This window comes from Schistocerca cancellata, chromosome 1, assembly GCF_023864275.1.
Source record: "Schistocerca cancellata isolate TAMUIC-IGC-003103 chromosome 1, iqSchCanc2.1, whole genome shotgun sequence".
In the NCBI taxonomy this organism is placed as follows: domain Eukaryota; kingdom Metazoa; phylum Arthropoda; class Insecta; order Orthoptera; family Acrididae; genus Schistocerca; species Schistocerca cancellata.
Window position 1 is genome coordinate 867,926,041 of NC_064626.1, and position 212,862 is coordinate 868,138,902.

The 212,862-nt window shown below is 40.7% G+C and overlaps 3 protein-coding genes across 5 annotated transcripts; 1 reads left to right on the forward strand and 2 right to left on the reverse strand.

The window, feature by feature from the left end:
* Nucleotides 1-1,304: 1,304 nt before the first annotated feature.
* LOC126189801 (C-factor) lies at nucleotides 1,305-95,308 on the reverse strand. Its single transcript, XM_049930971.1, has 5 exons — nucleotides 95,177-95,308; nucleotides 51,896-51,947; nucleotides 37,622-37,812; nucleotides 5,150-5,299; nucleotides 1,305-2,438 (listed from the first exon to the last, which is right to left on the reverse strand). The coding sequence occupies exons 1-5, from the start codon at nucleotides 95,297-95,299 to the stop codon at nucleotides 2,214-2,216; spliced, it is 741 nt and encodes a 246-aa protein (XP_049786928.1). The 5' UTR covers nucleotides 95,300-95,308; the 3' UTR covers nucleotides 1,305-2,213.
* Nucleotides 94,975-154,233, forward strand: LOC126189765 (thioredoxin reductase 2, mitochondrial). 3 transcript variants are annotated; one of them, XM_049930969.1, is made up of 9 exons: nucleotides 94,975-95,125; nucleotides 95,603-95,835; nucleotides 104,251-104,381; nucleotides 104,590-104,664; nucleotides 118,601-118,830; nucleotides 119,263-119,498; nucleotides 143,547-143,711; nucleotides 151,286-151,644; nucleotides 153,390-154,233. In XM_049930969.1, the coding sequence occupies exons 1-9, from the start codon at nucleotides 95,116-95,118 to the stop codon at nucleotides 153,517-153,519; spliced, it is 1,569 nt and encodes a 522-aa protein (XP_049786926.1). In that variant the 5' UTR covers nucleotides 94,975-95,115; the 3' UTR covers nucleotides 153,520-154,233. The 3 variants fall into 3 exon arrangements, with proteins under 3 accessions (XP_049786926.1, XP_049786924.1, XP_049786925.1); XM_049930967.1 differs by lacking the exon at nucleotides 94,975-95,125 and adding an exon at nucleotides 95,390-95,529; XM_049930968.1 differs by lacking the exons at nucleotides 94,975-95,125; nucleotides 104,590-104,664 and adding an exon at nucleotides 95,390-95,529.
* A 16,033-nt stretch (nucleotides 154,234-170,266) lies between these two features.
* Nucleotides 170,267-171,079, reverse strand: LOC126109146 (craniofacial development protein 2-like). Its single transcript, XM_049914395.1, has one exon. It carries the CDS (start codon nucleotides 171,077-171,079, stop codon nucleotides 170,267-170,269), a length of 813 nt encoding a protein of 270 aa, XP_049770352.1.
* Nucleotides 171,080-212,862: the final 41,783 nt, after the last annotated feature.

Sequence of the window (212,862 nt, forward strand, 5' to 3'; positions counted from 1 at the left end):
GCAGATGTACAACATATGTGACAGCCATCACCTGACCTCATTCGAAGTCCATGAGTTCCGCAGAGCACCCCGTTATGCTCTCTCATTATGTCTAGTGACTACTGAAGTCACTGATACGGAGTACCTGGCAATAGGTGGTAGCACAATACACCTAATATGAAAAACATATGTTTTTGGGGGTGTCCAGATACGTTTGATCACATGGTGTACATATATACTCTCACATCATGCTTCACATGGATCGTGTCCACTTGTCATTACAACCTCTCTACTCCACACCCTTACCAGTTCTATGGTGTGAGAACACATGATGGATATTGTCCAAAGCAGCAACTGCACAAAAGTTGCCATTTAGTGGGTTAGGTCCACATGGATTTTACTGCCACCTTCAGATGGTGCCATGTCAACACCAGGAGAGCCACTAGCTCTGACTCCTTCCAGCCTGTCTCCTGCCGATGGCACACCTTCCAACCTCCACTCCCCAGAGTCAGCTGTGTCACTACTGCAGTTATATGTTCATCATGCCCAGCAGTTCACGTATGAGCTGCCCACATGGTCCAGTTCAAATTCCGATTCATCCCTGATGCTCAGCACTTTAGGAATTGGGGGGGGGGGGGGGGGTAATAGGGAATGACATAACTGACTTTGCCACTAGGGAGCTCTGAACTGTAGCATGTCATGTGGGAGGTTCTAACATAGCTATGGTCAGTATGCCACCAGCAAAGTAAAGCATTCTACATGAGGTGTCAACTACAAGTTTGTTGGCAGAGTGATTAAGTTGATAAATAAATATGTCAACATGAGGAATAAAGATGCAGAATGTTAATAAGATTTGTTTTACTTAAGAAGCTTTAAGAGTTTCCACCTAAAAAATGTGGAGGCATAAATTTTTTAGCCTGCCCTTGTAAACTGCAGATGGCAACAATGTTGTTGTTGTTGTTGTGGTCTTCAGTCCAGAGACTGGCATGATGCAGCTCTCCATGCTATTCTATCCTGTGCAAGCTTCTTCAAAAACACACTACAAACTGTTCATCAGATGTTCAGCCCAAATTGATAGAAACAAATGCAATCCTGTTTTTGTCTCCTGTAGTGTAACCATCTAACTGCAACTTTATAAGAAAAAGTTAACATGCAATTGTAGGTTTAGGTCCCAGAGTATATAGCATCTATAACAATAAAAGATAAGAATGGAACTTATCATCCAGCCACTAGTAAAGCAACCCCTTTAAGCTACAGTTCGAAAACAGTATATTTGTGAATACAACATGTGGGATACTAGCAAAGGAAAGCACTGAACACTTCAATATTGCAAAACAATGGTAATGTATTCTTCTGTGATTCGACAGCAGTTAAAAATTCATATTTAAGAATGAAAACCATTATACTTAATCTTCCAGTAATCTCTCAACTTGCAAAACCATCATTAGGTGAATCACTTGATGATGAAGTTGCAAAGCTAATGCCAGACGAATATTCATACCAGTAAATTAATGTTTATCATTCTTATACTCACAAAAATATGTTGAATATTCTCAATATTCTCATTCATTTAAAAAGAAAATTCAGTTGACAGAAAAGTACACTGAAGATCATGAAGTTGTCTTTGATACTTTAACAGATACATTTATGAAATATAGCAAGATGTACAAATTTCAAGAAATATATATAACAATTTTTCTTCAACATTAGAAGATAACATGGATAAATCTTATTGACATAAAAGAACAGATCAATCATATAGTTAAGCAACACAGTTTTACCAAGAGGATATTATTAGATAGATATTTTACTCTTCATGGAATATCATTCTTCTGGCAAATTTTAGTTTAAATAAACCTATGTCTATCAAAGCTAATTTTCATTTTTCTGTAGCAAAGTGTTACACTGTATATTATACAAAACTGAGATGTGGATGGATTATATACAACATCAGGAATGCAATTTTCCAAGAATATATGAAATATTGAAGTGCTGGATCTGTCAGTGTTTTATAATTATGAGATATCAGAATTCGTATATAACCAGTGTAGGTTTTAAGGCACACAACCCCATTTTACATTCTCATAAACAATTTTTAAAGAGACTGTGACTCCAGAATTTCACTGCAGTTTAGGAAGAGAGTAGCACTGTTTGTCCTCAAGCTTGAGAATACCTGAACAGTTTATCAGCTAAATGCAGCACTAGTGACATTGTCAGAGATTAAGTAGATGGAGTTACCATGGCAGTTGTTTTCCATCATACTGTATGAAACAGCCATTATGTGACTTATCAAGTTTGAGAAGAGTTTCCACAATATTTCCTACACTCTGTTCCACAGTTAAGGGAGCATTTGTACCTCCCATATCTGTTTTGACCCAACCAGGATGCATACTCACTACGAGAATGTTATCTGCAGCTAGATCAAAACACAGTGAACGTGTGATTGCATTTAGAGCAGCCTGTAAAAGAAGAGATTATGATAATTTGTGAGCTATTTTTTGTAACTATCGTTAAACATTAATTATTCTAAATTCATGTAAATTAATGTAGTATAGTATTGACGTAAATAATGCTCTTTCTGCTCCAATGACAATTTGTGAATATCATGAATAAATTTTTAGAGATATGATGATTGATTCATTAAGGAATAACTGCAAATACATTAATCTACCAGTGAATAGTATGTGATGAGTGCTTTGTACTGACAAATGTCCAAGTGAATATTTACCAGGTTAATATAATCATTTTCTTAATTTCAAGGACTGAAGGTGATAAAAATAACTCTTAACAAACACTCAAGAGCAACAAGCAAGTAGTGCACAGAGCATATGTGTTTCCTGTTGGAGCTACTCCAAGGAATTAGTATACAGATCAAGGTATGGGGTGAGAATTATTGAACTATATGAAAAAAATATGTAAATTAATTGAAAACTATGGTGTGACACATTTTATTCAACATGTAAATGTCACTACAGATATTCGTATTTAGATTATGATACGTTCGATATGCCTGCCTTCATTGGCGATGATGTGGCGCAGACGAATAGCAAATTTCTGCATGACCCTTTGAAGCGTTGGAAAATCAGTGCTGTCTAAGACCTCCTGAATAGCTGTTTTCAGCTCAGCAATGGTTTTGGGGTTATTGCTGTACACCTTGTCTTTAATATAGCCCCACAAAAAGAGCTGCATGTGTTCAGATCTGGAGAACATGGTGACGAATTGAGGCCCATGCCAGTGGCCTCTGGTTACCCCAGGCCAGAATGCGATCACCAAAGTGCTGCTCCAAGATATCAAACACTCTCCTGCTTCAATGAGGTTCAGCTCCATCTTGCATGAACCACATCTTGTCAAAATCAGCGTCACTTTGGATAAAGGGGATGAAATCATATTCCAAAATCTTCATGTACCATTCGGTAGTCACTGTGCCATCAAGAAATATCGTGCTGATTATTCCGTGACTGGACATTGCACACCACACAGTCACCCATTTAGAGTGAAGAGACTTCTCTATCATGAAATGTGGTTCTCAGTCCCCTAAATGTGTCAATTTTGCATATTGATGAACCCATTCAAATGAAAAGGCATTTTGAACATCCTGATTCAAACCGCTCAGAAGTTATGATGATTTTATTTCATGTAGTTCAATAATTGTCACCTTGTATATATGACACAGATTAACACATAATTTCCTAGATTCCAAATTTCTTCTGAATACCTTGCAGGACTAGCACTCCTGGAATAAATTATATCATGAAGACATGGTTTATCTGCAGCCTATGGGAATGTTTCCAGAATGAATTTTCTCTCTGCAGTGCACATTCCACAGCAGAGCAAAAATTCATTCTGAGGGCAAGCCCTGCCATCACAATGTCATTTCTTCCACGAGCACTGGTACTGTAGCTATACTCAAGAACTTCTGTGAAGTTTTGGAGGGAGGAGATGAGGCACTGGCAGAAGTAAAATTGTGAGGGCAGATTATGAATTGTACTTGGGCAGCTCAGTCAGCAAAGCACTTGCCTGTTACAGGTGAAGGTCCCACACTCAAGTCAGTCCAGCATATAGTTTAAATCTGCTAGAAAGTTTCAAACTAGTGGACACTCTGCTGTAGATTGAAAATTCATTATGGGTGATGCTGATCACAAAGTCCAGATCTTTACCATGCATTTTCCATCTTTTCAGCATGGAAGCAAAGAAGGAAGGAAGATTGGGTTTAACGTCCTGTTGACATTGAGGTCATTAGAGATGGTGCACAAGCTCAGATGGTGTCAAGGATGAAGGATGGGGAAGGAAATGGGCATGCCCTTTCCAAAGGAACCATCCCAACATTTGCCTGGAGCAGCAGAGAAATCATGAAAAACCTAAATCTATGGCTGAACACAATAGATTTGATCCGTCTTCCTCCCGGATGTGAATCCAGTGTGCTAACCACTGCACCATCCCACTCAGTTCTTCTCAGCAAGCTGAAGCAGCATCTGGGGGAGGGCGAGGTGAGATTTTGTAATAATGAGGACATTCATACAGCAGTTCTCAAATGGCTCTCTGACCAAGGACTGTATCTCTACTGTCAAGGAACTGAACAACTGGTAGAGCACTGTTTGCAGAGACTTGGTGGCTGTCATGAGAAATAGTGTCATGTATCTGGGTCACTGTGAAGTGTAGTACACCATTCAACAAAAGTTATTTGACCTTCATTATAATGAGCATCTAACTTTTGAAGTGCCCTTTTATTTATTGAATATATGTTTCATTCATCCTCATCTTATTTTATGTAAAATGTATTAACATATAATTGCCAAATATTTGCTTACTAGGTAAATTTATTCCCTTTTACAGTACATTAACAACTGTCCAGATTCTAAAATTTGATCTTGTTTTACTGACGTAGATTATGCTTCATGTAAACAATTGTTTTTAATATTTTATTTTTACTTTAGCAAGATATGCTCTATTTTTATTTCTTCTTCCCTCTTTCCCCATCTTTATCCATTAACTAATAAAGCCTTAAAAGTATAGCAATCTTCATTACTTTAACTGAGAATGCAAAATAGGCTATAATGATATGTGTAAAGAAATCTGAGGGGCATTATCCAACTGACCTGATAAATAAATATCTATAAATGACATATGTATCAGGTACACATGATTGAACTGAATTAATGTGGTGTCATACCTTACTAGATCTGTAGGGATAAAATCCTCCTTGTTTATTATCTGCAATGGATCCAAGGACGGAACTCATGTTAATAACTGCTGCCTTCTTTACACCAAATGTTTCAGCTGAGTTTTTTTGTGCAGCTTGTTTGAGCAGAGGTAACAAGGCCTGAAAAAATGAAACATATCTCGCAATATGTGCCTACTATTGTTCGTGACACACAGTGATAAAGAAACAAAGCACATTTACATTGTTACTGGATATTGGTGAAGCATATAACATTTTAGACTGTGTATTGTGTACTACAATACTGAAGCAGGTCATGTACCAGATACTAATATGCTATCTACCAAGTATAGGGTACTTCAGTAGAAATTTACATGGTCAAATGTTAACATATAAAACCCATAAACTAAGAAATAAGCATTGAGATATTATCTTTGGCATCTACTATTATATAATTTCCTGTTTACATTCTCATGAGCTAATAAAGAAAAGAAATGTATCTGATGAGATGTAATTACAACCATGTTTGTGACAGGCATATATCTAAAGATAACATTTTGAGAAATAAATTAGTAGTGACTGGTCCGTGATTTAATTTGATAATAACAACATCCCGTACAAGAAACTGAACAGCCAACTGCTATGGGATCAGTTCACAACCTAACGAAACATTCAGCTTTACAAGTTACATATTTGTATAATGTCACTACAGTTTGATAATTTATAGCTCATTTGAGAGCTTATAAGGTAGAGTAAATCCAGCACTCTTTAATTCTTATTGCAACTATTGTGTTGGTTTGAATCCAAATATTAAATTTATAAATTGCATCTTAAATAGAAATCCTAAAACACGCTTAATTCTCACAAATACTAACACTTTCTCTTTTTAAAATTTTGTAACACTGAAACAACATACAAAACTGGAAAAATCATTCTCAGTATTTATAAAAACCAAAACAAGTGCCAAAATCAGCTTCCTTGCACTGTTAAAAACAGAAATGATAAACAATATTTAATATTATAGTACTAGTAGTAGTAGCTTTATTCATCTGTAGATCTCTTTTTACAAGGATATAGGACATGTCAAAGTATTTACAAGTTCAGACCAATTTAAAATAAGCTAATTCATATACACATACATTTATAGACTTCTAGTTAGAGACAATCTTTGGATTTACTCCTCGTATACAATACTTTTCACACACACACACACACACACACACACACACAGGTGATCTCTGGGCCATTTTCTGTACCACAACTTCCCATTAGCTATCATGCAAAACTGAGTCAGGATCCCTCTATAATGAGTGAGATGTTAAGGTCAGAAAGTGGAAGAGGTTATGGCGCCGATGAAGTCGACATCAGCATCGATCTGAGTATCATCTTTGAACTAAGCTAAACATTATCTTTGTGCAGTTCCACCATGTCAGTTCTTTGTAAGCCTTTGATGTGTTTAGGTGAATAAACGAACTACTGCAAAATGGGAGTGGTGTTTGGTGTAACCGACCCGAACTTCCTCCTCACTGGAGACCCCGAGTTGTAACATCTTCCGTTTTTGCCGTTTTACTGTGTCCATGACCTCTGCATTGGTTATTTTCACATGTGTTACATTGTCACAGCATTTGAACAATGACTTCAGCCCAACGCCTAACGCCGGATTTTGTGAACGACATGCATAGTGTTGCGGGCGATGTACACCCGCCAGGACTGCAACATGATGCCTCTCACTCGCCGATTGCGCCGATTTCGCCGGACGTTTTCGAGCCTACAACAATAAGTGAGGTTAGGAGTGTGCATGACTCCGGCTATCAAATGCCTTTGTTCCCACCACATGTGCTCTCCCTCATCGACTGTGCAGTTACCTCTTACGGATCTCAGTGCAGTGCGGGACCAATGCCGATTTCTGCAAATGCTTCACTGGACAACCTACCACCACCAGGACAATGACTTGCCATGCCACAAACTGTGCAGTACCACGCGGATACCTGCCACGTGGCCGGAACTGATTCGTTCACAGGTCAACCTCCTTAGCATCCGACCACGTCCGCGCCTGCCTCAGTTCAGCATCAGCACATGCCTTCCTACTTCGATACGTCAGCCTGCAATACAAACAATAACTTGTTATATGTGCCTGATCTCCACCTCCGTCCCACTGCTACGCCTCAGTGTTTTGTGCCACAACATTCACCTTATCCGAACACCATTTTGAGTGGAGTGACTATGAACAGTGAACATTCACACATTCCGTCCCACGTTTGACATCATTTCCCACACTGTTCTTCTGGACAGCCCACACCTCCACAGCCTCCTTGCAACACAGGTGGCCCTGACTTTGATCATATGTTGAGCTTTCCGCGGACTAACACGCGTTCTCAAATTTTGAACTTTTTCTGTCTCCCCCGTGCCGGCTCCAGTCGAGCTTCTGCTACCATTCTCAGCACATCTTGGTGCCTCATCTACGTCGGTCTTCTGTGACGCGTCATTCTGAACACACCCGCAACATGTGGAGCAACTGCAATCGACACATTACGGTGTCTCACCCATGTTGGCCTTCCGCGTCGCGACAGATTGTGCTCAACCACAATGTGTCACCTTCACGCTGCCACCCGAACAGCCGTCGTTGCCACATCCCCTGGACGCACACTCTCCTGAAATACTACAGCAACAACAGCTTGTTTCAGGCAAAGCCCCGATGAATTCAACTCAATCTGTTCTTCCGAACATTCTACAATGCTTACCACCGCCGTTTAATCCCGACAGAGCTACAACCAGGTTCAAAATTGCAGACGAAGTGTTCGACCATTACAAACTCAACGAGTCAGCCAGGTTTCTGTGCCTCATCACCCACCTGCATGACCAGGAGGACTTGATTGCTGACCTGGTCGATGCCCCGGACTCATCTACTCGGTACACTCTAGCCAAAAATACAGTTCTACGTCAGCTTGCACACTCAACTGAGGCAGCAGTGCAAGTGCTCCATGTCGAGCAACTAGGCAACCACAAAACTTCCCAGCTCTGGAGACGGCTACGTGCCCTGGTCAGCGCCAATCTACTCTCTGACACAGCTCTCCTCGCCATCTGGTCAGATAAACTATCTCCTCACATCCGCTTTGCTTTGGCTCAGAGGTCTCCCGAACCTCTCGAGCAAACAATGACAATTGCTGACAAGCCACACGATGCATCACTGCCCTATTTCACCAGCCACTGCCTACCTGACAAGTCTCAGGTTCAGGCTCATCGCCCCGTGGCCGGACATGGCCGGGGCTCCACTGTGCCGACCGTTCCACTCGCTCTGGGAAGCAGTAAACAAGCTACTGGGACGTCACCAGCTCTGCCCATGGTCATGCCCCCTCCTGCAAATGAGCCTGCTGCAGCCTCCAAAACCTCGGCCACTGCCACTGGCAACGAACGTTCTACAGGAAATGCAACCGCACCACTCGTACTGTTACTTCCACACACAGTTTGGTGAGGCGGCACGGAACTGCAGACCACCCTGCTACTTCCCAAACACCTCCTGCACACAACATGACAAGCACCCCCCCCCCCCTCCCCCCGTGCTACATTCTGTCCAGAAACGACCAGGTAATTGTGGATGACTTTACATTAAAGACATTTCGTCGGGATACCTTTTCCTGGTGGACACAGGCGCCGATGTTTCACTGCTGCCCATTTCCTTAGCATCGTTGAATATCCGCCCTCATCATACTTCACTGCAAGCCATGAATTCAACTAAACTACAATGCTCGGGTTCAACTTCACATGTCGTCTCACTCTCCGCAAACTGCAAACTCGAGTGGACTTTTTAAGTGTGTGAAATTGACGAACCTATACTAGGCACTGACTTCTTGCAACACCACAAACTTTCACCGGACCTAGGGCAAAACACCGTGTTTCATCACCCGTCCAAGACTCACTTCCCCTGTGCTCCGTCAAGCAAACTCCCCCTTGACAAATCAATCCGCGCTCATCTCAACCGTACATCCTCGTCTCTGTCGACGATGTTACAAGAAACCACGCATAAGTGCCTTGTTGAGCCTGAACACATCACTCACCTATGCAAGGAAAACTTCGAGCTTTCTGATGCAGCAAAGGAATTACAGACACTACAGCAAGGACAAAGCAAGGTCAGTAAGTGTGCCAAATCTGCTTACAATCCCAGCAATCGAGCCTCCATGTGTTTACCTCCGACTACCCCTCGCAACTGTGCTATCAAGACTGCCATAACATGTACTGCCAGCTCCACAGGGCCACACCCTTCTAACACGGCAGCGTTTGACACTCAGCCGGACACAAGTGCGCATCCGCGACGAGCATCACGTGTTCCTGAACTGACGGCTCCTACCACGCACATCGCGGACAGCACCTCAAACTATGATGCAACTTCGGCTCCTGCGCACCGCCGTGTGACTACCACTGACAACACAAACAGTTCACTTGCACGAAGCGTCTTGCCCGTGACCATGCTGCCACAAACCACACCCTCGGACAATGGACTCAGTAACGGTTCCCGAGCTCTACCGAGCTCACCCGACCGCGATGCGACTGCTTCGGGACGGCGGCCGTCTTGGCGTGTTGACTCCTGGGACACTTTGCCGCCTCGGCTCCCGTCGGATCCGCCGAGTGGCTCCGAACACCACGACCACGCCTTGCCTGCCTCGCCCTGTCGAAGTTTCTCAATCTCCCCCATCTTGAAGGTGCCTTCGCTCGAGGTATTTGTGCCTGTCCCCGTGGACATAATCCACGACATCTCAATAATACTGCACGATGATACACTGTTCGTCGTGCGTTTCCCTTCATCCAGTGCTAATGACACAACCTCCATCATTCCCTGCCACCTGGTGAAATGTGTTCCCCTCTTGCCTAATGTCGACCTGGACATGCTTCGTGTGTTCACCATGCCCACCGGAGACATCGTCATTGTCGCTCCATTCCTCCTGCAAACCGCCGGCCTACCTGTTGCCACATGACCAGCATGCCCAGTACGATGTCTGGCTCGCTTCAACGACTTCCAGGTTCGGTGGCCGAACCATCCTTCACGACATCTACCCACACAGCTCCCTGATGACACTGTCGAGCTGACCATGGTCTGGCTCCCGCGGACCACCCTTGCCGACATCATAGTCAAGGCCCCTCCCCCCCCCCCCCATGGCCACTCAAGAGTACTCTGCACTGAGGGGGGGGGGAGTGGCGGGGGGTGGGGGGGGGGGCTATGTTGTGGCGCCGATGAGGTCGACACCAGCATCGATCTCAGTATTGTCTTTGAACTAAGCTAAACATTATCTTTGTGCAGTTCCGCCATGTCAGTTCTTTGTAAGCCTTTAATGTATTTACGTGAATAAACGAACTACTGCAAAATGGGAGTGTTTGGTGTAACCGACCTGAACTTCCTCCTCCAGGTGTTAGTATTGTGCAATGCACAGCTTAGGGGTAAGTTTTTCTAGAAAAAGAAGGAAGAAAACATAGTGTGAAGGTGTTATGTGGAATGTTGAATGTTTTATAATCATTATTATTATTATTGAAACTTCCTGGCAGATTAAAACTGCGTGCCTGACCGAGACTCGAACTCGGGACCTTTGCCTTTTGCGGGCAAGTGCTCTACCATCTGAGCTACCGAAGCACGACTCACACCCGGTACCCACAGCTTTACTTCTGCCAGTACCTCGTCTCCTACCTTCCAAACTTTACAGAAGCTCTCCTTCATTATTAGTTGCTATTTCATTAGCCATGGAGACTTGGTTAGTTGAACAATGCATCTTTGTTTACAACACCTTTGTTGCAACTGACCACTCAGAAGTGCAGATGCAGCAAAGATTTCAGTCAGTTCAATGCTTATTAACATGGTACTGTCCCATCTCACCCAACAATAATAAAGTGGTTCAACAATTTCAGATTGAGAGGAATGGTGAGAGCTAGAACAGCTCAGGGAGGTGTTCAGACAGTTAGAACAGCAAAAAACATTAAGAAAGTTCAATAAGTGTGAAGGCCAGTCCCCAGTATTCAGCGGTATGACAACCTTGCACTTCATGCATCTCAAACAGGTCAGTATGCAGAATTTTGCACTTTGATTTCTGCTTTCATCGTTTTAAAATCATGATGGTTCAACAACTGAAGCACAATGACTATGTATGGAGGCATATGCTTGCAGAAAGAATGCTGGAAACATTGTAAAATGGAAGTATTCTGATAATGAGTGATGAGGCTCATTTTCACTTATCAGGCACTGTGAATAAACAAAACTGCCAGTAATTGTTGGAAAATATCCCTGAGACATAGTAATAAAGTATGTGAGTGGTGTGAACTAGCCTGATCTGGCATGACTGGACCCTACTTTTTCTGAGAAAATGGATGCAATGTGGCTGTCAACTCACAGCATCACCTCACAGTGTTGCAAGTATTTTTTATGCCAGAACTGAGAAGACAACAGATTGATCTTGATAATGTTTGGTTTCAATAGTATGGGACTACTTTCCATATTCAAGACCATCCATGGCTTTTATAAAGGAACATTTTCCACGTCACCTAATTTCTTTGCACAGGTATGTGGAGTGGCCTCCTCGATCACCAGATCTTTCTCTGTTATTTCTCATTAGGCTACCTGACAACTCAGGTTTACATTGTAAAACTCTTTCAGAAGTCATTACCTTAGAAATTCCCCTTGCTGTGCTTGAAAGGTGTATGGGCAGTTTTTCATTTCACCTGCAACAATACCTGGACAAGAATAGCTGCCACTTGGACGATGCCATTTTTCACACCTGAATTGCAACGCATTCTTCTTTGTGCTTTATGTTTACTAATTGACATTGTATTTGTAATCTTTGATAAAGATAAAAGTTGAAATCTATTTAAAAAATAAATGTATTAGAATGTTTTGAAAAGTGTAACATCTCCCAGCTGGACCCTGTACTATCAGTTACGTCAGCAATCATTCAAAACACAACATACGTCTGCATGGGCATTTTTTACTTCACATGACCAGTGTTGTCATGTTCTGGAACACATCATGGGACACAATTAAAAAAAAATCTTAGCATACATTATTTTATTTCTGCGCAATATTTCAACAGCTGGAAAGGATACATAATGTACTTCCCAAAATACTCATTCCCAAAATTCAGTTACCCTTACTCAATAAGTAATGCAATGTTTTTATCATATCTTAGCTAATTTCTTATATGTCTGTACAGCAGTCAATATCTTATTACCTAGCAGGAAAGGTAAAAATACTTAAAATACCCCTTCATTCTTTTATTTATCATGTTCTACAAGTCCCATCAGGGATGTGAGTATTCAAGAATAAGGGTAATGGGCGATAGTCTACATGTCAGTGACTCAGCATGGTAAATAAATTCTCAAACTTCATCAAAGCATCTAATGGGAACTTATTCAAAACAAACCAAGCAAGGTCATACATTGATTAGCACAATGGACTTGCATTTGGGAGGGTGATGTTCAAATTCATGCCCGGCCATCAAGATTTAGGTCTAGCATGATTTCCCTAACTTCCTCCAGGAAAATGCTGGGATGATTTCTTCAAAAGAGCAAGGCTAGTTTCGTTCCCCATCCTTGAAACAATCTGAGTTTGTGTTCCACCCTTAATGACCTCAATGTCAATCAGGTGTTAAACCCTAAACTTTCTTCCTTCCCAGTCAAAATGAAATTAAAATCAGTTCTCTGAATAAGTAAGCACACCGAAAGATTTCTAAGCTACTAAAGGTTCTATCGACACACAGTGGCTCTGATGGCAACTTACCCTGCAAAGATGTTACTTTTTCCTCCGGTGCCAGCATTTTTTCTAGCAATTGGCTTACTACAACAGTTCCCTAGAGTTTGTAATGGAACTGGTCAGTGGTTCACTTTCACCATTTAATGAAGAGCTCTATAAGTGCCATAAATTCATGATATGATCCAATAAAGCTGAATTGAGAATTTCACATTTCTTAGAGTTTGAATGGCATAAATAAAATAGTTATGTGTACTTCAATACAGAATGTACATTTGAACAGGGACATAATAAATATAATATAATTTTGAGTTCATTTATTTTTTAAAAAACCTGAGTGATTTTTCATATATTGGATTTATAATAAAAATTAAAATAAAAAATAAGAAAAAAATTGTTCTTCGATATAATTACACTAGAAATTATTGACTCAAACTAAAACTCTCAAACTAAATTCAGAAAACATTATTGATAAGTAACTCACTTGTTATATAAGAAACTTTATTTGGTGAACACTTTACCTTTGTCCCTCTTGACTAGTCAGAAGTTGGTGGGAGGTATGTTACGGAAGCCACTGCTTTTGTGTTGTACTAAGAATTACATGTGTTGCAGTTTCACTGAGGCTTTTTTCTCAAACTGTATCATTTGGAACAAGGAAATTAAACTGATGAAGAACTTATATAAATGTCTGCTACTTCTCATTCAAAATAACACATTGGATAGAATGATTCCAACAACCTTTTGCATCATCCAGAAATAATTTACTTCTAGATACTATGATGAGACTAAGGAGCTATAATGATGTATTCAAGCAAGATACGTTAACTGTTTACATTGTTAATTAAAATTCACGTTCTGTCACCTCTTTTCCTCAACTTTTTAAGCAGCTAAAGAACGTTGAGTCAAACCAATTCGCTAATGGGAAGGTGAAGTTTGAAATAAACTTTATAATTATCAATATTAATTTTCAGATATAGAGAGGTTTGACGGTGGTAGAAGCTGCACCAGAACTTGAATGTTATGAGCAGCTGTATTGCATAAATATTGTGCTTTTATTATGGCAATATCTGGAATTAAGTGTGAGAACCATTTAGACAATTAATAAGTCAAGAAAACCTCAAACACTGCTCATCTAAAGCTGTTTGGTTTGTTATAAGACATGAAAATGCCCCTCTTAACTAGTGACAAATGGTAGATTTTTTGCGTATACTAGTGCCACCTGTGTATCCTTTAATGACTTCACAGCAAATTCTAATAAAATGTGATTTCTCATCATTAAATAAAAATTGATGCTGATGGAGAGAAAATGAACAGGTTTCAGCCTAATGACTGGGAACATGAAAACTGTGAAAATGCTCAGAAAGAGAACATTGCTAGTGGAGACCTCCATCTCATGTCAGGCAACATCACTACTAAACACCAAGACCTTAGGGACTATCCAGTTGTGACCAAGCTGCACAACACACTATATTTTAACAAAGGGGTCGTGTTATGCAAGGATATCATGGATATACAAATATATCATCTATAGGAGGAATGGGAGAAAGGCCAACTGAATGCCTTACAGCCAACTGGTTATTTTCAAAGAGTTTGTGTCCACCTCTCAGGTATGACCCACCATTCTGTTAATGCACTCATTCCAAAGTCATTAGAAAACACTTGAGTATCCTTCTGCTCTCAGAAACAGGCAGGTAGATGAGCGAATGTTGGAGAAGTACCCATGGACAAAAAGCTCACATCCTTTATCATTTTTGATGATGATGACTAAGATGAGCAGAGAAAGAAGTTGTCTTGGCAACGGTTCTTTTACTCTATCAGTACATTCACGTCTATGAAAAGCATTTAGTAGGACATCAAGGTGGCATTCATTATTGTCAATAGCAGCTTATAAGATCAATTTGTAACATCATTTTGTAATAACACCATAGACCACTACCCAGACAATGTCTGAATTTTGTAAGAATATTAAGGCCATCTACAACCAGGATATACACTCCTGGAAATGGAAAAAAGAACACATTGACACCGGTGTGTCAGACCCACCATACTTGCTCCGGACACTGCGAGAGGGCTGTACAAGCAATGTCCACACGCACGGCACAGCGGACACACCAGGAACCGCGGTGTTGGCCGTCGAATGGCGCTAGCTGCGCAGCATTTGTGCACCGCCGCCGTCAGTGTCAGCCAGTTTGCCGTGGCATACGGAGCTCCATCGCAGTCTTTAACACTGGTAGCATGCCGCGACAGTGTGGACGTGAACCATATGTGCAGTTGACGGACTTTGAGCGAGGGCGTATAGTGGGCATGCGGGAGGCCGGGTGGACGTACTGCCGAATTGCTCAACACGTGGGGCGTGAGGTCTCCACAGTACATCGATGTTGTTGCCAGTGGTCGGCGGAAGGTGCACGTGCCCGTCGACCTGGGACCGGACCGCAGCGACGCACGGATGCACGCCAAGACCGTAGGATCCTACGCAGTGCCGTAGGGGACCGCACCGCCACTTCCCAGCAAATTAGGGACACTGTTGCTCCTGGGGTATCGGCGAGGACCATTCGCAACCGTCTCCATGAAGCTGGGCTACGGTCCCGCACACCGTTAGGCCGTCTTCCGCTCACGCCCCAACATCGTGCAGCCCGCCTCCAGTGGTGTCGCGACAGGCGTGAATGGAGGGACGAATGGAGACGTGTCGTCTTCAGCGATGAGAGTCACTTCTGCCTTGGTGCCAATGATGGTCGTATGCGTGTTTGGCGCCGTGCAGGTGAGCGCCACAATCAGGACTGCATACGACCGAGGCACACAGGGCCAACACCCGGCATCATGGTGTGGGGAGCGATCTCCTACACTGGCCGTACACCACTGGTGATTATCGAGGGGACACTGAATAGTGCACGGTACATCCAAACCGTCATCGAACCCATCGTTCTACCATTCCTAGACCGGCAAGGGAACTTGCTGTTCCAACAGGACAATGCACGTCCGCATGTATCCCGTGCCACCCAACGTGCTCTAGAAGGTGTAAGTCAACTACCCTGGCCAGCAAGATCTCCGGATCTGTCCCCCATTGAGCATTGAGCATGTTTGGGACTGGATGAAGCGTCGTCTCACGCGGTCTGCACGTCCAGCACGAACGCTGGTCCAGCTGAGGCACCAGGTGGAAATGGCATGGCAAGCCGTTCCACAGGACTACATCCAGCATCTCTACGATCGTCTCCATGGGAGAATAGCAGCCTGCATTGCTGCGAAAGGTGGATATACACTGTACTAGTGCCGACATTGTGCATGCTCTGTTGCCTGTGTCTATGTGCCTGTGGTTCTGTCAGTGTGATCATGTGATGTATCTGACCCCAGGAATGTGTCAATAAAGTTTCCCCTTCCTGGGACAATGAATTCACAGTGTTCTTATTTCAATTTCCAGGAGTGTAGGTAGCTAATGGATTGCTTAGTCATCTTCCCCAAATATGTCTTCAGGATAGGACTTCCTGAACAGTTTTCTATCTACTATACAGAACTGTCTGCTCTCCTGAAGGCACTGAAACAGATGAGACAACACTGGGCAAGAAATTCCCCATCTGTTCTAATTCTCTATAGAGGCCCAATGGCTGGAAGTGAGGGGTAATAAGCTAGGATCAGTGCAATCTACTGTGCAACAATGGTTTACTTCCTTCTGGCAGTGATAAACAGAAGAAGTGTCCATTACAGGGCAATAAGAGTGTCATAGTCCAGTGAGACGTAGTTTTCTCCTGTACAGAACCCACCACTGTGTGAAACTTACTGAACAGGGATGCTGACGCACCATAATTGAAACTGACGTGTTCATTTTTCTGACCTGCATGCTGGTCTGTGTCTGCAAGTTTTTTCTGTGTTTTATGTTATAATTCTATGTAATCAGTATAGTTTAAGGAAAGGCTGCAACATCCTCCAATGGTTGCCAAAATGTAGGTAAGGAGTTATTGTGGTAGGTCATTCCATTTCTCCACCTGCACAGTTGACAATTGGTGGATGGTCATTAATGTACATTGATGTGCTGCAACATATCTATATCTCCCCAATGCATCCCACATGTGCTTGATTACATTTAAGTTGGGGGAATGGGCAGGCCAATCAGTTTGTTGAATGTTCTTTCACTCCAAGAGCTCTTCCACCTGTGCAGTTGGGTGCAGTCATGCAATGTCATCCATAAAAATGGAGTCAGGGCCAAATGCACCCCTGAAAAAAAGCCCATGGGACAGCAGTACAGTGTCAGCTGGTGAGTATATCATGTTCAAAGATTTGGAGGTCAGTATGCTGAGTCAATATTATCCACCCTCAAGTTACAACATTTGGACCACAAAAATTGCCATGTTTGACATTGATCCTGAGTGAATTATGTGTTCCTACCTTTCACCATATAAGGGTACATAACACACAAAAGATCTGTGTCAGACATGGTTGTTTTTTGGTGCTTGTGTTATGCTTGTAATATCCATGCTATATTTTATTCAGAATCATATTTGCGACAGCATTGAGTGTAGAGTGTGAATTAATATTCTCATGATATTAACAGAAAGGACTTCACCAATAGAAAAATAATAAATAATTATTGTTAATGACATAATTTAATATTCTGTAAGAAATTATATCTCAGACAATACCCATGGAAAAAGATAATGAAAATCTCAATCTTTTATTATCTATGATTCTTCTAGAATAATCCTTCTTCCTGTTTGAACTGTTGTACTGATCGTATGTGATTGATGTCCCGTAACACAGAGGTCTGTAAAAAACTGTATTATGTTGTTAAATTAATATTTGAAAAATTGAGTTTATGTGTCACTGAAATGAATCTTCTTTGTCTGAAGTTTTATTTCATTATGATAGCGCAGCCATTAGCACTATTGATCTACAGCACAGTTTACTGATAAATGATGACTAATAAGCTTTTAACATTGAGAAATATTTTTAAATGTTAATGCACATAGTAAAGGTGCAAAAAATAGTAAAAGTGTGTAAAAAATCAAACTTGAAAACTCTATCTCTTTCACATGTTTAACTAGTGACTGTGAACGACAATCACCATTACTTTAATTATTCAGAATGTCTAACTGCTGAAAAGTATTGTAGTTTTACATTTAATGGAATCTTATTTCTGTCATTGTCAGTTTACTTTTGTAGGTTGTGAAATTTCTTGTTTTGGGGAAACATTGCATCACAACAGAAGTGGAGCAAAGTAGCCCCAGGTGCACTTCTTACATACCTACAAACATTTCAGATTGAGTTTACCACTGTAGTGTGCTCTTGGTAATGAACAATATTGGTAATCTCTTTCAGATAGATGAAATGCAATAGAAGTACAAGAGAATTGTTGGAAGTAGGCAATACTGTGATTACAGCCCATAAACTAGAGAAATGCCTACAGGCCATTAGGAGAAAGGCGATATCACACAGGAAGGCTGAAAAACTTTTTAATATCCCAAGAAGAACCATAATTAATAAACTGAAATCAAAGGAAGGAATTAATTCATGTTCAGGTTTCCCTCAGATGTTTACCAATGAAGAAAAAGCACAGTTTGTAGAACATGCTTTGAAGTTGAGTGACTTTGGGTTTCCTGTCACTCCAATGGAACTCCAAATGAAGTCATACCTCTCCAGACAGGAATGTATAGTTTCTGGATTCAAAGACAATTTTCCAGGCTCTTGGGTTCCATCAAACAGCACCCAGAACTTTCTGAACACTTTGCAACCAACATTAAAAGGAGTATAGCTGCTGTTGATGAGCGTGTTTCACAGAAAGATTAATGAGCAAGCAATATATGGAACCTTAATGAAACCAGTCTCATCAACAGTCCTGGGAAAAAGAAAGTTCTCACAAAAAGAGGTTCAAAATATTCAGAAAACATTTGTAACTCCTCCAAGAGCAGCATTTCTAAAATGTTTTCTGGCAATGCTAAGCGTGAAATTTTGTCTCCATTCTTTGTTTACAAATCAGTACATCTATGGTCTACATGGACAGAAAATGGTCCCAGGAGATGACTTTACTCACATAGCTCTAGTGGATGGTTTGACTGTAACACATTTTGTGAGTGGTTCACCAAGTTGATCCTACCGAGACTGCAAAAGCTGGAAGGAAAGAAGGCAGTAAGTAATCTATGATAATTTGTCCTCACATTTCACAAGCTATGTTCTAGAGCTCTCTGGTGAGAATAACATTTCATTCATCTATCTACCAGCAAACAATACCCACACTACACAGACTTTGGATGTTGCTTTCTTTGAATCAGTGAAAGCAGCCTGGAAACAGATCCTTACAGTCAGCAGATGATATTTGAAGTGGTTGCTGTATCAAGCAGAAATCTACAGATACCAGTCTTTGACTGCTGGCCCCTATTTTGACCAGAACAAGCATTGGAATCTTTCTGCACATCAGTCAGGTGGCCTGAAGATGGCATAATAAATCACTGAAAATGGTAGCCCAATAAATTAATGAAATTCTTTGTCATCTTCCTTCATGGACTTGTGACAAAGATGCAGTAAAAGACTCTTTCTTTGAAACCCTTCAAAAGAAGGGAGTTGAATGGACTACTGGTGTTGCCAGTAACAGAGGAAGAAGGAAGATTGCAGTGACACCTGGTAAAAGTGTAGCAGTGATACAGAAAAAAAATTATGAAGAAACACAGAAGTCACAAATATCAACAAAGTAGTTCAGAGGAAGATTCTGAAACTGTCTCTCTTAGAGATTCTTCTGAAGATCAGAGTTATCTGTAGCATTTGAAGTGGATGTCACCCTGTTAGCAGCCAGCCCAAAGATGAGAGGTCCAGAATTTGGTGAAGTTGTTCACACTGTGGACCATATGTGATCTTCAAATATGAAAGGGAGCGTTTTCCTAGATTAATTACTGATGTTAGTGATGATGGAGCGACAACAAATTCAATGAAATAGTCTGAGAAATCATGGAAGTGGCCAACACCAACAGATGAAATCAAGTATAAGTTTGATGAAATAATCTGCACCATTCAGCCTCGAAACCAGATAAGCTAATAAGGTTTTTTCTCTGTGCCAGAGCTTGATAGATACTGGAGCTAATAACTCACAATGTAGACTACCTATGGGACAAATATTGCAAACAAATCTGTAGATTGTAACTAACATAATAAAGACAGATTTGATGAACTAAATGTTAACTTAAAGAAAATGTTTGAAAGATCATATTGTAGAGTTAAGACTAGAGAAGGCACAGTAAAAATTAGATTTTTATGTAATTAATGATTGATCAAAAGATTTTAATTTAGCATTAGAAGTAAACCTTATCACAAATAGAAAGAGGAGTTTAACAAGAATGTAGAATATTGCATCCTGAAGTGATAGAAATTGTGCAGGAAGAGTCATTTGAAATTAACACCCACAAAAAGTTAAGGGAAAAGGATTTCTTGCTTGTAATAACTGAAGGAAAAACTGCCTGGAATTCAAGATTCTAAAGAAACATGTGGACTGTAACAATGGCAGGAATCCAAAGTGTTGCACCTTTACACATATTTAAAAAAAGTGGGTAAAATGACTAAAACTGTTGTCACACAGTGAGGAGGAAACCTATAAAATGGCACTCCCACCTCATTCACATTAACCTACTCAGTCACTGTATCTCACAGGCCTTAATACAACAGGGAAGGATGAAAGGTGTTATGTATGGGAGTAACACATTACTCCCCCCTCTACCAAAAATTTGCAGATACAAGTTGGACAGTTCACAAAACCTTAAAACTTGGACCACATTCATTTCAATGTCACTTATAATAGAGGTCAGGTCTGCTGTCAGATGTGCCACTGCCCTCTGGTCTGAAAATAAAACACAGTCTAGTAAAATGTGGTGCATGGTGATCTGTACACCACAAGCGCCACACATTGGGGGGTCATCGGACTGGAGCAAGAAGCCATGCATCATAGGGCTGTGGTCTATATGAAGACAATACGGAAGATCTCATCCTGTCAACATGCCTGGAAAGAGGTATGCCATGGCCATGTTGTGGGCTATAATAGATGGAGCTTACTGTACGTCACTTCCTGCCACTCATCCTCCCACTGGTGCAAGACTCTGTACCTCAACAAGGACAGTATAGCACGGAGAGGGATGGTGCACTGACATAACTAAGGATCGTGACATGCTCCTTGGCTGGTAGAGCCACCCTTCACTTCCCTGCAATAACTTTGTGCCCTGGTACACAGCAGAAATGCTCCTCCTCCCCAAGCCATTGTAGCTGGAGTAGGATGTCCTGGGTATTTTGGACTACTTATCTGCTGAGTACAAACATTGCTGAGAGTGAAGGGCACTCAGGGAATCCAAACAGACAAGGAATTTAGCACTTGAAGAACACCTCACCTGCTCCAGTGCCTGCAAGATTGCATATAATTTCACATTGGAGACAGTAAAGTCTCGAGGCAGTTGGACCTTGAGGACACAAGCTGAGAAAACAACAGAGCAACAGATAGAGTCACCCTGTTTAGACCCATCCATAAAGACAGCTACGTAGTTGTGGTGCTCATTTAAAATGTCAGAAAATGTTGCATTAAAAACAGATGCAAGAGTGCAATCTCTCCTGTACTGCACCAAATCTAAAATTACATATAGTATCAATAATCTCCAGGTAAGAATGTCTCGCTGATCCATACACAGTGCATCCATAGTCTAGCTGTGAATGCACAAAAGCACTTGGTCTGCTCCCCAATACTTGATGCTAAGGCACTTTATGATATTCAGCATGTATTGGGCTCTGGCTTTCAGGTCTATTAGGAGTAGTAAGCACAATAGTTTGGAGTCAAAAATGAGAGTCAGAAACCTCACTGAGTCTTTAAAATTTAGAATAGTGACCATCATATGCAAGTCAGGTAAATTAAAAATATGACAAGAAAAATTGAAATGAACACACACACACACACACACACACACACACACACACACACACACACACACACACACACACTTATCTGCAGAAAACTGAACACCTGTCTTTACAGATCAGTCCTCTAACCTCAGCATTGTAAGTTGCAACTGATGGCTCACTGCTGCAACACTGGAGGAGGGATAGAAAAAGGCAAAACATTCACAAATAAGGAGCACTGTACAGGACTCCTTACTGTAGACGTAATACAGTGTAGCGACCCCAGCTCGCTGGACGCTCCACACTAACGAGTCGGCAACGTCGTGAATGGCCAATGCCAGAAGACCGCGCTCTCCAGGAGCCAGTCGGCCTCTACCTACCACGGCATGAGCATCGGAGTGTGTGCAGTTGTTAGAAGCATGTTACCTGTAGTAACCGTGTTAATACTATTGTCAATCAGCTTGTATTGTAGACGAATGAGGAAATAAAGTATCAGTGCTGTAAAGTGAAGTGTACAGTTAACAAATACCTACAAAGTGGTGACCCTGATGAAAGTATCATGGAACAGTTACAACAACAGTTAGGACAGCAACAAGAAGATATGAAGCACTTGCAGCAATAATTACGCCACTAGGAACAACTTATACAACAACAGCAGCAGCTACTGTGCGATCAGCAGTGCTAACACATGGAAGAGATGGCTGCGCTACAACAGCGACATGAGAAGCAGCTTCGAACATGGCTGGAAGAAAGGGGACCGCCTACCATGGAACAACAAGAGCGGGCAGAGGTGAACAACAAGAGTGGGTGGACGCGCGCTGCCAGAAAAGCGCGTGTCCGGCCTCCCTGGCACCCCCGACGCCCCCCTGCTTATGACGAATGGCAGTTGTATCTGCATCTCGGGCGGGACTGCCTTATTACCTCCTGCAGCCCCAAGGTCACCGAGTCCTTCTACCCATCACCACCCCCCAGGACAGCCCCAGCTGCTCAAGTGAACTGCATGGTTTTCAAAGGACCAGCCCTCTGGTTCACGCACATCAAAAGCCATTTCGTCACTGACGGGATAACGCAAGATGCCACAAAATATGCGCATGTGGTGGCACTACTGGGTAGCCACTTCACCAGTGAGGTCAATGATGTGATCACCATCCCAGCAGTTTCTGGGAAGTACAAAATTCTGAAAGGCGAGCTCATTCAGCGTCTCTCCCTCTCTAACATGCAGCGCTTAAGACAGTTGTTGCATAGGGGGGAAAGCGGGGATAGGAAACAGTCACAGTTCCTGCGACATCTCTACACCTTGGTTGGACCAGACATCCTGGACCTTCTGCTACGATCCATATGGATGTTATGCTTGCTGGAAATGCATCGCGCCCTGCTCACAGTGACGCAAGAGGAGAACTTGAGCAAGCTGGCAGAGATTGTGGACACAGTAACCAAGGCCGCAGCTCTGCAGGTTTTCACTACAACACCCACCAAAGACAGGCTGGATGACATCGCTTTGTGCCTCGATGAGTTGGTGTGGCAGGTCGCAGCTCTCGGCATATACAAACAGCGAGATCACACGCCATCACGCGGACGACGCAGCACGTGCTCCTCACCCTCACTGGACCGGAATGAGTGCTTTCACCACCGTCGTTTCAGCGACAGAGCACGCAGGTGCAGGTCGCCATGTTCCTGGGTGGGAAATGCAAACGGCAGTGCCCCACGCCCGGCGGTCAGGTCTGCCAGCAGCACCAGCCCAGGCAGCCATTGCACATTTAGTGGTAACAGACAGGACAACTAAGTTGCAGTTTTTAGTGGATACCGGCTCGGACGTATGTGTATTTCCTAAGTGCCTGCTGTGGCAACCGCGACCGTGTGAAAATTTCGACTTAGCAGCTGCAAATGGTTTGGTCATATGTACATATGGCCTTGTGACTTTAAATCTGAACATTGGGTTACAGAGGTCATTCAAGTGGTGATTTATAGTTGCAGATGTGACCCACGCTATAATCGGGCTGGATTTCCTGTCATAATATGACCTCATACTGGATGTAAGGAATGCTTCCCTTTTGGACTGTGTTACGTTGTTGAAGTTGGCATGCCAGCCCACGCAGTGCAGTGAGTCGTCGGTACACTTCCTTGCGGCGCCAGCACCATTAGCGCAGGAAGATTTGACACCTCAGAGCCTCGGTTCTCACACATCCACCTCGACTTGGTAGGACTACTCCCAGACACCCATAATTACCAGTACTACCTCACAGCAATCAACAGGTATAGCAGGTGGCCAGAAGTATTCCCACTGGAAACACTGACAGCCGAGAAAGTGGCGTGCGCTTTCACCGGTGGTTGGATTTCACGTTTTGGCTGTCCCTGACAAGTAAGATCCGACCAAGGTCGGCAGTGAGAAGTGGACATCTTCCGTGCAATGGTCCTGACAAGGACTTCACCATACCACGCAGCCTCAAATGGTATTGTGGAGCATCTGCACCATTCCTTGAAGGCCGCTATAATGTGCCACATGGCAGATTTGTGGATTGACATAGTACTATTTGGACTGTGCAGTGCACTAAAAGAAGATCTATAGGCATCTCCAAGGGAACTAGTGCATGGTGAACCCCGGCATCTACCAGGAGAGTTTTTCACACAACAAACTGGACCCCTGCACTCTACTCAAAGACTTCCTCACAGAACTCTGCAGGCAAATTGAGGCTGTGCGACCAAGTGAAACTTCACGGCATGGAAATTAGGCTACCTTCGTGTTCAAAGATTTGGCAATGACGAAGCACGTTTTCCTCTGACGTGGCCCACTGCGCAGGGTACTGGAATTGCCCTACCAAGGCCCATACACAGTCATGGGATGGAATGAAGAACCCTCACTCTCTGCATTAAAGGGGTAGACACAGTATTGTCCATCGACAGGTGCAAGCCAGCCTACCTAAGTTTAGAAGATGCTGCCGAAATGCAGGCCACCACCAGTCACAGGGCACCTGTAGGACCACAGCCAATGGCACAGCAACGTCTCACTGAGCAGCCCTGCCCACCTGGAAACCAACCAGCTACCGGCCATCCAGATGCAGCAGTTACTCCGAAATGACAGCCAACCCACCAATGTCCAGCCACAACTTAAACCTGATACAGACGAAAAGTGTGGTTCCATTTGGACCTAGTCGACATTCACAGTTCAAGTCAGTAACAACATTTTTTCTTTCCTCTTTGTCTTTTTTTTTCTCCCTTGTGGGGGTGTGGTGTAGGACCCCAGCTCGCTGGTCACTCCACACAAACCAGTCAGCAATGTCATGAATGGCCAATGCCAGAAGACCGTGCTCTCCAGTAATCAGTCGGCCTCTACCTACCTCGGTGCAAGCATTGGAGTGTGTGCAGTTGTCGGAAGCATGCTACCTGTAGTAACCGTGTTAATACTGTTGTCAATCAGCTTGTATTGTAGACAATCGAGGAAATAAAGTATCAGTGCCCTAAAGTGAAGTGTACAGTTAATAAATACATATAACTGTTTAGGATATGGCAAAGAGGGTAACACTTAAAACACTTCCCTGAGGAACACCATTCTCCTGCTCAATACAATCTCACAGCATATCACTGACTCAAGACCTAAAAATGCACTTAGACAGGAAGGACCATATGAAAATGTGGAGGTGGCCACAAAAGCCTCATTGATGGAGTTACACAAGAATACTGTGTCTCCAAGTAGTGTTGTATGCCTTTCTGATATTAAAGAATACATCAAAACAGTGATGTCTACATAGAAGAACCTCCTGAATATCCTCTTCTAGCAGGGTCAGGTTGTCAATAGTGGACCGAAATCTCCAGAATCCACACTGAAAGTGGCTAAGGAGTTGCCTGGTCTCTGACAACCAGACCAGGTGATGGCTAACAATGCATTCTAGGATCTTTCCTACATGGCTCATTAAGGCAATGCTCACGTAACTATTGGGACATGTGTGGTCCTTTCCTGGTTTGAGGAGAGTCATCAGAACTGCCTCTCCCCATAAGCTGGGAAAGTTGCCTGTCTGCCATATAAGATTAAAAACCTTTGAGGAGGATTTCCTTTGATGCTGCTGGCAAATATCAAAGCCTATGATACCAGATTTGGTCATGATCGCGTGCAGTATTGCAAGTCCCAGACAGTGATGATTCCAGCTCCCACATGGAGGAAGGGTAGTTGTAAGACTCAGAATTTTCTCCGAAGTCCAACTTGGCCCTTGCTGCAGTCGCATGGTAGTAGTGAAATGCCAGATCCTGGTTGGCATTGGCTGTAGTTGCTGCCAAATGCTCCACAATCATTTGAGTAATGTCTCTGGGCATTATTTGGAGACACCCCTGTTCAGCACTGCTGCTATTGGTAAATGACTGTGTTTATCCGAAATCCACAGGATGGCTTACCATACGTTTATAGAACAATGGTATCAGAAATCCGCAGGATGGCTTACCATACTTTTATAGAACAATGGAACAGTTGATTAAGTCTGGAAACGCTTCTGTGACCTTTTTCTTGCTCTTCTCAATTATGCATCAAGCCTTGATTCTCACAACTCAGAAGGCTGTGAGGTTGTCTGCTATTGAGCGGCATTTAAAACATCAAAGAGCCGCACGCCTGTCCCAGATTGCTGAACACCACACATCTGTCCACCAAGGTACAGGTCTACTCCTAAGATGACCTGAGGGCTCTGGGATCAATAGGTCAGCAACATGATATATCACATGTGTGATGTAGTCCACTCATTCCTGGACACGGTGCTCAAACATAGCCAGCTGGCTGAACAGTGTCCAGTCAGCCCTAGTGATCATCCATTTCAGAGGCTTCTGTTCAAGCAATCTTCCATCCAGTAGGTGGATCCACAGTGGGAAATGGTCATTGGAATGATGGTCATCAGTTGCTTCACAATTTGCTGAGTCTGCAAGGGCTGGAGAACAGAAAAAGAGGTCAATGGCTGAAGACGACTCAGTAGATCTGAGAAATGATTGGGACTGTCCGTGTTGAGGATGCACATCTCCTGAGAAATCAAGGTGTTCTCGAAGACTTGACCCCTGGGGCAAGTATAGTTTCAGCCGCATAATACATTAAGAACACTGAAATCATGCAGTAGGAGAAAGATTGGGGGAGTTGTTCAATAAGGCCTGTGAGAGTCTCAGAGTCTATCGCATCCTTTTGAGGTAAGTACAGGGAGCAGTGGATTTCAGTGTATCTGCAATGCCTTCCACACCTTTATGAATATAAAAATGTGAAACCTTCTGAAAATTGCCCTCCTTCCATTTTACAATCAAAAACACATTCTGACCACCACTGTGTATTCCGTTAGAAGTGACCCACATGAACTCCAATGGCTACTGCTTGTAGGTCAGTACCCAAGGAGAGAGCAAAAGAATGGTGTGTGTTATTGATAAACTCAGCAGCACCTACCTTGGTTCTTTCCCCAGTCAGGTCATCCATTTGATGGAGGGTATAGCCAGGTAGCACAGTGGCTTTTAAATGTGTTTCCTGTAAACACAAGCACAGGGGTTGTACCTGTGCCAAGAGTTTAAGGTCACCTACATGAGTCCTAAACCCCTTCTTGTTCCACTGTAGTATTGAAGCCATTTATCAGAGCAGTTGCACTTTTATCCCATATTTCTGCCAGGTTGGGGAGCCCACAATGGGTGGAAGTTCAACCTTGGGGCAAGATGGTTGCCTGGGCTGACATTGAATTCCATCGTCTTTGTAGTAGCACAGCAGAACCATCATGTCAAATGACATTGACATGGTCTGATGGTCTACTGCCTGTCTTCACCTGTGGTGGAAGCTTCCCATCTGTTTTCTTGGACTGAGAGGGCTTTGTGGGAACTTCTGCAGCAGCAGAAGTGGCAGTGCTAGGATTTTTTACAAGACTCTGCCTCTGGAGGTAATGGGAGCTCCACAGTGGTGGCAATTGTGGCTTTCTCGAGGGGGGGGGGGGGGGGGAGTGATTCTGATGACAATCTCCATTCTCCATTTGTGTAGATGCATTCACTGTTGAAATAGGCTTCTTAAGAGCCAAAGCTAAAGATGTATTGAATGTAGGAGGTTGCATGGTCTTATACATCTTGTTGGCCTCACCATACAGGATGCCTTTCGGTGTTTTAATTTCCTTTCTTCAAGGAAGATACTGCAGTCCCTACTCCAGACAGCATGATCCCCAGTGCAACTTACACACTTTGGAGGCAAGGAGCAATCAACTCTTTCACAGGCGACCTTGCCTCGTCATGGAACAAATGGATATCCCTAACAATGCTTGTGAAGAATATAAATTCACCCAATTCTTCCAATTTACTTAGTAGGTCCACTTGGTGAGAACTAACAGGGTGCTAGATGAGGACCATTTTTCATAGCTTAGGGTAACAGCAAAGTCGTCCAAATCCTAATGAACATAAAAGGAATAAGCATTTCCAAATATCACCTATATCGTTTTAACAAGAAAGACATACTGACTCTTGAGTTGAACCTCTTTACTCTAATTTTATTCAGGCCATCAGAATGGTTAGCCTCCTTGAGCCTTTATTCTGGAAGGTTGCTAATAGTCACTGGGAGAGTTTATGGTTGTTATAGGAAACACTGATGCCCCGTAATAAGATAGGGAAATAAGGGTCCACCCTGACATGTCTGAGTAAGCCTTATACAACTGGGATACAGCACGTGCCCCAAAGGTTGCCCACTGCCTCAACAGCCATCCCCCCCTTTGGCAACACGACAACTTATGCTTGGGGGCCTTTTTATAGTGGTTTGTAGCTTCCTCATGACCCAGACAGTTAAGCTAAGACCCTCACTGCTTGTGATATACAGCATTGCACTGCCAAGGCACACAGTGGTTGCTGAACCGTACACAGAGATTACAGTTATGGAGAATTTTCTGTGTTTTTATGATGTTAGGAATTCAAGACTCATGAAGAATGCATGAGGAGCAGTAGATGGGAGTTTGTACGAGGGTAATCCCAAAAGTAAGATCTCCTATCTTTTTATAAGTACAGATCTCTGTTTGTGTGGCAGTTGGTCACACTGTTATGAAGAGTGCTTCATGCACTGTGTGTAAACATGCGCATGCCACGCTGAGGTGCTCAGTCTTGGCTTGGCAGCCATTGAGAACGGAGCTCCTGTTAGATGTTACCACCAAGTGTGAATTGCGTTCAGTTATTCGGTTTTTGAACACAAAGGGTACTGTGCTGATTGAAATCCATTGCCAATTGACGGAAGTGTATGGCAAGTCGTGCATGGATGTCAAAAATGTTCATAAGTGCTGTAGAGAGTTTGCAGCTGGTCACAACAACAGTTTTTTGGGATCGGAAAGGGGTATTGTTGGTCAACTTTATGCCCACTAGGACCACAATTAACGCTGACAGGTACTGTGAGACTCTGAAAACACTCAAATGGGCAATTCAGAACTGGAGAAGAGAAATGTTGAGCAAGGGCGTACACTTTCTCCATGACAACGCTCACCCACACATCGCTCGTCAAACCGTTGCTCTCCTGCAACAGTTTCAGTGGAACATAATTTTTTTATTTTGTTGTCCTATGTTCAAGATGGCGCCGATAGAAGAGTGTTGTGACACATCTCAGTCCTCAAAAAACGTTAAATTAAATAGTTCATCGTGTAGGGACTGTTCGAAACGTGTCATGAAAGGCATCTTTTGTGTGAAGTGTAACTACTGGTTTCATGAAAAATGTGCGAAAGTGAATTTAAAACTCATAAAAGACGAGTTTCCATGGTTGTGTCCACATTGTTTGCATATTGAGATGGCTGAACTCGTAAGTACCGTGAACTCAAAAGAAGAAATTATTAAATTGCTTCAAAGTGACATTGAAGCGCTGAAGGCGGAAATTTTAGCATTGAAACAAGAAAATTCTGAACTGGTTATTGAAAGAAAATCCTGCGTGTGTAGAAATCAACCCATTACTGAACAAAGTGGCAAACATCCGCATTTGTGTAATATGGCGAATAATACCACAGAGAACTCTGTCAGTGAAACAAGTGATAAGTATAAATGGAAAACAGTTTCCTATAATAAGAAGGACAAACGTAAAAGTGCAATGAACAAAGAAGATGACAAAAATGATTTTCTGTTAATAGGTGATTCTATATTAAAAAATGTTATTGTGCCGGACTGCAAGGTCGATGTTCGACCTGGAATCTGATCGCATCAACTCAACAAACATTTTAAGAATGTATTGTCCACAAAAAGAAACACGGGCGAAACTGGTAACAAAACTTTAAGTACCGACGATTACAGAGGTGTCTTAATCCACGTGGGCACAAACTCCATCTGCAGTAACAGTGAGGAAGAAATCGTGAATGAAACACGGAATCTGATTAGATCGGCGAAAACGGTATACCCAACATCCAGGCTGGTAATTAGTGGAATTATTCATCGAAGATCGGTAAGTGATACTTACATCAACAGGATAAATACCGGCATTAGGGAACAGTGCAACAGACTCGGTGCAGTATTCATTGACCCAAACAAATTCTTAAACTGCAAGTGTCTGGGAAAAGACGGCCTGAACTTGAATAGATTAGGCTCTGTGAACCTTAGTAAAATGTTCATAGACGTGTGTAAAGTCCTAAGAAGCAAGGGAAACTAATTCATTGTGATAGGGGTGACAAAGAAAAAATTCAAACTGAAAATAAAAAGTTTAGATACCAAACAAAGGATGCACGTGAAATAACTAAAAGCAAAAATGATCTATTGATGCACTGGAATATAAATGGCTTAGGGGCAGAACTACCAAATCGTAAATTCTCAAAAATCGACGAACTAAAAATTCTGCTTTCAGAATCCGTAAATATTAAAATAATCTGCCTAAATGAACACTGGTTAACAGAAGATAGTATAAAAGTACTAAATAGTATTAATAATTTTAAGGTAGCTGCTAGCTTTTGTAGAATAATCAAATCTCGTGGAGGCTCCTGCATTCTTGTCAATTCTTCCATAAGTTATACAGTAAGAGATAGTTTTAATTATTTAAATGAAGAGAGCGTGTTTGAAAGTTGCTCTGTAGAACTGAGTGATCTGAATACACAGGTTATAGCAATCTACAGAATTCCTGGATGTGCGGTAACACAAGTGTTTTTAACCAAATTCGAATGCCTCCTGGAAAAACTCCAGAAAGAAAGTAAAAAAAAAGTTGTTATAGCAGCAGACTTCAACTTAAATGTCTTAGTTGAAAGCAATGATTCCACAAAATTTCGTGACTTAATTCAGAAATCTGGTTTCAAGCTAAATTTTTCTGAAGGCACAAGGGAAAACAGCAGATCAGTGACCTGCATTGATAGTATTATTACTAACTACTAGAGATGGGCAAACTGAAACACGTAACTGTTTCGAAACAAATGAAACAGTACAATGTAATGTTTCGATACGCTGTTTCGAAACAGTGAAACAGTTTGTGTTTTGTTATCTAATAAACCTACACATTTTATCATCTTGAATGTGTATAAGTTTGTCCATATAAACACAAATGAGGTGCGAGAGCGCTAATCATATCGCAGAAAGTATGAAACTATCACTTAGGCGTCTTGGCAGTTTCGTATTTTCTGCAGCAAATGCGCTGCTTTCGTGTCGTGTGACTTTCATACTTTTCAATTGGCTGAGGACAGCCATAGCCTAAGACAGAAGAACCACCACGAACGGAACTGGAGGTGGGAGCAAACTGCAGACACAACGGATATGCTACTGGGATTCCCACTTTCCGTTAGTATGGGTAATATACCCATCCTGCTAATTTCCATGCACACTAAGGGAATCATTGTGGATAATAGGCACAGTGACTATAGTCTCACAAATAATGCCAAATAATTCGAATAAATAACAAAATATAACAGAAAAAATTTTGTCTTTCAAGGTGTTTCGAACCGTTACTATAAATTCACCATGCTTGCCAGCCCTTCCCGTTCACCATTACACTATCAGTGATATGTCAAACAGATTGCTTACAATTATACCTACATCAAATTATGTATATGTCTAATAACTGTCACTCTACGCCTTTTTTTATTCAAAATGTTGTAGGCTTACTTGCGTTTCTTAATATGATTACTGTACATGAACAGAGAAGCGTATCATCATCATCATCATTTAAGACTGATTATGCCTTTCAGCGTTCAGTCTGGAGCATAGCCCCCCTTATACAGTTCCTCCATGATCTCCTATTCAGGGCTAACATTGGTGCCTCTTCTGATGTTAAACCTATTACTTCAAAATCATTCTTAACCAAATCCAGAGAAGCGTATGTTATAAAAAAAGTGTAATTTAACTGAATGATTTTCACGTATTTATTCTTTTGAATGTGAATAGTATGCATTGATTTATTGTTTGGTTAGTGTTTATAAAGCAGATGTTACACTATTTCGGCATAGGACAGTCAGCTAGAAACGAAGCTTTATTTTCGGATATCTTAAGGTTCATGTTATTGCTTGTCAAAAAGATTTCGACACTCTTGAAAGTGTTTCACGAAATGGTATGTTGTGTTTCAGTACCTGTGCCGAGCCCGAACCTCGCCTGACACAGAGCGGAATGAAACATCACTGTTTCGATACAATTAGTCCGTTCCAAGCACAGGTGGACTGAAACAGCCTTATTTTGAAACAACGATACAGTTTCTGTGTCTGGCTCAAGATCGAATCTGGTCCGGTTATCCGAGACAGGGGCAGAATGAAACACCACTGTTTCGAAACAGTGAACCACAGCTGTTCCGAAACACTGAAACAGTTCCACGTATCGATACACTGTATCGAAACATAGAAACAGTGGCCAAATCTACTAACTACAAATTTGAGAGTGGAAATAAGCACAAATACTGCTTATACTTGGGTATTTCAGATCACTCAGCTCTGTTTATTGAGCTCCCAAAAGCAAATAACCTAAAGCCTCCAGAAGTGTGTATAAAAAGGGATCTCAGTAAAAGTAAAATGGATTCATTCCGCAGTAAATTAAGTGTAATAAGCTGGCCTGTAGTCTACAATAGTTCAAGCTCGATAAACTATGACAAATTCTGAAATTGTTTCTTAGAGGTATTTAATGAATCATTTCCTTGTAGATATAAGCAAAAGAAAGTTAATGGTAAACTCAAATGGATTACAACAGGAATAAAGATCTCTAGTGCCAGAAAGAGAGAGCTCCACAATGAGTTAAAATCAAACAGAAATCCAGATTTTGTTATTTATGTCAAACAATATAAAGCTGTATTAGGAAAGTTGTAGTGGCAGCTAAAAAAATGGCAAATAATAAATTCATACGAGAACACAGAAATAAGACAACAGCAGTGTGGTCAGTTGTTCAGTCTGAACTAGGAGCCAAAGTAAAAATTCATGAGATTTTGAAAATTAGACATGAAAATGAAATTATAGTAAACCCTGTTCAGATGTCAAGTTGTTTCAATGAATTCTTCCTAAACGTAGTAAGATCAGATGTGGATATGACATTCTATCAGTGCATCACAAATTTGGAAAACAGCCAGAACACATCTTTTAAACAATTTGAAAAAATAACCCAAAGGGATGTGGAAAAGGAAATATTGTCTCTAAAAAACAAAACCTCACATGGGTGGGATGAAATAACAACATCTGTAATCAAGTATGTGTACGATATTATTTCCCAACCACTGTCAACTATTATAAATCAATCTCATGAACAGGGATGCTTTCCAGAGGTATTGAAATATGGTGAGATCAAACCTCTATTCAAGAAAGGATCGACAGAAGATATGGGGAATTACCGCCCTATCTCTCTCTTGCCGGTCTTCTCTAAAGTGTTTGAAAAGATTGCAGCAAAACAAATTAATAAATTTCTTACTGTAAATGATATAATTTTTAAAAACCAGTTCGGATTCCAACAGGGTAAAAGCACTGTGAATGCTATAAATGAGTTTATCCAAAAAATATGCTCCACGTTAGATAAAGGTAGAAAGGTCACAGGTATATTCTGTGATCTGACTAAAGCTTTTGATTCAGTGAACCATGCATTACTCCTCCACAAATTACAGATGTATGGAATCAGAGACAATGCTTTAAAATGGTTTAGCTCTTACCTGTCAGGTAGGAAACAAAGAGTAATTTTAACTTCAAATGGAATCAATTATTCATCAGACTGGAAAACAGTTCCCCAAGGAGTCCCACAAGGTTCGATATTGGGTCCCTATCTGTTTCTTTTTTACGTAAATGACCTACCACTTGCTATTGATGTTCATTCAGTCTTATTTGCTGATGATACATCAGTTCTAATTGAAAATGAGGCATCTGAAAATATTCCAGAAAAAGCCAAAAATACTTTAGAAAAACTTGAATCTTGGTTCTATCAAAATGGACTAAAACTAGATGTAACTAAAACCAAAATGATGCAATTTGAAGCTAAATCAGTAGAAAGGAGTGAAATAAAGATAACTTGCAATGATCAGGATATAACAGAAGCAAACCACGTGAAGTTCTTAGGCCTAAATCTTGACAAAAATTTAAATTGGAAGGTACACATAGATTACTTAGCAAATAAACTGAACAACTTAGCATTTGCAATGTGTATTTTGTCAGGTGCCACAAACATGGATACCAGAAAGATAGTTTATCACTGTTACTTTGAGTCAGTTATTCGTTATGGCATAATCTTCTGGGGAAATTCAGCAAATGTCACTAGGCTCCTAGTATTACAAAAGAAAGTAATTAGAAACATGTGTGTTGCAAAAAAACGGGAATCCTGTCGACCACTGTTAAAAAATTTAAAAGTACTAGCTATCCCCTCACTGTTATCTGTTCTATATATATAGAAATCAACATACACTAGACAATTTCCGTTTTGACCACAACTACAGCACTCGCCGCAGAGATAACTTCAAACTTCCAACACATTGTTTAAAACTTTATGCCCAAACACCAGAGCATATGGGGTTAAAAATTTTCAATAAAATAAAAGGCAGTAATTTATTTAAAATGGAGATTGGTTCACTGAAAACATTGCTCTTTACTCTACTGGTGGAAAAGTGTTATTATTCTGTTGATGAATTCATTGAGGACAGCTTCACAATCTGAACACAGGGATTGTAATACATTTATTATTTTATGTACATGTGTAGCTGAAACTTAGAAATGTAAAATATAATGTAAACTTTTGTATTTCTCAAATCAAATGATTTGAAAATTGTATGTAATGAGATGAATAAACCACATAACACATAACGTAACATAATCACTCACCCACCCTACAGTCCTGACTTGGCACCCAGTGACTATCACCTGTTCCCTAGGTTAAAACAACATTTGGCCAGAAAGTGATCCAGCTCTGACGACGAGGTGAAAGAAGAGGTTCATAACTTTCTGAACAGCATGGCAGTGAGCTGTTATGACATGGGCATACAAAAACTGTCACAGCATCTACAAAAATGTAACAGAAATGGTGATTATGTCGAAAAATAGCTAAATGTTCAAGCTGTAAACTGATGTAAACTATTGTTGACATAAACAGGTCTATGTAATTATAAAAAAATAGGAGACCTTACTTTTGGGATTACCCTCGTAAGAAAGCCTCTTTGTAGGTAAATTACATATCAGTCTCACATAGGCCACTGAAAAGCTTGCTCCTATATAATGATACATTTTCACTAGCACCTTAGGTGTTCAGCTAACTGCTGAGTTTGATGGATGCTACTGTGATTTGTGTGGAAAGCTAACTGTTACATAATGACAACTGCATTTAATTTTGTATGTGCCAATACAGACCTCCATATTAAACATCATTTCTCTGCCATTTTTACCACATGATAGGACAGCAAGGATCTTGAACTGCCTCTGGGTGATGGCAGAAAATGAGTTGCAGCAGAAGTGATTTATTAATGGCAATCTTAATATCATATTTCCAAGGCAGTTGTGACAAATCCAGTTGATGTAGTGTAGTCAGTATCAATCGAGATAGTCAGCATATTATTTATTTTAAACTGTGATGTATAAAGGTACTTTACGGGTAAATATCATTAATATTGTTTGCCAAAAGAATGGTTATTGTTGCCACCAATGAAAATAAATACTTCTATTGACCATCCCAGCTCATGTTATCTAGTTTCAAACTATTTTAATTGTAATAAATGAAAAGCACCAGTTTGCTTTTGTTCTACAATATTACTTTTATTACTAACCGGCTTTCAGATTACAAGGCCATCTTCAGACATTGTAGAACAAAAGCAAACTGGTGCTTTTCATTTATTATAATGTTGTTCTACCAAGAACCGATGGAAGATTCTGTTAATATTTCAATTGTGTCCCTTATTTTAATTTTTAGAAATGTATTTACCTACTATACTTATCTCAATGTTCTGCCAGTGCCAACTTCTAATTCTGCTTCAGCTGAATGACACCTATGATCCACTGCACATGTGTTAATAAATCGTTATACTTAATTGGTGTTCACCAATCTACTCTCAAAGCTTACCTCATATTTCCTGACATGTTCATGTATTGAATTTGAATTATTCCATGGAGTAAAAAAAGTGTAATTCTGTGGCTCACTGATGTGATGCCTACTCAGTGGACAATGTCCCCCTTCCATCTGCTGACCCCTTGCACATATATTAGGAAGTGGAGGGGGGGAGGGGGGGGGAGGAGGGCAATGTGGCACTGTTGTGCCTCCTAATGGTTATCAATCTTGTTCCATGTTCTCATAATATTATCCCACTACAGCCGTTGGGTCTGAAGACTTTACATAGCACTTGCAATTCTTATGTCAAGCTGTGAGAACTATAACAGAGAGAGCTTTCTTGGACAACACATAAAATAAAGAATTATTCCAGTTACTTCATTCTATGTTTTGCCCTATTATTATTATCATTATTATATATTATGGTGTGGTAGAAACCCATCCTCAACTTGATGCAGAGGCAGCAATAAGTGAAATGTGCCGTTAAGGGCAACACCTGTTTTTACTTAAACTATCTGAACCATCACTCCTTTTTAACCTCCACCCAAACACATCATCTTTTTGAAATTGGAGAGCTGAAACTTATTTCTCCAAAGTGCCCATTCCCTGACTCTCATGTTTTTGCTGATTATTTATATGCTTTATCATTAATTTGATCATATTCTTTCTTTTTGTTTTAGTTCTTTATATCAATTTATATCTTGTGATTCCCTCCTTGCTCTCTCTCTGCTCAGCAGCCTTTTACATTACTATTTTGCCTAACCTTTCTTCTGTTCATATCTTCCACTATTTCTTCTTAATTCTTCCCTCTCCCTTCCTCTATTTTCTTTATTTCTGCTATGATTGGCATCCCTCAATTATTCCCCATAGTGTAATCCCCGTAATGTAGCTGTGTTTCACCTGTAGTCAGTTCCCTTTGCGCAGTGTCTTCCTGGTACATTGAAATGATCATCTAACATTGTTTCCTTCTGTCACCAACTATAAGGCTTCTTGGCTTCTTTTAACCATTTACCACCATTTTTCTCACTTCATCTCATGTCACCTGCTTCCTCCCTTTGTAATGCCACCTGCTTCCTTCCTTGGTACTTCTCACATCATCCTCAACTTTTCCTCAGACCTCTGAGGTTTTTTAAACATTTGACCACAACTCGTTTTTCCTTTATTTGTTACTGTTTAATATGCCATTAACAGCAAAATTAATAGCCAAGGAGAATTAGATAAGTTAGGCAGTGGAGAGTTAAAGAAACACCCATTGTCTCTTAAAAGTGACAATTCCAGAAAAGATATGAATAGGCCATCTAATGGCAATAACAGCTGGAGGGAATGGCAATATGCTGATCACATGCCCAATGATCATAGGTCACTCCTTGCACAGTCTTATAGGCAGCATCTGGCTAGTAAAAACAAGCCCAATAACTAATCATGAATGTATTTATATTTACATTACATTTAAATGCATAGTTTCACTACATTCATACACGAAGTCTTATTCAAGATTTTATCAATACCTTTGTTAGCATTAGAGGAGCCACAGTGTTAACTGTAAAGTTTTCCATCATCTGTTCATATTTCACTAGGTTTACCCTAGTGAATTTTGATGATACACCAGCATTATTAATTAGGACATTCAGTCCTTCCTCGCCAACAATATCTGCTACAGATTTGCTGAATTCACCATAGCTGTTAAAATCCTTCACATCTGGAAAAAAGGATAAAGTACAATTAGTTATACATATCCAAAAATGAAAGCTAATTGAACCAGTTGTACTCACCAAAATGACATGGGGATCAGTTGATAACATTATAAAATATTTAACAGGATCTCTAGCTTTCAGAATCAAGACAGTCTTCATCTAGATGTAAGTAGGAAATAGGACAATACGGAAATATCTAGTTAGTTGGGTGATGCAGTAAAAAAGTGATAAATCATTTGAACATTGATATCAGTCAGAACGACTTACATACTCCAGCAGAAAGTAGAACAAAGCAGCTCTTGATAAATTATTGGAGGCTGCTTGGAGTCACATTGATTAAGAAGTGGGAAACAATAAATGAAAAAGAAGAAGAAGCAGACAGTAGCTACTAGGAGAAATAAAAATGTTTAAAACAATTAAAAGAATTTAAGATTAAAAAGATCATCAGTGGACCTGGAGAACACAATGACGAAATAAAAATAAGAAGAAAGAATGCCACACATTGTAAGGTGGCTTGTGAAATATTGGGTAAATGTAGAAAAGAGATATTTAAATAACATAATATTCTTAAAGAAATTTTAGAAAATGCAATTTCAAAATATGTAGCTAGAGGATGAGGTGAACATAGGAGTGGTCAAGTAAGTCTGTGACTAGTGACAGGAATGAACAAATCTGCAGTAACAACCTAAACGCATAATTTATAATATGCAATTTTGATGAAATTATGATGCTAATCAATCAGTACTGATTATCACATAATAATTGAATGCACATTTATGTATCACCACAAGACTGACTCTTCCTCCAAAGAGGTGTATACTGGAATGATGGACTTACTTTAAATGACTGAGGATGTTGTAAAGGGCAATAGAGTATTGATTACAAACAGAAAAACAGGTCTTGAGAATTTTTGGAATCCTGAAAGACCATTGCAGATGCTTTGAATATGACATAATAAAGTAAATTTTATGTAAATTAACATTTTAGAACACAACTTGAGTAAGAAATGATTTTAAATAAACTTTATAAAGTGGCTTAGTAGAACAATGAATAATTACAAATAGTTCTGAGCCTTATTCCTGATATATCTTAGGATTTTCTTCCAGAACGTAAGGTGAATTACATCTGACAACAATTCTTTGTGTATGGAAACAATGTAGCTCCCAGAGACTTGTGGGGTTGGAGAACTAAACCATTTCTTTAGTCAGGAAATGGTGACAGGGAGGGAGGGAGAGAGGCAGGCAGGCAGGCAGGCTGGCTCACTTTCACATGGACAAGACAGTGAATCTACTGGGGCTTAAACTGTGGTATAGTCTGTTACTGCACAATTTTGATTGGCTTTTTCTTCTTCTCCTTCTTCCTTCTTCTTTTTACTCTTCAAGGGTATCATGACTGGTCAGGTCTGTTGTAATATGATTCAGACAAGAATTTTCCCTGCAATACAAACCCTCTATAGAGACGAAGCTATTTATACGAAGCAAGATGAAACCCTACCTCACTATGATCAAGATGTCAGGCTGTACCTGGCCGACGCACTACCTGGACAGGGTGTAGGTCAAATAGATAGTATAAAGTACTCACACCTCATGCTCTTGATTTGACAATTACGGACCTCTGGCTATGTGGGATCATCAAGAGAAACATGTATCAACATAAACAATTTACAATCAATGATCTATGTGAAAAAAATCGAAACATCATATGATGTCATTACACCACATACACAGAGATATGTAGTTTGCTGTGCAGTTTAGTGCCATTAGCACCAAAAATTGTAATTGTCCAGCCTCAGCAACCAGTGGAAGTGGCTGTGTGTGTGAGTTGTGAGTAGCAATCTATCACTTTCATAACATTGTCTTTATTCCATCATAGATTTTCCATTGTTTAATTGTAAGTAAAATTTTTTAAGAATATATGGACTATGAAATAGTAAGAACATTTTTTGGACTGCTCCCCTGGGTATTTTCTACCCTCACCATTGATTCCCTTTTTTTCTTTTAACTGATTTATGTTGGATACAGACCAAAATTTAGATTCATTGATTCACCCATTTACTCATTCAAATACCATGTTCCATAAATTCCATTATGAAGGAGATGTGCGATGAGTCAAATTACATATTAACCAGCAAATGCAGACACTGTAAGCTACTTCTCTAAAGTATTCTAAACACAAATTATGAGTGGTGCTAATCTCTTTTTCTGAATAACTGCTCTCCAATTCCAATGGATTCTCAAAATATTAAACATACTTTGGTATTAAATTTGGCTTCCCAAATTTTCAGCAGGAAAGATATTAATCAGACAGTTGCATCCACCAAAACAGTTGTATCTTGCTTTTCAGTGACCTACACATCCACTGCATACACAGCATTTGAAGGTTTTTCTTGAGGTAAGATACCATAGAACATGATAATAATCATAAATGCATAAATAACTATCATGACACCATGGAAACATCCTACATTCTGCAGTAAAATTTCCTCTCACATTTGTATTTCCCAAACATTCAAATTATTTTCCACAGATCCATTTACAGGCTTTTCATTTGTCCAAATGCTGCACCTATTTCATATGTTTACCCAACAGTTTTATTTTTTCATCTAGTGTATACCACCCAGTTTTATCACCAATACTCCCCTGTACTGTACACACACTTATCACTCTCTGATGCCATTCACATTTCTCTGCCTTCCCCTGTAGCTACACCCCATCCCAAGTGGATCACAGCTCCACCTACCTTTGTCAGTTTGGAAAAGTATCCCCATCCCTAGCTATAATACATTCTCATCTTCTACTCCTTAAATTCCACCTAATCACTCAAATTCACCCCATTCCCATGACATAACTAAAATTCCCTTTTCTGGATACCACCCCTCCTTTTTCAATGACATTCAAATCTTCATATTTTGTCAATTCCTATCTTATATAACATTTGAGAAACAAATCTCCTCAGTACAGGCATTCCTGAACCTATTCTGTTCACTCTATAATATACTGTCAATGTGCAATCCCAACTACATACATCCTATCTTGCAAACTGAAATCCTTGCCCTCCTACACCTGGAAAAGTACTCCATACACCATTTCTCTGGCATGCAGATCTTTTTCATCTGTAACATCCCCCAAAATCCCTCCCCTCCTTGCAGCATCCCACACCACCCAGGACTCAAACTCAACCAAGATGCTGTTGCCAACCTGAGTACCAAAAACCTCAGTGCTACAGAAGTTTCAGTCCTGTCCAAGGGTCCCTTCTTCAGCCACAATACTCAAAATTTTCACTGACCTAATCAAAGATCTACACTCATTTCTCGTTCCCTACAGTGGAAACACTTTTTTTTCCACCAACCCCTCCAACCAAAGCCAGGCAAAATTCAACATTGCAACATTGAGCCTCGCCTCTCTCACTTCATACTTACATCGCACCGTGACCCTCTCTCACTCCTACTTAATGTAACCCTAGTTACCTTTAAGGAATTCCTTACTTCTATCTTGGCCTGACTCTCCTTTTCTACATCCCCTCCAAGAAACAAACCTCTCAGGCGAGGAAAAAACAGCCATCCACAAGTTTGAGATACGTAATCACCATCCCTCCATCCCTGTAGACAATGGCTCCACCACTGTTGTGACGAACGGCAGTGGTTACCAGAGAGAAGGCATCCACCAATTGTCTGACTCCTCCATCTACAAGCCATAGTGATGCAGTTTGAGAAGTCTAGCATAACCTCCAATCTCTACTCAAATCCTTAGACCCGTCTCAAAATATCTTGCCCAAATCCATCTCCCTCCTCACCACAACTACCCCCTCATTCCTACCTTCTACATGCCTCCTTAAGTCTCTAAAAAAAATAAAAAAAAAATTAAAAAAAAACTGGCCTCCCCATTCTCATTGATTACTGTGCTCTCAACAAATTAATATCAGCTCTTGTTAACCAACACCTTCAAACAATCGAATATCAAAGACACAAACCATTTCCTTCACCACCTCACAACCATCCCTCAACCATTACTACCTGGATAACTACTTGACACTGTTGATTCCATCTTCCTATCACCCTGCCTATGATCTTGTCACTATTGAATATGACTTCTTCCAACATCTTATTGACTCCAAATCCATCATTTCATTCTTTAAACACCTAACACGCTAATTATCCTCCCAACCTTGTACAAAAACAAAAACTTTCCAGTCTCCCACCACCTCCCAAAGTCCCACAGTTTGGCCACAGAGGAGCATTCCCTTCATAGCTTCTTAGAACCACACAGGAGTGGAGCAACTGAATTAAATTTCTCCACCAGGGTTTTGATTACCTCTCATTGTGTCCTGAAATGAGAACTGTCCTGCCCACTATCCTTCCCACCCCTCCCACAGTGGTATTCCATCACCTGCCGAACCTACACAATACACTCATCCATCCTTATACAACCCGTGCTACCAATCCCTTGTCTCATGGCTCATGCCCCTGTAAGAGACCTAGATGCAAGATCTGTCCTATACATCCTCCCACCACCACCTACTCCAGTCTGGCCACTAACATCACCTATCCCATCAAAGGCAGGGCTACCTGTGAAACCAGTCATGTGATCTACAAGCTAAGCTGAACCACTGTGATGCATTCTATGTAAGCATGACAACCAACAAGCTGTCTGTCCACATGAATGGCCACCGAAAACTGTGGCCAGGAAACAAGTGGACCATCCTGTTGCTGAACACGCTGCCAAACATGATAGCCTTCATTTCAATGAATGCTTCACAGCCTATGCCATATAGATCCTTCCCACCAAAACCAGCTTTTCTGAATTCCACAGCTGGGAACTTTCTCTGCAAAACATCTTACTTTCCCATAACCCCCCTGGCCTCAACCTTCATTAGTCACTGTCCTCATCCATCCAGCCCCTTCCCTGTTCCCATTCCAGCACTCACAGCTGTCATTCCTCCACCACACCCAGTCTTTTTTTATTTCTCTCCTTTTCCACTACTCCCCCCCCCCCTCTCCCACCTCTCCCCTACCCTCCATTTATCCTACAGCACTTCACTGTCTGCCACCCCCACCATAATATCCCTCCTCCTCCCTGCCCCCAGCCTGCTCCTTATCCCAAGCAGACGCCACTCCCATCATGCACTGGTACTGCTGTTCGCAGTGTGGTTTCAGTTGCCTGACACTGCAGTCATGTGTGTGTGTGTGTGTGTGTGTGTGTGTGTGTGTGTGTGTGTGTGTGTGTGTATTGTTGACGAAGACCTTAATGGCCAAAAGCTTTAATTGTGAGAGTCTTTTCATTGTGCTTAGCTGTGAGGATGGGTCGTGAGTCATGCTTGGGTAGCCCAGTTAGTAGAGCACTTGCCCGTGAGATGCAAAGGTCCCGAGTTCGAGTCTTGGTCCGGCACACAGTTTTAATCTTCCAGGAAGTTTCATATCAACACACACTCCATTGCAGAGTGAAAAGTTCATTCTGGGAACTTTCCTTCTCATAATATTGTAACACACTACAGCCTTACACGTAACTACTCCTCCTCCGAGAGGAGGAGTCATCAGTCTGTAACTGAAATGTTCACCAATGGACAAACAGAAAGTGTACTGACTTCTCCAAAATGAGTTGTGGAAATATATGAACAGTATTCTGAAACGTTTAAAAAATGCTGCAAAGCCTTCATAACAGTTTAGACAGTACTACTAATGACAACAGTTGTGAACATGTTAGGTCAATAAACACAAATATTGAGAGTGAAAACACATGTCTTTCAGCAGTAAACAATAATTTAATGATGCAAAGCCTCAATAGCAATTTAGAAAGTATTAATAATGACAACAGTTGTGAATATGTTAGGTCAATGACGTTAGTGCAACATAAATAGAGTGAAAACGTATGTCATTCAGCACTAAACAGTCGTGCAATTAAGGCAGAAATGAGTGCAGGAAAATCTGAAATACCTACTGAACACAGTAGTCCTACATACAATCATGTGCTTAAAAATACAATGTTCAATACATGGAGTGCATAGAAGACAACTATCTTCAGGTACAGTAAACTTTACAAACAAACATTTGTAGATAAGCTCAAATTTCAATTTGCAAATTTCCAGATTTAATGGAAGGATGTACTCAGATAGCTATGGACATGGCCTTGCTGGAATCATACATGATGATCTTCATGTAAATTCTTCTTCCATTCTGAAACATGGGGTATCTTTGGTAGAAATCACAAGAAACATTAATGCTGAAAATCTCTCCAGTTTGTTAAAATATACAGCAATTTGTGGGCACTAATGATGTTTACAACAATGAATTATTCAAAGACACTAACAATTTGAAAGAAATTCTGAACTATAGTAGGAGAACACGAGTAAGTGTTGTTGGGATTCCTCAGAGACACGATCTCATAAATACTTCTATTGTGAATGAGTAAATCATTACAGTCTGAAAAGTTTTGCAAAGCATTCCAAAAGTCATATTTCTTATCTGTAGATTCCCTTGAGAGAGGAAATTTTACACAACATGATCTACATATAAATATTGAGGGAAAGACACTATAATACCACAAAATCTGAGACATCATAATTCATTAGACAGATGCAAGGAGAGATGCACCACAGGACAGTCTTCAGAAGCAACAGGACAGCTTTCATCACTGACACCACGAACAGTATCAACTAACCTGAAGTAATAAGAACCACCTGCATGTCAAGCAAAAGAAGAGTGTCACCACCAAAATTGAAATTAGCAGCGTGACAGTTATCAAGGACAATAAATCACTAGTAATTTTTTACCAGAATGTTCAGGATATAATTAGTAAGACTGCTAAATTAGAAATACTTTTACTCGAACAACTGAAAGATGTTTCAGTTTTATGTGTGAGTGAACAATGATTGAAGGAAAACCATGCTTGTATTGTTAGTATAACAGGATTTTAAATGGTTAGTAGCTTCTGTAGAGAGACTTTTATAGGTGGAGGAACATGCACATATGTTAAGCAAGGAACTGAACATAAAGGAATTAATATCAGTAACATAAATAACATTGAAAAAGTGTTTGAATACTGTGTTTGCAAACTTAAAGAATCCAAGATAATCGTTTTACGCACATACTGTTCCCCATTAGGCAACTTTATGAAGTTCTCGGACAGAATAGTAGGACTCATTAGTGAATTAAGGAATTTTAAGGAAAACATTCTGTAGTTGGAGATTTCAATGTAAACTTTAAAACAACCTGCCAAAACATGTCTAAACTAAATAATTTGTTATACTCACCCAATTTATCACCAACTGTCTATGAATACACCAGTCTTTGTAAGATCTCTAAAACTACAATTGATCAAATTTTTTTGACTTGCAAACACTTAATAATAATGTAGATGTGATTGACACTGGATTCTAATATCATGAAGCAATAAAAGTTAGTGTAAATAATGTACTCAGCATAAATTCTAGGACATCTACAGAAGATGTATAAATGAGGACAACATTAGGATTTTTAATACACTCCTGGAAATTGAAATAAGAACACCGTGAATTCATTGTCCCAGGAAGGGGAAACTTTATTGACACATTCCTGGGGTCAGATACATCACATGATCACACTGACAGAACCACAGGCACATAGACACAGGCAACAGAGCATGCACAATGTCGGCACTAGTACAGTGTATATCCACCTTTCGCAGCAATGCAGGCTGCTATTCTCCCATGGAGACGATCGTAGAGATGCTGGATGTAGTCCTGTGGAACGGCTTGCCATGCCATTTCCACCTGGCGCCTCAGTTGGACCAGCGTTCGTGCTGGACGTGCAGACCGCGTGAGACGACGCTTCATCCAGTCCCAAACATGCTCAATGGGGGACAGATCCGAAGATCTTGCTGGCCAGGGTAGTTGACTTACACCTTCTAGAGCACGTTGGGTGGCACGGGATACATGCGGACGTGCATTGTCCTGTTGGAACAGCAAGTTCCCTTGCCGGTCTAGGAATGGTAGAACGATGGGTTCGATGACGGTTTGGATGTACCGTGCACTATTCAGTGTCCCCTCGACGATCACCAGTGGTGTACGGCCAGTGTAGGAGATCGCTCCCCACACCATGATGCCGGGTGTTGGCCCTGTGTGTCTCGGTCGTATGCAGTCCTGATTGTGGCGCTCACCTGCACGGCGCCAAACATGCATACGACCATCATTGGCACCAAGGCAGAAGCGACTCTCATCGCTGAAGACGACACATCTCCATTCGTCCCTCCATTCACGCCCGTCGCGACACCACTGGAAGCGGGCTGCACGATGTTGGGGCGTGAGCGGAAGACGGCCTAACGGTGTGCGGGACCGTAGCCCAGCTTCATGGAGACGGTTGCGAATGGTCCTCGCCGATACCCCAGGAGCAACAGTGTCCCTAATTTGCTGGGAAGTGGCGGTGTGGTCCCCTACGGCACTGCGTAGGATCCTACGGTCTTGGCGTGCATCCGTGCGTCGCTGCGGTCCGGTCCCAGGTCGACGGGCATGTGCACCTTCCGCCGACCACTGGCGACAACATCGATGTACTGTGGAGACCTCACGCCCCACGTGTTGAGCAATTCGGCGGTCCGTCCACCCGGCCTCCCGCATGCCCACTATATGCCCTCGCTCAAAGTCCGTCAACTGCACATACGGTTCACGTCCACGCTGTCACGGCATGCTACCAGTGTTAAAGACTGCGATGGAGCTCCGTATGCCACGGCAAACTGGCTGACACTGACGGCGGCGGTGCACAAATGCTGCGCAGCTAGCGCCATTCGACGGCCAACACCGCGGTTCCTGGTGTGTCCGCTGTGCTGTGCGTGTGATCATTGCTTGTACAGCCCTCTCGCAGTGTCCGGAGCAAGTATGGTGGGTCTAACACACCGGTGTCAATGTGTTCTTTTTTCCATTTCCAGGAGTGTACTTTGTAAAAAAGTTCAGACTGGAGTTTGGATATATGTAACAATGCATATTTGAAGTTTGAGTCATTTTTAGCTAGTTACACACATAACTAAGACATGACATATCCTCTTAAGAAAATTAAAGTAAAAACCAGAACTAATCCTTGATAACACAGGGGATAAGAAAATCTTCAGAGCAACTTAGAAAGTTAAATACATCAGCTAGATAAAATCTTTAGAAATTTAATTTAATCAGCTAGGCAAAATCCAGTTCTCAAACAGTATGTAAACTGTTACAGGAAAATATAAGAAAGTCATTAGAACAGAAAAAAATAAGCAATGATTCATACATCAACAAAAACAAGGGTAACTAAAAAATGAAACAGTTTAGAAGGTGATAAACACAAACTTAGGCACAAGCGAAGCCAAAAGCATCAGCATTGTTATTAAAAGTGAGGGAAAAACTATAAATGATCCTTTACATATTGCCAGTGTATTCATTAGTCAATATACAAGTATAGTACAATATCTTACAAAAAATGAAAGTCATATAAAGGCTAATCATAACATTTCTGTAAATCCCAAAACTATGTTTTTGTATCCCACAATGAGAATGCAATCAGAAAACTAAAAAAAAAAATTTCTATAGTATAGATGGCATTCCAGATAGCATAATTAAACACAGCAAATATATTGCTCCTCTGCTTGTTGATAGAATTAATGCTTCGTTCAACACTTGTACTTTCCCTAGAGAACTTACGCTATCAACATTAAACCATTATATAAATATAGTGATCCTTTTGATGTAAAAAACTACAGAAATTTATCAATGTCGTCTTGTTGCTAAAAAACATTTGATAGAATAATGTACAAAAGACTCTCTCTCTCCTTTTTTTTTTTTTTAAAAAAAAAGTGAAATATTTGCCAATGAACAAAATGGTTTTAGAAAAAAATAGATCTACTGAAATTGCCATATATAATTTCCTAAAATTTCCTAAAGCTTATTCAAAATTCCATTGATCAAACTGAAGTAAACTGTGGATTGTTTTTAGATTTATCTAAGGCATTTGACGTTACTGATCATAAAATATAGATTGACAAACTATACACTATACTGCTATTGAGTCCACAGCACTGCTCATTAAGGGGTTTAAATCATACTTATCTGATAGATACCAGAAAGTAGAAATGGTTCATGAAGCTAAATCGTACTTTTCTGGATACAAGAAAGTTACTCAAGTTACTCATGGAGTACACCAAAGATCAATGTCTGGACCCCTCTTGCTCTTGATATTCATAAATGACTTGCCAAGTTATTTAACACAAGTTGATGCTGTACTGTTTGCTCATGATAGTAGTCTTTTTGTTAAAGCTCAGAATGTGACTGACTTACACAAAAAAAGAAAAAAATAGAAATAACAACTGAAGAAGCAGCTAAATGGTTTAGAGATAACAGAGAAGAAAACGTTATGGATCAATTTCAGGCATACATCAAATAAATCCTAATATAATAGTGAAGTAAGGTGAACAGAAAAATACTCCAGTAAAAATTTTTTAGGAATTTGATTAGATGAGCTATCCGAAATGGGATAAGCATATAGATTGGCTCAGTAAAAAATTAAGTAAATGCCTTTACATATTTGGATGGCTCAAAAATTCCTGCAGTGAAGAAACAGTAATGCATGCGTATTATGCATTTACGCACAATCATTCATGTTCAACATCCATTCCTGTATCCGCTCTGTTCAGTGCTGAAATAAATGTTAATTCTTACACTAAAAGTGTGTTATTATGGTTCTATGCCACGTAATACCCACAGATGTGACCCCAACTTCAACATTGTGCATTTGGAAATTATTTTGTGCTTATTTTCATCATTAACAAACTTTGTGTGCTGGTCCACATTGTCTTCAGAACAACGGATCAACCAGTGTTGTTTTGTGCTAGTGCCATGCACTCTTTTAACTGTGCTTGCATTTACACAAGTGTTCCTAATGTACAATTAGCTAAAAGTGAACATTTACCTGGCCCCTGCCATGGCAGTGGCCACTTAACTGTTACCAGCCCAGCATGGCCACTGTCAAATGCAGCAATGCCTGCTGCCCGGACAGGGCACGCTGCTTAGCGACATTGTGAACAATAATCATGTGAAGGACATTGTGTTTCACCCTCCAGTTAAGCAGTCACCTTCCGGTTGGTTTGATGTGCAGATGCAGTTTGAGAACTATACTTCAAACACTCATGCATATGGGGTTGCCTGATGTCAGTGCACTCCCCCCTCTCCCACCCCCCAACCCCGCGCACACTGTCTCGGTGACACCGGTCGTCTCAGCCGTGCAGGTTTCCGCGATCGTCGCTCCACAATTGCCTTCCACCCGCATCTGTAATGGCACCAGCCATTTCCACCATGCCCGCTTCCGCATCAGTCCCCTCTTGGCTGCTTCACAATCGCCTTCCACCCTCTGTTGCAACGGTACCGGCCATTACACCCACACCGTGTCAGCCTCCGGGCCTGCAGTTGGAACTCATTGTGCTGTCAGTTACACCATCTCACTTCATATCATGTGCTGCTTGCGGCAGCCCCTCCACGCATACCTCGAGCGATCCAGCATTCACCGCTACTGCATTCCCAGCTTCGGGGGCCCCCCTCCATCACCAACACAGATCTTCGCCTACCAGTGCTACGTCAAAATGTGTAACTCAGCAGATTTCCTAAGCTGCTTGTGTTGCAAAAGGACAACTCCATGACTTGGTTCACACTGGTAGACCATCTACTGGATATCCATGGAATTTTGGATGACAATGCACGTTTCGTCTGCCTGGTGAGCCACCTTCATGCCCATCCAGACCTCATCAGTGATCTGCTACTATCGCTGCCTGCCTCGTCCAAGTATTTAACGGCAAAAATATTACTTATTGAACGCCCTTCTTTCTCTCCAGCAGAGGCTATCCACCACATCATACATGATGAGCACCTCAATGACCGCACACCTTTGCAGCTTTGATGGCACATTTATGCATTAATTGATGATCAAACACTACCAGATGCAGTGCTTTGGACTTTGTGGTTGGTCAAACTGCTGTCGGACCTGCAACTTTACCTGCATCTCATGTCACCAACCCTCTTGAGATTCACCTACACATGGCCGATTGGGCATATGCAATCATTTGTCACAGACACCGACTGTCTAAGACAACACTCACATCACCACCAGTTGATAAGCTTGCACCTTTGGTTCTGCGCTCTACTGACAGAGAGACCAGCACACTTGCCTCATCACCTTAGCTACCTGTCAGGAGCTGTCACCTAGTGGCCTAAAGGAGGTACTGCCTGTGGCTCCCCGACAGCCACCGACCTTGCCCAAGCAGCAGCCTGATTGGCTTCCTGCCTCGACGCAGTCAGCTGCACTGTGCTGGTTCCATGCTACTTATGGGGAAGCCACCTGCAAATGTCGCACACCTGTACCTTTCCCAACCGAGACCAACGGGCATGCTTAGGCACCACATCCCACCACAATTCTTCATGGTGCCTACTGTCCAATGCAGCACCACTTGCTCCAGTGGCGCAATGCCTCTATGTCACTGACTTGTCAGTGGGCACTCACTTTCTCATCAACACCAGTGCTGACACCAGCGTTATCCCGGCCAAGGACGCAGGCAGCATGCTTTCTCCTGCTAACCTCGATTTGCTCGCTGCAAATCACTCTCCTATCTTAGTCCTCGGCTCCATCAAGATGTCATTTCATCTATCACTGAGCGCGACATTTCCTAGGACCTACCATGTTGCTGACGTGGATGAGCCTGCGATTGGGTTAGACTTTCTACACCATTACGAGCTTTTGCCACACCTGCAGGCCACTACGCTCCGCCACACATCTGGTTCTACCGTTCTGCACTCGAATGAACTCGGCACGTCTCCGCTCTCCATCTCCTTGGCTACACTTTCCACATGTGCATCTCTGCCCGAAGATATTATGGCATATCCACAAACCGATCAATGGGCTCCGCAACCACCTCCGCTGAATTGGCTCACGCACAGAGTACCTTACGCAGCCTCTCTGCAGAGCTGCTTCTTTTGACACTACCTCCCTCTTCTACTGTGTCTTCAGTCTGCTTCACTCCTGAGTCAAGCTGCACTTTCCCTGCTGCCTGTTCCATGCCAATGCAGTTGGACTAGTAGGCCACTCCTGTTCTCGCTTCACGGGACCCTTCACATGACGTGGCTGCTGCGCCAAGCCCTTCATCGGCGTCTGCCCACTTCACTCCGGCCTGGCACAGATGCTCTTCTCACTTCACGGGATCCCTCACATTTCGTGGCTACCATGCTGCGTCCTCAGTCATTGCCTGCTACCAATGCTCTGTACATGCCATCCTGGCACACCAAGGTCAGTCAACCACCACCACTCGTGGCCCACCACCCTTGCCCCGCCACGTGTGCCACCCTTCGTAGATCTCAGCAATCAGCAATGGCACTGGTCACCGAATCTGCACCATGGATGGCCCACCTGTGCATCATAAAGCTTGATGTCTTAATGCTTCGAAATTGCTACAAGTGAGTACTGTTTCTGTTCTACGAGGAAAGCCTGTGTGGTCCCTCCCGGAGCCACTCCTTGCCGCACACTGCCGACTTGCCTCTGCCGATGCCTCAACCGCCGCCACCGTGGTCCCCCTTCGCCTTGCCACTGCCTACACAGCTGTCCGCCACATGAGACCATGACGACGACGCACCTGAGCCGCACACTTTGCGTGCCGGACGCCACCTCCGCCCGCTGCACTAGCGCGAATATTTTTTTGTGGGCATATGTTTGTTAGCTCCACCTCACCATGCTTCACACTGCCGGAGGAGGGGGAGGGAGTGGGAGAGGGAGCTCTGTGGCATCTCTGACGTGAAGTGATGACACTTCTTTGTTTATGCTCTTTGGTTTTGTCTTGAGTCTTTGTTCGCTCGCGCCATGTCCAACATCCATTTCTTTATTCGCACTGTTCAGTGACAAAATAAATGTTAATTCTTACTCTAAAAGTGTGTTATTATGGTTCTTCACCTTTTTTTGGCCCTCTATTGTTCTGAGCTGTTTTTTAAGCAGCTCATAGTAATTTATTTCTTGCTGATACTATTTTAAGGTAGATAGAAATAGCAACGGAAACAGATCTTCCAGCTAACAACTAAAGTAAATGGAACTGAAAATTAAAAGAATTAAAAAATTTCACTCACCAAATTTTAGTATGTGAACATTTTTATGGCAGCTTGCAATTTCATTAAGATCCTGAAACAGAAAATTTTTAGGGAAACACAGTAATTAATATTTTGAAATTTATTATTTCACTGTCTACTAATATTGATCAAGATAGAAAACATGTTCCTGGACACTATCTCAATTAAGCACATGGTAAGCATGCAATTAGTTAACACTAGGCAGCATTCAGAACAATAGAATATCTTTGGAAGTTCAGGCCATGGCTCCAAGAACCTATGTCTTTTCATGTGTAACTAAGAGAATATTCTAATGAGAAATGTGCCAACAGTTGAAGTATCTCCAAACCACTGCATCACAACAAAGTACATAAGTGTGCAGTAACATTCATACCATTGCATCATAATAAATTGTATAAATGTTGAGTAACTACATAATTCTACCTCCAGAATTATAACTTAAACTGTTGTGAATGATGATTAATTTGGCATTTTGGCTTACTATTAACAGTTAATCAATTACTTTTCAATACAAATGATAGATACTCCTTCAAATAAAATGTCTGCTCAGCCAAATTTTATATAGCCATATATATATTTAAACCCAGACATCATTTACATAGTATGAATTACAAGACCTTTAAAACCTTCTAATATTTATCAGGTCTTTTCACAACAGAAGACAACTGATGCCTCACTGCTGCAACTATACATGAAAGTAAATCATAATTCATTTATTCATTCACAAATCATGCTATTTAAATCTCAACATGAAAGAGAACTTTCAGAGCTGTGGACTAAGTCAAGTTATACATTAAAAATCAGAAGCAGCCAATTCAGGTAACTTCCACAGCGTACACTAACAACAAACAGTGACTACCATTAATCTACTCACATTAGTAATTATAATTAGCTATTTATAGATTACTTTATGTGTTATTGGATCAAAAGTATCTGGAAATCTATTAGTGGACATTAACATGGTGAACATTCACTCTGCACCTGTATGACTACTTGAACTCTGGAACACTTTTAGTGAGGTATCTAGATGTCTGTCACGGAATGGCAGCCCATTCTTCCTCAAGAGCTGAAACCATAGATGGTAGTGATGTTGTACAATGGAGCCTGGAGTGAAGTTGACATTCTAACTCATTCAAAAGGTGTTCCACTGGGTTCATGTTAGGACTCTAGACAGGCAAGCCCACTTCAGGAATATTACTACCCACAAACCACTGTCTCACATGCATTGCTTTACGACATAGAGCACTCTCATGCTGATACAAATAATCACCACCACTGAACAGTTCCTCTATTGTACACAGTATACAATGCTGTAAAATGTGTTCATATCCTTTCATATTTAGCATTTTCTCATGTATAACAAGAAGACCACATCATAACCATGATAAGCATACTGCATTACTGGCACTATGCATGATGGCAGGTAACATTCTTCATGCATTTGCCAAACACAAACACTTCCATCAGATTTCCACAGAGTACAACATGATTCGTCACTCCAAATAGCTTGTTTCCAATCCTCCACTGTCCAGTGACATTGCTCTTTACACCACCTCAAGTGTCACGTCACTGAAAACAGAAATGTCTAGCCTAAGAGCAGCTGCTCAACCACTGTGTCCCTTTTTTTCCCCTCCCTATGCACAGTCATTGTACTTCCTGGACTGCTGGTGCCACTTTGGAACTCCTTCCATGGATTTCATATGGTTTTTTTACACCTGCTATCCACAATATTTGACAGTACCTGTGTGCTGTGCATCAGTACATGAAATCTGTCTGGTCTCAGCTTTAGAAGGTTTGAAATGCCTCTCATGGACTTGTTCCTATTCAGATGATATCCCATGATTAGACCACGTTCAAAGTCACTGAGCTCTCTTTCCCAACCTATTGTGCTATTACACATTACTCCCTGTCCCCTTCTATACTGGCAGGTCTGGCTCTTGTGGCATCTAGTCATCAATTCCACATTACATACGGGTGTTCAGATACTTCTGATTAGCTAGTGTACAGGCACTACATATATGCAATATTAAGAAAATAGCAGTTAATTTGAAAAAAGAAGGGAACTGCTTTTGTTCTTACCCTATTTAGCTGCTGTTTCTGCCTGCTACTTCGTACAAAACATCTACACACTGATTTCAGAGACCACTATCAGCTGTCTATTTACTGTTCTGTGTGAAAATTGACATTAACCAGCAATTTACATCCCTAACTCCAAAGAAACTGATAAATTATAGGAGTGGCAAATGACATACTTCTTTACATTGTTCTTGACTATTTGGGGTTTTCCAGTTTCCGGTCTGATACCTTCTACTAATGTGTACAGACTTTTGCATCAGATTAGAAAACTCAATTCTGAACTCTGAAGAGGGATGAGTAAACTATAAACACATTATTTTTACTACTAGTATTGCAATTGTGAAGTTCAAAGTTCATCTTAAATTCACTCTTACTAATAACCAAAAACTTCATAGTTAATGTACTGACACAAGTGTAAAACTGAGCAAAGTGGCACAGTTGTTGCCACACTGAACTTGCATTCAGGAGGACAACAGTTCAAACCCACATCTGGCCATCTTGATTTAGGTTTTCCATGATTTCCCTAAACCTCTTCATGCAAATTCTGAGATGGTTCCTTTGAAAGGGTACAGGTGACTTCCTTTCCTAATCCAATGGGACCGATGACTTTGCTGTTTGGTCCTCTCTCCCAAATCAACTGACCAACCAACAAGAGTAAAACTCCCAAGATCTCTGACATAGCTTCTGCAAGATATTTGGTTATCACCTTCACATTTTATTCTTAATTTACATATTTTTTAGAATAAATACTTCCTTGACATTAGCAAATTGTCCCAGGAGATCATGCCACAAGACAGTGTTGAGTGAAAGAGTGCTAGCAATCCTACCCACAGGCCATAGAAGTGAGAGAGATTTATAAATGTAAGACAGGCAGAAATGAGCTTTTTTGTTAACTTATCCATGTTCTAGTTCCACCTAAGTTTCTTTTTCTTACTCAACTGGATGACAAGGTACTCACACATGGAGTTATATTTACACTCATGCTCATAAATTAAGAATAATGTCGATGCATGGTGAAACAATGCTCTGGTGGTGGTTTGTGGGTTTAAATCACCTCGGGGAATGACCATGTGGTGCATTTTACCTGTGGTCTTTGCACGGTGGCACTGGCAGCAGTCCACATACGCAGAGGTGTGTTCGTACATGTCAGAGTATGGTGCAGCGAGGATGTGTGCAGATGTTTTCAGACATGCTAATGGTGACTGTGTGTTGACAATGGCTCAAAGAACCATGTGAACAGCAGGCTGAAGAAGAGAGACTTCAGCCTTGGCCGCTGTATCAGCCGCCTAGTTTCCACAGATACCAACGTGTCCTGGGATCCAGAGGAATGCCACAGAGATGCCCCCCAAGTGGAGCAAGTGGAGGCAGTCCTGAATCCAGTGGACCAGAGGGTGGACAGGGTAAAGAGCTTGGAGACTGAGGAGAGAGCTGAGCGAATCTGAGCATATAATATACTGTATCCACTGATGGCAACGGATGTATTGGGCAGCCTGGAGAACAGCGTAAAGCTCCGCAGTAAAAACTGAACATTGGTCGGGAAGCCGAAATTGATTAGGGGTGTCGCCAACAATATAGGCACTCCCAATACCAAATGATGTTTTTGAGCCGTCAGTGTAAATAAATGTGGCATCCTTAATTTGTGTGCATAGAGCAGCAAATGCCCGACGATAAATGAGAGAAGGGGTACCATCCTTGGGAAGCTGAAAAAGGTCATGGAGCAGGCAGGTCCAGGGGCAGAGCCAAGGCGGTGCTGTACCCCCAGTTGTCAAGAAAGTTTTAGGAAAGTGGAAGGAAAGACAATATAGCAGTTGACAAAAGCAGACTCCCGGTGGCCTGCATACCCTAAATCCAAAGAGGCATAAAAAAAAGGTCATAGGCCTGATTAGCAGGCATGGAAGACAGATGGCTAGCATAATGACTCAGAAGGACAGCTCGCCAATTGGAAAGCGGAGGTTCAGCAGTCTCAGCATAAAGGCTTTCCACAGGGCTGGTGTAAAAAGTTCCAGACGCTAAACGTAATTCAAGCTGGTGGACAGAGTCGAGACGCCGAAGAATAGATGGCCAAGCAGAGGAGTAAACTATGCTTCCATAGTCCAATTTCAAGCACACTAAAGCACGATAGAGGTGGAGAAGGACCACTCGGTCCGCTCCCCAGGAGGTACCATTCAGAACACGGAGGGTGTTGACAGATCGCAGACAGCCGAAAGATAGGAAATGTGAGAGGACCAGCACAGTTTTCTGTCAAACGTAAGTCCCAAGAATTTAAGGACATCTGCAAACGGAAGGTTGACAGGGCCTAGATGTAGGGAAGGTGAAAGAAACTCCATATGACACCAAAAATTTACACAAATGGTCTTATTGGGAGAAAAGCGGAAGCTGGTTTCGATGCTCCAAGAGTGGAGGCGATCGAGACATCCTTGAAGACATCATTCAAGGAGGGTGGTCCATTGAGAGTTGTAGTAGATTGCAAAATCATCCACAAAGAGGGAGCCTGAGACATCGGGAAGGAGACAATCCATAAATGGATTTATGGCGATGGTAAACAGTACAACACTTAGCACAGAGCCCTGGGGTACCCCATTTTCTTGGAAGAAAGTACGGGAGAGAGTAGTGTTCACCTGCACTGTAAATGTGTGCTCTGACATAAATTCACGAATAAAAAAGGGCAGCTGACCTCGAAAGCTTGGGGCGGAGAATGCCTGTCCTGTTTGGCGTTTCCTAAGAAAATTGTTCATGATGTAAGTGGAGAGAGCAACAAGATGGTCAACTGCAGAACGCTGCTTTCGGAAACCGCAATGGGCAGGTGTTAAAAGGCTTCGTGACTCCAGCCACCAGGCTAAATGGCAATTCACCATACCCTCCAAAACCTTACATACAATACTCATGAGAGAAATGGGGCAATAGCTAGAGGGAAGATGTTTGTCCTTTCCCTGTTTCGAAACAGGAATGATGCTAGCTTCCCGCCATCCTCTGGGAAAAGTACTGTCAGTGCAAATTCGATTATAAAGGCAAAGGAGGTAATGCAGACTATGGTATGATAAATGCAGCAACATTTGGATGTGGATACCATCCAGTCCTGGGGCAGAAGAGTGAGAAGAAGAGAGTGCATGTTGGAGTTCCCCCATGGAGAAAACAGTGTTATAGCTTTTGCTATCTTGAGAGGAGAAAGCAAGAGGTCATGGAACGGAAGTTCCACATTTCTTCGGGAGAAAGGCTGGCGGGTAATTTGAAGAGTTCGCAATCTCAGCAAAGTGTTGACCCAATGAGTTAGAAATTGCGACGGGGTCTACTAAGGTATCATGCATAACAGTGAGCCCAGAGATCGGGGAGAAACTAGGTGCGCCAGATAACTGTAGAATTCGACTCCACACTTTTGAGGAGGGAGTGAAGGTGTTAAAAGAGGTAGTAAAGAAGTTCCAGCTTGCCTTCTTGCTATCGCAGATGACATGAAGGCATCGCACACAAACTGCTTATAGCGGATACAGTTGGCCAAAGTAGGATGGTGGCGGAAAACACGAAGAGCATGTCGCTGCTCACGTATTGCGTCATGGCTTGTTTCATTCCACCAAGGAACTGGGGGGTGCCGGGGCAAACCAGAGGTGCGAGGTATTGAACATTCCGCAGCTGTAAGAAGAATAACTTCTGTAACATGAGTGACCTAATCGCCGATGCTAGGAAAGTGACAGTCATCGAATGTCGTTAGAGATGAAAAAAGTGTCCAATCAGCTTGGGCAAACTTCCAGCGCCTCGGGCGCAGAGATGGCAGTTGTGGCTGCAATCGGAGGACACATGGAAAATGGTCACTTAAGTGTGTATCAGCAAGAGCAAACCATTCAAAGCACTGAGCTAGCTGAACAGTACCGACCGAAAGGTCCAAATGAGAGAAATTCATCGTGGAGGCAGACAAAAATGTAGGTTCTACAGTGTTGAGGCAAATAAGATCCGCTTGGTGGAAGACGTCAATCAATAGGGAGCCTCGCAGACAAGGACGCGGAGATCCCCAAAGTGGGTGGTGGGCACTGAAGTCCCCATCCAGCAAATAGGAGGGCGGGAACTGACCAAGGAGATGAAGGAGTTCAGCTCTTGCCATCGGTGTGGGCGATGGAATGTATACGGTACAAAGAGAGAAGGTGTATCCAGAAAGGGAAGGACTGACAGCAACAGCTTGGAAGGAACTGTTTAAGGGGATTAGGTGATAATAGACAGTATCATGGAAAAGAATCATAAGTCCCCCGTGTGCTGGAGTGCCATCAACAGAGGGAAGATCAAACCGGACTGACTGAAAATGAAGGAAAACAAAGTGATCGTGGGGACGCAGTTTTGTTTCCTGAAGACAGAAGATGACTGGCAAGTAGGATCATACGAAGATCGACAATTCATCCCGATTGTCTCTAATATTCCAATGGATAATTGACATAGGGTGGACAGAAAAGGGAAGAATCTTACCATGGTTACTCTCAACTCAACGACTGCAGAGAGCCAGTCGCCGACAGAGTGGAACGACTTTCAGCCAAAGGCAGAAGATCTTGATTCAAAGGTTGTTCGGGGGCAGCTCCTGTCACCAGTGATCAGCTGATTGATCGGCCGCCAGCAGTGCGCCTTGGCAACACGGAAGACGGCCGAGGGCAGTTAGCGCCAGGTGGCGTTGTAGATGAGACACGGCATGGCTGAGGAGGAGAGAAACTTGGTTTCTTATGAGCCTTCTTGGAAACAGGACGTTGAGATGAGGAAGGAATCAATGATTATGAAGTTGGGGTACGTAAAAAATCTTCGCAAGTAGGCTCTTTTTTTGAAGTCCGGGTCTCTGATTCTGGGGCTTGTGATTTAGCACAAACCGATGAAGGGTGAGCCGTAGAGTGAGCATGTGATAGTGGGGAAGTTGAACGGGTCATCTTTGTGCTGGCCGATCTGACGACTGTGACACTAAAGGTGAGATCACAAGTTTGCATGGCTGCCTTCTTAGTAGGCCTAAGTGATGCAAGGACAGCGCTATATTTACCTGCTGGAGGCACAGTGGACTTTTGACTGGTGAATAAGTAATGAGGAGCAAATGTAGACACCTTTTCCTTCACTCTGATTTCCTGAATAAGCCATTCATCTTTGAAAATGAGGCAATCTCTAGAGGAAGCAGCCTGGTCACCCACACAGTTGATGCAACTAGGGGATGGAGGTGGACAAGCAACCTCATGGGCATCCTTGCCACAAGCAACTCATTTGGCCGGATTGGAATACGACTGGCTGGTATGATTAAACCACTGACACCAATAGTAACGCATAGGGTTGGATATGTAAGGGCAAACTGAAATGATCTCATAGCCTGATTTAATGTTTGATGGAATTTGAACTCTGTAAAATGTCAAAAAGATAGTACGGGTTGGTACCAAGCCCCTGTCAACTCTTTTCACGACTCAATGTTCAGCCATTACGCCCTGGTCAGACAGGTAGTTTTGAATTACCTTGTTGGACAATCAGTCGAATGAGCATGTATAAACCACCCTGCATGATGAATTTAAAGTACGGTGCACTTCCACCCAGACAGGGAAGGTGTGTAGCAGTGAAGTTCACAGCAATTTTTGTGCCTGGAGGGCACTGATCGTTTCTAACAACGAGGTGCCATTTCGTAAATGGGAACAAGACTTTACTAGACCCCATCAACACCTTTCTGAATAATGAAAGGGTTGACTGTGGAGATGTCTTAACCTTCATCCGAATGATAAACAACAAGGAACAGTGACACTGATGAAAGAAATGTCCATGGCTGAGACTCATTTAACTTTCGCTTGTGAGCAGAAATTGTAGACGTAGAGGAAACCATTGCAGGCTCTCTCTGAGGGCACTCCCACCTTAGGTGATTGTTCACATCTCAGGTCACACCTCCCGAGAAACGGACGAAGAGACCAATCAGCACATTCGGAAGGTACCAGTTCAGGTAATCACCCCTCCCTGGGCCTGGCCGTTACCAGGGGGTATGTACGTGTCCTACCTGTCTACGCGGGGTGGGGAATTATGCGTTACCCTGTCACCGGCTACGCGTGGGAACATGTGGGTCGGTCTCCAGACACACACAGGGAGGAAAGAAAGAGAAAGGGAGGAACAAAGAAAAGGAAATAAGAGAGGTCTCAAACACCGCAGCAGAGAAAAGGGTAAAGAGGAGAGGCAAGGAAAAGAGAAGGACAAAGGGAAGCAGAACCTTTCCAGCAAAGAAAGCAAAGAAGAGAGACTGTCTTACAGTTACAAGCGTCTGTCTCCGAACGTAGGCACGAAACATACTCCCATAGGGGGAGAAGGGGAAGGGAAGAGGCGGTGGTGAGGGGAGGGGAGGATGGGGGATGGGGAAGGATGTGGAAAAGAAAGGTATGCAGCCCGGAAAGGAAAGAGAGCTGCACTAGCTCGGGGTCCCGAGCTCACCACGCACATATCCACAAAAGAGTTGTGGACCCCCTGGGGGGTGTGTCATGTGTGTTCCCTATGTGCCCATGCTATCAGTGCCAGTTTTGTGTAGTGCCACGTTGCGTGGCACCACATTCTGCAATTATCCTTAATTTATGAGCATGAGTGTAGTATGTGGCAACTGACATATTCTTTTGGTTCTTATGAGTTATATTTATTTATTTCAGATTGCATAATATTTGTTTTTATAAGATTATGAGTTAAACTGTTTGCTGTGAACCACATGGAAGGCTTCTTTTTCATGGTGTTGGCTACTTACCCAACATCCATAGGACCATTAGATGTTATTTATTTATTCCAATGAACGTCAGTTTTCTTGTAGCAGTATTTTTTATTTTATCTTGATGTTTATCTCTTTTATGTCATATCAATTTCAAGACAATATTGTTTGTTATTCTGGTATCCATTTGGCTTGCTTCATGAACTGAACACTGTAAGTACTGAAATCAAGGGAGGAATCTATAATCCATCGGCTTCACAGTTGAATAACTTGTGTCAAACACCTTCTATTCTCTGTGTCAAATCGAAAATGCCTTTTTTAATTCATTTCTACCAGAACTATATTTGTGAGGGCTTATATTGCTTTTTTGTAGAGATGCTTTTTCAAAAGCCAAATTAAGCTACTGTCAAAAGGTTATTGTCAGAAAGATGGTTTAGTATTCTATTATAAGCTACCTTCCCAAACATTTTTGAGCTCACAGAAAAGAGGGAGACAAGTCTATGATTACAAGTTCCTGGATTGTCTTTGCTTTTATATAAAGGAGTTGTTATTGCATACATCAGTGTTTCAGGAAGTATTGCTTAACCCACTGATTGTTTACAAAAGTAACTCTAGGAGAGTTCTAACAAGCCATCACAATTTTGTTTGAAATACCATCATAACTAGAAGAGTCCCTTTTTTTATGAGACACAATTATTTTTGTGTTCTCTTTAGCAATTTATTTCGATAACTTATGTCTACTGGTGAACTAGGTTATACACTCCTGGAAATGGAAAAAAGAACACATTGACACCGGTGTGTTAGACCCACCATACTTGCTCCGGACACTGCGAGAGGGCTGTACAAGCAATGATCACACGCACGGCACAGCGGACACACCAGGAACCGCGGTGTTGGCCGTCGAATGGCGCTAGCTGCGCAGCATTTGTGCACCGCCGCCGTCAGTGTCAGCCAGTTTGCCGTGGCATACGGAGCTCCATCGCAGTCTTTAACACTGGTAGCATGCCGCGACAGTGTGGACGTGAACCGTATGTGCAGTTGACGGACTTTGAGCGAGGGCGTATAGTGGGCATGCGGGAGGCCGGGTGGACGTACCGCCGAATTGCTCAACACGTGGGGCGTGAGGTCTCCACAGTACATCGATGTTGTCGCCAGTGGTCGGCGGAAGGTGCACATGCCCGTCGACCTGGGACCGGACCGCAGCGACGCACGGATGCACGCCAAGACCGTAGGATCCTACGCAGTGCCGTAGGGGACCGCACCACCACTTCCCAGCAAATTAGGGACACTGTTGCTCCTGGGGTATCGGCGAGGACCATTCGCAACCGTCTCGATGAAGCTGGGCTACGGTCCCGCACACCATTAGGCCGTCTTCCGCTCACGCCCCAACATCGTGCAGCCCGCCTCCAGTGGTGTCGCGACAGGCGTGAATGGAGGGACGAATGGAGACGTGTCGTCTTCAGCGATGAGAGTCGCTTCTGCCTTGGTGCCAATGATGGTCGTATGCGTGTTTGGCGCCGTGCAGGTGAGCGCCACAATCAGGACTGCATACGACCGAGGCACACAGGGCCAACACCCGGCATCATGGTGTGGGGAGCGATCTCCTACACTGGCCGTACACCACTGGTGATCGTCGAGGGGACACTGAATAGTGCACGGTACATCCAAACCGTCATCGAACCCATCGTTCTACCATTCCTAGACCGGCAAGGGAACTTGCTGTTCCAACAGGACAATGCACGTCCGCATGTATCCCGTGCCACCCAACGTGCTCTAGAAGGTGTAAGTCAACTATCCTGGCCAGCAAGATCTCCAGATCTGTCCCCCATTGAGCATGTTTGGGACTGGATGAAGCGTCGTCTCACGTGGTCTGCACGTCCAGCACGAACGCTGGTCCAACTGAGGCGCCAGGTGGAAATGGCATGGCAAGCCGTTCCACAGGACTACATCCAGCATCTCTACGATCGTCTCCATGGGAGAATAGCAGCCTGCATTGCTGCGAAAGGTGGATATACACTGTACTAGTGCCGACATTGTGCATGCTCTGTTGCCTGTGTCTATGTGGCTGTGGTTCTGTCATTGTGATCATGTGATGTATCGGACCCCAGGAATGTGTCAATAAAGTTTCCCCTTCCTGGGACAATGAATTCACGGTGTTCTATTTCAATTTCCAGGAGTGTATGTGTCTAGGTAAATCTAAATAAACTGGTTACATTGATGTATTTTTTTCTCCTTGTGTTATCACCTATTGACAGAATGAATTAAATGAGCTTAGTGCCTAGTGACTTAAATTTTACGTCATCTATACCCATCATTTTCCATACCAGTTTTATTTATTTCACGTCTAATAATTCTTCAGATTGTCTTTGCTTTGTACTTGTAATTTTAATTTTTTAATTTTTTATTTTATTTATTTATTTTTCATAGTGGATGGTCATTACTTCTTTGATGAAAGGGTGAAGAATTTTGCAATATGACTTGGAGTTCACCATCAAGTTTTGATCAGAATTAGCTAATCACATTAAATGAACACCATGCACCTTAGAGAGGTATTAAAATGTTTGGAACAGTATGGTGTGGTGTTGAACATGGCAAAGTTTGTTTTTGGGTAACCTGAAGTTACCCTAAGCCACTGGATACCAGATGCAGGTTCCCTGCCATTGACAGAGAAGGTTGATGCCATTCCGCAAGTGCCAAAGCTAAGTTAAAACTCATGGATGTTCCCAGTGATGATGTTCAGTTACAAGGGGCATTCAATAAGCAATGCAACACTTTTTGTACTGACAGCAGGTTGGTTTCATTCAGGATTCCAATACACCATATTATTCCCCATTCTTCTGGCTACAAACCCTATTTTTCAACATAATCCCTGTTCAGTGTGATGACCTTACACCATCTAACTGGGAGGGCCTGTATGCTTGCATGGTACCACGCTACTGGTCAACATCTGAGCCAATGTCTCGCTGGATCACCCCCCCCCCCCCCCCCCCCCGACACTCACGGTTCTTTTGTGAGTTCACATGTGGTGCACACAGGGCTCCCAGCTATTTAGATCCTTTGTTCCTTCCCGGGCTGCATTTTCTACCTGATGCCTCTCCCTATCTATCCTCATTCCTTCCCTTCTACTCCTCCTTCTCCTCTCTCAGTGTTCTTAATTCTGTCAACCTCACTAGTCACCTGGTTTCTAGTATTCTTTCCAGTTTTAGTTCTCCTTGCCTTTTCCTTTTAATCCATCCTTTTTGGCATTTTTGGTACCTCTTTGGAATTTGACCTCAGCTCCTAATTTTGCTCTCCATAGTGTGAGGCATTTGGGGATGAACTCTCTCACTAGCATCTATGGTATGGATACCTCTTTCTCCTCTCTTCCTTTTTCCACTGTAGGTCCCCCTTGCCCCACTAGCTCACCACCACATGCAGCCAGTTTGTGTGGTGGGGCTGTTATGTACCCATCTACCATATCCCCCTAACAACACAGGGATCACACTTTTGATAACTGAGTTGTTGCCTCCCCACCTATGCTAAGTAGTGACTGCTTGTTGCTCTGGGGACGTACAAGTCTTGGCACTGGCTGCCATGCCGGACAGCCCTTGCTGTGGCTGGGTGGTGCTCATGAGAGAGCTCAAGTTCAGAGTGGGTGGTATCTGGGTGGATGCTTTGCCTATCAAACATATCAAGCCCCAAAAAATGGACCATTTTTTGACAGCCATCCCTTCAGTTGATAATGGATCATTTAATGCTGCTTCTTATGACCCTGTGATCTTACCTCCCCTGGCTACACCCTGGGAGGAGGGCCAAGCTCACAGGCTTGCACTAGGACTGACAGACATGTTCACCACCACCAAGCCATAATTTTTTTGGAAAATATTAAAGACAAGTTTAGTGAAGTGGTGTCTCTCAGTAAGATGCGGTCAGATTCGCTGTTGATCAAAACTTCTTCTGCTGCCCAAACTTCAGCCCTTCATGCTTGTGACCATCTTGGTGGTGCCCCAGTGTCCATTACTTCTCACCAGTCCTTCAGTATGGTTCAGGGAATCATTTTTCATAGGGACCTCATCCTTCAATCTGATGAGGAACTCTGGGCCAATTTCGAACAACGGGGTATTCATTTTGTTCTGAGTTTCCAAAAAGGTCGTAAGAGCAATCACACTGATAGCAGCACCTTTATTCCAGCATTTGAGATGGTGCCCACCAGGATAAGGTAAAGGTTATGTGTTATTGGAGTGATGTGAAGCCATATGTCCTGCCACCGATGAGGTGTTTTTGGTACTTGCGTTCCCACTGTTTGGTGGACCATCTATGCGGTGAATGTGGACATCCACTCCACAAGGGGAGCCCCTGTGTCCCACTGCCCATTTGTATTAATTGTCATAACCGTCATTGTACGTGCTCACCAGACTGCCTGGTTTTTAATAGGAAAAGAACATACAGGACTATAAGTCCCTTGATCGTTTGTCCTACACTGAGACTCCTTTGAAATGTGACCGACTTAACCCTGTGTCTATGATCCCTAACTTTGCTTCTGTTACATCCTTTCACCCTCTCCCCCTCCTTAACACAGTTCCCCCCTTCTCTCCTCCCCCCTTCCCCTGTGGTTCCCACACCCTCCCCTCCAGGTGCCGTTGCCCCTATCGGGCCGGAGGGGTGTCCCCCTTGCCCCCTTGTTTGGCAGCCACTGGTGATGGTGTTCCCTTTTGGGACCTCTCCCCACAGCATCTCTTAGGCCAGAAGCCTACTACCACAACTCAGCCGTGTGACACACATTTCATATACCCTACAGTCACTTATTCTCTTTCATTTATAAACCTTGCAGAAGCCTGCTCTCCCTCCATGCCTTGCCATCCCTGACCAATGACAGAGGAGATGAAGAAACATAACTCCTAGACCAAGTCCCCTCTGATGCTGCCAGAGGTGCCAACTCCTCCCTTGCAATGTGAATCTGACCTTTTTATGCATGCCACCCCACACTTGTTGCTGGCAGATGGTGACCCAGCAGCGTGATTGGTTCCAACCTGTTTGCTTCCCATTTGGATCCCCATTCCATGTTTAATCAATGGAACTGTAGTGGATATTACTGTCAGATCCCAGAGTAGCAATCTCTTTTTTTTTCTTTTTACTTGGCAGCTTGTGTCATTCTCCATGAATCTCACTGACCATTTGTGGGTTCCATGCTTTCTGTCAGAACCAGGTTGGCCCTTTCAGGTCTTCTGGTGGCATTTGGATCTTGGTCCATATGGACACTGTTAGTAATAGACTCTCATTCATACCACATTGGAAGCAGTTGCCATCCAGTTTCACTTGGATTGTGTGATCACAGTTTGCAGTCCCCATCTCCATTCTGACTGGTCATCTGCACCTGCTGTCCTAACTGCCCTCTTTCAGCAAGTGCCCCCTCCCTTCCTCCTCCTTGGGGATTTTAATGCCCATCAGCCTTTTTTGGGGCAGTGCTTAAGTACTTTTTCATAGAGTCAGGGCTCCTCATTGGCCAATTTCTTGCGGACCACAACCTGTGCCTTCTTAATGATGGTTTCCCTAGACATTTTAGTGCCAAAAAAGGCACTTTCTCTGCCATTTATCTTTTCCTCACTTCCCCTCCCCTTCTTCCTTCCTTATACTGGTTGCCTCACAATGACCTCTGCAATAGTGACGACTTCCCGTTGATCCTGTCATTCCCTTCCCACCTCCCAATAGTAAGTTTACCCCGCTGGGTTTTCCATCATGTTAATTGGGCTCTATATTCCTCCCACATCATATTTACACCTGCATTGTCAGTTTGTAATGATGAAGTCATACTTGATCTCTCCGATACGGTAATGTGCACTGCCAGCATTACCATTCCCCACTCAATGGGCCCCGTTTGCCATCAGCCAGTTCCATGGTGGAGCACAGCCACTGCAACTACCATCTGTAATCATCATCACGCTTTGCATCATCCAAGGCAGCACTAGTCCTCCACCGGTCTTATTAATTTTAAAAGTCTTCATGCCAGTGACCAACAAAAACAGAGCAAGTGGGTGTGTTAGGAATGCTTTATCTCCTCCCTAGGTTTGTCTGTCTTTGTCACAAGAGTGGGCTACACTCCACACACTCCAAGGTTGTCAGCGGCAGTCCTCCATCCGAAGCCTTGACATTCCCATTAGCCTTTGTACAGATCCATCATTTCTTATGGAACAGCTTGTGACAGATTTCGCGATGGCATTGGCATCAGCCGCCTATCCAGCCACCCTCCTCCTTCAGAAACAGTGGACTAATACTTCACACTTAAGTTTTCACCCTTGTCAGGTGGCTCTTACAATGAGCCTTTTTACCAAGTGGGAACTACTTCTCCCCTCTCTTCTTCCCACGATTCAGTCCCTGGCCCTGATTCCATCCATAACAAACTGTTTCAAAACCTCAATCCTCCACAACAATATCTCCGCCAGGTGTATAACAATATTTGGTTACAAGGTATTTTCCCCTCTTAATGGTCTATCCTTAAGCCTGGTGAGTAACCATTGTCCCTTAATAGTTACTGGCCAATCAGCTTGATCAATGTCCCATGCAAGTACTCCAATGGATAGTGGCTTGTCAACTAATTGGGTCCTCAAATCTTGGGATCTTTTATCTCCTTACCACTGCAGCTTTCAGGAGGAATGTTCTCTGATTGATCATCTGCTTTGATTAGAAACCATGGTTCAGCAGGTCTTTTCACAGTGCCACCATCTTGTCACAGTTTGCTTTGATCTTTGTAAGGCCTATGAGACAGCTTTGTGCCACACATCCTACTTACACTTGACGAGTAGGATCTTTGGGACCCCCTTCAATTTTTATTCACCAGTTCCTGTCCCACCGGTCATTCAGGTTAGGATTGGCAACATTCTCAGCTCTCCACAGACCCAGGAGAATGACTTTCCACAGGGCTCCATATTAAAGTTCCTTCTTTTTCTCATCACTACTAATGGACTTGTGGCCTCTGCCAGACTCTTTGTCAGCCCTTCTCTGTACGTGGATGATTACTGCATTTGAGCTAGCTCCCACTCAGTGGCCTCTGTGGAACAACAGCTCCCGGGTGCCATCTAGAATGATTCCACATGGACAGCCTCACACGGTTTTCAATCCTCTCTCCTTAAGTCAATGGTGGTGCATTTCTGAAGCCATATTATGGCCCATCCTGATCTGAAGTTCTGTCTCTATGCCCAACACCTGACCGCGGTCCCCCAGTTCCATTTCTTGAGTCTTCTTTTTGACAACAAGCTTACTTAATTGCCCCATATCTGCCTTCTGAAGGTTGGCTGTTTTTGTAAACTCAGTGTCCTTCACATCCCTGCCCACACCTTGTCGGGTGCAGACTGTTCAACCCTTCTCCATCTTTATTGGTCACTATTTCTGTCTCATCTGTGCTATAATTGTCAAGTTTATGGATCTGAAGCCTCTTCCATGCTGCTCCTCTTGGAACTGGTTCACCATCATGGTATCTGTTTGGCCAGTGGTGCCTTTTGCTCTAGCCTTGTCTTCTGGTCTGGTTGATACTGGGATACCTCCCCTTTTGGTTTGGCAGTCCCAGCTCCTGGTTTCCTATGCCATCACTAACTGTCCTGCCCCTCTTCATCTCTGCTGTTCTATTATTATTATTATTATTATTATTATTATTATTATTATTTTGTGGCTTCAGGATGTCACACATCCGCTACCTGCCCTCAGGTAGGTTCACTGGTTGGGCTACATCTCACTTCCCTCTGGTGCATTTTCCACTCTCTTCCTTGTTCTCATTCCAACTTTCTTTCCTGACCACCTGCCCTTGATTAGTTCCCCTACCCTGGGATCGGATGGACCTCTTCCAGGGTCTGAAAGTCTCCATCACTCCAATGGTGTTTAATTGTTTGTTCTGAATGCTCTTATGAGAGATTCAGCATGCCATAGTTTTTAATACCAATGGCTTTAAATCTGCGAATCACATTGGATATGTCTTCAATTCTTCTATTGGCATGGAACCCCATATCCTGCTTGCCATGTGTGGGGTGTTTTCTGTGGAACTCATTGCGATCTATTGAGCCCTCTGCTTTACTAAATGGACGTCCCTAACCCGAGTATTTTTATGTATGGGCTCAATGAATGGCCTTCAGACTATCCTCGGTGCTTTTCCCACCACCACTCAGTCTCTGCCATCCATGACTTTCTGGCCGATCTTGGTGATACTGCTTGTTCAGATGATTTACTTTGGGTTATCAGCCATGTCAGTGTCCTGGGTAATGAACTTGCTGATCATCTGCCCCCCCCCCCCCTCCACCCCCTCACCATTTTCTGTGACCCCTCTGGGGGCACATTTGTGGCTTTATGTCAAATACCTCTTTGCTCAGTCATGGGCTGATTCTCAAGAGGCCACCCCATCTAATAAACTTCGTGCAGTCAAGGTGAGTCTCACCATATCGCGTTCTTCCCTCTGCCTCTTCCTGCAGGAATCTACCATCCTTTGTCATCCTTGCACCAGCCATCAGCCATACTAGGCTGAGCCATGACTTTTTACTCCACAATGTGCCACCCCCCTTCCCTTTGTAGCTGTGGGACTCATGGGGATCCATATGTTTCTGGACTGCCCGTCTTTTGGCCCTTTGCATTAAATATGCCCTCCCACTCTCCTTGACCCAGGAGTTAACAGACAACCCTTGCATGATTACATTTGTCCTCAATTTTGTTTGCATAAGTGGTTCGTCCTCTCAGGTTTATGTTCTTGAATTTTGCTTTGGAAATGGAGTCCCTCAATTAGCATTGGCATTGGTTATGGTGGCCTTGGCCTTGCCTCCACAGCAGCCAGTTTCTTCCTGCTTTTTTCCCCTATGTTTTGTCTGATCTTTTGTGCAGTTTTGTTTCCCCTTTTCTTGTGCCTCCTTCCCTTGGTCTTGTCCTCATTGTGTCATGATCAAGTGCGGGGATCAGGATGGGTCAGTGGTGATACAGGTGCCCCAATGGGCGTAGTGTTTCTGGGGCACCCCTGCTCTCCCCATCCCCCCCCCCCCCTCCTGTTCTTTCCTCTGCCTGCTGCCCCAACATTCCCTTTACCTCTTTGCTCATTTCCCCTTCCCCTTGACTGGGCTGTGCTGTTTGTGTTGTTCTTCCCATGGTTTCTGCCACCTTAGATCATGGGACTGATGACCTCGCTGACTGGTCCGCGCTCCCATTCAAACAACCAACCATCTTGCTACATCAATAACCTCCCCATCATCCACATATGGCTTCCCAAGAAGTGCATCCTTCATTGGGCCAAACAGATGGAAGTCAGAAGGTGTAAGACCTAGGCTGGTGGTTGGTTGGTTGATTTGGAGGAGGGGACCAAACAGCAAGGTCATTGGTCCCGTCAGATTAGGGAAGGATTGGGGAGGAAGTTGGCCATGCCTTCTCAAAGGAACTCTCTTGGCATTTGCCTGAAGCGATTTAGGGAAATCACACAAAACCTAAATCAGGATGGCCAGAGGAAGATTTGAACTAACGTCCTCCCAGGCTGAGGGAGAATAATCCAATTAAGTTTTGTGAGGTCCTCTTGTGTGCACAGACTTGGGTGAGGCCTTGCGTTTTTTATGGAAAAGGAAAAGTTAACTTGCATTTTTTGTTTTGTTTTTGGCAACAAACAAGTTGAAGTCATATCTTCAGTTTCCTGAGGGAAGCACAATACACTTCAGAGTTAATTGCTGCACAATGAGGGAGGACATGAAACAGAATAACTGACCCCTCCAGAGTCTCAGGAGACTGTTGCCATGACTTTACTGGCTGAAGATGCAGCTTTTAACATCATCTTCTTCAGAGGAGAGGTAGTTGGGTGCCACACCACAGATTGCTGTTTTGTTTCTGGTTCAAAGTGACAAACCCATGTTTCAATGCCTTTGATGGTATTCAAGAAAAAACCATAAAGCAATACTCATGGCTTTTTCTTTGAAAATGAACATTTGAAAATTGAGTTCAATATTTCTGCCTTTGCTTTGCTTCCCTCAGTGTTGGTTCCTTTCTCATCGGTGATTGACTGCACACTAACTTTTGTGTCACTAACGGCCTTTACAGGCAACTAGAATTTTTTTTGAGTTTTGTGAAAAATCTTTTGTGAATAATCTGCTATGGTAGTCACTGAAGACTTCACACATCTTTTTCTTTACAGCAAAACGTTTCATTCAACATCCCTCTATCTGTAGCTTTATGCTTTGTTTTTCACCTATTGTGCAGTAGTCTTTATAGTGACTCAATACCGTGTAGGGAGCCTCTCATTGTGAACAGTTCTACTGGGTACGTATGTGTCTAGTGTATGGTCAACTACTGTTTTAATGTTGAGCCATAGTTCCTCATCATCCTCGTATCCTGAGCTCAAAGTGTGAAGATCCTCATTGAGGTTTGACAGTACTGCTTTTTCTCCATTTCAGTGAACAAGTAATCATTCTACTTGTTTTAGTTGCCCTTTGTACTTTGGCAATAATTGTTGTTGCAACTTCCTCTCAGCGACCCTATTTTGGACATCCTCAAAGAGGTCAGTGTTGTTTGTTACCATGAGATCCAATATACTCATTTCTCCATCATGTGTGAGGTTCCTAACCTCTTGTCATACTTAAGTTTTCAGAGGAGGCATTTACTAATGTTTCACAGGAAGTCTTTCGCTAGGCCCATCACAAACAAAACTGTAATTATCCCAATTAATTATTTCATGGTTAATGTGTCTTCTGATTATTGCAGTGTGATTGGGTTCTCGGGGTACTAGCAAAATGAAGTTTCTATCAAAGTTTTTGATTATGCCAGGAGGTGTGTGTGGAGATCAATAGAAGGATCCACTTGTAATGTTATCCTCATCCCTGATATTGAGTATTGGCCAAACAATCTCACATGCAGCTTCATGCTAAATTGGAGCTAGATTTGAGTTTCTTGTCTACTGCGATAAATACAGCACCTCCAATTTCCATTAGCCTAGCCTTTTGATATAAGGTTAAGTTTCTCCCAAAAATCTTTTGCTGTCAACTTCAAGTTTTAACCATCTTTCTGTGTCTGATACTATTTAGGAAGCTCTGGTGCTTGTTATCTGGACTGAATGGAGAGTCATCTAAAAAAAAAAAAAAAAAAAAAATAAAAATAAAAAAAAAAAAAAATTTATATATATATATATATATATATATATATATATATATATATATATATATAATAGAGGGAAACATTCCACATGGGAAAAATATATTTAAAAAGAAAGATGATGAGACTTACCAAACAAAAGCGCTGGCAGGTCGATAGACACACAAACAAACACAAACATACACACAAAAATCTAGCTTTCACAACCAATGGTTGCCTCGTCAGGAAAGAGGGAAGGAGAAGGAAAGACAAAAGGATATGGGTTTTAAGGGAGAGGGTAAGGAGTCATTCCAATCCCGGGAGCGGAAAGACTTACCTTAGGGGGAAAAAAGGACAGGTATACACTCGCACACACACACATATCCATCCACACATACACAGACACAAGCAGACATTTGTAAAGGCAAAGAGTTGACAGTCGGGACGGAAGTACAGAGGCAAAGATGATGTTGAAAGACAGGTGAGGTATGAGCGGCGGCAGATTGAAATTAGAAATTAGCGGAGATTGAGGCCTGGCGGATAGCGAGAAGAGAGGATATGCTGAAGGGCAAGTTCCCATCTCCGGAGTTCAGACAGGTTGGTGTTAGTGGGAAGTATCCAGATAACCCGGACGGTGTAACACTGTGCCAAGATGTGCTGGCCATGCACCAAGGCATGTTTAGCCACAGGGTGATCCTCATTACCAACAAACACTGTCTGCCTGTGTCCATTCATGCGAATGGACAGTTTGTTGCTGGTCATTCCCACATAGAACGCTTCACAGTGTAGGCAGGTCAGTTGGTAAATCACGTGGGTGCTTTCACACGTGGCTCTGCCTTTGATCGTGTACACCTTCCGGGTTACAGGACTGGAATAGGTGGTGGTGGGAGGGTGCATGGGACAGGTTTTACACCGGGGGCGGTTACAGGGGTAGGAGCCAGAGGGTAGGGAAGGTGGTTTGGGAATTTCATAGGGATGAACTAAGAGGTTACGAAGGTTAGGTGGACGGCGGAAAGACACTCTAGGTGGAGTGGGGAGGATTTCATGAAGGATGGATCTCATTTCAGGGCAGGATTTGAGGAAGTCGTATCCCTGCTGGAGAGCCACATTCATAATCTGATCCAGTCCCGGAAAGTATCCTGTCACAAGTGGGGCACTTTTGGGGTTCTTCTGTGGAAGGTTCCGGGTTTGAGGAGATGAGGAAGTGGCTCTGGTTACTTGCTTCTGTACCAGGTCGGGAGGGTAGTTACGGGATGCAAAAGCTGTTTTCAGGTTGTTGGTGTAATGGTTCAAGGATTCCGGACTGGAGCAGATTCGTTTGCCACGAAGACCTAGGCTGTAGGGAAGGGACCGTTTGATGTGGAATGGGTGGCAGCTGTCATAATGGAGGTACTGTTGCTTGTTGGTGGGTTTGATGTGGACGGACGTGTGAAGCTGGCCATTGGACAGGTGGAGGTCAACGTCAAGGAAAGTGGCATGGGATTTAGAGTAGGACCAGGTGAATCTGATGGAACCAAAGGAGTTGAGGTTGGAGAGGAAATTCTGGAGTTCTTCTTCACTGTGAGTCCAGATCATGAAAATGTCATCAATAAATCTGCACCAAACTTTGGGTTGGCAGGCCTGGGTAACCAAGAAGGCTTCCTCTAAGCGACCCATGAATAGGTTGGCGTACGAGGGGGCCATCCTGGTACCCATGGCTGTTCCCTTTAATTGTTGGTATGTCTGGCCTTCAAAAGTGAAGAAGTTGTGGGTCAGGATGAAGCTGGCTAAGGTAATGAGGAAAGAGGTTTTAGGTAGGGCGGCAGGTGATCGGCGTGAAAGGAAGTGCTCCATCGCAGCAAGGCCCTGGACATGCGGAATATTTGTGTATAAGGAAGTGGCATCAATGGTTACAAGGATGGTTTCCGGGGGTAAGAGACTGGGTAGGGATTCCAGGCGTTCGAGAAAGTGGTTGGTGTCTTTGATGAAGGATGGGAGACTGCATGTAATGGGTTGAAGGTGTTGATCTACGTAGGCAGAGGTGCGTTCTGTGGGGGCTTGGTAACCAGCTACAATGGGCCGGCCGGGATGATTGGGTTTGTGAATTTTGGGAAGAAGGTAGAAGGTAGGGGTGCGGGGTGTTGGTGGGGTCAGGAGGTTGATGGAGTCAGGTGAAAGGTTTTGTAGGGGGCCTAAGGTTCTGAGGATTCCTTGAAGCTCCGCCTGGACATCAGGAATGGGATTACCATGGCAAACTTTGTAAGTGGTGTTGTCTGAAAGCTGACACAGTCCCTCAGCCACGTACTCCCGACGATCAAGTACCACAGTCGTGGAACCCTTGTCCGCCGGAAGAATGACGATGGATTGGTCAGCCTTCAGATCACGGATAGCCTGGGCTTCAGCAGTGGTGATGTTGGGAGTAGGATTAAGGTTTTTTAGGAAGGATTGAGAGGCAAGGCTGGAAGTCAGAAATTCCTGGAAGGTTAGGAGAGGGTGATTTTGAGGAAGAGGAGGTGGGTCCCGCTGTGACGGAGGACGGAACTGTTCCAGGCATGGTTCAATTTGGATAGTATCTTGGGGAGTTGGATCATTAGGAGTAGGATTAGGATCATTTTTCTTCGTGGCAAAGTGATATTTCCAGCAGAGAGTACGGGTGTAGGACAGTAAATCTTTGACAAGGGCTGTTTGGTTAAATCTGGGAGTGGGGCTGAAGGTGAGGCCTTTGGATAGGACAGAGGTTTCGGATTGGGAGAGAGGTTTGGAGGAGAGGTTAACTACTGAATTGGGGTGTTGTGGTTCCAGATTGTGTTGATTGGAATTTTGAGGTTTTGGAGGGAGTGGAGCTGGAAGTGGGAGATTGAGTAGATGGGAGAGACTAGGTTTGTGTGCAATGAGAGGAGGTTGAGGTTTGCTGGAATGGTTGTGAAGGGTGAGTGAGTTGCCTTTCCGGAGGTGGGAAACCAGGAGATTGGATAGTTTTTTAAGGTGGAGGGTGGCATGCTGTTCTAATTTGCGGTTGGCCTGTAGGAGGATGCTCTGAACAACCGGTGTGGATGTGGGAGAGGAAAGATTGAGGACTTTTATTAGGGACAGGAGTTGATGGGTGTGTTGCTTGGCTGAGTGGATGTGTAGGTGAAGGATTAGGTGGGTGAGGGCAATGGATTGTTCGGTTTGGAACTGGTATAGGGACTGATGGAAAGAAGGGTTGCAGCCAGAGATGGGAACTTTAAGTGTGAGGCCTTTGGGGGTGATGCCAAATGTCAGACAAGCCTGAGAAAATAAAATATGGGAGTGTAATCTGGCTAGGGCGAAGGCATGTTTGCGGAGGGAATGTAAATAAAACTTAATGGGGTCGTTGTGGAGGTGTTGTGAGGGTGACATGGTACTAGAAGGTGGAAAGTGGAACACGAGGCTGAAATGAAAATGAAAATAAATATAAAAATATATGGGGGGAGATAAAGGTAAAACTAGAAATCAAATGGAGACCTGGTGTGAAAAAAGGCGAAAAAGGGTTGGTTAGAGCTGGGCTATGTTGATCCTATGGTGAACTTGTGTAGGTAGATAATGATGTGCATAAAGGTTAGGTGGCTGTGTTGCCGCAAAAACACGTTAAAGGGTGGAGAAATACGGGAAAATTTCGAAAAAACTACGTGAGGATGTATTAAAAGGGTGGTTTGGTGGTGGCAGATTATGGAAATGAAGCTAAAAATTGTCTGATGAAGAAATAATGACGTTAAAACCTGTGGGAAGCGGCTAAAAATGATCGATGATTTGAGAAAAACGGAAATGGAAATAAAGCAAAAGATATTAAAACTGGCCGAAAAGGTTGTTTAATAGCTGAAAGGAACTGTTTGTGAACTGGAAACGGCGGATTTTATAGCAGCGGTAGTGGTTATGGTTTGGAAGTGGGTTACGTATTATTACGTATTATTGAGTATATATCGGCGGGATAAAATTGTATACTGGATTACGGTAAAAAAGGAGAAGGTGAATAGAAAGTAAAACTGATGGCAAAAACAGAAGGAGGAAATAAGAAGACAGAAAAGACTACGAAATGTAACAGTGACAATAACAATAACAATAACAAACGTGATTGTTGGGTTCAAATTAATGATATGAATATAATAGAGGGAAACATTCCACATGGGAAAAATATATTTAAAAAGAAAGATGATGAGACTTACCAAACAAAAGCGCTGGCAGGTCGATAGACACACAAACAAACACAAACATACACACAAAAATCTAGCTTTCACAACCAATGGTTGCCTCGTCAGGAAAGAGGGAAGGAGAAGGAAAGACAAAAGGATATGGGTTTTAAGGGAGAGGGTAAGGAGTCATTCCAATCCCGGGAGCGGAAAGACTTACCTTAGGGGGAAAAAAGGACAGGTATACACTCGCACACACACACATATCCATCCACACATACACAGACACAAGCAGACATTTGTAAAGGCAAAGAGTTGACAGTCGGGACGGAAGTACAGAGGCAAAGATGATGTTGAAAGACAGGTGAGGTATGAGCGGCGGCAGATTGAAATTAGAAATTAGCGGAGATTGAGGCCTGGCGGATAGCGAGAAGAGAGGATATGCTGAAGGGCAAGTTCCCATCTCCGGAGTTCAGACAGGTTGGTGTTAGTGGGAAGTATCCAGATAACCCGGACGGTGTAACACTGTGCCAAGATGTGCTGGCCATGCACCAAGGCATGTTTAGCCACAGGGTGATCCTCATTACCAACAAACACTGTCTGCCTGTGTCCATTCATGCGAATGGACAGTTTGTTGCTGGTCATTCCCACATAGAACGCTTCACAGTGTAGGCAGGTCAGTTGGTAAATCACGTGGGTGCTTTCACACGTGGCTCTGCCTTTGATCGTGTACACCTTCCGGGTTACAGGACTGGAATAGGTGGTGGTGGGAGGGTGCATGGGACAGGTTTTACACCGGGGGCGGTTACAGGGGTAGGAGCCAGAGGGTAGGGAAGGTGGTTTGGGAATTTCATAGGGATGAACTAAGAGGTTACGAAGGTTAGGTGGACGGCGGAAAGACACTCTAGGTGGAGTGGGGAGGATTTCATGAAGGATGGATCTCATTTCAGGGCAGGATTTGAGGAAGTCGTATCCCTGCTGGAGAGCCACATTCATAATCTGATCCAGTCCCGGAAAGTATCCTGTCACAAGTGGGGCACTTTTGGGGTTCTTCTGTGGAAGGTTCCGGGTTTGAGGAGATGAGGAAGTGGCTCTGGTTACTTGCTTCTGTACCAGGTCGGGAGGGTAGTTACGGGATGCAAAAGCTGTTTTCAGGTTGTTGGTGTAATGGTTCAAGGATTCCGGACTGGAGCAGATTCGTTTGCCACGAAGACCTAGGCTGTAGGGAAGGGACCGTTTGATGTGGAATGGGTGGCAGCTGTCATAATGGAGGTACTGTTGCTTGTTGGTGGGTTTGATGTGGACGGACGTGTGAAGCTGGCCATTGGACAGGTGGAGGTCAACGTCAAGGAAAGTGGCATGGGATTTAGAGTAGGACCAGGTGAATCTGATGGAACCAAAGGAGTTGAGGTTGGAGAGGAAATTCTGGAGTTCTTCTTCACTGTGAGTCCAGATCATGAAAATGTCATCAATAAATCTGCACCATACTTTGGGTTGGCAGGCCTGGGTAACCAAGAAGGCTTCCTCTAAGCGACCCATGAATAGGTTGGCGTACGAGGGGGCCATCCTGGTACCCATGGCTGTTCCCTTTAATTGTTGGTATGTCTGGCCTTCAAAAGTGAAGAAGTTGTGGGTCAGGATGAAGCTGGCTAAGGTAATGAGGAAAGAGGTTTTAGGTAGGGCGGCAGGTGATCGGCGTGAAAGGAAGTGCTCCATCGCAGCAAGGCCCTGGACATGCGGAATATTTGTGTATAAGGAAGTGGCATCAATGGTTACAAGGATGGTTTCCGGGGGTAAGAGACTGGGTAGGGATTCCAGGCGTTCGAGAAAGTGGTTGGTGTCTTTGATGAAGGATGGGAGACTGCATGTAATGGGTTGAAGGTGTTGATCTACGTAGGCAGAGATGCGTTCTGTGGGGGCTTGGTAACCAGCTACAATGGGCCGGCCGGGATGATTGGGTTTGTGAATTTTGGGAAGAAGGTAGAAGGTAGGGGTGCGGGGTGTTGGTGGGGTCAGGAGGTTGATGGAGTCAGGTGAAAGGTTTTGTAGGGGGCCTAAGGTTCTGAGGATTCCTTGAAGCTCCGCCTGGACATCAGGAATGGGATTACCATGGCAAACTTTGTAAGTGGTGTTGTCTGAAAGCTGACACAGTCCCTCAGCCACGTACTCCCGACGATCAAGTACCACAGTCGTGGAACCCTTGTCCGCCGGAAGAATGACGATGGATTGGTCAGCCTTCAGATCACGGATAGCCTGGGCTTCAGCAGTGGTGATGTTGGGAGTAGGATTAAGGTTTTTTAGGAAGGATTGAGAGGCAAGGCTGGAAGTCAGAAATTCCTGGAAGGTTAGGAGAGGGTGATTTTGAGGAAGAGGAGGTGGGTCCCGCTGTGACGGAGGACGGAACTGTTCCAGGCATGGTTCAATTTGGATAGTATCCACCTTAAAAAACTATCCAATCTCCTGGTTTCCCACCTCCGGAAAGGCAACTCACTCACCCTTCACAACCATTCCAGCAAACCTCAACCTCCTCTCATTGCACACAAACCTAGTCTCTCCCATCTACTCAATCTCCCACTTCCAGCTCCACTCCCTCCAAAACCTCAAAATTCCAATCAACACAATCTGGAACCACAACACCCCAATTCAGTAGTTAACCTCTCCTCCAAACCTCTCTCCCAATCCGAAACCTCTGTCCTATCCAAAGGCCTCACCTTCAGCCCCACTCCCAGATTTAACCAAACAGCCCTTGTCAAAGATTTACTGTCCTACACCCGTACTCTCTGCTGGAAATATCACTTTGCCACGAAGAAAAATGATCCTAATCCTACTCCTAATGATCCAACTCCCCAAGATACTATCCAAATTGAACCATGCCTGGAACAGTTCCGTCCTCTGTCACAGCGGGACCCACCTCCTCTTCCTCAAAATCACCCTCTCCTAACCTTCCAGGAATTTCTGACTTCCAGCCTTGCCTCTCAATCCTTCCTAAAAAACCTTAATCCTACTCCCAACATCACCACTGCTGAAGCCCAGGCTATCCGTGATCTGAAGGCTGACCAATCCATCGTCATTCTTCCGGCGGACAAGGGTTCCACGACTGTGGTACTTGATCGTCGGGAGTACGTGGCTGAGGGACTGTGTCAGCTTTCAGACAACACCACTTACAAAGTTTGCCATGGTAATCCCATTCCTGATGTCCAGGCGGAGCTTCAAGGAATCCTCAGAACCTTAGGCCCCCTACAAAACCTTTCACCTGACTCCATCAACCTCCTGACCCCACCAACACCCCGCACCCCTACCTTCTACCTTCTTCCCAAAATTCACAAACCCAATCATCCCGGCCGGCCCATTGTAGCTGGTTACCAAGCCCCCACAGAACGCATCTCTGCCTACGTAGATCAACACCTTCAACCCATTACATGCAGTCTCCCATCCTTCATCAAAGACACCAACCACTTTCTCGAACGCCTGGAATCCCTACCCAGTCTCTTACCCCCGGAAACCATCCTTGTAACCATTGATGCCACTTCCTTATACACAAATATTCCGCATGTCCAGGGCCTTGCTGCGATGGAGCACTTCCTTTCACGCCGATCACCTGCCGCCCTACCTAAAACCTCTTTCCTCATTACCTTAGCCAGCTTCATCCTGACCCACAACTTCTTCACTTTTGAAGGCCAGACATACCAACAATTAAAGGGAACAGCCATGGGTACCAGGATGGCCCCCTCGTACGCCAACCTATTCATGGGTCGCTTAGAGGAAGCCTTCTTGGTTACCCAGGCCTGCCAACCCAAAGTTTGGTACAGATTTATTGATGACATTTTCATGATCTGGACTCACAGTGAAGAAGAACTCCAGAATTTCCTCTCCAACCTCAACTCCTTTGGTTCCATCAGATTCACCTGGTCCTACTCTAAATCCCATGCCACTTTCCTTGACGTTGACCTCCACCTGTCCAATGGCCAGCTTCACACGTCCGTCCACATCAAACCCACCAACAAGCAACAGTACCTCCATTATGACAGCTGCCACCCATTCCACATCAAACGGTCCCTTCCCTACAGCCTAGGTCTTCGTGGCAAACGAATCTGCTCCAGTCCGGAATCCTTGAACCATTACACCAACAACCTGAAAACAGCTTTTGCATCCCGTAACTACCCTCCCGACCTGGTACAGAAGCAAGTAACCAGAGCCACTTCCTCATCTCCTCAAACCCGGAACCTTCCACAGAAGAACCCCAAAAGTGCCCCACTTGTGACAGGATACTTTCCGGGACTGGATCAGATTATGAATGTGGCTCTCCAGCAGGGATACGACTTCCTCAAATCCTGCCCTGAAATGAGATCCATCCTTCATGAAATCCTCCCCACTCCACCTAGAGTGTCTTTCCGCCGTCCACCTAACCTTCGTAACCTCTTAGTTCATCCCTATGAAATTCCCAAACCACCTTCCCTACCCTCTGGCTCCTACCCCTGTAACCGCCCCCGGTGTAAAACCTGTCCCATGCACCCTCCCACCACCACCTATTCCAGTCCTGTAACCCGGAAGGTGTACACGATCAAAGGCAGAGCCACGTGTGAAAGCACCCACGTGATTTACCAACTGACCTGCCTACACTGTGAAGCGTTCTATGTGGGAATGACCAGCAACAAACTGTCCATTCGCATGAATGGACACAGGCAGACAGTGTTTGTTGGTAATGAGGATCACCCTGTGGCTAAACATGCCTTGGTGCATGGCCAGCACATCTTGGCACAGTGTTACACCGTCCGGGTTATCTGGATACTTCCCACTAACACCAACCTGTCTGAACTCCGGAGATGGGAACTTGCCCTTCAGCATATCCTCTCTTCTCGCTATCCGCCAGGCCTCAATCTCCGCTAATTTCTAATTTCAATCTGCCGCCGCTCATACCTCACCTGTCTTTCAACATCATCTTTGCCTCTGTACTTCCGTCCCGACTGTCAACTCTTTGCCTTTACAAATGTCTGCTTGTGTCTGTGTATGTGTGGATGGATATGTGTGTGTGTGCGAGTGTATACCTGTCCTTTTTTCCCCCTAAGGTAAGTCTTTCCGCTCCCGGGATTGGAATGACTCCTTACCCTCTCCCTTAAAACCCATATCCTTTTGTCTTTCCTTCTCCTTCCCTCTTTCCTGACGAGGCAACCATTGGTTGTGAAAGCTAGATTTTTGTGTGTATGTTTGTGTTTGTTTGTGTGTCTATCGACCTGCCAGCGCTTTTGTTTGGTAAGTCTCATCATCTTTCTTTTTAAATATATTTTTCCCATGTGGAATGTTTCCCTCTATTATATTCATATCATTAATTTGAACCCAACAATCACGTTTGTTATTGTTATTGTTATTGTCACTGTTACATTTCGTAGTCTTTTCTGTCTTCTTATTTCCTCCTTCTGTTTTTGCCATCAGTTTTACTTTCTATTCACCTTCTCCTTTTTTACCGTAATCCAGTATACAATTTTATCCCGCCGATATATACTCAATAATACGTAATAATACGTAACCCACTTCCAAACCATAACCACTACCGCTGCTATAAAATCCGCCGTTTCCAGTTCACAAACAGTTCCTTTCAGCTATTAAACAACCTTTTCGGCCAGTTTTAATATCTTTTGCTTTATTTCCATTTCCGTTTTTCTCAAATCATCGATCATTTTTAGCCGCTTCCCACAGGTTTTAACGTCATTATTTCTTCATCAGACAATTTTTAGCTTCATTTCCATAATCTGCCACCACCAAACCACCCTTTTAATACATCCTCACGTAGTTTTTTCGAAATTTTCCCGTATTTCTCCACCCTTTAACGTGTTTTTGCGGCAACACAGCCACCTAACCTTTATGCACATCATTATCTACCTACACAAGTTCACCATAGGATCAACATAGCCCAGCTCTAACCAACCCTTTTTCGCCTTTTTTCACACCAGGTCTCCATTTGATTTCTAGTTTTACCTTTATCTCCCCCCATATATTTTTATATTTATTTTCATTTTCATTTCAGCCTCGTGTTCCACTTTCCACCTTCTAGTACCATGTCACCCTCACAACACCTCCACAACGACCCCATTAAGTTTTATTTACATTCCCTCCGCAAACATGCCTTCGCCCTAGCCAGATTACACTCCCATATTTTATTTTCTCAGGCTTGTCTGACATTTGGCATCACCCCCAAAGGCCTCACACTTAAAGTTCCCATCTCTGGCTGCAACCCTTCTTTCCATCAGTCCCTATACCAGTTCCAAACCGAACAATCCATTGCCCTCACCCACCTAATCCTTCACCTACACATCCACTCAGCCAAGCAACACACCCATCAACTCCTGTCCCTAATAAAAGTCCTCAATCTTTCCTCTCCCACATCCACACCGGTTGTTCAGAGCATCCTCCTACAGGCCAACCGCAAATTAGAACAGCATGCCACCCTCCACCTTAAAAAACTATCCAATCTCCTGGTTTCCCACCTCCGGAAAGGCAACTCACTCACCCTTCACAACCATTCCAGCAAACCTCAACCTCCTCTCATTGCACACAAACCTAGTCTCTCCCATCTACTCAATCTCCCACTTCCAGCTCCACTCCCTCCAAAACCTCAAAATTCCAATCAACACAATCTGGAACCACAACACCCCAATTCAGTAGTTAACCTCTCCTCCAAACCTCTCTCCCAATCCGAAACCTCTGTCCTATCCAAAGGCCTCACCTTCAGCCCCACTCCCAGATTTAACCAAACAGCCCTTGTCAAAGATTTACTGTCCTACACCCGTACTCTCTGCTGGAAATATCACTTTGCCACGAAGAAAAATGATCCTAATCCTACTCCTAATGATCCAACTCCCCAAGATACTATCCAAATTGAACCATGCCTGGAACAGTTCCGTCCTCCGTCACAGCGGGACCCACCTCCTCTTCCTCAAAATCACCCTCTCCTAACCTTCCAGGAATTTCTGACTTCCAGCCTTGCCTCTCAATCCTTCCTAAAAAACCTTAATCCTACTCCCAACATCACCACTGCTGAAGCCCAGGCTATCCGTGATCTGAAGGCTGACCAATCCATCGTCATTCTTCCGGCGGACAAGGGTTCCACGACTGTGGTACTTGATCGTCGGGAGTACGTGGCTGAGGGACTGTGTCAGCTTTCAGACAACACCACTTACAAAGTTTGCCATGGTAATCCCATTCCTGATGTCCAGGCGGAGCTTCAAGGAATCCTCAGAACCTTAGGCCCCCTACAAAACCTTTCACCTGACTCCATCAACCTCCTGACCCCACCAACACCCCGCACCCCTACCTTCTACCTTCTTCCCAAAATTCACAAACCCAATCATCCCGGCCGGCCCATTGTAGCTGGTTACCAAGCCCCCACAGAACGCATCTCTGCCTACGTAGATCAACACCTTCAACCCATTACATGCAGTCTCCCATCCTTCATCAAAGACACCAACCACTTTCTCGAACGCCTGGAATCCCTACCCAGTCTCTTACCCCCGGAAACCATCCTTGTAACCATTGATGCCACTTCCTTATACACAAATATTCCGCATGTCCAGGGCCTTGCTGCGATGGAGCACTTCCTTTCACGCCGATCACCTGCCGCCCTACCTAAAACCTCTTTCCTCATTACCTTAGCCAGCTTCATCCTGACCCACAACTTCTTCACTTTTGAAGGCCAGACATACCAACAATTAAAGGGAACAGCCATGGGTACCAGGATGGCCCCCTCGTACGCCAACCTATTCATGGGTCGCTTAGAGGAAGCCTTCTTGGTTACCCAGGCCTGCCAACCCAAAGTTTGGTGCAGATTTATTGATGACATTTTCATGATCTGGACTCACAGTGAAGAAGAACTCCAGAATTTCCTCTCCAACCTCAACTCCTTTGGTTCCATCAGATTCACCTGGTCCTACTCTAAATCCCATGCCACTTTCCTTGACGTTGACCTCCACCTGTCCAATGGCCAGCTTCACACGTCCGTCCACATCAAACCCACCAACAAGCAACAGTACCTCCATTATGACAGCTGCCACCCATTCCACATCAAACGGTCCCTTCCCTACAGCCTAGGTCTTCGTGGCAAACGAATCTGCTCCAGTCCGGAATCCTTGAACCATTACACCAACAACCTGAAAACAGCTTTTGCATCCCGTAACTACCCTCCCGACCTGGTACAGAAGCAAGTAACCAGAGCCACTTCCTCATCTCCTCAAACCCGGAACCTTCCACAGAAGAACCCCAAAAGTGCCCCACTTGTGACAGGATACTTTCCGGGACTGGATCAGATTATGAATGTGGCTCTCCAGCAGGGATACGACTTCCTCAAATCCTGCCCTGAAATGAGATCCATCCTTCATGAAATCCTCCCCACTCCACCTAGAGTGTCTTTCCGCCGTCCACCTAACCTTCGTAACCTCTTAGTTCATCCCTATGAAATTCCCAAACCACCTTCCCTACCCTCTGGCTCCTACCCCTGTAACCGCCCCCGGTGTAAAACCTGTCCCATGCACCCTCCCACCACCACCTATTCCAGTCCTGTAACCCGGAAGGTGTACACGATCAAAGGCAGAGCCACGTGTGAAAGCACCCACGTGATTTACCAACTGACCTGCCTACACTGTGAAGCGTTCTATGTGGGAATGACCAGCAACAAACTGTCCATTCGCATGAATGGACACAGGCAGACAGTGTTTGTTGGTAATGAGGATCACCCTGTGGCTAAACATGCCTTGGTGCATGGCCAGCACATCTTGGCACAGTGTTACACCGTCCGGGTTATCTGGATACTTCCCACTAACACCAACCTGTCTGAACTCCGGAGATGGGAACTTGCCCTTCAGCATATCCTCTCTTCTCGCTATCCGCCAGGCCTCAATCTCCGCTAATTTCTAATTTCAATCTGCCGCCGCTCATACCTCACCTGTCTTTCAACATCATCTTTGCCTCTGTACTTCCGTCCCGACTGTCAACTCTTTGCCTTTACAAATGTCTGCTTGTGTCTGTGTATGTGTGGATGGATATGTGTGTGTGTGCGAGTGTATACCTGTCCTTTTTTCCCCCTAAGGTAAGTCTTTCCGCTCCCGGGATTGGAATGACTCCTTACCCTCTCCCTTAAAACCCATATCCTTTTGTCTTTCCTTCTCCTTCCCTCTTTCCTGACGAGGCAACCATTGGTTGTGAAAGCTAGATTTTTGTGTGTATGTTTGTGTTTGTTTGTGTGTCTATCGACCTGCCAGCGCTTTTGTTTGGTAAGTCTCATCATCTTTCTTTTTAAATATATTTTTCCCATGTGGAATGTTTCCCTCTATTATATTCATATCATTAATTTGAACCCAACAATCACGTTTGTTATTGTTATTGTTATTGTCACTGTTACATTTCGTAGTCTTTTCTGTCTTCTTATTTCCTCCTTCTGTTTTTGCCATCAGTTTTACTTTCTATTCACCTTCTCCTTTTTTACCGTAATCCAGTATACAATTTTATCCCGCCGATATATACTCAATAATACGTAATAATACGTAACCCACTTCCAAACCATAACCACTACCGCTGCTATAAAATCCGCCGTTTCCAGTTCACAAACAGTTCCTTTCAGCTATTAAACAACCTTTTCGGCCAGTTTTAATATCTTTTGCTTTATTTCCATTTCCGTTTTTCTCAAATCATCGATCATTTTTAGCCGCTTCCCACAGGTTTTAACGTCATTATTTCTTCATCAGACAATTTTTAGCTTCATTTCCATAATCTGCCACCACCAAACCACCCTTTTAATACATCCTCACGTAGTTTTTTCGAAATTTTCCCGTATTTCTCCACCCTTTAACGTGTTTTTGCGGCAACACAGCCACCTAACCTTTATGCACATCATTATCTACCTACACAAGTTCACCATAGGATCAACATAGCCCAGCTCTAACCAACCCTTTTTCGCCTTTTTTCACACCAGGTCTCCATTTGATTTCTAGTTTTACCTTTATCTCCCCCCATATATTTTTATATTTATTTTCATTTTCATTTCAGCCTCGTGTTCCACTTTCCACCTTCTAGTACCATGTCACCCTCACAACACCTCCACAACGACCCCATTAAGTTTTATTTACATTCCCTCCGCAAACATGCCTTCGCCCTAGCCAGATTACACTCCCATATTTTATTTTCTCAGGCTTGTCTGACATTTGGCATCACCCCCAAAGGCCTCACACTTAAAGTTCCCATCTCTGGCTGCAACCCTTCTTTCCATCAGTCCCTATACCAGTTCCAAACCGAACAATCCATTGCCCTCACCCACCTAATCCTTCACCTACACATCCACTCAGCCAAGCAACACACCCATCAACTCCTGTCCCTAATAAAAGTCCTCAATCTTTCCTCTCCCACATCCACACCGGTTGTTCAGAGCATCCTCCTACAGGCCAACCGCAAATTAGAACAGCATGCCACCCTCCACCTTAAAAAACTATCCAATCTCCTGGTTTCCCACCTCCGGAAAGGCAACTCACTCACCCTTCACAACCATTCCAGCAAACCTCAACCTCCTCTCATTGCACACAAACCTAGTCTCTCCCATCTACTCAATCTCCCACTTCCAGCTCCACTCCCTCCAAAACCTCAAAATTCCAATCAACACAATCTGGAACCACAACACCCCAATTCAGTAGTTAACCTCTCCTCCAAACCTCTCTCCCAATCCGAAACCTCTGTCCTATCCAAAGGCCTCACCTTCAGCCCCACTCCCAGATTTAACCAAACAGCCCTTGTCAAAGATTTACTGTCCTACACCCGTACTCTCTGCTGGAAATATCACTTTGCCACGAAGAAAAATGATCCTAATCCTACTCCTAATGATCCAACTCCCCAAGATACTATCCAAATTGAACCATGCCTGGAACAGTTCCGTCCTCCGTCACAGCGGGACCCACCTCCTCTTCCTCAAAATCACCCTCTCCTAACCTTCCAGGAATTTCTGACTTCCAGCCTTGCCTCTCAATCCTTCCTAAAAAACCTTAATCCTACTCCCAACATCACCACTGCTGAAGCCCAGGCTATCCGTGATCTGAAGGCTGACCAATCCATCGTCATTCTTCCGGCGGACAAGGGTTCCACGACTGTGGTACTTGATCGTCGGGAGTACGTGGCTGAGGGACTGTGTCAGCTTTCAGACAACACCACTTACAAAGTTTGCCATGGTAATCCCATTCCTGATGTCCAGGCGGAGCTTCAAGGAATCCTCAGAACCTTAGGCCCCCTACAAAACCTTTCACCTGACTCCATCAACCTCCTGACCCCACCAACACCCCGCACCCCTACCTTCTACCTTCTTCCCAAAATTCACAAACCCAATCATCCCGGCCGGCCCATTGTAGCTGGTTACCAAGCCCCCACAGAACGCACCTCTGCCTACGTAGATCAACACCTTCAACCCATTACATGCAGTCTCCCATCCTTCATCAAAGACACCAACCACTTTCTCGAACGCCTGGAATCCCTACCCAGTCTCTTACCCCCGGAAACCATCCTTGTAACCATTGATGCCACTTCCTTATACACAAATATTCCGCATGTCCAGGGCCTTGCTGCGATGGAGCACTTCCTTTCACGCCGATCACCTGCCGCCCTACCTAAAACCTCTTTCCTCATTACCTTAGCCAGCTTCATCCTGACCCACAACTTCTTCACTTTTGAAGGCCAGACATACCAACAATTAAAGGGAACAGCCATGGGTACCAGGATGGCCCCCTCGTACGCCAACCTATTCATGGGTCGCTTAGAGGAAGCCTTCTTGGTTACCCAGGCCTGCCAACCCAAAGTTTGGTGCAGATTTATTGATGACATTTTCATGATCTGGACTCACAGTGAAGAAGAACTCCAGAATTTCCTCTCCAACCTCAACTCCTTTGGTTCCATCAGATTCACCTGGTCCTACTCTAAATCCCATGCCACTTTCCTTGACGTTGACCTCCACCTGTCCAATGGCCAGCTTCACACGTCCGTCCACATCAAACCCACCAACAAGCAACAGTACCTCCATTATGACAGCTGCCACCCATTCCACATCAAACGGTCCCTTCCCTACAGCCTAGGTTTTCGTGGCAAACGAATCTGCTCCAGTCCGGAATCCTTGAACCATTACACCAACAACCTGAAAACAGCTTTTGCATCCCGTAACTACCCTCCCGACCTGGTACAGAAGCAAGTAACCAGAGCCACTTCCTCATCTCCTCAAACCCGGAACCTTCCACAGAAGAACCCCAAAAGTGCCCCACTTGTGACAGGATACTTTCCGGGACTGGATCAGATTATGAATGTGGCTCTCCAGCAGGGATACGACTTCCTCAAATCCTGCCCTGAAATGAGATCCATCCTTCATGAAATCCTCCCCACTCCACCTAGAGTGTCTTTCCGCCGTCCACCTAACCTTCGTAACCTCTTAGTTCATCCCTATGAAATTCCCAAACCACCTTCCCTACCCTCTGGCTCCTACCCCTGTAACCGCCCCCGGTGTAAAACCTGTCCCATGCACCCTCCCACCACCACCTATTCCAGTCCTGTAACCCGGAAGGTGTACACGATCAAAGGCAGAGCCACGTGTGAAAGCACCCACGTGATTTACCAACTGACCTGCCTACACTGTGAAGCGTTCTATGTGGGAATGACCAGCAACAAACTGTCCATTCGCATGAATGGACACAGGCAGACAGTGTTTGTTGGTAATGAGGATCACCCTGTGGCTAAACATGCCTTGGTGCATGGCCAGCACATCTTGGCACAGTGTTACACCGTCCGGGTTATCTGGATACTTCCCACTAACACCAACCTGTCTGAACTCCGGAGATGGGAACTTGCCCTTCAGCATATCCTCTCTTCTCGCTATCCGCCAGGCCTCAATCTCCGCTAATTTCTAATTTCAATCTGCCGCCGCTCATACCTCACCTGTCTTTCAACATCATCTTTGCCTCTGTACTTCCGTCCCGACTGTCAACTCTTTGCCTTTACAAATGTCTGCTTGTGTCTGTGTATGTGTGGATGGATATGTGTGTGTGTGCGAGTGTATACCTGTCCTTTTTTCCCCCTAAGGTAAGTCTTTCCGCTCCCGGGATTGGAATGACTCCTTACCCTCTCCCTTAAAACCCATATCCTTTTGTCTTTCCTTCTCCTTCCCTCTTTCCTGACGAGGCAACCATTGGTTGTGAAAGCTAGATTTTTGTGTGTATGTTTGTGTTTGTTTGTGTGTCTATCGACCTGCCAGCGCTTTTGTTTGGTAAGTCTCATCATCTTTCTTTTTAAATATATATATATATATATATATATATATATATATATAGTGTTGTGCACCTACACAAATGTAGCACACACCTGACCCATTTAGGGGGACCCTACAGATCTAAACCCTGTGGCACAAGTCTAGGAAGTAAAAGCCTAGCTTGTCACAGAACATTTCCAGTCTCTGGTTTGAGCCTTTCACTCAACTCAGAACCAGAAGACCACAATCTGCTCTGGAGACAATGCTGTAGATTGTGAGCTTCGTTAAATTCTGTGAGCAAGACTGTAATTCTCGACTTTCTCTGCCAGTCACTAGAATGATCCAAATATGACTCTGGAGCCCAGATGACAGACATTGTCTGAATGTGTGCCACAATCTGCAGTTGGTTAACCCTATTTTCTCAATGGATGCTGAAATAGCCTCTTCATCAATTAAATTCAATATCTGTTGTGTTATCAAAGGATTTTTACTAGCTCTCATCTTTTTACCTACTTTGTCCTCTGCTGCCTTCACTATTTCATCTGTCAAAGCTACCCATTCTTCTTCTACTGTATTCCTTTTCCCTGTTCTTGTCAAGCATTTCCCAATGATCCCTCTGAAACACACTACAACCTCTGGTATTTCAGTTTATCCAGGTTCCTTCTCCTTAAATTCTTATCTTTTTGCAGTTTCTTCCGTTGTAATCTACAGTTCATAAGCAATAAATTGTGGTCAGAGTTCACATTTGCCCCTGGAAATATGTTACAATTTAAAACCTGGTTCCTAAATCTCTGTCCTACCATCATATAATCAATCTGAAATCTTCCAGGTCACTTCCACTTTTACAACCTTCCTTCACATTTCTTATCTCCAGTCCATATTTACCTACTTTTTCTTCTTCTCTTCCTTTTCTTACTATCAAATTCCAGTCCCCCAAGACTACTAAATTTTTGTCTCCCTTAAATATCTGAATAATTTCTTTTATCTCATCATATTTTTCTTCAGTCTCTTCATCATCTGTGGAGCTGGTTGGCATGTGAACTTCTACTACTGTGGTAGGTGTGGGTTTCATGTCTATCTTGGCTACAATAATGCATTCGCTATGCTGCTTGTGGTAGCTTACCTGTATTCCTATTTTTTTTATTCATTAGTAAACCTACTCATGCATTACCCTTATTTGATTTTTTATTTATAACCCTGTATTCACCTGACCAGAAGTCCAGTTTCTCCTGCCAGCGAACTTCACTAATTCCCATTATATCTAACTTTCACCTATCCATTTCCCTTTTTAAATTTTCTGACCTATTTGCCCAATTAAAGGATCTGACATTTCACACTCTGATCCATAGGGTGCCCATTTTGTTTTTCCCAACAACAACGTCATCCTGAGTAGTCCCCACCCAGAAACCCAAATGGGGGTCTATTTTACCTCTGGAATATTTTGCCCAAGAAGATGCCATCATCATTTAACTATACAGTAAAGCTGCATGCCCTCAGGAAAAATTGTGGCTGCAGCTTCCCCTTGCTTTCAACCGTTCGCAGTTCCAACACGGCAATGCTGTTTTGATTGATGTTACAAGGCCAGTTCAACCAATCATCAGACTGTTGCCCCTACAATTCTCATATTGCTAAAAAGATGACTCAAACAGATTTTGGCGTCAGTGGCATTGAGAAGCAGCTGAAATCACTAAAATTGAAAAGAGCTCCATGACCCAATAGAATCCCTCTCAGGTTCTACACTGAATTTGCAGCTGACTTAGCCCCTCATTTAACTGTTCTCTATCACTGAGCCCTTGAACATAAAACCATGCCCGGGAGTGGGAAGAAAGCACAGATCACATCCATCTACAAGGATAGCAAAAGTGATTCACAAAACTATCATCCAATATTCTTGTCATCAATTTTTTGCAGAATCTTAGAACATACCCATATTCTAAGCTCAAATATACTGAGGTATCTTGAACAGAATGACATCCTCAATACCAACTAACTTGGATTCTGAAAACATTGATCAAGTGAAATTCAACTCACACTTTTCTCACGATATTTTGAAATCCTTGGATCAAGATGGACAGTTAGATGTAGCATTTCTTGATTGCAAAAAAGCATTTGACTCAATACGACAGCCACACTTATTATCAAAAAGTATGGTCGTACGGGGCATCAAACAAAATTTGTGACTGGGCTGAGGAACTTTTGTCAGGAGTGATAGAGCAAGTTATGTTGAATTATTGAACAGAGTGTCACTGACAGACCTAGAAGTAACTTCAGGTGTGCCCCAGGTAAGTGTTGGAGTTTTTGCTGTTCATATTGTACACAAATAGTCAGTCAGATCTCGATAAGATTTCAAAATGGTGAAAAGATTGGCAACTTGCTTTAAATGTTCAGAAATGTAAAATTGTGCACTTCATAAAATGGAAAAACATAGTATCTTATAACTATAGCATCAATGAGTCACAGTAAATATCAGTCAATTCATACAAACACCTGGGTGCAACACTTTGTAGGGATGCGTAATGGAATGACCACATAGGCTGGATCATACATAAAGAAAGTGGAAGACTGCAGCTCATTGGTAGAATACTAGGGAAGCGCACTCAGTCTACACAGGAGACTGTATACAAAATGCTTGTGTATCCATTTCAGAATACTATTCAAGTATGTGAGACCCATACCAAATATGACTGACAGAATTTATTTATTTATGCATTTACTTTTCCTTGCACAATTAGGGCCTTCAGGCCCTCTCTTACACCTAACCAGGCATACTCAGAATGAACGAATTTCAGTTTGTACAGAACATTAAGGACATATAATGTGTTATACAGTATTAACGTTAAAGAAAAAATAGAGATTATAACAGTAGTACAATGACACTGAATGGACACAAAGAAGAGCACCATCTACATCTATCTACATCTACATCCATACTCCGCAAGCCACCTGACGGTGTGTGGCGGAGGGTACCTTGAGTACCTCTATCGGTTCTCCCTTCTATTCCAGTCTCGTATTGTTCGTGGAAAGAAGGATTGTCGGTATGCCTCTGTGTGGGCTCTAATCTCTCTGATTTTATCCTCATGGTCTCTTCGCAAGATATACGTAGGAGGGAGCAATATACTGCTTGACTCTTCGGTGAAGGTATGTTCTAGAAACTTTAACAAAAGCCCGTACCGAGCTACTGAGCGTCTCTCCTGCAGAGTCTTCCACTGGAGTTTATCCATCATCTCCGTAACGCTTTCGCGATTACTAAATGATCCTGTAATGAAGCGCGCTGCTCTCCGTTGAATCTTCTCTATATCTTCTATCAACCCTATCTGGTACGGTTCCCACACTGCTGAGCAGTATTCAAGCAGTGGGCGAACAAGTGTACTGTAACCTACTTCCTTTGTTTTCGGATTACATTTCCTTAGGATTCTTCCAATGAATCTCAGTCTGACACCTGCTTTACCGACGATCAACATCATATGATCATTCCATTTTAAATCACTCCTAATGCGTACTCCCAGATAATTTATGGTATTAACTGCTTCCAGTTGCTGACCTGCTATTTTGTAGCTAAATGATAAAGGATCTATCTTTCTATGTATTCACAGCACATTACACTTGTCTACATTGAGATTTAATTGCCATTCCCTGCACCATGCGTCAATTCGCTGCAGATCCTCCTGCATTTCAGTACAATTTTCCATTGTTACAACCTCTCGATACACCACAGCATCATCTGCAAAAAGCCTCAGTGAACTTCCGATGTCATTCACCAAGTCATTTATGTATATTGTGAATAGCAACGGTCCTATGACACTCCCCTGCAGCACACCTGAAATCACTCTTACTTCGGAAGACTTCTCTCCATTGAGAATGACATGCTGCGTCCTGTTATCTAGGAACTCCTCAATCCAATCACACAATTGGTCTGATAGTCCATATGCTCTTACTTTGTTCATTAAACGACTGTGGGGAACTGTATCGAACGCCTTGCGCAAGTCAAGAAACACGGCATCTACCTGTGAACCCGTGTCTATGGTCCTCTGAGTCTCGTGGACGAATAGCGCGAGCTGGGTTTCACATGACCGTCTTTTTCGAAACCCATGCTGATTCCTACAGAGTAGATTTCTAGTCTCCAGAAAAGTCATTATACTCGAACGCAATACGTGTTCCAAAATTCTACAACTGATTGACGTTAGAGATATAGGTCTATAGTTCTGCACATCTGTTCGACGTCCCTTCTTGAAAACGAGGATGACCTGTGCCCTTTTCCAATCCTTTGGAACGCTACGCTCTTCTAGAGACCTACGGTACACCGCTGCAAGAAGGTGGGCAAGTTCCTTCGTGTACATCAATGGTAATAGGTTTGTTTGACCCCTGGGAGAGGGTCACAAAGATGCTGAATGAAATGAAATTGCAGAAGCTTGAAGATAGATGAAAACTATCTTGTAAAAACCCATTTAGAAAATTTTTTGAACCCATTTAAATAATAAAAATATGAATATACTACAACCCCTTATGTATCACTCCCACCGATATAACAAAGACAAGGTTAGACTAATTACAGCAACCACAGAGGCATTTAAGCAATCATCCTTCCTGTACTTCATATGTAGGTGGAACAGGAAAAGCCCTAATAATTGGTTCAATGGGATGTACCCTCTGCCACACAGTCCACTATGGCATGCAGAGTATAGATGCAGATGTAAATTTTATATGTGACACAAAAGGTCCCAGATAATTGGTAATTATATACATATTCTCTGTGACTAACGTCACTGTTATCAAAACATATTACATGAACATTAGAATGCTATCATTACAATTAGTTAACATTAACTGACTTGACCAAAGAGGTAGACATTAGTAACTGTTTCATTAGTGTTTTTCAACAGGGACCCAACTGTCATCACAGCATCCCATCTTGTTCAGGGTTGTTTATAGTATACCAACTTTCACAACCATAATGCAAATTCACTCACTCAGTAAACGTGCTTTAAATTACTGCTGTTCACCACAGTTAATATTCCTTATTTTGTACAATGGTCTCCTTGTTCTATATTCAATTTTTACTGTATACAGTTGTATTTAAATGTAGTTTCACTTGCTGTCCTACTTGATATGAATAGAATCACCGAATTTACTGCTTTCGTATTTGATGAGACGTTAACAAATTGTAAATGTATCTGCACAACATTAGTAAGGTGCAAACTGCTCAGTTGGATATATCAACCCAAATAAACTATTACATATCGTACTGCGCAACGGAAACATTCTATGAATGAAGACGGCACACGAAATCAATTAAAGTACTACCAAATGAAACTTAACCCAAAGTGATTTCACGATTCTTTTTAAGTCATATGCGTTTTAAACTGTTTGCATATTAAAGAAAGTCGCCGGTAAGTTACACCTATTTCAGGGTTAATTACTCCGTCGTATTAAAAACTTTCTCGAAAGTCCAGCATGTTGCGTTATAATTAAGTACTGCATGAAAAGTCATGTATCCACTTTCTTTAATTTTGTCTTGTCTCTCAGGTTTTTCAGTGAAACACTCGTGACAGAGGTATTTTTCTCATTGATTAATCGCTCATTCTGTACTTTCAGTTCGACGAAATAAAGAACTTTCTATACGAAGGATGACTGAGAAATCTCTTCTGGTACTGTATTCCAGTCTGAAGGCTAATAAAATAAAATTGAGTAATTTCTGAAAGTTAATCAGGTACTAAACTAGATATATCAGTTATTAAGAATAAGCAATCCCACTGTAATTTATATGTATCAGTTGTGCAATATACACATTTCATAGAACTAATGACATGAGGTAACCAGTTTCCTGTTTCCTAAAAAACTGATGATCACGCTGAAAGTTCTTTTTCCCCGTCACGGTGAACCTATCGGATTAGGTAACGCAGGAGTATCTTTGAATGAATCCGCAAGGCGCAAAGCGTTTCGTAGCCTTTTGTCATTCGTGATCTGAAGTGTTTGGGATTTGTATATATACACACATATTGAGTTTTCTGGAGGGCATAGATTGCTGTGGTATCGAATTAACGTCATGGGACCAAGTAAGTATACAAGAATTAAATAACGATATATTTATCGTATTTTTCACTCACCTTAGCAGTTTGTGGGTTCCGGCAAGTCGCTATCAGGTTTTTTAAAGAATTTCTTTGCACTAATTTATTGACGAGACCCAAACCTAAACCTCTATTGCAGCCAGTTATCAGAATAGATTTCATGACGAATGTAATGTGTGTGTTGTCTACGTTAGTAACTGAAAATATTTATCTGTTTCGCGGACGAGAAACGTGACTAGTTCGTAGCTGACGCAGAATGGCGGTTACGGGGATTAGCACGCGGCTGCTGTCTTTGCGTGCATCTCAGCTGAAATGTGTTACAGTAACGAAAAATAAAGTCAGTTTTCAGGGTCTTGTATGGTATTCGTTGAGATCAATTACCAGCACTGCCAGTAAGTTTTTGATGTGTTGAAATCTGTGATTATATGACCTCTAAACGCAATGCGTTACTATACTTTTTTACAGCGGCGGTAACACCTAGTAATTTCGAATATGATCTGGTGGTCATCGGAGGCGGATCAGGTGGCTTAGCATGTGCGAAGGAAGCTGTCCAGTACGGAACAAAAGTGGCCGTTTTGGACTACGTCACACCATCTCCCAGAGGATCAAAGTGGGGTCTCGGAGGGACCTGTGTAAATGTTGGATGTATACCAAAGAAATTGATGCATCAAGCGGCCTTACTTGGTGAAGCAGTACATGTAAGCAATAGCAGCATTTTTACAATATCAGTCTAGGGACATAACATTACCAGCTAGTTAAGCAAAGAGTAATTAAGTTTAAAATATATTCTATTATGAAATATGTTCGTTTAAAATGAGGTGCCACCTGTTTGCTAAAACTATACCAGTTTTGAACATAAGACCACTTCCTTACTTTCTTTACACACTGTTGTATGATGATTGCATTCTTTCGCGTAAAAATGTGAACAGATGATGGTACAGGCACGTTACATACATTTGTAACTAACTTACGGTATTTTGTCAGTAGCAGAAGTTGGCCCACAAAGTGTGCCTGTCTGATTAGTTGTAAAGGGAACAGAGTTGAAAGTTTTATTGGCAAAAATGACATATTGCTGAACATGTGAGTGAGTGAGCGAGCGAGCAATAGTGAAGCAATACTTGTTTACACATAGCTTCATATGTTTAATAATTTCTGAATTTCCTACTTGTGAAATAATAAATTACTAAGTGAAACAATTTGAGGATCATATATCTTCAGTTGCAAATCACATGTGGTGATAGTACATCCAGAAATAAAGGTTTTTGTCCTAATGATATGGCTTTCCTCGGATAAAATGTATCAAGAGACTTATATCTGAGTAAGTTATGTTGTGTAGTGGTAATTATCGCAGCAGGTATCACTTGTGTTTATGCCATTGCAGACAAGAAAGGTGTTTGGAGGAACAATGAGTGGGTCACATAAAAGTGCTGCATCCACATGTGTGTAATGTAACATTAGTCTGCCTTTCTGCACATATGAAATAGTTGGAGTTATTATAGGTCATTTGAAGTACTGTGTGTGTAAAAAAAAAAAAAAAAAACCTCTTCCAGATAGGTGATGAAGTTTCAGAATTATAATAAATGACAATAACAACAGGATGTTGTTATCCAAATATGCTGATATTGAAGTCAGGGGTTTATTGCTGAGCAGATAGATCAACTTCTAATCACATGCTCTTGGAAACAATGAAATAGTGACACAGCTATGATTATTGACAAATGTATGAACAACAATCTTATAGTAAATTAGACTCCATTGGTAAGAGGGGAGTGCTGTAGGTGTATGGCAAAAGAAAAGTCTTTGAGCTAAAATTGACTTGCCATGGCTGCTTCGTGCATCCTCAGCAACAATTCATGTAACAAAATTTCGAACAACTCTGTGACAGCCTCTGTTTTGCTGCAGCTGTATAGAAGGCTCCTGTTTGTCATCACTTAAACTAAGATATTACTACCAGTGTTTTGTGCTCCACAATTAATAGGTGGCAACAGCACTTACAGTGTTGAAGGCTCTTCTTTTGTTTTACTAGTATATTATTTTATACTGAAAAACTTTTCTTTCTAAGTAACAGAACACTGCAATGTATACTAAGAATGAAGGATTGTTTCCTCAGTGCAGATGTTGCTATATTTTAATCTATTTATTTTATTTATTTATTCATCTGTGGAACAATAAATATTGTATGGATGTCGTCAGTTTACAACACATGAGCACACATTTACATTTACAATGAAACAGGTTTCTCATATTTTGTGTAGTTTTTATAAGTAGTCATACACACATTTATAATTACATAATATTTTGGTGATAATGTCATATGTTGCTAATAATCTACATCTATGTTAAATATTCTCTTACAGTACAACAACTTTTACTTACTAAAAAGGTTTTAAGCTTTTGTCTGAGAGTGTGGGGCTCATTTATTTCTTTAATTTCTTGTGGTAATTTGTTATACAGTTTTATCCCATTATAAAATATACTTTTTTGCATCTTTGCCTTGTTCTTTCTATCTAGATGGAGGTGGTGACAAGCTCTTGTTTCATGGTCATGTATTAGGCTGTTTGTGTTGTACATGTTGAGATTTTTCTTAATGAACATTATGTTCTGAAAGATATACTCACAAGAAACAGTTAGAATTCCTAGCTTTCTAAATAATTCTAGACAGTGGGCCCTGTTGTTGCTGTTTGTTATTATCCTTATGGCTCTTTTTTGTACTTTGAACACAGTTTGTATGTTCATGGCACTTGTTCCCCAAAACATGATCCCATAGCTGAGGCCTGAATGTAGATATCCGTAATGTGTTATTTTAAGACAGGTATTATTGCATACCGGTGCAAGGATTCTAAGAGCATAGCATGCTGTGGATAATTTCTTTGCCAAAATGTTGACATGCTTTGTCCATTTCAGTTGGCTGTCTACATTCATCCCTAAGAATTTGGTACTTGTTACAGATTCTAATTCATTATTATTAATTTTTATTTTAGCGGCATTGTGTTTTTTGTTCAATTGGAAGTCAATATAGTTAGTTTTCTTTACATTTAGGGTTACTTTATTTTTTAATGGCCAGTTGTGGACATCATTGAGAGCCTCGTTTGCTCTTTCTGACAGTTGTGTTGGATTTTCACCTGTTATTACCATGTTGCTGTCATCAGCAAAAAGTATTTTTTCTCCATGTCTGATACTTTGTGGGAAGTCGTTAATGTATATAAGAAACAATATTGGGGCCTAATACACTTCCCTGTGGGACGCCTATATTTACATTTTCTGGGTCAGACAGGTGTTTTATAAGGGAATTGTTTGAAACTTGTGATATCTCAACTCGTTGAACTCTGTTTTCCAAGTATGATTTGAACCACTTCTTTGTCACACCTCTTATTCCTATTTGCCCTAATTTGTGAAGTAAGATTTTGTGGTCAACTGTATCAAAGGCCTTGGACAAGTCTAAAAAGATACCACTTACATTTTCACCTTTGTCCAGTGCTTCTAAAATTACTTTAGTGAACTGTGCTATAGCAGATTGTGTGCCTTTTCTTGGCCTAAAACCAAATTGGTCATTGGAAAGAAGATTATATTTATTCAGGTAATTCAACAGTCTCTTTTTGACTAGTATATCCATTATTTTAGAAATGATAGACAGTATAGAGATCGGCCTGTAGTTCTCTACATTTTCCACATCTCCGTTTTTAAGGATAGGTATAAATTTTGCTTGTTTTAGGTACTCCGAAAAGTATCCAGATTCGAAAGATTCATTAATTATGTCTGTTAATGGGCCCTTTATGGAGTCTCTACAATCTTTAATTATGCAGACTGGGATTTCATCAACTCCTACTGAAGTTTTATTTTTTAGCTGGTGTACTACTAGTGCCACTTCCCTTTCTGTAGTTGGCAAGAGCACCATTGAGTTTGTTGGCTGGTTCTGAGTAGGTAAATCATACGTATCTGGAAATTTCTGCTGTAATTTTTTTGCAATACTACTGAAATATGAGTTTACAAAATCAGCTAATTTTTTAGGGTTACCTACTGGTACATCTTTGTTTTTAATATGTGAATTGAGGTCCTTTTTAGCAGAGTTAGATGTTTCCTGTTTGACGATGTTCCAGGCTGCTTTGCTCTTGTTTTCAGCTTCAAGTAATATTTTGTTGTTTGAAAGGTTTTTTGCGGCTAGCAACACCTTTCTGTATATTTTCCTGTACTTTTTGTAGAATTGCAGAACTTCTGGGTTAGATTGATTATTTTTTATGGAGTTGAGATATCTAAGAGTTTATGAGGATTTTTTGATACCTGTAGTCACCCATTGATTTCTCTTTGTAATTTTAATTTGATAAAGAGTTTTGGGAAACATCTCTTCAAATCTGAGTTTAAAAATTGACATGAACTTGATAAATTTCTGATTTGCATTGGTTTCTGCATAGACTTCCCTCCAATCTTCATATTCTAGCTGGGATTTAAACTGATACAGGGCTGATTTGGAAAACATTCTTTTGTATTTACAAAGTTTAGGAGGAGTTTCTACATGAATGTTAGTTTTTAAGATCTGGCAGATGTGGTGTGATAGGCCCAGGTTTTGGACAACAATATGACATTTTTTACTATCAATATCTGTAGCTACATGATCTATAGATGAGGAGGATTCTTTCGTTATTCTAGTTGGACAATTAACAAGGGAGGATATTCCATAACAGCTTAGAATATTCATATATATATTGCTAACCTTATCAGGTTTCATCATATTAATGTTTAAGTCACCACATTTGCTTTTGGTCCAGAAACCTTGTCTAAGCTTTGATTCAGTTTTGAGAAGAATATATCAATGTCTCCACTTGGAGAGCGGTATACACAAAATATGACTAATTTTTTTGCAATTCCAGGTCCTATTATTTCAACAGCGGAAAGTTCGAAATGTTTGTCCTCACCTAGATCTAAAAGATCATATTTAACTTGAAATGACATACCTTTTTTTACATAGATACATGAAGCTCCACCATTCATTGAGATTCTGCTATAGTAACATGGAAGGTCAAATGAGGCTAATGCAATGTGTTCAATTTCCTTCCCTTTGCACCAGTGTTCAGTGATACACAAAATTTGGCTATCAAAATTTTCCGATTCTACTTGTAGCTGTTGTGCTTTGTTCTTTATGGCTTGAATGTTTTGGTGAAACACTGTTAGGCATTTGTTTTCACTTATCTTGGTGGCGCCTTTCCCTTTAGACCTGATGCTAAAAAAAATCCTTTAGTTGAGCTGGTGGCATCGTTATTCTTCTGTTGATGACAGTGGAGGTGAGTCTGTTGCCAGTTAGACTTGGAAGTTGGTGTATCTGAAGGTATCTGCCTTATGTTAGTCTTGTAACTGAGGCCGGGTACCAAAAATCCTTGTTGTAGATTCCTCTGCTTGCAAGCATTTATCTCTTTCCCTGTTATGTGCTGTTGTTCACTGCTTTGCCCCAGCAAAAATCCTGGCTTCTCAAGGGTGGCTGCCTTCTTCTGGTGTGATGACTGCTCCTATTACCACTGCTGCTGCTGTGTGCTGTTGCAGTGAATGCCAGTGATTCTGGTTGCTTGGTTATTGGTGTTGGAACTACTACTTCTGATGTTGCTGTGACTGCTAATGATTCTGGTTGGTTGGTTTTTGATGCTGTAACTCTTAAGAATGGCTTACCAGACTTGAACAATGGGAAGTCCAGGTTGGAATATCAACAGCTATGAAAAGGATAGATTGCTATTCACTGTAAAGATGAAACATTGAGTTGCAAGACAGGCACAACAAAAAGACTTACACATTGAGCTTTGGGCCAAAGCCTTCTTCAGAAAAGAAAGGAAAACACACACACATTCACACAAGCAAGCCACCTAACAGACACGACTGCACTCTCTAGCCAGACTGCAACTATTCAACTACTGCACTGAATGAAACCAGCAATCTGGAGTGTGTATGTGTGTGGGGGGGGGGGGGGGGGATGTGGGCGATGTCAGGCAGAATCTGTAAGGACAAGAAGCTGGCAGTACAAGACTGCCAGGTGCTTTGGGAGACTGAAGGGGAGGGAGAGGAGCAGGGGGGGGGGACATGAATTGGAAGAAGATCATATGGTGGAGGGGTTGGAAATTGTTGGGTAGAGGACGTGGGGGCAGTAGATTATTGTATGCTGAGACTGGGATAATTTCAGTAATGGAGAATGTGTTGTAGCGATAACTCCCATCTGCACAGTTCAGAAAATTTTTGGTTTAGGGGAGGATGCAGATGGCCTGGGTTGTGAAGCAACCATTGAAATCGAGAATGTTATGTGCAGCTGACTGTTGTACTACAGAGAGGTCCACTATGTTCTTGGCCACAGTTTGGCAGTGGCCATTCATCCTGGAGGACAGCTGTTTGGTGGTTGTACCAATTTAAAATAAATTGTCCACCAGGACAAATGGCCATTGCCAAACTGTGGCTGAGAGTAAAGTAGGCCACCCTGTGGCACAACATTCAGCTGAACATAATGTGCTTGATTTCAATGGCTGCTTCAAAACCCAGGCCATCTGAATCCTCCCGTGCACCACAGCTTTTCCGAACTGCTCCAGAAATCATCCCAGTCTAAGCCTACAATAACTTACTGTTCCACATCCTCCAGTCAACACCTGCCAATGCACCTATCAGTGTTTTCCCTCCTCCGCTCCTCTCCTTTTCAACTCCTTGTTCCCCTCCTCACCCCTCTTCATGGTCTTAAACACACCTTATGGCTTTGTTCTGCTGCCTTCTGGTCCTTGAATACTCTTATCAGACAGTGCTCTTCTCTCCTCCCACCTGTACCTTGCTAGCCCTGCCACTTCCCTGCCCCCACTCCAGAGCTTTTGTTAAACACAACTGTGTGTGTGTGTGTGTGTGTGTGTGTGTGTGTGTGTGTGTGTGTGTTTTCGTTTTCCCCTGAAGGCTTTGACCAAAAGCTCGATGTGTAACAATTTTTCTGATGTGTTTGTATGTAACTCAGTGTGTCACCTTTACGGTGAGTAACAGTCTATCCTCCTTGTTGATATTGTCAGACTGGTCAAGGATAGTATAGTATACTATGTTAAATTTTTGGAACTAACTTTTCACATTTGTTAATGAATCTGAAATGTGCTTTTTGATCCTTCAGAAACCAGATGTCAGGTTTGACCAGTGACAGAAAATTACCGTATTTACTCGAATCTAAGCCGCACTTTTTTTCCGGTTTTTGTAATCCAAAAAACCGCCTGCGGCTTAGAATCGAGTGCAGAGTAAGCGGAAGTTCTGAAAAATGTTGGTAGGTGCCGCCACAACTAACTTCCGCCGTCGAAAATATGTAGCGCTACACAGGCATGCTTTGCAGGCATAAAGATAAATACTGGCTCCAAAACCTGTGCGTCAGTAAAAAAATTAAAAAAAAAAGGTGGAAGACGAGCTTTTTTCTCCGCTCCAAGTTTCGACCACTGCATTTTCATACATTATCCAACAAAGTAAATACAAATTCCGTATTGTTCATCTTCCAATGTAGCAGCATTTCAATATGCTACGAAAATCCGTCTGGCAAGACTGTTTCGGATGTTTGTCAATATGGCCAACTCTACGTTCTGAACTTTTTCCTCCCTGTGAGAAGAGATGGTTGCTAATAGGAACTTTTATGAATTGTGAATCACATGCAGTATTCTCTTCACCATAAGAGCAATATGAATATAAACATTTTGCCATGTATTCTTTCGTGTTTGCTGCTATCTCATTTAAATCCTGTCTGCCTAATAAACTACGAAACTTGTGTGAGACAACAGAATGTGGAAGAATATACATATATTATCATGTATATTCATATTATTCTTATGCCTAATAGTGATACAGTCAGAAATGAAGCACAGCAATTGACTAGATTTTTAAACCTAAGATGACTAATTTCTGTGCAGAATGTAATGTACAAAAGAGGCATCTGCAAAGATTTTCAAACGAAGAATTTTTTTTAGCTAAACTCTCGTTCAGAACATCCTCTACCATATTCAATCAATTATTTGGTTCTTGTTGATCATTATCAAAAAAAGCAGCAGTGTAAGTAACAACAAATAGCAGTCTCTTGCCATTGTTTCGCTAATGAGACAATTCCTCTCTTTTTTTTTTAATTGTAAGCGGCGGTAGGGCGCACAAAAGCAAGCCATGCCGCGAGCGGCGACAGGTCGTAAACACACGTCATCAGAATGCGACAAACAGTGCACGACACAGTTCAATAATGCATTTTCAGCTAGAGTGACGTAACAAAGAGAATGGCACTTACCAGATCAAAGAAAAATAAGCAATCGATTCAAACCAGACAAAGCACGTGAAAAAGGAAGGGTACCCATATAAATATGGACGGAGCGCCTGACGCATAGCAATGACTACGTGGTAAAGCTTAACTGCTAAGCTTACGACTCGAACCAAACTACTGTAGCTGTATCTCATTCATTCGACCTAAATTGTGTCTCATATTACAATGAACCAGCTTTGTTTCGATTTGGAGGTGCGGCCTAAAACTTTTCTCTTCCCTTGAATTTAGAGTCTCAAATTTCAGGTGCGGCTTAGATTCGGGAATTTTTTTTTTTTTTTTTTCTCCTTGATTTAGAGTCTCATTTTTCAGGTGCGGCTTAGATTCGAGTAAATACGGTATGACATCATGCGATATGGAACAGGACACTATCAGTGTTAATTTTGCTTCTGTATGTTGGGGATGTAAGTTCTGGTTGTAGTCTCTTTGAGACCTGGCAAAGCTAACAAATATAAATAAGTGACACCTCTTATAGTACGTATTTTATGTATATCAAATTTTAATGAGTAGTTTTTCCATATTTTTATAACATCATGGGTCAAAACAAATGAGTGGTATTGGCATGTTCAATATCCTACAGAATGTTTTCACATTGATCCATCTGACACCCTACTGCAAAAGTTGTGATAGAAGTATTTTGCTACATTTAGGTGTGTAGGTGCTAAATATAACTAAGTCATAAATTACAAATGTAGTATATATTTAAGCATTTTACTAATACCTAAATAAATAAAATATTTCAAAACTTTGTAAACCTTTGCAGAATTTGGCGCAGATGCTTTCACTGTCTGTGACAAAACACAAAATAATTATTTCATTTATGTTTTTGTAGGATGCAAAGTGTTATGGATGGGAAGTTCCTGAATTAAAAGATATAAAACATAACTGGGAAGTTCTTAGAAATGCTGTTCAAGACCACATCAAATCAGTCAACTGGGTAACACGAGTGCAGTTGAGAGAAAAGTGAGTTGACTTAATTGCTTTTTACATTATTGCTTTTACAAGAAGTGTAATGTCTATGCGTACTGAACTAAAACTTATCCTTCTGTTTAAAATAATGCTGCTTCATTGAGGGTGAATGTTTGTTTTTGCATTCAGATTTAGTTGTTGGAAGGGTGTTATTACATAGTTTGCATTAGTCTCATAATGGTAGCCTCCTCTGCAATTACAGGGAGAGAAGAGACTGTTTTGAAGGATCACGTGAGCGTTGGAAAGATCCAGACAGAAGAAAAGATCATTTATTGAGGTCTGTCAGTGGTGATTAACATTTTAATCATAACCTTTGAAATTCACTAATCTGATGTGCATTTCCTTTAGAGGTGTGAACTAGATATTTCTTTAAATGGTCAGATTTTTGGAAGTATATCATTTGACTTAATTAAGTTTGGTTTTACAGTCATGAGATCATCACCCTTTGTTCCGAACATATCGTGATAGCTAGGAAAATATAGAATTTCATTTCGCTACAAAAACTGCAGATTGCAAAGGGTGGCATTTTTAAAAAATTTCAAAAGAAAACTATTTTTGTCCCCTGTTGCAGTGGTTGTGAAAACAGCATTTCACCAAATCTAATTTGTGTTTAGATTGTTACCTATTTGGTGTTAAGTGTGGGTGCACTGGCTGCATTTGGAGCACTTGTTGTTGTACATCTTTACATGCCAGACAGAGCTTGTCATCTATAATGTAGGAAAAGATAGATTGCTACTTACCGTAAAGAAGACACATCAAATTGCAGACAGGCAAGATTAAAAGACACTCACTTATAGCATTCTGATCAGAAGACAGCTTAGAGCTGAATTCTGCGTGGAAGAGGAGAAAAGGCTGCCTTGGAACCTTTTGTTAGTGTGTGTGTGTGTGTGTGTGTGTGTGTGTGTGTGTGTGTGTGTGAAGTGAAGGAGTGAAATATTATTTTTCTATTGTTTGACCATAGTCCTTTGTCCATAATGTCATTGGAATGTCTTTACACAGCTCTCCCTTTGGAAAGGGTGTCAGTCTCCTGCAATGAGTCAAAACTAGTAATGCATACACATTGACACATCAGTGGCATGGATGGTTCTGTAACATCTTGGGACATTTTTACTCTGTTTTATTTCATTCCATGACTTTGTTACATTGTATTACTTTCTTTTAATTGATTATAAATAATTTTAATCTTCCTGTAGGCCTAATTAATTTTCAAACCTACTTTCAAACTTGCTATGTTAAGTTCTTTTATTTGTTTTAGGGTATCTGCAATAAAAGCAAGATAAAGGTGGTTCACGTGCATTTCTTTAACCTATATTCTTTCTTTTATTTTCCCAGTTGGATGATTTGGGAACTTCCTCTAAGACAACTGACACTAGTTTTTGTGATATGGAATCTCCTTGCCAGTTGTCAGTTCTCAATTTCTCACTATCCAGGTGGAGCCTAATGGAAGCCAGAACATCATTGTATTACCATTAGTTAAATCTGTGCCTTTTCCTTGAGATCTTTTAATACAGACTTCATTTAAATTGAAACATTTCAAAATCTGTGAATCCCAGACAATGTGATAATTCATTCATTGCATTGTTCTGCGTAATTCAGGTCTTCATGCAGTACAAAAGCATCACACATATCAGTGCAGAGTTTCAGCCTCGTACAGCCCAACTGCAATAATACCCTTAGGAAACAAGTGCAGTAGAATGAATACTCCAGCACGGTGCTGTCCCTGACAGGAACATTGGCACAACCCTATCACCTTTCCATTACGCAGGGTGTACCATATTTAGCCTTTCACTGTTACAGACATGCTCTCTGTATTCCATGCTGAGGGCAACTTTTATTATGGCCGTACTGCTGAGACACGGCATTCTGGCTAATATGAAATATTTATGATTAGATTTCTCTAAAACTGTTAGGTGAAACGAAACAAAAAAAATTTCTTTGCACATCTTATAGACTGATATGTTTGCTCTATAAAGAACTGAATTTCTTTCCATTGTCATACTTTCCACGCTGCATCAAGTTAAGTAAAACACTAAACAAAATTTTAGTTTCAAAGCTAAAAGTAATGCATTGGACAGAGTTTGCATGTGATTGCTTTTTTAGCTCATACCTTTCAATGAATGACATGTAGATAAGTGATTGAAATTTTATTAAAATTGAGACCCCGAAAGATACCTCATTTCGTTTTAGAGTTATTGGGTTTTACATCTGACCTATGGTCATGTGACATGCCAATTCACGTCCTTCCACATTGTGAATGGTGTGGTCTTAAGTTGTAATGATGGCACACAGAGACACAGGGAGGTACATATGTTGTGTGGTAAATACTCAGAAAAATTTTTATTCATTGAGATGTGGAAGTAACTCATCAGTGGCTGAGGTGCATACAGACATTCATAGTGCTGTAGGAAAACCCAAGTGGTGCACATGTACAGGTCCCCAGCACATGGGAAAGAGCATAGCGATACATGTATATATGGCCAGCAGTGAAAGAGTTGATTCTGTAAATGCACACAGTTGAAAGTATATGATACTAGGGGCAAAAAGTCTTGGTAAATGTGAGCTCTAAAATGCATACCATACAACATGTGAGCACTTATTCAATACAATGGGTTTCACAGTAGTGAAAGTGGACCAGTGGTCATAGCTCCAACTAAAACTGCAACTTGTCCATGACCATGACAGCATCAACTGACCTGGATCCACTCACAATACATCCCTTATGCTAAACCATGTGATTTCTGTGGATGAGAGGGAATGAATCTGGAATTTTTGAACATGAATCCTGGCAGTGCATAGTCTGACAGAAGGTAGATGATACAGAGGCTGCTGTTTTTCCTAAATGGGGCTGGTTGGATATCTTCGGTTCTTAAAGACAATTTGATAATTCTGGCCCAGGTTGTAGCATGTGATAGACTGTGTCATACAGATGAATGTGTTCTCCCTTCTAGAATGTTCTCAACAGTCACAGTACGTCAATATGAAAGGCATTAAATCTTGGCCCACATTATATGAACTGTTACTGACCTCTGCTCTCTGTTCTGACCGAATGCAGTGTCGCCCAAGTGTGTTGGCCATACTAACCTGTGTGAATAATATGTCCCAAATGCATGCAACACCCATTGAAAACCAGTCTACTTAAAACATGTATCCCCTAGATCTGTAGCAGGCATACTAAGCAGTTTCATATTGACATGCACTGTATGTCATGTTGTGATATGGCAGGCTGGTATTTGCCATGTCACCATGATAAATTTGCTTTTACATGGATTTTAAGGATCTCTTGACTTAGAAGTATGTAAATACAGACTGGTTGTGGAAATAATAAAATTGTCATGTGTTATAGAACATGTAACAATTTATTTTCATCATGTGAAATAGTTTTGTATCTGGTGGATGTGACAAGACATGATTTGAAACTTTGCTGAATGCCCTATCTGAAAACTATCTAGAACAGATGGTGTGATAGTCAACTCATGATGGAAATGTGTTATACCTGATTTTTGAAACTGGTAATAGTTACTGTGAGGAAATGGTAGGAATCCTTGTGAGATTCTGTACAGAATTTTCTGCTAAATTGACTCTCTTGTTAATCAGAATACACTGAAAATCCCTTGAACAGTAGACAGAAGGAAGCACAGGTCAGTCATATCCACAGTAAGGGCAGCAGAAGGGGTCTTCAACCCTACCATTTGATCTCATTGACATCCAACAGTTGTAGAATTCTAAAACATGTTGTATAATCACATTGTGATGTATCTTGAGCAGAATGCTGTACACCTACATCTGTACTCCACAAGACATCTTAACCAATATGTAGTGGAGGGTACTTCTGGTACCATTCTATCCCTTCTTCCACTTGTGAATGGTGCTTGGTAAGAATGATTGACAGTGAACGTCTGCATTAGCTCTAAAATTGCTTGTATTTTCTCATTGTGGTCATTTCATAAGAGAAAGCAATATAAAGGAATTGGACAGATAAAAAAATCTACTTACCAAGTGGCGGCAGAACACACACGCATTTGGCTCCTCCTCCAGGCAGAAGGGTTGAAGGGGAAGGAAGAGGGGTGAAGGAAAAGGAGTGGAGAGGTCTAGCAAAAGGGGTCGTTAGATTTCGAGAAAGTCTCGCGGAACTGTGGGTCAGGGTAGACTTACCAGACTTTTCTGAAATCTACCCCTTTTGCTAGATCTCTCCAGGCCTTTTCCTTCACCCCTATTCCTTCCCCTTCAGCCCTTCTGCCTGAACTAGCCACCACTGATTCCGAAAGCTTGCATAGTTATAATCTTATGTGTGAGTTCCGCCGCCGCTAGGTGAGTAGATTTTTTTTTAATCTGTCCAATTATCTTATTTTGTCAAGAATTGGAGGAAGTAATATGTTCTCTGGCTCTCCCTGGAATGTAAACTTTAGGAATTCCGTTAGTAAATCTCTCCATAATGTGAAATGCTTTTTGCCTCTGCCATTGGTTTTTGGATTTTGTTGAGCATCTCCGTAACACACTTGCGCTGACTGCACAATCCTGTGATGAAACGCGTTGCTCTTTGTTAGAGCTTCTCCTATTTCTTCTGTTAATCTAACATGATAAGTTTTAGACTGAAAAGCAATACTCTAGAATCGGTTGAAAATGCCAATCGGCATGCATTCCAAAAACTTCGATCCTGTGAAACCCAAGGTGCACTTTTTCTCATGTGTCATCATGAAAGGCATGGATCAAGGCAATCGGGTGGATGCATTCTCAGGACTTCCAGAAAGCTTTTGACTCAGTACCACACTGATTATTAGCAAAACTGTGATGCTGTGGGGTGTCAAACAAAATTTGTGACTAGAACGATTAAAACAATCAATAATTGACAAAATAATTTAGTGACAAAATATTTTATTTTTTTTTTTTTTTCAAAATTTGTGACTAGTTTGAGGATTTTTCAGTGGGGAGGATGCATCATGTCATCCTGTAGGGAGAGTAGACAAATGTAAGTAACTTCAGGTGTTCCCAGGGATGTGTGTTGCAACCCTTGTTGTTCATGTTTTGTATAAATGACATGGTATTAATAGTAACCACAGACAATGCAGTTATCTATATTAATAATAAAATACTACCTGAAAAGAAGCTGCATAAACATTCAGTTAAATCTTAATAGGATTTCAAAATGATGCAATGATGGGCAACTTGATTTATGCTTTCAGCAGTGTAAAATTATGTACTTCACAAAATTTAAAAAAAAAGTATTCTTTGATTACTATACCAATGTTAACAGATAGAATCAGTCGACTCAAACAAATACCTGAGTGTAACAGTTTGTAGGGATATAGAATTGAATGATTACAGGCCTGTCATAAGTAGAGCAGATGGCAGTCTTCTGTTCATTGGCAGGATACTGGGAAAATGAAGTCATTCTACAGAGAAGACGCCTTACAAATCACTTGCGTGTCCCATCTCAGAATATTGATGTCTGCGGGTTCCATACCATACAACACTAACATGTATATAAAGACTGACATGAATGATGAAAGGCTTATTTGATTCATGGTAGTGTTGCAGAAGTGTTGAAAAAAACCTATTCGCAAAATTTCAAGAATCGGTATCAAGTGTAGGCTGTAAAAATATTATTCAGCCCCGCCTGTGATTTGCTCTTGTGGGGACCACAAAGACAAAATTAAATTAGAGCTTGTGCAGAGGCATTTAAGCAGTCGCTGTTCATATGTGTTTACCTGTAAATAATTATATGATCTCTCTCTCTCTCTCTCTGTCTGAGAATTTTGATTTAATTTTCATAGGATAACTCCTAATAATTATTTCCATATTTGGTTAGGTGGTGTAAATTGTGAGGAATTTTAGTAACCTGATTTTGAATGTGTTTAGGAGCATATAAGCATCCATACATTTTCACTAAACTGTGTAGTGCATGTAGTGACAAACTCTGCGTGCTGTATATACAGTGTGCTTTAATCTATTTGGTAAATGAGATCACAGTATGTGCCCACAGGGAAGCTCTATCAACACAGTTGTGTTAGGGAGTTTAAGAACTGACAAGGATGTGTTCAACTACCACCAAGATATTTTTTACTGTTGCACAGTGTATTGCAGCGATCAAGCCAGTTGAACATAATTAACCTTTATATAAGAGAATCCTTCACACAATAGTGGGAAAAAGTCTTGTGTGAGCGCACATTTAGATTCTTGCTCAATCTCCTCTGATGACATGGATGATTTGTAGGTGTCTTGTTTGATGAAGGCATTTGTTCTACGAGCCACATTCCCTTTGGATACTGGAACAGTGCTTTCGTATTGACAGATATATTCATCTGCCAGATTGTAGCGGAAGCTGCTACTTCGATTCCTTGTCATACTTTCGCTACCGTATATTTCATTACATTGTCTCAGATTCAACTCAACTGTCACTAATTGACTATAACAATAACACTTCTGATGTGTTAAATGGATTTTATAGGTATTATTCTCAACCATTTTTTGTTAGAACTTCTGCAGTGGAATAAGTAAGCCTGAATAGTAATTTGTAGGAATAAGGGAAACTATATTTTAATATTCAAGAATACATAAAACTTGCATATAAAACTAAATTAGCCAGACAACACAGCAGGTCTATATAGAACGCTGTCAGAGGTCTGTGCAGTGAAATACATGTCATAGTGCGTGCACCCACACACACACACACACACACACACACACACACACACACACACACACAATTTGCTGCCCATATATCCACAAAATTCGCTTTCACAAGTCAAATCCTATTGTTTCATTGTCTTCTGAAATTTGTCTTCGTTAAGTAGATTACCTAACATATCTTCTGTGCATAAATAGCCTACATCAATATTCCATTACTCTGTGATCACCTATAAAACAGTGCTTTGTGTTGATGTGTTCGATCCTTGCAGTAGTAACCTCATTTTTGGCTAAATTTATCGTTACTTTGCCAGAGAAAATATTGGAGGGTTCTGTACTGATACTAGGCTCTATCTCACTTATTAAGAGTCCTAATCCAGAATGCATCTGGATTTGTGTGTGATAAGGCCATGTACTCAACCTTTACCACATTCAAGGCTACTGTTTTCTGTCTTTTTCAGGTCCAGTATATAGATTGTCCCATTAATCTAAACCAACATCCAGAAGTGGAATATTTGTTACCTCACTCACTTCCCCCGTCTCCATCCCAGTAACCCTTGAGTTTTATAATTCCCTTTTTACAATATCTTAATTTGTAGATCTTGATTCCTTTCATGTATATCCCATTAACGGCTTTCCAGCGTCTCTCTTGGGCTTTTGCAGAATCTGTTTTTTTGTGGTGAAAGCGATATCGGGCCTGGAAGTTGCGGCAGATACAAAAGACTCCTTTCTGCCTCTGAATGTGGTACATTTTCAGTGCCCTCTACATATGCTTCATTGGTTATTAACTTAGCTCTGGGTTCCATTGGTATGTCTGTTCATTGCTTCTCAGCTTTATTTAGAATAGCCCATATAGCCATTTTTGTGACCTTGTCTTTACTTCTACAACAGATACTGGGGTCTGCCTTAGATTGTTTCATGCCCATCTTTTATCAAGGATTGTGCAGACATCTGCTCCAGCAATGACCAATTTGTTTAAATGCATAAATACCTCTCTCCATTTACCGAATCTTCCCTTTTGAAGACGAGATTTTGTAACTTCTTCCAATGAGATCTCACATATTCCCCATGTTAGTAAATCTTTTATTCCTAGGGCTGAAAGGTACAACTGGCAAAAACCTCTGTAGTCTTACACACACACACACACTCACACACTCACTCACTCACTCACTCACTCACTCACTCTTGACTATTAGTCATGCTTTGTATTTTGGTGCTGCACTCTTAGGATTTATTGTGTTCAACACCCATTGTGCCTTTGATGGTTTCTCCCTTTCTAGAATTTCCACGGGTTAGTAGTTTTATTTTGACAAAATGACTCCAGTTCACTTTCCATATCTTCTCTCCATTGTTGAGAATTTGGACCACTCGCAGCCTCTTTAACTGTTTTAGGTCCACCATTAAAATATTTGGCTATGTACATTTCATAACCAAGGTAATCTTAGTTTTAGGTGTGTGAGAAGAATGTCTTAAAATATTTTCTTTCTGTTCTTCATATTCTTGAACTTCATCTTCGTACAATGTACCTATGTGCTCATGATGATCTTCTACCTCTTCCGCAGTTTTTGCTTCTTTTTTCAGAGTTTCTATTTCTTAAACTTTGCGGAGTTAATAAACTGATTGTATGATCTTGATAACACTCTTTTAATTTTTTATAAATCTAAATGAATGACACCACTACTGGTCATTATTATTTGTAGAATAATCTACAAAACTACTTTTCTTAGCCTTGAGTCCCATTTGCCCAGCGATTTCTTTAGGTTCTATACTATAGCCATCTAAAATCTTTTCAGTTGCTTAGGTTTGGCTTCTTTCTTGTCCACAATTTGTAGTGGATCCTATTTTCTACCACTTCCATAGGTGATTGATTGATGAAATACTTGGCTGTTGACACTGCCTCTGCCTGAAAATGTATAAGTAACACAGAATCAGTTATCATACTTCTCACTTTTGAAACAATAGTCCTATTTGCACTCTGTTACTCAATTCTGGGATGGACTGTATCTGATGGTGGTTTGGTGTCTAATTCCTGCTTCCTTCAAATGTATCCTGAATTTTTAATTGATATACTCCACCCCACTATCAGATTTGACAATTTTGATATTTTCCTGTCCTCTTTCTACCATATTGTGAAAGTTCATAAACATATTGCTCACTTGATCTCCAGAACTTAAAAATATAAAAATTATTATCTTGAGCAGTCACCTATAAATGAAAGAATGTAATAGCTTTCTTCTGTACTCCATCAATCCACAGACATTTGTATGTATAATATCTGCAAGGCCTCCATGGTTCTACTGTTACTAGACTTTATTTGAAGGGTAATCTGATCTGTTTCCTGTGTATAAATACTTAACAGGATTCCTTGCATTTACTGCAATCTTCCATTCTTGTTACCATATCCTTTAATAATGATGTCCCTTTTGTGTTTAGGGGTCCAAGCCTTCTGCAAAATAAAAATAAAAAAATTCTCAGAGTACATAGAATGGTTTACACCTTTATCTACCTTTTTAGTAGCATATAGTGCAAAAATTCCTTTTAATTTGTCATTGTAACTACATTTTCACCATATTGGTTGACTATTTGTGCCCCATTTATGTCGAAGGTAACTCTGTTGCCTTTCTTGACTATTTCACTTTTGGATAACACATTTGTTATAACATCTTTTGTATACAGTAAACATTGGGCCATGATGCTTTAATTCTCCTTTTAAATTTTTGTTAAGATCTACTTGTCCTGCAAGTTGGGAGTGTAACTTGGAATCACACACTGTTGATATAACCATATATGGTAGAGCACTTGCCTGCAAAAGGTCCCGAATTCGTGTCTCTCTGCCTGGCAAGCAGTTTTAATCTGCCAGGGAGTTTGACATCACTGCACACACTGGTGCAGAGTGAAAATTTCATTCGGGGTACCCATATGTGTTTTGTTGGTAACATCATAAACAGCTCTTTTATCTCTAATAATATACATTGATGTTGCAGAATCTAACATCCATTCTGGTTCTCTGTAAATGCTTTACCAAAAAGAATAATATAGTGTGTGTCACCTCGATTAGCAGTTCTCCATATTGGTCTGTTTGTGATGCCCTTTTTCTTTTGTGTGCAACCTTTCATTTCATTAGCTTCTGAAGTGATCCATCCTCTTACATTTGTAGCTCTTGATTGGGTTCTTGTTTTTATCTTTGGAGTGAAGTGCTGAAGTTGTTTCCTTCTACTGAGTGTGGATATCTGGAACACTTTTTACACACTGCAGGATCTTTACATTTATCACAGTCTCCTGTAAAAGGTGTCTTAGCTTTGTAATGCCATAATCAGGGGTAGTTCTGTAACTGATAGTGTGTCTACCCAGTCATTGGCAATCTTGAACCCATTGTTCCTTAGTCAGTTTGACGTGATATTACCTTGTTGACATAATCGTCCCTTGTACTTGCCCAGTTGAAAGGGGTTCACAGAGGTAATCAGTTATTACTTCCAAGAACACAGTCTTCAAATTTCTCCTTAACTTGTTCCAAACTTCTATTGTCACCAGTTTTTGCTGTGTGTTAATGGTTCACTGGATCAACCAATAATATCAATTTTGATCTTACCTTCTAGTCCTTAGCTGCATAATTTTGCTCATTGGGTGTGAATGCGCCATTCACTATTCCCATGAATTGTCCCAAGTGTAAGTATGATTCCCCAGCATAGTTCCCAAGACCTAAAAGGCACTCTGACTGTGGTATTTGTGCTCCACTCATTTTTCAAAATTAACTTTGTTGGTAGTAAGGATGGTATTATGTAAATGCCTGTTCAACAGGCTCATCCCAGTAGCTTTCATTTTATTCTCTTACTCAGGACAATTCTGACAATTCTTTTCTTCTGTACTTTTGGACATGATTCTCTTTTTCTGGCAAATTATTGTGTATATGCAAGTGTTTTGGCAAGTTAAAACATTAACTTCCATTCCTTCCTTCATAACTCAAATGTTGAAAGCAATGTGCAGACCAGTGATGTGTTCATTCCAGGTTACAATAGCTTTTCAGGTGTGGAATCCAATCAAAATATCCTTTTGTATGTGGCAACTGATCCTAAATAATGTGAGAAGTCATCAACATGAGTTGTTGTTGTTGTTGTTGTTGTTGTTGTGGTGGTGGTCTACAGTCCTGAGACTGGTTTGATGCAGCTCTCCATGCTACTCTATCCTGTGCAAGCTTCATCTCCCTGTACCTACTGAGCCTACATCCTTCTGAATTTGCTTGGTGTGTTTATCTCTTGGTCTTTCCCTTAATGCCTCAGAACATATCCTACTAACCGGTCCCTTCTTTTTGTCAAGTTGTGCCACAAACTCCTCCCCAATTCTATTCAATACTTCATCATTAGTTATGTGATCTACCCATCTAATCTTCAGCATTCTTCTGTAGCACCATATTTCGAAAGCTTCTATTCTCTTCTTGTCCAAACTATTTATTGTCCATGTTTCACTTCCATACATGGCTACACTCCATACAAATACTTTCAGAAATGTCTTCCTGACACTTAAATCAATACTCGATGTTAACAAATTTTTCTTCTTCAGAAATGCTTTCCTTGCCATTGCCAATCTACATTTTATATCTTCTCTACTTCAACCATCATCAGTTATTTTGCTCCCCAAATAGCAAAACTCCTTTACTACTTTGTCTCATTTCCTAATCTAATTCCCTCAGCATCACCAAACTTCATTCGACTACATTCCATTATCCTCGTTTCGCTTTTGTTGGTGTTCATCTTATACCCACCTTTCAAGACACTGTCCATTCCGTTCAACTGCTCTTCCAAGTCCTTTGCTACCTCTCATAGAATTACAATGTCATCGGCAAACCTCAAAGTTTTTATTTCTTCTCCATGGATTTTAATACCTGCTCTGAATTTTTCTTTTGTTTCCTTTACTGCTTGCTCAATACACAGATTGAATAACATCGGGGAGATGCTACAACCCTGTCTCACTGCCTTCCCAACCACTGCTTCCCTTTCATGCCCCTCGACTCGTATAACTGCCATCTGGTTTCTGTACAAATTGTAAATAGCTTTTCGCTCCCTGTATTTTACCCCTGCCACCTTTAGAATTTGAAAGAGAGTATTCCAGTCAACATTGTCAAAAGCTTTCTCTAAATCTACAAATGCTAGAAACGTAGGTTTGCCTTTCCTTAATCTTTCTTCTATGATAAGTCGTAAGGTCAGTATTGCCTCACATGTTCCCACATTTCTACGGAATCCAAAGTGATCTTGTCCGAGGTTGGCTTCTACCAGTTTTTCCATTTGTTTGTAAAGAATTCATGTTAGTATTTTGCAGCTGTGACTTATTAAACTGATAGTTCGGTAATTTTCACATCTGTCAACACCTTTCTTTGGGATTGGAATTGTTATATTCTTCTTGAAGTCTGGGGGAATTTTGCCTGTCTCATACACATACACTTGCTCACCAGATGGTAGAGTTTTGTCATGACTGGCTCTCCCAAGGCCGTCAGTAGTTGTTTTGACTCGGGTCTTTCAGTGCTCTGTCAAACTCTTCGCGCAGTATCGTATCTCCCATTTTTCATCATCTACATTCTCTTCCGTTTCCATAACATTGTCCTCAAGTACATCACCCTTGTATAGATCCTCTATATACTCCTTCCACCTTTCTGCTTTCCCTTCTTTGCTTAGAACTGGGTTTCAATCAAAGCTCTTGATATTCATGCAAGTGGTTCTCCTTTCTCCAAAGGTCTCTTTAATTTTCCTGTAGGCAGTATCTATCTTACCCCTTGTGAGATAAGCATCTACATCCTTACATTTGTCCTCTAGCCATCCCTGCTTAGCCATTTTGCATTTCCTGTCGATCTAATTTTTGAGACGATCACAAGATCCACATGAGTACCAAAAGGAATTCACAAAATTTCAGTTGCATGATAAATGATACAAATCTGAAGGCTGTCAGTTCAATTAATACTTAAAAATTGCAACTGCACGCAATTTAAATTGGTATGATTACAAAGATAATGCTATAGAATAGGCAAAGCAAAGCCTGTGTTTTATTGGCAGAACCCTTAAAGAAGAGGCAACAGATCTGCTAAAGAGACTGTGTATGTTACACTTGTCTGGCCTCCGCCGGAATATTGCTTTGCAGTATGATGCAGAAAGAGTTTGAAGATGGGCAGCTTGGTTTGTATTATCATGAGATACCGAAGACTGCGTCACGCATATGATATGTGAGTTGCAGTGAAATTTAGTAAAACAGATGTTTTTTTCATTGCAGTGAGATCTTTTCACAAAATTTCAATCTCCAAAATTAACCTCTGAATGCGAGAATATTTTGTTGACACCCACCTATATAGGGAGAAGTTATCATTGTAATAAAATAAGAGAAGTTGGAGCTTGCACTGCTAGGTTTAAGTGTTCTGTTAGTGGGATGGTAGAGACATAGTGAAAGTGGTTCGATGGTCTCCCTGCCAGGCTCTTAAGTTTGAATTGCAGAGTAATTGCATCAACATTTTCTAAATTGCTGTAAGTGAATGGCAGAATAGTTGTTTGTAGAAGACATACTTGACCATTTTTATCAGAGTTGTGTTAACAAGCCACTTTTAACAACCTTCCTGTTGGGAAATGAAGTTGTGTATTGAGCTGTATATGAACTGATAAGTTATAAAGAACTGTGACACAAATTTCAGGCTTGTTAAGCAGAATTTACATTAAAGATCTTGACAGGCGGAATGTATAGGAAGTTGTTTTTACTGTACGGTGATTATAATCAATATCCATGTACAACATACAAAACTCATTATGATATATATATATAAAGTTTTCTAAATAATTAATAAGTAAAATTGTGCTATGTTTGTAACGGTATTTAGAACATTTTAGATAATGAATTTGTGATTTGTTTGTCACATCCCTTCCAGGCACTTGTAAATTTTGTTGCTAACATGTCAGTAGCTACTTTTTCTGTCTAATTTGCTTGGTGTTAACATTGATGTTCCTTTTCACTATTCTCTACCTTTGTCACTTAGTGATGTCGTATATCTTAGCTTTCCTGCGTGAGGTACTTTCTACTTTCTGTAGCAAATCTTCTCTTGGCTGTTAAACTTCAACATTCTCCAGTTTAATGTAACATATTCACATTTGCTTTCAACATTCACTAAGCATTTTAACTACTAACCTTTTAGTGAAATATTCTTTGAATAAAATAGCTTGTATATTACATTTTAGATTATTAAAACGAGCTTAATTGTTCTTATTTTAACATTTGGAGAAATATAGAATCCTTCTACAGCCTTTGGCAGCAGTTAATTTTTAACAGTTGGAAGTTTCAACAATTTAAACTTTCTTTCTTCTCACTGTTAAATCATTATTTGAATTTTTATTGTTTCTGAGAGAAGTGCGTGGTTTGTAACTCTTGTGCTTTTTCCATAGAGAGTGACATTATGTTCTATTTGGAAAACTATGAAGGTAATGTGTAACTCTGCAAGTTTAAAATCACTTTCTTGACAAGCATATTTCTATGAAGAAATGTTTGATGGCAATTGCCAAGTGTGCTAGAGTTTACCACTTTGCTTTATTTCTTTGTTGAATTGCCCTAAAATTTGTTTTTAGGAAAATTGATTACATCAATGCCCGTGGATACTTCATTAATGAACATGAAATAAACGCTGTTGATAAAAATGGCAAGGAACGCAAGATAAGTGCAGCAAAATTTGTGATAGCAGTGGGAGGACGACCAAGGTATCCTGACATTCCAGGTGCCATGGAATATGGCATTACAAGTGATGATATCTTCAGTCTCCAGAACCCTCCTGGCAAGACGCTGATTGTTGGTGCTGGCTGTATCCTTTTTTTCCTTCGAATCTGCATAAACATGTTATTTGTTAGCTTCAGCAGATAAAGTTTTCACTTGTCAAATCTTTCATTGTAGTATATGCACAAGGAAAACGCAACAATCTACAAAAATCAGAGGAAACTTTTAGAGGAGTTTGATACTTGCTGTTAAAAGGATCAAAATTTACTCTTAGTTTTTTTTAGCCGTAGTGTTGTATTTTGATCCTGTTAATGTTTGGGTTCATGTATTTTGGAAAACACACCAGGGAACTTATTTTGTCCTATAGTTTTTTAACATTGTTCTTTTCTTACTGTTGTGTGTGGGGGCGGGTTCTACAATTGATTCTCTCACTATCTTTTCTAAGTTTTCCATACTAACTGACACAAATGATCTATTAAAATATCTTTTGAACTTAAATTTCCTTACCTTTTCAATTCAGACATTGGTCTAGAATGTGCTGGTTTTCTTAATGGTTTGGGATATGATGCAACGGTAATGGTACGTTCTGTAGTGCTCAGAGGCTTTGACCAACAAATGGCAGGCCTAGTTGCAGATGAGATGGCTGAGCGTGGTGTGAAATTTTTACATAAGTGTGTACCATTATCTGTGGAGAAGCAGGCCGATAACAGACTTCTGGTGCGTTGGAAAAGTGTTACGGACAGCACAGAAGATCAGGTAAGAAAAGATGACTCGCTATAATATTGTGGATGGAACTGTTGGATTCATCTTGAATGGCTGTACACATGCAACTGAGGCAAGACAAAATGAACATTCCATGTTTGAATGGTGCTCAGTGATGAGTCCCAGACTATTTTCTGTTGGTATTGCTTTCCCATGATTATTCTACTGTAATTGTTTTGCCAGCAAGTTGCTGTTGAAATGATTTTCTTATGCTTTGTTTGTTTGTGTCTGACAGTTTGAAAGATTGTCTTGTATTTTCTAGTGGTGAACTGATCAATAGAAAGTGGTAATACTAGGTAGCATTGGCATTTTAATTGTGGCAGTGCCACACTAATAAATATGCACAAAGTAAGGTAACCATTCACCATATACTTGACCCATTCTACATCTAAATCTACATACACACCCCGCAAGCCACCATATTGAGTGTTGTGCAGGGTACCCTGCACTGTTACTATCATTTACTTTCCTTTTCCTCTTGTGAATATAGCTAGGGAAAACAACTGTCTATGTACCTCCATATGAGCAAAATGTATATTATATGAGCTGTTGTCAGGCATAATGCGTGTTTATCTTGTTCCAGCTCTCTGTGACCTTTCTCATGTGCACTCACAATCATGCTCCTCCTCCTCCCACTCCCATCTCTCCCCTTCTACACACACTTCTCTCCATTGTCTGTGGTGACTAATAGCCATGGCACTGCAGCTCAACTGGAGGGAAGGGTGGCTGAATGTAGTAACAACATGGGGAAGTAAAGGTCACGGAGAGCTGAATTGAGAGGCAGCAAGGGAACAAGATAAAAATATGGCACTGATGAGCTTGGCCTGGGAAGGCACGAAGAGTTGTATGTGACACATTAAGTGGAGTATGGGGCTGGGAGGGGGAGGCAGAACAAAGGAACAGGGAGACTCTGTAGAAGAGAGTGTGAGTGAGTAGATTTATAAGGTGAAGTGAGAGCAACAGGCTAAGAGTGGAGGAGGGTGTGGGACCTGAGCTAGGAGAGATTGAGGCCAAATGGATTGTGGTATTAAAGGTCATGTGATGCAGATTAATATCAAACCTGTGGTACTTCATAATTCCAGCTGCAGTTTAATTTGAAATAATAATGATAAACAGTTGAAAATCCGAGATGGAATAATGACAATATTATGTTAGCATAAATTGCTATTCATCATATAGAGGAGACAGACGGGGACAACAAGAAGAGTGCTAAACATATGAGCTTTCAGCCAAAAGGCCTTCTTCTAAAGTAGACAATACACCATTCACACAAGCACAACTTGCACACACATGATCACTGTCTGGCCACTGAGGTCAGGCTGCAAGCATCTGTGCAAGATGAGAGATGATTTTCTGAATTGTGCAGGTGGAAACTCTCGTTACAATAAAATAGAATCTCATTATTACAATTTTGAAAGGACCACAGATTTTGAATGCCATAAGTGGGTAAATGTACTACCAAAAATACCTAATTTGCTAATGATTGTATTTTTTTCCAGTGAAAGTGCATACTTAAAGTAGCACATTTGGGTAATACGCAAACTCATATTGCTGCACATCCCAACATTCTAGATCAATAAATAATAATCCTAAATGCACCTTTTTGAGAATACATTTGGAATATTACACAAAGAAATTCAATATTATGCCTTAGTATTCAAGAAGCAAAAATGTTTTAAATATAATGACATTGGCAGACATCCAAGCTGCAAGGCATGTACACACAATCCAACAGCCAATTCGAATGCAGGTGCATCACATGACGAGAGCATAATCTCGAGCCTCCAAAATATGAACTCATATTTTAGGAATATCTCTAAAAAGACTCTTATATAAAACATTCAATTTCAATTGGAGTCAATTTATTTATTTCATATGTGAATGTGTACCTGTATATACAGTATTTATGTTAATCACATTAACATTCAATTTCAATTTTACTGTGGATAACAACACCATTACCCATATGTAACTCTTAAAACATTATGTATAAATAAAATAACTGGTTAATAGAGAGATACTACCACCTAATTCAATTTCAATGAATGAATGAATGAATGAATATTAAATAAATACTAACCTGACATGTGATGATTTTATTTATTCACGAAGTGAGGCAGAATTTACACAGGTGTTCTTAATAGAAAGGAACGCCATTCATTTCATTTTTTCCCATTGGTGAATCACTACTGATAAACCAGTGGTAAACAATACATATTAACCTGACTACAGTATACCGCATAGTCCTGTATTCATAGGTGTTTGAAAAAGATCTCAATGATTGCTTGTTTTCTGTCCTAATTTTGATATTGTATTGTCCCTTTTCTTTATCAACTTCAAAGCCTAACACATAATGTTTAATTGCGTACATTTCTTCAGTGGCTTTAGACACTGTAGGTGCTAGGGAAGATCCTGTTTAATCCTGTTCTTCACTTCCTTGTTTCTCTGTCATCCTCTTCTGCAACACATCATCAGTTGTCTTGGACTAACAGACATCAACACCTTCATCAAAGTCAGCTTAAGAGTGAAAGCTAAGGTATATGGTGTTTTCATCTTGCCCATTATTAGCTGCCGTTGTTCAGATGAAGTTTCGTTGTTTGCTGATGTGGTCCCTTCTGTAAGTGCTAGTATCCAATTAAAACCACCCTTCTGAAAACAGTTTGATATATTGTGCTTTCATGTACTGAATCCCACTCAATTCTCAAAAATACATAGCATCCAAGATATCACTTTTCTTGTTATACTGTGGAGACAGGTCAGCCTCTTCTGTGCAAAAATTTTTCTGTACTTCTGTTTCAGCCATTTTCTAATGCCTTGGTCGAGTGGCTGAAGGTGGCTTGTGAATTAGTTGGGAAAAGCAGTACATTTATAATATAAAGATAAGACATATCTGTCTGCGCATTTTTGAAATATCATGGACATTTCACCTTGCCAATTGCCTTGCTGTGCTGGTACTGCGAATGGCTGAAAGCAAGGAGAAACTACGGCCTCTTGGGTAAAATATTCCGGAGGTAAAATAATCCCCCATTCGGATCTCTGGGTGGGGACTACTCAAGAGGATGTTGTTATCAGGAGAAAGAAAACTGGCGTTCTACGGATCGGAGTGTGGAATGTCGGATCCCTTAATCGGGCAGGTAGGTTAGAAAATTTAAAAAGGGAAATGGATAGGTTAAAGTTAGATATAGTGGGAACTAGTGAAGTTCGGTGACAGGAGGAACAAGACTTTTGGTCAGGAGTGCGGGTACGCTTCTACAAACAGCATAGTGAACGCATTATTGTGGCCAACATAGACACGAAGCCCAAACCTACCACAGTAGTACAAGTTTATATGCCAACTAGCTCTGCAGGTGACGAAGAAATTGATGAAATGTATGATGAAGTAAAAGAAATTATTCAGGTAGTGAAGGGAGACGAAAATTTAATAGTCATGGGTGACTGGCATTCGAGAGAAGAAAAGGGAGAGAAGGAAACATAGTAGGTGAATATGGATTGGGGCTAAGAAATGAAAGAGGAAGCCGCGTGGTAGAATTTTGCACAGAGCATAACTTAATCATAGCTGACGCTTGGTTCAAGAATCATGAAAGAAAGTTGTATACATGGAAGAATCCTGGAGATACTAAAAGGTATCAGATAGATAATATAATGGTAAGACAGAGATTTAGGAACCAGGTTTTAAACTGTAAGACATTTCCAGGGGCAGATGTGGACTCTGACCACAATCTATTGGTTATGAACTGTAGGTACAGAGTTTCAGGGAGAGCATAAGGGAACAATTGGCAGGAATGGGGCAAAAGAAATACAGTAGAAGAAGAATGGGTAGCTCTGAGGGATGAAGTAATGAAGGCAGCAGAGGCAAGTATGTAAAAAAACGAGGGCTAGTAGAAATCCTTGGGTAACAAGAAATATTGAATTTAATTGATGAAAGGAGAAAATATAAAAAGCAGGCAAAAAGGAATACAAACGTCTGAAAAATATCGACAGGAAGTGCAAAATGGCTAAGCAGGGATGGCTAGAGGGCAAATGTAAGGATGTAAAGGCTTATTTCACTAGGGGTAAGAAAGATACTGCCTACAGGAAAATTAGAGAGACCTTTGGAGAAAAGAGAACCACTTGTATGAATATCAAGAGCTCAGATGGAAACCCAGTTCTAAGCAAAGAAGGGAAATCAGAAAGATGGAAGGAGTATATAGAGGGTCTATACAAGGGTGACGTACTTGAGGACAATATTATGGAAAGGGAAGAAGACGTAGATGAAGATTAAATGGAGATATGATACTGCGTGAAGAGTTTGACAGAGCACTGAAAGACCTAAGTCAAAAAAACTACTGACGGCCTTGGGAGAGCCAGTCATGACAAAACTCTACCATCTGGTGAGCAAGTGTATGAGACAGGCAAAATTCCCCCAGACTTCAAGAAGAATATAACAATTCCAATCCCAAAGAAAGGTGTTGACAGATGTGAAAATTACCGAACTATCAGTTTAATAAGTCACAGCTACAAAATACTAACATGAATTCTTTACAAACAAATGGAAAAACTGTTAGAAGCCAACCTCGGACAAGATCACTTTGGATTCCATAGAAATGTGGGAACATGTGAGGCAATACTGACCTTGCAACTTATCATAGAAGAAAGATTAAGGAAAGGCAAACCTACGTTTCTAGTATTTGTAGACTTAGAGAAAGCTTTTGACAATGTTGACTGGAATACTCTCTTTCAAATTCTAAAGGTGGCAGGGGTAAAATACAGGGAGCGAAAGGCACTTTACAATTTGTACAGAAACCAGATGGCAGTTATACGAGTCGAGGGGCATGAAAGGGAAGCAGTGGTTGGGAAGGCAGTGAGACAGGGTTGTAGCATCTCCCCGATGTTATTCAATCTGTGTATTGAGCAAGCAGTAAAGGAAACAAAAGAAAAATTCAGAGCAGGTATTAAAATCCATGGAGAAGAAATAAAAACTTTGAGGTTTGCCGATGACATTGTAATTCTATGAGAGGTAGCAAAGGACTTGGAAGAGCAGTTGAACGGAATGGATAGTGTCTTGAAAGGAGGATATAAGATGAACACCAACAAAAGCGAAACGAGGATAATGGAATGTAGTCGAATGAAGTTTGGTGATGCTGAGGGAATTAGATTAGGAAATGAGACACTTAAAGTAGTAAAGGAGTTTTGCTATTTGGGGAGCAAAATAACTGATGATGGTTGAAGTAGAGAAGATATAAAATGTAGATTGGCAATGGCAAGGAAAGCATTTCTGAAGAAGAAAAATTTGTTAACATCGAGTATTGATTTAAGTGTCAGGAAGTCATTTCTGAAAGTATTTGTATGGAGTGTAGCCATGTATGGAAGTGAAACATGGACAATAAATAGTTTGGACAAGAAGAGAATAGAAGCTTTCGAAATATGGTGCTACAGAAGAATGCTGAAGATTAGATGGGTAGATCACATAACTAATGATGAAGTATCGAATAGAATTGGGGAGGAGTTTGTGGCACAACTTGACAAAAAGAAGGGACCGGTTAGTAGGACATGTTCTGAGGCATCAAGGGATCACAAATTTAGCATTGGAGGGCAGTGTGGAGGGCAAAAATGATAGAGAGAGACCAAGAGATGAATACACTAAGCAGATTCAGAAGGATGTAGGTTGCAGTAAGTACTGGGAGATGAAGAAGCTTGCACAGGATAGGGTAGCATGGAGAGCTGCGTCAAACCAGTCTCAGGACTGAAGACGACGACGACGACGACGACGACGACGACGACGACGACGACGACGACTGCCAGTGGCACCAACTTTTCTGCTTCACTTGCATTGCAACATAAGAGCAGTCTGCCTGTCTTTGTTGAATTTTTCACTGTGGCATCTCTCTCTTTAGAGCTCGAGGGTTTTGCCAGACAGAAGGTGAAGAATAGGCCCATTTTATCTGTGTTAAAAATATCATTGGAGCTGTACCTCTCAGTGATGGATGGAAGTGTATTTTTCCACAGTTTCAGTATTCACACATCCAGCCATACCCCAAATACGTTTATACACAAAATTGTGTCAGCTCTTAAACCTCCTGATCCAGCCTGTGGACACCAATGTTTGTGGCAAATATGTCACTGTAGCACAAGCCACAGCACCAACTGAAATGTTCGCTACACCAGCTTTCTTAAACCACTTTATTAAGACACTTTCCAGTCATGGAAACTGACTGCTCTGAGAGTTAATGGAACCAAGTCACACTATACCATACACGAACAAAGAAAGACCAGTGACTGAGTTACACAGGGTATATTGTTTATGTGTAGGCATTACATCATCGCACCTGCCTCCGATCGGCACTTGTCAATATATTACAAGTCATTGGAGCTACTACCAACCTACATGGACTACAGTACTGTACTGTACTTATGGGTGTGAAATTTGTAAGCAGGGAAAGAATGCAAAAATGGGCATACCATGTGGGAAAACGCAATAATGTGGAATGTACTAAAGAGTTTCTAATGTATATACTACATTCCCATAAACCCCTGCCCCCAACTTTTGTTTGTCCCTATTGTTCATCCAACTATCATCTCCCCCTCTAGCACTACAGTCTTCTGTTCTACCAATGCAACCACAGCCCCCCCCCCTTCTCCCTGCACCACTCTCTGCTACTTCTCTCCTTTTTAGCTCCCAGTCTCCCCCCCCCCCCCACCCTCCTCACTCTCCCAGCTGCACCTAGCTGCCCACTATATCCCCACCTCGTCCCTGCGTCCTCCCATAAGCTGCACTTTTACTGTCCCCCACCTTTACGCTGCAGTCCCCAATCCTTCCTCTTCCCAGACTCCTCCTTATCTCCATCACTCAGATTGCTTCTTATTTATTTATTTCTTACTCCATCGATCCAAGTGTGATAAACACAAGGAATAGTGTGTGCCAGTGAACAATCTATACATAGGGAGTATTAAAGCAGTCAGTTGTGCAAAAGTAATACTCCATGTTTGCATTACACATATATGGTAAGAACGACAGAAGCTAACATTAGACACAGAGTGAAAAACAAATACAAAACCAGTGAAAAATAACTATGAATATTGCACGAGTATGGTATCTACATCATTGCTCAAACTTACTTTCTGGTATATCACACTCAAAATTTTTGATCCACAGAGCTTTAGGTTTTTCATTGTGGCTAAAAAAAAACTCTTCCAAAATGTAAAATGACCTTCCCAGTAGAAATTGTTTCAGATGCATCCTGAAAGAGGAATAATTATCAAGGTTGCCTTGAATATCTGGAGGGAGAGCATTAAAAATTTTTGCACCAGAGAACTGCACACCCTTTTGCACCATAGTCAGGTTTTTTTTACAATCGTTGTGGAAATTGTGCTTTCTCCTCATATAATATTTGTGGTATTTATTATTTCTTTTATAAAGCTCAGTACTCTTGTTGATGAAACACATAAGAGGAAATGTGTGCTGGCAAGTAACAGTAAGACTTTTTAGTTTCCAGAAAAGATTTCTACAATTACATCTAAATGCTACGCCACTCATTATTCTTACAACATGTTTTTGAGCCAATAATACCATATGTTATGAGAGAATGGAATATCCATAGTGTGCTACATTCATTGTTACTGTATTTCTACTCTTGAGAGAACACGTAGGGAAAAAGTCGATGAACTGAGTCTCTTCGGAAGATTTAATATATGGTGAGACCAATTTATTCTGGAGTCAATTAAAACACCTAAAAACTTGGTTGTTTCAATTCTTTCTATTGACTCTGTGCCACACGTTACAATTAACTTGTTTTAAGTTTCAGCAGTTGCAGTGAACTAAATATAGTTGTATTAAAGTATAAGAATATTCTTAACAGATCCTTGAAGATCTTCACATGTATGACAATCTGCCGCAATGTTGTTTTCATCTGGAAAATGGTAAAAAAAAAACAACACTATAGCTTTTTACATTGAGGTAGGTCATTTATAAATATAATGAACAGTAAAAGACCAAGAATAGATCCTTTGGGCACTCCACATTTAATGGTTCTCCAATTAGATGGGCCTCATCAGTACTATCTACTACTACTACTACTACTACTACTATCTGCTTTCTATCTTTGAGGTATGATTCTAACCGCTTATTTGCTACACTGCTTATTCCTATTAGGTCTGCTTCTTTGTAATAGGACTTGGTGGTTCCCAGTTTCAGAGGCTTTTGACAAGTCACAAAATAATCCTGTTGTTACCATTTTGTCATTAGTTAAATCCAGAGATTTATTTGTGAAAGCATAGATTGCTTGTTTGGTTGACAGACCCTTTCAGACCCCAAACTGAGTTTTGTTGAGAATATTATATTTACGAGGGCTGTTCAGTAAAGAATATTTTTCTTTTTTACACCATACCTTCACTCATCCTCATAATTTTAATGGTCCTTCTCAAAGTAGTCTCCCATGAATGCATTCCACTTGTCCCCGCATGTCTACCAGTTTCAAATACATTATGGAAACAATTTTTTGAGAGGTCGTTCAAAATCACCTCCGCAGCCTTGACCACTGCTTCTGGTGATTGACAATGCCTTCCATGAAGGTGTTTCTTCATCTTAGAGAATAGAAAAAGGTCACATGGGGCTAAATCCGGACTATAGGGAGGGTGAGGGATGCACTTCATGTTGATTTTGCAAGATATTCAGCAACAACATTGGCAATATGTGACTGCGCATTATCATGGTGCAGCATACAGCCTGCTTTATGGAAATGTGGTCTTTTGCACCTGAAATTGTCTTGCAATGTTTTCAGGATATCCCTGTAGTATTGTCCAGTTACTGTTGTGTGTGCAGGTACAACATACAGATAAACCATTCCATGAATTTCAAAGAATGAGATGACAGTAACTTTCCCAGCAGAAGCAACCACTTTTGCTTTTTGGGGGGGTTTCATCAGCAGTGATTACATTTAAAAGAAACTCCGGATCTTCCTATAACATAAACTTTAACTGCCTGCAGAACTGCAAGCGAAAGTCCTTTTGTTCAGGAATCAACAGTCTTGGAACCCACCACATTCAAACACATGTCATGTAATTTTCTTGTCACTAACGTGTGGGGGGCACCCAATGAAATGAAATGTCCAGTATTTCAGAAAGTGTTCTTAAGGTAATTCGTTGGTCTTCTCCCACAATGACAGTAGCATTGTTGATGTTTTATGTCATAAGAGCAGTAACTCGAGCACCAACTCCACCTTCCGTTGAAATTGATTGTCTTCAGACTTCAAACATTTTAAACCATCTTTGAGCTGTGCTGTAGGAAAGAAAACTCTCTCTGTAGGCCTCCTGTAACATTGTATAGGCCTCAGCTGAAGATTTGTTGAGACAAAAGCAGAATTTCAAAGCCACATGTTGTTCTTCACGTGTTACCTCCATTGCAGCTGTAGGCGATACTGAACATGTCTGACTTTTCCTGCCTCTCACAGGCAGGAACTGGGAGTCCCAACATTGAAACTACTACAGTAGTTTGTTGCACATTAAGCTAACAGAATGTCATAAGATTAAATTTTAGCATGAGAAATTATGATCATTCTTTTTTGAACAGCCCTTGTATTTAGATGTTCCAAAATTCTCGTATACATAAGCTTTTCCAGAATCTTTGACATAGCAGTTAGAAGGAAAATTGGCCTGCAATTTGTGACTTCAGTTTTACCACCTTTCTTATAAAGGGGTTTTACAACAGCATATTAGTCTGTCAGGCACAGTTCCTTGTTTTAAGGATGGATTGAAAATATGGCTAAGTACATCACTAATAGAAGCACAGCTCTGTTTTAGTAAATTATTAGAGATATTATTTACCCCAGTGTAATGTGTATTCTTGAGAGAGATGATGCTGTGACAGGTGTAACATGAATTTAACCTGTACTTGTGGGTCTAGTGTTTTGCATATGACTTGGAACTTGCATCAACAGAGCCCTTGCAGCCTATTTGTTCTGAAACTGACAAGAAGTGTTTGTTGAAAATATTGGCTATGTTTTAAGGATCGTGTACTAAATTTCCTTAATGTTGGAATTTGAGTTCTTCAAAAGTTCTTATTGTTTTCCCTATCTCCCTTCATTTTGTTATGAGAATTATCAATTTCTTGCTCATAATATAATGTTTTTGATCTTTGTATTACATTCTTTAGTATCTTACAGTACGTTTTATAATGGCCAGTTTACGTTGTTGTCCTTAGGCATTCTAACTGCGGTGTAAAGTTTCTTCATTGTTACACATGATTGTTTAATTCCCTTTGTTGTCCAGGGTTTGTTTAGTTATGTAAGAGCATTGCTTCTAACAAACTTTCTTGATAATACCTTTTCAAAGCTGGCTGAGAACTCTATCAATATATTAAATGTAGTGTTAACCTCATCCACCATGTATACTGGGCTCCAGTCCATCTGTTGCAGTTTGTGTTTAAAGACTTCCAGTGCATTACTAGTCATTGACCTAATAGATTTCCAGATGGGGATTAATTTTTTGAGGGGTGTATTGTCATGCAGAGTGAAGAGTTTTCCATCATGGTCACACAGTGCATTCAAGGTGGGGTGACAGTGAAGCTATGGTACCTACTTAAACCTATAAATATATTTATTGTCTATCAAAGTCTGATTCTCAGGTGTGATCCTAATGGGGGAAAGTCAACTACTGGAATAAGATTATATGAATTCATCAGATGTTGGAGCTCTACTTTGTTGTTGTTTTCAGTTGAAAAGTCTACATTAAAATCCCCCAAAATGATAATTTCATTACTCTTAGAAAAATAGCTGATAACAATAATTCTGTTTGAATCAAAAAGACTCTAAGGTTAGTTCCAGGTACCCTACAGATTTCCACCTCTATTACTGGGGAGCTGTCAACTGTAACTTCTAATGCTTCAAATAGTTGTAAACAATATCTCTTTACTGATGATTTTCACGGGTTTGCAGCCGGGTTCCATCGTCCTGATGACAACACGATATTTCGGCGGACCATCTGGCCGCCATCTTCAGGTGAGATTGAGTGCACAATCACGCCGGAACTGAAGAGACCTCAGATTCGGTGGCTCCTTTATACCGCTGGTACTGGCCGTTGCATGTGCGCGAGCAACGGAAGAGCTGCCCTCTGTGAGGCGAAGAATTGCAGCAGCGCCAGCGGTGAAAACTGTCAAAAGTGAGGGATTGCAAAATTAAAATGCAGCCGGGCAGAAACCAGACCGTTGTTGTTCTATCTGTGATAAAATAGGATTCCATGTCCTACTTAAAGGTAAATCTTTATCTCTCTTACTACTATCATCAGATAGACGTATTTAAATTGATTCTTTCAATACGCAATCCCAGTAACGGGAAGCAGAGGCAATAATTTGCGTCTCATTATACGACATATTGTGCCCTTCATTAAGACAGTGTTCAGCAACTGCTGATTTTTCCGGCTGGACCAGACGTGTATGTCGTTGACGTTCCACACATCGATCTTGAACTGTACGAACAGTCTGTCCAGTGTAGGCCTTTCCGCAGTGACAGGGGATCTTGTATACCCCAGGCTTCCTCAGTTCCAAATCATCTTTAACCGATCCAAGAAGGGATCTAGTTTTGGCCAAAGGCATAAGGACTCTTTTAATATCATATTTCCTGAGGATTCTTGAAATTTTCGAAGAAATACTTCCCACGAAGAGTAAAAAAGCAACTGATTTGGAAGTGTCCACCGTTGGTTCTTGTAGGGGTCCAAATTGAAAAGCACGAGTAATTTGGTGATCAGAAAACCCATTATGCCTGAAAACAACCTTAAGGTGATCCAACTCCTGTTTCAAGTTATCGGAATGCGAAACAGCATAAGCCCTCTTGACCAGTGTGCGTAAAACTCCCAAGTGTTGATGTTGTGGATGACAACTTGTGGCATGGAGGTAGCGGTCCGTATGCGTAGGTTTTCGGTATACACTGTGTCCCAAAGTCCTATTTTCTTTCTTATGTATTAAGACATCCAAAAAAGGTAATTTACCATCTTTTTCAATTTCCGTCGTAAATTTGATTTGTGGATGAAGGCAGTTAAAATGATCTAAAAATCTATGAAGAAATTCAATTCCATGTGGCCTAATGATGAAAATATCATCCACGTATCTCAAAAAACATGTTGGTTTAAGAGAAGATGTCCTAAGTGCCATATGCTCAAAATCTCCCATAAAGAGATTGGTGACAATAAGGGAAAGACGACTCCCCATAGCCACACTATCAGTTTGTTCAAAAATTGCTTCATTAAATAAAAAAATATGTCGATGTCAATACATGGCGACATAGCTCACTAGTTTTGTCATCCAAGAGCTGACCAATTAGCTCTTTGGAAGAGTCGTTATTGCTAATTGCTACCTCCATGCCACAAGTTGTCATCCACAACATCAATGCTTGGGAGTTTTACCCACACTGGTCAAGAGGGCTTATGTTGGATCACCTTAAGGTTTTTTTCAGGCAGAATGGGTATTCTGATCGCCAAATTACTTGTGCTTTTCAATTTGGACCCCTACAAGAACCAACGGTGGACACTTCCAAATCAGTTGCTTTTTTAACCTTCGTGGGAAGTATTTCTTCGAAAATTTCAAGAATCCTCAGGAAATATGATATTAAAAGTGTCCTTATGCCTTTGGCCAAAACTAGATCCCTTCTTGGATCGGTTAAAGATGATTTGGGACTGAGGAAGCCTGGGGTATACAAGATCCCCTGTCTCTGCGGAAAGGCCTACACTGGACAGACTGTTGGTACAGTTCAAGATCGATGTGTGGAACGTCAACAGCATGCACGTCTGCTCCAGCTGGAAAAATCAGCCGTTGCTGAACACTGTGTTAATGAAGGGCACAATATGTCGTATAATGAGACGCAAATTATTGCCTCAGCTTCCCGTTACTGGGATTGCGTATTGAAAGAATCAATTGAAATATATCTGTCTGATGATATTATTAACAGAGATAAAGGTTTTCTTTTAAGTAGGACATGGAATCCTATTTTATCACAGGTAAAACAACAACAGTCTGGTTTCCGATTGGCTGCAGTTTAATTTTGCAATTCCTCGCTTTTGACAGTTTTCACCGCTGGCACTGCTGCAATTCTTCCTCACAGATGGCAGCTCTTCCGTTGCTCGCGCATGCGCAACGGCCAGTACCTGCGGTATAAAGGAGCCGCCGAATCTGATGTCTCTTCAGTTCCGGCGTGATTGTGCACTCAATCTCACCTGAAGATGGCGACCAGATGGTCGGCCGAAGTATCGTGTTGTTGTCAGGACGATGGAACCCGGCTGCAAACCCGTGCAAATCATCAGTATTTGATACGCCGGGAAAACCTACGTTATCACACAATCTCTCTTTACATCTGTAGATCTAAATATAACATTATTTTTAGCAAAAACAGCTACATCACCTCTTTCTTTTTTGCCCCTAAAGTTGTAGCTTGCACTGTCGTAGTTAGAATCTAAATGTAATAAGTTAATGCCATTTGTGATATGATGATCTGTAAAGCGTGACATTTGAGCATTGTTTACACAATTTCTGTCAATTATATTAACTGATAGCTGATTTTCTTTGCTGCTAAGTCCCCTAATGTTTTTATGAAAGATAAAGAGTTACACTTGTGTATAGAGGTGTCACTTATCTTGGGTGGTTCTCTTTTTTTTAAGTTAAAAATTCTTTCAGACAAAATGGGTGGACTACTTTCCATCAGCTTGCTGTTCCTTGTGCAGTCTGCTTGGCTATTGTGTTCACTTTTGTTGCTGCTGATACTTCTTTCAACTTCAGCTTTCGTTTTGCCATTGACAAAACTGTTTGTATGAATACTGGCGGTGTCCACCATCTTTACATCTTGGGTTTGTTGCTCTTCCATTCGTAGAAACTACAAAATTTCTGGGCCTCATTCTCGATTAGAAACTTTCTTAGTCCTATGTCTTAACCTGGCAGTCCGCTGTACACAGTCCGTCAGTGTCGTACATGTCCTAAAAGGTGCTTCCTGTGGTGCAGATCAAACCACCCTCCTCCATTTGTACCGGTCCCTTGTCTTTTCGAAAGTAGACTGTGGATGTTTTGTTTATGCATATGCACACCTGTCCCTCTTACACAGTCTCAATGCTACCCACCATTGTGGCATCCATTTGGCAGCTGGTGCCTTTTACTCTAGCCCGGTTGTTAATCTGCATGCAGAAACTGCTGGACTACTGCTGTCCTACCGCCATGACTTTCTCATCAGCAGGTATGCATGCAGTTTGTCTGCAATGCGTGTCCACCCATCTTATGCCTCCTTCTTCGATGACTTCTTTGATCGCCAGTATGGGGCGCATCCGTCTTCTCTATTACCTGTTGGAGTTCGCTTTCAGTCCTTGCTCCAGCAGCTTAACTTCATGCTACCTGCCACTCTGCTGGTGGGCGTGAACCCTTCACCACCTTGGCTTCGTGCGCCGGCTCGTGTTCACCTTGGCCTTCATTTGCTTACTAAGGACATTACTACAGCCTCATTGTATCGCCTTCAGTTTCACGATCTTCACATGGGACTTTGCTATAGTACATACATGTACACTGATGGCTCTCTGACTGACAGTGATGTTGGGCATGCCTTTGTCAATGCTGCCAATGTTTGGTTCCTGATCATGTCGATCTGACAGGAAACGAGGCTGCTGATGCTGCTGCCAAGGCTGCAGTCCTTGTACCTCAGCCCACTCGTTCTTACGTTCCATCTGATGATCCCTGTGTTGCCGTTTGCGAGGAGGTGGTGTCACTTTGGCATCGTCACTGGTTCTACATTCATGGAAATAAATCCAGATTATTAAGCTTCTTCCAGCGGCTTGGATGACCTTCTCTTGGCCCTCCCACCGAGAAGAAGTCATTTTAACTAGGTGACATAAGAGGTCATTTTAACTAGGTTACATATTGGGCACTGCATTTTTGGCCATCGCCATTTGTTTAATGGCGCTCGCCCACCACTTTGTGCACATTGCGCCCAACTTTTAACTGTCCACCATTTCCTGATGGAGTGTCCATTTTTTAATCATTTTAAGTTTCCGCTTGGGTTTGCCCTCTGAATTATCGGCTGTTTTAGTGAATGACACAAGGGCTGTTGACTGTGTTTTACTTTTTATCCATTGTAACAATATAGCGAGGGCCATGTAATTTTTAGTTCTGTACCTCCATTCTCTATGGCATATTTTATAGACCTTTCTTTGCATCACTGTTTTTAGCTGTCTTCTCTTTCTTCAATTGGGGTTGACATGTAGTCATTTCTAACTCCTCTTTGTCTTCGTATTTCACAGTTTTGACATGCGTGCATATTGTCTTTGCCCCCTAAAACCAAAGAAACAAACTAACTCTATCACAGAACGGCCAGTAGACAACCTTGTCAGCTATTTCTGCAAAAAGAGAACTGACACTTCCTCAGAGGAACACCAAACCCACCTGGTGTTGTGAGGGTCATAATCGAACTCCCTGATGTACCAGGATTAATTTCTTTACTCATTTCAAAATAAGAAAAAAACCAGCAATACACAACACAAAGCATTTGGAAACTAGGTTCTCAGGCCACAACCACAATTCAAATCATCCACCACTTAAAACGCCACATTAAAGTTTCTGCATTATATCAACCTTTGACCTTTAGATAGCTGCCAAATTTAAGCATTTTTTGTTTGAAGGCGCCAAACGCTAATGTTCCATTTATATGGTGTGCTGCTTACTTTGCACTTTTTATTTTACAAATGTGTTTTTACACACACTGTCTTTCCAAATTGGAATTCACCAAATTATCTGCTAGACCAGTAGCCAAAACTGGTTACATATTCGATATTTATATGCAGAAAATAAGGCAGTTTGAAAAAAAAAATTCTGATGAAGTATTCATCTGGACAGAGTTCACCCTGCACCAACATTTATTGTGTAATTTTCCATTTTTGTGTCTTGAGGCAAAATTTGCATCATGTTCATTTTTCAGGTCACTACTTATGATGTTACATCAGTAGTTGTATGTTCTTGCTTCCAAAGCCACAGGACGTAGAACTGTAGTGGGGAAAGATTAGTACGTTAATTGACTGGTACTGATCTGGCCACTAGATATGCCTTTAAAAGTTGGAATACAGCATTGTTCACCATGTCACCACTTGTGGCAATTGCATGGAATATCTGTAGGAAATGCCTAAAACGTGGGTAATACATCATCTTGGGCTTCCAGCTGTGTTAAGCAGTTAGAAATCGAAAGTAATAAAATTTTTTGTTGGCATGGTAATGCTCCCCCCCCCCCCCCTCTTTTAGTTGCCTGTGTAATCAGTAATCACTCAATGAAACATGGTATACTTCTGAAAGTGGTAACACACATTTAGAAGCAGACATAAGCAAATGACTTCTAACTATAGAGTCATAAGTCCTTCCAGTATTTTCAAAAGTAGTTGAAGGTAACAGGTTACTGAATCGCTTTTCAGAATATCTTTTAACACTGCTCAGCTTACCTTTTTCTGAATGCTTTTCTACACAGAAAGCAATAAATGATTTCACAAACTCTCTTTTGATAGAAAGCTACAAGAAAATTTACCATGTTGGCATTTTCTATGACCTTGCCAAAGTGTTCAGTTGTGTACCCCAAAAAATTATACAAGGGATAATGAAATGTTGTTAATAGCATTCCCCTTCCATGGCTGAAGTTATACCATAACGAAAAATAGAGGTTTTAATTGAATCAACTGTGGGTTCTTGGTGAAACATTGTAAATTAACTAAACAAACCCTGTTTTTGGCCTTTTTTCAATATATTATTACTGTTATTGCACAACTGAGGTTTCGGATTATAAGCCAATTTCCAAGTACATTACTGATTCCCAAAGGTGATGATGCACAGATAAACATAACAAGGGAAAGATAATCATCTCAACTTCTTAAGGTATTGATCCATAGCTTAATGTACAATTACATCAATGGCCATTTTTTTAACAAATTGCGTACATTATTACACATTCAGCAATTACACTACAATGGCCAGACTAAAGTTAGGCATCAACCAAGAACATTTTAACTACGATGGATTGGGGCTCAAAGTTTTGCTTCTACCCTGGGGTTGTGATCTCATCTAAAAGAGGTGCATAATTGAACTGGTTAAAAAATAGAGGGTCACATAAGCAAAATTGTATCATTGTGAATAAAACTAAATGTGAACTGGTTAAAATAATATAATATAGAGCTCTGCAAGGTTTGGTACTTTTTCCACTCCTGTTCTTGACTTTGCAAGTTGCTGGGGACATTTGAGGACTCTTTATACACTGAGGAGGCAGAAGTCCTGGGATAGCGATGTGCACATATACAGATGGCAGTAGTATTGTATACACAAGCTATAAAAGAGCAATGTGTTGGTGCGACTCGGGTGATTCATGTGAATTGGTTTGAGACATGATTATGGCCACACAGTGGGAATTAACAGACTTTGAATGTGGAATGGTAGTTGGAGCCAGGTGCATGGGGCATTACATTTTGGAAATCGTTGGGAAATTCGATATTATGAGATTCACAGTATCATGAGTGTGCCAAGAATACCAAGCTTCAGGCAACGGACAATGCAGTGGCAATGGCCCTCACTTAATGACCAAGAATAGTGGTGTTTGCATAAAGTTGTTAGTGCTAATAGACAAGCAGCAGAAGTAAATGTGGTACATATGCCAAATGTATCCGTTTATACAGTGTGATGAAATTTGGTGTTAATGGGATATGGCAGCAGACAACTGGCACTAGTGACTTTGCTAACAGCCACATCACCTGCAGGAACAATCTCCTGGGCTCGTGACCATATCTCTTGGACCCTAGATGACTGGAAAATGGTGCCCTGGTCTACATCTACATCTACATCTACATCTATACTCCGCAAGCCACCCAACGGTGTGTGGCGGAGGGCACTTTACGTGCCACTGTCATTACCTCCCTTTCCTGTTCCAGTCGCGTATGGTTCGCGGGAAGAACGACTGTCTGAAAGCCTCTGTGCGCGCTCTAATCTCTCTAATTTTACATTCGTGATCTCCTCGGGAGGTATAAGTAGGGGGAAGCAATATATTCGATACCTCATCCAGAAACGCACCCTCTCGAAACCTGGCGAGCAAGCTACACCGCGAAGCAGAGCGCCTCTCTTGCAGAGTCCGCCACTTGAGTTTGTTAAACATCTGCGTAACGCTATCACGGTTACCAAATAACCCTGTGACGAAACGCGCCGCTCTTCTTTGAATCTTCTCTATCTCCTCCGTCAACCCGATCTGGTACGGATCCCACACTGATGAGCAATACTCAAGTATAGGTCGAACGAGTGTTTTGTAAGCCACCTCCTTTGTTGATGGACTACATTTTCTAAGGACTCTCCCAATGAATCTCAACCTGGTACCCGCCTTACCAACAATTAATTTTATATGATCATTCCACTTCAAATCGTTCCGCACGCATACTCCCAGATATTTTACAGAAGTAACTGCTACCAGTGTTTGTCCCGCTATCATATAATCATACAATAAAGGATCCTTCTTTCTATGTATTCGCAATACATTACATTTGTCTATGTTAAGGGTCAGTTGCCACTCCCTGCACCAAGTGCCTATCCGCTGCAGATCTTCCTGCATTTCGCTACAATTTTCTAATGCTGCAACTTCTCTGTATACTACAGCATCATCCGCGAAAAGCCGCATGGAACTTCCGACACTATCAACTAGGTCATTTACATATATTGTGAAAAGCAATGGTCCCATAACACTCCCCTGTGGCACACCAGAGGTTACTTTAACGTCTGTAGACGTCTCTCCGTTGATAACAACATGCTGCGTTCTGTTTGCTAAAAACTCTTCAATCCAGCCACACAGCTGGTCTGATATTCCGTAGGCTCTTACTTTGTTTATCAGGCGACAGTGCGGAACTGTATCGAACGCCTTCCGGAAGTCAAGAAAAATAGCATCTACCTGGGAGCCTGTATCTAATATTTTCTGGGTCTCATGAACAAATAAAGCGAGTTGGGTCTCACACGATCGCTGTTTCCGGAATCCATGTTGATTCCTACATAGTAGATTCTGAGTTTCCAAAAACGACATGATATTCGAGCAAAAAACATGTTCTAAAATTCTACAACAGATCGACGTCAGAGATATAGGTCTATAGTTTTGCGCATCTGCTCGACGACCCTTCTTGAAGACTGGGACTACCTGTGCTCTTTTCCAATCATTTGGAACCTTCCGTTCCTCTAGAGACTTGCGGTACACGGCTGTTAGAAGGGGGGCAAGTTCTTTCGCGTACTCTGTGTGGTCAGGTGAGTCCAGATTTCAGTTGGCAAGAACTGAAAGTAGTTAGTGTGGCACAGGCCCCATAAAGCCATGGACCCAAGTTGTCAGCAAGGCACTGTGCAAGTTGGTGTGGGCTATGTTTACATGGAATGGACTAGGTCCAATTGAACCAATCATTGACTGAAAATGGGTATGTTTGGCTACTTGAAGACCATTTGCAGCCATTAATGGACTTGATGTTCTCAAACAGAAGTGACGTTGTCACCAGGCCACAGTTGTTCATGATTTGTTTAAAGTACGTTCTGGACAATTGGAGCAAATGATTTGGCCACCCAGATTGCTGACATGAATCCTATCCTATGGGACATAATCGAGAGATCAGTTTGTGTGCAAAATCCAGTACCAACAACACTTAAGCTATCATGGACAGCTATAGAGGCAACATAGTTCAATATTTCTGCATGGGTCTTCTAACGACTTGTTGCATCCATGTCACATTGAGTTGCTACACTATGCAGGGCAAAAGGTGGTCTGAAACATCTTAGCAGGTATCCCATGACTTTTGTCACCTAAGTGTAAGCTGTAATGTTTTTAGATGAAGAAGAAATAAACTTAAGTGCTCAGCCGTACCTGTACTACATATAGCCAAGAGATTAGTGGGCAGCCTTAAAACTTGTTTACAGTAAAAGCTGAACTCTTACTGTTACAGAAATTTACATTACGCAGTTTTAGACAATGACAACTTGCAGTTGTCATAATTAAAAGATCAGTGGGCACTCACTTTATATAGCTAAACATGTGGCATTTTTTAGGCTTTCAGGTGGATATCAAACTGGAGTAAAACCAACTAGGGATGTGTGATGGTTCCAAATCATCTATGCAGATTTCAATTTCATCACTTGTGCCTAAACTTTTATGGCTAATAATAGACCTCAAAACATCAATGCTACATAATGCATTTATGGAATGTCATAAACAGCAGCATACAAATACATGCAATATTATATTTGTTAATCAATAAATAGGCTTACAGCAATAATTAACACTACTTATCCCACAACTTTTTGTCTATATACGGTTTGAATATTTCAGTGCAATTTTTGTGGCATTTGAAAGTAGTAATGAAGACGTGATTCAATATTTCTGATAGATTTTGTTTGGATTTGGGAGAGCTGTCTGACAATAACTGAACTGTGATGGTGAATCTTTTGTTTCAGTTTGCAATGTATTCTTCTGTTGCACTATTTTATAATGTTAATTCCATTAATCAAATTTGGTTTCTCTGTTTTTCTGTAATGTATCTCTGTTGCCCATCCTCACTTCCAGTAGCAAGCAAATCATTGATGGTTTTTATTGCTTTCAAACATGCTAAAGCATCTTGAAAGTTTTTTTTTTCTTGTCTTTAGGACTGAACTAAGTCACAGAAGATCACCAAGAACTCAATATTTATTGTGCTGTTTCCTCTAGGGTATGTGACTTCCCAAAGCTCCACAAAATAGTTTCCTGTTCTTCACAGTGTCAAGAATATTGGTGCTCCAACATATTGTGTATCAAAACCCCTTGCTATTCTGTTGAGCCCACTAGTTGGTCAGTGTGAGCATCACATTAAGAATTTGGTGGATTTATTATGTCTATTAGAGGAAATAAATTTGAATGACTGTGATATTCTAGTAATTTTTGATATAGCCTTTATCTTCATTAAAGTTCCTCTGTCTGATTCATTGCGGTTGAGTAAGGTTAGGTTTGATGATAAATTAACAAACCTATTTTGAGGTGTTGAATTCCATTTACTTTTTATTCAATGACCAGTACTGTTAGCAGGCAGATGAAGTTGCGATGGGGAGCCTGTTGTCACATACTATTGCAAATTTGTTTATAGAAGACTTCAAGGAACGCGCGTTGAAGTCTGTGGCTTTGAATCCAACGTGTTTTTTCAGATGTGAAAGTGATACATCTGTTTATTCGGGGGGGACGACGGTTCAATCCCGTCTCCAGCCATCCTGATTTAGGTTTTCCATGATTTCCCTAAATCGTTTCAGGCAAATGCCGGGATGGTTCCTTTGAAAGGGCACAGCCGATTTCCTTCCCTAACCCGAGCTTGTGCTCCGTCTCTAATGACCTCGTTGTCGACGGGACGTTAAACAACACTAACCTAACCTAACTTCTGTTGTTTGGCCTAATGGCAGTGAGAATTTGAATGATCTTTCAGAAAACTTTAATTCAATCCATCTGAATATTCATTTCTTGATGGAGGTTGGAAAGGATGACTGCCTTCCCTTCTTTAATGTGTTGGTCAGGAGGAAGGTTGATGATGGTACACTGGCTTATGCCTTTTATAGGAAGCCTACTCCTCCTGACTTGTAGATAAAGACTGATAATGGTTACCATCCAGCTCAGCGTTAAGGGGTACTTTGTATCTTGGTTCACAGTGCCCACATCATTTCAGACCTGTAGTGTTTTATCATATGTCATCTTAGTTAACACATTGTGAAGTCGCCATCTGTCAGAATGTATGTAGTGAAAGACAGGTCAGACATCTGTTGCATTATCAACCAACTATGCACCGGGTGAGGGATAATAGTACAGAGTTGGCACCTAGGTCTACAGCCTTTCTGCCTTATGTAAGGAGCATCTCCGACAAGGTTGATCATATTTTGTGAAAATTTGACGTGAAATATGCTTTCTGACCTCCATCTTACATTAGGGTCCTTTTAGGTTCCATTAAGGATTATCATTGTTTGCCTAAGATGGGTGTGTGTCGTATTCCTTGCAGTTGTTGCATGTAATGTATATGATGTACTGAGTATAAGCACCACACAAGCTTACAGCAGCCGAGCAAATTGTCTATTGCAGAACATTGTCCTGGCGCCGCTCATCCCGTGGAATATAACAACACAGAGATTCTGGCATGCACTTCAGATATTGGTATAGTTTTAGCAAGGAAGCAGTTGAGATTAAGTTAACAAGTAACCTTGTTCATAGAGATGGGGGGTTTTGCTTAAATTCTGCATGTAATCTTACTCTCTCAATTGTCAAAAAAACAGAGGGACAGAATTCATGCTACAGCACTCGTATTTAGTAATTTTCTCTATTGATAATTTCTGTTGTTGGTCATCTTCGTTTGTGTGGTGCCACTAGTGGTTTCTTTCTTTCCGTGCCCCTCCTTCTGTGTGTGTGTGTGTGTGTGTGTGTGTGTGTGTGTGTGTGTGTGTGTGTGTGTGTTTTATCTTTTCAGAATTGCTGTGCAAAATGAGGCTTTAAATTCCTTTGCCGTCCACTTGCTACAGTATTGCTTGGAAAATTGACAGGGTGTGCACCTGTTGAAACATTTGCAGATGTCAACGACGTCACCTGGCTGCATTCCCACAAGTTATTTGAACATATATACACTCGGATATACTTGGCCCTCACTGTTCACTTCTACAGGGAGAAAATGCATTGTTGCTTGTGTTGATTGGGTAAACTCCGCAGCAGTAGAGTAAGATTACAATGTGCATTTTCAGAATATTGTTCCAACATTTGTCAAAGTTTTACATCATGTTAATTCTCCTGCCGCTAATCGCATTGAGCAATGCACTTGCATAGCTGTTGTTTGTGAAATGATCAGTTACATTCACCAACAGCTGCATTTTGTTTCCAGAGAATTGTTTACGTTCCATTTAATGATTCCTCCAAAAAATGTTGGCGTTTGCTTAAAGTCTGCTTTTCCTAGGAATTGGCTAGACAGTGCTTCACAGTTCAGTCTGAGTGGGAATTTCATTTCGTAAGTGCCCGGCATTTGGCAAAGTTTGCACATTTCCATTGCTGTATGTTTCAATTATGTGATAAATCTCACAGAGAAAGGTTTTAACAACGCTGCTTTATTTGCACCAATGCCCAAGTGTTCACCACTGGCTGGTTTTAGTTCTGTAGAACAGGCCGGTTTGATTAGTTCTGTTGAACAGGCTGGTCTTAAACTACCTCTCGAGCCTGCTGAGGACGCTAGGAGGAAGGCATGACATGTATTGACTGGGGTACATCCACCCAATAGTAATACAATAGCAGCAGAGGTGGCTGCTTTCTGTTCACTTACGGATAATCCAGATATTGTTGTTTTACCTGCAGACAAGGACAATGCTAAATTGTTCTGGAAAGCAGTTACAAGATGCAGTGTTAACTACCTGATTCAGCGTATTGAAGGATGCCGAGAGACTAACAGCCTCCTGAAGGAAAGTATATACACTGTACCTTTTTTATTTATTCATATCTGGGGCTCCTGATGATCGTCAGGGATATGATCATATTCTTTGGGAAATTTTGTCTTTACTGTTAGATGAGGAGTTGCTTGTCATCTGCAGAATGTAAAGAGCTTTTGTGTGATGATAAATCATCCAATCTTCTTGAATCTTTAAGTACAGTTGTTGCCTGACTGATACAACACTTTTCCCTTTCAAATATATTGAAAAAAGGCAAATGCTAATTCTTCAGTTTTCCAAATGATGATAGATGATAGTATTATTCTTGTTGAAACATTGTGGCATTTCAAAACTGCCATATGGCTGAGAATATAAACCACATATATGAAGTTACCAATGTGTGCACACACAATCGTTTCGAATTTATCTGCCAGATCATTCCACTATGTTGTGAGAAAGTCCATTATGTTTCATTGAATGTAATATCGTGAGAAATGATCAACACTATCGAAATATAGGAATTTGCTTAGGCTGAATAGACTTCCTCCTCCTCCACCTCTACCCTCCACACCTGTATCCATGAAATTTTGGGTCATGCATTTGCCCAACACACACAATGTATCAAAGCTAATGTATGCTTTTATATTTCATTTCAGGATGTGTACGACACAGTGTTGTTTGCAGTGGGTCGTCGTGCTTTAACAACTGAACTTGCTGTGAGTGCTGCAGGAGTGAAAACCCTTCCAGAATCTGGCAAGATTGCTGTCTGTGATGAGTGTACTAATGTACCACACATTTTTGCAGTTGGAGATGTTCTGCATGTAAGTCGACAAACTCACTCTCTCTCTCTCTCTCTCTCTCTCTCTCTCTCTCTCTCTCTCTCTCTCTCTCTCTCTCTGTCTGTGTGTGTGTGTGTGTGTGTGTGTGTGTGTGTGTGTGAAACATTGCATAGAACTATGAAATTTTAAAATGCTAACCAGTTGTCTGCTAGACACAATTATTGTACATGGAAATGTTCTTGATACCTATGCCATGTACACAGATTTACTATAAGACCATTTTAAAAATATGTCCATGAGTTAATGATGAGACCAAGAAAGAGGGAAACATTTTGCACTGCCTTTTAGGTATTGCAGCATTTTTAGCCCTTGGTTTCCACAGTCAACATGCAAACATCACATCAGAAAACAGGAAATTTCTTAGAACTGATCCAATCCATGATGAAAGAGATCCACTATTGAGAGTCCACTGGTAGGTAAAGGGAGTGCCTTATTTATCAAAAGGGATACAAAAGGGATTTATATTTATTTTGGCTGAACATGTTAAGGAACAAATTATTGCAGATATAAAAAAAAAACTAAATATTACAGAATAATTTGTAACAGCACTCCCAATAAAAGCAAAACTGAACAGACGAGCCATATAGTTAGATAGCGTGGTCGAAGTTACGCACTTCCTTCAGTTTCTTCTTTTAGGTCTGGAAGGACTGCAGAGGATATGTCAATATGTCAGAAGGTAGACAACAGCAGCTGGGGTAAAGATGGACTGGATATTGCATTGTGTAGGGCTCAAGGTTATGACACTGCTGCACCAATGTGAGGTGCACAGGGAGAAATACAATGAAAAATTTGATAAATCAGTTCAAAAGCCATGTTCATGCCCTGTGCCAATCATCCAGTATTGATGGGAATTAATTGTAGGAAAAAATAGGAACAAGTTTGAAACAATTGTCTGATACTTTCTGGAGTTCTTATTACAATTCAGTTAAAATCATAAAAGAAAATGTGAAACCAGGTGTTAGCATTTTTAAAGTTATACAAGATCCATCCAAAGCAAACCTCATTGCTAGATTTGCAGTAAGCTTCCTGTGATGTCATTTTACCTTTTTCATCTAAATAGACTTTCTTCACATGATCCTGAAGGAAGCAAATTTAGTCCACCAGTATCTACAATCTCCAAAAATGACTTTGAATAAAGGGCTCATCAAATTAAAATCCTGAATGAGTTTTTAGTGATGGAACGAACTACAGCTATAGGCAGTGCTGTTACTTTTGACACTAGGCTCTGCAGTGATGTGGTCAGTAAAATTTATTGATGAGGAGGAAGTAGAAGCATAAATAAAGCAATGCTGGGTAACTGGCTGTGATAGTGGATTATTGATTCAAGAACTAGTTCATTGGTTAATGTTCAAATCCATGGACTGATTCATGAATGAATTGTTATAATATATGGGCATGAAGGAAATCAACTAAATTTTCCAAATTGTTGAGACAAAATTTATGCTTGTAGCTCCCGATAAGACCCTGGTTGTAGCACTAGAAAATCTGGTAGAAAGTCAAGATAAGTTTGATAAGGAACAGGTGTGCAAGAAATAAAGATATCAGAGGCACCTACATGCCACTGATACGAGTACTGATGTTCCTGCGAGATGGGCAGCCTGAGAAATCCTCTAATTTGTGATTGAGTAGGACTTCAGTGAATCATTACCGTGTACATCACTTCAACCGTTTGTGTCAGTCACATCATGCGAGAGAAGTTTGTCTAATATGAAACTAATTCTAAACTGAAACTAATAAAAAAATATATTCACTCTACAATGTATTAAGAATGACTGGCCAATCTGTCCAGTTTATCACCTGAAAGAAAAGTTTTAGGTGAAATAGATTCCATGGCATTATTGAGAGTTTCAGTAAAATAAAGGTACGAAATCGTATACTTTAATAATATCAATATAACTATGATCTCATACAGAGGTTACAAAAGTAACTGATATTATAATTGTACAAGATTTGTTTCCAGACTTAGAAAAATAAAAAAAGTAGTTTTCTTAGTCTATTATTTTGTATTTCTTTGCATCCTACCCTATGGTTGCTGCATTAAATGCCGTTCTGTATTCTAAGTTTCTCATCCATATCTTCAAGTATGTACATTACAATTAATAGAGTGTGGAATAAATTAGTTTTTTTTTCTATCTTCATGTACAGTTGTAATAACGAAAATAATCAATTACTAATAACAAAAGTAAATGGACAGATAAAAAAAATCTACTTGCTAAGTGGCAACAGGAGAAACACACACACACACACACACACACACACACACACACACACACACACACACACACACACACACACACACACAAAAAGGATATAACTTTCACAAGCTTTCAAAGCCAGTGGCTCCTTCTTCTGGCAGAAGAGTTGCAGGGAGACGAAGAGGGGTGAAGAAAAAGGATTGGAGAGGTTTAGGGAAAGGGTGCAGTTTAGAAATTGTCAGATATTTTCCCCACCACACGTAGAATAGCTTTTCACCACCCTCCCAATCCCTGCAATGTCCTTATCGGACCCTATGCTCCTTCAGCACCCCTCTCCCTGCCCAAAGGCTCCTACCCCTGTGACTGTCCCTGGTGCAAGACCTGCCCTATACGCCCTCGTACCACCACCTATTCCAGCCCTGTAACTGGCAAAACATATACTATCAAAGGGAGAGCCACCTGTGAAACGACATGTCATATACCAGCTGTTATGTAAACACTGTTCAGCCTTTTACATCAGCATGACTACAGCTCAGTTATCAGTCAGGATGAATGAGCATAGGCAGAGGGTGTATACAGGCAACACACACCATCCTGTTGCAGAGCATGCTGTACAACATGATAGTCATTGCCTCGGTGCCCACAGAGCGAGGTGGTGCAGTGGTTAGCACACTGGACTCACATTCGGGAGGTCGATGGTTCAATCCCGTGTCCGGCCATCCCCATTAATGTTTTCCATGATTTCCCTAAATGGCTCCAAGCAAATGCCAGGATGGTTCCTTTGAAAGGGCATGGCTGGCTTTCTTCCCCGTCCATCCCTAATCCAATGAGATTGATGAGCTCGCAGTTTGGTCTCTTCCCCCCAAACAACCCAACCCCCAACCTCTGTGCCTGTTTCACCACACACGCCATCTGGATTCTTCCCCCAGACACTATTTTCTCAGAACTCTGCGGTTGGGAACTAGCTCTACAACATGTCATTGGCACCTGCCACCCACCTGGCATTAATTTGTGTTAATTTCCTCTGTCTCAGCACTTATTCACAGTAACTACCCCTTTCTTCATGCTATTTCAGTTTTCTCGGTCTTTCATTTTCTGGGTTGTCTATATTTCACTGCCCCCGACCCACCTCTGTTACATTTAATGCACTTAGCTTTTCACTCTTATTAACTCGTGCATGACATTTTAGTAGTAATCTCTATCTTGCATATTACCTTGACTTCCAACTTTAAGCACTCAGGTTTTCAAATCTCATCCAGTGCAATCACCAACAATCAGTCTTACATCAGTTTACAGCTTGAACATTTAGCAATTTTTCAACATAATCACCATTTCTGTCGATGCACTTTTGTAGACGCTGTGGCAGTTTTTGTATGCCCATGTCATAACAGCTCGCTACCATGCTGTTTAGAAAATGATGAACCTCTTCTTTCACCTCGTTGTCGGAGCTGAATCGCTGGGACTACAATTAACGCTGACAGGTACTGTGAGACTCCGAAAAAACTATAATGGGCAATTCAGAACCGGAGAAGAGCAATGTTGAGCAAGGGCGTACACATTCTCCATGACAACGTTCACCGTCACATCGCTCAGCAAACCATTGCTCTCCTGCAACAGTTTTAGTGGAACAAAATCATCCACCCACCCTATAGTCCTGACTTGGAGCCTAGTGACTATCACCTGTTCCCTAGGTTAAAAGAACATTTGGCCAGAAAGTGATTCAGCTCTGACGGCGAGGTGAAAGAAGTAGTTCATAACTTTCTGAACAGCATGGCGGTGAGCTGGTATGACATGGGCATACAAAAACTGCCATAGCGTCTACAAAAATGCATCGCCAGAAATGGTGATTATGTTGAAAAATAGCTAAATGTTCAAGCTGTAAACTGATGTAAACCAGTGTATAAGTAAACAGAACTTTGTACTTATAAAAAAATAGGAGACCTTACATTTGGCATTACCCTCGTATCTGTAACCCCGTTTTAGCAGAGACTTCATGTAAATATACAAGGGCTTCTTGCACTTCTTCTCTTTTGTTGCCGAATATTGCCACATCATCTGCAAATGCTAGGCATTTTATGATTGTCTTGTTTGCACGTGTTCTTCCTAACTGAATTCCCCCCCCCCCCCCCCCCCTCCCGCTGCTTCATAATTTTGTCCAGGACTATGTTGAATAGAAGTGATGAGACACCATCTCCTTGTCCGACCCCTGTATATATCTCAAATGGCTCTAAACTTTCTCCCATAACTTTTATTCTGCATATGGTGCTTGTGAGCATCTGTTCTATCAGTGCCCTAGTTTTTCTGTTTATTCCATATTCTTCTAGTGTGTCAGTCTGCCTGTCAATGGAGTCATAGGCCTTCTTAAAGTCCACAAATGTAACTACAATGTTGTTCGCCTGTCTGACCTTAAAGTGTGTTCGCAGGTTCCAAATTTTTTCAATACAAGGTCTTCCCTTTCTGAACCCTGCCTGCTATTCACCTGTCTTTGTATCCACTTGTGGTTAGCAATACTTGGACAGAATTTAAGTGACTGGTAATAATGAGATCCCTCTGTAGTTATTAGGGTCTGCCCTGTCTCTCTTTTTGAGGAGTGGGTGAATCAGTGCGCATTTTCATTCCCTTGTAATGTTCTCTGTACTCCATATTTCCAAGAGAATTTTATGAATTTTCTTTGTAATACTTTGATCTGTGAGTTTTCAAATATCGGCATTAATGCCTTCTTCCCATGGTGCTCTGTTGTTGTTAGTTGTCCTCTACCTCTGTGATGTAGGCAGCTTCGAGTCTGGGTTTGGTAGTATTTTCGTGAATTGTAATTTTTCTTTGGGCTTCTCACAGTTAAGGAGTTACTCAAAGTATCCTTTAAGAGTATTTCAATTTACATTAGTGTTTGTTTCTAGATATCTTTTTGTTCTTGTGAAGCAGATGTTTGGAGGCTTATAACCCTTTATATTTTCCCTGAATATTCTGGAGAAATTTCTCGTATTATTTTTCTTGAAGCCCTCCTAGATTTCATTTAGTCTATTTTTGTTGTATGCCCTTTTCATTGCTCTAATACCTTTTGAGGATAGTTTTTGGACTTTGTGGAAATCCTGCAATGTTTCTGTTGCTGCTAAACTTCTTCCATGCCTTAACTCTTCGTTCAACTGCCCGATCACAAGTTTCTTTCTACTATCTATGTTTGCGTTTCCTGGGAGGCGTCCCGAACGCATTGTCTTCAGTTGGTCTGTCAAATTCTTTGTTGTATTCTGATTAATTTCTTCAATAATATGCTTAAGTACTCAAATATTGAGAGTTTGCAAGTATTGAGTTAACTAATTGTTCTGTACTACTTTGAATGTTTCTCTGGGAAGCTGTTAGTTCAAAGTTGGTATGTTGTTAAAATAAGGTACAAAAACAACATTCAGTCTGTTGGTGTGAAATTGTACAAAATTGTGCTTACCACAGCAGTGGGCAGCAGTTTATCTTGTAGTGTATGAAAATTTCTTACAAAACTGGGCACTGGCAAAAATCTGACATACAGGGAGCTCTTCATTATCCAGGTGCAGAACATCTGGTTTCCAGATTGCCCATGCAGAGCTCAGTAACTTTTAGAAAAAGAAGAAAGAAAATAAAGCCTTGAAGTGTTCTTTTGAAATTAAAATAAATATTTTCACACAGAGTACACTATAACACATGCGACTCATGTTCTAGCACCAGAGGTTGAGGCAGGCTCCAGTCCCACTGTTGGGCATCCTGCAAATATTTTTCTATTTCTGATTTCATCTTTCATTAAATGTGGGGACACTTCCCTTGTAACATGTTGGTGGCTTATTTTCTGTGTGTATGTTTGTCTCCTGTAGTAAAGACAATAAAGGAAAATTAGCAGAAAAGTTCTATAGTCACAAACATTTTGTACAGTGGTGGAGGGAATGCCATGTAAAACATATTAAAAATCCCGAGCATATGGAACAGGAGGAGGGGGGGGGGGGGGGGATTTAAAGGTTGCTGTTTTTCTTGAATAGCATGAGAATAGTGGCTTCTAGTGAAGGTTAAACTTCACTAAATTTCCAGCAAAAAGTATCATGTTTATTTCTTCCCCCAAAATGACTACTTCGGCATTGCAGGGCATGGAAAAAGAGCAGCTTATTAAAGGTAATGTTTTAGTGTTAAAATTAATGTCCACTGTCAGATGAAGTGGGTTAGGAACAAATATTAAATGTGTACCATGTCTGTGTGCAGTAAAGCCACATTCATGGATAAATTGTGCTCTGGGTATGTAACAGCGGAGTGTAGAAGTGTGAGGGAAGGTAGGTCGCTGGATTGTGGTCATGAACTTACTTCAGTCCTTCATAGATTTGCAAACTGAAGAGTGAGCAGGTGATTCCCCACTGTCACAAATAGCAACAACAGGGTGTAAATTTTATACTCACTCTTTGCAGTGCTCCTTGTGAATCACTGGTGACACCACTCACAGACATGCAGAGAGGGTGTTTATTTTCCACAAAGTGTGTTGGCACTATGTGGGAAACAGATACTAATGCAAGAAACACAGATTGACAAAATATATGTAAATCATTGAAAACTGTTAGATACGGCAAGGTGGAAACAGATTCTCAGTCATCCTGTAACACAGCATTCTTCCAGGATAGGCAACTTCCCCCACAATGAGCACTGCTGACTTTCCAGTTCACAGACTATACCTCTCCAGCATTTCTTGTCCAGTTCTCTTGTGTGAGTGGCCAAAATAACTTCACTCAATACTTTTTTTTATAGTGAAGTTATTTTCACTTTATTAGATGAGTCCTCATTTGCAGTTTTCAGTAAACCCATGTGTGTTTAGGATAATCCATGTTTTTGGTTCACTGTGCAGTCTTGGGTCCATGTAACCACATGTTAATTGAGAGATTACAATACTTAAATAAGACTAATAACTGGTAGGTTTTCATAAAACCTTGTGAGAAAGTTTGTAAATAACATTGTATTTATCTACTTTCATACACTTCCCACTTTTTTCCTTCTTATTTTGTACATAAATAAAGATGTTATTTCATAATAAATATGAGCATGTAGCACAACATTTAGGTAATGACTTTTTCTGTCCCCCAATAACTTTACACAACTTTTGTTTCATAGCAGTGACTAATTTCTACCAGATGAGGAATATGTGTGAAGAAAAATAATTTTGGAGTGACTGGGGCTGTGGTTGTGGGAGTACAATATTTTGTATGGCACAGCTTATTCTTAATAAAACTACTTACATGGTAATTCAAATATTGAAGCTGTCAGTACTCCCTATGTATAAGAGAAATGAGACTTAGCAGTCCCATTTACATTCAATTAACTACTGTTGGCCTGATAAGTTGTGTTTGTTTCTTTATATAGGAGAAACCAGAACTCACTCCAGTGGCAATCCATGCTGGTAAATTATTAGCACAGCGGCTGTTTACTGACAGCACACATACAATGGACTATGAAAATGTGGCAACAACTGTGTTTACACCCCTTGAATATGGGACAGTGGGTTTCAGTGAGGAAAAAGCTTTAGAAAGATTTGGTGCTGATAAGATTGAAGTATTCCATGCTTTTTATAAGCCTACAGAGTTCTTCATACCACAGAGGAATCCTGCTCGTTGTTACGTCAAAGTAGTCTCTCTTCGTGAATCACCACAGAAAGTGTTGGGAATGCATTTTGTAGGTCCCCACGCTGGTGAGGTTATCCAAGGATTTGCCTCTGCAGTAAAGTAAGTAATTTTTTTATTCAATAATTTTTATGAATAACATTTGCCTGTAATGTAAATTTAACCTAATGTAAGGGCTACATTTGCTACTGATGGCATATTTCATATGTAGAAATGCATTTTACTGTATACTAGACCATTTTAAGTATTTGATTTCTGGTAACTGAAACAAACTCAAAATTCTGAGGTATATTGACCGCTGTGCTTCTGTATTGCTTAACTTGCCAAGTGTTGGCAACAGAGGCAAAGAAAACCAAATGGAATGAAAAGCATAAAGTGTACCTACTTATTTTTGTGATTTGTGGGACAGATAAACAGTCACTAACACTGTGCTTAAAGTATGAAATGGAAAACAAACTCACTCAGTGGTCTAATTATAGAGAGATTACAATCTAAGTAAATACATACTAAGCTTTAAAATTACTTTAAGTAAGAAGTATCTACTACAATACCACTGTTGGACTGCTGCATAAACTTGCAAGTTTGTTGTTTTGAACGAAGATCTAGTATTGAAGGAAAAAAAGAGCACTCAAAGCAAACAATGTACCATACACTGGTAGAAGTAGACTTTGTATTGAATACTCTGCAGAATTCGCTTCATTCTTACTGAACAGCTTTTCACATCAACTAGTAGCACATGACTTGTTTTTAAGAAAGATGAAGACGCCTGAGCTTACCTTAATATTAAATGCTATGGCATTCCTAGAGGAGAATCCCTCAAAAAATCGGTACAGATTCATGAAAAATAACTGGAATGCACAGCTTGTTTTTTATACACTACATGTTGCAAATGATACAGCTCATGAACTTTCAGGACCTTTGGTATATCTTAAACACTGTACCCTATTGTTGAGAGCCAAGATACAATCTTAAGGAGTTTCAGCATGTATGTTACATGCTCGAATTATTTTGACCACTAGAACCTGTTACATTATGCAGGATGGTTACATTCAGTAGAAAACAAAGAAAGATCTGTTATGCCACAAGAATGCTGAGAGAAGCGATAATGTTCTCAGTGTATGAAAAAAATGTATGACAGGTTCAGAACCACTCAAATTGTTCACTGCCAATGGTGCTGTGTACTGTATAGTATAGTCACTGAATGAGTGTAGGGAAATGCAGAATCATTGTAACAGTGTTTCTACTTGATGTAATGAGTGGAAACTCTCTTGTGGAAGGTCCTGGAGAAGAGTAACAAATAAAGAAAACCACTTAACTTACATGATACTGGTGTGACAAATTCTGGGATAGTACATTTGGAGTCTTCACAAAATAAAGAAGACATTAGATGTCAAATAGTCCAGTATTATAGGATCACAACTGATCGTAAAGCCCATATGAAAGTAAAACATATATGCTGATGGTATTCAGTGGAAATACTTGGAAAAATGGTGTCCTTGTGAAACGGTGTGTTTGGATGTATTAAGAGAAGCATTTGATGAGGACTCTGCAGCAACTCCATTTATACCATTTTGGCATTTCACATCAGGATCATGAGAATATGGTAAGAGAGAGTGGAATCGGAAAAATGTTGCTGATGTGATAAGATTACCCTATTTCATCCAGTGTACAGTATGTTGCAGAGTAGAAGAGATGAAACTGCCTTTTTTTCAGACTAGTGTCTCTCTTGCTATGAATACCATAAAGTATCAGAACCCTAACCCCACCTGTTGTAATTTGTTTTGAAATTGCTATCTAGCATCTGAGCAGAGTTGACGCTGTTTTGTGAAACAAAGTTTGTTTTTCAGGTGTGGTCTCACTATGGAGAAATTGGTAACCACTGTGGGTATTCATCCAACAACTGCAGAAGAGTTTACAAGGCTCTACATAACAAAACGCTCTGGTCTGGATCCTACTCCTCAGGCTTGTTGCAGCTAGAGAGGGAAACAAAACAACAGGATTTTGAGTATATACAAAAGGCTGGGTTGCATTAAAAGTATGCAGTCTGGCATTCCTTTCTTTCAACATAACAGAATGGGCCAAGTTACTTCACTATTCAAAGCCGTTCATGTAACTGCTGCTCTACAGTTTGTTTGGGACGATTATTTTTTAATTATAAATAAAAATTTATCTGAATTGTTCTACTGTTCTTGTGATTTAACTTTTTTATGAAACTTTTTTCAGCAATTTTTTATTTTGAGATACTTTATAGCTGGCATAAAAGTTGCCAAAAAGATTTCATGGTGCATGTACTTCAATTTGAAAGCTGTTGCTAATTAATTTTTTCTTGCTTTTTTCGAATGAGTGTTTGTGGATCATGGTGTAAACACTTGTTGCTCAAATTTTATTACACAGATGTGATCTAGTATTAAATAAAAGTAGGCTTAGTTCCTGTTGAGTATTCCAATAGTATTTTGAGTGTTTACACACACACACACACACACCTGTTTCATGATGTAACTTGGCCATAAGCACAGAAATTTCTGATATGATGTAGATCTGTACCATTATCAGTATTTTAAAATGACAATTTATTTTTGAATCCCTTGCTTCAAAACATCAGATTGAGTTTCATAAAATATTTTTATTTTTGTAGACTACTTGTTTAAATGTTGTAATTACAGTTGTAAAATAAATGTATCTAAAACAGTTTCCTGTTGTGTTCTTATCTTCCTAGTACCAGTTTCCCATAGTATAGTCACTAAATTTTTGTATGCCAAGTTACATTACTTTTATGTGCATTCTTTTAACATTGTGAATGAAAGACAAGTGAAGCCATCTAAAATTTGTATGAAGGCATCTTTTACGAAGTATGAACTCCCAATTGCCCAATTGAAGTGTGAGCTCTGAAGCAAATAAAAGAAAAAAGTTTTTCAACACAGACTTTGAAAGCTAACAAAACACTTAAAAAGGAATGATGAACGCAACGCACCATAGGTGACGATTGTTGATGTCTCTTATATATAGTAAGATGAAAGCAGGAAAAAAATAGTTCCTATAAGAGTAATGAAGTATAATAGAAGTAAATTGGGTGATACTGAGTGAATTAAATTAGACAAGGAGACTTCAAAGATAGTAATAGTTTTTCTATTTGGCAGGAAAAATACTGATGATATGAATAAAAGTAAACAGGGTTTTGGAATGCTGCAGAGAGAGAACCAGTGCTGAGAAAGACATCAAACTTGAACAGCCTGTTATTGATGGGGGGGGGGGGGGGGGGGGGGGAATTATCAATATACAGTGCTGTGAGGTTGGCTACAAACAGATGAATTGAAATATGATGGGTATGGTCTGTGTTGCACATTACACTATCCATACCATTCAATATTCACGACTGCACAAGTTCGCCAGTTAACAATTGTAGTTTTTTAAATAGTTAAGTAAGCTCACACACCACAGCAAGGTCATATCCACATTGGATGGGAAAAACTGATTTTTAATTGTTGTGGGGCTAAAAACTGCATAAGAAATAAAATTACAGTGGTTTTTAATTGTTGAGACTGACGTAAGACATTTTCAATGTGCTGTCCACTGTTTTCACACAGATTGGTGTGTGTTGAGGGGGAGGGGGTGGGGGTCAGGTTCAGAATGTGTTGTGCAATGTGCGCCTTCAATTCAGCTATATTCATAATGGAAGCACTGAGCACAATATCTTTCAGATAACCTCACAGCCAAAAATCACTTGGATCATAATCAGGTGACCTGGATGGCCAGGTTGATAATTCTAGCATTTCCTAAATGCCTTCGCAGTAGCCACTTCACTGGCTGTGCAATGTGCATAGGAGTGCTGTTTTGCATAAAAATGATTGTACCAATACATTTACGCTGTTCATGGGCTGGAATGACATTGATGCGCAAAAAAAAAGCCACAGTGTTTACCAGTGATGGTACAGGTAAACGGCTCATCTCTTAAAAAAAAAAAATAAAAAAAAAAAAACCTCTGATAAGCAATGAAGTCAACCTGCAACACAGTCAGCTCTACGTAGTGGTATCGGCTGATGTACATGTGGATTTTTTGTTGCCCTTATTCTGCAGTTCTGTGTAATGTCTGTGGAGGTAGAAATGGGCTTCATCTGTCCAGTGTGTTCCGTAGCCATTCACTGTCCACTCCCACCTGAGCAAGAAATTCCAGATAGAATTTTGTGTAGCTGGCATGTCAGCAGGAAACAACTGAACATCAATGATATTGTATAGAGAGCAATGCAGGATGTTTCATCAGATTTTAGGCACTGTGCTCGCACCCCTGTGCACTGCATATTTGCTCACCATCGCCCAACCCTCCTGCAATGCTGTGGCTACATTTTTGGTAAGACTTTGGGTCAAATGCTTTCCTACCTCTACAGCATTGCACTTAAAAAGAACATGTCTCTTCGAATTTTGTAACTTTTTTCTCCAGACCCTTGGCAGACATCAGACTATTACCTTTCCTCATACCCTTGAGTGTCTGGAACTTATGCAGGGTTACTGGTGCACCATCTCCGTTCTTGTAAAAGAGCTTTACCAGCAGTTCATGATTCTTCATGGAGATGGTCGTTGGGCATCTCACATACAAACTGAGGAACAGACACGTGCCACGCATCTGTTGGTTTGCATATTCCAATGCTTACAGTGTCAATTATTGGTCAAATTTTCACTGTGTGAATTATATGCTGTACAAATTTGACATCATTCTGAGCAGGGGTTCTCTTTCTATACCAGTTTCTATATTGGTACTTTAATTATAGACATGTATAAACTGAAACTAGTAAGAAAATCTTATCTAGTTTGGTTCATATTTGTTCCTTCTTCACAGTCAACATTGCCTTTCATGTGACTTAATGATCCTAAATAATCTCACAGAAATGTTCTCTTGACTGTATTGCTACCATAATAATAATCCTCCAAAAACTGTTGCAGTATGTTTGTTCTCCAGTGTTTCTTGCAATATAAATCCACTCTATGAAACTTTTAACATGTCTCTTTGTAGAACTCATTAAAGACTAAGTGTGAAGTGGCAGTATTGTAAGGAAGTAGCTTAATAAACATACATCTCAGTTTTTATTAATCAGTGACTGATTATTTTTTTGAGTTGTGTTAATACTGTAGCTGCCTTTTCTGTAGAAATGAGTAAAAAAAAAAAAATCCACTCTGCAAAGGAGAATAAATGCAAATATTCACATATCCATGACACAAAAATATGTTATAAAGGTAAAGTGAAAGAAAGAAAAAGCAGTGCATGTAATGTCAAACACATGAAAAGTAAGTCTCTTTTTTTCCATCTTTGTTATGCGAGGCTTTATCTTGTGAACTGTAACAGTGGGCAAAAGTAAAGATGAACTAAGAAAGGAATTGGGGAAGCTGAATGTTTTCAAACAGAACAGTGTAGACATATGTGAAGATTACTGGTCTGAACTGAATCAGTTAGGAATGAAGCAGTGTGAGGAAATTTTCTGAAATGATCAATGACATTGTCACTATTGAGAGGGTCAAGAACACCCTTTCCAAAAGTAATTACGTGCAGAAATGGTAGTGGGCAGCTCAGCAACAGTGATTGCAGTTAGCTGCAACAAAGCAGTGACAACAATCACTTCTCTCCCTGTTCCATAGGTTAAAAAATGGCAGCTAGAGGGCTACACCTGTAACACCCACAATGGATAATTGCATCATGGGTATATTGCATCAGTCCACGGTGTTATGAAGTTCATTTGCGACACATCCTGGTACAGTTTCAAGCTTTCTATAACATCTCCATCGTCTTCGTCAGGAACAACCAACTGTTGTGGTTGCTACTGTTGTAACCATTTATAGCCCTAGAAGGCTTCTGACTTACCAATGTACATTGTCATTAAGCCATGCTCTCAGAGTATGTGTGTCTGTCTATGCACTGGTAGGGTCAGTGCTCTCACAGGAGAGTAAAAAATTCAGCTAATTTCTCTTCTCGGCATTAAGAGCACACTCCCACTCACTACTAAGACTATGGGCACAGCTCCAATTAAAACTGTTCTCGTAACTTTCTAATTTCCATTGCTTCTTTGATAACATCAAAGTATGTAGAAGCATAGGACAGGAGAAGAGATGCTGTGCCTGATTAGACACTCAGGGTCCCTATAATTTATAAGATTTGTGATGAGTTCAGGAGCAACTACATTGGTTAGTCTATCCATACTGTTACTAGCCACTGTGCATAATACCGAAGGCACATTAAAAATCAAGAACTTGAGAAATAAGCAGTTGCTGGACACAATCTCTCAAATAAACTGAGTATAATGTTTGAGGAAACTAAAACCTTATAGCATGTTTCTAAGCACTGGAATGCTGTTACAAATGAAGCTGTGGAAATTAGAGTATGTGAGAACAATTTCAATCGGGACAGTGGCTACTACCGTAGTAGTGCTTGGAAGTGAACTCTCAATGCTGTAAAGTCTGTAGCTCATGGTCTCGTGGTTTAGTGTTACTACCTCTGGATCACGGGGTCCTGGGTTTCATTCCCATCTGGGTTGGGGATTTTCTCTGCCCAGGAACTGGGTGTTTGTGTTGTCTTCATCATCCCATCATCATTCGTGAAAGTGGCTAGATTGGACTGTCTACACAATAGGGAATGGGGAGCTGATGACGGCGCAGTTGAGCATCCCACAAACCAAACGTCGTCGTCATCATCATCATCAATGCTGAAAAGAGAAATGTGCTGAATTTTTTACATTGCTACTAGAGCAGTGGCACCACTAGCACAGGTATTGGTGTAATTTCTGGCAGCATGACTTTATGACAATGTACACTGATCAATCACGAACAGTCTGTGGGCTATATATGGCTATCAGAACAGCAGCCATGACATTCAGTTGTTCCCGAGACACGGACGATAAAGGATTTCGTTAAAAGCTTGAAACTGTACCAAGATTTGACCTGACAAGTAAACCAAGAATGATTCATACAAGTCCATGATATTGTTTGTGTTAGCAAGTGATGTATTCTAATAATGGTTCCTAACCATGAATAGATATATCCCATAGATTCGCTTGCAGTAAATGAAATTAGGACGTTACAACTTCCTTCCTTCTGTATTCGACACTCAAGATGTGACACAAACCTTCTTTTCACACCTGCTGTGAGGTTTCAAATAGGTGCTCAACCCTAACAGAAATTTTGAGAACTCACAGTATAGTCAGCATCTTCACATTACACACTGTATCATCTGCTGCTACACTGAGGAGTCAGTTTGTCATCATGTTACACTCCATCTTAGTTCACGACAAGAAGTTCAGCATCAAACAACAAGAACATGTGTAAACTAGGTTGCAGCATATAAATATTGCTGAAGCTATGAAATTAATTCATGAAGTTGAAGCAGATTTTAAAAATTTTATTGATTGTGAACATCCAGACTGGTGCACATTAGCTACAAAAAGGGGAAAGAGAGAGAAATAAATATGTAAATTATACTTGCTCTGTTTGGGAGTGAAACAGGAAGGGAAAAGACTAGTAGCGCCAAAAGTTACATTCCACCACATTTCACACAGTGGCTTGCAGAATATAGGTAGATGTAAACATGCTGCAGAAACATAATCCTGATAGTTAACATTTTATGGATAAAACATGAGAGAGAATTCCATACACAATGCATTTGTCAGATTCCATGCACAATGCATTTGTCAGCAAGAGTTCTGCTTTGAAAATGCATGCAATCTTCGTAAGGTTTACAAAAACAAAAAACAGAGCTGCAGCCATAACTACAATGACTATGCACAAACAAATGACAGCTATTACATCACTGTTGTGGAGGGTACAACTATAAGATAAGATAAGGTACGGAAACTACTGTGATACAATAAAGAACTTGAATTCACTCCAGAAACCAAGGATCTCTTGTGTGACTAAAGTGTTCAGTAAGGCAAGTAAAGGAAAATTGAAGACCCACTGCAGCAGTGGATACATCAGCCTAATGTAATTGTTGAGATAAAACCCACTATTCCAGTAAGTTTAAAAATTCCTTTAATTACATTTACAGAAGGCCATAACAACAATAATTTAATGCTAGTGGATAATGATGAGCCTTGGCTGCATCCCATCTGCTGACTCCAGCTTATCGTAACTCACGTCCACTGCCGGACTGAACTGTGACACCGTAACATATGTACAGATATTTTCCACTGTCTGTAAGAGTGTAAATTATTTGCGTATAGTAGATCTCAGCTTGAGAGCTGACATCTACATTTAAACACATGCTCCACAAGCCACCATGTGGTCCTTAGCAGAGGGTACCATATACCATTACTAGTCACTTCCTTTCCTGTTCCCCTTGCAAATAGAGCAATGGAAAAATGACTGCCTGTATGCCTCCATACAAACTCTAATTTTTTGTATCTTGTCTTCATGGTTCTGATGCAGAATGTATTTTGACTGCAGTAAGTGTAATTGTTCAGTAGTCACCTACAAATAACGGTTCTCTAAATTTCCCCAATAGAGTTCTGCAAAATAATGTGTGTTGGTCAGACCTACTGGTGATAAATCTAGTAGCAACCCTCTGAAATGCTTTGACATCTTCCTTTAATCTGATGTGTGGTTCCCAAAAATTGGAGCAGTACCCAAGAATTGATTGCACTAGTGTTCTATGCACAGTCTCCTTCACAGTGAACCACACTTTCCTAAAATTCTCTTAAGAAACTGAAGTGAACCATATGCCTTCCATCTGTGCTTGTGCCATTTCATATTGCTTTGGAGCATTATGCTTAGATATTTAATGGAAGTGACTGTATCAGCAGAACATTACTAATGCTATATTACGGGACTGTTTTTTTTCCTACTCATCTGCATTACCTTACATTTTTCTCAGCAAGCTACTATTTTATTGCAAATCCATGGGGCACTCCTGACAATACCCTTGTCTCTGATGAATGCTCACCATCATGGACAAAATACTGGCTTCTATTACTTAAGAAATCTTTGAACCACTGACATGTCTAGGAACCCATCCCAGTTGATTGTACCTTTGTTAACAGTCTGCAGTGAAGCATTGTGTCAAATGGGACACAATGTCAAATGCTTTCCGCATATCTATACTCCATTCACCGAAACAAGAGACGTACTGTAAACACGGCAAGGCGCGTGACCACAGCGCTGCCGTCAAGGGGTGTAAAAGGCAGGGGCGTCACAAATTAAAAAATGAAAGTCGTGTTTTTGATAATTTGGCACCTCAACATGAACAAGTGATCCGAGAACTACCTTCCGACACCTTTTTTTCATTACATTAAAATTTATTGTCACTTAAAAAGAGAAATATTTAAGCTTTCAGGAAAAGTTGTTTTTCGCGTTACTCTATATTTATCACGCCATAACTCCTAAACTGTGTGTCGCACAGCAAAATGATTTTATAATTGCCTTCAGTACTATATGTTGATGACGTCTGCAAATTTTCTGCCCAATAGAGTCAGTAATAGTGAAGTAATAAATTAAAATCTCACGTCTGATGTAGAACATTTACCAAATCATCATCCGAAATATAGTAAGCGACAAACTTTTCCCCTTTAAATTTTTTTGTGGGCGTGCACGCGAGAAAAGTTTCAGAAAGGTTTGAATTTAATTTTGTAGTTCGAATGCGATGGGTGCAGCCGTTCGTCCTTTATGAGCGATGCATTGTGCGGTTCGCAGGCGCGGCGCTCAGTCGGTGTGGCCGTCTCAGTTGCAGGTGTGAGCTCGTTAGCGGGTGTAGTACAGCGGCGATTTCAGGATATCTTTTCATCTGTAAAGACGCTTGAAAGACTAGTTGTTGATTATTAGAGTAAGTATATGTGTTTGTAGTTACGCTGAGCATTCACTGTTTATGTGCGCATCCAATAGCATCGCATGGTTTCTTATTTTATATATTCACTTATTTCATTAGCATCACATACGGCTGTCCTCATTATGTCAGCCACGGATTCAGCGAGCGAGGTCCACGCGTCAGTTCTGAGTCCACCAAAGAAGCGAGCAAAGAAGAAATCATTAAGTTCTTCTGAGAAGCACATGGTGCTTGATGTGTATAAAACGGAACTGTTACATCCAGAGCAGTCGATGAGTGACATTCTTTCGAAAACAGCTGCAGCTACAGGTGTTGGACGCTCTTCAGTGTATCGTGTGATAAGTGAGTACAAGGCCACACACTCTTTGGAGTCTCCCAAGAAAGGAATATTATGACAGAAACTTTCTGAAAGTGTTGATGACTTCGATAGAAATGCGATACGAAGGAAAGTACACGATTTTTTTTTTTTCGTCAGGAATTGCCAACAATTGACAAAGTGCTTACAGTCGTGAACGTAGATGCAGATCTGGGCAATTTTCGGAGAACTACATTTTATCAGTTATTGAGAGAAATGAATTTCAAATATGTCCGGCGTGGGCGCGATAGCATGCTAATAGACAGGGATGACATCAGTTTATGGAGGCGGCGTTATCTTCGAACCATTAAACGGTTGAGAGATAAAGGCAGACCCATTTACTATCTGGACGAGACGTGGGTGAACGCAGGACATACCCGAAGTTACGTCTGGGTAAATGACTATAAATTCCTCAAAACAAGCGTTTCTGTACGGATTATCCACCGGAAGCAAGGGCCCATCAGGTAAAGGGAAACGTCTCATTATCGCACACATTGGCAGCAAAGCAGGGTTCGTTGAAGGATGTTTGTGGACTTTCGAATCCAAGAAAAGTGGAGATTATCATGAGGAGATGGGCTCCGAAACCTTCGAGAAGTGGTTTCAAGATGTTCTTCCTCGGCTTCAGGAAAATGCAGTTATTGTTCTTGATAACGCGCCGTACCATTCTCGGAGAAAAGAAAAAGTTCCCAATGCGAATTCCAATAAGCACGAAATATCAGAGTGGCTGAAATTTAAAAACATTGATTTCGAAGACGGTATGTCGAAGAAAGAACTTTAAGATATAATTAAAAATCACAGAACAGCGCACAACGAATACACAATAGATGAATTGGCGAAGAATGCAGGGAAAACTGTTCTCAGAATTCCTCTGTACCACTGTAAATTAAACGCCATCGAGTTAGTGTGGGCCAGAATCAAAGGCTATGTTGCAGCGAAAAACAAAACATACAAAATGCCGGAAGTACTGCTAGAAAAAGCAGAGGATTGGAACAAGTGCATCCTCCACGTCGTAGAAAAAGTGGAAACTCAAATGTGGAAATTAGACTGCATTATAGAGGAGAGAGAGGAGCGGTTTGTTATAAACCTCAATGAAAACAGTTCAAGTTCGACAGAGTGAACCTTGTTTCGTCCTTTATCATTATTATTATTACTGGTATTATTGTTAAAATTAACAATTAATTATGTTTGAATGGAGCATTTTGTTAGCAACCTGAATGAAAGAAATCTGCTTCGACAGAATGAACTCAGTTTAACATTATTTTAACATTATTGTTAAATTTATTTCGTACATTGTTGCCCAGGTTTCTCACAGTCCGCTGTGACAGCTCGGCAGCCAGCCGAACGCCGCCAGCTGCAAAGCGTGCGCCAAGGATTTTCCACACCCCTACGTATCACGTGAACACCGAATGCTTTCTCTGGAAACGAGCGTAGTCGCTCACGTGACACTGTTTATGTTTCGTCCCAGCTCTCGGTGAATAGACTATAAGAATATGGAATCTGCCTATTGCCCTTCATCCAGGGTTTGCAGGATAACGTGAGAAAAGGGCAATCTGAGATTCGCGTGAGCAATGCTTTCTAAATCCATGCTGGTTTGTGGACAGAAGCTATTCTGTCTCTCAGAAATTTACACTACTGGCCATTAAAATTGCTACACCACGAAGATGATGTGCTACGGACGTGAAATTTAACTGACAGGAAGAAGATGCTGTGATATGCAAATGATTAGCTTTTCAGAGCATTCACACAAGGTTGGCAGCAGTGGCGGCACCTACAACGTGCTGACAAAGGAAAGTTTCCAACCGATTTCTCACACACAAACAGTAGTTGACCGGTGTTGCCTGGTGAAACGTTGTTGTTATGCCTCTTGTGAGGAGGAGAAATGCGTACCATCACATTTCCAACTTTGATAAAGGTCAGACTGTAGCCTATTGTGATTGCAGTTTATCATATTGTGGCATTGCTGTTCGCATTGGTCGAGATCCAATATGGAATCGGTGGGTAATACAGAACGCCATGCTGGATCCCAACGTCCTCGTATCACTAGCAGTCAAGATGACAGGCATCTTATCTGCATGGCTGGAACGGATCGTGCAGCCACGTCTCGATCCCTGAGTCAACAGATGGGAACCTTTGCAAGACAACAATCATCTGCACGAACAGTTTGACGACATTTGCAGCAGCATGGACTATCAGCTCGGAGACCATGGCTGCGGTTACCCTTGACGCTGCATCACAGACAGGAGAGCCTGCGATTGTGTACTCAACGATGAACCTGGGTGCACGAATGGCAAAACGTCATTTTTTCGGATGAATCCAGGTTCTGTTTACAGTATCATGATGGTTGCATCCATGTTTGGCGACATCACGGTGAACGCACATTGGAAGTGTGTATTCGTCATCACCTTACTGGCGTATCACCCGGCGTGATGGTATGGGGTGCAATTGGTTACACATCTCAGTCACCTCTTGTTCACATTGACGGCACTTTGAACAGTGGACGTTACATTTCAGATGTGTTACGACCCATGGCTCTACCCTTCATTCGATTCCTGCAAAACCCTACATTTCAGCAGGATAATGCACGACCGCATGTTGTAGGTCCTGTACGGGCCTTTCTGGATACAGAGAATGTTCGACTGCTGCCCTGGCCAGCACATTCTCCAGATCTCTCACCAATTGAAAACATCTGGTCAATGGTGGCCGAGCAACTGGCTCATCACAATACGCCAGTCACTACTCTTGATGAACTGTGGTATCGTGTTGAAGCTGCATGGGCAGCTGTACCTGTACATGCCATCCAAGCTCTGTTTGACTCAATGCCCAGGCATATCAAGGCCGTTATTACGGCCAGAGGTGGTTGTTGTGGGTACTGATTTCTCAGGATCTATGCACCCAAATTGTGTGAAAACGTAAACACATGTCAGTTCCAGTATAATATTTGTCCAATGAATAGCCGTTTCATCTGCATTTCTTCTGGGTGTACCAATTTTAATGGCCAGTAGTGTATTATGTTCAGACTCAGAATGCGTTCAAGAATTATGCAGCAAACATGTTAAAGATATTGGTCTGCAATTTTGCAGGTCCATTATTCTACCCTTCTTATATACAGGAGTTGCATCAGCTTTTTTCCATTTTGTTGGGAGTATGCAATGAGTGAGAGATTCTTCACCAATGCTAAGTAACTAAGGGGCCATTGCAATAAGGTATTCTCTGTAAAACTGAACTGAGATTCCATCTGGACCTGACAGGTTATTTGTTTCCAGCTCTTTCAATTGCTTCTCTACGCCAGGGATGCCTGTTACTATATCTTTCATATAGGAGTTTGTACAATAGCCAAATAATGGTAGGTTAGTATGATCCTCCTGTGTGAATGTTTTCTTAAATGTGAAATTTAAAACTTTTGCATTCCTTTTGCTGTCTTCTATTACCACACCACACTTGTCAGTGAGTTACTGGGTAGAAACCTTCGAGCCACTTAGCAATTTTATGTAGGAACAGAATTTTCCCAGGTTTTCGAAAAGATATTTTGCTGAGTTGTGACCAGGAGTAGTTGTCTGTTTTGCTGATTGATCCTTTTTTACAGGTGCACCAATTTCTAATAACTTGTTCATGTCATCATTATCTGCGCGTTTTCTTTGGGCAGAGAATGCAACAGTCTCTGCTTCCACAGCAATTTTCGAATTTTGTTATTAAACCACTGTCATTCATTTCTTTCTTTACTCCATTTGCTTGACACACACTTCTCCAGAATGTGATTTGCAATCTGTTTAAACTTTGTCCATACTATTTTTATCTCCAATTCTTTTTTTTTTTTTTTCCCCTCCATCAGTTTTCCGAAAGGTTTGATGCAGTCTGCCATGCATTCCTCCCCTGTGCCAATCTGTTACTCTCTAAGTAGCACTTGCAGCCTACATCCTCAGTTATTTACTGGACATATTAGTTCTACCTTCCTGTACAGTTTTTACCCTCCACAGCTCTCTCTAATACCATGGAAGATATGCCGTAATGTCTTAACAGATGTCCTATCATCCTATCCCTTCTTCTTGTCAGTGTTTTCCATACATTCCTTTCCTTGGTGATTCACTGGATAACTACCTCATTCCTTACCTTATCAGTCCTTCCAATGGTCATCATTCTTCTGTAGCATCACATCTCAAATGCTTCTGTCCTCTGTTGTTCTGGTTTTCCCACAGTCCATGTCTCACTGCCGTACAATGCTGTGCTGCAAACACAAATTCTCTGAAATTTCTTCCTCAAATTAAGACCTGTATTTAACACTAGTAGACTTATCTTGACCAGGAACGCTCTTTTCGCTGGCGCTTGTCTGATCTTCTCCAAGAACTGGCAGAAACAGACCTCGAAGTTGTTCAGCGTGAATTCTGGAGCAATGTCGGAGCATGCAAGGCTGTATTTACCCTATGGCTCATCTTAGAAGACAGACTAAGGAAAGGCAAACCTACATTTATAGCATTTTTAGACTTAGAGAAAGCTTTGAGAATGTTGACTGGAATACACTCTTTGAAATTCTGAAGACAGCAGGGGTAAAACACAGGGAGAAAAAGGCTATTAACAACCTGTATAGAAGCCAAACGTCAGTAATAAGAGTCAATGGCCATGAAAGGGAAGCAGTGGTTGAGAAGGGAGTGAGGCAGAGTTGTAGCTTATCCCCAATGTTATTCAATCTGTACACTGGACAAGCAGTAAAGGAAACCAAAGAAAAATCTGGAGTAGGAATCAAAGTCCAGGGAGAAGACATAAAAATTTGAGGTTTGCCGATAACATTGTAATTCTGTCAGAGGGAGCAAAGGTCTTGGAAGAGCAGTTGAATGGAATGGACAGCATTTTGAAAGCAGAATATAAGATGAACGTCGAAAAAGCAAAACAAGGATAATAGAATTTAGTCGAATTAAGTGAGTTGATGCTAAGGGAATCAGATTAGGAAACAAGATGCTTAAAGTAGAAGATGAATGTCACTGTTTGGGCAGCAAAATAGCTGATAATGGCCAAAGTAGAGGATGTAAAATGTAAACGGGCAATGGCAAGAAAAGCATTTTTGAAGAAGGGAAATCTGTTAATATCGAACATAGATTTAAGTATTAGGAAGTCTTTTCTGAATGTATTTGTCTGGAGTGTAGCCATGTATGGAAGTCAAACATGAAAGACAAACAGTTCAGATAAAAAGGGCATAGAGGCTTTCGAAATGTGGTGCTAAGAAGACTGCTGAACATTAGATGGATCGATCACGTAATTAATGAGGAAGTACTGAGTAGAACTGGGGAAACAAAAAATTTGTGGCACAACTTGACCAAAAGAAGGTAATGTTGTTCCATTCAACACATCTTGTAATTCTTCTTCAGTTCCACTGAGGATATCACTGACATAGCAAATCTTAACATTGATATTCTTCCACCTTCAATTTTAATCCCACTCTTGAACCTTTCTTATATTTCTGTCATTGCTTCTTCACTGTATAAACTGAACGGCAAGGGCAAAAGACTGCATTCCTGTCTTACACCCTTTTTAATATGGCTCTTCGTTCTGGGTCTTCAACTCTTATGGTTCTCTCTTGGCTCTTCTACATATTGTATACTAGCTTAGCATGCCCACTGCTTCACCTGCATAGATTCTGTGGCCTACACAGGTTCTTTTTTTTTTTTTAATTGAATTTTTATGTCATTCACAAATTGCAAAACCTTCTAAACTTTTCACACTAATTAAGTCCATAGAAGCATAGTCTTTTCCAAATGTACTTCTGACCAAAAAGTGATTGTGGTAGCTAGAGTTCCAGGTTTTTGTTGATCATGTCTTTTGTGTTTTTGTGTGATATTTCCATAGGAACTTTCATTCTCTAACACATATTTCTATATGTTTAAACAAGAACTGAAATACTAGTTTCCATAGATTTAGCTTTAAAAACTTTTTAATGTAACGAAATATTTTCTTAAAAAATTTTCATCCCCTATTCCACCCCCCAGGGGTTGAATTTCCAAACTCAATTAAATTTTTTTTAAATTATTTCTAACCGAGAAGTCAAATACCAATTTTCATAGATACAGCACTAAAAATGCTTTAGTAGTTCTTTAATAATGATTTATTTTCAAAAATCTTTCACCCACTATTTTACCCTGTTAGTGCTTGAATTTCCAAAAATGCTGGACACACATTTTTTGAATTATCTGACTTATCATTTATTATTGTTCTAGCTTCAAAATTGTCTTATTAGCAACAAATTTGCAAAAAACCCTTCATCCTCTATTTTATCCCCTTAGGGATGGATCATCATCATCATCATCATCATCATTTAAGACTGATTATGCCTTTCAGCGTTCAGTCTGGAGCATAGCCCCCCTTACAAAATTCCTCCATGATCCCCTATTCAGTGCTAACATTGGTGCCTCTTCTGATGTTAAACCCATTACTTCAAAATCATTCTTAACCAAATCCAGGTACCTTCTCCTTGGTCTGCCCCGACTCCTCCTACCCTCTACTGCTGAACCCATGAGTCTCTTGGGTAACCTTGCTTCTCCCATGCGTGTAACATGACCCCACCATCTAAGCCTGTTCGCCCTGACTGCTACATCTATAGAGTTCATTCCCAGTTTTTCTTTGATTTCCTCATTGTAGACACCCTCCTGCCGTTGTTCCCATCTACTAGTACCTGCAATCATCCTAGCTACTTCCATATCTGTAGCCTCAATCTTGTTGATAAGGTAACCTGAATCCACCCAGCTTTCACTCCCATACAACAAAGTTGGTTGAAAGACTGAACGATGCACAGATAACTTAGTCTTGGTACTGACTTCCTTCTTGCAGAAGAGAGTAGATCGTAGCTGAGCGCTCACTGCATTAGCTTTGCTACACCTCGCTTCCAGTTCTTTCACTATGTTGCCATCCTGTGAGAATATGCAGCCTAAGTACTTGAAACCGTCCACCTGTTCTAACTTTGTTCCTGCTATTTGGTACTCAAACCATTTATATTTCTTTCCCACTGACATTACTTTCGTTTTGGAGATGCTAATCTTCATACCATAGTCCTTACATTTCTGATCTAGCTCTGAAATATTACTTTGCACACTTTCAATCGAATCTGCCATCACAACTGTCATCCGCATATGCAAGACTGTTTATTTTGTGTTCACATATCTTAATCTCACCCAGCCAGTCTATTGTTTTCAACATATGATCCATAAATAATATGAACAACAGTGGAGACAGGTTGCAGCCTTGTCTTACCCCTGAAACTACTCTGAACCACGAACTCAATTTACCGTCAACTCTAACTGCTGCCTGACTATCCATGTAAAGACCTTTAATTGCTTGCAAAAGTTTGCCTCCTATTCCATAATCTCGTAGAACAGACAATAACTTCCTCCTTGGAACCCGGTCATATGCCTTTTCTAGATCTATAAAGCATAGACACAATTCCCTGTTCCACTCATAACACTTCTCCATTATTTGCCGTAAGCTAAAGATCTGGTCCCGACAACCTCTAAGAGGCCTAAACCCGCACTGATTTTCATCCAATTGGTCCTCAACTAATACTCGCACTTTCCTTTCAACAGTACCTGAGAAGATTTTACCCACAACGCTGATTAAAGAGATACCTCTAGTTTTTACAATCGTTTCTGTTTCCATGTTTAAAGATTGGTGTGATTACTGCTTTTGTCCAGTCTGATGGAACCTGTCCCGACTCCCAGGCCATTTCAATTATCCTGTGTAGCCATTTAAGACCTGACATTCCACTGTATTTGATGAGTTCTGACTTAATTTCATCCACCCCAGCCGCTTTATTGCACTGCAATCTATTGACCATTTTTTCCACTTCCTCAAATGTGATCCTATTTCCATCATCATTCCTATCCCATTGTACCTCGAAATCTGAAACATTACTGATCGTATTTTCACCTACATTGAGCAACTCTTCAAAATATTCCCTCCATCTGCCCAAGGCATCCACAGGATTCACCAGCAGTTTTCCTGACCTGTCCAAAATACTTGTAATTTCCTTCTTACCTCCCTTTCGAAGACTGCTAATTACACTCCAGAATGGTTTTCCAGCAACTTGACCCATAGTCTCCAATCTGTTTCCAAAGTCTTCCCAGGATTTCTCTTGGATGCTGCAGTTATTGTTTGGATTTGTTTCTTTCTTCAACATAACTTTCTCTGTCTACCTGAGTTCTAGTATGTAGCCATTTTTGATACGCCTTCTTTTTCCTTTTACAGGCTGCCTTGACTGTGTCATTCCACCAAGCTGTTTGCTTCATCCTACTTTTACACACTACTGTTCCAAGACATTCTTTAGTCACTTCTAGTACTGTGTCCCTGTACCTTGTCCATTCCTTTTCCAATGACTGTAATTGACTACATTCAACTAACTGGTACCTTTCTGAGATCGCTGTTATGTACTTGTGCCTGATTTCCTTATCCTGAAGTTTCTCCACGCTTATCCTCCTACATATGGACCTGACCTCCTGCACTTTCGGCCTCACAATCCCAATTTCACTGCAGATTAAATAATGATCAGTGTCATCAAAGAATCCCCTGAATACACGTGCGTCCCTCACAGCCTTCCTGAATTACTGATCTGTTATTATATAGTCAATGACAGATCTGGCTCCCCTGCTTTCCCAAGTATACCGGTGAATGTTCTTATGTTTAAAAAAGGAGTTTGTGATTACTAAGCCCTTACTGGCACAGAAATCCAAGAGTTGTTTCCCGTTCCTGTTGGCCTCCATATCCTCTCCAAATTTACCCATAACCTTTTCATATCTTTCTGTTCGATTTCCAATCCTGGCGTTAAAATCACCCATGAGCAGAACACTGTCCTTGTCCTTTACTCTAACAACTACATCACTGAGTGCCTCATAAAAACTATCCATCTTATCTTGATCTGTCCATTCACAATGCGAATATACTGACACAATCCTAATTTTTTTGCTAGACACTGTCAAATCTATCCACATCAGTCGTTCGTTTACATACCTTATTGCAACTACGCTGGGTTCCATTTCTTTCCTGATGTAAAGCCCTACACCCCATTGTGCTATTTCTGCTTTGACTCCTGACAGGTAGACCTTGTATTCTCCCACTTCCTCTTTTTTCTCACCCCTTACCCGAATGTCACTAACAGCTAAAACGTCCAGCCCCATCTTACTTGCAGCCTCTGCCAGCTCTACCTTCTTCCCAGAGTAGCCCCCATTGATATTAATAGTTCCCCATCTCATTACCATTTGTTTGCCAAGTCGTATCTTAGGAGTCCCTGGTTTGTCAGTTAGAGGTGGGACTCCGTCACCTCCAAAGGTCCGAGGCATTTTGCTCTGATTGTTGCCAGCATCATATTTAAAGTACCATGGAAGCAGGTTGCTAGCTTTACTTGCCCCGAGTCCCATTGGGTTTTACCCCTAACGGCTGAGGGACTAACTGGTGGATTTGGTAGTCTTTGCCGTATGAGCACAAAGGTGGCCACGACTCAGAATATGTCCGAGATGCCTAGCCTTATTCCAAAGTAACTGGTATCCCGACTGTCGGGACCACTTACTTGGCCACTCATACATTGCCCGTGGTTCATGAACTAGGACATGACTACAGGAACCCACACCATGAATATCAAAAAATCACCTCTTAAACGACGCCTATAATATAAGATCAACACCCTCTGCAGATTTCAAGTTTATATTCTTAGTGGTTTGGGCTGGGTGAGGAGTCAGTGAGAGAGTGAGTCAGTCAGTTGGGACAATGCCTTTTATATACAAACATTACTCATCTTTCCCTATAGCTTACCCCTACTTTTCTCAGAATTTCAAACATCTTGCACCATTTTACAATGTCAAATGCTTTCTGCAGATCGAGAAATCCTTTGAACATGTCTTTATTTTTCTTCAGTCTTGCCTCCATTATCAAATGCAACTTCAGAATTGCTTCTCTAGTGCTTTTACCTTTCCTAAAACCAAACTGGTCATCATCCTTAAGTTTCTTTTCCATTCTTTATATATTATTTCTGCCAGCAATTTGGATGCATAAACTGTTAAGCTGATTGTACAATAATTCTCACACTTGTAGGTTCTTACAGACGTGAGAAATGTATAGATATTGTTTTTCCAAAAGTGTGATGGTATATCGCCATTTCATACATTCTACACACTAACGTGAGTAATCGTTCCCCCAATGATTTTAGAAATTCCAATGGAATGTTATCTATCCCTTGTGCCTTATTTGATTTTAAGTCTTCCAAAGCACTTCCAAATTCTGATTTTGATACTGGATCCCTTCTCTTTCCTACTGACTCCTGATTTTTCTTCTAACACATCGTCAGGTAAGTCCTCCCTCTCATAAAGACCCTCAAGGCACTATTTCCACCCGTCTGATCTCTCCTGTGCATTTAACAGTGGAATTCCCATTGCATTCTTAATGTTACCACCAGTGCTTTTAATTTCACTGAAGGCTATTTTGATTTTTCTGTATGCTGAGTCAGTCCTTCCACCACTCATTTCTTTTTTGATTTCTTTTCATTTCTGAGTTAGCCATTTCACCTTAGCTTCCCTGCACTTCCTGTCTATTTCATTCCTAAATTACTTGTATTTCTGTATTCCTGATTTTCCCTGAATGTTTATGTACTTACTTCTTTTGTCGATCAGCTGAAATATGTCTTGTGTTACGCATGATTTCTTCACAGTTATATTCCTTGTACCTACGTTTTTCTCTCCAGCTTTTATGATTGTCCTTTTTACGGATGTCCATTCCTCTTCAGCTGAACTGTCTACTGAGGTAGTCACTGTCGTAGTATCTATAGCCTCAAAGAACTTCAAGCATATCTCTTCATTCTGCATCCCATTTCTTTGCGCATTGATTCTTCCTGACTAGTCTCTTAAAATTCAACCTTCTCTCCGTCATAACCAAAATGAAATCTGAGTCTGTATTTTCCCTGGGTATGCTTTACAATCCAATATCTGCTTTCGGAATCTCTGCCTGAACATGATGTAATCTAACGAAATCTTCCTGTAGCACCTGGCCTTTGCCAAGTATATGTTGTCTTCCTGTGATTCTTTAACAGAGTATCTGCTGTTACCATCTGAAAGTTATTTCAGAACTCACTTTGTCTTTCTCCCCTCTCATTCCTACTGGCAAACCTGCATTCCCCCATAACCCTTCCTCTTGTTCCTTCCTCTACAACTGCATTCCAATCCCCCATGACTATTAGATTTTCATATCCCTTTACATAATGAATTACATGTTCAATATCCTCATATACCTTCTCTACCTCTTCATCTTCTGCTTGCGCTGTCAAAATGTATACCTGAACTATTGTGTCAATGTTGGTTTCCTGTCAATGCTGATGAGAACAACCCGGTAATTTCACTGTTCACAGTAACTTGCTCTCTGTCCCACTTTCCTATTCGTAACAAATCCTACTCTTATGCCATTTTCTGCTGCTGTTGATATTACCCTATATTCGTCTGACAAAACATCTTTGTGTTGTTTCCATTCCATTTCGCTGGTGCCCACTATATCTAGGTTCTATATCTAGATTGAGCCTTAGCATTTCCCTTTTCAGATTTTCTAGCTTACCAACCGTGTTCAAACTTCTTGCATTCCACACCATGACTCATAGAACATTATCCGTTCATTTATTATTCAATCTTTTTGTCACGGTCACCTTCCTATTGATAGCCCCTCCTGGAAATCCAAATGGGGAACTAGTCTGGAATCTTTTGCCAAAGGAGACGTCATCATGACATTTTCAATTACAGGTCACGTGTTCTGCAGATATACATTATGTGTCTGTAATGAAGTGGTTTTCATTGCCTTCTGCATTCTCGTGCTGTTGATGATAGCTGATTCTTATGCATTTTAAGGTTAGCTTCCCACCCCAAGGGCGAGAGAGTATCCCAGACCTCTGTCCACTCCTTCACCCTCTTTGACAGGGCCATGGCAGAACGAGGGTGACTTCTTATACAGGCAGATTCTGGCCACCATTGTGATGATTTTTATTCAAAATTTAAGCAGTGGTAGAGTTTGAACACGGGAATAAGGATGTTTTCATTACAAATCAGATACACTACCCCTACACCCATCATATTGGAACTAAATGTGTTTGTTCATTGTATCATCAGGATGCTAACAACAGTTTTATATGCTCTTTCAAGCACAAATACTCCCCCAGCCTTCTTGGTGGATTTATTAATTGTAATAACCATTGTTGCTATGATGACATCATGATTAATAATTCATTTCTATGTTGACACTGTCAATAAGCTTGAAGCTACAAGGTGTAAAATATTTCCATTGCATAGGGTCTGTCAAAGTAGCTGCTCAAGACAGTTTTCAGAAAATGTGTTTGAAAGTACTTTACAAGAATGCCTGTCCATACCACCTGCAGTGAACCCACAGATGTCCCAGTCTATACACACCCAGCGAACAGTCTACCCGACGGGAAGCCCTAGTCACACGACATTTACAGTAGGTTAAAGCCACCTTCAACAAATGTTACATGATCTGGGTATCTCCACACTACTTTGTGTAGGCTTTCCTTGAATGATTCTAAAACTGTCACAGCAGAATCAGGTGGCCAATAAAAACAAGTGGTAATTAACTTGAGTTCACCTAGACTTGTTACATACATCCAGGTAACATCACAATCAGACTCAATTTGGACTTTGGTAGACGATATTTTTGTCAACTGCAATGAAAAACCCCTTCCTAAGGCATCTAATCCATCTTTTAAACACATGTTCCATGTCCCACTACATTTTTCAGTGGTTTCTGCTTCAAGTTTCAGCCAGCTCTTGGTTCTGAGAAACAATGGCTTAAGTAGCTCAAAGTTCCTTTGAACAGATGATATATTATGGCTAGGTGTTAGTCACAGCTTAGAGGCATCCAACCACTGGTATATTTGGAAAGTTAATAGATTACAAGGTCTGCTGTTCTCCCCAGAATACAACTGGAAGAGAAAAAGACCGAGGTAATTTTAACTTAGTGGTTACAAGATGGATACTGTTCATCACAGTAACTGATACAGTTACTAACTACTTTAGGTCAATGACTGAGACAGTTGAAGGAGGATATAAGAAGATCATAACAGCCTACACTTCACTCTGGGAAGAATTAAACACAGTAATCTGGGAAGAATGAGCAGCTGTACCACCCATGTTAACCAGCAACTAGCTATACTAGCCACCATAAGCAACTGTTTAACGAAATCAGCTACAATTTTAATGGACTAGAATGTGAATATGATTTATACACCACAATAAACATATGAAATGGGACTATTGCACTACATCCAGTCAGTCCCAGCCAGATAGTGCAATACCTACAACTGTTACACAATGATATTGAGACCAGGAAGCAACTAGTCACTCCTGCCTGCCACTGAACACTATAGATGTAGATGTATTTCTGTCAAGCTTTCTGTTTTAAACTATGCTCAGAACACACCATTATTCAAGAGTGCCAACTATCAATTAGATCATGTGATATCTTTATTCTCTGTTGTCGTGCCTAATAAGTAACCACCCATTCATGTTCATGTACATATCCTCTGCACAGACCTACTTCCAAATAGATGACATCTAATGTTATATGAAACAGAACACAGAATAAACAACTGCAGTGTATCACTTTAAGACAGTGATGTAAAACATGTAAACAATATTTTGAATATCTCACCACATAGACTAGAAAGCTTGTGAAACCAGACTGTCACACCCCTCATTTAATTCTCCTTTCTTCTTTCCAGCAAATTAAGTGGAGCTTATCCCTTCAATGTTTAGTTTATATTTCTGGAAAGTTGCATAAATTTTAAGTTGTTTGGTTCAGAAACTTTGCATTAATGGTTTGTTTAAATACAACTGTGTATGGGCTTAGTTTTTGTAAACATATTATGTTGTTAATTTGTAATCTAATTGATTTACTCTTACTAAAGAATTATTTTGTCATTACTGAAAACTGCCTGACTTGCCATAGAATTAATTAGTTCTGGGGTTTGGTTTGATAGATGCTGTGGTTTCTTTCCATTGGAGTGAACGTAGTGGCATGGGATTTGAGGCAGTTAATGTGACTCTTCAGCAGTTTTGGAGGATATGTAGTAGCTGTAAGAAGATACAATATGAGAGGAAAATTATTGCCCTTCAGGCTAAGTTAGACATGGCTAGGAAACATCAGGCCATGTTAAAGGGGGAGAAGGGTAAAGAAAGGTGAAAGGTGGCAACAGTTAACAGAAAGAAATGGCTTAAAACATCATCTGACAGCTTGTGGTGAATGTGAAAAACAGGTTTGACCTGTTGCTTCAGTTAGAAATTGACAAGCCTCAGGCAGATGTAGACAGGGTTGTGAGGTAATGGGCGAGTTGTGGTGCCCTGGAAATATTGTAAGTTCGGAGATGGCAAGGCTGCACTGGGGCCTTTCAGTGGGCCGCGGCTTGTTGGCGGCCATGTGGTGTCTAACGGTAGCCGAGGTGCTCTAGGGCAGTCTTCAATGTCGACTTCCACTACAACTGACGGCATCACCATGACAGAGGGAACAATCTCAGATCAGATAAGTGCCTGCACAAATAGTGAGACAGTGTTTAACTCTGAAGTTCAAGCTCCATTTATAGATCTCATGAATATGACACAGTCACCTAGTACGTGTAATTATGAAAACAGAAGTGAGCAGGTTAGTCCGGAATCAAAGTGTGAAAGTGTAACTAATAGGAATTCAGGCAAGGGGAATGAATGTGGGGGAGATATGATGTCTCAGCTAGTGCAAATTAGTCAGGGAATGGCAAATAATACCAGTACAATTTGAACAGTTATGGCTACAATGCGAACTGAAATAGGTTCCACTGCAAAAGAGGAAGTTGAAAAATTTATGGGTAACCTTGAAAAAGCAATTGATGATAAATTAAAATGTGTCTGAGTGGATATGGGGAAAATTACAGATGAAGTTGTAATAGTAAAATCTAAAATCGAATCAGTGGAAAAAGATCTTGGGGAAAAATTGGATAAGATACAGATGGAACTTGGGGCAAGTTAAGTGACTGTATAAAAGCATAAGATGCTCATAAAAGCGATATAAATTTAGCTATTAGTGACATTGAGAAAGAAGTGGGCAAAATTAAAGATAAAATAGAGTCTAATATTACTAGTGAAAATGAATTTAAAAAACAAATGCAACAGATAAAAAGTGATTTAAATTCGTTGGCCTCCGAACAGGCCACACAGGTTACAAATATCCCTTGGGCAAATATCAGATCCATGAAATGTTACGCAGATGACAGAAGATATCACCAAGTAAATTTCTTGGCTATGTGTAGGGACGCTATTGGTCACGGCATGTCGGACGAAGCAAAAAATAAAATATGTTAAACGCAGAGTAAGACCCACATTCTTGGGCAAATTTTAAATGTAGTTCGTGCTAATCATACAAAGAGTTTGAAAAGTGTTTTTTGAATAAATTTTGGAGCAAGGCAAAGGAGACACAGATCCAAAATGAATTTTTAAACAAGTCAAGTTACAGGTATGGTAATGGGACAATGGGAGATTTTTGCAAGCGCGAACTTGGAAAGCTTAAGCATGTGAAACATCCATTGGGGTTTTAATGGAAATCACCGTGTTAAGAAGGAGATTACCTGAAAATTTGCAGTGGGATATTGTCCATGGTCCATGTGATTCCATGAATGTATTTGTGGAAAAATTTGAGAGGGCTTTGATGTTCAAACCTCAGAGTAAACCAGGTGGTAGTTATCAATATGGGAATCCAAATAATCATCAACAAAGTAATAATCGTGAGAGAAATCAAAGGAATTCTCAGGGAGATAGTAGCTGGAATGAGCAGAATGGTCAGAGAACGAACGGGAATTATAACTTCCGTGAACAAGAGCCAAGTAAGGGACGTAGATTTGATGAGGGAAATTTGCGAAGTGCAATCGCGTAACAATAGTCGGGAAACTGATATTCACCACATCTCAGGTCCAGGGATGGCAATCTGAACAGGAGATGAAAAGGACTGGAGATAACGGTAATGGTAGAAATGTTGATGGGTTTGAAGAAAGGCAACAAATATGTAATATGGAGTATGTTAAAGAGGAAGGCTATATAGGTGGCTCTTTCAATAAATGCAGGTGCAAATGGCGGAAGCATAGATCTATGAGAGATTTAAGTAAAAATAATGGGAATAAATCTGCAGGGAATGATGTAAGTTATGAATGTGTAATGAGTAAGTGTGTGAATGGTGACAAATGGCAAGATTCAGTGGCTCAAAAAGAAGTTAAAGAGGAGATGAATTTTGTGAAAGCAAATTGTGTGGAGAGTTCTGAAGAGGTATTAGCAAACAGTAGCAATTGCAGTAAGGAAGCTGTTGTAGTAGCAAGTGTTTGTGAGTCAGCGAAAAGCATTGATGTTTGTGAATGTGGCATAGCTTTGGTCTTGCCAGCTGCAAGTGAGGGTGATTGTGCTTTGCCAGAAAGTGTCGATATTACTAAGGGAGGCTTAGCATTGGTCTTGCCAGCAGTTAAATTTAAAAATGTATCAGCAGAGGTAGATGATTTCTGTTTAAAGGAACAGAGTAATGGTAATTTATGTAATGATGCAAAAGCTACTGGTATTGATACTTCAGAGGAAGAAATTTATGTGTTTATAGTCATGAATGAAGGTGAAACAAAACTTATTAATGAATATGTGGATCTAAAATGTTTGTCAGAGTATGAATGTGAGAATGTATGTAAAGTAAGATTGGGAGTTAATCTGGATGAAAAGGGTGTAGAAACGGCAGTGTGTGCTGATTTTTGTCTGATCACAGCGAAATGTAGCAAGGCTGGAAGTCCCAAAATTGTATGACAAGGTAGCAGCAATTTGTGTAATGTAGCGATGGAGGATAAAGTTGTGTGTGATTCATGTAAAGTTAATTTATCGATGGAGGAAAGTAAGGTTTCTGAGGTGAATTTCTGCAATGATTTAAATGGAGTATCAGCAGATAAGGTTGTTGAGATGAATATTTGTGGTGATGACGGCTTAGGCATCAGTCTATTATTTCAGGAAGATAATATGTTTAACAGCGGATTGATGTGTAATTTTGTTGAAGCTGCAAGTGTTGATATTTTAGAGGAGAAAAACAGTAAAGTTGTGCACTCTGTTGGTAGTGAATTGGTGAAATGTGTGGAAGAACTAACAGAAAATATAGAAAGGGCTGAAGTAAATAGTGTGGATGGGGACAGTTTGTGTAATGAAGTTCATACAAATTGGTATATGGATGCGGAGTGTGATTCTAGGGAGACTGATTGGCATTGATATGGTAGAACGTTATGGTCGTTGCTGCCGCATATGTGGAAACAAGAGAAGTTTAAAATTGCTAAGGGTATATAGAGAAAGGGCTGTTCTAATTTGTAATTAGTGGTAGTAATTTTGGAGGGATAATTTTATGTGTTTTACTTGGGGATTCATTGGTAATTTGTTAGTTTATTGTGGCACTGTACATGTGCAACAGGGGTAAGTTTAGGCACTTGAGGGTGCATGGAGGTCAGTGATCTCATGGATTTAAGTAAAGTATGTTTTGATTTATGCTTTGCATAAGAGTGTGGCAAAGAATTTAGTGGTAAATTTGAAGGGTATTGTAATTGTATGTGCACGCATTTTTTGATGCGTGGGGAGGTAGGAAAGATTTATTAAGGTCAATTAAGATTCAAACATTTTCCTTGTGACTTTGTTCCTAAAGTATCATTTTTCGCTAGAGGGAATCTTTAGTGAGGATCCTAGTTGGTTTTGGGAAATGGTTTGTTGAGGGTTTTATACTTTTGGTTTTTGTTGTAGACAGATTTGTCACGATAAATGGTGGGGCTCAGAATTCAGAGGCAGATACTATTTCTGCAGGGCACTTGGTAAAAAGAAAGATGTGAGTTGATCAATACTTAGTGCTAAAATTCGTGTGAGCGTATGTAGTGCAACAGAAAAAATTAGAGTGTGAAAGAGCCTTAGCACTTAGTGGGTGGCACAAAAAGTGCTTACAAAATCGCACATAAGTAAAATTGCATTTAAAAATTTTATTTCTTGTCCAAAAAATTGTTTATGCATAACTGGAATGCTTGCATTTATTTAATATGCTGTTTCATTCATAATTTGTGTTAGTTTAAGTTTATTTTGAAAGTGATGCTGCTCCCACACAACTACAAAAAATTTGTAAACACAATTGGCCTGGTGTTTTAATCATTAAATTCTGTTCTTTGAAATTTGTTTTATATGTACTTGTATGAACTGAAGAGTGCTGCTTCTGAACATTCTGGTAAGCAAGAATGTTAATAAGTGGAGGTGTGTGAGATAACGGGTGAGTTGTGGCACCCTGGAAATATTCTAAGTTCGGAATTGGTGTGGCCGCGCTGGGGCCTTTTGGCAGGCTGTGGCTTGTCGGCAGACATGTGGTGACAAATGGGGTCCAGCGGCTGCATGGCTGGGAATTCCATGGTGACGCTGTGTCGATGAAGGAGACTTTCAGGGAGTGCCAAAGATGGCGGACTTTGTGAAGCCTTAATGGCTGACATTTCACAGCTCGTGTAGAAATTAATAGTAGCCAGATAAATCATGATACCCCAAAGAAAGACACATGTACATTAACATTATTTGCACAACAATTCTGATGGCGTAATCAAATTTTCAATATCTTTATTAGTGTAAAATTTAGTATCTGATGATAAATTATACAAGTAACACCCAGCAACGAATTTCCAAAATCTAAACAGTTCATTTGATTTTGTCAATTGACATGTCTTTAGAAAGCTATTAGTGAAAACCTAAATTGGTATAAATTGCAGGTATGTAACTTGAATAGTACATGGGTTATTGGAGGTCAAAGTGGCCGTGAGTAATAAAATATGAGTGGTTACAGGTGTTGCAGCAACACCGTCTTTAGAGTAGGGAGGACAGAAGTAACCTAAGTTTTAATACAAGTTAGGACTGAAATACATCTTCAGTTCAACAAAGAAAACAAATGAAATAATTCTATGTTTCTTTAAGTTTTCCTGGTAAATCAAATATTCCATCGTTTTTTGCATGTGCATCTGAGATATTATTCATTCTTGTTCTGATATTTCAGCTGTCAGCCTTACAGCCATTCTCAAAGTGAGTCACTTGCATGATTTTTAAGTCACTTTACGTGATACTGTTTAGTAAATGTATCTGCATCAGAGATAATGTTGTTGGAACAAGAAGGTCAGTCATAGATAAAATTTAGTGCATCTAACAGTAAAACAAAGGAAGTACAGAGTCAGAAAATCTACAGTGCTTACAAACTATGTGGTTGATTGTTACAGATGGTATATGTTGGAATGTCAGGCAATGAAGACCTGTAACAATATTTGCTTGGAGAACACAGACATGAAATCAATGATTGCAATGATTTGTTGATCTGGATACCCTCGTCTCTGTTGAGCAGGTTGTCCCATAATTGTATTTCCACAGCTTCCTTGACTATTGAATCCCAGTAGGATGAAACTGTGACCAGTAACTTAACTTGGCCATAATACATGGAACGGTCGGTGGAAATACATCGTTCAGCCACTGCAGAGTTATTGGGCTGTAGAAGATGGATATCACTGGTGTTCAATGCAACATTCCTGTACACTGTGAATTTTTTGTCCATGTGCCTTTTATCACACTCACAAGGAATTTCATAAAAGCATATTATTTTTCATAGATCCCAAAAAGAGCTACTCTTTTGCCTGTGGGAGGAAGATCACATTCAAATTATGTTTCTCCATTATTCTTGCAGTTTTGAAGAAATATTTTCCAGATGCAGGAGCAAATTTTTGAGTTTTAGGGACTGATGGAATTGGAGAAGGTGAAGGTTCTTGCCATAGGATGAGTGACAGCCCAGGAAGACAGTTTTAATGGTATGCCCATTAGGTGGGATACGCTGTGTCAGACAAGAAAGAGGATGTGTGATTGGAATTTTGCTGGGAAAAAGTAGAGTTTTCAGAACTAGCAGAAGTAGAATGAACTGGGATTCATGGTTTTATGGTGGGTAAGAAAAGGAGTGACTGAGAGAACAATTAAAAATGTTTGAAAATAAGGAAATAAAAATAAATGTTTGAGGTGTTATAACTGAAATAAATGGTAGTTATTATACAGAGAACTTTGTGGGAAGTTAGGAAGGAGGTCAGAAAATGATTTAATGAAGCAGAAAGTAATAGGCACGTTTGTAAATAGATACAAATCAATCGATCACCAAAATATTAGCAGAGTGTTAACATTTTGCAGTGTGCAGTTGCAGCTGTAGCTGTTCTTAAGTTCACATCTCACAAAGTTGTTTGTGCACTGTTATACAATTATTAAATTTAGTAGTTTTCAATAGTATCTTTTGCTGTTTGTGGTGAAATAATGGTTTAATAAACTTTTGGAAATGTTCACTTACTGTGTTTTTCAAAGTTGTCTGTGTGTTGAAGTCATTTAGTAAATTTGGTGCAGTAGTTTGCAGCTGACATTTCTTATTGTTTCTAGTGAAATATGTCAGTAAAATTTTCAATCACTGTTTTAACTTCTTTGAGTGTTCCAGTGGATGCTCAAATTTTTGGTTTTAGCTGAGGAATTTTGTGAAGTTTTGGTGGTACTGGTATTAATTGTGGTTTAGTAGTATTAGTAAAAGTTGTTGCTTTCTTAATAGAGAGAGAATTTAGAGACCATTATTGTTAGTTCTTGAAATAGTTCTTCTGTTGTAACTGAACTCAAGTAATGTAGATATTTCATTTTTTCAGCGACTGTTAAAATTGTACCATGAGTGAGACATGTGGGCTTTGTCACAGATCTGTGAATAGTGAATTACTGTGTGGGATTTGTTCAAAGTATTTTCATTGGGTGGGGGGGGGGGGGGGTGCAGTGGGGAAGCCAGTGGGCATTATAGCAAGCTCCACTCCAGGGAATGCAGAATCTGTACATCTACATCTACATGATTACTCTGCAATTCACATTTAAGTGCTTGGCAGAGGGTTCATCGAACCACAATCATACTATCTCTCTACCATTCCACTCCCGAACAGCGCGTGGGAAAAACGAACGCCTAAACCTTTCTGTTCGCTCTCTGATTTCTCTTATTTTATTTTGATGATCATTCCTACCTATGTAGGTTGGGCTCAACAAAATATTTTCGCATTCGGAAGAGAAAGTTGGTGACTGAAATTTCGTAAATAGATCTCGCCGCGACGAAAAACGTTTTAGCTTTAATGACTTCCATTCCAATTCACATATCATATCTGCCACACTCTCTCCCCTATTACGTGATAATACAAAATGAGCTGCCCTTTTTTGCACCCTTTCAATGTTCTCCGTCAATCCCACCTGGTAAGGATCCCGCACCGTGCAGCAATATTCTAACAGAGGATGAACGAGTGTAGTGTAAGCTATCTCTTTAGTGGACTTGTTGCGTCTTCTAAGTGCCCTGCCAATGAAATGCAACCTTTGGCTCACCTTCCCCACAATATTATCTATGTGGTCTTTCCAACTGAAGTTGTTCATAATTTTAACACCCAGGTACTTAGTTGAATTGACAGCCTTGAGAATTGTACTATTTATCGAATTCCAATGGATTTCTTTTGGAACTCATGTGGATCACCTCACACTTTTCGTTATTTAGCGTCATCTGCCACCTGCCACACCATACAGCAATCTTTTCTAAATCGCTTTGCAACTGATACTGGTCTTCGGATGATCTTACTAGATGGTAAATTACAGCATCATCTGCGAAAAACCTAAGAGAACTGCTCAGATTGTCGCCCAGGTCATTTATATAGATCAGGAACAGCAGAGGTCCCAGGATGCTTCCCTGGAGAACACCTAATATCACTTCAATTTTACTCGATGATTTGCCGTCTATTACTACGAACTGCAACCTTCCTGACAGGAAATCACGAATCCAGTCGCACAACTGAGACGAAACCCCATAGGCCCGCAGCTTGATTAGAAGTCGCTTGTGAGGAATGGTGTCAAAAGCTTTCTGGAAATCTAGAAATACGGAATCAACTTGAGATCCCCTGTCGATAGTGGCCATTACTTCGTGCGAATAAATAGCTAGCTGCGTTGCACAAGAACGATGTTTTCTGAAACCATGCTGATTACGTATCAATAGATCATTCCCTTCGAAGTGATTCATAATGTTTGAATACAATATATGCTCCAAAACGCTACTGCAAACCGACGTCAATGATATAGGTCTGTAGTTCGATGGATTACTCCTACTACCCTTCTTAAACACTGGTGCGACCTGCGCAATTTTCCAATCTGTAAGTACAGATCTATCGGTGAGCGAGCGGTTATATATGATTGCTAAGTAGGGAGCTATTGTATCAGCGTAATCTGAAAGGAACCTAATCAGTAAGCAACCTGGAACTGAAGACTTGCCTGTATCAAGCAATTTGAGTTGCTTCGCATCCCCTAAGGTACCTATTTCTAAGAAACTCATGCTAGCAGCTGTTAATGTTTCAAATTCTGGAATATTCCATTTGTCTTCCCTGGTGAAGGAACTTCAGAAAACTGCATTCAATAACTCCGCTTTAGCGGCACAGTCATCGGTAACAGTACCATCGGCACTGTGCAGCGAAGGTATTGACTGCGTCTTGCCACTTGTGTACTTTACATACAACCAGAATTTCTTCAGATTTTCTACCAAATTTTGAGACAATGTTTCGTTGTGGAACCTATTAAAACCATCTCGCATTGAAGTCCATGCCAAATTTCACGTGTCTGTAAATTTTAGCCAATCTTCGGGATTTCGTGTTCTTCTGAACTTCGCATGCTTTTTCCATTGCCTCTGCAACAGCGTTCGGACCTGTTTTGTGTACCATGGGGGATCAGTTCCATCTCTTACCAATTTATGAGATATGAATCTCTCAATTGCTGTTGCTACTATATCTCTGAATTTGAGCCATATCTCGTCTACATTTGCATAGTCAGTTCGGAAGGAATGGAATTGTCTCTTAGGAAGGCTTCAAGTGACACTTTATCCGCTTTTTTAAATAAAATTATTTTGCATTTGTTTCTGGTGGATTTGGAAGAAACGGTATTGAGCCTAGGTACAACGACCTTGTGAGCACTAATCCCTGTATCAGTCATGATACTCTCTATTAGCTCTGGATTGTTTGTGGCTAAGAGGTCAAGTGTGTAGCAGAAGTAAGTTGATAGAGGAGCAGGAGTGTAAGATCTGTACCCTTTTCAGGTGCAGTTAAAAGATGTAAAGGAGGAACAAGACAGGTTGAGGAGGGTGAAGGGTGCTGGGGAATGGGAACTGGTAGTTGGTAAGAAGACAGCTAGGAGGAGGAGGTATTCAGACATTTGTACTTTGTGTATATGCAATACATTTGACCAACTGTCAGGATTGAGTGGAGAGGAGCCTCTTGTAGCTGTAGGTGTAGGAAACATGCAGCAGTCCTCAGCAGTTAGGAAGCCTAAGTCAGTCGCAAATCCTAACAGAATGAAGAAGGTTCTGCTGCTAGGTAATTCGCACAGTAGAGGTGTGTGACAGCAGTTGCAGGAAGTGTTGGGGAGTGAGTACCAGGTCACCAGTATTGTGAAGCACAGTGCAGGGTTGGCTCAGGTGACTGACAGCATAGGGGAGTTATGTAGGAATTTTACGAAAGAGGATCAGGTAGTGATTGTGGGTGGACCAGGGAATATTCTTGATAGGGACAGGGAATATGATGTTGGTGATGACCTGGTAAAGATAGCTGCTCAAACTGGTGGCACTAATGTTCACTTTGTGCAACTGTTTCGGCATCATGATTGGCGTCATCTTAATGCTGCTTTTAGGTGTGTTTACATGGGGTGGAGAAGGCTCTGATGGCAGAGGGCATGGCTCACATTGCAGTAATGCCAGCTGGGTCTATCAATAGATTGGGTTTTACTAAGCATGGCCTGCACCTCAATAGGTTTGGGAAGGGGAAGCTGGAAAAGCTTATAGGTGACAGTGTAGTGGGTGGTGGTGGGATCACTAATGGAAAAATTCCTATAGTATTTCATGTTAGGGATGCACCTTTTTTAGATTTAAGTGAGCTAATAGGGAAGTTCCTCTAACAAACGAATCACCTTCAGAGGAGGTCAGGTGTCCAAGTAGAGAGGGAATTAGCATGTTTCATCAAAATATAAGAGGTATTAGAGATACAGTTTGTGAACAGCTTATAGATGTTGACTCTGACATTATTGGTATATCGGAGCACTGCCTAAATAATTTCACAATTCGGAGGCTTCCTTTACCCAGATACAGATTAGCTGGCTTGTTTTTCAAGGAGTTCCTTGCAAAATGGGGGAACGGCCATTTACTTAAATAACAGTATTCCATTGGAGTCCGTAGACGTATCACAGTGACTGCACTGAACAGATATTTGAATGTTTTGCAGGGGCAGCTGAATTTAGTGAAACTGAACTTCTGATTGTTGTTGTTTATAGGTCCCCTAAGTCTGACTTAAGAGCATTTCTGCTCAAGCTAGAGAGGGTTTTTGGTTCACTTTATAGGAAGTACCAAAAATAATTTCTATGTGGTGACTTCAATATTAATTTTGTATATGCTTGTGCAAGAAAAAGGATGTTGATAGATCTCCTAAATTCATATGATCTGGTGCAGACCATGTTTTTTTTTTTTTTTCTGACTAGGGTGCAGGGGAAGAGTAGCACAGCCATAGACAATATTTTTATTCATTCTTCATTACTAGATGGACGTCCTGTAGGTAAAAGGGTGAATGGCCATGATGCACAAATTTTAACACTAAAAACCTTTTTTACTTGAACAGATGTTACGTATAATTGCAAACTATATAGGGAAGCTAATCTAAACATTGTTAAGGAACAAGAGTGGCAGGATGTTTATAGTGCCGATAACATAGATGACAAATATAATGCTTTCCTTAACACATTGCTCGTGCTCTTTGAGAATTGCTTTCCATTAGAACATTGTAAACAGGGTACTAGCAGTAAAAGGACAGCCTGGGTGGCTGACTAATGGGATAAGGATGTCATGTAGAACAAAGCAGGAATTATATCAAAATGTTAAAAGTAGTCACAATCAAGCTACTGTAGCCCATTACAAACAGTACTGTAAGGTGCATAAAATGTTATTATGAAGGCAAAGAGCATGTGGTATGCAAATAGAATAGCTAATTCACAGGATAAAATTAAAACCATATGGTTAGTTGTGAAGGAAGCATAAGGTTGATGATATCAAGTCAGTTTGTTTTCTGTTACTGATAAGTCAGATATATGTACAGTATTTAACAATCTATTTCTGAGCACTACTGGTGAATTAAATGAAAACTTTGTTTCTACAGGGATCATATAACTCTCTTGGAAAATGCCTTCTCGAGACTGATGTCTGAAACACTATTCTGTGATACTGACAAGGGGGATAATTGAAGACTAATGACTCTCATGGATACGATGGAGTGCCCAGCAGAATATGAAAGTACTGTGATACAAATGTTAGCCCTGTACTTAGTCATATTTGTAATTTTTCCTTTAAGAATGACCAGTTTCCTAAACAATTAAAGTACTCAGTAGTAAAGCTGCTTTATAAAAGGGGAGAAAGGGTAATGTAGACAATTTTTGAAGTATTTCTATGACATCAGTGTTTGCTAAGGTTATTGAAAAGGCTGTGTATATAAGGATAATTGATCATTTCATATCACATAATTTGCTATCAAATGAACAGTTCAGCTTTAGAAATGGTTTAACGATTGAAAACGCTATATTCTGTTTTCTCTGTGAGGTTTTTATGGATTAAACAAAAGGTTTCAAATTCTAGGAATATTTTTTGATTTAAATAGGGTATTTGATTGTGGTGATCACAACATATTGCCCCAGAACTTGGACGATTATGGAAAACGTGGAGTAGCTTACAATTGGTTCACTTCTTACTTTAACGACGGACAGCAAAAGGTCATTATTCACAATGTTGAGAATAGCTGTGATGTGAAGTACAGTCAAATGGGGGACAGGGAGGGGGGTGGGGTTCCCCAGTGTTGGGACCACTCTTGTTCCTTATTTATATAAATGACATGTCCTTTAGCATTACAGGTAATTCTAAAATACTTCTGTCCGCTGATGACACTAGCTTGGTAGTAAATGATACAGTGTGCAACACACAGGTTTCAAATAGTGCAGTTCATGACATAAGTTCATGCTTAGTAGAAAATAAAGTAACGCTAAATCACAGTAAATGTCAGTTTTTAAGATTTCTAATGCACAATTCAACAAAATCTGACGTTTTAGCTTCACAGAATGGGCATATTATTAGAGAAACTGAACAGATCAAATTACTAGGTGTTCAGATAGGCAGTAAACTGTCATGAAAAGCCCACATTCAGGATCTTGTTCAAAGACCTAATGCTGACATTTTTACTATTTGAGCGGTATCGGGAGTAAGTGATCGTGCAGCACAAAAGTTAGTCTACTTTGCTTATTTTTATTCGATTATGTCACACGATATTTTATTTTAGGGTAACTCTTCCAATTCTCAAAGGACATTTTTGGCTCAGAAATGGGCAGTTCGAGCAATAAGTGGTGTAAGTTCGTGAACCTCTTGTTGAACCCTGTTCACTAGTCTGGTAGTCTGACATTGGCCTCTCAATGTATATATTCTTTACTGTCATTTCTTGTTAACAATATCAGCTTATTTCCAAGAATTAGCAGCTTTCACTCAGTTAATACGAGGCAGAAATGCAAATCTGCATTTGGATCCCACTTCCTTAACTCTTGTGCAGAAAGGTGTGCTATATACTGCTGCATCCATTTTCAATAAGCTACCACAAGAATTCAAAAATCTTAGCAGTAATCCTCACGCTTTCAAACTGAAACTGAAGAGTGTCCTCATAGGTCATTCCTTCTATTCTGTCGAGGAGTTCCTTGAAACCACTGATTTGTATGTTATATTGTTGATTATGTTTACCTAAACTTATGGCTTGACTTTTTTGGGTTCATAAACATTTTATTTTATCTGTTATTACTTTTATCTAGTAATTTCATGTACTGACACATTCCATGACTTTGGAGATTTGATCCTCAATTTGGTCCTACCGAACTAGACGTGTAAGTAAATAAATAAATACATTCAATGGCAGATTGAAATATGTGACAAAAAATTATGCTCAATGCTGCAATGCAGTAGTAAATAAATATGTGCAATCAGCTAACAGTCAAGTTGGGCAGCATGAGTCACTGGTGGAAAATGTGTTGAAAATAGCACTAGGATGAAATGCAGGGAGCACGAGAGCAGGGAGTTATAGTACAGCACATATTGGCCTAGTGGGTCATTACCACTGTGGGTGTTCAAATTGTGCAACAGAGAATGGACAGTCTGTTTTGAAGGAGGTGTTGTAAAGAAGAGGAAACTATAGACATATTAAGCAGAATGGAATGGATAAAGTAGCTGTAGATAAGTAAAGAATGACAATAACAAAGGTAAAAGGGAATGGTACAGAACAGACCCAAATTCGCTGTGTACAACAAAAATGGAAATTCTTGTATGAAATAATACTTAAAATAAAGGAAAGAGACCACTCACCTATAATTGACTGAAGTGCAGAGCATATAAACACACAAGAGAAAACTGTTTATACTATCTTTTGAGCTCTTTCTGGTTTGCTCTGTTCTTGAATAGGTCAACCACATCCTTCAGCAGTGCTACGACTACCTCTAATTGTAGCCTTAAATGTAGGACATCATACCCAAAAGTCTACCCACAGCACCCAAAGTTGTATTCTGCTGCTTTCTCAATCCTGTTCCCATTCCTGCAGCCCATGGGTCAGTCTCTTGTGCTCAGCCCAGATGCAAAATATGTTACATACAGCCTCCCACCACCTCATATTGCAGTACAGTCACAGACATTTCCCACCCTGCAAATGGCAGCACCACATGTGAAAGCAGCTTTGTTATATATCAACTATGCTGCAATTACTGTACAGCATTCCTTGTGAGCATGACAAGTAACCAACTGTCTACTTGCATGAATGGCCACTGCCAAATTGTGGCAAACTACAAACTTGACACCCACATGCAAAACATGCTGCTCACCACATCACAAATGACGTCATCAGCTGCTTCACTATGAAAACTATTTGGATTCTCCCTAGGGCACTAGTTTCTCTGAACTACATATGTGGGAATTGTCTCTCCAACATACCTGGTGATCTAATAATACCCCTACCCTAAACTTCTGCTAACCTGTTTCCCATTGCCTCACCTTATCTTACTCTTCTGTCCACACTACTCCTTCCGCATCCAGATCATGTAATGCCTTCTCTCATCACTCTTCCTCCCTGCACTCCCATGCAAGCATTCTCTCTCCCTCATCCCCATTTCTCTCTCTCTCACCGCTCTCTTTTCCACCCCTCTCCCTTTCTCTCTCCCCTCCCTTATCATCTTAATCATCCTCTTCTTTTCTCTTCTCCCTTCTCCACTCTCCCTCTCCCTGCGTCTTATATGATCCACCCTCTAAACTTTTTTTTTCTTGCCATACAGCTACTGAACCATCTGTGGAAAGACCTGCCTCACACTATCCCACTACTCCTTTCTTGCTTTGTGCATCCTCCTCCATGCCCCCTCCACCTCCCTCTATCCTGGTAACTGCTATCAATAATCAACAGTCAGTCCTGCAGTGACCATGTTCATTTGGGTGTCTATGTGGCTGTGAACATAACAGAGCATGAGCTTGAAAGCTAGACTAAGTAGTGTTCTGTTGCATGTTTCTATGTGCCAAGCACTAGTCAGCTGTAGGTGAGTGGTTTTCTTACCTTGTATACTACATTTTCTAGAATGCTGGCAAAAGTGAAATTGTATGGAAATTTGTCAGAATTTCTTTATATCCATTCTTAAACAAAGGCTTAGGTCCAGCATTTTATTTTAAAGATTTTAGAGTGGACATTATTTCTACTGATGTAGTGAGGTTCATATTTTGTTGAAATTATTTGTAATGACCGGTCTGAGATATTCCATAGCAGCATCTACTGAACTTGACAACCCCATCTTCTCAGTAACAGCTATGAAATGCTTGTTAAAAAGTTTCTCAAAACTCCAAAAATCTGTAACTGATGTATCATTTACTCTTAATGCTACTGCACATCTTTGTGTCTGGGTCTACCAGTCTCCTCCTTCACTATATCCTATATTGTCTCTATTTTGTTTTGTGATGTGATTATATTTGCCTTGTAATGAATTTGCTTGCATGTCTGTATTACTATTTTTAATATTTTGCAGCAAGCCATTTAATGCGCTACAGCATGAACATCAGATCCATTTTTGACTGACAAATATAGTTTCCTTTTTGTCTGACACAATACCTGTATTTCTTGAGTAACCTATGGCTTCTTTCTAAACTTTGGCATATTCTGGCAGTGAGAAGTCCAGGTTGGAGTATCAGAAATATTATGAAAGGATTGGTCTAACCTGGATTACTTTTGGGCAGGAAAACAGTATTCAAATAACGTAAGGACCTTATTTATAAAAGTGTTGTACTTTTCATTTATGCTTTAAGCATTATATACATCACTCCAGTTCACGTCTTTGATGAATGTCCTAAAGTAATCATTGTTTGGTTTACTGACTACCCTCTTGAATTCAGATGCAGCAGATTTTATATTCCCTCAGTAAAAACATTTTATAAGAGGAACTACATGTCACAGTCTGAGAGGCCAATTGCCTTTTGGTTTTGTAATATAATTTTTTTCATTAGTCCTTTCTACAAATATTTTATCAGTGGCTGCCTGTGAGCAGTTTGGAAGTATATGGTAGGAATTAAGTTGAATGATAGTGTTACTCACAGTAATATATCCTTACTGGGAGAGTTTTAAGGAAATTTTACAATAAAATCACAGACCAGTAGAGCTTCAAGTTATGAACAGATTAAAGTTACCTGCAGGTGGTGTTCAGTAGACACTTACCAATGAAGGACTTATGATGATATTCAATTTCTGTTGCACATGCTTCCATATGTTGCTCTAGGTAGAATTTATGAATGTCTATCTTCTTAAATTTATAACAATTCTCGGTGAATGTTGCCACTCCTCCTTTCTCCATTTCTGCTCTACAAAAATGAGATGCTAACTTAAATCATGTAACACTTAACACATCTATACCAGTGGTTAATTAACGTTCAGAGGGACAGAGTATGACTTCACAACACGTGGAATGCATTTAAATAAATGGGGCAAATCATTGTTCAGTCAAAAGATCAAAATGTTAGTGGATAGTGTTTCTCCCAGATGTAACAAAAGTGATCCTATTCCACTACCACTGGTAAAGGAGACCTGCAAAGTATCTTCCCTACCATGTACTCCAGTTGCAGCAGTAACACAACATCAGGTATCACTGATTACAAAAGAATGTGCGGGGAGAGAAGAAGCTGTAACTACAGTTACAACAGGTAGAACACCCTATTCAGGAACTAAGATAATAGAAACAACAAAGGTGGCAGCATATTCAGCAACAAGGGTAGCAACAGGTGATCCAGCTATCCATTCTTCAGCAACATTTGAACTACTTACAGTGGGAGCACAGCCGCTTAGATCATGTCATGAACAAGAAGAAGAGAAGAGGCCTCCAAGAGTAGAAGCAGTATCAAGTGTAGCGGGCAAACGGAAAACTGTACCTCCATTATGTCTAAATGATTTTTTAGTAGAAGGCAGCAAGGGGAAGAAGCCCATAAGATAAATAGTGCCAGAGATTTAATAGCCTCTCAGCAAAATAGTGCATCTGTAAAGAAAGACAGGTTTGATTTTATAATCTGTTATCTTAACATTGAAGGAGTAAGGGATAAATAATTTATTGTCAATGACTTTGGATTAGAAAATAAGTTTGATATCTTTTGTTTAAGTGAACACTGGGCTAGTGAGAGTGAACTTACATTTATTAAATTTGATAATTATAAGCTAGCCAGTAGCTACTGCAGAAAATTGCATTTAAGAGGTGGTGTGGCAATCTATGTTAACAAGTGACTTAGCAGCGCAGTCAGTAGATAAGATCTAGATTTTCTGTGCGATGAACAAAACTTTGAAGCTGCTGGTATAGTAATAGACAGTTTTAAGTTAGTTGTAATTTCCCTGTACAGGTCACCTAAGGGTATAACCAATGTATTTTTAGAAAAACTGGACCTGCTGTTACATGTACTTACAGATACTACATGGATACATTATGATATTGTGATAGGTGGAGATGTGAATGCTGATTTCGATGTTACAACACAAAAATGTACTGTCACTGAACTCCAAAACCTACTAAGACAGTGCAACTTACATTCAGTCAATAACAAGCCTACAAGAGAACATGCATGTCTTGACAATATTTTTGTAAATTTTAAAACAACAGAAGAATCATATTGTGTGACAGTATTTCCATACTCTGATCATGATTCAATATCTTTAAATTATACAAGTAAGTTCCCTCTTGATAAGAGTAACATTGTGGCAGAACTGCCAGGAAATATTAATATCTTTGCTTTTTTGTACTTCGTTTTACTTACTTTGGTTGTTGGCTAGTTGGTGTGAGACATTCGTCATGACTGTTACCATGATTGTTGAAAACTATTTCTTTGTGTTTTGATTTATCGTGTGCCAGTAAAAATATTACACAGTGAAAGTAAATGGTGTTTTCCATGTTATAAGTATAACACTCGCCATACTGGTGACCTTCGGTGCGCAACATACGTCCGATTCGACAATGCGGCCGTTTATTTCGACATCTCCACATTGCTCGCCTTCCGCTCCTTTTGGACTACAACATGATACTAATGGTGCCTCTACACTGCCTTTCCATGGTTTCCTACACACAATGCCACCAACAACTGGGATAAAATTGGAAGATAAGTACAATGCCATGGAGTTTTCTCCATCATCAACAATGCCGTTGTGGACTCTTTCAACATTGTCAGTCATGTCACCTGCTATGAAATCTTTTTCTATGTTCATCTATAACAAACCAATCATGAGCGCTGTGCCTAAATTTGTGACTCACAGTGCATCGTATATACAACCTCCTGTGACATGTAGTATGCAACAGTGCCCCAACACTAGAAACCTCACAGACTTTTCGAGCCCACAGATCACTTGGAGCTCCCCATATATTGCTGATAAATCAGTTTTGGACACATTCTCTCCCCACCCACTACAAGACTCACTACAAAAACAGATGGGTGTAAATTTCAGTGACAACAATTACTGGTTGGACAGTCGTCCCGCCCCGATTGTTTCCGCAGCCCTGGCTGCGCCTGCTGCGCCTCCCTCGCCAGCCATGTTTAAACCAGCCGCCGTGAACGCCGCAAGTGACAGCTTCATAAACACTCCACCACTCCTGTCCGCTGTGCTATCAGATCTGTTACATCCACAACACAAGAGTGAGAAAATTCCTAAATTACCAAGGTTCACGATGGACAATCTGCATACATGGTTTATTTTGGCAGAGACTATATTCACCGCCCTGGACCACGCTGAGTGGGTACAGGACTTAGTGCTGTCGGCGGCCCCTGCAAATCGTTACACACTGGCAAAACAACATATCTGTGAACGTCTACCTAAGACTACGCAAGAGTCTGTTTTATACATACTGCAAGATTTACATCTCAAAGACTCGACTCCTTCACAACTGTGGCAACGTATCAGAGCAGTCTTCGGTAGCAAAACTATGCCAGATGAAGCTTTACTTTCTTTCTGGGTTGCAAAGCTGCCGCAAGCTATCCAACTGCAGCTCCTATCACACGATCAGGAACCTCTACAAGAGAAATTATTGCTGCCGCTGCCGCCGCATATAAGATAATCAACAGAAGAAAGTTATCTACATGTGCCCCCCTCAATATTACAACAGACAGAGTACACTGGCTGAGCACCAGATTCCACACCATCCTTCACCATTCCATACCACAGCTTCAAGTGACGTCCTTCACCTGGTAACAACACAGGATCAGCAAGTTTATCATCTCTGTTGGTATCACTCCATTTACGGTAATACAGCCAGGAATTGCTGCTCGCCCTGTGCAATGCTCCCAAACACACACGGCGGGCCGCTATAGGCGCACCGGTCCGCACTGTGGCGTCAAGTCACCTAACAGATCACAGGCTAGTACTTCCAAATTATTCCCTCGAACATTTGTATATCCAGGATATAGCTTCTCAGAAATGGTTTTTAGTGGATACTGGTGCCGATGTGAGCGCCATTCCATGTCCAATGGTCACTTCTACAATCACGCATTCACCTCATCAATTCAGAGCAGCCAACAATTCCTCATTAAAAGTTTATGGTGTAACGCAACTTCGCATTTACTTCGATGATACACATAATTATGAATGGATATTTTCGGTAGTAGAAATTGACGAGCCAGTATTAGGATTGGACTTCTTAACTGCTCGTAACTTTTCTTTGGACTTAGTTACACCTGCCCTGTGCTCAGTGGATTTTAAACAAAAATTTTTGGCGAGATTTTCCCCATCCACGCCGACAGAATGCAGCTCGAATATGTCCTTTCAACAAGACAAAGAGACAGTTTCTATTCTATCTGAGGGGGTCAAAGCTGCCGTAGTGAACTTAGTTACGCAACGCCTTGAAATCAACCAACTGTCCGGAGACAATGCAAAGCTACTTCAACATTGTGATGTCCTGACTGATGAATTGCGCAGGTTTAAAGAGGAGATCAAGATTAAAAGTAATAACACACACGAAACTACACGGGACCTGCATACCGCACCGCTGTTTATGCGCAGCCACAGCAGCGCCTGCCACAACCTGGCAAGCAAAGACGGCAACCCGCCCAGCAACCCCCCACCCTGCGCTTCACCGTCTGCCTTTCATCAAAACACAGAGGCGACAGCTGTTACAGGTGACGCCGTGCATGCGCGCACAACGATTTCTTTGTGCAGTAACACCATAGTCAATGGAACCCCGCCGTGTGTCGCACAGCGCAGCTCCGCGGACAACACTGCAGCTTTCACTGAACTACCGTTCAATGATAACGTATTTCTGGTTAGTTCCCTTTCATACTTACCGCGCACCGACGATAATGTCGCTCCTTCCTGCGTCCCTCCACATATTTTGGCCACACCTATTCACAAAATCAAGGCCATTACTACGGGCGTCTGTCACAGGCTTAACACAACTGAGGGACCGCCTGTCCGTTCTCACCCGTGATGCCTCAATGCAAAAAAGCTTACCGCTGCCAAAGAATGTATTAATGAACTTTTACGCTTGGGTATAGTCCACCTTTGGACAGTGCATGGTCTTCCCCAATACATTTCGTTCCCAAAAAGGACAATTCCCTTCGACTCTGTGGAGACTATAGGTGTTTGAACGCCAGAACAATACTTGATAACTACGCTGTCCCATACCTCCACGATTTTTCACAATCCATGTTCGGTGCCAATTTTTTCTCTGTGTTAGACTGCAAAAAGGCATACCATCAGATTCCGATGCACCCAGAAGATATCCCCAAAACCGCTATCATCAGCCCATTTGGACTATATGAATATTTGTTTTTGCCTTATGGATTGAAGAATGCTGCCCAGACCTGGCAAAGATTCATTGACACCATTCTACCTGGCCTTAATTTTTGCTACGCCTACCTAGACAACATTATTATTTTCTCCACAACTGCCGAGGAACACAAACAACACCTCCAACAGGTTTTTAATAGATTGGCATGACACGGAGTTGAGATTAATCATGACAAATCCCAAGTGGAGAAGCCAGAGGTTATTTTCCTGGAACATTTGGTCAATAATGAGGGCATTTGTCCCACCTCAGATAGAGTACAACAAATACTTGACCTTCCCCTCCCTCAAAACTATAAAGAGTTACGTAGATACCTCAGAATGGTAAATTTTTTTAGACTCTACATTCCACATGCGGCATCTCTTCAAGCCCCTCTCACTGCGGCCTTAAAGGGAAGGAATACCACAGGTGACAGACACATAGAATGGGATCAGACCATGCAGCGAGCCTTCGACTCGCTTAAGTACGCCTTGGTGAATGCTATTACCCTGTCTCACCCTCACCCTGATGCCTCCCTGACAATAACCACATACGCTAGTGATAATGCCATTGGTGTAGTTTTGCAACAGACCCTACCAACAGGTACTACACCCCTGTGTTTCTTTTCTAAAAAGCTCACCGAAACGCAAAGAAAGTGGTCCGCATTTTATCGTGAACTTTACACCATTTATGAGGCCGTAAAGTACTTTCGTACAGATATTGAAGCCCGACTTGTGACAGTTTACACAGATCACAAGCCTCTTGTCGAGGCTCTCCGCAAACTAGCATTAGATGTACTACCCAGAAGGTTTCGCCATATGGATTACAATATGTTTCAGACTTTCAATATATCAGGGGCAAGGACAATGTTGCAGCAGACTACCTGTCATGCCTGTCCTCCCTGAGGACAGCTATTGATCCTCACCGCTTACACGAGCTCCAGCTATTCAACCCAGAGATACAGCACCTTTTCTCTGACTCTGATACTTCCTTACAAATTGCTCTACTTCCCTTCCCCAATGATGATTGCTCTTTGTACTGTGACATTAAAACAGGTCATCCTCATCCTATAGTCCCTACAGCTCTTAGGAAATACGTTTTCGACACAATCCACAATCTCGCTCACCCGAGCATTCGCACGACTACACAACTCATTACAGAGAGATATGTTTTGCCTAATGTAAAAAGAGATTGTAATCGGTGGGCAAAAGCATGCATACCTCGCCAGAGAGCCAAAATACACAAACATACTAATCCCCCATTGGGCAAATTTACTATGCCTTCAGGTAGATTCCGCATTTCCATTTGGACATCGTCGGTCCATTGTCGATATCTAACAACTTCCATTACTTACTGACCATGATAGATTGTACCACACATTGGGCTGAGGCTATCCCCATCACGGACATTATGGCCAACACTGTAGCTAACACTTTTGTCCACCATTGGCTTTCTCGTTTCGGTTCCCCTACTTCACTTACCACAGACCAGGGGAGACAGTTTGAATCTAGTCTGTTTAATCGCCTCTGTCAACTGTGTGGTATCAACAAATTCAGAACTACAGCCTATCACCCGCAGTCTAACGGCCTAATAGAACGATGGCACCATACCCTGAAGGTCACTCTCATGCGTCATTCTTCCTCTTGGACTGAGGCACTCCCCTGGGTCCTTTTAGGTTTGAGGACAGTTTTCAAAGAAGACCTTAAAGCGTCAGTTCCTGAGATGGTATATGGAGAAAACCTCACACTTCCGGTGGATTTTCTTGATGATCCTCCTCTACTTCCCGAGGATCAACTTCCCGAGTTGGTACGACAGGTTCGGCAGCATATCACCAAGTTATGTTTTCCGCAACCTCGATGCATGCTACCCCTCCAGTTTTCATTCACCCACACCTCAGTTCTTGTAACTATGTGATGCTTAGAGAAGACGCCGTGTGTCCACCCCTTGCTCCACCCTACACTGGCCATACCGGGTCCTGTCACGCTCTGAAAATACTTATACGATCTTCTTTAAGAACAAACCATCTGTCATGTCCATTGAGCACATGAAACCAGCATGGATCCTTAACGACACCGACATACACGATAATGAATTTGTTTTGCAGGAAACTTCAGAGGCCTGTCCTCTCCCTTCTCCACAAGCTAATCAAACACTCTCTGCAAGTCAAGGCCCCCCTCTTCTATACTTCACGCCTCCAAGTGCCAGCAGTAATGAACTAGTGTTTCAAGTGAACTTGAGTGACTATGATGTGGGCTCTATAAATATACAACTTGTGGATGCTTTTCTTTTTTTATTTGAAATTCAAAACAATTCTGTGCCATCTGACCAGAAAGACATTAAGCTATCACAGTGAGTGCTCCAATGTGGCTCCTGGTACTTCACAAAATGACATTTCAGCCTGTGTAGACTCCAATAATGTTTTATTTATAAGAGTACCCCCCCCCCTTCTCCTTCATCTTCCCCTAATCCTCCTACCCCTATTGCTATCACCTGTGCTGGCTGCACCATACGGCCACCTCTCAGACTTCAAGATTACGTCATGCCTTAAATGTTTACCTTCCCTTTATCACTTACTCCTCATCACTCTTCCTATGCACTCTGCACTCCTCGGGGGAGGGGGGGGGGGGGGCGGGCCTCTGTGGCAGAACTGCCAGAAAATATTAATATCTTTGCTTTTTTGTGCTTCATTTTACTTACTTTGGTTGCTGACTAGTTGGTGTGAGACATTTGTCATGACTGTTACCGTGATTGTCGAAAACTATTTCTTTGTGTTTTGATTTATTGTGTGCCAATAAAAATATTACACAATGAAAGTAAATGGTGTTTTCCGTGTTATAAGTATAACACTCATCATAACGTAAATAAGCCTGTCCCAGAAGTTGTGGTCACTAGACCAGTCACAGATGAGAAAATTGACAGGTTTCGTACATCCCTTTGTAACAGAGATTGGTTTGGCCTGTTTTATGATGACACACGTTATACTCTAAGCAATTATCTGCCAGCAAAGGTACTATTTGATAGGTTTCTTAAAACATTTTTGGGACACTTTAATGACTGCATTCCAATAAAGAATTGCAAAGTAAGTGACAGAGTGCTAAAAGCAAAAGTTTCAAATAGACAAAATACATTGTATACAAAACAGCTGTCTACTATGAAAAATCAAGTTATGTTGTTGTACAATATTTATAGAAATCTGAAAACCAACCATGCTAAATTAGCCTATGTTAGATCTAGGAATGAGTACAAAAATGCAATTGTGGAAGCCAAACAAGCACACAATCTCAGAAGTATTGAGAAATCCACCAATAAGTGCAAAGCAGCATGGACACTAATAAATAGTGTTGCCAAAGGTAAAAGAAGTGACAAAATTAGTATCTCTCCCCAGGAATTTAATGACTGTTTTATTAAATCAGTTGAGGAAGTAGGAAGTGCTATAATTAAACCTGAAATCAGCTCATCACAGTTACTGTCAAAAAATGTTGCTAGGTCATCAACAAACACAAGTACTTTCAATTTTTCTGAGGTCTAACCTGGTTGTGTGTTAAGATTAGTGAAGCAGTTAAAATCATCAAACAGTGTAGATATATATGACCTGTCCTGTAACATGCTGAAGAAAGTAATAGACTATATAGTTTACCCCCTAACATATTGTATAAACAAGTGTATACTGGAGGGTTTTTTTCCCTGATGAGCTTAAACTGTCTAGGGTAGTTCCAGTACATAAAAAAGGAGATAAAAATTCTGTCTCAAGTTACAGGCCAATATCCATAGTCCCAGTTTTTTCAAAAGTTCTAGAATGCATAATTTACCAACAATTATCTGTTCACTTTGATAACATAGGATTAATAAGTGGATCACAGTACAGCTTTAGGAAAAACCTGTCAACCATTGATGCCATAGACAATGTTGTTAAATACATCCATCAAGTATTTGAAGATAAATGCTTTGCTCAAGTGACTTTTTGTGACCTAAGCAAAGACTTTGACTGTGTAGAACATACACTACTACTCGAAAAAATGGACTTTTATGGTGTTAAAGGTAACAGCTTAAGCTATTAAGATCATATTTACAAAACCGTAAGCAAGGCATCTGTGTTGGGAAAGAAATGTCCAGTATAGAACAAGTTAAGGTAAGTGTTCCACAGGGATCCATGCTGGGCCCTTTCCTTTTCCTAATAATGCTAAATGACCTGTCATCATTTATTAAATCCAGAACAGTACTCTATGCTGATGATACAACGTTTCTGAATAGCAGTAATGATCTTAATAACCTTAAAACATGTGTTACAGAGACAATTGAGCAAACTTCACTCTGGTTTAAAGCAAATGGGTTCTTGGTTAATGAAAGCAAAACCCAGCAGATGGTATTTAGTTTAAAAGACAAGTTTCCATCAGATGATCCTAATTGTGTTAAAATTTTGGGGTATATTTGGATGATAAACTTTCTTGGAAACCACATATTAAGTAAATTGTCTTAGGTAATATATTTGTTAAGGCAATTAATGCACTGTGTACCTAAAAATTATGTTAGAGCATCTTACTACTCATTTTTCCAAAGCATCATATCCTATGGTATTATTTTATGGGGAAGCTCCACTTGTGTCCATGATATACTATTGCTGCAAAAGAAAGCTATTAGGATAATTACAGGCTCACCATACAAGGCTCATTGCAAACCTTTGTTTACTCAACAAAAAATCGTGACAGTAATAAACCTATATATTTATTATGTTTTAATCTACACAAAAAAGAACTTTCTTAAAGTAAAACGCAGGGCAAATATACACTGTTACAGCGCTAGGACAAACAGCTGTATCTATATGCCCTACCACAGACTGTCAAAATCAGTTAACAGTTACGAACTTACGGGCCACAAATTATTTAACAAACTTCCACAAGTCATACAAAATTTACCAGAGCAACAATACAAACAAACACTTTATGACTGGTTAGTTGTAAACCAATTCTACAATATAAAGGAATTCATGACCTGTAATACTAAACTGTAATGTTAATAACAATTCTGTTCTTTTATAGCATGTACTGTAACGTATTATGTGTATGACTTTGTCTATTGCTGTAATGGCTTAAAGACAATAAAATTATTATTATTATTATTACAACTGGAGTTGATTACTCTAATTCATTACTGCAGATCAGTGGTTCATTAATTTTACTTCTTCATCCTCAAAAATTGTAATGCAAGAAGATAGCATTCATTGAATGAGATAAAATTGGGTGAAAATAAAATTTCTGATCATTGCTCAAAATTTTAAACCAACAGCTGTCTGTGATGCTGCAATGTGCCAGAATTATGTGTATTCCATCATTTTTTCAGGTGAGCATCAGGGAAATTATTAGTCCCAGTTCCAATATTTCAGCTGTAAACCTTACAGCCATTCGCAAATGGAGTTGCCTGAAAGCTTTCTAAATCACTTTGTACAATACTGTGGATTAACTGTGCATGTGTTACTGTTGGTAACCAGAGTGTCAGTCACACATCTAACAGTAAAACAAAGCAAGTGGAAAGTCAGCAAATCCACAATACTCACAAAGTATGTGGGATTATAACAGTTGGCATATGTTTATTTTATTTATTTACTGTATTTTTTTGCATGGGGCACCAACTGGTGTCTTTTGCAAACGTCATAGCATTTTTTTACAAGTTTAGTAGTCATATATACATATGTGATTACATATACATGATACAAATGTACCATTTTACCTAATAAGGCACAATATTGGGTGTTACATCGTACCTATTACAAATATTCAGACTTTACGCAACTAGATATTTTCTGCTTGTGTCTGTATATGTGTGTGAGCGAGTGTATACCCGTCCTTTTCTCCCCCTATGGTAAGTCTTTCCACTCCCGGGATTGGAATGACTCCTTACCCTCTCCCTTAAAACCCACATCCTTTTGTCTTTCCCTTTCCTTCCCTCTTTCCTGACGAAGCAGCCGTTGGTTGCGAAAGCTAGAATTTTGTGTGTATGTTTGTGTTTGTTTGTGTGTCTATCGACCTGCCAGTGCTTTTGTTTGGTAAGTCTCATCATCTTTCTTTTTATATATATATATATACAATAATTTGTTTTAGTTTAATATTAATATTCACTTAAAGAATATAAACACTTGTCAATCAAGAAATATTTCAGTTTCACTTTGAATAAGTTCCCTTTGTGGCACCTTATTGAGCTCTGTAATCTGTTGTACCATATTTGACCACTAATGCATGGACTATGGTCTGTTGTTTTTAATTTTGTTCTTTGTCTGTAGTAGCAGTCTTTATTTCTTGTATTATAGGCATGCATGTCAGAGCACTTTGTTGCTTTGTTTTGATGTGTCACAAAAAATATAATTAATTTGTAAAGATACAGTGAGTAGAGTGTGAGGTATTTATGATGAACAAAGATTTCCCTGCATGAATCTCTGTACCCTAATCCACGGATAATTCTGATTGCTCTTTTCTGTAGGGTTAATATTCTGTTCATATGTATGTCGGCAGCACAACCCGATATCTCTATCCCATAATTAATCTGTGCAAAAATGGTTCCACAATAAATTGTTTTTAATGTCTGATGTGGAACTACTTTTTATAACTGGCTGATTAGATGTAATGAACTGCTGATTTTATTGCATAAAAATTTGATATGATTTACCCATCTTAGATTTTCATCTAGGTGAATACCTAGAAATCTGCAGCCTTCTGTGTCCACTACTTCAATTCCACCTATGTTACTTATAGAGGTTTGGTGTGAGTTTGTAAGTTTAAATGGCAATAACTGAGATTTACTGATATTAACTTTCAAACCTTGATCTTGGAAATAAGTATTTATTTGACATAGTCCCTCAGTTGCTACCAACGTTAACTCATCATTTTGTTTACCAAGAAATAAGTGAGGTATCGTCTGCATAGGTTACCAATTGGGAGTTGAAAGGTTGCTCTATATCATTTATGTACACTAGGAAAAGGAAAGGGCCCAAAATTGAGCCCTGGGGTACACCTTGTGTGACTGTCTCATATTTGGACTGGAAATTAATGATCTGATTATTGATTTTGTAAGTCAGCTTTGTACACTGCTTGCGGTTAAATAAATATGTAGCCAACAATTGCATGGATGCAGCATTTACATCGTATGACTCAAGTTTACCTAAAAGTAACTCATGGTTTACCGAGTCAAAGGCTTTAGTAAGGTCTAGAAATATGCCAGCTGTTTGCATTCCTTGATCAAGGGCACCATACGTTTTGTGAAGAAATTCCGTAATTGCTGTGATAGTACTATGATCTTTTCGGAATCCATGTTGTGTCCCTGTTAGGAACTTATTTTTCAAGGAATAGTCACTAAATTGTGTCAGCAGCACAACTTCAAATACTTTGCTGAAGACAGGTATTAATGATATGGGCCTGAAATCTGAAACCTCTTCCTTGGATCCTTTTTTATGCACTGGTTTAACTGTGCTCCATTTCAATACATTTGGAAATGTATGTTCTCTGATACTGCAGTTTACGAGGTGGGTGATTATTTTAACTAATTCCTTATTACATTTTTTAATCACGATACTACTCAAACCATCCCATCCAGATGAGAACTTATTCTTTAGGTTATTTATTATCCTGCCTATTTCTTTTTCACTTACTTGTTTGAATTCAAAAGGTGGCTCTTCAAAGGGGCAGAGCTTTACCTCACTACTCACAATTGTGTTATTAACTGGACTAACAGCTGCAGATATAAAGTATTTATTGAAAACATTGCAGACTTTATTAGGATCTTTAATTGTGTTTCCTTCATGTCTTATATTTATAATTTCAGTTTCTGGCTTCGGTGTGGCTTTGCGAAATTGATTTACAATTCTCTATGAGGTCTTGGCTGTACTGTCTGATTGAGCTATTTCACTGCTGTATATCTGTTTTCTTAGATTTGAAAGCTCTTTCTTAAAGATTTTCTTGGCTTCGTTGTACTTGGCCTTAAAAACCTGCAGGTTTGTTGACTTGTGTAACACATCCAGGTCTTGGATGTTTTGCCTGAGTTTTATCATATTTGCTGGAAGTATCAGTCTGTTGGTTTTTGCACTTTGGTTATGGGTGAACCCGCTTTGTATTTTCTTAACAGGGCAGCATCTGTCAAAGTGTCTTGGCATAGTATCATAGAATTTGGCCCATTTGTTTTCAGGTCCTTCAGTCTGGTAAACCAGACCCCAGTCCTCTATAGCTAATTTATTTCTTAGGGCAAGGATGTTACCCTTTTTTAGGATTCTTTTATTTTTGATAACTTTTGTCATTTTTGGGATGCTTGTGTTTGCATACTCTACAAGCTGGCTTTTGTGGTCAGAGTAGTGAAAATCCATATTCCAGCACCTAACACTGTCTTTAATATGTTTACATAGTATAACGTAATCAATTCTGCTAGATGTGGACTTTGTTACCCTGGTATGACTATTTATTACATTTATGAGATTATATGGGTTAAGAGTATCTATTAACCTCATATTACACAAACTGGAAGATTTTGCCTCAATATTCAGATCACCAAGTATAGTTAGGTCACTGGGACCACAGTGTCCCACTACTCTACTAAATATGTCTATGAAGCTAACTACATCAGCCTTTGGTGGATGATAAATCCCAATAACTTTATGTTTTCTCATAACCTCTCTACACTCTTTGGTGTGGACTTCAATGCCTGTCACTTCAATCAAGCCTTCTTTGTTGTACTGGTCTAGATAGTTTATTTTCTTGTACTCGAGATTCTCATTAATGTAAACTGCCACACCACCACCCTTATGTTGCTGTCTACAATAACTATTTGCTAAGGAGCAGCACTCTAGTTTACAGTAAATAATTTCATCAGATTTTAATCCATGCTCAGTTAACACTACTATATGAGGTGACTGTTCATTTACAAAAACCTGTAATATATTAAGCTTATTTCTAAGGTACTGTATGTTTAAGTGCATGAGCCTTAGTGGTATTTTTAATTGGTTGCTCTGATTATCTTCCTTTAAAATGCACTGAGTTGGCATTAAAAATGTTCCTGTTCTTTGGAAATCTTGCATTTCTCGATCTACTACCCATCCTGGCTTCTGTCTGTCTAGTTGTCAAGGTAGCTGTTGAGGTGCCTTCTTGCTCCGTACAGTCCGAGGAGTTGCCGAACTGCCTGGTGTTGCAGTAACTGGAGTTGTATACTCCACCACATTTGATTGAGTAAGTGATGCTGAAGAGTCTGCAGTTGATGCCACAGCTTCTGTTGTTTTAACTAGCTGGCTTGGCAAGTTGTTTTTACCGAGTCCTGGGAATTTGTTAGTTGCTTTACTTTCCCACAAAAACATGTCACTTTGAACTCTGGGTTTTATTGGTCTTGAGGATCTTCTAGGAGCACAATGTGTTTCTGGACTTTTGAATATCCTGTTGCTGCAAACTGATCTTCCTACTCCATTGTTCGTTACTGTCCTCTTGACAACATTGTAGTTGATTTCTGGTACTGTAATTTTTTCTTGCTGTGGTATTATTTGCTCAGTTCCATCCGGATCCTTCCACTCAAGTGGTATTGCAGGCTTTAGTTGATTTTTTGGAGAGATGACTGCAAGTAAAGTTCTGGCCATTTCTTCCTCGCCATTTGCATTTAGGTGTAGTCCGTGAGATGTGTACCAGTCTCTGTTCTCAGGGACTGTTACAAACTGAGTGTTTTGGAAAGATTTCACTATTTTGGCTATTTTCCTATTTGTTCGCCTGGTTTCATTGTTCACACAAGACAAGTTTTCAAGATCCCTACTATGATTACATTTGTGTGCTCAAACTTAATTAATGCTGATGTTATAGCATTTAATGCCTTATCTGCTTCGTTTTTGGCTACATCATTTGTGCCACCCCAGATTATAACTGTGTCATTCATTGTGAGATTCTGTAAGTTGTTACAGCTTTCAAGTATTGAAGTTAATGGTGCACCTGATATAACATTTCCTTGGCTTACGAAATTATTATGACTTTGATGCATTAAGTCAGTTGCAAGTGATCGCCCATGGCTCTCTGCAAACACTATTATTCTTTTTTGTGTTTAGGTGAGCTTTTTATGTTACTGCTGTGTCTGTTGTACGAATGTTTATTGCTACTTATGCTGTTTTCTTGAACTATGAAATTTTTATTTACCTCAGTGCTTTGTTGTTCACAATTTTCATCTTTTTGTAGCACATCAAACCTGTTCCTTGTCGTAATGTATAACGAGGAATCATTCGCAATTTTTTTTCACAGCTTTAGATGATGTTTTAGGCGTAATATACTGATTGGTTTTTGCAGCGATTTCGTTTATAGAGTTTTTGTTTTCGCATGATTTGGAACCTTTTTTTTTTTGTCTCTGTGTATTTCACCATCATTTTGTAACTTCTGTCGTGGGAGCTCGTCAGATTTACTTTTTAATTCTTTAACCTCATCAATGAGCACATTGATTATATCGTAAGTACAGTCTTTGTTATTCAAGTCTACTCCTAACTCGTCTTCCATACACAGCCAGAACTTTTATTTAGAGTTCACATTTACACAAGAGAAATGAAACACAGTTTTACATTTTATGCACGTAATTCCTTTACAGACACGATGTCCACAGTAGCAGAGTCCTGAAACTTTTCGACTCAACGTTGCGTTTTGTTCGTTAGATGTAAATGCTACACACTGGAATTTCTCCGATTCTGCATGTCTCCTTTCCGCAACTTTTGATATTTTAGTGCAAGCTAAGCACATCCTGTCACTGAAAGTGTTGTACTTTTTTACACAAGCAACACGTATTTTTGTAAATTTTCCTCTTGTTTGTCGAGTAATTCGACTGATGATTTACAATTGGCGCCATGTTGCGAGGGACTTTCAGCTGCTCAGCATTTTCGTTTCTTAAACGCGAAATATCATATCTTAAAACGTCCACAGTTTTTTTTAACTTGAAATTCGTTCTTTTAGCTTTACGATTTCATTACTACAATTCCCATAGACACCTATTTTTAAGGCACAACTGTTACTTTTGTTCACTTGATCACTACAAACAACCGCACTTACGCCATCTTAGCATGTTGGAATGTCAGACAGTGAAGACCTAGAAAAATATTTCCTTTGAGAGTACAGACATGAAATGAGGGGTTTTCATGATTTGTCAAGCTGGAAACCCTCAGCTTCCTTGACCACTGAATCCAAGTAGGATGAGGCTGTGACCAGTTTTTAACCTTTCCAAAACCCATGAAACCGTCTGTGGAAATACGGTGTACAGCCATTGAGCTATAGAGGGTTGGGGTGCATCGCTGGTGTTAAGTGCAACAGTCTTGTGCAGTGTGTATTGCCTGTCATATGTACTTTTAACACACAGGGAATTTAATATATACTCAGTTTTTTTAAAAGCAATTCTTATAATTTGTATTGTATATCCATTCTCATTTAATATCTGTTTCAGGTGTACCACTTCACCCTGTAGGCTGTCACCGTCATACACTTATGACACTTATGTACTAAAGTTTTAAGTACACTCATAGTTTGTGAAGCATGGAAACAGCTAGATGCCAGCAAGTATAAATTGGTGTGTGTGTGGGGGGGGGGGGGGGGCACAGGAAATGCAATGGTCTAAAAACCTATCTTCCTTATGTTGCATTAATAAGTTCAGAAGTGGTAGAAAGCCATTCATTCTGTTCAAAGAAATTTTGTGCCTGCAGGCATTTGTCGCCACCTACATTCTACAATATTTAGATACGACATCTGCTAGTCAAAATATTGTGGAATACAGTTGACAACAGTCAGTTGCAAACCAGAAATTTCTTTGACCGCTCATTTCACTGCGAAAATTTAAAAACTCACAGCCACTCACTTCCTGTTCCACTATAAATTTGACAGTTACATGAATGGAGTTAAAGATGTTCAAGAAACTTGAACAATTTGTTCTCATAATGGGGCCAAACTATGATTGTGACTCCAACATTTCTCCAGAACACTGTCAATTTTAAAACTGCAGAGTTGAGTGCTTTTTCTTCCACACCAGCCTTAAATAAATTAGCTACCACAGTAGGAGAGGAGTGCTATCAATTTGTTCAAAACATTGAGTGTCAAATGTAAAGTAAACAGAGGTTAGCGCAAGCTTAAATAATGCCATTGATACTCAATGACAGAGTCAACAGTAGGTACTTAGTGAACAAGGAAATAGCATCAAAGCTATCCAAAGAATCAGAGCTGCTAAGTTTCAAAGTTTTTAACCTGCTAATAAACTCTGCTGAATTATGGATATGACCTTCATGCTTACCTACAAAATGTCTCAACAGTGAGGCTAAGTATTCAGCCAAGTAGGTGCACATATGTTGCTCAATCCTGGTCAAAATGTCAATGCTTTTGGTATCTACCTTAAGACTGGTTTATTACCTCCATTTTCTTCTGAATCACTTTCTTGTTTCTGTACAGCTTTGTGGATCTTGGAAAGGCACTGCATTTATCATAAGCACAGCCACACTGATTTATACTTACAGGCATGAATTGCTACATTTGAAAGAGATATTCACAAAGAATGGATATACAAAATATCAAATTGAGAGAGATCAACAAGGGAAAATGCCACACCAACCAAAAGAAGAGCAAGACCAACAGCCAATTTCAAGACTCAGCACAGCACACAGTTTTAATCTGTCAGTAAGTTTCATATCATTGCACACTCCGCTGCAGAGTGAAAATTTTATTCTGGAAATAATAGGTGGTCAAAGTTACAGTTCAGAGCTCTAAAAGTTTCTGATATCGAGAAGACTAATTCATTAGACAATAAATTATGGGCTACTGGCATATTTTGTGATTTGTCAAAGTCATTCGACTGTGTAAATCAATATATACCTTTAAGTAAATTAAAATGTCAGAGTGTCAAAGGAAATGCAATAAAATGGTCAAATCTCACATCACTGAGAGGAAAAAATGGTATCATTAGGAAAGAGACATGTATTAAGCTATCAGTCATTTCCAACTGGGAACCCGTAACATGTGGTGTCTCTCAAGGTTCCATCTTAGAGCTCCTACTTTTTCTTGTGTTTATCAATAACCATTCATTTGTAACATTATCAAATGTTGAGTTTGTTTTGTTGCAGATGACAAAAACATTGTGATAAATAGAAAATCAAGTAATGAAATTTACACTGAAGTTAATGAATGGTTCTTAGTGACATTATGAATGGTTGCGTGAGCTAAGATGGCGCCGATAGGAAAGTGTAATGACGCTTCCCTCTCGTTAAAAAGGCAAAAAATGAACAGTTCTTCGTGTAGAGAATGTAAAAAGCGTGTGATGAAGGGTATTCTGTGTATCAAATGCAACTTCTGGTTACACTAAAAGTGCGCGAAAGTAAATCTAAAGTTCGTCAGCGATGATTTTCCGTGGACATGTCACGGTTGTTTACGTGACGAAACGGCCGATCTTGTAAGTGCAGTTGATACAAAAAACGAAATTATAAAGTTACTACGAAGTGACATTGAGGCATTAAAACCGAACTTTCGACCATCAAGAAAGAAAACGATACATTAATACAAGAAATGAAGTCCTGTGTGTGTAAAAGCCATCAAACGAAAAGCAAGAAGATCGCGAAAATACGAATGACCGACCGTACTTTAAAAACAACATTTCAAGTGTTCCCGTTGATGTCTCGGTACACTCAGTAAGCCAAAAACCGGAAGATAAATATAAATGGAAGGTGGTGACATACAGCAAAAGGAAAAACAAGGCGACAGATACGCAACAAAAGGAAAATGACTTTTTAATAATTGGCGATTCGCTGCTGAAGAATATCGCTGTCCCCAATTGCAAGATCGACGTACGACCTGGTATTAGAACGCATCAACTCGGTAAACATTTTAAAAATATGGTAAATGCAAGACAAGATACTACAGAACCAGATTCTGAAACCAAACATAACTATAATGGGTTTTTTATACATGTTGGAACGAATTCGTTAAGGAGCAGCAGTGAGAAAGAAATGGCAAGCGAAACAAGAAACATGATTCGTTCTGCAAGAAATATGTATGCAGGGTCTCGTCTGATACTTAGCGGAATCATAAGCAGAAGGTCGGTGAGTGAAAAATATATCGCCAAAATAAACTGTGCTCGTAAACAACAATGTGATCGTCTTGGGGCAATTTTTATAGTCCCAAACAAATTCCTATGTGAAAACTCACTAGCGAAGGATGGCTTGTATTTAAATAGACTGGGGTCTGTAACGTTCAGCAGAATGTTTGCAGATGTCTGCAAAATCATTAGATGCAAGGGAAACTAATATGGCCTGAAGGGGGTGAAAAATCATACACTCCAGCTGGAAAAGAAAAATATAAGCACCATACAAAAAAAGATGATACTAAAGAATTTGCCCCAGAATACAGCTCACAACATGTAAACTGACAAAAGAAAAATTACATAAAAGTACTTCATCAAAATATTCAATACTTTGCAAACAAAATATTAGAAGCAGAAGTACTCCTGAGTGAAGTAAGACCAGACATATTATGCATAAGTGAACATGGACTAACTGAAAGTAAAATACATAATGTGGCAATAATGGACTACAAACTAGCTAGTTACTTCTGCAGATATAAATATAAGGGTGGTGGCGTTTGTATATATATTAAAACAGGTACTCTATCGAAGAATGTAAACAGTGAAGCTGCTACATTTCCCATAGCTAGAGAAAAAGACTTTGAAGTTACTGGTGTAGTGGCAGAGGATTTTAGAGTGTTTTGTGTGTACAGGTCACCATGTGGCAATATTAGCATCTTTCTAAAAAAAAATTGCGATCTTATTGAGAATGAATATGAAGAGAAATCTTATTATCTGTGGAGACTTCAACATTGACATAGGAAAAGACACAAAAATAAGACAGGATTTTGAAGAATTGTTAATACAGCATTACATGAACATGACAATAACTGCACCAACAAGAGTGAGTTCACAAAGTGAGACAATTATTGACAACATAATTACTAATATGTGTAACTATGAGTCACATGTAGTTCAGACAGAAATATCTGATCATCATGGACAACTAATAAGCTTTTGCAGAAGTAATGACTCAGTATCAGAACCAAAACAAACAACCAAAGAAATTATGATCATCAGTGAACAAAAATCAACATCTTTAGAACACTGTTAAGTAAGGAAACCTGGAATGAAACCCTACAGGCCCAGAGTGTAAATGAAAAATATGATGCATTTATTTCAACAATTAAGTACCAGTTTAATGTAGCATTTCCCAAAGTAAAGAGACAAGAAAGGCAGCAAGATCAAACACAGTGGGTTACCAGTGAAATACTAGAACAGCAAAGGAAGCTTCAGGACGTGAGACGGATGGGCGAAGCTGAAAACTATAAAATGTTAAAAAAGAAGTATAGAAAAACAATAAGAGAAGCCAAAGCAAGAGCAATTGACACCACTATGGCGAACTCAAAAAACAAGGCAAAAGCAACTTGGAATGCAACCAATGCTGAAAGAAAGGAAAAAGATGGGTCAAACAAAGAAGAAGGTATTAGGTCAACTAAAATAGACAACACAGTGGTCACGGATGGTATGGAAATAGCAAATATACATAATAATAAGTATATCAGTGTAGTAGAAAACCTAAAATTGGAAAGAAATAGTCAAAAACAGAAGGGTATTAAGGTACCAAAAAGATCATGCAGTACTATGTTCTTAAGACCAGTCACGGAAGATGAATTGCGGAAAACTATACAGAAACTGAAGTCCAAGAAATCAGCTGGTTGTGATGAAATATCAAATCATGTAATAAAGCTGATATGTGAGGAGATAATAACACCACTGCTGAACATAGCAAACTGTTCTTTCAGAGATGCAATTTTTCCATAAAAACTGAAGATAACGAAGGTAGTGCCAGTGTACAAGATAGGGTGTAAGGATGATCCCAACAACTACAGACCAGTTTCACTGATATCAGGTGTCTCAAAAATCCTAGCAATGCTTATGTATACCAGATTAGTTAACTATTTGGACAAACATAACATTCTCATGCCCTCACAACATGGTTTCAGAAAGGGTAAATCTACAGAATCAGCAATTGTCAGTCTAACAGAATACATTTTACAGTCCTTAGATGAGAAAAAGGTTGTCTCTGCAATGTTTCTGGATCTTTCAAAGGCAATTGACACCATTGACCATGAAATGCTGATACAAAAATTAAGCAACTATGGCATTCAGGGGCAACCACGTGAATGGATAAAATCATACTTGTGCAACCGCAAGCAGTATGTATCATTAGGAAACTCGTACCAATCAGAAACCAAATCCATCAAATATGGAGTGCCGCAGGGTTCGATAATGGGGTCATTGTTATTTAATGTATTTGTTAATGATGTAGGTGTTGAGGAGGAAGAAAAGAAAATATTGTATGCTGATGACATGACAATACTAAATAGTGACCAAAATATGGAACAGCTTGAGAGAAGAGCATACATATCTACAAATGTCACAGTTCAATGGCTGTTGGAAAATGAACTAGTTATAAATCTAAAAAAGACTATGTATGCAGTGTTTAAAAACAAGGAAAAGGCTGTAGACATGGATTTAGAGGTTGATGGAACAAGGCTGGAAGAAGTAGAATTTGCTAGATTCTTAGGTATTCTTGTGGATAATGAACTGAAATGGAAAAAACATATTAATAATGTCTGTAAGAAACTGAGCTCTGTCATATTCTTAATGATGCAGCTACCACAGTATTCGGACAAGAAACTTCTGCG

Excerpts from the sequence above, each read along its gene's own strand:
- LOC126109146 (XM_049914395.1), bottom strand. The coding sequence starts at position 171,079 with ATGGGACTCGGGGCAAGTAAAGCTAGCAACCTGCTTCCATGGTACTTT.
- LOC126189765 (XM_049930967.1), top strand. The coding sequence starts at position 95,394 with ATGGCGGTTACGGGGATTAGCACGCGGCTGCTGTCTTTGCGTGCATCT. Across the intron at positions 95,530-95,602 it reads ATCAATTACCAGCACTGCCA|CGGCGGTAACACCTAGTAAT; the intron begins GTAAGTTTTTGA and ends ACTTTTTTACAG. Across the intron at positions 151,645-153,389 it reads GGATTTGCCTCTGCAGTAAA|GTGTGGTCTCACTATGGAGA; the intron begins GTAAGTAATTTT and ends TTTGTTTTTCAG.
- LOC126189801 (XM_049930971.1), bottom strand. The coding sequence starts at position 95,299 with ATGAAATCTATTCTGATAACTGGCTGCAATAGAGGTTTAGGTTTGGGT. Across the intron at positions 37,813-51,895 it reads TGTTCACATACTAAAATTTG|ATGTGAAGGATTTTAACAGC; the intron begins GTGAGTGAAATT and ends CCTTTTTTCCAG. Across the intron at positions 5,300-37,621 it reads CTCCTCTAATGCTAACAAAG|GCCTTGTTACCTCTGCTCAA; the intron begins GTATTGATAAAA and ends TCATTTTTTCAG.